This window comes from Schistocerca piceifrons, chromosome 6 (assembly GCF_021461385.2).
Source record: "Schistocerca piceifrons isolate TAMUIC-IGC-003096 chromosome 6, iqSchPice1.1, whole genome shotgun sequence".
NCBI classification, from domain to species: domain Eukaryota; kingdom Metazoa; phylum Arthropoda; class Insecta; order Orthoptera; family Acrididae; genus Schistocerca; species Schistocerca piceifrons.
In genome coordinates, this window is record NC_060143.1 from 363,030,163 (window position 1) to 363,318,520 (window position 288,358).

At 48.7% G+C, this 288,358-nt stretch overlaps 1 protein-coding gene and 1 pseudogene across 1 annotated transcript; one reads left to right on the forward strand and one right to left on the reverse strand.

The window, feature by feature from the left end:
* The first annotated feature begins 8,149 nt into the window (after positions 1-8,149).
* Positions 8,150-141,176, forward strand: LOC124803324. Its single transcript, XM_047264508.1, has 6 exons — positions 8,150-8,268; positions 57,271-57,350; positions 98,664-98,834; positions 98,918-99,059; positions 140,439-140,672; positions 141,081-141,176. The coding sequence occupies exons 2-6, from the start codon at positions 57,316-57,318 to the stop codon at positions 141,174-141,176; spliced, it is 678 nt and encodes a 225-aa protein (XP_047120464.1). The 5' UTR covers positions 8,150-8,268; positions 57,271-57,315.
* LOC124803693 lies at positions 80,691-80,809 on the reverse strand (annotated as a pseudogene).
* Positions 141,177-288,358: the final 147,182 nt, after the last annotated feature.

The window sequence follows — 288,358 nt, forward strand, 5'->3', positions numbered from 1 at the left end:
TCTCTGTCCGACACATTTTAACAGACTGCATTTTATACCGTGATGCAAGGGCAGAAGCACAAGTTGATGGTGATCTGCCCTGTGTTTTAGCTAATGATGAGACGTGTGTGTCTAGGGTTTTTAAGTTTTGTGATGTGTCTGGACTCTGGCCTAAACTTTTAGGCTGGAGGTATTAGTGTATTGCAGAGTGGCTGACACCTCCCTTTTTTTCCTTGCGGTCAGCCGGCCACTTCCATCTGCTACATTGTTTTAGCCCCCTCTCTCGTTTTCTTCCTGTGTTGTCCATGTTTTACTGCTGACGCCCTGCTTCATCCCACGCTTCGGTGTGGGTGAGCACATCTTTTCCGATGATTGTTTCCCGTGTTTTATGTTCCGTTTTATGTAAATATTCTGAGTTTTTTTTTTTTTTTTCTTGACACCCGTCTCACTATGATACTGAACGGGCGCTGAAGACCTTGTTGTCGTGCGCCCACAAAACCCCTCTACTACTACTACTACTAATAGCTCCTTCACTATAGTGTTCATAATAGCTTATCTGCATTCCTATTTTGTAGTTCATTATGAAATCTACTACTGCATTACCCCTATTTGATTTTGTATTTGTAATCCTGTATTCACTTGATAAGAAGTCCTGTCCCTCCTGCCACCGAACTTCACTAATTCACACTATATGTAACTTTAACCTACCTGCAAGATTAAGCGATCTGATATTCCATGCTCCGATCCGTAGAATGCCAGTTTTGTTTCTCCTGATAACGACATCCTCCTGAGCAGTTCCCGCCCAGAGATCCGAATGGGTGACCATTTTACCTTCAGACAAGAATAGCAGGCTCAAATCATTGCTTCCTATCCTCGATGGCATGAAATTACTGTGGTTTGGAGGCAGGGTACAAAATGCTGATCTGTCATACGAGCATCACTCATACGCATGTCCTGCATCAGTGATGAGATGACTTCTCAGCGGTTAACGGCATGTCCTGCACTACAGCCCATGGTATATTGCCACCCTCACATGTAGAAGCTATGAGCCCTTTCTTCAACTGCGGGATTGATTGTGCAGGACCCTTCTATGTGAAAACTGACTCACGGCAATCCAAATTATAGGAACAGTATTCTGTTGCCGTGTTTGTGTGTCTGGTGACACGAGCAGTGCATTTGGAGGTAACTGGCAGCATGGCTGCCGAAGTATTCCTAGCGACTCTTAAAAGATTTGTGTATTTACTGCCACAATGGGACAAACTTCCAACTATGTTGGAGTTAGTCAAGAACTCTGGAGCTACATACTGCTATAAGGACTCACTACCAGCAGACTTAGTTGCTCGAAGAAGGCATCGAATAGCAGTTCATTCCTTCAGGTGTCAACACACTTTGGTCAGATATGGGAGGTAGCAGTAAATTCCTTCGAGTACCACTTGCGGCGAACGATGGGAGTCATATGTCCAACATTCCAATAGTTTCATTATAATTATCCGGGCTGTTATGCCGTGGTCGGTTGATGAATTCTGTGGTGATTCCCAACGTTTCGTCTCCGGCTGCGGGAGACATCTTCAAGGGGGTCCGTAGCTCGATGGAAGGTCCAACACACCCACTGGCTCGCTACTGTGTTGGACCTTCCATCGAGCTACGGACCCCCTTGAAGATGTCTCCCGCAGCCGGAGACGAAACGTTGGGAATCACCACAGAATTCATCAACTGACCACGACATAACAGCCCGGATAATTATAATGGACATGATATTTCCGGCCGTGAAAGTCTACATTTTAGTATTCCAATAGTTGACAACCCTGACTTGCCAAATTGAGGCTAGCCTGAACTCTCTCCCTCTCACACCCCCACCTTGCAATCCTATTGACTCCCAGGTCCTCAAGCTAGGTCATTTCCTGATTGGGACCTCAGTCACGACGAGCCTCAGCCAGATCTACCTACTGCAGCAGGGGTTCCAGATCTTTTGGTGGCACTGGTCATCTGACAGCCTACATCATCTGCAGCAGCAGGCCTATTACAATGCGCAACCTGGCGCTTTGGTCGTAGTAAAAGATGGTCGTAGTAAAAGCAGAGACAACCTGCCACCCATACGCTGGAAGCTGACCGTTATTGAAGGAGTATGCTGTCAGCGTGGCGTAATGGTGCAAGTGGCCACTATTCGCACACCGCAAGGGGTTTCCAAGAGACCAGTCTGTAAGCTACGTCCTTTACAGAGTGAAGTGATGACAAACGCGAAGAGTGTATTCGTGTTTTTTACCTTGTATGTTTTCTTTAGTTTGTTCTGCATCTACCTTGCAGCAGATTCAGTTTTTCGCCATTTTTTATGTTTCAGTGTTCTCTCTTTGTTTTGTTTACGGGAGCGGTTTTCGGGAGCCAGTTACAACCCTTGTATGTTAACAGAATAGCAGCCAGCAGGTCACTCGTCAAGGGCGCATAACGGGACACTCTCCCCTGTGAGACAACAGTTTTGAATAGTCTAACGGTCGGGTGTCGTAGCTTGTGGCTTTGTGGCCCGCGCGCCTCGTATGCTTGACGGCGAAGGTGCGTATTTCGTTTTGTGCATGTCAGTTGTGAATAATAAGTGATTCTCTGACACAAGTCAGTTTTTGAAATCTGAATGGATCGGAACCACTGTGCAGTACTTCTAAATTCATCGTCCTCCGGCAACATTAACGGTTTACATTTTCGTCATTCTTCACATGCGTTCAAATGGTTCAAATGGCTCTGAGCACTATGGGACTCAACTGCTGTGGTCATAAGTCCCCTAGAACTTAGAACTACTTAAACCTAACTAACCTAAGGACATCACACACATCCATGCCCGAGGCAGGATTCGAACCTGCGACCGTAGCGGTCGTGCGGTTCCAGACTGTAGCGCCTTTGACCGTCGCATGCGTCATTTCCGAATGTAACAGGGGGGAAAAGATACTGGTGTGGTGTCACCGCCAGACACCACACTTGCTAGGTGGTAGCCTTTAAATCGGCCGCGGTCCATTAGTATACGTCGGACCCGCGTGTCGCCACTGTCAGTAATTGCAGACCGAGCGCCACCACACGGCAGGTCTAGAGAGACGTACTAGCACTCGCCCAGTTGTACAGCCGACTTTGCAAGGAACGGTTCACTGACAAATACGCTCTCATTTGCCGAGACGATAGTTAGCATACCCTTCAGCTACATTTGCTACGACTTAGCAAGGCGCCGTATTCAATTGATATTGACATTCTATTAATGTATCATCAAGAGCGATGTTCTACAAATGTGGATTAAAGTTAAGTATTCCAGAAGCTACGTACTTTTCTTTATAGCATTCATTACGTATCCTGTTTCAGACCTCACGCCAGCCTGCGTGAGTTTAAGCGCGTGCCTTTCGGCTTCCTCTCGTTGTGACTTGGCTGTCTTGCTAAGTTACAACAACTGGTACTACAAACCCGTCCGACAAACCCCGCAAAGCCTAGTTTACACGACGACGCTGCGCCACTCGTCACTTGGAACGCAAATGGTTTCATATATGACTGCAGACACAGCGACACCAGTGTACAGTTTGGACGTTTTCTGGGTGCCTGAGTCATGTCTGAAATCAAAGTTTTGGCAGCTGCACGAATTGTGGCGAAGTTAAAGCACGTTAGCGTGGTATCACTGCATAGGAAAAGAAATGAGAAACGTGTTTGGGTGCGTGACTCGATACCGAAAAGACGTCAGCTCGGTTGCTCAGCGACATTGCTGAAAGAAGTTGTGTTTATAGAAGAACCTAGAAGTTATTTTAATCATCTTAGAATGTCACCAAAACAGTTCACGTTTCATTTACGTGGAGTTAATAATGCACTAAGGAATAAAGATACTGTAATGTTGAAATTACGAACCACATTGCGCGCAGTACAGTCCAGAAATCTCCGCCTGGTGTAAGATGCAGTTTTAGTTGGTGCTGACGCATTTCTATTAACACCAATAATTATTAACATTAACAGCAATAATTACTATTAAGAAAAGTTTAAACATACAACAAGACGATAAAAATAATGGAATACCTCCTAATATCGTGTCGGATGTTCTCTAGTCCGCCGCAGTGCAGCAGCTCGACGTGGCGTAGACGCAGCAAGTGTTTGGAAGTCCGCTGCAAAAATATTAAGACATGCTGCCTCTATAGCCGCCCATAATTGCGAAATTGTTGCCAGTGTAGGACTTTGTGCACGAACTGACTTCTCGTTTATGACCCATACACATTCGATCGATGGCCAAATCATTCTCTCGAATTGACCTGACTGTTCTTCAAACCAATCGTTCAGAAGTGTCCCGGTGCGGTGGCGCAGTGTGTCTATAGAAATTCCATCGTTGTTTGAAAACATGAAGTCCAGGAATGGCTCCAAATGGTCTCCAAGTAGCCGAACATAACCATCACCAATCAATGATCGGTTCCGTTGGACCAGAGCACTCAGTTCATTCCAGGTGAACACAGCCCACACAATTATGGAGTCTTCACCAGCTTGTACAGTGCCTTGTTGGCAGCTTGGGTCCATGGCTTTGTGTGATCTGTGCCACATTCGAGCCCTATCATCAGCTCTTATCAACTGAAATCGTGACTCATCTGACTGGGAAATGGGTTTAAGTCTTCTAAGGTCCCACCGACACTATCATGAGTCCAGGAGAGGAGCTGCAGGCGATTTCGTGCTGTTAGCAAAGGCACCCGCGAAGGTCGTCTGCTACCGTAGCCCACTAACGCCATATTTCGCCGCACTGTCCTAACTGATACGTTTGTCCTACGTCCCACATTGATTTCTGCGGTTATTTCTCGCAGTGTTGCTTGTCTGTTAACATTGACAACTCCACATGAACGCTGCTGCTGTCGTTCGTTAAGGCCGACGGCCACTGTGTTGTCCGTGGTGAGAGGTAACGCTTGAAATTTGGTATTCTCGGCGCTCTTGACAATGTGACTGTCAGAATACTGAATTCAGTAAAGATTTTCGAAAAGGAATATCCCATGCGACTAGCTCCAACTACTATCCCGCGCTCAAAGCCTGTTAATTACCGTCGTGCCGACATAATCACGTCGGAAACCTTTTCACATGAATCACCTGAGTAGAAATGACAGTTCCGCCAGTCCACTGCCCTTTTATACCTTATGCTCGCGATGCTATCGCCCATCTGTGTACTTGCATATCGCCATTCCCTGACTTCTGTCAACTTAGTGTACTACAATTGGCAAATGGGAAGCACTGCTGCAAATTTTTAAATAAATGAATATCGAATAAAGAATTAAACTTCCCAGATTTGTGTAGCCTTTCCCCCTGTCAACAATTTTCTTAAAAAAATAATCGGTCAACTTGATTCAATGGATTTTAATTTTGTAGACGTGAGCAGTTCCACCGCCAGAGGCCGGCCGCTGTGGCCGAGCGGTTCTAGCCGCTTCAGTCCGGAACCGCGCTGCTGCTACGGTCGCAGGTTCGAATCCTGCCTCGGGCATGGATGTGTGTAATGTACTTAGGTTAGTTAGGTTTAAGTAGTTCTAAGTCTAGGGGACTGATGATCTAAGTCCCATTAGTGCTTATAGCCATTTCATTTCAACCACCGCCAGATGTTTTGCTTGCCTGTATTTTCCTTCATTTAGTTGTATAAATGCATCCAATTTAACATATTTTACCCTGCTGCTCATATGTTGTCAACACATTTGTGTTCAGATCGGATATGACGGTCTCAAGCGCAGAAACATGTCGCTGTTTGTTTTTGTAATCAATGTTACTGAAATCTCACAAACACCCATGCGAAGCATAAATAACGAAAATGTGAAAATTATCCTCTTTTCCGCACTGCATATTTCTGTACGTCTACACTCTACCGACACACCTAGCTTCGAGACATATCAGTGTCGCCAAAGCTGGAACAAGCCAAAAGAGTTTAGTTTCAGCAACGAGTTGCGCAATTGCGCGGCGCGCATGTGCAATGGTCGACTGCGCAATTGGGTGCAGCCTAGTGTCGTGTAAACTAGGATTAAAATGGCTTTCTGAGTGAGGGCGTAAATCTAGGTGTGTTATTTTGCTTTCTGTATTTGTTCCCGTCGCCATGAAAATAAATGGGAGGTATTAGTTTCGGAATGAACCTCGTAAATTATTGTAACCAGTTTTGTACTCCGCAAGCCGTCTTACGGTAGGAGGTGGAGACTACTTCTGGTACCACTATCTTTTTCCTCCCTCCCCTATTCCACTCACGAATGGCGAGGGGTAGAAATGACTGCCGGTAAAGCTCCGTATGTGATCTAATTTCTCCAATTTTCGCGACACGTACGACGCAGGGAGTAATGTGTTGCTCGACTCATCTTGCAACGTAAGCTCTCGAAATTTGAAAACAGTATGCCTCTTAGTGACGCAGAACGCCCCCCTCCCTTGTAGCGACTGCTACTGGAAGTTGCTGAGCATCTCGGTAACAACTCGTCAGCACACGGAACCTTCGAGCGTCATCGTTGACCGTGCCGAGTTCAACGTGCTGCTGAACGCTCAGAAACGCTGCGACTTGCGCTTACGTACATTTCCCCCTTTGTAGACGTGCCAACCATGTTGTTCCGTCTGTCATATACCCAAGTAAACACTTCAGTATCAATGACCATGTAATAAGGAAATCGGAAGTGTAATGTCTAGTTAGAAAGGACATCAGTTCATGAAAGTTCCGTAACAAACAGTGTGAGAAATGTTCAAATGTATGTGAAATCTTATGGGACTTAACTGCTACGGTCATTAGTCCCTAAGCTTACACACCACTTAAGCTAAATTATCCTAAGGACAAACAAAGACACCCATCCCCGAGGGAGGACTCGAACCTCTGCCAGGACCAGCCGCACAGTCCATCACTGCAGCGCCTGAGACCGCTCGGCTAATCCAGCGCAGCTAACAGTGTGAGATAAATTTACAATAGTTCTACACATAAGACAAAAATTATTTCATTACACTCACATTATAGTAAAACCGTAATGTCATTTTTAGTTGATCACTGTGCCTATTCAGCAACAGAATCCTTACAACAGGCGAAAGAAATTCTTGAAACAAGAAACTGGAGAATTTCTTATTGCAAGTAGTGCGAGCTGTGTTGTAGATTCAGCCAATTGAACAAACTCACACCTCAGATAAAGCACACTTATATCTGCATAACATCGAATGTAATACAATAAACCTTTATTAAACCAATAAGAAGGTATCAGAAACTATCAGAAAACGTGTAGATTGGTAAAAAAAAAATCTTTGAATCCAGTGACATGCGGCCAGCAACACATCAACTGTTACCAGGCAATTGTACGATTGTACTCATTACGCTACACCGAAGATGAATTGTACGCGACTTTCTTCGTGTCTTACTATTGCCTGAAAGCTTTATCGTAGTTTTTGATGGATTCTCAACGTGCTGTAGCCTGACACGACATATTTTCACAACACGCAACTTACAGTAATTCATTCAAATGGCTCTGAGCACTATGGGACTTAACTTCTAAGGTCATCAGTCCCCTAGAACTTAGAACTACTTAAACCTAACTAACCTAAGGACATCACACACATCCATGCCCGAGGCAGAATTCGAACCTGCGACCGTAGCGGTCGCGCGGTTCCAGACTGTAGCGCCTACAACCACTCGGCCACCCCGGCCGGCCGTAGGTGGTGTGCATCCGTCTCATTGGTCTCCGTTCAAACGCATGTTTAGAATATCTGACCTGCTAGATATTCCTCTGTGCGTTCGGAAAGACTCACGATGTGTTTTTTCCACACTATGACGTCAGAAACTCGGCACATTCAAACGTTATAATGCACGGTCCGTGTGCTGACGGCTTAATGCCCTCGTGCCGAGAAGAGGTACGATTTCAATTATGGCGAAAAGAAAGGAGAAGGAAATTAGTGCGGCACTTCTTCTCCTAATTCTCAAGATACCCAGAATACGCACCCCTGCACCTCACACTTGACAACACACGTTGCGAATCGAGGTCCACTTCGCGCATCAGCTCCAGCGCCACGGCGGCGGGCGGAGGAAGCGAGCGGAACTATTTTGGCGGCGGCGTGACCGTGGCGCTCCCGCTCCCCTCTGCCGCCCCCGGGCCATCCGGGCGCCACAGAGCACACACCGCAGACGCCCCCGCGTCGCGCCAGCCACAGACTCCCTTCCAGTCGCTGCTCGCCTCGCGCCACGCTCTCTCGCTCAGACTGCCCTCGTCGCGATAACCGCAGCGCACGCCGCCGGCAGAACCGCCAGAAGCAGAGCCATCTCTCGCGGCCGTGTGCACTAGGACAACAGTGACGCGGCATCCGGCAGAGGTAAGGTCAAGGGCCGCGTCTTATGACGCTTTCGCCAGACAGTGATTGCCATTCATTCCTTCTACTCTTCCGGGCAGATTCTTCATCGTGCATATTCCATATCGAGAAGCAATGAGTGCGCCTCTAAGGACGACATTATGACCTGAATCTATGAATTGAAACTTATTTGTATTGTATTGTAGTGTATGTTAACCGGGGACCTAGAAACGACGGAGAGGCTCCGTCCCCGCCGCAGCCGCAGCCCCGTACGTGGAGAACTTGTTTGCGCAGCAATCGCCGACATAGTGTAACTGAGGCGGAATAAGGGGAACCAGCCCGCATTTGCCGAGGCAGATGGAAAACCGCCTAAAAACCATCCACAGACTGGCCGGTTCACCGGACCTCGACACAAATCTGCCGGGCGCATTCGTGCCGGGGGACGTGCGTTAGACAGCATGGCCAACCGGGAAGGCGAAACTTATTTACTGATTTACTGGAACCGTTCAGTTTGTTTCTACACCGCGTTTCGGAGGTTTAAACCACGGCCATCACATGGATTTACGTTACTTACGGTAAAAAGATGTAGCCTATATGTAGGTAAAAAGATGTATATGTAGGTAACAAGACGTATATGTACTGGGTGTTTCACAATTATTCATGTTGCACACTTCTAGAGGATGTAGAGGCGACTTACTAGGGAACTAGGGAACCTCCTCCTCCCCCCCCCCCCCCTCAGGTTTCAAGGTAAGATGACCCAGTGGACAGCCCGTCAAAACGTAAACACAGATCAATCATGAAAACAGGAAGAAGGTGCACTAAACTCTGAAGAAAGAAGCAAAATCAGAACACTGAACGGACCGTGCTCAAAATGTGCAACATCCAGCAGAGTTGTCTAGCGGCGGCGTTATGGTTCTGTGGTTACAGTGTTGCACTGCGGATGGGGAGATCCGCATTCCAATTTCCCTCGTACCCTATTTACTTATTTTCTTCTTCACGAAAATATGAAATGTCCGACCGGTCATCGATTTGTCTACTGTATTCAAATTTGTGTCTGTGTTGTGATTTAACGTGCGTTTGCAGCAGCGATGTGGAAAGAAGAAACCTCCACACGTACGTACTTCCTATTTGTTCTACACAACTACCACATGTTATGACTCTTGCGTTCCGTTTTGGAAGTTTTGACTCTTCAATTCCTTTATTGTAACATAGTTCACACACGTTTTCATTTCTGTGAGAGATCTATGCGACATCTCGCCTGCTCTCACTATTCATCATATTTACTTTTGACGGTAATATATTCTTACCACATGACTTATATTCTACAACCAATGTAGGGGGTGACTACAGAGAAAAATGTTTTCGTAAGGAGATTGCAAATAAAATGGATACACAAGAACTTTCAGTCAAATCAGTACATTCGTTTTATTTATATTATTGTATCTACATTTGTTAGGAGTTGGGTTGGGTTGTTTTGCGGAAAGAGACCAGACAGCGAGGTCATCGGTCTCATCGGATTAGGGAAGGACGGGGAAGAAAGTCGGCCGTGCCCTTTGAAAGGAACCATCCCGGAATTTGCCTGGAGCGATTTAGGGAAATCACGGAAAACTTAAATGAGAATGGCCGGACGCGGAATTGAACCGTCGTCCTCCCGAACGCGAGTCCAGTGTTTAACCACTGCGCCACCTCGCTCGGTATTTGTTAGGAGTATAATGTGTAACCTATGGAACACTGCAAGAACCAGGGAACTACTCGTAGCAGAAACAAGGAAAACAGTAGGTATTGCGACACACGGACTTTTAATGAACGCCGAATTTGGCCTATTGTTGTTTTTCCATATGTCTATTGCAAAACAAACTTGATTTACATTAAAAAAAAAAAATGGTTCAAATGGCTCTGAGCACTATGCGACTTAACCTCTGAGGTCACCAGTCGCCTAGAACTTAGAACTAATTAATCCTAACTAACCTAAAGACATCACACACATCCATGCCCGAGGCAGGATAGGAACCTGCGATCGTAGCGGTCGTGCGGTTCCAGACTGAAGCGCCTAGAACCGCTCGGCCACCAACGGCCGGCTTTACATTCATAAACGGCTCTCCGTCGTCACACAGTTTCATGGCGTACCAAACAAACCTATTGTTAGAATTACGTGCGAATGAAAAAAAAGCACCAATAGTGAGATTCGATGCGTACAGCTTGCCCCTATGAAACTATACGCTTATTCGCTCGGCTGCGGACTCATTAAATATTGGCGACCACACGAAGAATACAAGCACGCGTACAATTTTCAAATACGATTTTCTCGAAAACGGTTGAGAATTGCGTGTTCCTGTTTACGTATGTTGAAGTCGTAGTCGTGACCAACAAACACTGACAGTATGAATCAAATCGGCGAGGGGAAGTTCGTACGATCCCCTTGTTAGTCTTAGTTTCTCCAGTTCTAACGAGGGAAACTCCCCATCCCACCCACTCAGTTTCAGTGGTAAGATAGCCCAGCGGATAGCCCGTCAAAAAGTGGACACTGATCAAGCATGAAAACAAGGTGTACCGAACTGTTGAGAAAGAAGCAAAATAGAAACAGTGAACGGTCCAACCTACAGATTTGCAACATGGAAAGAAAAGCAAAAACCACGGCTTTATGGTTGTGCGGTCACGGTGTTGGACTGCCAAGCAGAAGATCCGTGTTAAAATCTCCCTGGAGGCCCCTTTTTCACAAATTTAGGAACTATCTGCCCGGTCACTGACGTGTCTGTTCTTCTTCTGTAGTCTTAGCAATTGTCGTACTATACGCTGGTTTAGAATATGAGGCGTGTGGTAAAAATATATTATCATCGCACGTAAATTTGATGAATAGTGAGAGCAGGCGAGATGCCACATAGACTTCTCACACAAATGTAAACAGCATATGAACGGGTGTGATATACGTTACAACAAAGGAATTCAAGAGTCAAAACTTCCAAAACGGAACGCAAGAGTGATAACAAGTGTTACTTGTGTGAACAAAAAGGAGGTACGTGCGTGTGCAGGTCCCTTCGTTGCACATAGCTGTTGCAGACGAACTGTACACCACGATAAAGACACAAATCTGAATACAGCGAATAGACACGTCAATGACCGAATGGATAGTTCACAATTTTGTGAAAAATATACCGTCACCAGACAAGCACGAACCATGGCTGTTAAAACTAGCTCAATATTGATCTTCAGTTTGGACCATTCATTGTTTATATTTTGCTTCGTTTTTCGCAGTTCAGCCACCACCTTCCTGTTTTCACGCTTGATCTGTGTTTAGTTTTTGATGGCCTATGCTCGGGGTCACCTTACCACAAAATCTGAGCGGGGTTGCGATGGGGAGTTTCCCTTGTAAGTAGCATACAGGGCAACAAGTTTCCTTTAGCAAACTCGATCACCTGCCAGTTTTTCAGCTTCCTCCCAGTTCATTCATGTCCACGCACTGCAGGTCCTCTGAAAAAGTTCGTTCCCAAGTGTTACAAATTCTTCCTCTACTTCTGTGTCCATTAGTTGGTTTCCACAATAGTACTGATTTGGGGAGTCTTCCATCGTTGTTGTGTAAAACATGCCCTGCAAGCTTCAGTCTTCTTTGAAAACGATTTTGTGCATATCACTTCTTAGCACAATTCATCTCTTGAAGTGTGGTCGCGATAACTGATCTTTAGAATTCGTCTTAATCATCGTCGATGAAAAACATTGAGCTCGTGTGCTGATTTTACTGACTTTTCCGGGTTCCATATGCGTATATTGCCATCAGTAGCATGATACAGGAGTACAGCCGAAGTTTTGTTGACGCAGTTATAGAGTACAACTACCATACGAATCGCAGCCGTTGGAAGACTGCAGAAGCTGTCCCAGTTATGTTGCTGATATCTGCATTACGTCGCTGTTATTGCAGATAACGCTGCCAAGATATGGAACTGGTCAACATCCTTTAGTACCTTGTGTTGCACTACAATTTTGAGTATATAAAGTTCAGTTCCAGTTTTTATGTTTATTGCTCAAGTCAAATGTTTATCCGTCCATAGTCCAAGCCTGTGCTTTGTCTCTTACTCACAGTATAGCCTAACCTAAAATGTTCCCATTAAAACCTGATGCACATCCATAAATAGCTTTTTTTTTATTCTTGAGTCCACAAGTGCATTAATTTTTTTTGTACGAAGGTATTTCCTCGTAACATACTTCAAACGGTGTCATTGTCGATTAGTTAGTTCCACCTCTTGGATATTATCAATCACATTACACAACAGCCGTTGGAAACAATTTGCCAGATGTCGTAAGCGGAATACATCAACATGTAACAGCATCACCCGTTGAATGGCTTAGTATCTTACAACAGCAGATACCAGGTACTGCACCGCGTCTTGTCACTGTTCCAGTACGCAAAGTACAATACATTAAAAAACTCAGCGTATGTCTTGAAATAAAAATGCACATGACGTTGACGAGGTATTAAAATAAAATGGCTCAATGAGGGCGACAATGCTTAACTGCCAATGAAATGAGGTGTCTGTGTCAAATAAAACAGTTTGTTGCCGGATAATATCTTCGTACAAGTCATCTTCGTTTCTTTTTCTTTCACCAAACAAGATGGTGAACCAGTAAGACGCTGGCCTCGTGTACCTTTCAGGGCAATTCGCATTTAGATTTTTCGTGGTTTCCCTAAACGCTTGAGGTACATATCCAAGATTCCGCGGTCCGAGCCTGTGCTATGTTTCTTACGATTTCGTTGCCGGCGTGGCGTTAAACTCCTCGGTCAGCGTTAGCGTTGTGAAAGGTTACAATTACCGTTCACTTGCTCTGAATAAATTTTTCCGTGTTTCCCTTCTTTGTCACACAGCAACCGAGATGGTGTAGTTGCCAAGATGCTGGACCCGAAGTCTTGCTATTTAGGTTTAGGCTGTCCTTGATTTCCCTGACGCACTTACTGTGTATCTGTGGATGGTTCCGTGATCGGTTTACTGCTCCATCCTTATCCATTCGAGTTGGTGCTCAATCTCTTAACGCAGCTGTCGCCACAGAAATTTCTGTTCAGCTTTTCATGTTATTTAGACAATGGTTAAAGGTGGAATAGGCTCAGATCGGAGAAACTAATTTAAATGGAAATTAAACACCAATAACGCTAAGAAAAGTTCAGTATTTTCAGAAGTTAAGGAATGAACTAAAATTTGGGTAACGTATCTCTTGACCCTTCAGCGTTAGCCTAAATGAATGTTGTAAACATTTAGAAAGCACGCTTATATCGTCGTGCACGTCGGAATAAGCTTTCTTGCTCTCCTTCACCCTACTATTTGCAGCAAAAGCTGGCTGCTCATTTCTTCCGAAATGAGCAAATTACTTCTCCCTTGGCAGCGCAGTCTGCATATCGAAGAATTAATTTCTATGTTTTTGTTTAATAGATACTTGATCCCTGCCTTACAGCCGAAGTGGCCGTGCGGTTAAAGACGCTGCAGTCTGGAACCGCAAGACCGCTACGGTCGCAGGTTCGAATCCTGCCTCGGGCATGGGTGTTTGTGATGTCCTTAGGTTAGTTAGGTTTAACTAGTTCTAAGTTCTAGGGGACTAATGACCTCAGCAGTTGAGTCCCATAGTGCTCAGAGCCATTTGAACCATTTGAACCTGCCTTACAACGTAAGATTTAATGCCAGACAGCTGTAGCGTCATACTGCTCTGTAAAAATGCTCGGCCGCATAACCTTAGTGCAGTTTATCAAAGACAGCAAAAGTGGGGCAACTGAAAATTGGGTTGCTTGATAAATCTGTCGAAGGAGTAGGCACAAACACAAACCATGAACAATATTTCCGCTATGAGGTAGGTACCTACCAGAATTCGAACCGCATCTCTAGCAAAGTTATGCGAAATCTACCACTTCCGAAATTCAGCATGCGTATGTGCGAAACAACCCACTACGTCCTTCAATTACGCACAAGCACACCTCTCTGGACTACGAATGTTCAGCTGCTCTCGCGTTGTTTGGCTCTCGCCGCCCGTAACATCGTTATCTAAAGAACGTAGTTTGCTTTACTTGCTTGTATTTTCCCTGTCCGTTCAGAGCTGTAGCCTGATACAGCGGCAAGTGGCGACAATTAACGATGCGTATAACTGTATTTCTGAATGAATCCACTACTTGCGTGACTTGGAGTTGGCTGCGTGCAATGGTATGGAAGTCTGATGACGCTAACGAAATGTGTGCTTAGGTGCTAGAAGACTCTTTACAGATTATGGGAAGAAATAATCGGGAAATGATAATAGAAATTTTACTTTCCCAGTATACAATGTGTTCACGAGGAACGGTCTGTTTTCAGGAATATGACAGGAGCAAACATATACAGTAAATAACCAGTGACAAAATTCAAGTCGTGTCACATTGTCGCGAATGTGAAGATTGTGGACACTGTATGTGAAATGGGTACAAGTTTTCCGCATGTAGTGTTCGCGCTGGAAGTTCAAATGTTCAGATGGCTCTAAGCACTATGGGACTTAACATCTGAGGTCATCAGTCCCCTCGGCTTAGAACCACTTAAACCTAACTAACCTAAGGACATCACACACATCCATGCCCGAGGCAGGATTCGAACTTGCGACCGTAGCAGCAGCGCGGTTCCGGACTGAAGCGCCTAGAACCGCTCGGCCACAGCGGCGCTGGATGTGGCCTTGCGGTGTTGGTAGGACTACGCTGCACCATTTCAACAAGGTGCTACTGTTCCTGCATAGATTGTTGAACTATAAGCTCAGAAGAAAAATTGGAACTTGAAAGAATACTTGTTTCACGCAATGCGCTGAAAACTCCGGCAATTCGCTTGGGAATTCGAGATGTCGGAAAGCGCCGACGGTATTGTTCAACTGCAGCAGAAGCACTGCCGTCGCAGGAGCCGTAAACCTACATCCTATCTGCATACTCTTTATTAGTCTAGATGTGTAGCAAAACGTCAAAGAAGCTGTATCGGAAAGACACATACGTACGCGCTACTAGCTAAAAACAAATGTACATTAAATGTGTTCTATCTCGGAAATTATTCGAAATAGGACAAAGGTACATATGAAGTTTTTTGCTTCAAATGAGTGTTCCTGTCATATCACTGAATAATTATCATTCCTCTGGTACATCCTGTATATGTAGATGATGATATTCTCTTTAGCTTCTTACCTACAGTTTAAGTGTAACAGTACAGATTGCATCAAAACTGTCTGTTGGCTGGTCGTAACAGCTAGTGATAGCTAGTGACGTTCGTGCTTGATAGAGGTGGCTTGGATCCGAAATCACCCAAAATGTGCCCTTTCTTCTATCTTTCATTGTCTTATTTCTTGATTATAATTAATTTGGATTACGTAACCCAGTCAAAAATTAGAAATTCTTTGTGAAATTAAGAACGAAAGAAAAATACCGGCCCGAAAGCAATTCTGTATGCTCCTTTAAAGATTTCAGAAAAATCGCTACATTATTTGACACAAAGTCTGCAAGGAAGTGAATTTAACATCTACTACAGCTGTATTAAATTTCATAATTGTTCCTAAATTCACTGTTGTTATAAGTAAAAGTAACGTAAATGTATTGTCACGTGACTGATAGAATCTTCAGTTCCCTGAAAAAGTCTCCTGTAAGATGTTTGGATGTCAATTTTGCATGAACTTTGCACTGATAGCTTCTACGTCTATACTCTACAAACCACTGTGAAGTAGATTAAAAAGGTTTTTGGGATAATTGCATTGACGAAGAAGATTATGTTGCAGGACAGCACTGATTAAAAGTGTGTGCTCAGAATTCTGTCTTCAAGTCAATAGAGGTTTCAAAGCAGGCAGAACAGAGATTTTTGACTAATGTAGCCACAGGAAAGTGCCATCTCTATAAATTATCCATCTGGAAGCCTAGGAATGTTAAACACGGAGTTTAATTTAGTGTATGCCCATTGATCTCTACATTTGGCACCAGTAGGTCATTTTCATTCGTTTGGAGTTGCATAACATGAGTTTCTATAAGACTGATAGTTACATTGTTTGCTGCAAATCAGTTATACGCCTGTTGTACTATTCTCCAGGATTTGTATGGTGTAGATGTGTTTGGCCCCATACCAGCGTAAATGCTTCATCAGCAGTTGTCATCGTTTTGTAATAGCCCTCCAAAGATAATTCATGTAAGTCAAGAACAGAAGAGAGACAAATTCTGAACCTTGAGATACACCGCATTTAGTATTTCCCGACTTTGAATTTGGTTTTGATCGTATGGAATCATTTTAATGTAACCCTATGCTTTCAATCAGCAAGTGCTGCTCTTCTGTGAAGCCCGCTTGTGTAAATAAGAACGTGTATTTCTCCATACTGGATGTACGCAGTACAAAGCAAAACTTTACAAACACATCCTCGTGAACGTTGGTTCTAGATTACTCAGGCCCTACAACAAATAAATACACAATTGTCCGAATTTCAAACGTAAAAGTTACAGCATGTTTTCCCACAAGAAGGGTAGCAGAAGTGATCCGCAAAACCATCGTTAAATATCTTCGACATCCATCTATTGTGGAATATTAGCGTATTCTGATTTCAGATGTAATAAGGTATCTCAAATGCGGTTATCTCCTAGATGTCAAAAAGCATCGATTCCGAAAACATCTCACATGAGATACTGAAAGTCATCGGTCAAGGCAGTTATGTAGATGCAGTGTTTCTTGACTACCGAAAAGTATGTGACACAGTACCACACCTATGCTTATTATCAAAAGTACGATCGTATGAGCAAGAGAGGTAGCTCAGTGGTTAGTTCCATGGATTCGCATTCGATTTCCCTTTCGACGTGCAGCAGCAAAGTATGATGGAGTCTCTGTTTTATATTAACGACCTTGCAGGCAATATTAATGGCAACCTCAGACTTTTCGCTAATATGGTGGTTATCTTTAATGAAGTATTATTGTAGAAATGCTGCACAAATATTCCGTTACATCTTAATAACTATGCACTTCACAAAACGGAGAAACGTAGTAATCTATGACTACAGTCCAGTGATGGAATCCGTCAACTCACACAAATAAAAATTTGTAACGAAATGAAATATATAAATTGTACAGGCTTGGTCGTAGGTAAAGCAAGCGGTAGTAGGTTGTAGGGCAATGCAGTTAGTCTACAAAGGACCTGCGACCCGTCATAGAATGTTGCTCAGGTATAGCCACCCATAACAAAAAGGACGAACGGAGAATACTGATTGTATACAAGAAGGTCAGCACGAATGGTCACAGATTTTTGACCGTAGTGAGGAATCTATGAAGGGTGTTCAGTAAGTAATTTAACACTTTTTGTCGGTTAATTTCGGTTGAAAAAATGTGGGAGATCGTGAAATATTCCCGCTACAATCCCCTAAACCTTTATGAAGTTACGATAATGGCGGCGCTATGTTTAGCCTTCAGAATGGTATCTGTAACGGAGGTGAGCTCCAAGTAGAGAGCTGTCACTGAGTTTCTTTTGTGGGAAAACCAGCGCATCACAGATATTCATAAGAGCTTGCAGAATGTCTACGGAGATCTGTTAATGAACAAAAGCACGGTGGGCCGTTGGGCGAGGCATCTGTCATCATCGCAACAAGGTCGTGCAGACCTGTTCGATCTACCCATTTAGTAAGTCTATGGATTTACCGCGTGCCAGCCGGCCGCGTACAGCTGTGACTCCTGCAATGTTGGAACGAGCGGACGCTCTCTTTCGAGGCGATCGATGGATCACAATCAAAAACTTCGCTGATCAACTGGACGTCTCTGTTGCTAGTGCTGACACAATCGCCAACCAGTTGGGGTACTCAGAGCCTAACAGAAGACCGTAAACAGCAACGAAGGACCATCTGTGCGGAAATACTGGCGCGTTAAGAGGCTGATAGCGACAATTTTTTTGTCGACAGTCATCACAGGCGATGATAAGTGGGTTCGTCGCCTCGAACCGGAAACGAAACCGCAAGCCATGGAGTGGTGCCACACCTCCTCCGAAGAAAAATTTCCGTTCAGCCCCATGAGACGGTGAAGCCATGGCGACGGTCTCCTGGGACTCTGAAGGGGTTATTCTGTTTGACGTTTTCCGCAAAGAAACGACTTCAGCATGTTCGTCGCCACAAAAACGCAAAGGAACTTCGCCTTCTCCATGTTTGCGAAAGGCCTCACAAAGGTCTGCGCTCCCGAGAGGAGTTCAAAAAACTTCGTTGGACTGTTCTTCCTCACCCTACAGCCCGGATTTCGCACTTTCCGACTTCCACCTGTTCGACCCAAACAAGGACAGACTCCTTGGGAAGCATTACGTGGATGATGGGGAGGTTATTGATGCAGCAAGACGTTGATTCCGACAACGACCATTAGAGTGGGTCCATCTGGGCCTGCAGGCCCTCTTAGTAAGGTGGCGTAAGCCGTCGCACTGGAGGAAGATTACGATGAAAAATAAGGTTTTGTAGCCGAAAGAGTGGGTAAATTGGCTGTATTGGAGTCCTGATAAAACTAACGTGCTTTCAAAAAAAAAAAAAAAAAAAAAAACAAAGTTGCATTACTTACTGAACGACCTCGTAGGAATGTACTACAGCCACCTACGTATCACTCCCGAAGGGATCGGGAAGAGGAAATTAGATTAGTTATAGAGCGCACAGAGGTGTTCAAGCTATCATTCAAATGGCTCTGAGCACTATGGGACTTAACATCTATGGTCATCAGTCCCCTAGAACTTAGAACTACTTAAACCTAACTAACCTAAGGACAGCACACAACACCCAGCCATCACGAGGCAGAGAAAATCCCTGACCCCGCCGGGAATCGAACCCGGGAACCCGGGCGCGGGAAGCGCGAACGTCAAGCTATCATTCTTCCCATGCATCATACGCTAATGATATGGGAAGAAGCCCTAAGTGGTAGAATGGTAGGTATGCTAAGCGCCCCACTGTGGTTTGCAGTTGTAGATTTACCGCGTTCATATCCATCAGACAACACCTTATGACGGTTGTGATAAGGACGGCTAAGCGTTTCCATTCCAAATGTATTACCTGGAACAGTCGTAAACCATGTAATCCGCAGATGAATAGGTAAGAAAGGAGTAATAATAAACCTGTGATTAACCGAAAATTTCTAGTTGTCACACGTGCCTCGAGAAACTGTGACTACGCCGTTGCAGGTAATTGACGTGATATCAAGTCTTCAGGTTCTGTAGTCCATTTCGCGGAATTATTTGTTATTGATTTAGATCTAGTAAATTTTTCTCAGATCTCCGTGGGGTGCCCACAAAAGTGTCGGTGGGACAGAACTTCGGTAACGCGGCTCTAGGCTGTTTCTGTGTTTGACTTTTGTTTTGCCTTTGCCATAACAAAATCAATGAAATAGCAAATCGCTATCGGTGATACCAAGTTTTATTTGTTACTCTCTTAAAACCAAAGTACCATGAAACAAGCGTACATACGGCTTGTGGCGAGAAACGGCGGCCGGCCGAGGTGGCCGAGCGGTTCTAGGCGCTACAGTCTGGAACCGCGCAACCGCTACGGTCGCAGGTTAGAATCATTCCTCGGCAATGTATGTGTGTGATGTCCTTAGGTGAGTTAGGTTTAAGTAGTTCTGAGTTCTAGGGGAATGATGACCTCAGAAGTTAAGCCCTTTGAACCATTTGAGAAACGGCGTCACCAATTATATCTGATTACGCTCTGCATGCAGTGACTTAAACAACACCTTCAGTCACAAATTTTCGTGTTTTATTAAGTACACGATGCATTTCGGAATACAGTCACGTTTGAAGCTGTAAAATATGGATAAAATTAAATTAAAGCCTTAGCTGGTCTCTCACCGGCGTAACCTCCCTCTTGGCATATGCCAGTCGTTTTCTGTCTGTCCAACAACAAACGAGTATATCCGTCAAACTCTAAAGACTCCATGCTTTCTTCATCCCAATCCATTTTCGTTTTCTTTCCTCCATCCCATAAGCTAGCCTTACCCCGCTATGTCTCGGTGTTCTCACTGTCGGTCAGCTTCTTCTTCAGATTTTATTCCTTATGTTTCTGTTAGATGTCGTTTCTCAAATTCGACGAAAACATAATGAGGAAATTGTTAAAAAGTTTAATTAGACTGGCATTTCTGAAATACAATGTATTTATTACTATATCTAATATTATTATTACCAGATTATTATTATGAAATTGATTATTATTTACTGCTCATGTTATTATGCGTACTGTAATGATTGCTATACTATTTGTAAGCATTATACTTCTAGCTGCCAGTATGATACCATTATGTGAGACTATGTGAACTTTCGTTATACCGTGTGGATTTCCAGTTCTTATAGTAGTGTGCTCTTTACGGAATCTCGGTGAAAGTTACCAATCCGACTTAGATGTGACTGCTGTGCGTATCAACTTTATGCCTAGGTTTTATATATGAATTTCTAATACAGAATATTTAAACAATCTTTTAACTGTAGGTTAACCAGACCAACGTTTACATACGTACCTGTGTAGGATTCTTGCGTCATGACTGGACTAATCACGGAATATGAAGTGTACCTATTTACTGCTACGAATACAGAAAAACACAAGGTTTCTTTAACACAGTACTCTGAATGCGATAGTATGTTTGGTCTAACAACTGTAACGCAGAGACATACAGGATAAACATAGGCTGTGGCTGAAGGCAGTCTGAATCTGTGCAAAATGAATAAGCACTCACTGTTCCTTAAATGCACTAAGAATGATGTGGATTACCAGCAACGTATCTGTAATCTGCAGTGCATACCTACCTTGATTATAATCATCTGCAACAAGATGAGCTGGGAGCAATTACATTGCTTTTGATATTACAAATAAATCTCGCGCGTAAGACAAGCGCCTTTAAACCATTTATTAATAATCGGATCACGCAAGCTGCAGTGCGTGTCCAAATAATAGTATTTAAAAACTTTTAAACCGGTAAATGGGATGTGAAGGTCAGTGAGAGATAATTGGAAAACTATTGCTATTTAGTTGTGTATTAACCATGAGCGACTAACACAAACAGAATCCATATTAATGATAACGTTATCAGTTACTGTAATTTGGATATAAAACAGAAAGCTTACGAAGTGAACACCTGAAAAATTCCTCTTACATTCAGTGCTTTCAAAAGGAAGAGGCAAAGAGGCTTTCCTGAGTTCATGCATGTACTGTAATGAGGTGCTCAAACCGACAGTGTCCTTATAGTCAAAACACAAATACAATATTAAAAACAAAACAAAAACTGAAAACAACCCATAAACAGGCGAAAGCGTTTGATGCAATACTAAGGCACGCGAACGCATAGCCAGATATTACCACACTGCATATGTTCCAAACCGCGGCAACTGCATTCCGAAGTCAATGCTCCACAGCAACACGGCTAAGACATGTCCAGTTCTACCAACGCTCGATAAAATAATGCTAACCAGGGCGGACTGACTACGCTGCAATATAAACGTCAGTATCCAAAGTGTCTCCTCTGTACAAGTTATCCGAAAGTACACCGTCTCTGGCAAATATTACAAACAAATCCACCACCTCTCATGTTACAGAAACCTTACACATCTACTGCTTATGTACTTCACGTATTGTATAGGGGGGGGGGGGGGGGGATCAAAAATTTTCTGTTTGAGGACGATGCTGCAGCGTACAGGTAACCCATCGCGACGCCGATGGGTGTATGTAAGCACCGACATGTAGGTAAGGGATTAGTGTTGCCTTCGAAACCTTTTTATCGCCCCTTATAATATTAACTTATTAAGAATATCTGGTTAGATGTAAGTGACGGCCGTAAGCTCTAATATTACCAAGTGAAATAAATGCATAAATAAATAAATATACAAGTATAAGTATCCGTGATGATATACGTACATTGACTCGTGGAATGAGTTATTCTGCTTAGGAGATTGCGGGTATCCGTTATCTCACGACTCCATTGTGTTTCGCGGTAAACAGTAGTGTAAAGGACTATTATAAATATGTGCCCTGACGTCACGGGAAGTTTATGTTTGCGATACTGTTCCACCAATCTCTTTTTTACACACAGTCTGTGTTCCGCGCCAAAGTATTTCTGGAACGAGCTGTGTACCTGCCCACCGCTGCAGGGCTGCGCCTGCTCTTGAGAAGTCAGTTTGCACTGTTTGCCATACATTCTTCGGCTTCTACCACAAACCACTCTGTCCTCTATTCCCCCAAGCCGAAATATATGATGTTATGGTTCAACTGAACGCCACGTTCGTAGTGTGGTTTACTCTAGATGTTTACTCTGCTCTTTTACTCTATCTCTGTCTCTCCCTCTTCTCCTGTAGCGTAGAAAAGGCTCTCCACGAAGAACTATAGAGCTAATGGTGCTCAGTCGGACACAGCCGTCTTAGGATGATAAGACTCGAGGGCTATTATCGAGTTATCTTGCACAAATTTATGTGGTCATCTAACAACTCATATTAGCGTGCTATCTGAAAACATTTCAAGTCATCATTCAGGAAGCAGGTACGGATTCCAATCCAATCGTCGCTACAGAACATTCTCTTTGCGTTAATTCTTACAATTTTTAGAACGGAACCTAAACCTGTGATGTAAATTCATGCATATGGGCAGCAATTAAATATCAGCAGCTCTGAAGACTGGGGTTCGGCGCAGGTCGAGTTCACAGGCTTAAATCAAATGACAGGCCCATATAAACGTGTAGTCTTCAATTTATTCGTCGTAAATTACGTTGAGGTGCATACCAACTGAAGCACAGGTCGATTGAGTCTTCCCACTTGTAAAGAAATCAAAGTAAATGAGGAAAACTTAGGAGATTATAAAATTGTAAGTGGCAATTCTCGCTGTTCTTATTTTTATTGCGTACATGTGCGATCAACAGATGCAAAAATCTCTTAAAGCACTAGCCAATGAGAACCAATACAGCAGATTGTCAAATGGTTCAAATGGCTCTGAGCACTATAAGACTTAACTTCTGAGGTCATCAGTACCCTAGAACTTAGAACTACTTAAACCTAACTAACCTAAGGACATCAGACACATCCATGCCCGAGGCAGGATTCGAACCTGCGACCGTAGCGGTCGCGCGTTTCCATACTGTAGCGCCTAGAACTGCTCGGCCACTAAGGCCGGCCAATACGGTAGACTGTAGCCTAAATAATGCTTCACTATGAAAGAGACTGATTTCAGACAAAAGCAGAAACACGTAATAACATGTGACGCCTTAAGTGTGACGGCATCTAACAGTTCATTCTTCAAATACAGCATGTATAGGAAAGTGAAACATTGGGAGTAATATTAGGACGCCGAAATCAATCCGAAATAAAAGATAATATTCACGACACCTGGTTTTTCTCTGAATAATACCATGTCAATATTTTGCAGTCATGACTTATTGAACTGATGTTTCGGTAGTATTCACATGTGTCGGCACCTGTCTTCTTTGGAACTGAAATTATTGCATTCTTCCTGAAGTGTGAGGCTATTTCGCCTGTGTCATATATCTTCCACACTGGGTGGAATAATTTTGTCATGGCTGTTTCTCCCAAATATCTCAGTAGATCTGAGGAACCCTCTTTCCACTTAGGTCTTTCAGTGCCCCCTTGCCGAAAAAAGTGTACGTTACTGATACATCGGCTACAGCCTTCACGTCTAGCTGACTTGTCGGCTGAACGAGTAGTAAAAGGGAACAATGGTAGAGGCAGACAACGACCAGAAAACGCAGAACAGATTGGGAGGATGTTAGGCATAGCAGTTGCGTAGACATGGAGATTTTAGCGCAATATACGAAAAAAATGGATGACAGCATGAAACCAGTAAACAGACTGTTGACTTAAAAGAAACTTAGTAGTTTACGTTTCAGTTACCTCAGATTGCGTTTTGTTATTGAATGAGAATCTTAAATACTAAATTTATTGCACGAAATATGCAGAAATCTGATACCGTTCTCACTTTATATGTTTTCATTATTGTTTGCATTTTTTGATGTCCCTTTCTCTTTAAACGCGAATTAAGAGAGGCATAATAAACTTCCACTCGTCAGTGATAATGTTTTATTTTATATGGTGGAACATTCAGTACAGTTAGTATTATCTGCTGTGTACTGCAGAAATATCCAAGTGGATCTACACCTCGTGTCTATTTGGTACACAAACTGGCTATTAGATCTTACTATACAGAAATATATAAGCGATCAATGAGTCACAGGTGAACTCAGTCATATCAAAACGAAAGAAACACTGAATGGAATGACTGGTCGAGATATGAAGTAGAACTATGACGTTGGTTCGGTTGAGCGTAAAGCAAATAAAAAACTACTATTAAGTGATGGGATAATGGAAATCTGCAGACTGTCTACGAAGGGGAGTGGTTACGAAATACTTGTGTAACCTATCATTAAAAATGTTATTATGAACAAACTCTATGAATAATGTGGTACATATGTGTGAATTTATGCGTGATGTAGGATGTACAGTACCTTGAGAAAGTAGGGAAAAAAAATGACTTCAGGGAAAGAGGCAGGATGATACATTCATAACATCACACCCAAATCTATGTAAATTCCCAGAGAATTCGATAGAGGTAATAAACTCCCTGAGAAACGTTGTGCAAAGCATGCAGAAACGCGATAGTTGCAGTACTTTGTTATTTAAATCAATAGTTGCGTTATTTAAGTCAGAATACGTATTCAGTTGGACCAACGTGGAACGTCGAGCGTATTGAAAGAAGGGCAACCCGAAAAGTTACAGGTTAATTTCACTGGCGGGAGAGCGCAATACAAATACAAAACAAACTCAGCTCGCAGGTAATACGTGTAGGATGCATAGCACTTCACAGTAATCTACGTACTTGGGAAATTCCAAAAACTGATCAGAGCAGAATCTACAAATATTCTTCAGAGTCCTACATGTCGCTTTGGTAGAGCCTACGAAGAGCAAATTAGACTAATAACAGCTCGCACAAAGGCACGTAGATAATTATTTTTACCTCGCTCTGTTCATGAATGGCACTGATAAGAAACAAATAAAGTGTATCATCTTCCATAATGGTAATGATTTGCAGAATATACACACCCTTCTCGCAATAAGGAAATACCTTGTGCACCGAAAATACATTTTTAATTTGCAACTACATCAATAACAGACTGAGGCTGTTTGCATGAAGTTAACTCTATCCACTTAGACCTACTCTGCAGTAATATCTGACTGCGCTCGCTCTCCCGTAGACCTCACAATCGATGCGGCGCATGTGGCTTTGGGAATCCCTAGGGACGACTGTTCTCTCTACCGACCATTCGGCCATGTACACCCCTCGCTACCTGACCCTCCGGCCGACGAATTTATCAAAGCCTCTCTGGTGTCAGGCATTTCTACCTGCGAAGCCTGCACAGGACCACCATGCCCCATGCGTGCCAGACTGTCAAGCGAGAAACCATTACTGAAGCAACAAAACCAATACCTAACTTGGCGTTGGGCACGCCAAGTCCAATTCAGGAACGATGGCGGATCCTGCAGTTCGCGTCACGGAAGGGTATTATATTGTTGCAGGTTCCAAGCACAGTTGCGGTAAATTTTTTATTGGCTTTTCGGTCTTGCGGCTATATTCATTTACATACACTTTTTAACCTTTAGTAAGAGTACTTTAGACAAAAGCAAAGAAACTTAACCTGGACAATTATCTATTCCTCACAGTGCTCTCCGAAATCTTAATTCAGTGAGTGAACTCATGAGTGGAAATGAAAACTAAATTATCTGATAGGTATACTCAGGCTGATAAATTCGTATACGACGTACGCGGACCTCTCCGCAAATAGAACAGTTTTCCCAGGTGTTGACCTTAGTCAAACGGATAAAAAATCTATTTTCATACTTTCATATGCAAGAAATATTCCAAAATGGGACGCATATAAGATGTAGATTTCATGATAAACTCAATGTAACAACGAAAGAGGCAAAAAAAAAAAAAGAAAAGAAAAACATCTTCGGAGATTGCAGCAGTCTGTCTGTGAACCAGTTGTCATAATACTTAAGACTCCGTTGATGGCTAAACGACGAAATTCTTCGCACGTGAGTAAAAAGTACTCGTAGTAACTGAAATATAAGTACGACTATACGAGGAAGGAACTGCTCCTTTATGAAGTACCAGAGCAAAGAGAAAATTGCGCGAGGGATTATGGACGACCTAATGCTTCTTGTAAAACTGTAAACTAATCATATACGCGCAAATGCCGTCCAGTATTCATAGATTTCTTGGTCACCAAACTGTTACACCGTCGTGACAGACGAAGTGTAACAATGACAAATTCTGTAATTTTCAGGTCTTTGTAGAACAGACACAGATCGAGGGTTCGATAAGTAACGTTGGCTTTATGTCATTCAGACCACTGTTGTCCAATTACATACTGCGGTGCGAGACCTGAAGATGACCTGCAGGGCAAGTCAAAACCGGTAGTAATTAATAAAACAAACTGTGATTCAGATGATGTTTTTTCATTTATTATAACAAATGAGATCATGGATCCAAAGACATGGCGTAAATTACATTAGGGCACATTTTACAAGGGTAGCTTTGTTATATTTTTAAGCGCGTGTATTCTATATTTATTAAAGTAATAGTTTTCATTGTTTACAAGATGTAGACCGTCCATTACTTCTGCTTGGTTTCCCCTTTTTCTAGAAATCTGAAGATGGTCACCACTGACCGAAATCGATAGTCTGAGGACGAAGTTTCTAATCTTAGACCGGAATAAAAGAAACAAATTCTACACTTCCTGGATCACTGTTTTTATCCGTGTCGTCGTTGCAGCTTGCAAGAAGACAAAAAATTGCACTTGCTTCCATTGAAATTTGGATGTGGTGTCTTTGGTTGAATTTTTCCTTGTATCCCTGTTTTGTTTTTGTGAAATTTATCGGCGGGAGTCGCTAATAGCCAACTGCAGGCGATTTCATGAACTGTTAACACTGTATGTATTCCGGTCCAGTGGTCGGATGTCGGAATCTTCTGGGGAATATTTAGACAGCTGCAGGGTTTTAAGTTACCGACTTCAGACTTCCAGAGTAGCAAGACGTTAAACCCTGTCTCACGTGTCAAAGCGAGGCTGGCAACTCTTGTATGTATTGATCTCAGAGGCACACACCTACAGAGCATTAGTTCTGCTCAGCCAATAAACGCTTCAGCTGAATACGTGGACCTATACGTCCCATAATTTGTCTCGAATGCCGCACAGCGTTAATAAGCCCTTTTTTACACTAGCGACTTTCTGGTCAAATTCGACTACTCGAAGTGTGTGCGCTCCTTATAAAGCAGCAGCCAACTACGACACGAGTGTGCCTATAACGTCAATGATCTATACAGATTGTGCCGAGTGTGAATTTCTAAATTTGTGAGTGTGCTGCGTGCTGTGAACGTTCATAAACAAGGGACTAGGTGCCGTCTGCTAGCATCAGAGGTTAAACTTTTGTGATCGAGCTCATTCACATTGGCCGCAGCTCGCGGTCTTCCGCTCTCGCTTCCCGCGCACGGGGTCCTGGGTTCGATTCCCGGCAAGGTCAGGGGTTTTACCTGCCTCGAGATGACTGGGTGTTGTTGTGTCGTCTCCATCATCATCATTCATCCCCATTACGGTTGGAGGAAGGCAAAAGCAAACCACCTCCGCTACGCCTAGTCGACGGTGCGGGTATCTTGCATCGTCCCCCATGTTCCTCGTAGTATGGGACATCATCATGATTCACATCAAAGAGATGGATTCTGTGCTTTTGTGTCTTGTACGGCAAGAAAGGAAGAATGAATTGATTGTTGGTGTTAATAACGATCATCCTCCTTTACCTCCTCTACATTACTGCAGATGACGTGTCACTGAGCACATTTGTTCTGTGCATGCAGTACACGTGAAGCGCCTAGTTGTTTCCACTGCACAGTGTGGAATATGGAGGTTCTGTTATAGTTCGCCGGCCCGTGTGGCAGTGCGGTTCTAGATGCTTCAGTCTGGAACCGCGTGACCACTACGGTCGCAGGTTCGAATCCTGCCTCAGGCATGGATGTGTGTGATGTCCTTAGGTTAGGTTAGGTTTAAGTAGTTCTAAGCTCTAGGGAACTGATGACCACAGATGTTAAGTCCCATAGTGCTCAGAGCCATTTGAACCATTTTTTTATTATAGTTCACTAACCTGCTGTCTTCAATTTGATGTCCCCAGCGCAGGAAACAGCACGCAGGTCGTAGGATCTGTATCTTGAGGCTGAAACCGACTTTTAGAGAGGTTCTGTTCTGAAATAATGTATCACTTCTTTGGGATGCCACTCCCGTATTTTAATATAGCCACACGAGAAGATTCAAATGGCTCTGAGCACTATGGGGCTTAACTTCTGAGGTCATCAGTTCCCTAGAACTTAGAACTACTTAAACCTAACTAACCTAAGGACATCACACACATCCATGACCGAGGCAGGATTCGAACCTTTCACCATAGCGGTCGCGCGGTTCCAGACTGTAGCGCCTAGAACCGCTCGACCACACGAGAAGAATACATGATCTTAATACAAACACCTTCTGATACAGCAAAGTACATGATCAAACACAATGTTTACGAAAATTTGTCTTTACACTATTTGTGGCACGTGTCTGTGCCTCATGACTACCGGAGTGAATATTTTAATACTGAATACTGGCAAACACATTCTGCGACAGACAACATGTCTGCTCTTCTCGACTGCCTAATTCAGAACGACGAACAGGAACTTAAATAAAAGTTGGAAACACATCCTACGACAGACAACATGTCTGTTCTTCTCGACTGCCTAATCCAGAGTGACGAACAGTCCGACTCCGAAACACTTCGCGCGCCATACCAGAGAAGGCTTGACCCGAACGCTTCTGAAGTGCTTCGACTGTAATTTCGTCAGTCTTTTGTTTTTGATTTAAATTGTTTTTAATAATTCTAAAATGACTGATTGATAGTCAGCTGTTGAGAGATATTTATATTAAAAAGTGAAGTCATTCCAATGAGTAGTTTAACTAATAATAATAACTATACTTTAACGTTTTGGCGCCCTTGCTCCGAACACAGCAGCCGATCACAGAGCAGTAGCATTATGCAGGCTGTCTTTCTCACGGCAATGTTACTGAATCTATCATGTTTCACAGGCACCTCACACCACATTTCGTTATCTATATACTTCTTGCATCTCCACTGCTCTGGGAACAGCTTCTTGGAGCCTAATTTGATGGCTGACTAAGCCAGAAATAACACACTTCTTAATCATTATTGAGTTGTTTGCTTAGTTTCTTTGAGACACTGAGAATATACAAAACATCCTGGTATTTTTTCCTATTACTGTTCTCGCACGAAGGAAACGAAATGTCTGAAGCCAAATTATATTTACCGTGTTACAGAGAAAACATCTACAGTGTGGATAAATAAGAACGTAAAAAGACCAGCGGAAAAATGCTCCTATCGGAGCGCAAAAATAACCATTATTTTCTGTTTGTTTTAAAAGACTCTGACTTCAAAGTGGGGTACCAGCTGCCGCAGTCTACTTTCCTAACCTTTAAAAATTTTCCCATAGATTTTGGCATATGAACAGATTCGCGTTTTTTTAACGTGCAGTTGACTTCAGACTCCTACAAGCTCCCATAACTGTAGGTCACTCACACCCACTACAGCGATGGCTGTATGTCGCTCATACACATCCACTTCCAGTTGCCCTTTCTCACTCACTCATTCAGCCCACTCACTGTCATTATCTCTTTGTGTCTCCCTGTCATTGTCTCCTGTGTCACAGCGACAGTCCGCTTCGTCCTGTCTCACTACTACAGTTTCTTTTCACTGTCACTATCTCCCTCTTGCTCTCTCTTACTGCAATATCTCATTCCTGCCTTTCCTATTGCTACAGTTCCCTCTCACTGTCACTATCTCTCTCTTCTTCATTGTTACTGTCATATCCACTGTCTCTTATTAACACTGGTTCTCACCCACTTCCACGTTTTCTGTCACTGTCAGCTAAGTTCTACTGCCACTATGTCCTTCGCTTTCTCTCACACTGCCATTGTCTTCTTTGCTCTTTCTATAACACAACCACTACCTGCTATCTTCCAATATTTATTACTTTTCCATCTATTTGCCACTGCCACTGTCTTCTTCTCTCTCAGTATAAAAAGCACAAACATGTTTGCATGACAAAATTTTTGGGAAAATTTTCAAAAATGCCGAGGAAAATAGGCTGAGGCAGCTGGACTCTAATTTTCAGTTGGAGTCTTTTAAAATAAACAGAAACTTATTCGATTTTTTTGTTCTCCGAGAGGACCATTTTTCCACTGGTTCCCTTCTTTTCCCCGCTGAATAGCACATGTAACTCATGTGAAAAGAAATGTATTGGTCAGTAAAATTTAGATAGTTTACTTAAGTGAAGTTGAAATAACGCACAACTAACTTTACAACTCAGACCAGATTTTACGTGCAAAATTCTAGAGCATGTGGTTCCCATATGATAACGGAGACACTTTACAGCATATTTCTCCGTGCTGCATCACTTTATAAACTACATTTTCGACTCACATTGGATTTTACATGCGTGTTTTACGTGTATAAGTTAGGTAACTTTGAACCTCTGTGTCTCGGAAACTGATAAGGATATACAGAAAATATTGGATATCGTTCAAGACAAATCTTAGCAACATATCGTAAAAATTACGGACTTCGCTGTGCATATCCGTCTCGGAATCCGCGGATGGGTTTTGGTGCCCAACAAACACGGCTTTTTGAGAACGGGGAGATGGCTCTTGTAGATAAATGCTTAGAGAATATACCGTTATAATTTGAACAATTTGCTGCGATTGTTTATTATTTAGATTTCGCCTCATACCGAATCTTACATGTAGAACTAGGAAAAGTTGAACCACTGTATTTCGGAAAGAGATAAAGATATCACGAAAATTTTCAAGGTTTGTTCGAGATCGGGACATTAGAAGTATACTGTAAGAATTTCAGCCTGTTTCTGTGTGTAGCCGCCTTGCAATCGTCGGTTGGGTTTTGATCCGATGGTGATCGTGAAAAGACTTTTTGTGGGATTTTCCTGAGAAATGTCAGTGAGCTAGTGGTGCCTCCATAAGTCTCACCAAGCCCACCATAGCCCACACCAAACGCAAAAAGAACCAATTTGCTCCACTAGCCTAAGCAGGAGCATGTGTGTAATATTCATACTTTCACCCTGTAGGCAGGATAGTGACACTATGACAAGCCTTCTGTTGGTTATACAAGTAGTCCCTAGCCAAAGGGCTATCCAAAACACTTGAGCCCACATTTTTATCACTAATAGAAACCCTGTTTTCACACACAGTGTTTTGGAACATATTAGATCTGCATGCTGTCGCATGCATAACGTTAAATGTTTTCTAATGAAAATTACACACATCAAAAAAAGTTTTTCATCACCTTGGTTCCCAGAGTTTCTGAAGATAGACATTGACTGTGGATATTGTATCACAGACACAGCCCCTTTGACTCTTCAGAAATGTCACTAAACCCACCCAAAGATGTAAACAACCATGCATGAGCACTGTCTATTAGACAGAGGGAGTACAACAGCCAATCAGTTCCAGTCATTCCACCTGGAAGGAGATACACAGCTCGTGTTGTCTGTAGTTCAACCATACCTAGACAGTCAATACCGCGGTTCGATTCCATTTGCTTTGTTACTTTGTACCAGGAAGAGCTCTCGACAAGGGAATTGTCCAGGTGTCTCGGAGTGAACCAAAGCGATGTTGTTTGGACATGGAGGAGATACAGTGAGACAGGAACTGTCGATGGCATGCCTCGCTCAGCCTGCCTGAGGGCTGCTAGTCCCGTAGATGACAGCTACCTACGGATTATGGGTCGGAGGAACCCTGACAGCAAGGCCATCATGTTGAATAATGTTTTTCATACAGCCACAAGACATCGTGTTACGACACAAACTGTGCGCAATAGTCTGCATGGTGCACAACTTCACTCCTGATGTCCATAGCGAGATTCATCTTTCCAACCACGACACCATGCAGCGCAGTACATATGGGCCCAACAACATGCCAAATGGCCCGCTCAGGACTGGCATCACATTGTCTTCACCGACAAGTATCGCATATGCCTTCAACCAGACAATCGTCAGAGACGTGTTTGAGGGCAACCTGGTCATGCTGAACGCCTTAGACACATTGTCCAGCGAGTGCAGCAAAGTGGAGATTCCCTGCTGTTTTGGGGTGGCATTACGTGGAGCCGATGTACGCCGCTAGTGGTCATGGATGGCGCTGTAATGGCTGCACTATGTGTGACTGCCATCCTCCAACTCATAGTGCAACCATATCGGCAGGATATTGGGGAGGCATTCGTCTTAGTGGACGACAATTCGCACCCCCATCGTGCACATCTTGTGAATAACTTCCTTCAGAATAAGAGTGACCAGCATGTTCTCCAGACATGAACCCAATCGAACATGCCTGGGATAGATTGAAAGGGGCTGTTTATGGACGACGTGACCCACCAACTACTCAGAGTTCTGGGCATTGGGGTGATCCAAAACTTTTTTGATGTATGTATATGTTTTCTCGAGCAGAAAAATATATTGTTCTACATGCTGGGAAGACGATCCTCCTATCCTTTCAGTTTCCAGGAGTGAAAGAATATACCACACAACCTTTGACAACAAGTTTCACTACGAATTCTGCTTTCGTAATTAATAACTCTGTTATCATTGTTTGTTCCTACCTTTTTTTTCTATAGCTAGATTTTTTCGTAAAATGTGTGATCCCTCATAATCTCACATTCACTGTTCAGATGCCAAACTGCACAACAGACACCTCTCACAACACACGCCATTTTGGAACTGACTTGTATACGACAACGGCCACTCGAAACAGACTAGACTCAGTACAGCAATAAAACACCAGGGGCGCTGCGGTAGACTCACTGGTCTCGAGTAGCCATTCGAGACAAGAAAGTCGATCGCATAAAAGGGGCTTAAGACTGCGTCACTCCTGGAGCGCGGCCACGTCAATGAAAGGAACGTTCCAAATGGAATAAAAGACGAGTTCGTGCAGTTCTTTGCAATAAGAATAAAAGCAGAGCTTAGAGGAAAAGATATACTTAAAACCGAATGTTCGAAATGCCTGTGTACATTAACCATTACTTTAATTAGAAATTGCATTATATATTCTCAAATGCTTGTCTTCAGTAACATTTTCTCAACGATTAACTGTAAAATCTTCAGAAATTCGTTTTGCTTTGTGTACTTCCATTCATTAACGTCGCACGGAATAATTTCCTGGGAAATTCAACATGGATATACAAAGCATTCATTACATAGGATCATGTTGCATCTGGTATTCATCTGCAGACCTCAAGTAGGTAAACGTGAAAAAGAACTAGACATATTAACAACAGCCTCACAATAAATTTACTCTCTCCTTGAGTTTAAGATGTAAGCTGCTTTTCTCATTACTGTTACTGACTGGTGTTATTAAACTAGCCATCACTGATTTAGAACCACATGATATGAGCCAGTGTGAGCGCACTATTATTTACTCTGTGGATCTCCTTAAATAGCACTGTTCAACAAAGAAAATATAATATAAATCGTGGTAACGCAAAGAAGACGAGGAGTAGGTGTTGTCTTCCAGTAGGTATTGCTGTGCGTATAAAATTATACCCAAGACAAAAATAATAGTTAATTGTCTTTTGCACACGCTAACCAGACCCCTCCACCTATTTGAAGAAACCGGCGTCTGGGACCTTGAATGACAAAGGGTTTTATATCGATCCGTAAGTTGTCATGCAAATATGTCACAAAAAGCCGCTCGCAAAAATGCTATTTTTCAGTGGGTCATATCTTGGGTTCTGTTGATCACAGAGATAAGGGATCAAGTATTTTGGATAGCTATTGGCCTAACGACCATTTGTATACATGTCGGAAGAACGGGAATATGTAGCTATCCTACAGTGCAGGGTGAAAATTTAAAGATTACACTCTTCCTGCAACCCTGGCAAATTGAACAAATCGGCCGGTTCTTTTGCATTAGGTGTCGTCTGCAGTAGACCTTACGCAGTTTATAAAAGCGCCATTTGTTCATGGGCGCTTCCTGAGAAGACCCTGAGAAAGCCTGATTTATGCGTACAAAAAGTACCAATTATTGGGATGGCCACTTCTATAATTTCTATTCATGACAGAGCATCAAACTTTTTACCGTATGCTCTTAAGATGATATTCAAGGGCAACTTGGAAAATTTTTTTGATATCATAATCCTTTACTGATATACAGAAGTTCCAAGTTACAGTACTTACACTGAAAATAGCAAAAATCAGTTTTTAGCCGTTTTCGTACCATGGGCCGCAATTATCTAAATATTGAACAATAGGAAGTGCCACAAACCTCAAATGTACATTCTTCAGACATTCATCTAGAAATGCCATATTCTCGTTTTCTAAAAATCTGTACCCGTTATCAAGATACAACGGAAAATTGATAATTTTTGCATACAAAAACTACCAATTAGTCACATCTATAATTTTTATTCGTGGTAAGTCGTCGAAATTTTTACCGTGTTTTCTTAATATGAAGACCTCTGGGAACTTGAATTTTTTCTCGTTATCGTTAGCCGTTACCGAGATCCAGCGGTTCAAACTTACCGTAAAATATGCCCGTAATATCCGCTCTTAGACGGAAATGTAATTTTATCTGACGTTGTGAACAGATGGCAAGAGTTCTATTGTCATGGCAGGGGTTCTGAGGTCACCAAACTATGTTTTTAGCCAATATATTTCATCAAGGAGTAAAGCATTGCAATCCTTTAAGAATGTTTTGAATGGTTCTTTGGGAAGCTTCAAACCATAAAAACTTGAAAGAACCCGTATGAACATCTGCAATGTATGATGTCACTTAAATCCCATTTTTTGCAATCACACCTGTATTTCTCGAAGCTAAAATGTATGATGTTAACGATAAATACCAGAGTGCATCTGCAAGACATTTCACTGAGGGAGCGGAGATACAAGGGCAGCAGGAATTCTGTCATGACAAGTAATAATGAAAGAAAGATTCAAGAGTGGGATTAAAATTCAGAGTGAAAGGATATCAATGATAAGATCCGCTGATGCTATTGTTATCTTCAATGAAAGCGAAGAACCACTATAGAAATTGCTGAATGAAATGGACAGTCTATTGCGTACAGAATATGGACTGAAAGTAAATCGTAGAAAGGCGAAGGTAATGAGAAGCAGCAGTAATGAGAATAACGAGAAACTTAACACCCAAACTGCTGACCACGAAGTTGACCAAGTTAAGCGATTCTTGTACTTTGGAAGGAAAGAGAATGTTTCTGGCTAAAAGAAGTATGTTAGTATTCAACATAGGCCTTAATTTTTTTGTTAATGTACCTTTTGAGCACATAATTGTATGGCAGTGAATCATAGTCCGTGAGTAAATCGCAAAAGGAGAGAATCGAGATGGGGTGTTACAGAAAGATGTCGAAAATTAGGTAGATTGGTAAGATAAGAGAAAAAGGAGGTTCTCTGCAGAATCATTGCAAAAGTGGAGGCAACAAGAAAAGATGAGATGACAGTACACGTGCTAAGACATAACCGAATAACTGCTACATCTACGTCTACATGATTACTCTGCAATTCACGATTACATGCCTGGCAGAGAGTTCATTGAACGACCTTTAAGGTACTTCTCTTGAGGAGAAAGTTGGTGACTGACGTTTTATGAGAAGGTTCTGCCGCAGCGGAAAACCCCTTGTTTTAAAGACTGCCACCCCAATTCGCGTATCATGTCCGTGACACTATCTCCGTATTTTGTGATAATACAAAAGGGGCTGCCCTTCTTTGAAATTTTTCGATGTCCTCTGTCAACACTATGCGAAGCGGATCCCACTTCGCACAGCAATAGTGAAGATTTTCTGTATCATATCCGTGGCACTCTCTCCGCTATTTTGCGATAATACAAGACTGGCTGCCCTTCTTTGAACTTTTTCGATGGCCTCCGTCAATCCTATTTGGCGCGGATCCCACTTCGCACAGCAAAACTCCAGAAGATGGCGGACAATCGTGGTATTAGAGGGAGCTGTAGAGGATAAAAACTGTATGGTAGATAGAGAGTCGAATACATCCAACAAATAATTCAGGACATAGTATACAAGTGCTAATCTGCCATGAAAATGTTGACACAGGAGAGGAATACTGTTGAAATTGAATGATGCAGCATCACAGACAGCCCAGGAAAGAGGCGCTTGTAAGATATTTAATATTTTTTACAAATCTTTTTCATCTCTTTGAAATATACATGAAATAAATATCATAATCTCAGAAATGAGAGTGAAAATTTATACTTCACTTTCACATTATGTGCCGAAAAAACGCAGGGAAACATATTCTCTCCACTATAGCATTCAACTTTTTAATATGTGTGTTCTGTAATGGTGTTGTGTGGTGTCGACCTCCTGTGAAGGTGGATAGGTCAGTAGAATACTTGTCAGGGCAGATGGTATGACCCCCACTCCCCCAGCCCCCAAGACATGTGGACTATCTAGTGGAAGCAGCAGCAAATTGAGTCATACTCAGATTGAAACAAGTTGATTTATTTTTCCAGTGCAGCATACATCGCAAATACAACCCACATGGTTCTCCTCAGCAATACATAGTCGAAACCTCGTCTGGGGTCGTCACGACTCAGTGTCGCCAAGAGCAGAGCAACCTTCTGTGTAACCAATCTTGGCCAATGGTGGAGCTGATTAAATTTCTAACTTCGCAGACTGGCATGGTTATACCATGGGAAGGTTGTGCCAGCAGCCTGCCCCAGCAGCGGCTGGTGACAGAAGCGATGGCATACAGGGAGCGAACTCCAGTTTCTGACGTTTGGCTGGCAGTGCACGGGGAGAGTAGACTCTGCAGTGCATGGCGAGAGTAGACTCTAAGTGGGTCAGTGGATAAAAGGATCCTAGTCCGATCTTTAGCTCAAAGAAGCTGGTGCTAGCTCCTAAAGCAGACAGTTCCATAGGATGATGGAGGATGACGACTAAAGCAGAAAAAGGCAGTAGCGTGACGATGCTTCTACGGGCCATATGTGGCCTGTCTAAAAAGCATCTGACCTTTGGCCAGAAAAAATATTTCGAATACCTGACGGGGTTGAGACCCTAATCCCCATCAAAGAAGGCCCCTTGTGCTTGCACACACTTAGCCCACAGATCCTTCCACTGCCACAAACACCTCTGGATGTCTTCTTTTGGAATGGTGTTCAGCTCCGTCGTCGTGTTCCTCATTATCTCTTCTATACTATCAAAACAGGATCCTTTCAGTGGCATCTTCAATTCTGGAAACAACCAGAAGTCACAGGGAGCCATGTCTGGAGAGTAGGGAGGTTGGCCAAGAAATTTTGGATCAAGTGGGATGAATATATGGGGGCGTTGTCGTGGTGCAGTTGCCAGTTCTTCGCCGTCCACATGTCTGGTCTTTTGCGCCAAACTGCGTCACTGAGTCGCTGGAGAACATCTTGATAGTACTCCTTTGTCACTGTTGGTCCTGATGCATAACTCGTGATGCACAATTCCACAGACATCAAAGAAGACAGTCAGCTTCACCTTGATTTTACTTTGCACCTGATGCACTTTCTTTTGGCTTCGAGACTGGAGATGCTTCCATTGCGACGACAGTCTTTTTGTTTCTGGGTCCTACCCGTACACCTACGACTCATCTCCAATTACCACAGTGTTCAGAAACCCAGGATCAGCGTTGGTGGTGTCCAGAAGGTCCTGTGCGTGGTGTCACCGCCAGACACCACACTTGCTAGGTGTTAGCCTTTAAATCGGCCGCGGTCCGTTAGTATACGTCGGACCCGCATGTCGCCACTATCAGTGATTGCAGACCGAGCGCCGCCACACGGCAGGTCTAGAGAGACGTCCTAGTACTCGCCCCAGTTGTACAGCAGACTTTGCTAGCGATGGTTCACTGACAAATTACGCTCTCATTTGCCGAGACGATAGTTAGCATAGCCTTCAACTACGTCATTTGCTACGACCTAGCAAGGCGCCATTATCAATTGCTATTTATCTTGTGATGCATGTACCGTCAGACCGATGTTCACCAATTATGGATTAAAGTTAAGTATTCCAGAAGCTACGTACCTTTTTTGCTAGTCTCTATTCCTTTAACTGTTCCAGACCTCACGCCAGCCTGCGTGAGCTTAAACGCGTGCCTTTCGGCTTCCTCTCATAGTGGCTTGGCTGTCTTGCCAAGTCACAACACTGTGCAACATCAAAACGGTGGTCATTTGTTCCGGTGACAACTTGGGCACGAATTTCGCAACCACTCGGTGCATGTTCAAATCATCACGCAAAATTGCATGTGCAGAATCTTTACTCACTCCAACCTATTGGGCAATCTCTCGCACGGTCAAACGACGATCTTCCATCACAAAATTTTGCAACCCCTCAACAACAGCTCCACTCCGAGCAGTTTGGGGCCTGCTAGAACGCTGGTCACCCTCCGCTGATGTGCGTCCATTTTTGAATCGGTTGAACCGCTCCTTAATTTGCATTACAACCATCGCATCTTCTCCAATCACCTGCTGAATCTTACGAATTGTTTTGATTTGAGAATCACCAAGCTTTTGACAAAAGTGTGTTTATGTTTAAACCTGGTAGACTGTCATTCACGTACTGTACCTGCCTCTTTCCGTGAGAATCCGACAAGCTCTTATTTGCCACCGAATTAATTCGGGATTGTCACGTCCTTAAACGACCAACGACTCTACTTACATACTTCAATAGATTTTCATTTTGTGAAGTACTTGTAGAAACAAACACTATTACGTCCCAAATGAATTAAATGATAATTGTCAACATTTTGTTAGTTCCCTATTCGGTTTTCCTATGCCAACTACTAACACTATGCTCTCGTGACAGAACCATTCTTCTACCTAGATGGGTAAATTACAGAACACTTATCTCTCATACTGTGTCGGGAGAAAATTAGTCTCCAGTTCATCGCCATTACGACAAGACTTGGACGACCTGAAATACAAATTACAGGGTGAGTCAACTGGCCCTACCGGTGTCGTTGGAGACAATCGTTTGATACAACCCACTGTGTTGAATCTGGCCTTCAGAAACCACGTGCGAAATTTTCATACGCTATCCCTCGCTACACGTAAACTATTACTCCTACAGAAAAAAATGAATAGGATCTTTTTGTGCGATATTTAATGTACTTAAAAATAGTACTGGGATATGGTTTCACTGACGGCCACGGTCTTCGAGCTATTCAAGAAAAATATACAGAAGACACCTTCAAACGCACCTCCACCCCTCACTTATCCCTCACCAGTCAGGATTCCTAGTGCGTTCTTCGTGTCATTCCCTCTTACCACTGTACAAAAAATTACAAATACACGAACTGTTCCTGATATTCGACCTTTTCTGGCCTCTATTGATTGGGCCGTTTCACTACCAGCATAGCCAGCTATTTCGTTAACATGTTAATTTAAACGTGTTCGTGAGAATAACGAAAGAAAAACGGCTTTTGTAAACTTTACGTTGAAACTAATTACGTTGATAATTCAGTCCAAACTTAACCCTTACAAGCACAGTAGTTTCGTAGTCTGAAGGGTGTAACCTCCCCACAAAAATTTAAAAGACAATATTATTTAAGAATGATAATGGACATTGCACTAAGTGTAACCTCTCCACTGAAATTTTAAAGACAGAAATATAAAATGAATAGGAGCCAAGCGTAACCTCCCCAGCAATTAAATTTAATGACAATAAAAGTGAGAATCGCAATCTGATCCAAGTATAAGTTCCTCACAAAAAAATGAAAGTCAATTCAGTGATAAGAAAATCTCAGTGATAATGATAATTCAATTAAACCGAAATATCGGTTTTTGGCCCTTGTGTAAAATCAGAATTAATTTCTTACCTCATTGAAACTGCTTGTCAAATTTCTGCTCTTATTGTTAGCCACGGCTTGGAGGAACTGCATTGCAAATAATATTTTTTTTTTTTTTAAATTTAACTGAAACTTTTCTTTAAGGGAAATGGAAGGAAATCGTTGGTTTAATTAAAATATATTTTTTTTTGTAAAAAAATTGCTTTGAAATCAAAATTATTGGGGCATTTGTTGGAAATTAATTACAATAAATAAACTTTACATTATCTGATGATTACCTTAATTAACAATATACCTCATTCAGCATCTTGACCAGAATGCCATGTCGACGCTCGCCGACTGCGTCCCGCTCGCGACCGTGACAGGACTAAACCACTACTGCCGACAGACTACATCATACAACCGCACTGGGCTGCTACTACTGACCGAGTGCACTGGCCTACTGCAACTCGCGTACTCCACGACGACTACTACTGAACTGCTCGCAACACTCGCGCGGTCAAGCGCAGACTAACCACGATAATAGGCTCTCTGGTCAAAGATTTTAACGTGCCTCACCATCGCTGCTACGTTACATACGTGTTTCATAACCCTCCACTGGGGGGGCAAAAATTTGGCAGCGATGGTGAGTCATTTGGACTTGCCATTGCAAGAAATTTTTACAATTTACAGAATATTCAAATTTAGTACATAAATTAAATGTGGTGCACACGCACCGAGTACAAAATATATCAGACAAAGACAAAATGTGAGTACAAAACATAGTAGCAAATCAGAAAACTGTATATACAAATTTGACAGATAACAGAGTGCACACGCACTGAAAAAATTCTTTAGCATATTCAGAACAAATAAACAGACTGGCAAAAAAATCATGTTGACAAGTGACATAAGTGTACTCGCACTGGAGTTCAGCAAATCTAAAATGTATAACCCATGAACATAAATGATGTTAGCAAAAAAATGATTTTCACTATGTGACAAGAATTAGGATAGGAAAGGGAAGGATTGCATCATGGTTGTAGCACTTTAGATTGCACACAGCTGTTCTGAAAGTCCATATCTTTCCACAGAAGTACAACACCAAGTGACACAACTTGAAGTTCTTTTCCCATCAGAATTTATCAGCGTAGCCAAGACACTGAACTGTCGTAGTAATGTTCCATGTTCTCATTTTGGCAGTACACTAGGTACACCAAACAGTGGGACCATAATAATGTCTTCATCGCTCACGGTGCTGGACAGCATGACGTGTCAACACCACGCTCTTACAAGGCACACCAACGTAGAATTAGTGCAAAACCAAATATAGTGCTCCATGATCACTAGGATAAACAGGACAAATGGACATTGCAGTAATTCAGGGTAGTTAGCTCATGAGGTGAAGGACATTAAGTCACATAAAATTGACAATTACAGTCTTCATTAGTAGTTTGCGGCATTCATAGCCCAGTTATTGAACATTTCTGTACCAAGTATGTAGTATTACAGAAAAATGTTCATTAATTGTTTTACATAGAATCAGTAGCCTTCTTTTCCTAGTTACAAAGCATTATGAAATAATCGCATTCTTTTCCAGTTACAAAGCATAGCATAGTTAATTAATCATTTGTCATTCCAATATACACTCCTGGAAATTGAAATAAGAACACCGTGAATTCATTGTCCCAGGAAGGGGAAACTTTATTGACACATTCCTGGGGTCAGATACATCACATGATCACACTGACAGAACCACAGGCACATAGACACAGGCAACAGAGCATGCACAATGTCGGCACTAGTACAGTGTATATCCACCTTTCGCAGCAATGCAGGCTGCTATTCTCCCATGGAGACGATCGTAGAGATGCTGGATGTAGTCCTGTGGAACGGCTTGCCATGCCATTTCCACCTGGCGCCTCAGTTGGACCAGCGTTCATGCTGGACGTGCAGACCGCGTGAGACGACGCTTCATCCAGTCCCAAACATGCTCAATGGGGGACAGATCCGGAGATCTTGCTGGCCAGGGTAGTTGACTTACACCTTCTAGAGCACGTTGGGTGGCACGGGATACATGCGGACGTGCATTGTCCTGTTGGAACAGCAAGTTCCCTTGCCGGTCTAGGAATGGTAGAACGATGGGTTCGATGACGGTTTGGATGTACCGTGCACTATTCAGTGTCCCCTCGACGATCACCAGTGGTGTACGGCCAGTGTAGGAGATCGCTCCCCACACCATGATGCCGGGTGTTGGCCCTGTGTGCCTCGGTCGTATGCAGTCCTGATTGTGGCGCTCACCTGCACGGCGCCAAACACGCATACGACCATCATTGGCACCAAGGCAGAAGCGACTCTCATCGCTGAAGACGACACGTCTCCATTCGTCCCTCCATTCACGCCTGTCGCGACACCACTGGAGGCGGGCTGCATGATGTTGGGGCGTGAGCGGAAGACGGCCTAACGGTGTGCGGGACCGTAGCCCAGCTTCATGGAGACGGTTGCGAATGGTCCTCGCCGATACCCCAGGAGCAACAGTGTCCCTAATTTGCTGGGAAGTGGCGGTGTGGTCCCCTATGGCACTGCGTAGGATCCTACGGTCTTGGCGTGCATTCGTGCGTCGCTGCGGTCCGGTCCCAGGTCGACGGGCACGTGCACCTTCCGCCGACCACTGGCGACAACATCGATGTACTGTGGAGACCTCACGCCCCACGTGTTGAGCAATTCGGCGGTACGTCCACCCAGCCTCCCGCATGCCCACTATACGCCCTCGCTCAAAGTCCGTCAACTGCACATACGGTTCACGTCCACGCTGTCGCGGCGTGCTACCAGTGTTAAAGACTGCGATGGAGCTCCGTATGCCACGGCAAACTGGCTGACACTGACGGCGGCGGTGCACAAATGCTGCGCAGCTAGCGCCATGCGACGGCCAACACCGCGGTTCCTGGTGTGTCCGCTGTGCCGTGCGTGTGATTGCTTGTACAGCCCTCTCGCAGTGTCCGGAGTAAGTATGGTGGGTCTGACACACCGGTGTCAATGTGTTCTTTTTTCCATTTCCAGGAGTGTAGTAAGAATCATTAGCCTTCTCCTAATTACAAAGCATTATTAAACAGTCGCATTCTTTTCCAGTTACAAAGCATAATTAAGAATCATTAGCCTTCTTCTAATTACAAAGCATTATTAAACAATCACATTCTTTTCCAGTTACAAAGTATAGTTAATCATTTGTCATTTCAATATATAGTAAGAATCATTAGCTTTTTCCTAATTACAAAGCATTATTAAACAATCACATTCCTTTCCAATTACAAAGATAGCATAATTAATTAATCATTTGTCATTCCAATATAGTATTAATCATTAGCCTTCTCCTAATTACAAAGCATTATTAAACAATCTCATTCCTTTCCAGTTACAAAGTATGGCATAGTTAATTAATCATTTGTCATTTCAATATAGTAAGAATCATTAGCTTTTTCCTAATTACAAAGCATTATTAAACAATCACATTCTTTTCCAGTTACAAAGTATCAACATTGAAAACAAGAGCTAATTAATGGCATAATTAATAACATAATTCATTGAGTGACATTAATTATTGGCACTCAGTGGCCAGCAAGTATTGAATAGAATAAAACATTGTTCATCATTCAGTATTATTCAGATCATTACGAAGTCATTATTAAAAATCAGTTAATTACAGTCATAGCATTAATAATCATGGGCATTATAAGTAGTCTCATTACAATAAAACATTGTTCCTCATTCAGTATTATTCAGATCATTATGAAGTCATTATTAAAAATCAGTTAATTACAGTCATAGCATTAATAATCATGGGCATTATAAGTAGTCTCATTACAATAAACAGTGGCAGTTATTAGCCAGTTACAAAGCATTATTTTATATATATATATATTTTTTTTTGTATCATTAAGAAGTCATTACTGAAGTGACATACTATTCAGAGCTAATCAGTATTATTCAGAATTATAATAAACTAGTGACATTATGTGGGACTGGTAATACCTCTTTTAGCAATGCATTGCGTTGCGATCGATAATTAATTGCTGAGGCATAACACTATTTGCGTTTGACCTATTGCTGCAAATGAGGATAGTTAACGTCATTCGTCATGAGTCAGCTGTAGCAAGGTTATGTAACAAGGCAGTATACGTGATCACATTTATAAATGATAAACACAAATGGGTAAAAAAATAAAAACGCAAGTACTAGAACAGGTATAATAAGTAACAGGTTTAGTAAGTATCATGAAAAGCTTCTCCTGGAAAAAATACAAAATGGATTATTGACCTGAAAGAAGAAACGCACACTATGCTGAAAAGTAGTGAACTTCGAATTAACAGGTAGTGAAATGTGTATAAAAATGTGTTCCATAGCTGTCCTTTCCAAAACCTTCAGTCATTATACTGCGCAATATAACACCTGCTGTCAAAACAAACTGCAACAAATACTTAAATAACTACATAGCCTAAATATAACTTCAACATTATCCTCATCTGTAAAGAGAAAAAAAAACTTCATTATCCATCACTTCATTATCCATATTATCATAACTTCATTATTATCATCACCTGTAAAGAAAAACTTCATTATTCATAACAGCATATTCTTCATCATTATTCAACAGCATTCATTATCATCTGCAAAAAATCACTTCATTACTCATTACACAACTAATCCTTATCTCTAGCATATTTCATCACTAAAACTAAGATGTGTAGTTCTGTCTGACAGCCTGCTTCAATCACCTTGTATTCTGAAAGAAAAAATTAGTTAAGACTGCTATTCTACGATGAGTATAGTATATTCTTGTTAATGTTTGTTAATCCTGATCCATTTACTCTTCCTCATAAAGTTATTGCATCTTCTTTCGATCATTCCGTAGGTGAAATTCCCATTTGTGTTGAATTTATTTCTTACACGCATCATTTCTTTCTGAAATTGATGAACAAAGATTAATGTCTTGCATTTAAATCATATACCCACTAAATAATGACTGGTTTATGGTAACATAATTAACCATACAGCATAACATGACAGAAAACGTAATATGTCAAAGACATTGACAGTGTTCAGATGCAAAAATGTACTCAGAATAATACAATGCAGCAGCAAAAAATGTAAAACAGTCACGATCTTGAGATGTCATAAGGCAAAAAATGTCAAAGTCGACTGGTGTGTTTTATATCTTAACTATTTCACAATACATACAAACAAAACTGGAGTACAATCATACACACAAAAAATGGAAAATGTGCACGGTCTGATGTGTAACGACAAGAAAAGCGACCTGCTAACCTTACCTTGCCGGGCACTTGCCAAGAAAAAATACGATAATCATCAGTAATTAATCAGGTGAATATAATTGCATTAGTAAATGGCATCATAGTGTGTTGAATCATAAAGTGTCTTCATTCAATAAACGGTTTAATGTTTGAGATATGGTGGTTGCCTTTCGATTTTCTGGTTCTCAAAGTTTCGACGTGTACAACATTGGGGTGAGGGATGCTGCGAATCCGATATGGACCTGCGTATAGAAGTTCAAATTTACTGCACTTACCTTTTAGTTTACTGGATAAATAGTGTGTACGTACTAATATTTTCTGTCCAATGTGAAAGTCTCGGCGTCTACAAACCTGTTTTTGCTGTCTTCTCCGGCGCTCTGCGGCACGTTTGATGTTGTTCAGCGCAATGTCAATTATATCGTGGTGTCTTAGTCGACGACATTTAGGGAAGTTTACTAATTCTTTAATTTTGTTTGGTGGTTCAACGTTTTTCAATATAACAGACGGAGATAGCATAGTGGATTCATTTGGAATGGAATTAATTACATCTTGGAATGAGAGTATGTGTGTATCCCAATCAATATGTCTTTTGTGGCAGTATATTCGGCACAGCTTACCAATTTCTTTCATTAACCGTTCACAAGGGTTCGAACAAGCATGGTACTTGGATATATAGATCGGAGAAATGTTTCTGGCTCGTAACATGCGTGTCCATACGCCACATCGAAATTGTGATCCATTGTCAGAAATTACTTTCATCACATGCCCTACATGAAATAGAAAATGTTTTACAAATGCTTTCGAAACAGTTTTAGCAGTAGCTTTGCGTAATGGAGTGAAAGTAACAAATTTTGAAGTGAGCTCAACAGCGACAAAGATGTAGCAAAAACCTCTGTTAGTTCTCGGAATCGGACCAAAAATGTCTACTGCGGCCATGTGTCTTAATTTAACAGGTATAATGGGATATAAAGGAGGAATATGTGAAGTGGTGTCTGATTTAGCTTTCTGGCAAATTTTACAAGACGCTAAAACTCGTCGTATACGTTTCTCCATGTTGGTAAAATAACAGTTCTGTCTCAGTATAAGAAAACATTTTCTTGCTCCGTAATGTGCGTAACTTAAATGAGTGTACCAGATTAATTTGTTAACCAGTTCGTCAGGAATGCATAATAACCAATTGTTGCTGTCAGGATGAGAGCGGCGAAACAGAACGTCATTGCGTACAGTGTAATGGTTTCTAATCGTAACATTATTCTTATCTTGCCAAAAGTGTTTAATTTCTTTCCACACGTTGCCTTTATTTTGTTCTTGTGCTATGTCCTGTAATGACGACGAAATAAAGTTTTCAAATGTAACTTGCTGAATGTACATGACACTGAAATTTGTTTTGCAGAAGTTGGTTGCTACGTCTTGCTGATTGTTGCTCAGAGAACGGGATAGTGCGTCTGCTATAACATTTTGTGTGCCGGGAATGTGAACTATTGTAAAATTAAATTCCTGTAAATAAAGTTTCCATCTACTTAATCTGTCGTGAGTAAATTTAGCTGAAAGCAAAAATTGTATAGCTCTATGGTCTGTGTAAACGGTGGTATGTCTGCCATAAAGAAAGTGCCGAAATCTCGTAAAAGCCCATACAACACATAATGTTTCAAGTTCTGTAACAGAATAATTTCGTTCAACAGGTGACAGAATGCGACTTGCAAATGCGATGTTTTTAATTACTATTGAACCATCTTCTTCAATTTCCTGGAAAATATGTACGCCTAAAGCGGTGTTGGAACTGTCGGTGGCAACGGAAAAATTTCTAGTAAGATCTGGGTGCGATAACAGTGGAGCATTCAACAAAGCATGTTTCAAATAACATTCTCGTGAGCAAAATTCTGCGTGTCAAAAGTAATGTTTGCGTTACTGTAATATGCAATCTGTGCTCTATCTGGTTAAAATCTATCGTACGTGTTATTATTTATGGGAGAATGTTGTGGCATATCCACTATATGAACTGCTCTGTTATTTCTTACTGACGTATTACGCTATCGATGACACCTATTGTCTGTTTCATTCATCATAATATGTTGTTGCTGATGTTGTTGCTGCTCATAAGATCAACTGTTATTAAATGTACGCTGAAAATTGTGCTCATCATTTTTTTTTTTTACGTCTGTCATGATAGTAATTTCTATACGGCGCATTGCGATGCGAGTTGAAATAGTGTGTTGTCTGTACGTAGTTATTTCTTTGCTGCCATGCGTTACTATTTGTTGGATCTGGGACTATACGTGCACGCGGCGAAACATTAAAGTTTGGTTGACCTTGTAGACTGCATTGTTGGTTAGGTATGCTAAGCGGTTGACTTTCATGTTATTGTAGTGAGAAACATCTATTGTTACAAAAATGTGGTTCCTGTTACTAATAATTTTACACATACTGATGATTACGATTTTATCTGTAATTAAAATTACGCTGGTTTTGGAGTGCCTAAAGAATGTTGTCACTTTCCGTAAAAATTTGTCTTATCGGGTTTTCATTACATATTCTTAATTCTAGATAGAGCAATAGTTAAAGAGCAGTTTGGATAGATATATAGGATAGTAGAAGAGAAGGCAGCAGTGCAGAAAACTAAAGATGAAACAGCACTACTCCAGCTCGGGGCCCTATGCTCGCTACGGCACATATTCATTAAAGCGTAATGAATCCCCTGAGGTCAATTACGCACTGCAAATCAATTTTGGCTTTTGCGTTACAGGCAACTGCGGTATAAATTCAAAAGCAAATAGTTGTATCCAAGTTAATTCTAGTTTCTTCATTATAGGCAATGCTGTTGTAAAAACAAAAATAAATTGTCGCATCTGGTTCAAAGCTAGCTTCTGCATTACAGGCAATAGCGGTGAAAGCATAAAAACAAATTGTCGTATACAGCTCAAAGCGTGTACCTGTGTTCTGTCATTATTAAATTCTTTACATTTTCTTGCGGATAAAAATTGCTCGTAATCTACGTACTCGTCATTGAATTTGAAAACACGTTCGGGTTTGTGTGTGAATCTGTTTGTCTGTGTCATTTCGTACTTCAAGTTGCGTAGCTTTTCAGATTTTAAGTCGCGTAGCTTTTCGGATTTTAAGTCGCGTAGTCTTTGTAAATTGCTCACATTATACACGCTGCGTGACTCTGACAAATGCTCGCAACGTGGCGGTTTCTGTGACGTATTGGTGACTGAAATAGTTTTCAACTCTGTTACTGTAACACTTTCGTCAATTTGGTTGATCTGTCTTGCTAATTTCTCGTCAACTTCCATATGCGGAGTGTGTGAAACTTCCAGTGGCTCTAAATTAAACTCGTCGCGTATCTGTACTGCGTTTTTAGGGGATTGTTCGGTGACTGCATTAATTTCGTGTATCTGTGTTGCGTTTGCTGAACATTGTTCAGTGACTGCATTAACTTCGTCTTTATGTAATTCTGTTGTGCTTACACGTGTGCTACTTAATTCTTGTGCAACAGTGCCAACTTCTTCATTACTGTTATTAGCACAAGTCTTAGTATCCACACGTAATTGTCCTCTATTATCATAATAATGCGCGGCAATGGCTTCAATCTGTTCATTAAGCTGTTCATTCCGTTCACTAAGTTGTTTGATTTTTTTATTAATGTTGTCTTGTTCTTCATTCGATTGTTTATACCTTTCATTAATTAATTCACTTCGTTTGAAACCGTTTTCCAGTCTTTCATTCATTAGTCGTAAAATTGCTATAATGTGATCCCGGCCAAAATTATCTACTCTGTTATCTGTGCTGTTTAATGGTGGATCTGGAATTGTTTCGCTTTCTGTAACCATTTGGTTATTTTGAGATTTACAAAAAGGTTTGTCAGTCGAATGTACACTGTCGGTCATTATTTCTGAATTAAATGGATCCGTCGTACTTTCAGAACACTGTCCATTTTCATTACACAAATTTGTCTGTACGTTACTTAAACTTTCCAAACCGGGTGTATTAGGCTCGGCAGCGCTCATTACAATAGAGCGTCCCGCGTCATCAATTGTCGTCAAATTAACAGACGAGACAATTGAGTTCGTTTGTTCATCATTAAGATAAAAGTCATCATTAGTGGTTGGAATGCACTGATTGTTAGTCAACGCAGGGTTGTCATCATTACACTGCGTGTCACATGTCCTATCGGTAAAGTCGTTTGAGCCGGTAATTTCGTTCGTAATACCTCGCGATACACTATTCACAGTCTTTCGCGGCATTTTTACAATAGTCACAAATATTCACAAAACAAAGAAGCACAATGCAAAAACAACACACAAATACAACAGAGCAACGAATTGCCGTTGACCTGTAGAGAGAAAGTCACAAGATTAGTAAAAGCGTAGCGCCAAATCCTAATTATACTTAAGCAAATAAGAGCAGATATCTGACTGTTGTTCAAAAGATTCTCAACGAAATTCGTTCCTGGACTGGGTGTCGCCAAGTGTAACCTCCCCACAAAAATTTGAAAGACAATATTATTTAAGAATGATAATGGACATTGCGCTAAGTGTAACTTCTCCACTGAAATTTTAAAGACAGAAATATAAAATGAATAGGAGCCAAGCGTAACCTCCCCAGCAATTAAATTTAATGACAATAAAAGTGAGAATCGCAATCTGACCCAAGTATAAATTCCTCACAAAAAAATGAAAGTCAATTCAGAGATAAGAAAATCTCAGTGATAATGATAATTCAATTAAACCGAAATATCGGTTTTTGGCCCTTGTGTAAAATCAGAATTAATTTCTTACCTCATTGAAACTGCTTGTCAAATTTCTGCTCTTATTGTTAGCCACGGCTTGGAGGAACTGCATTGCAAATAATATTTTTTTTTTTTTTTAATTTAACTGAAACTTTTCTTTAAGGGAAATGGAAGGAAATCGTTGGTTTAATTAAAAGATTTTTTTTTTTGTAAAAAAATTGCTTTGAAATCAAAATTATTATTGGGGCATTTGTTGGAAATTAATTACAATAAATAAACTTTACATTATCTGATGATTACCTTAATTAATAATATACCTCATTCAGCATCTTGACCAGAATGCCATGTCGACGCTCGCCGACTGCGTCCCGCTCGCGACCGTGACAGGACTAAACCACTACTGCCGACAGACTACATCATACAACCGCACTGGGCTGCTACTACTGACCGAGTGCACTGGCCTACTGCAACTCGCGTACTCCACGACGACTACTACTGAACTGCTCGCAACACTCGCGCGGTCAAGCGCAGACTAACCACGATAATAGGCTCTCTGGTCAAAGATTTTAACGTGCCTCACCATCGCTGCTACGTTACATACGTGTTTCAAGGGCTGACAAATACAACGATGTGTTTTATTTTATGCTGTTAAAATTCACAAAACTATTAGGTAGAATTTACACAGACGACAATTTTACAATTTGTAAATGCTCGACTAAGCCGGTGGTGTAATGTGGCCAGTCAACGAAGACCAAAAGAGGTTGAAGGTGTGAAATAATTTGCGCAATCAAAAATTTTTGTATAGCAGTAGGAGGGAGCGCCATTTACAATATACTAGAAATCCTGTTCGGTCGGGTCAAATCTATTGGGGTTGCGTGTGAAGGTCATTTTCATAAGTTTTTCTTCAATAACTCGAATACTGCAGCCTCTATCGAAAATTTATCCCAGAACAAAATTTAACTACGATTCCTACAAAAAGCGTCTATTCGTTTTTTCTAATGTTTGGCGCGTAGTGAGGGAGAGAATATGAAAATGTAGCGCATGATTTGGTGGCCAGACATAAAATGGCGGTTTGCATAAAACGACATTGATAGGGGCAACTTAATCACTTTGTATTTCAGACAGAATGTACATGAAGTTCAGAGATCTCACCGATTGTAGTTTTTCAGCATAACGTCCAACGAAAGGGATTTAGTAAAATCTTTAGTAAAAACTTCAGGCAGTTTGCTATCGAGATATATACACCTGAACAGATAAAGATCACTGAACGAATTTGTTTCTCAAAATGTGATTAATTTATTTAACAGATTTTTTACTGCAGAATTTTAGCTCACAGCTAAGCTTACGTTACCTCTTATCGCTTTTCACTCTCTACTACTACAGGGAGAGCGCGCTGTTGGAGTTCTGACACACCGTACAGTCAATCTCTTTTCAAACAAATACGAGGAGAGTTGGCAGAGGGAGTCTCCTACCGCGAATATTTTGGAGGTGGCTTCCTGTTCTCACATATGCATTCCATCCTTTTCAGGTGTTCATCCATTAACAGCTTCATGACAATGACTTTCAAAATCGGTTACAGCTATCCAAATAACATATACGAACACTGTAAAGTGACATGGTGTTTCTATGTATGACATCGCGAATAATTCATTGTTTACAAACCACGTGCAAGTCAATCTTCACAATGTGCAGTACTGGTCAGATGAAAACTCACTCTGTCTGAGAGAGGTGGATAACCTGCTACTCTAGTTTGAATGAATGTGGTGCTGGAATTTCGAGAATCGCATCATTCGTTCCTACACTCCTGGAAATGGAAAAAAGAACACATTGACACTGGTGTGTCAGACCCACCATACTTGCTCCGGACACTGCGAGAGGGCTGTACAAGCAATGATCACACGCAAGGCACAGCGGACACACCAGGAACCGCGGTGTTGGCCGACGAATGGCGCTAGCTGCGCAGCATTTGTGCACCGCCGCCGTCAGTGTCAGCCAGTTTGCCGTGGCATACGGAGCTCCATCGCAGTCTTTAACACTGGTAGCATGCCGCGACAGCGTGGACGTGAACCGTATGTGCAGTTGACGGACTTTGAGCGAGGGCGCATAGTGGGCATGCGGGAGGCCGGGTGGACGTACCGCCGAATTGCTCAACACGTGGGGCGTGAGGTCTCCACAGTACATCGATGTTGTCGCCAGTGGTCGGCGGAAGGTGCACGTCCCCGTCGACTTGGGACCGGACCGCAGCGACGCACGGATGCACGCCAAGACCGTAGGATCCTACGCAGTGCCGTAGGGGACCGCACCGCCACTTCCCAGCAAATTAGGGACACTGTTGCTCCTGGGGTATCGGCGAGGACCATTCGCAACCGTCTCCATGAAGCTGGGCTACGGTCCCGCACACCGTTAGGCCGTCTTCCGCTCACGCCCCAACATCGTGCAGCCCGCCTCCAGTGGTGTCGCGACAGGCGTGAATGGAGTGACGAATGGAGACGTGTCGTCTTCAGCGTTGAGAGTCGCTTCTGCCTTGGTGCCAATGATGGTCGTATGCGTGTTTGGCGCCGTGCAGGTGAGCGCCACAATCAGGACTGCATACGACCGAGGCACACTGGGCCAACACCCGGCATCATGGTGTGGGGAGCGATCTCCTACACTGGCCGTACACCACTGGTGATCGTCGAGGGGACACTGAATAGTGCACGGTACATCCAAACCGTCATCGAACCCATCGTTCTACCATTCCTAGACCGGCAAGGGAACTTGCTGTTCCAACAGGACAATGCACGTCCGCATGTATCCCGTGCCACCCAACGTGCTCTAGAAGGTGTAAGTCAACTACCCTGGCCAGCAAGATCTCCGGATCTGTCCCCCATTGAGCATGTTTGCGACTGGATGAAGCGTCGTCTCACGCGGTCTGCACGTCCAGCACGAACGCTGGTCCAACTGAGGCGCCAGGTGGAAATGGCATGGCAAGCCGTTCCACAGGACTACATCCAGCATCACTACGATCGTCTCCATGGGAGAATAGCAGCCTGCATTGCTGCGAAAGGTGGATATACACTGTACTAGTGCCGACATTGTGCATGCTCTGTTGCCTGTGTCTATGTGCCTGTGGTTCTGTCAGTGTGATCATGTGATGTATCTGACCCCAGGAATGTGTCAATAAAGTTTCCCCTTCCTGGGACAATGAATTCACGGTGTTCTTATTTCAATTTCCAGGAGTGTATTTTATTGACGCCATTCTAAACAGCCACAAGTATTTACAGTTCGCTCTGCACAGATAATTGCAGACGTTCTTAATAGAACATTTTGCGACAGCTGGATTCGTACTGCTCTCAGTATTAATCAGGAAACTTTATTGGCAGATCCATTTTAATTTTCAGCGCTATTCTACTTCAGGAAATTGTCTTATGAGGGATCAACTTTGACCCGTGAGATACGTTTAAACTTTTCACTGTTCCCGAAACGAACAATTCATGTCCTGTAACTACAAAACATCATCCATAAAAATTCCAAGACTCGACCACTGGATTGGATAATGCACGCTACTAACAGCCAATACACCACCTTTTGTTGGTTCCTACACAGTTCTGCCGTTAATACCAAATAAGACAAAACAGGATATGCCAATAAATTTAAAATAACACAAAAACACCATACTTCAATTTTCCGTAGAAACAAATGTAATTCATTGGCTTGAACTCTAGCCCAACAAACGGTTCCACGAAATGTTATGAAACCTCTTTCTTCGGAACGATCAAGCTCAGTAAACTCTGATTCTGCTTTAGAAAACCGGGAAAGCAGAAGGGTACGCCAGTGCACAACAGAGCACTTTCGAATGCGTTTAGGCTTTCTGAACTGGGAAAGAAATTTTGCTGGCCAAGAAAGTGCAATAATTTCCGAACACCTTAAAACAGCACATCCCCTCTGAAGCCAAACAATGCCAGTTGACTTTTCTTTTCACGAGCAATAAACAGTCATACGAAACACTTTTAACATTCAGGCCGTTCGCCAGTCAGCCTCAGAGACAGAATGTAGGTGCTTCCAAAGGACATATCCTGCTCCCACAAACGGCACGCTGTTGCAGAGTGTTACCTCATGCTAGGACTTCTAGCAAGTTTATTCACAACAAATTACGGAAAACATCTGTAGTTATGGGGCTGTCTCCCACCTCTAGGTCACCGTAGTAGGCTCTTGCAACAAATCCCTCAAGGATACAGGGTAGCCGGCCGTGGTGGCCAAGCGGTTAAAGGCGCTACAGTCTGGAACCGCGCGGCCGCTACGGTCGCAGGTTCGAATCCTGCCTCGGGCATGGATGTGTGTGATGTCCTTAGGTTAGTTAGGCTTAAGTAGTTCTAAGTTCTAGGGGACTGATGACCTTAGAAGTTAAGTCCCATAGTGCTCAGAGCCATTTGAACCATTTGATACAGGGTACTTTCCTGGCTCAATATTATATAAAAATCAACACCTATTTCTTTCAGGCATTGTTTATAAAGTATATATTTTACAGAGTTTTTATTGACATCGGCTAATGCAGCACACTTTCTAAACAAATTAGAACTATTTTGAATATTTTTGAACCTGCTTAGGGTTATTAAAAATTACAAAGAAATTGTTGCATTTTGTTTCCAAAATGCTTCCTCAAATTGAGGTACCATTTAATCCAATGTTATATATTTGAAGGGGACCACATTTTTACCAGATATGCATGATATAATGGCTGAGGTGCTAGACCTATTTAATTCCACGTGTTATGTATATTACAAGGATAAAAAATATCACCTCTTACATTTTCAAAAAGTGGTTCAAATGGCTCTAAGCACTATGGGACTTAACATCTGTGGTCATCAGTCCCCTAGACTTAGAACTACTTAAACCTAACTAACCTAAGGACATCACACACATCCATGCCCGAGGCAGGATTCGAACCTGCGACCGTAGCAGCAGCGCGGTTCCGGACTGAAGCGGCTAGAGCCGCTCGGCCACAGCGGCCAGCTTACATTTTAATTTTTATAATTTGTTTTTCCAAATAAAATGTTACTTTTTCTATAATTTAGTTGATTCTGTAATAAAGCTTAGATCTACTATAAGTATGGACTATTGCAAGATATAGAAAAAAATTAGAGCAAAGCTTTATAAACTGTGGGAAATACTTGTACCTGAATTCTGAAAAAATACAACTTGCAGGAAGTTGTGAATGAAGATATGAGTCCACTTAAACTGTGGCTCAGAACAGTCTTGAAGCATAGTCTTCATCCTGCAGCATTTCTTCATCTTCAAGCCTCCTCTTGGGATTCCTTTTAGCACTTCTTGCTTCTTTGGTAACTTGAATAGCGAATCTTTCAGCTTCATGCATCAGTTGTCTGTCACACACAAGCAATTGATCTTCCATATTAGAGCCACATTTTATGCCTAAATTTCTCAGGACTTCCAACCTTCCTATCACTCCATAATTGAAACATATCACTGCATCTAGTACACCAACTTTTGATGTATTTAGTCCCACAAAAACATTCTTGGGTAATATTTGCCATATGCAATGGTTGAAATTTTCATTTGTATTCTGTGTGTCCCCATGAAGACATTTATTAAGCAAGTCAGGGTCACTCACGTCTCTAAAACTTGGTTTTATTTCATTCATAACAGGCTCAGGAAGAGAATGCTAATGGTGGTATATTTGACCACTTTCTTTTGCCTTTTTGGTAACCACACCAAGAATATGCTCCTTTAGAGCTAAGTCCCTGAACAGGGTGGTCATCTGTGGACAACTTATGAAAGTAGGTGGCCCATACAGCCCATATTGTCACTCAATAAGTTTAATAAAAAATTGTGGGAAAGTTGAAAGATTCTAAACACTTGGGGGTGATCTCCACAGAAGGCATATTGAGTGGGTTGGAGATCAAAATCGAGGATCGAAGTCGGAAAGCAATATTACTTCAGTCTGTCAAGCAATTTCAAACTACAGCTGTACAAAATACTGTTTCATGAAGATTAAAGTACTGAATAATCAGACTGACAGTTAATATGTACTACTATGGACACAGCCAAAAAAGTTGAAAATTTGACAATTCTCATTTCAACTGTCTCATCAATATTGTGAACACAAAGAAGCTGAAGGCTGGATACAGTTGACTTATTGCATGGAACACTGAATGTTGGATGAAAAAAGAACATGGGGAACTTTGGCCGCTGAGTTTTCAGTTGACGCAACATTGAGCGACTTGTGTGTCGATGATGATGAAATGACAATAAGGACAACACAACACCCATTCCTCGAGTGGTTGAATATCTCCAACCCAGCCAGGGATTGAACCCAAACCAGCTACATGGCAGTTAGATGTGCAGACCACCCAGCTAAGGGGCAGACCTGTTGGGTACAAAAATACATTTTTATTATATCTGTCCACCCTAAGGGCTAAATACTGCCATGTAAGAGGCACTAGAGAAGAGTTAAAATGATTCACAGTGTGCCACATGGCACGAGACAGTAACAATGTTCCGGCATCACAAACATCCGAAACAGTTACAACTGTTTTGGGCTGCACATAAATAGGAGAATTAATCTGCAAACTGACAGGAACTGTCAGAGATTCGCTGCCTGAACAAACCCAATGTTTTGATGACTATTCTAGACGTCTTTGTAGTGTGTTGCGAGTGAAGACCATGAGCAAAAACCATGCTAGCAACACAAGACTAATAGAACAGTTTCAGAAAAATAGTGTACCCAAATTAAATTTTCAACGCAGTTAGTCACCACAAAATACACAAAAAACCACCCCAGGAAAATCTGTGAAATCATATTATGCAGATAAGTTTAATTATTCAGTAGAATGTCAAGGATATATCCTGAAGTTTCAAGAAACACATTTACTTCCATAAGTGTATGAAAAACAAATATCACTAACTCATCTTTTGTTCCATCAAGCAATAGCTTTAGCCACTGCTTTCCACTCATGTTGTTATGATGCCTACCATAAACAATATTTTTGTGTATATTAATATTTACAATAGAGCGAAAATAAGGCTAAGAAAAGAATGATAATCAATTACTTCTGTCTAAGATTAGTGGTTATTCCTTGCTGACCTATATGAAAGATCTTTGGAATCAGTCTTCTACATAAACCAATCTCATTTTATGATTGCAGGAGTGGCGCTAGGCAAGGGCTAAAATTTGCCATGTCTCTCTACTCATGAGGTGCTTCCAGAACATGTACTACACGAAACAGTAAGTAAATTGTAATTTTAAAAAAATACTTCATTACTTACATGACAAATTAAATTTACTGATTACACTGAGGTGACAAAAATTATGGGATAGCGATAGGCACATATACATGTGGCGGTAGTATCGTGTACACAAGGTTTAAAAGGGCAGTGCATCGGCGGGGCTGTCATTTGTACTCAGGTGAATCGTGTGGAAAGTTTTCCGATGTTATTATTGCTGCATGACGGGAATTAACAGACTCCAAACACACAATGGCAGTTGGAGCTAGATGTATAGAACATTCCATTTCGGATGTCGCTAGGGAACTGAATATTCTGAGATACACAGTGTCAAGAGTGTACCGAGAATACCAAATTTCACGCATTACCTCTCAACACTGCCAATGGAGTAGCCAACGGCCTACTCTTAACGCCCAAGAGCAGCGGCGTTTTCAAAGAGTTGCCAGTGCTAACAGACAAATAGTACTGTGTGAGATAACTACAGAAATCGATGTAGGACGTGCACCAAACCGTATCTGTCAGGAAAGTGGGGCAAAATTTGGCGTTAATGGGCTATGGGACCAAACTACTGTCACGCGAGCCTTCGCTAACAGCACGGCATCGCCTGTGGTGGCTCTCCCGGGATCGTTATCACATCGGTTGGACCTTAGATGACTGAAAACCGTGGCCTGGTCAGATGAGTCCCAATTTCACTTGGTGAGAGCTGACGGTGGGATTCGAGTGTGGTGCAGAGCCCCAAGAAGCCTTGGACCCAAGTTGTCAACAAGGACTGTGCAAGCTGGTGATGGCTCCATATTGGTGGGGCTGTGTTTACATGGAACAGAGTCTTCTGGTCCAACTGAACCGATCATTGACTGGAAATGTTTATGTTTCGCTACTTGAAGACCATTTGCAGCCATTCATGAATTTCATGTTGCCAAACAATGATGGATTTTTTTTGGATTTCAATACTCCCTGTCGGGACTTGTTTGAAGAACATTTCGGACAGTTCAAGCGAATTATTTGACCACCCACATTGCCTGACACGAATCCCATCGAGAATTTATGGGACATAATCGAGAGGTCAGTTAGTGCAGAAAATCCTGCTTCGGTAATAGTTTCGCAATTATGGACGCCTGTAGAGGCAGCATGGCTCAGTATTTCTGCAGGGGACTTCCGACTTGTTGAGTGCATGCCATGTTGAGCCGCTGCACAATGCTGGGAAAATGGAGGTCCGACACAAATTAGAAGGCATCCCATGACGACTTTTGTCAACTCGGTGTATTTGCCCACTATTGATCCCGAAAATGCAGAATGATTTCTCTGCTTGATTTCAAGAAAAACCGTGAAGATGGTTCTTTTGGGACTGTAGTGACTAAGAACAATGTGTGAAACTGCAGGAACATTACAGTCCTGGATTTATAAGATGATTTTACAATTTTACACATGGGATAAAACTCTGGATCACTAAACATTATAGATTATAAGGAATAACTTACAGGCCAAGGTAACCAGTTGGTTGGTTGGTTTGGGGGAGTAAAGGGACCAGACTGCGACAGTCATCGGTCCCTTTGTCCAAGTACTAAAAAACACCCACAGAGAATAAAAAACGAGTAACAGGATAGAGCTCAGACGACACGGAACAAGAGAAACTGAGACAAAGACCAGACAAAACGAACTAAAAGCACACAGAGTGTGACGGTGGTTGGCCGACCAGAGAAATAAAAAAGGAAAAGCCAACCACTTGAAACACATTAAAAAATCAGTTTAAAACCGGAGGCCAAAGGCCAGAATCAACACAAAACAATAAGATAAAAACAGAAACACTCAGATTAAAGAATAAAAACCCCCTGCCCGAATAAAACGTAAAACTAAGTCAGCCATAGCCGGGTCATCTGTTAAAAGGGCAGGGAGCGAGTCAGGCAGTGCGAACGAGGTGTGTGTGTTTGAGGTTTACGGGCGCTAAACAGCGAGGTCATCAGCGCCCAAACGTATAAAAACAGGAACACATGCAGTGAAGGGACTAAGACGAACAGCGAACAAGGGGAACAGCGAAAAGACGCAGTTCCAAATCCTCACGTACAGAGGCAAAACAAGAGGAGAAGGAGTGCACGAAAAAAGGAAAGGAAACACAAGGAAGGGAGGACAGAAACCGAAGGGAAACAAGGAGGTATTCGTGACTGGCGGACCTCTTACCTAAAATCTGGGTGAGCCAGTCATCCAGCTGCACATTAAAACCCTCTCCCTAAAATCCGTGGCAACAAATTGGACAGGACACAAAACCGTAAAACCTTCACCACAGACGATGCGTCGTCTTGCAAAATAGAGGGCAAATCCGGTGGCAAAGAAACCACCGCCCTCTGGTCAGAGAATAAAAGACAATCAAGTAAAATGTGGCGGACAGTAATCTGGACGCCACAAGCACTGCAGATTGGGGGATCCTCCCGCCGGAGTAGAAAACCATGTGTGAAGGGACTGTGCCCGATGCGGAGGCGAGTGAGGAGAACCTCATCCCACCTGCATGACTGGGAGGAAGTACGCCATGGCCGCGTGGTGGCCTTCACCAGACGCAGCTTATTTTCACCGACTGCCAGCCACTCCTCTTCCCACTGACGCATAACGCGAAAACGCAGGAGGGAGGTAACAGCATGGAGGGGGACGGCACATTCAACAACGTCAGGGAGGGAACATGCATCTTTGGCAGCCACATCCGCCAGCTCGTTTCCCGTAATTCCCACGTGCCCCGGCACCCAGCAGAAGGAAACCTCCTTCCCCTGCCGCTGCAGGTGAAGTAGGGCATCATGGATGTTCTGGACGACCGTATCCGCTGGGTACAAGTGTTGCACGGTCTGAAGGGCACTCAGGGAGTCAGAACAGATGAGGAACTTACGACTGGGGACACATCTCATCTGCTCCAATGCCCGCATGATCACAAACAATTCGGCATCAAAGATGGTAAACGCCGCAGGAAGCCGTAACTTGACGAGTCGATCAGGGAAACCAACAGCACAACCAACAGAGTCCCCCTGTTTAGAGCCATCCGTAAATACTGGTACATGGTCGGGATGCTGGTTTAAAATATCGTAAAATAAGGCGGTAAAAACAAACGCAGGAGTGCAGCTCCTCCGGTACTCCGACAAGTCTAAAACGACGCTGGGCCTCTGGAGCAACCAGGGAGGCAGGCGAGTAAAACCTTGTCGTTGGGGGGCCACACGCTCCACACCAAGGGACTCAAGCAAATGCTTGGCACGAATCCCAAACGGTCTCGTTGCCCTGGGACGACTGGAAAAGAGACGTTCCATAGGCGGTCGGGCAACGGTAGGGTACGCAGGGGAGGTAGGACAGGCAAGGAATTGACACACCCGTCGCACCATGAGGAGTTTTCGCCGGATGGCGAGCGGCGGTTCCCCTGCCTCAGCACACAGGCTGGGGATGGGACTAGTACGGAAGGCACCAGTGGCCAGCCTGATACCCTCATGGTGTACTGCGTCAAGAATCTTCAGATACGAAGGCCTTGCTGACCCATACACGGTGCAACCATAGTCAAGTCGCGATCGGACGAAAGCCCTATAAAACTGCAGCAGACGCGCCCGATCTGATCCCCAGGACCGATGGCTCAGACACTTCAAAATATTCAGTGCCTTCAGGGCCCGCACCTTGAGGTCTTTAAGGTGAGGCAACCACGACAACTTTGAATCAAAAGTGAGGCCCAGGAACCGCACAGTGTCGCTAAAAGGAAGAATGGTGTCCCTCAGACGCAATTCAGGGGAGGTAAAAGCACGTCGAGAACGATTAAAATGAACACACACACATTTGTCTGCAGAAAAGGTAAAACCCGTCTTCGCAGTCCATGCCTCTAATCGCTGTATCGTAAGCTGCAACTGTCGACTAGCAGTGACAAGACTGGAGGAAGAACAGAAAACAGCAAAATCGTCCACAAACAAGGAGCATTGGGCAGGACTCCGGATAGTGGACGTGATACTGTTAATGGCGACGGCAAAGAGGGTGACACTTAAAACGCTTCCCTGAGGAACACCATTCTCCTGCACATACAAATCAGATAGCACATTACCAACCCTATAGCGAAAAAGGCGGTGGGAAAGAAAGGACCGAATGAAGATGGGGAGACGGCCACGAAAGCCCCACTCATGGAGTTGATTGAGGATATGGCGGCGCCAAGTAGTGTCATACGCCTTATGAATGTCAAAGAATACACCTAGACAATGCTGGTTACGCAGGAAGGCCTGCTGGATGGCCGCCTCAAGCAGGGTCAAGTTGTCTATAGTGGAACGCCATCTCCGAAAGCCACACTGAAAGGGGCTAAGGAGCTGCCTGGTCTCGAGCAGCCAAACCAGGCGACGATTGACCATGCGTTCCAACGTCTACCCGACACAGCTCGTCAAGGCGATACTTCGATAACTACTGGGATGCGTTCGGTCCTTCCCTGGTTTGAGGAGGGGTATCAAAATCGCTTCCCTCCACGAGTCAGGGTACGTGCCGGATAACCATATCATATTAAAACAATTCAGGAGAACTTCCTTGGAAGGCAGTAACAAGTGCCGCAGCATGCTATACCGGATTTGATCATGACCAGGCGCAGTATCATGAGCCACAGACAGCGCCGAATCCAATTCCCACTTTGTGAAGGGGCAGTTGTAGGGTTCAGAATTAGGAGACCGGAAGTCCAAGTGACCCCTCTCGATGGCAGTGCGGTAGCGGCAGAAATCTGGATCACAGTTAATAGTGGCGGTAGATTCCGCAAAATGCATGGCCAGTGTCTGGGCGATGTCTCTCGGCGCCGTGAGGAGACTTCCCTGATGCAGCAAGGCCGTGACGGGTAGCTGGCCGAGTTTCCCGGAAATCCTCCTGATGGCTTCCCATACTTTCGTAAAACTAGTAGAGCGGGAGATGGAGTTCAAGAACGATTGCCATGACCGTCGTTTGCTCTCTTTAATCACGCGTCGCGCTTTAGCCCTTGCCACCCGAAAGGTTGCAAGATTGTCAGCCGTGGGACGGCACTTGAAGCGGCGCAGAGCGGCACGGCGGGCTCGGATGGCTGAGCGGCACTCAGGGGTCCACCAAGGGACAGGACGCCTCTTGGGATGACCGGATGACCGTGGGATTGACAATTCAGCAGCATGGGAGATCACAGCTGTAACATGGTCTACCCATTCGTGCACGCTGTCACGGTGTTCCAAAACGGCCAGGTGGCTAAAAAGTGTCCAGTCAGCCCTGCAGAGGTGCCACCGGGGCGGTACCGGAAATGCCATAGCCTCATCCAGGAGGCGAATCCAAAGGGGGAAGTGGTCACTAGAATGGAGGTCAGCATCAACCTCCCATAGAGCAGAATCCGCTAGTGCTGGAGAGCAAAAGGAAAGGTCAATAGCTGACGACGACCCAGAAGCAGTACAGAAATGAGTGGGGGCACCAGAGTTGAGGATGCACAGTTCTTCAGACACCATGAGGCGTTCCAGAATGCGACCCCTGGGGCAAGTAGTCGACGAGCCCCATAAGACATTATAAGCATTGAAGTCCCCCAGAAGAAGAAAGGGGCGGGGAAGTTGGCCAATAAGGTCTGCGAGAGCCTCAGAGTCTATCGCATCCTGAGGAGGTAAGTAAAGTGAACAGACTGTGAGCCTCCGACCCACAAGAAGGTCAACTGCAACTGCTTGCAAGTCTGTAACGAGAGGGAGCTCAGATGAGGGGTGCATGTCACGGACAAAAACCGCAGCACCACCCTTTGCCCTTTCCCCCGTCAGATCATCTTTCCGATAGACGGTATAGCCCTGTAAAGAAGGAGCATCAGTGGCCTGAAAATGTGTCTCTTGGAGACATAAGCACAAAGGGAACTCACGTACAAGGAGTTGTAGTTCGGCCACATGCGTCCTGAACCCATTCAGGTTCCACTGTAAGATGGGGGCCAGTGATCAGGGTGGCTGAACTTTCACCCTGCCTCTGTGTTTTGGAGGAGAGCCCGTACTGGCCGGAGATTTATTCCTGGGGCGAGAAGAGCACCCCCAGTCGACATCAATGTCCATCAGCTCCGATGACGACCCACGGGAGATGTCAGACAGTACGATGGCCTCGTCATCGGACCGACCCTGATCAGTCTCCGCAGGTGGCAAAATCTTCACCTTCGGCGTCTTGGTCTTAGGGGGCTTAGAATGCAGAGCCTTGTCAACAGGTGGAGCTTTACTCGCCTGGGCATAAGGCGTCATAGGGGAAGAGGCAGGAAGTACCCCAATGTCAGCAACCACGGCCTTGTCCGACGTTGCGGGGAGAGCTGCAGGTTGCAAAACAACCGCAGCAGCACAAGTGCACTGGCAAACGCAGGTATTAGTGCTAACACTAGCAACCTCCGTTTGCGTAGCAACAGTGGCCATTTGTACTGGTTTTTTCAGGGCGGAAGCGAAAGATGTAGTAAACACAGGAGGCTGCATGGCCTTAAAGAGCTTCTTGGCCTCACCATAGGGGATGCGCTTAGATGTTTTGATCTCCTGTATCTTCCGTTCCTCGAGATAGATGGGGCAGACCCGGCTCCAGACAGGGTGACTCCCAAAGCAATTCACGCACTTCACAGGCGATGAACAATCGGCTCCTTCATGGGCAGGCTGACCACATTTACCGCAAGTGGCTATCCCATTGCACCCCAATGTAGTATGCTCAAAGCGCTGAAATTTAAAGCAGCGCATTGGGTTGGGGAAATATGGCCGTACTGGCAAACGTAAGAACCCCGCTTTAACATGCTCTGGAAGTCTCGGGCAACTGAACGTGAGAATAAACGAGTCGGATTTTACTAGGTCCCCATCGACTCGCCTCATAATATTCTGCACGTCAACAATACCTTCGTCAGCCCACTCAGATTTCAACTCGTCTGTGGAGATATCCACCAAGTCCCTACATGTCACAACACCCTTACTATAGTTCAGTGTGGAGTGGAGCTCGGTCTCGATAGCGTACTCTCCGAGACAGGGTGCTTTCCGAAGAGAAGCGACTTGACGGGAACTAGAAGTCTCAACTAAGAGAGTACCATTGCGCAGTCGCTTAACAGATTTCAGTGTACCTGCAATTCCTTCAAGACCCTTGTGGATGTAAAAGGGAGAAACCCTCTCAAAGCTACCCTCCTTTCGTTTAATAATCAAAAACACATTCTGATTATCAGCATGTGCTCTGTTACAACAGTCTGATAAATCTCTAGCAACACCAGGAGCTGGAGGACTCGAAGCACGAAGTCGCTTTTTCGAAGGGGTGTGTTTGCCTACCAGCGGCCCACCCAATCCACTGGTAGGGGGAAATGTAGAAGTCGAAGGGTCCATTGCGGTCCCACGAGCAGCTAGGGAACTAAAGGTCCGCTCAGACAGAGCCCCGCGTGCCTGAGTAAGCCGTATACAACTGGGGTGTGGCAGGTGCCCCAGAGGTTGCCCGCTTGCGACTGTTCCACCTCAACAGCCATGCATCTCATAGGCGCGGAGCACACCGGAAGATTGAGGGGTTTTTTATAGAGGTTTGTTCCATCCTCGCGATCCGGGCGGCCAAGCCAAGATCCCCATTCCCTGAGACACACAACATTCCACCGCCGCGCCGCACGGTGGTCGCTGAAGTGTACTCAGAGCTTACGGTGACGGGGGACAGGTGGCGCTTACCAGTCCCCAGCTCAGGAACCCCGGGGTCGCCAAGCCCGTACCCAGCAAATGAATGCTGAGCCCCTGGGGGCCAGTGCGAACGACTGCCTGAGCGCAGCTAAAAACGGACACTCCAATAAAACATGAACCATGGATAAAACGGAGCCGCAGCGACATAGAGGCGCGTCCTCACGGCGCAATAAGTGGCCGTGCGTAAGCCGAGTGTGCCCAATGCGCAGCCGGCAGAGGACAACAGACTCCTTGCGAGAGACCCGCAAGGAGGAGCGCCACACACCGGTAGCCCCCTTGATGGCCCGAAGTTTGTTGCGTGAAGGCAGGGCGCGCCATTCAGTGTCCCAAAGGTCCAGAATTTTGCGGCGTAGGAACGCTCGCAAATCTGTCTCCGGGAGGCCAACGTCCAGAGATGGTGCACTAGTCGCCTCTTTCGCCAGCCGGTCAACATTCTCGTTGCCGGGGATCCCAACACGGCCTGGGGTCCACACGAAGACCGCAGAGCGGCCGCAACGCGCAAGAGTATGCAGGGACCCATGGATAGCCATCACCAGACGGGAACGAGGAAAACACTGGTCAAGTGCTCGTAAACTGCTCAAGGAATCGCTACAGATGACGAAGGACTCACCTGAGCAGGAGCGGATATACTCTAGGGCTCGAAAGATGGCGACCAGCTCAGCAGTGTAAACGCTGCAGCCAGCCGGCAAGGAACGTTGTTCGGAATGGTCCCCTAGAGTGAGCGCATAACCGACTCGACCAGCAACCATCGAGCCGTCGGTGTAAACAATGCCAGAGCCCTGATACGTGGCCAGGATGGAATAAAAGCGGCGGCGGAAGGCCTCTGGAGGGACCGAGTCCTTCGAGCCCTGTGCCTAGTCGAGCCAAAGGCAAGGGCGAGGAACACACCACGGGGGTGTACGCAGAGGCGCCTGGAAAGGAGGCGGAACAGGGAAAAACCCAAGCCCGCAGAGAAGCTCCTTGACGCATATGGCGATCGGACAACCCGACCGAGGCCGACGTTCCGGCAGATGGACGACTGACGGTGGGAACAGGAGACGATAGTTAGGATGCCCGGGCGAGCTTAGAACATGGGCAGCATAAGCGGCTAGCAAACGTTGGCGTCGGAACCGCAGTGGAGGGACACCTGCCTCCACGAGTAAGCTGTCCACAGGGCTGGTGCGGAAAGCACCAGTGGCAAGGCGTATCCCGCTGTGGAGAATTGTGTCCAGCACCCGCAACGCAGACGGGGATGCTGAGCCATATGCCAGGCACCCATAATCCAGACGGGACTGGATTAACGCCTGGTAGAGCCGTAACAGGGTAGAGCGGTCGGCTCCCCAGCGGGTGTGGCTCAAACATCGCAGTGCATTGAGATGCCGCCAACACGTCTGTTTGAGCTGCCGGATATGAGGCAGCCAAGTCAACCGGGCATCGAAAACCACCCCCAAAAACCTGTGTGATTCCACCACCGAAAGAAGTTCGCCGTTAAGAGAAAGCTGCGGCTCCGGGTGGACAGTATGTCGCCGGCAGAAATGCATAACGCAGATCTTGGCTGCCGAAAACTGAAACCCATGCGCTACAGCCCAAGACTGCGCCCTACGGATAGCGCCCTGTAGCTGACGTTCAACAGCTGCAATGCCGGGAGAGCTGTAATAAAGGCAGAAGTCGTCAGCATACAGGGAAGCGGAGACAGAGTTTCCCACGGCCGCAGCAAGACCGTTAATGGCTATTAAAAACAGACAGACACTTAAAACGGAACCCTGTGGCACGCCGTTCTCCTGGACGTGGGAGGAACTATACGAGGCCGCGACTTGCACGCGGAAGGTACGACACGACAGAAAATTGCGGATAAAAATCGGCAGAGGACCCCGAAGACCCCATCCATGAAGCGTAGAAAGAATGTGATGACGCCACGTCGTTTCGTACGCCTTCCGCATGTCGAAAAAGACAGCGACCAGGTGCTGACGGCGGGAAAAGGCCGGACGGATGGCCGACTCCAGGCTCACCAGATTGTCGGCGGCGGAGCGGCCTTTACGGAACCCACCCTGAGATGGAGCCAGAAGGCCCCGAGACTCCAGTACCCAATTCAAGCGCCGGCTCACCATCCGTTCAAGCAACTTGCAAAGAACGTTGGTGAGGCTAATGGGACGGTAGCTGTCCACCTGCAGAGGGTTCTTTCCAGGTTTCAAAACGGGGATGACAATGCCTTCCCGCCATTGCGACGGAAACTCCCCCTCGACCCAAAGACGGTTGTAAAGATCGAGAAGGCGCCGCTGGCAGTCCACTGAAAGGTGTTTCAGCATCTGACAGTGGATGCCATCTGGCCCAGGAGCGGTATCAGGGCAAGCAGCGAGGGCACTGCGAAATTCCCACTCACTAAATGGAGCATTGTAAGATTCTGGGTGGTTGGTGCGAAACGAAAGGATCCGACGTTCCATCCGCTCTTTAATGGAGCGGAAGGCCTGGGGGTAATTCGCAGAAGCGGAACTCATAGCAAAATGCTCTGCTAAGCGATTGGCAATGACGTCGGAGTCAGTACAAACTGCTCCATTCAGTGAGAGCGCAGGGACGCTGACAGGTGGCCGATAGCCGTAGACGCGTCGAATCTTGGCCCAGACCTGCGATGGAGTGACATGGAGGCCAATTGTGGACACATACCGCTCCCAGCACTCCTTGCCTTGGCGGATAAGGAGGCGGGCCCGCGCACGCAGCCGTTTGAAGGCGATAAGGTGGTCGAGGGAGGGGTGTCGCTTGTGACGCTGGAGCGCCCGCCGGCGATCTTTAATCGCTTCAGCGATCTCAGGCGACCACCAAGGCACAGCCTTCCGCCGAGGGGACCCACAGGAATGGGGAATGGCAGATTCGGCGGCAGTAACGATGCCGGTGGTGACCGATTGAACCACCGCATCAGTGTCATCGGTAGAGAGAGGCTCAAAAGCGGCAGTGGAGGAGAACAAGTCCCAGTCAGCCTTATTCATAGCCCATCTGCTAGGGCGCCCAGAAGAGTGGCGCTGTGGTAGTGACAAAATGATCGGAAAATGGTCACTACCACACAGGTCGTCATGCACACTCCAGTGGACAGACGGTAAAAGGCTATGGCTACAGATTGAAAGGTCAATGGCGGAAGAGGTGCCATGCGCCACACTGAAGTGTGTGAAGGCACCATCATTTAACAGCGAGAGATCGAGCTGCGACAATAAATGCTCAACGATGGCGCCTCGACCTGTTGCCACCGACCCACCCCACAGAGGGTTATGAGCGTTGAAGTCGCCCAATAGCAAGAAAGGTGGCGGCAATTGGGCGACCAGTGCAGCCAGGACATACTGCGAGACATCACCATCCGGTGGAATGTAAAGACTGCAGACGGGAACAGCCTGTGGCGTCCACACGCGTACAGCGACAGCCTCTAAAGGCGTCTGGAGAGGGACAGACTCGCTGTGCAGAGTGTGAAGGACATATATGCAGACGCCACCAGACACCCTTTCATAAGCTGCTCGGTTCTGATAATAACCCCGATAGCCACGGAGGGCGGGGGTTCGCATTGCTGGAAACCAAGTTTCCTGGAGAGCAATGCAGAAGAAAGGGTGAAGGCTGATAAGTTGGCGGAGCTCAGCTAGATGGTGGAAGAAACCGCTGCAGTTCCACTGGGGGATGGTGTTGTCCATGGCTGGGAAAGGCGTGACGGGACTGGGAAGGCAGATTACGCCACTGGGTCACCTGCTGCCTCCGATGGAGCATCCGTGCAAATGCCATCCATTGCGTCCGCGGGACCGGCAAGAGCGAGGTCCTCAGCGGACGCCAGAATCTCCACCTCGTCCTCAGAGGCAGAGCTTGTAGGAAGCGGCGGGATCGGTGCCACCGCAATACCGTTGGTCTTGGGGACTTTCTTCTTTTTCTGCTGGTCACGCTGTGCCTTCGGCGGTTCAGGCTGCATGGGCTTCACTGGGTCAGTCTCAGGGACAGACGACGACCGCGAGGCCCGACGACCAGGGACTGGCGGTTGTTTCAACCACTTGCAGGCGTCCGCTTTTCCACTGGTCGTAACTTGCGAAGGGAGGTCCCCAAGGGATCCCTTCCTGGCGAGAGCAGCCGAAGAAGTCTTACGCTTCTCCGGCTGGGAAGGGGGAGCTGATGTCCCCGAAGGTTGGGAGGGTGTTGCTCCTGGAGAAGAGGGAGCAGGAGCAACAGGGTGTGAAGTGCCCCCCACAAGCAAGGGGGCCAGTGGATGCTGACTGATCTTAGAGCCGATTCGTGATGACGGCAGAACCGTCGTTGCAGCAGCGGCGTAGGTTGACGGCATTGCCACAGGATGGAGCCTCTCATATTTCCGTCGAGCCTCGGCGTAGGTCAGCCGGTCCAAGGTCTTATATTCCATTATCTTCCGTTCTTTCTGCAATATCCTACAGTCCGGCGAGCAGGGGGAATGGTGTTCTCCGCAGTTAACACAGATAGGAGGCGGGGCACATGGAGTATCGGGATGCGAAGGACGTCCGCAATCCCGACACGTGATGCTGGAAGTACAGAGAGATGACATGTGCCCGAACTTCCAGCATTTAAAACACCGCATCGGAGGAGGGATATATGGCTTCACATCACAACGGTAAACCATCACCTTAACCTTTTCGGGTAAGACATCACCCTCAAAGGCCAAGATGAAGGCACCGGTGGCGACCTGATTATCCCTCGGACCCCGATGGACGCGCCGGACGAAGTGAACACCTCGTCGTTCGAGGTTGGCGCGTAATTCATCGTCGGACTGCAGAAGAAGATCCCGGTGGAATATAATACCCTGGACCATGTTCAGACTCTTATGCGGCGTGATGCTAACGGAAACATCCCCCAACTTGTCACAATTGAGCAACCTCCGTGACTGAGCAGAGGATGCCGTTTTTATCAACACCGATCCATACCGCATCTTGGACAAGCCCTCCACCTCACCGAACTTGTCCTCTAAATGCTCTACAAAGAACTGAGGCTTCACAGATAGAAAAGATTCCCCATCAGCTCTGGTACAGACAAGATATCTGGGCGAATACGTCTCACCGTCACGCAATGCCTGTCGTTCCTCCCATGGTGTGGCGAGGGAGGGGAACGATTTGGGGTCATAAACGTTACCTTTAAAATGGGCTCTCGAACGCTTAGAGACTGCTGACGGCTGGCCACCAGCGAGAGATGATGTACCACGCTTCATTGCGGGTCATCCGCCCTGATGCCACCTACTCCGACCAAGGGCCCTCCCCACGGGCGCCACCCAGCCACAGCAAAGGCCACCTGGCAGGATGGCCATTGCCGGGAGTCCTGATGCTGGTTGGTTGGTTGGTTGGGTTAAAGATGAAAGGGACCAAACTACAAAGGTCATCGGTCCCTTGTTTCATAAAAACACAGAGCACAGGGGAGCTATCCACCAGTCAAGCGAAGCACTAAAAGAAAAACTCCAGGGGAAGAAAAGCCCCATGGTCCATTGTAAGACAACATGGAAAACAGAGCACAGCAACAAAAACAACATAGAGAACAAAGGCAGAAGGAATTAAAACTGCACAGCAGAGAACTGTGGCTGGCTGATCACGAAAATAATAGGATGAGCCAGCCACTCTCCAACACGTTAAAACCTCCAGCCTAAAAGTTTAGGGCGGAGTCGAATCACAACACAAAACTAAGTAAAAGAGAGAGCTCAAAAGAGGGTGATGTTAAAAAAAAAAATTTAAATGGACCTATAAAAGCCGCTTGCGCGAAGAAAACTTAAAACCCGATCGGCCATAGAGACATTGTCACCTAAGAGAGATGATAAAGCACCCTGGAGATTAAAAGTTCGCCTGAGGGCGGTTAAAAGAGGACAGTCCAACAATATATGGGCCACCGTCATAAGCGCACCACAGCGACAATGAGGGGGGTCCTCTCGACGCAGCAGATGACCATGCGTCAGCCAAGAGTGACCAATGCGGAGCCTACAGAGAACCACAGAGTCCCTCCGAGAGGCCCGCATGGAGGAACCCCACACAGTCGTGGCCTCCTTTACACGCCGCAGCTTGTTGGGTACAGACAGGGTGCGCCATTCGTCGGCCCACATCCCAAAGACCCGACGGCGTAACACCGATCGGAGATCAGTTGCCGGGAGGCCGATCTCCAACGGCAGTTTGCGGGTGGCTTCTTTAGCTAACTTGTCGGCGTGTTCGTTGCCCGCTATCCCAACGTGTCCCCGGGTCCATATGAACACCACTGAACGGCCACGTTGTGCAAGAGCATGAACGGACTCCTGGATGGCAACAACAATGGGATGGCGTGGGTAGCACTGGTCAAGAGCCTGGAGACTACTGAGAGAGTCACTGCAAATGACAAAAGACTCGCCAGTGCTGGTACGAACACGCTCAAGGGCACGAAAAATAGCTGTTAGCTCTGCAGTGTAAACACTGCAGCCGTCCGGCAAGGAGCGCTGGTCGACATAGTCCGCATGAACATAAGCGTACCCCACACGGCCATCAACCATCGAGCCATCGGTATAGATAACCTCCGAGTCACGGGATTCGTCGAGGAGAGCAAGAAATTGGCGGCGCAAGACTGCAGGAGGAACTGAATCCTTTTGCCATTGGGAGAGGTCCAGCTGAAGCTGCGGCCGACGGATACACCAAGGTGGTGTATGTGGGCGGACCTGAAAAGCAGATGGAAGAGGCAAAGACTCGAGTTCACTAAGCAGGGACTGAACACGGATCCCAATTGCATGGCCTGATTGCGGCCGCCGGCGTGGAAGATGGACTGCCGCATCGGTGAAAAGGAGACGGTAGTTAGGGTGACGGGGAGAACAACGGACGTGGGCAGCATAGTTGGCTAAGAGTTGTTGACGCCGAATGTAGAGCGGAGGAACCCCAGCCTCAGCAAGTAGGCTATTAACAGGACTGGTGCGGAATGCTCCTGTCGCCTGTCGAACCCCACAGTGGTGAATGGGGTCCAGCAGTTGCAACGCTGAGTGCGACGCTGAGCCATACGCCACACTCCCATAATCCAGTCGGGACAGCACAAGGGCTTTGTAGAGCTGCAGCAGCGTGTTACGGTCTGCACCCCAAGTTGTGTTGCTGAGGCAGCGGAGGGCATTGGGATGCTGCCAGCACTGACGCTTGAGCTCACGAATATGTGGAAGCCAAGTAAGCCGGGCATCGAACAGCAATCCCAGAAAACGGTAGGTGTCAACAACCCTGAGCTTAGCATCCTGAAGATAAAGCTCAGGGTGGGGATGGACAGTGCGACGCCGACAAAAGTGCATAACACAAGTCTTTGCAGGAGAAAATTGAAACCCATGGGCTAGGGCCCACGCCTGCGCCTTGCGTATGGCTCCCTGCAACCGACGTTCTGCAACGCCAACGGTGGAGGAGCTGAAAAAGATGCAGAAATCGTCAGCATATAACGTGGGCGAGACAGACGACCCTACTGCTGCTGCAAGGCCATTAATGGCCACAAGGAAAAGGGGCACGCTCAATACAGAGCCCTGTGGAACGCCGTTCTCCTGGATATGAAGTGAACTATGGGATGTGCCAATTAAAACGCGGAATGTCCGAACAGATAAAAAATTCCGAATAAAAATGGGGAGAGAGCCCCGGAGACCCCACCCGTGCAACGTGGCGAGAATATGGTGCCGCCACGTCGTGTCATATGCTCTGGAGAGGTCGAAAAAGACGGAGACGAGGTGTTGGCGCCTGGAAAAAGCAGTGCGGATTGCAGACTCAAGGAGGACCAAAGTATCGGCGGTGGAACGGCCCTGACGGAAGCCGCTCTGGCATGGAGCCAGGAGACCCCGAGACTCGAGCAGCCAACACAGCCGTCGACTCACCATGCGTTCCATCAGCTTGCACAGAGTATTGGTTAAGCTAATGGGCCGATAACTATCCACAGTAAGCGGGTCCTTACCAGGCTTCAGCACCGGAATGATGGTACTTTCTCGCCACTGCGACGGAAAGACACCATCACCCCATAGGCGGTTGAAGATGGCAAGAACACATCGCTGACAGTCCGGGGACAGGTGTTTTAGCATCTGATTGTGGGCGCCATCTGGCCCAGAGGCTGTATCGGGGCACTGTGCCAGGGCGCTCTGGAGTTCCCACAAACTAAATGGGGCGTTATACGCCTCAGGGTGGCGAGAAGCGAAAGAAAGCCGTTTGCCTTCCTCCCGGCGTTTGAGCGCGCGAAACGCAGGCGGGTAATTCCCCGACGCAGAGGCCCGAACATAGTGCTGAGCGAAATGCTCGGAGATTGCATCGGCATCGGTGGATACTGCCCCGTTGATGGTAAGCCCTGGGACACCTGTAGAGTGCTGCAATCCAAAGATGCGCCGAATCTTCAGCCACACCTGGGAGGGGGAAGTACGGGAACCAATCTTGGAAACGTACCTCTCCCAACACTCCTGTTTCCGCCGTTTGATAAGCCTCCGTACCTGAGCACGGAGACGTTTGAATAAAATGAGGTTCTCCAAAGACGGGTGCCGCTTATGTCGCTGAAGAGCCCGCCGACGTTCTTTAATGGCGGCAGCGACCTCTGGAGACCACCAAGGCACCGACTTTCGCCGGGGGCACCCGAACGAACGAGGAATGGTACGTTCCGCAGCGGAAACAATCGCTGCAGTCAGTGTCTCAACCGCCACATCGATGGTACCATGGGGGAGAGAGTCAACAGTGGCAGCAGAGCAGAACGTGTCCCAGTTTGCCTTGCTAAATGCCCATCTAGGCGAGCGCGCAAAGGAGTGACGCTGTGGTAGTGAAAGGAAGATCGGAAAATGGTCACTACCACACAAGTCCTCGTGGACTCTCCAGTGGACCGATGGTACAAGCCCTGGGCTGCACAACGACAGATCTATGGCCGAGAACGTGCCATGCGCCACACTGAAATGTGTGGCGGCGCCAGTGTTTAAGAGGCAGAGGTCGAGTTGGGAGATGAGATTCTCGACCTCCCTGCCTCGGCCAGTAACCTTCGTTCCACCCCACAGGGGATTGTGGGCGTTAAAATCCCCCAGGAGAAGAAAAGGCGTGGGGAGTTGGGCGACAAGTGCAGCCAAGTCGGTCAGGGAGACTGTACCACCTGGAGGGAGATAGACATTGCAGACGGTTATGTCCTGGGTAGTCCTTACACGTACAGCCACAGCTTCCAATGATGTTTGAAGGGGCACAGGAGCACTATATACAGAGGTAAGGACATACACGCAGGCTCCACCTGACACACAATTGTAAGTGCTACGGTTGCAGTAATAACCCCTGTATCCACGAAGGACAGGGGTCCGCATTGCCGGGAACCAGGTTTCCTGTAGGGCAATGCAGAAAGCAGGTGTCAGGCTTAGAAGCTGCCGTAGCTCAGGGAGATGGCTAAAATAACCGCCACAATTCCACTGGAGGATTGTACAAAGCGTGTCCGGTAGGGGCATTCAGGCACAGAAAAGGCAAATTACTTGGCAGGGTCACACGCTGCCACCGACTGAGCGACGGACGTCACTACGGCCATCGTTTCTGAGGAGACGGCGAGATCCAGGTCATCAGGGGACGCAAAGAGCTCGACCTCGTCCTCAGAGGCTGAGCTGACAGGGAGCATTGGTGCGGGAACCACTGGGTCCTTATCCTTCTTGGAGAGCTTCCTCTTCTCTCTCTTGTCTTTGGGAGGAGGGTTGTCATGCTGGGAGGGCTTTCCTGACGCATTATCAGGAACAGAGGAAGAGCGTGAAGCCCTTCGACCAGCAGCTGGTGGCTTCTTCAGCCACTGGCTAGTGTCTTGTGAGACACTGGGGAAGTCCTTGGAAGGGACGCCCCCAAGGGATCCCTTCCGAACAAGTGAGGCCGGAGGAGGCTGTTGCGTCCCCGGCTGAGCAGCCGGAAGGAGCTGTCGCTTCCCCGGCTGAGGAGCCGGAGAGGGCTGTCGCCGCTCCGGCTGAGAGGTGGGGACCAACGTCCCCGGTTGCTTGGGGCGCACTGCTCCCAAACTCGGTGTTTTGGGAGCAGTGGAAGAGAGAGCGGCCTGTCCCAGCGGTGGGGCAGACGTTACCTGATTTCTCTGTGGGCCAACAGAGAAGGGAGTCTGTGCAGGAGCTGGTGGCGGCAGTGTGACAGTAGCATAACTCCGCAACATAGGTGTGGGGTTGAGTCGTTCTAATTTCTTCTTCGCCTCTTGGTAACTTAAACGGTCCAAGGTCTTAATTTCTTGTATCTTCCGCTCTCGTTGATAGACTGCACAGTCTGGTGAGCAGGGAGAATGATGCTCCCCACAGTTAACGCAGGTGGGAGGCGGAGCACATGGAGCATTAGGATGTGGAGGTCGTCCACAATCACGACACGTGGGGCTGGAAGTGCACCTGGAGGACATGTGTCCGAATTTCCAGCACTGGAAGCATCGCATAGGGGGCGGGACATAGAGCTTGACATCGCACCGGTATATCATGACCTTGACTTTCTCAGGCAAGCAGTCGCCCTCAAAGGCCAGGATGAAAGCACCGGTAGCGACCCTATTATCCTTTGGCCCCCTAAAGACACGACGGACAAAGTGTACACCTCGTCGTGCCAGGTTCTCACGTAGCTCGTCATCAGACTGTAGCAGAAGATCTTTATGAAAAATAATCCCCTGGACCAAATTTAACGACTTATGGGGAGTGACAGTAACGGGGATGTCACCAAGCTTCTCACAGGCGAGTAATGCCTGGGACTGCGCAGATGAAGCTGCTTGTATCAAAATGGCCCCGCTCCTCATTTTGGAAAGAGACGCCACTTCCCCAAACTTATCTTCGAGATTGTGCACGAAGAAAAGAGGCTTAGTCCCCAAAAACGAATCTCCATCAGTTCTGCTGCATACAAGGTATCGTGGCGAATACGGCTCCTGTCTGTCTGCAGCCCTACATTCCTCCCATGGTGTGGCTAGGGAAGGGAACGACTTCGGGTTATATTGCACAGCGTTAAATTCCACCTTACCACGCTTAGAGACATTGGCGGTCGGGCGACCACCAGATTGAGATTTCACCCGCTTCATTGCGGGGCATCCGCCCCGATGCCACCCACTCCGACCAGGGGCTCTCCCCACGGGCGCCACCCAGCCACAGCAAAGGCCACCTGGCAGGATGGCCGTTGCCGGGAGTCCCGATGCCCCTGAGAGACGAGCATCTACTCCTTGGCTTACGTGGGGAGGAGTCAGCTCAGGCATCGGCAGTACGATCCCTGTGTTGTCAGGGGGCTACAACCTAGAGGGTACATGACGACCCCACCACAACGGGCTGGCTACCGTGCTGGATTTCGGGTGCCATGGGTAGTCCATAGTGATCGTGCGTGCTGGTGGTGACGCACTAAGGGCGGTACGTACACAATACATCAGGTGTCTATGCCCAAAATGAGGGATGGAGGGTGCATGCACGTCGCCAGGACGATCAAGAGTGCCAAGGTCGTAGGGCACAGAGGACTGATGGTGCACCACGTAAGGTGTCCTTCCCCAAAAGGCTCGTACTTCTGTGGAATTTGGAAAAATGGAGGTCAAACCCGAACGGGGACTATCACATTAAGGCCAAAACGTTTGAGACTCCTTTTAGTCGCCTCTTACGACAGGCAGGAATACCGCGGGCCTATTCTTAACCCCGAACCCGCAGGGGGGAGTCCTGATGCCCCAGGGAGATGGGCAACTACTCCTTGGCATACGTGGGGAGTGAACGGCGCAGGCATCAGTAGAGCGATCCCTGTGTTGTCAGGGGGCTACAACCAAGAGGGTACATGGCGGCCCCACCACAACGGACTGGCTACCGTGCTGGAACTTAGGTGCAAAAATGGCCAAGGTCGTTGTCACAGTTAAAAGAAACACTGCAGAGTGCAGCGTGGTAATCGCCCAAGAGATCAAAAACGAGCGGGACACCATTGTAACGACGAGAAAGACGGCTAAAGGTCTAATTGCACGAAGGATACAGTGCACCATGTAAGGCGCCCTTCCCCAATTGGCTCGCTCTTCGGAATAATTTAGATAGATGGAGGTCAAACCCGAGAGGGGACCATCACATAAGGCCGAAACGTTTGAGACTCCTTTTAGTCGCCTCTTACGACAGGCAGGAATACCGCGGGCCTATTCTTACCCCCGAACCCGCAGGGGGGAAGGTAACCAGTTATTGAGTGTTTGCAGTTAGTGGTACTGAAATAGTTTTTTGGCTGTGTTAGACGGTATTTCAGTAACTGCCGATACTATGGGCCACCTGTTGCGTCATTCAAGCTCACAATATATGACCATAGGGACTCATATTTGTAAGCAAATAACAGGTTATTTCCTTGGAGAGACAAAGACATGATTCCAGCGTTCTTACATCTGTAGGAATAACTTCTCTTGACATGACTTACTTTACCTTATGTGATCAGGCCCAGATGACTGTGATCAGCTACAAGGCTTGTGTTCCACTGGATTCTGTTTCCTGATTTCTGCCACCAACCACCCTAATAGCAATCTGCAGCAAGGCCTCATGAATTCCATCTCTTCTTTTCTTTCGTCTGCCTCTTGGTCTTCATCTGTGGTGAATAAAATGTACAGATTTTCAAAGGCCATCAATAGCACTAGGACAAGAGGCGTTTCTGGCCCACTTTTGATATCAAATTGATACGCAAATTAAAAAATGCGACAGCTGATTGATTTATGACCTTAAACTATTGTTCTGCTAAGTGGTTTTTCATGTAACCACCCCCCTCCCCTTAACCTATAGTTCTGCTAAATGTTTCATGATCCCTTGATGGTTGATTTATGACTGCCCTGGGATAATCAGTCCTTATGAGAAACTCATCATCCTTTTTCCCTCCTTCTCTCTACTGCACTGGGAAGAGGGACACTTGTTCAATTCAGAGCCATTCATACCCCTCTGGTGAAAAGCCCCAACCATCCCCTCCCCCACTTCCCCCCCTCCATTCCCCACCTGGAAATTGGCCGGAAGAAGATGTAGTCTATGCTGTAAAGGAAGGTTTTCACGATATGAAATTCAAATCAGTGTCAATAATATATTGTTGCATATTCATTATTTAATCAATTTGCAGGAGACAGGCTCCTCTTTGGTTGGAAGTAACTCAGTTGTGGTACCTCCACTCTTATGACATCACCCCACATCCTATTGATGAATACTGGTGCAGTTAGGTCAAAATCCATACTGCATCGATACCCCAACCCATCAGTTCTCTAGAAATACAGAGGCACTTTTGATTGATCACTTGCATATTTTGGAGTAAATATCTTATCAAATCGATTGACTGTGTGGAATATTGCAATTTACAGGAAAACCACTCCTAATATATCTTAGGTCTTGTATATACTGACTCATGACTACACAAGCACCCTCCTCCACCATACGTCTGACGAAAAAAACCTTCTGATCGCATCTTTGTGTGGGCCACACTGCACTACACATGACAGATCGCTGGCAACCCTTTGACTACCAAGCACTGGGCTGTCAGGCACCTGAGGATGAATGTGTGATACCATATGCTGGCTTCCTTTGAAATATGATACCAGACTCTCTTCCTGTCTTCTTTCTAGACACACATATTCCACACAAGGTCAATGGAACCAGCTGCTGTACGTGCTAGCCCTATTATGCAGATACTGACTGAGTTACTTCACAAAACCATCAGCAGAGGGCCCTGGGGGAAAGCAGCACACCCAACTTTTCTCCCTCCAACCATCTCCTCCCCTTCCCCCTTGTCAGTCTGGTTACTTTCTGTTGGATAAAGCATCAGGTGGCAGCAACTCTTTAATATTGGTACCTGGGGGCTATTGAAACACGTATTCTCTCTCCATCTCTCTCTCTTTCGCTGCTCTGCCACCCCCCCCCCCCCCTGCCCCTCTCAAGTGACTACTGCTTGACTGGTGAGCGTCTGTTGTGGGTTACCAGAAACCACACTAACCCCTCTTATGCCCTGAACAAAGCAGCAGATACGTGGTAAACTCCAGCTGTGAATGTCTTGGAAATAGTCCACTTGCGCTGTCCCCACTCTATCAAACTGATTGACTAATTAATGAAATCGATGCCCTCTGAGTGAGAGAGGTTTTCCATGCTCCCTATTAGTGGATACGAGGTCTGGCATATTTGGCAGGAAAATCTGGGAATATCTGTCCCACAACCACCCAATTTCCAAATCATACTCTTCCCCCTCTTGGATTTCCTTCCCTCCTACTGGTGGATGCTGGCTCAGTTAGGTCGTTTGGCGGGAAATCCACTATGTTGGAGGTATCAGAAAACTGTAGTGAGAATTTCAATTTTCAGCTCAGTTGGGCTTTGTCCTTAAGCAATTTGTAGGAGACATGGCAAGGGTTTGACTGTAGTTTGCTCACAGTATCACCACTTGTACTGGAAAAAATAAATTGATCAATCAGGAATTTTTCATCGCAATTGGAAGCGATACTGTACAAAATTATTGCTGTCATTTCAAATTTCGGCGCACATTTATGCCGTCATGGTTGTGTTATTCTCAACCACCTACAGGTGTGCTAAATGCATTTTTTAAAGCACTATAGAATTCCCAAGTTGGTTCTCTCTGCTAAACCAGGAAGGAGAAGGAGGGGAAAGAGCCTGATAGGATAGTAACAATAACTAATCCACATTTATTTAAACAAATACCACTCCATCTTTTTGCCGGATGATAGAGTCCACTGGAATGTACTGAGAAGCACTCAGTGCAACATATAGCAGCCAACAGCTCATGGACAGTGCACTTTGTTAACACATACACATAAACCATGGTCCATTACATAGTAGTTGGCATGACTGGATATCGGAGATAGAGGAAATTTCATTAGACTACCGCTGCCAGTCATCTTCGCACACTCGTCTTCTAGAATCCACACGTCAGTCGTACTAGATGCTCAGAGGCCGGAGAGACTGCTGCCATGACCGCCAAGCCGACAATTGGTCAATTTACATGGGGAGGAGGGAATAATCGTCCAGTGAAAATACTAGCTGAATATACTCAAATTTCTACATAAAAATCGGAGAATATCGCCACACACACGATCGCGAAGGCTTCCCAAGGCATACTGACTATCAGTTCACTATTCACCCGCTCATGTGGCGACACGGTGAGGTCAACTGCACACTCGTAACTGAGTTCTGGAGGCTCAGTGGTGGCTCACGCCTTAAGCCAAAAATGTTCATTCGTTCCAGCCACGGGCTACCTCTGCCACGTTCAGAGATACCAAGTAGAAAAAAATGGTTCAAATGGCTGTGAGCACTATGGGACTTAACATGTGAGGTCATCAGTCCCCTAGAACTTAGAACTACTTAAACCTAACTAACCTAAGGACATCACACACATCCATGCCCGAGGCAGGATTCGAACCTGCGACCATAGCGGTAGCGCGGTTCCAGACTGAAGCGTCTAGAACCGCTCGGCCACAGCGGCCGGCTACCAAGTAGAGTCGTCATAGAAAACCAGACACACATTTACAGTGTAGTTACAATTAAATATTGCAATAGAACCACCATCTGATGACCATTCAACAATTAGCCAAGTACCGGAAATACTTCCTTGTGATTTCCCATGTAAATCTATATCCTCTTTATGCACTCCATCTTCAGGCCACAAGTGGCCCATCGGGACCATCCGACCGCCGTGTCATCCTTAGCTGAAGATGCGGATAGGAGGGGCATCTGGTCAGCACACCGCTCTCCCGGTCGTTATGATGGTTTTCTTTGACCGGAGCCGCTACTATTCGGTCCAGTGGCTCCTCAATTGGCATCACGAGGATGAGTGCACCCCGAAAAATGGCAACAGCACATGGCGGCCCAGATGGTCACCCATCCAAGTTCCGGCCACGCCCGACAGCGCTTAACCTCGGTGATCTGACGGGAACCGGTGTACCCCACTACGGCAAGGCCGTTGCCATATCCTCTTTATGACTAGACATAATTTTCCACATAAAATCTTTCATACCCCTTATGGCTATCAATGCACTGAAATTGCAGTTTTTCACATTAAATCTGTCCCTGCCTCATCAAGGGACATAGTCCCACCCACATCATTTTCTTCAGACATGACAGAACACTGACCACAGTAACTTCACACTCCAACAAAAACACATCTCAGACAAGCAATGAAATTTTCATTTATATGTGTACAGTACCCAAAAGAATTACGGTATATCCACATTCACATCAGCTAGGTGTCTCGATTATCCTCAGTTATAGTAAATGATTCTTCCAGCCAATCATATTCGAGAATAGACTGCTGGTATTTTTAGTCAGCACTTCCGGAAAGTGCTGCATTCCACCAAGCCTCACTCAAACAAGTGCTGTAAAGCGCAAGGTGTCCAGAACTATGTTATGATCAACAGCGTTCCCACAGATTAAAGGGTTGGAAAGACCACCGATATGGGTTGATGTACTGTAATATACATTGCAGTCGATAGTGCAACAAAGAATACGTGAGGATCTGCTTCAGGGAGCCGATGAGAGGGCGTTCCATGTATCCATGACGTTACAGCCAAGCTGGCTGCTCTGTTTGTAAACTACAGCAGATCCAGTTGACCTCTGAACTGGTATATTGAGCAGGTGTTTACGAAGTGAATTATCATCGTTACACTTAGATATATTCGTCAATGTGTTGAAATCACAGCTGCCCATGAAAATCTGTCCTCCCGTAAAGGCTAGACATACGTAATATTTTACAGAAACATTAGCCTGATCACTTCCCACACACGTGTGTGTGTGTGTGTGTGTGTTTGAGGTTTACGGGCGCTAAACAGCGAGGTCATCAGCGCCCAAACGTATAAAAACAGGAACACAGGCAGTGAAGGGACTAAGACGAACAGCGAACAAGGGGAACAGCGAAAAGACGCAGTTCCAAATCCTCACGTACAGAGGCAAAACAAGAGGAGAAGGTGTGCACTAAAAAAGGAAAGGAAACACAAGGAAGGGAGGACAAAAACCGAAGGGAAACAAGGAGGTATTCGTGACTGGCGGACCTCTTACCTAAAATCTGGGTGAGCCAGTCATCCAGCAGCACATTAAAACCCTCTCCCTAAAATCCGTGGCAACAAATTGGACAGGACACAAAACCGTAAAACCTTCACCACAGACGATGCGTCGTCTTGCAAAATAGAGGGCAAATCCGGTGGCAAGGAAACCACCGCCCTCTGGTCAGAGAATAAAAGACAATCAAGTAAAATGTGGCGGACAGTAATCTGGACGCCACAAGCACTGCAGATTGGGGGATCCTCCCGCCGGAGTAGAAAACCATGTGTGAAGGGACTGTGCCCGATGCGGAGGCGAGTGAGGAGAACCTCATCCCGCCTGCATGACTGGGAGGAAGTACGCCATGGCCGCGTGGTGGCCTTCACCAGACGCAGCTTATTTTCACCGACTGCCAGCCACTCCTCTTCCCACTGACGCATAACGCGAAAACGCAGGAGGGAGGTAACAGCATGGAGGGGGACGGCACATTCAACAACGTCAGGGAGGGAACATGCATCTTTGGCAGCCACATCCGCCAGCTCGTTTCCCGTAATTCCCACGTGCCCCGGCACCCAGCAGAAGGAAACCTCCTTCCCCTGCCGCTGCAGGTGGAGTAGGGCATCATGGATGTTCTGGACGACCGTATCCGCTGGGTACAAGTGTTGCACGGTCTGAAGGGCACTCAGGGAGTCAGAACAGATGAGGAACTTACGACTGGGGACACATCTCATCTGCTCCAATGCCCGCATGATCGCAAACAATTCGGCATCAAAGATGGTAAACGCCGCAGGAAGCCGTAACTTGACGAGTCGATCAGGGAAAACAACAGCACAACCAACAGAGTCCCCCTGTTTAGAGCCATCCGTAAATACTGGTACATGGTCGGGATGCTGGTTTAAAATATCGTAAAATAAGGCGGTAAAAACAAACGCAAGAGTGCAGCTCCTCCGGTACTCCGACAAGTCTAAAACGACGCTGGGCCTCTGGAGCAACCAGGGAGGCAGGCGAGTAAAACCTTGTCGTTGGGGGGCCACACGCTCCACACCAAGGGACTCAAGCAAATGCTTGGCACGAATCCCAAACGGTCTCGTTGCCCTGGGACGACTGGAAAAGAGACGTTCCATAGGCGGTCGGGCAACGGTAGGGTACGCAGGGGAGGTAGGACAGGCAAGGAATTGACACACCCGTCGCACCATGAGGAGTTTCCGCCGGATGGCGAGCGGCGGTTCCCCTGCCTCAGCACACAGGCTGGGGATGGGACTAGTACGGAAGGCACCAGTGGCCAGCCTGATACCCTCATGGTGTACTGCGTCAAGAATCTTCAGATACGAAGGCCTTGCTGACCCATACACGGTGCAACCATAGTCAAGTCGCGATCGGACGAAAGCCCTATAAAACTGCAGCAGACGCGCCCGATCTGCTCCCCAGGACCGATGGCTCAGACACTTCAAAATATTCAGTGCCTTCAGGGCCCGCACCTTGAGGTCTTTAAGGTGAGGCAACCACGACAACTTTGAATCAAAAGTGAGGCCCAGGAACCGCACAGTGTCGCTAAAAGGAAGAATGGTGTCCCTCAGACGCAATTCAGGGGAGGTAAAAGCACGTCGAGAACGATTAAAATGAACACACACACATTTGTCTGCAGAAAAGGTAAAACCCGTCTTCGCAGTCCATGCCTCTAATCGCTGTATCGTAAGCTGCAACTGTCGACTAGCAGTGACAAGACTGGAGGAAGAACAGAAAACAGCAAAATCGTCCACAAACAAGGAGCATTGGGCAGGACTCCGGATAGTGGACGTGATACTGTTAATGGCGACGGCAAAGAGGGTGACACTTAAAACGCTTCCCTGAGGAACACCATTCTCCTGCACATACAAATCAGATAGCACATTACCAACCCTATAGCGAAAAAGGCGGTGGGAAAGAAAGGACCGAATGAAGATGGGGAGACGGCCACGAAAGCCCCACTCATGGAGTTGATTGAGGATATGGCGGCGCCAAGTAGTGTCATACGCCTTATGAATGTCAAAGAATACACCTAGACAATGCTGGTTACGCAGGAAGGCCTGCTGGATGGCCGCCTCAAGCAGGGTCAAGTTGTCTATAGTGGAACGCCATCTCCGAAAGCCGCACCGAGAGGGGCTAAGGAGCTGCCTGGTCTCGAGCAGCCAAACCAGGCGACGATTGACCATGCGTTCCAACGTCTTACCGACACAGCTCGTCAAGGCGATACTTCGATAACTACTGGGATGCGTTCGGTCCTTCCCTGGTTTGAGGAGGGGTATCAAAATCGCTTCCCTCCAAGAGTCAGGGTACGTGCCGGATAACCATATCATATTAAAACAACTCAGGAGAACTTCCTTGGAAGGCAGTAACAAGTGCCGCAGCATGCTATACCGGATTTGATCATGACCAGGCGCAGTATCATGAGCCACAGACAGCGCCGAATCCAGTTCCCACATTGTGAAGGGGCAGTTGTAGGGTTCAGAATTAGGAGACCGGAAGTCCAAGTGACCCCTCTCGATGGCAGTGCGGTAGCGGCAGAAATCTGGATCACAGTTAATAGTGGCGGTAGATTCCGCAAAATGCATGGCCAGTGTCTGGGCAATGTCTCTCGGCGCCGTGAGGAGACTTCCCTGATGCAGCAAGGCCGTGACGGGTAGCTGGCCGAGTTTCCCGGAAATCCTCCTGATGGCTTCCCATACTTTCGTAGAACTAGTGGAGCGGGAGATGGAGTTCAAGAACGATTGCCATGACCGTCGTTTGCTCTCTTTAATCACGCGTCGCGCTTTAGCCCTTGCCACCCGAAAGGTTGCAAGATTGTCAGCCGTGGGACGGCACTTGAAGCGGCGCAGAGCGGCACGGCGGGCTCGGATGGCTCAGCGGCACTCAGGGGTCCACCAAGGGACAGGACGCCTCTTGGGATGACCGGATGACCGTGGGATTGACAATTCAGCAGCATGGGAGATCACAGCTGTAACATGGTCTACCCATTCGTGGACGCTGTCACGGTGTTCCAAAACGGCCAGGTGGCTAAAAAGTGTCCAGTCAGCCCTGCAGAGGTGCCACCGGGGCGGTACCGGAAATGCCATAGCCTCATCCAGGAGGCGAATCCAAAGGGGGAAGTGGTCACTAGAATGGAGGTCAGCATCAACCTCCCATAGAGCAGAATCCGCTAGTGCTGGAGAGCAAAGGGAAAGGTCAATAGCTGACGACGACCCAGAAGCAGTACAGAAATGAGTGGGGGCACCAGAGTTGAGGATGCACAGTTCTTCAGACACCATGAGGCGTTCCAGAATGCGACCCCTGGGGCAAGTAGTCGACGAGCCCCATAAGACATTATAAGCATTGAAGTCCCCCAGAAGAAGAAAGGGGCGGGGAAGTTGGCCAATAAGGTCTGAGAGAGCCTCAGAGTCTATCGCATCCTGAGGAGGTAAGTAAAGTGAACAGACTGTGAGCCTCCGACCCACAAGAAGGTTAACTGCAACTGCTTGCAAGTCTGTAACGAGAGGGAGCTCAGATGAGGGGTGCATGTCACGGACAAAAACCGCAACACCACCCTTTGCCCTTTCCCCCGTCAGATCATCTTTCCGATAGACGGTATAGCCCCGTAAAGAAGGAGCATCAGTGGCCCGAAAATGTGTCTCTTGGAGACATAAGCACAAAGGGAACTCCCGTACAAGGAGTTGTAGTTCGGCCACATGCGTCCTGAACCCATTCAGGTTCCACTGTAAGATGGGAGCCAGTGATCAGCGTGGCTGAACTTTCACCCTGCCTCTGTGTTTTGGAGGAGAGCCCGTACTGGCCGGAGATTTAGTCCTGGGGCGAGAAGAGCGCCCCCGGTCGACATCAATGTCCATCAGCTCCGATGACGACCCACGGGAGATGTCAGACAGTACGATGGTCTCGTCATCGGACCGACCCTGATCAGTCTCCGCAGGTGGCAAAATCTTCACCTTCGGCGTCTTGGTCTTAGGGGGCTTAGAAGGCAGAGCCTTGTCAGCAGTTGGAGCTTTACTCGCCTGGGCAGAAGGCGCCATAGGGGAAGAGGCAGGAAGTACCCCAATGTCAGCAACCACGGCCTTGTCCGACGTTGCGGGGAGAGCTGCAGGTTGCAAAACAACCGCAGCAGCACAAGTGCACTGGCAAACGCAGGTATTAGTGCTAACACTAGCAACCTCCGTTTGCGTAGCAACAGTGGCCATTTGTACCGGTTTTTTCAGAACGGAAGCGAAAGATGTAGTAAACACAGGAGGTTGCATGGCCTTAAAGAGCTTCTTGGCCTCACCATAGGGTATGCGCTTAGATGTTTTAATCTCCTGTATCTTCCGTTCGTCGAGATAGATGGGGCAGACCCGGCTCCAGACAGGGTGACTCCCAGAGCAATTCACGCACTTCACAGGCGACGAACAATCAGCTCCTTCATGGGCAGGCTGACCACATTTACCACAAGTGGCTATCCCATTGCACCCCAATGTAGTATGCCCAAAGCGCTGACATTTAAAGCAGCGCATTGGGTTGGGGAAATATGGCCGTACTGGCAAACGTAAGAACCCCGCTTTAACATGCTCTGGAAGTCGCGGGCAACTGAACGTGAGAATAAACGAGTCGGATTTTACTAGGTCCCCATCGACACGCCTCATAATATTCTGCACATCAACAATACCTTCGGCAGCCCACTCAGATTTCAACTCGTCTGTGGAGATATCCGCCAAGTCCCTACATGTCACAACACCCTTACTATAGTTGAGTGTGGAGTGGAGCTCGGTCTCGATAGCGTACTCTCCGAGACAGGGTGCTTTCCGAAGAGAAGCGACTTGACGGGAACTAGAAGTCTCAACTAAGAGAGTACCATTGCGCAGTCGCTTAACAGATTTCAGTGTACCTGCAATTCCTTCAAGACCCTTGTGGATGTAAAAGGGAGAAACCCTCTCAAAGCTACCCTCCTTTCGTTTAATAATCAAAAACACATTCTGATTATCAGCATGTGCTCTGTTACAACAGTCTGATAAATCTCTAGCAACAGCAGGAGCTGGAGGACTCGAAGCACGAAGTCGCTTTTTCGAAGGGGTGTGTTTGCCTACCAGCGGCCCACCCAATCCACTGGTAGGGGGAAATGTAGAAGTCGAAGGGTCCATTGCGGTCCCACGAGCAGCTAGGGAACTAAAGGTCCGCTCAGACAGAGCCCCGCGTGCCTGAGTAAGCCGTATACAACTGGGGTGTGGCAGGTGCCCCAGAGGTTGCCCGCTTGCGACTGTTCCACCTCAACAGCCATGCATCTCATAGGCGCGGAGCACACCGGAAGATTGAGGGGTTTTTTATAGAGGGTTGTTCCATCCTCGCGATCCGGGCGGCCAAGCCAAGATCCCCATTCCCTGAGACACACAACATTCCACCGCCGCGCCGCACGGTGGTCGCTGAAGTGTACTCAGAGCTTACGGTGACGGGGGACAGGCGGCGCTTACCAGTCCCCAGCTCAGGAACCCCGGGGTCGCCAAGCCCGTACCCAGCAAATGAATGCTGAGCCCCTGGGGGGATGACTGGGAGGAAGTACGCCATGGCCGCGTGGTGGCCTTCACCAGACGCAGCTTATTTTCACCGACTGCCAGCCACTCCTCTTCCCACTGACGCATAACGCGAAAACGCAGGAGGGAGGTAACAGCATGGAGGGGGACGGCACATTCAACAACGTCAGGGAGGGAACATGCATCTTTGGCAGCCACATCCGCCAGCTCGTTTCCCGTAATTCCCACGTGCCCCGGCACCCAGCAGAAGGAAACCTCCTTCCCCTGCCGCTGCAGGTGGAGTAGGGCATCATGGATGTTCTGGACGACCGTATCCGCTGGGTACAAGTGTTGCACGGTCTGAAGGGCACTCAGGGAGTCAGAACAGATGAGGAACTTACGACTGGGGACACATCTCATCTGCTCCAATGCCCGCATGATCGCAAACAATTCGGCATCAAAGATGGTAAACGCCGCAGGAAGCCGTAACTTGACGAGTCGATCAGGGAAAACAACAGCACAACCAACAGAGTCCCCCTGTTTAGAGCCATCCGTAAATACTGGTACATGGTCGGGATGCTGGTTTAAAATATCGTAAAATAAGGCGGTAAAAACAAACGCAAGAGTGCAGCTCCTCCGGTACTCCGACAAGTCTAAAACGACGCTGGGCCTCTGGAGCAACCAGGGAGGCAGGCGAGTAAAACCTTGTCGTTGGGGGGCCACACGCTCCACACCAAGGGACTCAAGCAAATGCTTGGCACGAATCCCAAACGGTCTCGTTGCCCTGGGACGACTGGAAAAGAGACGTTCCATAGGCGGTCGGGCAACGGTAGGGTACGCAGGGGAGGTAGGACAGGCAAGGAATTGACACACCCGTCGCACCATGAGGAGTTTCCGCCGGATGGCGAGCGGCGGTTCCCCTGCCTCAGCACACAGGCTGGGGATGGGACTAGTACGGAAGGCACCAGTGGCCAGCCTGATACCCTCATGGTGTACTGCGTCAAGAATCTTCAGATACGAAGGCCTTGCTGACCCATACACGGTGCAACCATAGTCAAGTCGCGATCGGACGAAAGCCCTATAAAACTGCAGCAGACGCGCCCGATCTGCTCCCCAGGACCGATGGCTCAGACACTTCAAAATATTCAGTGCCTTCAGGGCCCGCACCTTGAGGTCTTTAAGGTGAGGCAACCACGACAACTTTGAATCAAAAGTGAGGCCCAGGAACCGCACAGTGTCGCTAAAAGGAAGAATGGTGTCCCTCAGACGCAATTCAGGGGAGGTAAAAGCACGTCGAGAACGATTAAAATGAACACACACACATTTGTCTGCAGAAAAGGTAAAACCCGTCTTCGCAGTCCATGCCTCTAATCGCTGTATCGTAAGCTGCAACTGTCGACTAGCAGTGACAAGACTGGAGGAAGAACAGAAAACAGCAAAATCGTCCACAAACAAGGAGCATTGGGCAGGACTCCGGATAGTGGACGTGATACTGTTAATGGCGACGGCAAAGAGGGTGACACTTAAAACGCTTCCCTGAGGAACACCATTCTCCTGCACATACAAATCAGATAGCACATTACCAACCCTATAGCGAAAAAGGCGGTGGGAAAGAAAGGACCGAATGAAGATGGGGAGACGGCCACGAAAGCCCCACTCATGGAGTTGATTGAGGATATGGCGGCGCCAAGTAGTGTCATACGCCTTATGAATGTCAAAGAATACACCTAGACAATGCTGGTTACGCAGGAAGGCCTGCTGGATGGCCGCCTCAAGCAGGGTCAAGTTGTCTATAGTGGAACGCCATCTCCGAAAGCCGCACCGAGAGGGGCTAAGGAGCTGCCTGGTCTCGAGCAGCCAAACCAGGCGACGATTGACCATGCGTTCCAACGTCTTACCGACACAGCTCGTCAAGGCGATACTTCGATAACTACTGGGATGCGTTCGGTCCTTCCCTGGTTTGAGGAGGGGTATCAAAATCGCTTCCCTCCAAGAGTCAGGGTACGTGCCGGATAACCATATCATATTAAAACAACTCAGGAGAACTTCCTTGGAAGGCAGTAACAAGTGCCGCAGCATGCTATACCGGATTTGATCATGACCAGGCGCAGTATCATGAGCCACAGACAGCGCCGAATCCAGTTCCCACATTGTGAAGGGGCAGTTGTAGGGTTCAGAATTAGGAGACCGGAAGTCCAAGTGACCCCTCTCGATGGCAGTGCGGTAGCGGCAGAAATCTGGATCACAGTTAATAGTGGCGGTAGATTCCGCAAAATGCATGGCCAGTGTCTGGGCAATGTCTCTCGGCGCCGTGAGGAGACTTCCCTGATGCAGCAAGGCCGTGACGGGTAGCTGGCCGAGTTTCCCGGAAATCCTCCTGATGGCTTCCCATACTTTCGTAGAACTAGTGGAGCGGGAGATGGAGTTCAAGAACGATTGCCATGACCGTCGTTTGCTCTCTTTAATCACGCGTCGCGCTTTAGCCCTTGCCACCCGAAAGGTTGCAAGATTGTCAGCCGTGGGACGGCACTTGAAGCGGCGCAGAGCGGCACGGCGGGCTCGGATGGCTCAGCGGCACTCAGGGGTCCACCAAGGGACAGGACGCCTCTTGGGATGACCGGATGACCGTTGGATTGACAATTCAGCAGCATGGGAGATCACAGCTGTAACATGGTCTACCCATTCGTGGACGCTGTCACGGTGTTCCAAAACGGCCAGGTGGCTAAAAAGTGTCCAGTCAGCCCTGCAGAGGTGCCACCGGGGCGGTACCGGAAATGCCATAGCCTCATCCAGGAGGCGAATCCAAAGGGGGAAGTGGTCACTAGAATGGAGGTCAGCATCAACCTCCCATAGAGCAGAATCCGCTAGTGCTGGAGAGCAAAGGGAAAGGTCAATAGCTGACGACGACCCAGAAGCAGTACAGAAATGAGTGGGGGCACCAGAGTTGAGGATGCACAGTTCTTCAGACACCATGAGGCGTTCCAGAATGCGACCCCTGGGGCAAGTAGTCGACGAGCCCCATAAGACATTATAAGCATTGAAGTCCCCCAGAAGAAGAAAGGGGTGGGGAAGTTGGCCAATAAGGTCTGCGAGAGCCTCAGAGTCTATCGCATCCTGAGGAGGTAAGTAAAGTGAACAGACTGTGAGCCTCCGACCCACAAGAAGGTCAACTGCAACTGCTTGCAAGTCTGTAACGAGAGGGAGCTCAGATGAGGGGTGCATGTCACGGACAAAAACCGCAACACCACCCTTTGCCCTTTCCCCCGTCAGATCATCTTTCCGATAGACGGTATAGCCCCGTAAAGAAGGAGCATCAGTGGCCCGAAAATGTGTCTCTTGGAGACATAAGCACAAAGGGAACTCACGTACAAGGAGTTGTAGTTCGGCCACATGCGTCCTGAACCCATTCAGGTTCCACTGTAAGATGGGAGCCAGTGATCAGGGTGGCTGAACTTTCACCCTGCCTCTGTGTTTTGGAGGAGAGCCCGTACTGGCCGGAGATTTATTCCTGGGGCGAGAAGAGCGCCCCCGGTCGACATCAATGTCCATCAGCTCCGATGACGACCCACGGGAGATGTCAGACAGTACGATGGCCTCGTCATCGGACCGACCCTGATCAGTCTCCGCAGGTGGCAAAATCTTCACCTTCGGCGTCTTGGTCTTAGGGGGCTTAGAATGCAGAGCCTTGTCAACAGGTGGAGCTTTACTCGCCTGGGCAGAAGGCGCCATAGGGGAAGAGGCAGGAAGTACCCCAATGTCAGCAACCACGGCCTTGTCCGACGTTGAGGGGAGAGCTGCAGGTTGCAAAACAACCGCAGCAGCACAAGTGCACTGGCAAACGCAGGTATTAGTGCTAACACTAGCAACCTCCGTTTGCGTAGCAACAGTGGCCATTTGTACTGGTTTTTTCAGGGCGGAAGCGAAAGATGTAGTAAACACAGGAGGTTGCATGGCCTTAAAGAGCTTCTTGGCCTCACCATAGGGGATGCGCTTAGATGTTTTGATCTCCTGTATCTTCCGTTCCTCGAGATAGATGGGGCAGACCCGGCTCCAGACAGGGTGACTCCCAAAGCAATTCACGCACTTCACAGGCGATGAACAATCGGCTCCTTCATGTGCAGGCTGACCACATTTACCGCAAGTGGCTATCCCATGGCACCCCAATGTAGTATGCCCAAAGCGCTGACATTTAAAGCAGCGCATTGGGTTGGGGAAATATGGCCGTACTGGCAAACGTAAGAACCCCGCTTTAACATGCTCTGGAAGTCTCGGGCAACTGAACGTGAGAATAAACGAGTCGGATTTTACTAGGTCCCCATCGACTCGCCTCATAATATTCTGCACGTCAACAATACCTTCGTCAGCCCACTCAGATTTCAACTCGTCTGTGGAGATATCCACCAAGTCCCTACATGTCACAACACCCTTACTATAGTTGAGTGTGGAGTGGAGCTCGGTCTCGATAGCGTACTCTCCGAGACTGGGTGCTTTCCGAAGAGAAGCGACTTGACGGGAACTAGAAGTCTCAACTAAGAGAGTACCATTGCGCAGTCGCTTAACAGATTTCAGTGTACCTGCAAGTCCTTCAAGACCCTTGTGGATGTAAAAGGGAGAAACCCTCTCAAAGCTACCCTCCTTTCGTTTAATAATCAAAAACACATTCTGATTATCAGCATGTGCTCTGTTACAACAGTCTGATAAATCTCTAGCAACAGCAGGAGCTGGAGGACTCGAAGCACGAAGTCGCTTTTTCGAAGGGGTGTGTTTGCCTACCAGCGGCCCACCCAATCCACTGGTAGGGGGAAATGTAGAGGTCGAAGGGTCCATTGCGGTCCCACGAGCAGCTAGGGAACTAAAGGTCCGCTCAGACAGAGCCCCGCGTGCCTGAGTAAGCCGTATACAGCTGGGGTGTGGCAGGTGCCCAAGAGGTTGCCCGCTTGCGACTGTTCCACCTCAACAGCCATGCATCTCATAGGCGCGGAGCACACCGGAAGATTGAGGGTTTTTTTATAGAGGTTTGTTCCATCCTCGCGATCCGGGCGGCCAAGCCAAGATCCCCATTCCCTGAGACACACAACATTCCACCGCCGCGCCGCACGGTGGTCGCTGAAGTGTACTCAGAGCTTACGGTGACGGGGGACAGGTGGCGCTTACCAGTCCCCAGCTCAGGAACCCCGGGGTCGCCAAGCCCGTACCCAGCAAATGAATGCTGAGCCCCTGGGGGGCCCACACACGTATGGTGACATGTCGAAACACTAACCCCAGTAACTTTACATTCCAACAACATAACATTCTCTACAAGTACTTTCAATGCATTTTACCCAGTTAGTTGAGGTCGAAACTACCATTCTCGACTAATTGTCACGTCAGCAAAACATTGCGTCGATCTCGTGATGCTATCAGCCAGGGACTTTCCAGCACGGTTCTCAATTTCTGTATCATTGCTAAGCCACCTCCTCCATTACTTTGGGATGGTGACATGCATGTGAACATATCGCGAACCCAGTTACACTACCTACATCACATGACACAAAACACTGTTTCTTAGTGTAGGAAGTAGCCACCAGCAGGGAGGATGTGTAAAAACTATGTACCTTAGCCGAAACACTTTATAAATTCGGTAAGATCTTATTACGATTTGCCATTTGCATTTAATTTTTTACTGATCTGGGTTCCCAAATTTTGTGTTTTTTAAAGATTTTATTATGGTTTGCCATTTCCATTTAATTCTGCTATTGGTCTGGGTTCTCACCTTTTATGTTTTCTTATCTATTGGCTGCCTAGAATGCAGGATCCATTTCGGAGTCTCTATAATTGTCCACACAATTATCATATTTAGTGGTTCTGTGTGTTGCCTTTTTTAGCCATAAATTTTAATGCTGAACTTATGTACTGGGATGTAGCATGAAAAGACTTTTACCATGCTTTCATATATGTTTAAGTGTCAACTTCGCGTTCTACAAATATTTCATAATCTTTAGATTCGATGCAGAAGAAGACTAGAGGCACAAGACGACAATCAATCTATTTGAAGCAAATGACGTACATATTTCTCACAGTTTATAATCGATAAGTGCAGCAATAATTATGGTGCTGCACTAAACTCTCAAAGAAAACACGTAATAAGGTATTCTCAATGCATTTGGTACTAACATACTAGAATGCTAACGTTTCTACTACTTTTCGTCATCTTTGTATGATTTCCTAGGCTAAAAGGGAGACATTTTTATAAATCTGTAATGGGCGGCTAAAAACAACAGTTTCGTTGCCTGCAAGCAACAATATAAAAACCACCTTTCTATTTCCGATTTCTTTCTTCCATCTTATCTGATAACTTTACCATATTATTTCTTCATCTTCCCTAGACTAGCCAACTTCTTTTTCAGATTTGGGTCCCTTGTACTGCTGCCATATGTTTCTGTTGGTATGTCATTACTCACGGACGACAGCAATGTAATAACGAAATTGCTTGACACCATTATGTTAGGGTAGTTGGAAGGTAGGGAACCAGGTAATGGCCCAAGTAAGGCTGTGAGGATGGGTGGCTAGTGCACCTACCTCCGAAAAGCAAAGTTCCGGAGTTCGAGTATTGGTCTGGCACACAGTGTTGATCTGCCAAGAAGTGTCACTTGACGCCATGTCAATATGACTGACATTAATGGAATACCATATATTCATACTCTATCTATAACAACAAAAACAAGCATTATCAGCTAATACAGCTTTGCAGTATGCTTAGTATAATGTTAACTCACGAAGGCCACATCCTACATGAGTGACAGAAATGACTGACAGGTGCAACAGCTTCAGGTGACATAAAACGACCGCAGACCTAGGTACAGAAGTGTCCTAGGTTGGTGACGTCCGCAACACTGCCTGTCATCCGTTACAACTGGAGATATATGAGTATTGTCACTACAGCACAATTGTCAGCGAAGGCTACAGTTGTGAGTTCTTGACAAAGTGCTGGAGCGGATGCGCTGGCTGCTATAAAATACTTGTTATCTGATATTAAGAAAACTATTTGGTGAAAAATTCTGTTTCTTTCATATCTTACAGCTTGACATCTTCTCTTGATTAAGGACTGAATTTCTTTTCGTTATTCATCTTAGTTACTGTGCTGCACGAACCTAAGTAAATGACTGCACAATTGTTTTTTAGAGTTTGCAGAGGGACAAATGCATTGCGTAGACTTTGCATATAATTAATCTTAGGTCATACGTTTCTCTGTATGAAATGAAGCGAACATATCGAAATCGTATTTAAAGTTGAGATCAGAATTATATATTTCTTAGTTTTCGAGATTTTGGATTTTATGTCTGGCGGATGGCTTATGTACTGTGCGCCCGACTATGCCCGTGTGTATTCGGAATCATGACACTGCAAAAATTGTCATATTTCATAAACAGTTCGAGATATCGGCACACGGTTTCCCTTTTTTCTTTTTTTATGCAAGTAATAGCATACAAAGAGAAACGTATTTGTTCTATGATGAACACTCAAAACGTTTCTGTCAAATGTTCTAGTGGAGTAAAAACAGGATTCACTACAAATTACACAATGGGTTTCTGCCCGAATTTTCATAGCCAAATGAGGAGTCGGAAATGAACTAACTGAACATCAAATTAACCAGCATGAGGTCGTTTTTCCTTAAAAATCTTAATTATTTGAAAGTAATGAGGTTAATTAAAAAAAAACTTTGTGAGTTGAGAGAACAGTGAAATGTATCTTATTAGCTGCTTCTAGCTATGTAATGAAGGGTCAAAAAGTTCATCTCTTCAAGGCCTATGTATTTTGCACATAAAAAGATGCATTTGCATGATATTTAACCGTCAAAAAGCTTCCTTTGAATCAAGTACTAAATTTAGGACATTTCGAAAACAGAGGACGCTAGGAAGGCAAACGAGTTGTCACTAAGATGTTTTCTGAATAAGACCTGATTTTTTGAGAAATGAAAAAAATCGGTCAAATGTTTTGTGGAATGATTTGTCTAAAAGTAAGAAATAAAATGGAGTGGAGAAGCATTTAACGTGCCCTCAAATGATGCTCTAAAGCATGTACAGCAGATGAGATGGATCAAATTTTTCTTTAGTCTATTTTGTTCGTATTTCTTAATTTGAGAAGAATCATTTCGCAAAACATTTAACCTTTTTCTTAACGAAACTTGTCATACTTTATTTACAGACTGTTTAGATTAATGAACACTGATTGCTGATGAATTGCATTCCCAACAATCAAATGTCAGTAAAATTTCTTGGTTGTTCAGTATGTTTTATTAGCAGTTTAATGTGCGTGATATATTGAGATAGGTGCATATACACTTAAAGGACTTTTGCAAGACCTTAAAAATATACTTCGAGATGCCATGTGAAGAGAATAGACAAAACTTTATTCACACAGCGGATGATAGGATTATGTCTGAGGCATTTAAAAATTAAGATGTAACCTGGTCCAAACCCAGGACCCACAAAGAGATATGGTACTAATCACAGAAATTTCCGCTAGACCATAGACACCTCGTTGCTGTGGTGGGCCATTCTGCCATACTTGCAGTGGTCAATCATTGTTCCACACTTAACGGCCACTGAAAGCTCGTGGTCACTTTCATCTTTAATGGTCACCTTTAATTCAGTGGTAACACAGTCGAATATATACTTGCTCATCCTCGTATATTTTAAGACTCTGTTTGGTGACCATCTTAGTTGATGATATAATTGATTAAGTTCGACGTGAAGAATCCTCCCTCTGTAAATTTCAAGGACAGAGCTCCTTTATCGCCTTATTTACCTAAGTAAAGGTAATCTTGTTGCATTATCATCGAGCTACAGCATTCCACGATTAATGGTCTCCATATTATGAAATTAGTTGGTCGGTTCTAGTAGCCATCTTGTAGTGGGAGTTTGTTGCTCGCATGCAGAACACCAGAGCTTGTCACCCGACACTGCTGCTTGCAGCTGAATTGTCACGTGCTCAGTGACCTGTGGGACATGACCTAAGGATGTCGGGTTACATGTAAGGAAGGGCCTCAAGCCCCTAATCTTGCCAGATGAGATAAATGGAAAAATAAACAAGGTACATTATCATCATACTGTTGAAATCAAGTACAGTGTCCGCTTCGGTCGTTCCCATCAGGCAGTCGCAGTACAGTTGACTGGCAGTTATAAGCGACAGCAAAGACTAACTGCTATTGAAATATAGGCGCAATAGCTGGCATAAAAATAGCTATTTAGTCTATCTCAACCATTAATACACACTGGAAGTGCTTGTGCCAACAGATCAGACAGTGCGGCCAAGCGAAATGTGTGCCTGGCGATGAAGAAGTACACTACTGGCCATTAAAATTGATACACCACGAAGATGACGTGCTACAGATGCGAAATTTAACCGACAGGAAGAAGATGCTGTCATATGCAAATGATTAGCTTTTCAGAGCATTCCCACAAGGTTGGCGCCGGTGGCGACACCTACAACGTGCTGACATGAGGAAAGTTTCCAACCGATTTCTCATACACAAACGACAGTTGACAGGCGTTGCCTGGTGAAACGTCGTTGTGATGCCTCGTGTAAGGAGGAGAAATGCGTACCATCACTTTTCCGACTGTGATTAAGGTCGGATTGTAGCCTATCGCGATTGCGGTTTATCGTATTGTGACATTGCTGCTTGCGTTGGTCGAGATCCAATGACTGTTAGCAGAATATGGAATCGGTGGGTTCAGGAGGGTAATACGGCACTCCGTGCTGGATGCCAACGGGCTCGTATCTCTACCAGTCGGGATGACCGGCATCTTATCCGCATGGCTGTAACGGATCGTGCAGCCACGTCTCGATCCCTGAGTCAACAGATGGGGACGTTTGCAAGACAACAGCCATCTGCACGAACAGTTCGACGATGTTTGCAGTAGTATGGACTCTCAACTCGGAGACCATGGCTGCGGTTACCCTTGACATTGCATCAAAGACAGGAGCGCCTGCGATGGTGTACTCAACGACGAACCTGGGTGCAAAAATGGCAAAACGTCATTTTTTCGGATGAATACAGGTTCCGTTTACAGTATCATGATGGTCGCATCCGTGTTTGGCGACATGGCGGTGATCGCACATTGGAAGCGTGTATTCGTCATTGCCATACTGGTGTATCACACGGCGTGATGCTATGGGGTGCCATTGGTTACACGTCTCGGTCACCTCTTCTTCGCACTGACGGCACTTTGAACAGTGGACGTTACATTTCAGATGTGTTACGACCCGTGGCTCTACCCTACATTCGATCCCTGCGAAACCCAAAATTTCAGCAGGATAATGCACGACCGCATGTTGCAGGTCCTGTACGGGCCTTCCTGGATACAGAAAATGTTCTACTGCTGCCGTGGCCAGCACATTCTCCAGATCTCTCACCAAATGAAAACGTCTGGTCAATGGTGGACGAGCAACTGGCTCGTCACAATACGGCAGTCACTACTCTTGATGAACTGTGGTATCATGTTGAAGCTGCATGGGCAGCTGTACCTGTACACGCCATCCAAGTTCTGTTTGACTCAATACCCAGGCGTATAAAGGCCGTTATTACGGCCAGAGGTGGTTGTTCTGGGTACTGATTTCTCAGGACCTATGCACCGAAATTGCGTGAAAATGTAATCACATGTCAGTTCTAGTATAATACATTTATCCAATGAATACCCGTTTATCATCTACATTTCTTCATTGTGTAGCAATTTTAATGGCCAGTAGTGTAGTACAACCTATTGCTGGGTCATGTGACAGACAGAACTTAGCACAGATGGAATGGGTAATCTTTCATAATCTGTATAATTCTGTCCCCCCTCGTGCAACCAGGAGTATAATATCAAAATAATAAGTCACCTTTGGAAATTTGTAGAATGTAGTTTATGATTTCATTGTAGCTTGAATTTGTGGGCAGTTGTGAGCACGTAATTCTAGCTGTTTGGCACAATTGGCTACTGGCTGTACGGCTACAGTTCGGAAATGTCTCACCACTATTTCAGGTGTAAGTGAAGCGTCAACAAGTTACAGTAAATTTGGTGACTTTAATAAAGTGTACTGAAGAACCAGGGAAATACACACACTTAGTAAAAACATTAAACTCAGGATTCTCACAGGTAATGATAATTATTTCTGTTGTGATTCACGATCCTCTTCTAATAAGCTCAGGAAAGCCATTAACAGACATCTTACATAGGAACACAACACACTAAAATTGGAGCAGCACTCACACAAATCGTACTTTGTCTTGAAACATAGCTCATTATGTACTCTTGTTTCAGGTTTGCTGAATGGATCCGACTGACTTTATTGCTTTGTATAGCTCTGCATTGCTGTCTTGGGAAAATGGGGGACATCAGCTTCGAACCGAGGATCCTACTTAACAAAACCTGTGCTTTTACCTCTTGTCGCAGTGCGAGACAAGAATCACCTAATGACATGGATTTAGACACGTGAGTTTCTGGAAAATTATACATTAACTTACTGTGGGTGCATATTAATTTACTTATTGACTACTTGTTTTCTGGTCCATTAGATTTCTTACTGCCAGGTGTTACTGTGACCCTGATTGCAAGAAATTCCAAGACTGCTGCTATGATATATCTAACACATCTTACTACGCTTACGATCAAACCTCACTTCATTGGAGCTGTTCACATATACCTTCGCAGGCAAAGGTATGCTCTTATAATTATGTTTCTTGATAATCAATAGAAGTTTCTTTGGAAGTCATAAGGTGCTAGCAATTTATCGCTATGAGCTGTACGATCCGCTAAAAATTCTCGTCACATCGTAATCAATATTCTATGCTTCTTCTTTACGAATGCAATAAAGTGCGTGACCATACTTCCTCGTGAACCCCTGGACTGGTGCACAGAAAGCTTTCTAGGTTTCCAAATACTAAAACTGAGACGTATTTTTTGAAAAAAAGTTTCTCCACTTTTGATCAGCCGTTTGTTTCACTTGACAGCATATTGTACAGTAGCACTTATTATTGTTCACAGTTTGTAAGGTATGTGCTCTCGTCAGCAATGGTTTACCTACTGGATAGTAAACCTAACTTGCTCTGATATGTAGAAACTGTGACTTATAACAGAACCAGTAATGACACAAGTAATTCATTAATAAGCGCATTTTGACTTCGGTATGAGAAAAGGAAGTTAAATGAGCAACCCACGGTTACATTAAATAGTGCAACGGAAAATATCAGACATAGGATTAGAAAATGAACAGTATTGAACATGTATCTGACGGACAAGATCCTAACAATATCAAGAATGCAGCAGTGAGCAACACATAGTTCATCACATTGTAATTGAGATGAAGGCCCCATATTGTAACCACAATAATCAAATACTAAACATTGAATATCTACTGGGAATACGACTTAAAACTGGCTGCACGATGTTGCAGTTTGAAATATATGAATATGCATGATTTGCCAAACCGCGCTAGGTCTCTCGATATAATACTCAGTTCGAGATAATTCTTACAACATAAATAAACACACTTTTGCACGATCATGCACAGCGTTCCTCCGAGCAGCGTCCGTCATCAAAGAGGGTGCTGTTTGGGATATTAAATACTCGATGAAATTCCTCATATGAAACAAATGTCTCCGATAAAGGTATCGTCTTGTAACATCCATCACGAAGTGGTGGGAGAAAGAAAGGTCATGACATGTACACTTAAACAGCAACTAAGTGACCAAGAAGGTTGAAATGAGAATTTGTATCCGTATTTTAGTTATACAATTAGTTCAAAACCGAATGAACATAACAACACATGAATCCTTGACATCACAAAGATACGTAAAACACAGTTGGATGTATCAGCATTATATGAACTCAATTCTATACATGAATCATTGAATAAACTAAACTGAAGAAACGAGTGAAAGAACTGATTGCATATTGTTTGGGATTAAGTGACAAGAATTCGAATTTGTAACCAGTCTGGTGCCTATTGACTTCACAAAGACGCGAATCGTTTGCAACGCCACGCATATGAATACGTACTCACTTACGTAATTCATAGCAAGTTTGGCAACACAAACTACTTGAAAAGTTACCCGTGCAATGCGAGCACTTCACGAGTAATTTAATATTTTAACTGTTCATTTGGACAGTCCCTTCAGATACTCTCAATAATAAAAAAAAACTCTCACCAAGACTGCAAACCTGCAGCAGCCCCATGTAATACTAGTCAGCCTTCTACATACTGGAAGCCAGGATCAGAGTATGGGTTTAAAAATACCAATCGGCGTGATCTCTAACTGCATAAACCTGTCCTCACAGAGGCGAGGCCGCTGAGGTTGACATGCAGCTGTACGAGTTTTGTGATGTCACTTCCTATTATTTCACACTGAGGAGCCATTGCGTCGCCGAGACACAGGATGAGTTCTACAATATTTCACCAATGCATAACGGAATGTTTAACCAGCAGCAGGCAAGAACGTTCTCTAAGTCATAAACAGAACTTCTGAGACGCCATATTTTATTTGTCGTTCTCAGTTGAAGCCCATATCTGGTGGGTTTGGTTCTACAACATACATCCTACAAATACATACTATTTCCAAGTAGCGGCACGCTGAGAATTTCGCGATAACGTGTCGTTATTGGTACGATTTGCTGTAATAACATGACGAAAAACGTCATATTGGTGCTTATAGAAATTTCGTATTTAGTTAAAAAAATGGTTCTGAGCACTATGGGAGTTAACTGCTGTGGTCATCAGTCCCCTAGAACTTAGAACTACTTAAACCTAACTAACCTAAGGACATTACACACATCCATGCCTGAGGCAGGATTCGAAACTGCGACCGTAGCGGTCGCGCGGTTCCAGACTGTAGCGCCTAGAACCGCTCGGCCACTCCGGCCAGCCGTATTTAGTTATTTTCGTGTTTTAGCTCGAGTGTTATGAAAGCATGCCGTTTTTAATGCAATGCCACATTGAAGATTCATGTAAAACATGTTTTTTATAGTTAAATGTCAGGTAATAATATATTGGCAATTAAAGCCTTCAGAGGATTGTAACATAAAATAGAGGACGTCTGTTAAGGAAGTTCAGTGTAACATAGTTGGTAAAGCTCGGGGTTAAGCTGCCCTCGCATGGGATGAGGCAGCTAACATCGACGTGGATGTGCGTCACATGGGTCGTGCTGGTTTACGTGATTTGCGACTGTAGCGCTCTCCAGTAGCAACTGTTGGCTGTACCTGGTTCCCAAACAGCCCAGTTCGTTTACGAAAATGGATCTGTATAAAATTACTGTGTTAGCTCTATTAAAAGGCACGTTTCATCAGTTGTCCAATGCTACTAATGATACATAAATAAAAACGTCACTATCAATGAACATATTACAAGGCAAAAAGGGAAGTTCCATGTCCACTCAGTAGAAGAACATCAGCGTATCAAAATCAGACGAACTCACTCCTGAGAGTCAACGGACTTATGCTGACATAACATCAAGTATTACAGAAATTGTTTCTATTATTGTAGAGAGAAAATCCCACAAATTTTAGAAACCGCGAAGCTGAAAAAAATGTATTAATGCAGCAAAACACGAACCTGATACACATTGTTTCATAACCTGACCTCATTCTATCTACGCTACAATGAACTTCTGCAAAGAGTGAACTTCTCTTTTATGTTAGTCTTTTTTTTTTTCATCAGTCTTTTGATGTTTTGATGTGGCCCGCACGAACTCCTCTACTATGCCAACCTCTTCATTTCAGAGTAACACTTGCAACCTATGTCCTTAATTATTTGCGGAATGTATTCCAATCTCTGTCTTCCTTTACAGTTTTTACTGTTTATAGTTCCCTCTAGTACCATGGAAGTCATTCCCTCATGTCTTAACAGATGTCCTAGCATCCTATTCCATCTTATTGTCATTGTTTTTCGTATGTTCCTTTCCTCTCCGATTCTGCGCAGTACCTCCTCATTCCTTACCTCATTAGTCCACCTAATTTTCAACATTCGTCTGAGGCACCACACCTCAAATACTTCGATTCTCTTCTATTCCGGTTTTCCCACAGTCCATGTTTCACTCCCATACAGGTACGTTTCAAACGTACATTCTGAGAAATATCTTCCTCAAATTATGGCCGATATTTGATACAAGTAGACTTATTTTGGCCGGGAATGCCCTTTTTGCCAGCGCTAGTCTGGTATAAATGTCCTCCTTGCTCCGTCCGTCATTGGTCATTTTGCTGCCTAGGTAGCAGAATTCCCTAACTTCATGTACTTCGTGACCATCAATCCTGATGTTAAGTTTCCCACAGTTCTCATTTCTGCTACTTCTCATTACTTTCGTCTTTCTTCGGCTTACTCTCAGTCCATACTCTGCACTCATTAAACTGCTCATTCCATTCAGCACATCATGTAGTTCTTCACTTCCTCTTAGGGCAGCAATGTCTTCAGTGAACCGTATCATTGATATCTTTTCAGTTTGAATTTTAATTCCACTCCTAAACCTTTCTTTTTTGTCTATAATTACTTCTTCGATGTTCAGACTGAATAGTATGGGCATAGGACTACATCCCTGTCTTACACCATTTTTAATCTGAGCACTTCATTCTTATTCTTCCACTCTCATTATTCCCTTTTGGTTCTTGTACATCTTGTGTTTTACCCATCCTTTCCTATAGATTACAGGCATTTTTCTACGAATTTCGAACATCTTGCACCATTTTACATTATCGATAGCTTTTTCCAGGTCGAGAAATCCTGTGAACGTGTCTTGATTTTAATTTAGTCTTGCTTACGTTATCAACCGCAGCGTCAGAATTGCCTCTCTGGAAGCTTCACCTTTCCTAAAGCTATACGGATCGTCATTTAACACATCCTCAATTTTCCTTTCCGTGCTTCTCTTTATTATCTTTGTCAGGGACTTGGATGCATGAGTTATTAAGCGGATTCTGTGATAATTCTCGCACTTGTCAGCTCTTACAGTATTCGAAATAGTGTGGATGACATTTTTCCGGAAGTCAGACGGTATATCGCCAGACTCGTATATTCTACACACGAACGTGAATAGTCGTTTTTTACCGTACTAAAGACGTAGAGTGATCGAGGCATTTGAGCGGTTGAAAAACAGACACAAGGATTTTCTTTATAAATAGGCAATCTCAGTCATGTTGCTGCATTGTTTTCTCTATTTAACGTTTACCTAATGTGCAGAGTAACGTGTATTAACTTTTGTGTGGACGAAGGATAGGACATTTCATAAGAAGAGATTATGCCATTTGCCTGATTCAGAAACGGAGACTCGGTGAGTGACAAAACTTTAGTAATATTAATATTTGGCTGACGAGATGGAGAGTAGTGGAAGCTTATACATTATTTAGTTCTTACCCTGAACTCTACTTAATTATGTACAAAACAACAAAATTTCACAAAATCAAGTCCTTCTTTTGTCAGACAAGTTATGCATATTATTATTATTATTATTATTATTGATAGTGGCTGTAATTGTATAAATTTGTTCATAACCATAACTATTACACAGCAGTATGCCATTTCACACATTCAGGTTGATCTGAGACGAAAAATTTGTGAGCACCCAAAATGTATACTCACGAGCCGCCACTGGTGACAGCATAATGGATTTGGTGGATTGTATCACTAAAAGGATCTACCACGCAGCTGAAGTCAGCGTAGCAAAGAATGCAGCCTGTTATTGGATGGAGCAACGAGAGCTGCTCTGCAATCAGGGGCAGGTGGGCGGCTCTTTGTACGTTCAAGTGCCTGCCAACTGCAGAAACCTTGCAGCCTTTGCAGTAGTGTGGGCAAAATGTCCGCCAAATGCTTAGAGAAAGCAAGAAGAGGTCGTGGCAACAGTTCTTGAATACCATAAACAGTTCTATTAAATGTACAGCTGTATGACAGAGCATCAGCAGTATTTCTGGGAGAGGTGGAAGGTACCCAGTGGCTGCTGAAATGCAGAGTGGCACTCACCATACCAACCCATGAGACACTGCCTAGATTATGGCAGAATACTTTAACAGAGTTACCACTGCTACTAGTCAGTGGCCGCTGAGTGGTGCAGTTGGAACCCCTTCAGTTCTATCAATTATGAGGAATACCCAGTACCTTTTCCATGTGGGGGCTGGATTCTGGGTTACCTGCCGTGTGTGATATGACACCTGGTCACAGTGGATTCCATTACGTGTGTTACACTACCTCACAGGGTGAAGCAAGGTAAACCTCCTCACTCTTTTTAATTTAATTTGTGCATCAGCATGCTTTCCTGCTTCCTGGAGAGAAGTAAGTTTAATTCCACTTTCAAAACCTGGGCAGGGTCATACATGTTTTTGGAGTTATCGTAGTGCTGCCCTCACTTGGCATGTGGAGAGACCTTGAGTGTATATTCAACTACCACATTGTCTGGATTTTAGAATCCAGTCTGATCCTTGGTCGCTTTCAGTATGGATTAAGAAGACATCATTCTACCTTTGACAATCTGGCTCTCCTGGAAGCGGCTATGCAACAAGCTTTCCTCTAAAGATACCACTTAAAAGATATGTTTTTGACATCGAGAGCACCTATGATACCAGTTAGAGGCACAGAACCCTTGGACAGCTCCATGAATGGAGCTTTCAATGACGTATTCTTGTCTTTATACGACTCTTCCCCTCGCCACATTATTTTAAATATTGAGTTTTGTCATGTCATCTCTGACCACTCTGAACAAGTAAACGTTGTTCCTCAAGGCAGTGTTTTAAGTGTGATTGTCTTTTCCATAGCTATTAGTAGTGTATCATCGATGCTTAAAAGTTCTGTCCAGTGTTCTCTGTTGTGGAAGACTTCTTGGTCTTTTTTTCTTCTCCAGTCTTGCAACAACAACAACAACTCATCTGTTGCAACTGACGATTAGAAGATTGGGAGGATGGGAAGAAGAGAGGAGTTTTAATGTATCAACCACGAATGTCCATTTTAACAGTTTATTGTATTTTTTTAACTTTCTTGCTTGAGGATGAGGGACACTGTTCACAATTTTTAAGAAACAGTGAGGAATCTTGGGCTCACATTTGATTTTAAGTTCACCTTGTTATCACATCTTAGGGACCTGAAAATCCACTACCTAAAATCACCAAATAATTTAAAATATATTACCCACTGTTCATGGAGAACAGATTGTGTATGGATACTCCAGTCTTAAACAGCCTTTGTGTGGTCTCAGTTTGATTATGGAAGCATGGTGACCACTGGTGCCTTTAGAAATAGCCACATACCAAGTCGTTTCACTGAGGCTGATCACTCATCTTTCAACATCAGGCAGTGACTGCTCATTGTGTGACAGACCTAGAAGATATTAGCAATGCCACATGCCATTGAATATTATTCCACTGCTCTCCACCACTGGAAAGATACGTAGGTTGGAACTTAAATAGTGGCAACACTGATGTGGAGACACTGTGCAATGGAATCTACTATTGTCGCTGACAGCACACTTTTTTGACATACCTACCTTACCTCCGAGCAAATGGACTCGCCTGTCCCACGTCACTGGCGTGCGGACAATCGAGGGAAAATCAGTCTCTTGTGAGCGAGCGGTCTAACATAACGATGTCACTATGTTTTCGAAACAGGAACAACGCAGTTGGATCAAGATTGAATGTGACAGAGGTCGTACAGCATGACAGTGTCATAAACGTCTTCATGAGGAGTGCAGGGAGTCGGTATTGCCATACAGAACAGTGGCACGTTGGGTAAAAGCCTTCAACGAAGTTTGGCAAACTGTGGCAGACATGCATCAGGCAGGTCGTCCTAGCGTCTCTGAAGAAGTGCATGCTGTTGCCGCGTGAGTGAACAGTGATCGACGCCATACGATTCGTGATCTCGCCCACAAAACCGGATTAGCTTATAAGACTGTGCTTCGCATCCTGAAGGAACGCCAGTGCTTGTAAAAAAATTGCATCACGATGGGTTCCGCATGACTAGACGGAAATGCAGAAATGGATGCGTTGCAACGCTGCTCAGACGCGCTTGGAGCGCTGTGAGTGTGAAGAAGAGGCTTTCTTACGCCGTAGTTATGATGATTCTCGTGTGTGACTGTGATGGTGTTATCCTAACGCATTTGTTCCTCCACGGCAGACCGTCAGTGCACAGTATTACTATCTGTTTTTGGATTTTGGAGCATCACCTGCGACCAGCTTTGCGAAAGAAGCGGCGACACTTTCTGCGCAACCCACCCATCATTTTGCACGACAATGCGCGGACGCATACAGCGCCAACCGTGGCTGCTCTGTTCGGTCGATGGGACTGGGACGTACTCTACCATCCACCAAACTCCCCGGACTTAAGCCCTTGTGACTTTGATTTGATTCCGAAGATTAAGGAACCACCTCGTGGCATATGCTTCAGAACTGTTCCAGAGATTCGACAGGCAGCAGACCGCTCCATTCGCACCATCAACCGAACAGACTCTGCTAACGGTATACTACGCCTTCCATATCGCTGGCAACGGTTTCTACACAACGCTGGTAACTACTTTGAAGGACAGTAACAGGTGCAAACATGTAACTCTTTTGTATCGGTTGTGAATAAATAGTTGCCACTGTTTAAGTTCCAATATTTCAATAATTGATAGCAAGCAACGAAGCCCTGTGGGATTTGAGTGAAAGGCTACTTTTTAGAGATCGGTGTTGCTGATTTTAAAGTTTCACACACCCAGTTTGGAGCGGATCTTCACCTTGGCTCCTAAAGAGGCCCAGAATTATTTTAGATTTGATGAATTTTAAGGAAGACTGCACTCCAGATTTTACCTTTAAATCTTTATTTTCAAGAATTTAAGGTAGCCAAATAGTGTACATTGATGGCTAAAAGTAAGCTGATCCCCTTGGCTGTTCAGTCATATTTCACAGTCAAGTTAATGAGTCACCTTCCCAACAAATACAATTTCTTTACTGCAGAGCTTCTTGTGATCCTGAAGGCAATGGAGCAAAATACGTGCCTTCTGAGAAAAAAGTTTTTCATCTGCTCCCGTTCCCTTACTGCCCTACAAGCATTGCAGCAAATGTACTCACCTGGGAAAATGATCCCATTAACACTAGACAAACTACTCTTTCTTCAACAGCATGGGAAGCAGATATTTGTCTGCTGGGTACCTGGGTATATGGAAATCTGGGTAAATGAGGAAGCAGACAAAGCAGCGAAGGAGGTCTGCAGCGAACAAAACATGACGCAGCGCACCATTGCCTGCTGCCTATCATTTCACTGTTGAGTCAGAGAGTTCAACTATGGGAGGAAGAGTGGCTGACCATTAAGGACATTAATCTATGGGGTGTGGAGCCAACTATCGGTTGGTTGGTTGGTTGGTTGGTTTGGGGGATTAAAGGGACCAGACTGCCATGGTCATCGGTCCCTTTTTCCAAAGACAAAGAACACCCACAGAGAATAAAAACGAGGAACAGAAGAGATCACAGACGATACAGAACAGGAGAGACTGAGACAAAGACAAGACAAAACGAACGAAAACCACATAGAGAATGACGGTGGTTGGCCGACCATAGAAATAAAAAAGGAAAAGCCAACCACTTAGAAACACATTAAAAAATCAGTGTAAAATCATAGGCCAAAGGCCAGAATCAACACAAAACAATAAAATAAAACAGAAACACTCGGATTAAATGATAAAATCCCCCTGCCCGAATAAAACGTAAAACTAAGTCAGCCATAGCGGAGTCGTCTGTTAAAAGGGCAGGGAGCGTATCAGGCAGCGCAAATGTCTGCCTGACCACAGCTAAAAGGGGGCAGGCCAACAGAATGTGGGCCACTGTCAAAGCCGCCCCGCAGCGACATACAGGAGGGTCCTCCCTGCACAGTAAATAACTGTGTGTCAGCCGGGAGTGGCCAATGCGGAGCCGGCAAAGAACGACCGAGTCCCTGCGAGTGGCTCGCAGGGATGACCGCCACACAGCCATCGTCTCCTTGACAGCACGGAGTTTATTGGACATTGTCAGTTCGCGCCATTCCTCGTCCCATAGCGCCAAGATTTTGCGGCGAAGACTGCCCGCAAATCAGTCTCAGGGAGGCCAAGGTCCAGAGATGGCTTGCTGGTGGCCTCTTTCGCCAGGCGGTCAACATGTTCGTTACCCGGGATACCGACATGACCGGGGGTCCACACAAAGACCACAGAGCGGCCGCAACAGGCGAGAGTATGCAGAGACTCGTGGATAGCCATCACCAAACGAGAACGAGGGAAACACTGGTCGAGAGCTCGTAAACCGCTCAGGGAATCGCTACAGATAACGAAGGACTCACCTGAGCAGGAGCGGATATACTCTAGGGCACGAAAGATGGCGACCAGTTCAGCAGTGTAAACGCTGCAGCCATCCAGCAAGGAACATTGTTCGGAACGGTCCCCTAGAGTGAGCGCATACCCGACACGACCAGCAACCATCGAACCGTCAGTGTAGACAATACCAGAGCCCTGATACGTGGCCAGGATGGAATAAAAGCGGCGGCGGAAGGCCTCTGGAGGGACTGAGTCCTTCGGGCCCTGTGCCAGGTCCAGCCGAAGGCAAGGGCGACGAACACACCATGGGGGTGTATGCAAAGTAGCCCGGAAAGTAGGTGGAACAGTGAAAACCTGAAGCCCAGAGAGAAGCTCTTTGACGCGGACCGCTATTGTACAACCAGACCGGGGCCGACGATCTGGCAGATGGACGAACGATCGCGGGAACAGGAGACGATAATTTGGATGCCCGGGCGAGCTTAGAACACGGGCAGCATAAGCGGCCAGCAAACGTTGGCGTCGGAACCGCAGGGGAGGTACACCTGCCTCCACTAGTACGCTGTCCACGGGGCTGGTGCGGAAAGCACCAGTGGCAAGGCGTATCCCGCTGTGGAGAATTGGGTCCAGCACCTGTAACGCAGATGGGGATGCTAAGCCATAAGCCAGGCTCCCATAATCCAGACGGGACTGGATTAACGCCTGGTAGAGCCGCAACAGGGTAAAGCGGTCGGCGCCCCAGTGGGTGTGGCTCAAGCATCTCAGAGCGTTTAGATGCCGCCAACACGTCTGTTTAAGCTGCCGGATATGAGGCAGCCAAGTCAACCGGGCATCGAAAACCACCCCCAAAAACCTGTGGGTCTCCACCACAGCAAGGAGTTCGTCGGCAAGATAAAGCCGCGGCTCAGGATGGACTGTTCGGCACCGGCAGAAATGCATAACGCGGGTCTTGGCTGCCGAAAACTGAAACCCATGGGCTACAGCCCAAGACTGCGCCTTACGGATAGCGCCCTGTAGCTGACGTTCAACAGCTGCAATGCTGGGAGAGCTGTAATAAAGGCAGAAGTCGTCAGCATACAGGGAAGCGGAGACAGAGTTTCCCACGGCCGCAGCAAGACCGTTAATGGCTATTAAAAACAGACAGACACTTAAAACGGAACCCTGTGGCACACCGTTCTCCTGGACGTGGGAGGAACTATACGAGGCCGCGACTTGCACGCGGAAGGTACGACACGACAGAAAATTGCGGATAAAAATCGGCAGAGGACCCCGAAGACCCCATCCATGGAGCGTAGAAGGAATGTGATGACGCCACGTCGTATCGTACGCCTTCCGCATGTCGAAAAAGACAGCGACCAGGTGCTGACGGCGGGAAAAGGCAGTACGGATGGCCGACTCCAGGCTCACCAGATTGTCGGCGGCGGAGCGGCCTTTACGGAACCCACCCTGAGATGGAGCCAGAAGGCCCCGAGACTCCAGTACCCAATTCAAGCGCCGGCTCACCATCCGTTCAAGCAACTTACAAAGAACGTTGGTGAGGCTAATGGGACGGTAGCTGTCCACCTCTAAAGGGTTCTTTCCAGGTTTCAAAACGGGGATGACAATGCCTTCCCGCCATTGCGACGGAAACTCCCCCTCGACCCAAAGACGGTTGTATAGATCGAGAAGGCGCCGCTGGCAGTCCACTGAAAGGTGTTTCAGCATCTGACAGTGGATGCCATCTGGCCCAGGAGCGGTATCAGGGCAAGCAGCTAGGGCACTGCGAAATTCCCACTCACTGAATGGAGCATTGTAAGATTCTGGGTGGTTGCTGCGAAACGAAAGGCTCCGACGTTCCAGCCGCTCTTTAATGGAGCGGAAGGCCTGGGGGTAATTCGCAGAAGCGGAACTCATAGCAAAATGCTCTGCTAAGCGATTTACAATGACGTCGGAGTCGGTACAAACGGCTCCATTCAGTGAGAGCGCAGGGACGCTGGCAGGGGTCCGATAGCCGTAGACGCGTCGAATCTTGGCCCAGACCTGCGAGGGAGTGACAATGGAGGCCAATCGTGGACACATACCGCTCCCAGCACTCCTTCTTGCCCTGGCGGATAAGGAGGCGGGCCCGCGCACGCAGCCGTTTGAAGGCGATAAGGTGGGCTAAGGAGGGATGTCGCTTGTGACGCTGGAGCGCCCGCCGGCGATCTTTAATCGCTTCAGCGATCTCAGGCGACCACCAAGGCACAGCCTTCCGCCGAGGGGACCCACAGGAATGGGGAATGGCAGATTCGGCGGCAGTAACGATGCCGGTGGTGACCGATTGAACCACCGCATCAATGTCATCGGTAGAGAGAGGCTCAAAAGCGGCAGTGGAGGAGAACAAGTCCCAGTCAGCCTTATTCAGAGCCCATCTGCTAGGGCGCCCATAACAGTGGCGCTGTGGTAGTGACAAAAAGATCGGAAAGTGGTCACTACCACACAGGTCGTCATGCACACTCCATTGGACAGACGGTAAGAGGCTATGGCTACAGATGGAAAGGTCAATGGCGGAGTAGGTGCCATGCGCCACACTGAAGTGTGTGAAGGCACCATCATTTAACAGCAAGAGATCGAGCTGCGACAATAAATGCTCAACGATGGCGCCTCGACCTGTTGCCACTGACCCACCCCACAGAGGGTTATGGGCGTTGAAGTCGCCCAATAGCAAGAAAGGTGGCGGCAATTGACGACCAGTGCAGCCAGGACAAGCTGCGAGACATCACCATCCGGTGGAATGTAAAGACTGCAGACGGTAACAGCCTGTGGCGTCCACACGCGTACAGCGACAGCCTCTAAAGGCGTCTGGAGAGGGACAGACTCGCTGTGCAGAGTGTGAAGGACATATATGCAGACGCCACCAGACACCCTTTCATAAGCTGCTCGGTTCTTATAATAACCCCGATAGCCACGGAGGGCGAGGGTTCGCATTGCTGGAAACCAAGTTTCCTGGAGAGCAATGCAGAAGAAAGGGTGAAGGCTGATAAGTTGGCGGAGCTCAGCTAGATGGTGGAAGAAACCGCTGCAGTTCCACTGGAGGATGGTATTGTCCATGGCTGAGAAAGGCGTGACGGAACGGGGAAGGCAGATTACGCCGCTGGGTCACCTGCTGCCTCCGATTGAGCACCCGTGCTAGTGTTATCCATGGCGTCTGAGGGACCGGCGAGTTCTAGGTCCTCAGCGGACGCCAGGATCTCCACCTCGTCCTCAGACGCAGAGCTGTAAGGTGGCGGTGGGGTGGCTGCCACCGCGAGTTCCTTGGGCTTAGAGCTCTTCTTCTTTGATTTCTCACGCTGCTCCTTGGGTTTAACTGGCTGGGAGGGCTTCACCGATTCAGTCTCTGGGACTGAGGAGGATCGTGAAGCCCGTCGACCAGCTGATTGCGGGCACTTACGCCACTGGCGGTCGTCAGCCTTCCCACTGGTGGAAACCTGGGAAGGGAGGGACCCGAGGGACCCCTTGCGAGCGTGAGAAGCCGAAGAAGTTGGACACTTCTCTGGCTTAGAAGCAGGGACGGACGTCCCTGATGGGGGGGATGGTGTTGCCCCTGAGGAAGGTGGCGCAGGAGCAACCCGGTGGGTAGAGCCCCCCACTGGCAAGGGGGCAGGAGGAGTCTTACTGGTTATCGAGCTGGCTGGAAGTCGTGAAACTGATGGGGCGAGCACAGGTGTTGTAGCGGCGGCGTAGGATGACGTCATTCGCACGGGATGTAATCGGTCGTGTTTCCGCTTGGCCTCAGTATAAGTCAGTCGGTCCAGGGTCTTATATTCCATGATTTTGCGTTCTTTCTGGAAGATTCTGCAGTCTGGCGAGCAAGGTGAATGGTGCTCCCCGCAGTTGACACAGATGGGAGGCGGGGCACATGGAGTATCGGGATGAGACGGGCGTCCGCAATCTCGACATGTGAGGCTGGAAGTGCAGCGGGAAGACATATGGCCAAACTTCCAGCACTTGAAGCACCGCATCGGGGGAGGAATATAGGGCCTGACGTCACATCGGTAGACCATCACCTTGACCTTTTCCGGTAACGTATCACCCTCGAAGGCCAAGATGAAGGCACCGGTAGCTATCTGATTTTCCTTCGGACCCCGATGAACGCGCCGGACGAAATGTACACCTCTGCGCTCTAAGTTGGCGCGCAGCTCGTCATCAGACTGCAAAAGAAGGTCCTTATGGTAAATAACTCCCTGGACCATATTTAAACTCTTATGCGGTGTGATCGTAACAGCAACATCCCCCAACTTGTCACAAGCAAGTAACCGTCGTGACTGGGCAGAGGATGCCGTTTGGATCAGGACCGATCCAGAGCGCATTTTTGACAAGCCCTCCACCTCCCCAAACTTGTCCTCTAAATGCTCGACGAAGAACTGAGGCTTTGTTGAGAGAAAAGACTCCCCATCAGCTCTCGTACAAACTAAGAATCGGGGCGAATAAGTGCTACTGCCATCCTGAGATTTACGTTCCTCCCACGGCGTGGCCAGAGAGGGGAACGTTTTCGGATTGTACTTTTCAGCATTAAATTGAGCCCGAGAACGCTTAGAGACTGCTGGTGGCTGGCCGCCAGCGAGAGATGATGTACCACGCTTCATTGCGGGTCATCCGCCCTGATGCCACCTACTCCGACCAAGGGCCCTCCCCACGGGCGCCACCCAGCCGCAGCAATAGCCACCTGGCAGGACGGCCATTGCCGGGAGTCCTGATGCCCCAAGGAGATGGGCATCTACTCCTTGGCATACGTGGGGAGTTAACGGCGCAGGCATCAGTAGAGCGATCCCTGTGTTGTCAGGGGGCTACAACCAAGAGGGTACATGGCGGCCCCACCACAACGGACTGGCTACCGTGCTGGATCTTAGGTGCAAAAATGGCCAAGGTCGTCGTCGCAGTTAAAAGAAACACTGCAGAGTGCAGCGTGGTAATCGCCCAAGAGATCGAAAACGAGCGGGACACCATTGCAACGACGAGAAATCCGGCTAAAGGTCTAATTGCACGATGGAAACAGTGCACCATGTAAGGCGCCCTTCCCCAATTGGCTCGCTCTTCGGATAAATTTTGAAAGATGGAGGTCAAACCCGAGAGGGGACCATCACATAAGGCCGAAACGTTGGAGACTCCTTTTAGTCGCCTCTTACGACAGGCAGGAATACCGCGGGCCTATTCTAACCCCCGAACCCGCAGGGGGGCCAACTATCGGGAACAGCATTGTTGATGCCATACAGTCTATCATATCTTGTATCAAACTTTGATAAAAAATACAGGAATTCAACATTAATAAATTTTTGATAGAAATACACACACACACACGCACACAAAACATCAAATTATTTTTATGTTGTTACACGTCTGTGATTTTAAATAAACTGATGTAGCTTTAGTTGACACTAACAATCCTTTATTCTAACCTAAAGATCTCTAACAATGTGCTAGATCCATGGACAAATGGTCTGAACCAAAATGGAATGGTCTCTAAGCAAACTATATAGTACTTCTAACACAACTCTTCTGATCTGTAGTTTTTAGATCCTCTAAACCCACATTTGCTACTAATTTTAAAAGTGCTGCTTTACTATAAAATAAATTATGTAATACTTTAAGTATCTTTTCAGTCCGAACAGACACAACACATACGTGGACTGCAAAACTGTTTATTCAAATCATACATTTCTGATATTTCCTATAGTGCTGTGCAGTGGCGGATTTAAAAATTTTGCTCCCCTTGGCACACCACATTATATGAATTCCCCCCCCCCCCCCCCAAAAAAAACTGTTTTAAACAATAACTTTCACCCGATCACTTCACAATTGCCGTTTTGGGTGGGAGCGCTGTGAGCTGTTTCGTTGTTCTGAAGGACGCGTCAGCGGTCTAGTCGCACTCAATCAAAATTTAGGTTCCTGAACTGTACTTGGTGTACGGCAACGGATAAAACAAACTTAAAGCTGCATTGTACTAACACATTCTTCTGTCGGCAGACAACAGAAGCGAACACAAGAAAAATAACTTTTCTTTTATGGCCTAAAAATTCAGCAGAGCGCGTACGAGACAACGGATTTTTGTTATACATTCACTTTTAATATGTTCTTTTACACGAAACCGTTGAAAACGAAAATAAAAAAGTTGTGTTACGACCTAAAAATTGAAGCGGACGTGTCATACGTTAGAAATTAATACGTACATTTAGAGAAATGCGTTCAAAATTAAAATTAAACTGTTGTTTCACGATCTAATAACTTGAATGTGTAGCAGATAAAAAAAAAAAAAAAAAAAAAAAAAAAAAAAAAAAAAAAAAAAAAAAACCTCGTTCGGTATCAATACGTGAATCTGTAGGAAAGAGTGAGAAATGAAAATGAAATAGAAATGTCGGTGCACAAACTAATAACTAAATACAGATCAACAAATACAGAACATGATTTGCTATTCCATAATTTTACAGACTAGTGTGGAAAAATCAAATTTGTTTTATAATCTAATAGTTAACGTGTAAAGCGTTAGAGTTTGTATAGCTAGATACTGCATAATAAGTGCACACAAATCTTTAATTCATGTAAGGGCTGAACAGTTTTTACTGCAGCTACTGCTCTCACCATAGCTCTTTCTGTTGTGACTTGGCAAGACAGCCAAGCCACTAGGAGGTAGCCGAAAGGCATGCGTTTAAGCTCACGCAGGCTGGCGTGAGGTCTGAAACAGGTAAAGTAATTATACTAGCAAAAACGGTACGTAGCTTCTGGAATACTAACTTTAATCCATAATTGGTGAACATCGGTCTGACGGTACATGCATCACAAGATAAATAGCAATTGATAATGGCGCCTTGCTAGGTCGTAGCAAATGACGTAGCTGAAGGCTATGCTAACTATCGTCTCGGCAAATGAGAGCGTAATTTGTCAGTGAACCATCGCTAGCAAAGTCGGCTGTACAACTGGGGCGAGTGCTAGGACGTCTCTCTGGACCTGCCGTGTGGCGGCGCTCGGTCTGCAATCACTGATAGTGGAATACGCATCAGTTGTAATCAGTGTTCGATTTGCAGGGGGGGGGGGGGGGAATGGAGGGGGGATTTCCCCCCCCCCCTCCCCCCCTCTACATCAGACCATCCCCTCCTCTGGTTTTAGTTTATGCATCCCAACCTGGGGTGTTTATTTACGAAGCACTGGAGTAAAACTTTACATATAATTTAAATTTGTGGAGCCGAACACTGAAAGTTTTTAATAAGTTTACTATTAATATTATTAATATGTTTCAGTTTTCTATCATCAGAATAAGTACAACTTTTCACAAATGTGCCTCTACTTTTTGAATTCCCCTCGTATATCTGTACCTGTATGTAGATGATTTTGTAAATAAGCTTTACTTATAATGTACTTTTAAAGATATAACAAGGGATGGCTTTTCTGATAGTGCATACGCGTCAATAGTGAGTTTCGGCATTAACATCTATTTATAAATAGCTGTTTAACTATGCGTAACGCCACGGTCCAAGCTAGTAACATATTTAATTCTACTAACCCCCTAAGACATCCCCCCCACTGGTAAAAGCACAAATCGCACCCTGGTTGTAATATACTACAATATCAGTATGACTTGACAGTACAGCGCCGAGTTGCCTGGCTCATTCCAGTATTGTTTAGCGCCTTCGGTCACGTCTGCAAGTAAACGAGGCATAGTTCCGCGTTCTGCCATCGGCAATTGTAAAATAAACAATTAATACGTAGTTTTTAAATCCAATGAATGTGCTCTAAGTTATAATAAAAATCACGTTATAATCTTGAATTTTTAAAACTAATATGAATAAATAAACTTACCACACGGCAAAGTTTGTGTCTAGCTTTGACGGCAGAAAACTCGCAACATCTTCATAGTTCAGACGGTTATCAATTAGGAGGTCGGCTTCGATGTTAAGAATGGACAAGGCGTTCAATCTCTCCTCCGACAACGCAAAACGTAGGTGCGATTTTAGTCTTTTAAGAGCCGAAAACGAGTGTTCTGCTGAACAATTTGTAAGTGCCATACATAGAAATATTCTAAGAGCAATGTCAACGTTCTGAAACTCTAACTGTAACCTCTCTTTTCGTAACAAATTATTCATTTAGACTGGTATATCACTAATCTCAGAAGATTTCAAAAGTTCCGCGAAATGTACATATTCACCAGAGAAGGAAGTCTCTAAATCTGTGTCATATGACGCTTGGAGATTTGCTGCACGTTCAGCAATATCGTCAGGTGAACAGTTCTTAAGGTTACTGAAAACTGTGAAAGAGTTCAAGAGTGTTCTATAGCTTTCCTTCCTCCTCACTAATTCGGTATACAAGTTGTCGAGTACTGGGAGCAATGTGTCGACTCTAAATTTTTCTCTTCCAGTCAGAAAAACTTCTTCAGTCCGCTTCTTCGTCTTCATGAAGTTTGCGTTTTCTTGATCTTTTATAGCTGCTTTCATAGTCTATATCAGTCACAATCACCACGGATTTATTTTCATAATAGTCGAAGATGTCACGATAGATGCAATAAATCCTACAAGTGTTTAAGTGTTCAAATGTGTGTGAAATCTTATGGGACTTAGCTGCTAAGTTCATCAGTCCCTAAGCTTACACACTACTTAACCTAAATTATCCTAAGGACAAACACACACACCCAAGCCCGAGGGAGGACTCGAACCTCCGCCGGGACCAGCCGCACAGTCCAATCCTACAAGTGATTCATATAATTCATGCACTATTTTAGTATCAATATTTACACTTTGCAATTTCAGATATACACTATTAAATCTTTGGAGTATGTGCTTCCAACTGTCATCATGAATACTGTTTCTGGTCTGCTAAGTTGATTCAATAAAGCTGAAGCCTCATTTCGCACAAGTGGTTTTTCAACCGTTATTGGCAATATGTGTGAGGGTATTGATAACGCTCTCCCAGTTTTCATATAGACTTATACACGCTTCCTCTCTTGCTAACCAACGTATTTTGGACAGACTTTTTACTGTTTTGCTTCCTGGTTCCATGAAAGAAAGAAGTTTATCCCAGCGCTGTGTAGAAGCAGAGAAAAAATTATAAAGGTCTTGCACTACTTTGAAAAATGAACATGCTTCCTGACGACAGCTTGCAGCACAAGTGCCGACTAAATTCAAAGAATGTGCTGCACAAGGCACATAATGCACTTTCGGATTTCATTCTTTAATGCGAGCCAGCAAAACAGTGTAAGTTCTTGACATATTGCTTGTGTTGTCATATGATCGGCCTCTACAGTTAGTAATATGAATGGAATTTGTAGACAGGGCTTTTACTACGGCCTCAGCTAAGTTTTCGGACTTGTGGCCTGGGTTTGGTAAAAACAGAAGGAAACGTTCAACAGGTTCACCAATCGCCTTCACATATCATAATATGAAAGATAATTTACCAATATGTGAAATGTCTATTGCTTTATTTCACTTATGATAATTCTTTTTATTCGTTCAGAAAGAAGCTCTATTATAACATCATAGATTGTTGAAGAAAGATAACTTGTATGTTCCTGCCCTGGATTTCCATATCCTTCAATATGCTCTGCGAGAAAAGGATCAAACTCGGCTATATGTTCAAGAGACATCGTAAGTGGACCATTATATAATGAATGGAATCTTTCAACGTGTCCACGTAGGGGAAGACCATGATTTGTTAGCTACATCACCGCTGCAAACACCCTTTTCAACAAACTGCGCTATTTCATTTTTTCTGTTTCAACATATGTCTCGAAATGGTTGTCTATTGTTCCAAGTGACCTTTTTCTTGTTAAGAGAGATAACTCAGAATTTTTGTGTTCAAGTGAATCCCCAATACCATTAGTAGCAATCACGGCCTTACCTCCGAACAATATTTACATGGTGCACAAAAACAGCACCGGTGCTACAGGAGAAAATCACACAGAGTTGATTCACCATTTAAAAGTTTATGGTGAAATACCCTTTTGTTCAAATATCTGGTTTTATCGTCTAATGATCTTCTTGAATTAGAAAAATTACCGTTACAATTTTGATTAATGCCACATTGTAAGGGGATGTCGATTGTTGATTGACGCACCATTCTCCAGGATCATCACTACCGAGGTTACTTCTTTTTGTAATGCCTGACTCGACACTTAGTTTTTCGGGAAACTCTAAATAAGGAACAATTTTCTTTTCTACATTTACAACTTTTGTTTTGTCTGTATTTACTTCTTTTACAACAGCTGCAGTGTCAGAAATATCATCCGTACTACTTGATGTCGAAGTCGAACCAGAAACATTTTTTGCGAAAAATTTATCTACTCTGCCAAGCGTTTTTACAACATTGGCTTCTCGTTCTCGCCTTTCCTTCAATAATTTCCGAAATGCCGCCCCACTTAATTTTGTACGTTTGCTTTGTTTCCTGTTATTCATGTTAAGGTACTTACAAAATTGTCAACCAACAGTCAAAACAAAAGCAAAAAAATTGTAAAAGGAAAGAAAGCAACACTGTATCCACTTCCAGTCGTACTACACCACACATGAGCACAAAGCGTTTTACTTTAAACACGGCACACGAACACAAAAAGTTTTCCTTTAAATACGGTGCATCGCTGTCCAACTCGGATTACTCGACGTAGCTGTGCTATGAAAGAACGACAATGCAGAATAATTTAATTTCATTGTTGCCTGTTTCTCTGTTATTAGTGAACAGTAGAATCACACCTGCCGGCTGGAATTCGTCTCATAAAGAAAACGGGACATGGTAGTCCCTTTTTTGGCAACCGTTCCCCGCGTCGCTGGAATTTTAGCTGGGAGGCAAATAAGTTTTCAATATTCTTGACACTGCCTTTCAAATTTAAAAAGCAAATGATTTTTGCAATTTATTGCAGTGAGGTATGCTGGATCGTCTCTTATCCCACTTATTCTTAGAACATTTTAACGGTTTCTGTGGGCAGAAAGGTCACGACTACAAAGCTTAAGTAGTCTCGTTGGAAGTTGGTGTGGTTCAAATGGCTCTGAGCACTATGGGACTTAACATCTAAGGTCATCAGTCCCCTAGAACTTAGAACTACTTAAACCTAACTGACCTAAGGACATCACACACATCCATGCCCGAGGCAGGATTCGAACCTGCGACCGTAGCGGTCGCTCGGTTCCAGACTGAAGCGCCTAGAACCGCTCGGCCACAACGGCCGGCGGTGTGTTGTCATTTGTGTGAACACTACTGTTATGTCTACACGCAAGTGCACCTTTTGTTCCAACATAAAATAAAAATAACCTTTCCTCGAAGAGAAAAAGCTTAGATAAGAAGTTTAATACAAAATTTGCAATGCCACATACTATTCGATTGCACAGAGTAGGATCTTCGATATAGTGCAGGCTGCAGCACCATAAATGAGACAAACGAAAGTTGGTTTTTTCTTCTTTTTTCGCAAAAAAAGTTACTAAATAAATAAATAAATAATATTATGAGAAGGAAAGTTGCTACTCACCATATAGCAGAGATGCTGAGTCGCAGATAGTCACAACGAAAACATTTTCACACTTAAAGCTTTCGGCCAATGGCCTTTGTCAACAACAGAAGATCCCACCCATGAAGCATGAAGAGGATGTGATGTCGCTGTGTCGTATCATACGCCTTCCGTATGTCAAAAAAGCTGCCACCGATTGATTACCTGTGCGATCAACTTCCGTGGTGTTTGAGGGCCGGCGAAATCTAGGTCCTCAGCGGACACCAGAATCTCCACCTCATCCTCAAACACAGAGCTTGTAGGTTTCCGTGGGGTGGGTGCCACCGCAAGTTCCTTGGTCTTAGAGGTCTTGGTTGGTTGGTTTGTGGGGTTGAAGGGACCAGACTGCTAAGGTCATCGGCCGCTTTTTCCAAAACTTCAAACACCAACACAGAATAAAACGAACAATGGAGAAGAAAACAGACGACACAGGACAAGAGAGACTTAGACACCAGACAAAAGGAATTAAAATCACACAGAGAGTGACAGTGGTTGGCCGACCATAGAGAAAAAAAAAAGGAAAAGCCAACCACCTAGAAACACACTAAAACAAATTACCCAGTCTAAAATCGTAGGCCGAAGGCCAGACTCAAAACAAAAGAATGACAAACACTCAGATTAAGTGATAAAAGCCCCCTGCCCTAATAAAACCCAAAACTAAGCCTGCCATGGCAGCGATATCTGGTAAAAGGGCAGGGAGCGCATCAGGCAGCCCAAATGTCTGCCTGAGCACAGCTAAAAGGGGACAGGCCAACAAAATGTGGACCACCGTCAACATCGCCCTGCAGTAACATAGAGGCGGGTCCTCACGGCGTAGTAAATACCTGTGCGTCAGCCGGGTGTGGCCAATGTGGAGCCGACAAAGGACAACTGAGTCCATGCGAGTGGCTCGCATGGATGACTGCCACACAGTTGTCGTCTCCTTGATAGCACGGAGTTTATATGGTGTGGTCAGATCGCGCCATTCAGCGTCCCAAAGAGCGAAAACTTCGCAGCGTAAGACTGCTCGCAAATCAGTCTCTGGGACCCCAATGTCGAGAGACGGTTTGCTGGTGGATTGTTTGGCCAGGCGGTCCATGTGTTCATAGCCGGGTATCTCAACATGGCCTGGGGTCCACACAAAGACCCAAAGACCACAGAGCGGCCCCTCTCTTGTATAGCCACCACCAGAGGAGAGCGAGGGAAACACTGGTCGATAGCTCGTAAACCGCTCAGGGAGATGCTACAGATAACGAAGAACTCACCTGAGCAGGAGCGGATATACTCTAGGGCTCAAAAGATGGCGACCAGCTTAGCAGTGCAAATGCTGCAGTCAGCCAGCAATGAGTGTTGGTCGTAATGGTCCCCTAGAGTGAGAGCATAACCGACACGACCAGCAACCATCGAACTGTCAGTGAACACAACGCCAGAGCCCTGATACGTGGCAAGGATGGAAAGAAAGCAGTGGCGGAAGGCCTGCGGAGGGAGTGAGTCCTTCGGGCCCAGTGCCAATTCAAGCCGAAGGCAACGGTGGGGCACACACCACGGGGATGTACACAGAGGGACCTGGAAAGGAGGTGGAAGAGGGAAAACCCCAAGCCTGGAGAGAAGCTCTCTGATGCGGACCGCGATCATACAATCCGACCGGGGCCGACGTTCTGGGAGATGGACGAGCGACAGCGGGAACAGAAGACGATAATTAGGTTGCCCGGGCAAGCTACAAACATACGTAGCATAAGCGGCCAGCAAACGTTGGCGCCTTAACCGCTGTGGAGGGACACCAGCCTCCACAGGTATGCCTGGTAGAGCCGTAAGAGGGTAGATCGGTCGGCGCTCCAGCTGGTGTGGCTCAAGCATCGCAGAGCATTAAGATGCCGCCAACACATCTATTTAAGCTGCTGAATATGTGGGAGCCAAGTCAACCGGACATCAAAAACCACACCCAAGAACCGATGTGTCTCCAATCACAGCAAGAAGTTCGCCAGCAATATAAAGCCGTGGCTCAAGGTGAACTGTTCGTCGCTGGCATAAATGCATAACGCAGGTCTTGGCAGCTGAAAACTGGAAGCCATGCGCTACAACCCAAGACTGCGCCTTGCGGATAGCGCCCTGCAGCTGACGTTCAGCAGCTGCAATGGCAATGGAGCTATAGTAGAGGCAGAAGTCGTCAGCAAGGAAGCTGAGACAGACGTTCCCACCGCCGAGCGAGCCCATTAATTGCAATTACAATCAGGCAGACACTTAAGACAGATCCCTGTGGTACCCCATTCTCCTGAACTCGGGGGGAACTATGGGAGACCGCAATGTGCACGCGGAAGGTACGATGCGACAGAAAATTTCGTATGAAAATCGGCAGTGGACCCCGAAGACCCCAACCATGAAGAGTAGAGAGGATGTGATGTCACCATGTCGTATCGTATGCCTTCCACATACCAAAAAAGACAGCAATGAGGTGCTGACGGCAGGTAAAGGCCGTACAGATGGCTGACTCCAGGCTCACCACATTGTCGGCGGCAGAGCGGCCTTAACGGAACCCACCCTGAGACGGATCCAGAAGGCCCCAAGACTCGAGTACCCAACTCAACCGCCGGCTAACCATGCGTTCGAGCAACTTGCAAAGAACGTTGATGAGGCTAATGGGGCGGTAGCTGTCCTACAATGGGTTCTTGACAGGTTTCAAAATGGGGATAGCCCCACTTTCACGCAATTGTGACAGAAACTCACCCTCGACCAGATACGGTTGTAAAGCTCGAGGAGGCGTCACTGTCAGTCCACCGAGAGGTGTTCGAGCATCTGACAGTGTATGCGATCAGGTCCGGGAGCATGCGGCTAGGGCACTTTGGAATTCCCATTTACTGAAAGGAACATTTTAGGATTCAGGATGGCGAATGTGAAATGAAAGGCTCCGACGTTCAACCGCTCTCTCAGGGAGCAGAATGCCGGTGGGTAATTTGCAGAAGAGGTTTGCAATTATGTCAGAGTCAGTATAAAACTGCTCCATTCAGTGAAAGTGCAGGGACACTGACAGGGGTCCGATAGAGGCGCCTAATCTTGGCCCAAACCTGCGATTGAGAGATATGGAGGCCAATGGTGGATGCATACCATTCTCAGTACTGCTCCTTGTGTTGGCAAATGGTGCGGCGAGCTGGCACATGTAGCCGTTTGACAGCGACGTGGTTTTCTATGGAGGGATGTCGCTTGTGACGCTGGAGCGCCCGCCGGCGATCTTTAATCGCTTCAGCGATCTCAGGCAACCACCAAGGCACAGTCCTCCGCCGAGGGAACCCAGAAGAATGGGGAACGGCAGATTCTGCGGCAGTAACGATGCTAGTGGTGACCGAGTGAACCACTGCATCAATGGCTTCATTGGAAAGAGGCTCAATAGTAGCAATGGAGGTGAATGACTCCCATCACCTTATTCATAGCCCATCGGCTAGGACGCCCAGCTGAGTGACGCTGTGGCAGTGACAGAAAAATCAGAAAGTGGTCACTACCACACAGATCATCATACACACTCCATTGGACAGACAGTAAGAGGCTAGGGCTGCAGATCGAAAGGTCGATGGCTGAGTACGTGCCATGCGTCACACTAAAATGTGTGAAGGCACCATCATTTACAATGGAAAGGTCGAGCTGTGCCAATACATGCTCAAGGGTGCTGTCTCTACCTGTTGCCACTGATCCACCCCACAGAGGGTTATGAGTGTTGAAGTCGCCCAGTAACAGAATAAGTGGTGGGCTATCAGTGCAACCAGGACATGCCGCAGGACACCATCCGGTGGAAGATACAGACTGCACACAGTAAGAGACTGAGGCATCCACACCCGAACAGCGACAGCCTCTAAAGGTGTTTGGAGAGGGACAGACTCACTGTGAAGAGAGTGTGGGACATAGATGCAGACGACACCAGAGACCCATTTGTAGGCTGACCTTGACGCTTCCCCCCTACTGCCTTTCCTGCAGACTCGGTTCCATACCCCTCCATGGTCAATACCTCGGCCGCAGCTTAGGCTGGACCTATTGCTTGACCCTAAAGGCTAAGTCCCACCTGCGGTCCTCCGCCAAAACTTCCTCTCTGTTCTTGGTGAGTTTGGGGGCTCAGACATCATCTACACTGATGGCTCCTTGGTTGACGGTTTTGTTGGCTTTGCTTACACTTACATTGACCATACCCCCCTGCAGGTTCACTGGTAAGAATAGGCCCAGGGTGTTCCTGCCTGTCGTAAGAGGTGACTAAAAGGAGTCTCAAACGTTTTGGCCTTTTTGTGATGGTCCCCTGCTGGGTTTGACCTCCATATCACAAAATTATTCCGAAGAGCGAGCCGATTGGGGAAGGGCGCCTTACTTGGTGCATTGTGTCCATCGTGCGTTGAGACCTTTCATCAGCTTATTCGCCGTTGCACTACACTCCTGCCTACTCTCCATCTCTTGGGCATGCCTTTTCCGCCATGCAATGTGCAGTGCCACTTTCTGGACTGACGACGAACATGGACTACTTGTCACCTAGCTCAGCAAGATGGCGGAAAAAACCGCTGCAGTTCCACTGGAGGATGACATTATCCATGGCCGAGAAAGGTGTGAAGTGACTGGGGAGGCAGATTACGCCTCCTGGTCACCTGCTGCCGATTGAGTACCTGTGCAACTGCTATCCATTGTGTCTGAGGGACCGGCGAGATCCAGGTCCTCAGCAGACGCCGGAATCTCCACCTCATCCTCAGACGCAGAGCTTGAAGGTTGCAGTTGGGTGGGTGCCACAGCGAGTTCCTTGGGCTTAGAGGTCTTCTTCTTGGATTTCTCACGCTGCTCCTTGGGTTTCACTGGCTGCGAGGGCTTCACCAATTCAGTCTCTGGGATGGAGGAGGATTGAGAAGCCCTACGACCAGCTGGTTGTGTGCACTTGTGCCACTGTTGGGCATCAGCCTTCCCGCTTGTGGAAACCTGGGAAGGGAGGGACCCAAGGGACCCCTTGCGAGTGAGAGAAGCCGAAGAAGTTGCACGCTGCTGCAGCTTAGAAGTGGGGGTGGATATCCCTGATGGGTGGGGGGTTGTTGCTCCCAAGGTAGGTGGCACAGGAGCAACAGGGGGTATAGTGCCCCCTACGGGCAAGGGGGCACGTGTTGTACGGTGTACTGGAAGTCGCGGAACAGATGGGGCTAACACAGTTGTTGTTGCAGCAGCATATGAGGAAGTCATTCACACAGGATGTAGTCATTCATATTTCCTCTTAGCCTCAGTATAGGTCAGTCAGTTCAGGGTCTTATATTCCATGATTTTGAGCTCTTTCTGTAAGATCCTGCAGTCTGGCGAGCAAGGTGAATGATGCTCTCCGCAGTTGACATAGATGGGAGGCAGGGCACATGGAGTGTCAGGATGTGATGGGAATCTGCAATATCGACATGTGAGGCTGGGAGCACAGCGGGAAGATATATTGTCGAACTTCAGCACTTAAAGCACTGCATCGGGGGAGGGATATAAGGCTTGACGTCACAACGGTAGACCATCACCTTGACCTTCTCCAGTAATGTATCACCCTTGAAGGCCAAGATGAAGGCACCGGTAGCAATCTGATTATCCTTTGGACTCCAATGAACGCGCCAGACGAAATAAACACCTCGGCACTCTAAACTGGTGCACAGCTCGTCATCATACTGCAAAAAATGTTCCTATTGTAAATAATACACTGGACCACATTTAAACTCTTATGGGGTGTGATGGTAACGGGAACATCCCCCAACTTGTCACAAGCAAGTAACCTTTGTGACTGGGCAGAGGATGCCGTTTTTATCAGTATTGACCCAGAGCGCATTTTGGACAAGCTCTCCACCTCCCCAAACTTGTCCTGTATATGCTCTACGAAGAACTGAGGCTTTGTGGACATGAAAGACTCCCCATCAGCTCTCGTACAAACTAGGAACCGGGGTGAATAACTGTTACTGCCATCCTGAGGCTTACACTCCTCCCATGGTGTGGCCAGGGAGGGGAACGTATTCGGATCGTATTTCTGAGCATTAAATTGAGCCTGAGAATGCTTAGAGGCTGCTGGCAGCTGACCACCAGCGAGAGACGATGTACCACATTTCATTGCGGGTCATCCACCCTGATGCCACCTACTCCGACCAAGGGTCATCCCCATGGGCTCCACCCAGCCTCAGCAAGGGCCACCTGGCAGGATGGCCATTGCTGGGAGTCCCGATGCCCCAGGGAGATAGGCATCTGCTCCTTGGCATACATGTGGAGGTAACGGTGCAGGCATCAGCAGAGCGATCCCTGTGTTGTCAGGGGGCTACAACCAACAGGGTACATGGCGGCCCCACCACAATGGACTGGCTACCGTGCTGTATATTAGGTGACAAGTAGTTCATGGTCATCGGCTGTGCAGAAAGTGGCACTGCTCATTGCATGGCACAAGGTGCACACAGAAACGTATCCATGCCCAAGAGATGGAGAGCGGGCAGGACTGCAATGCAATGACAAATAAGCTGGTGAATGGCGCAACACACGATGGGCACAATGCACCAAGTAAGGCGCCCGTCACCAACCGGCTCGCTCTTCGGAATAATTTTGAGATATGGAGGTCAAACCCTGCAGAGGACCATCACATAAGGGCCGAAATGTTTGAGACTCCTTTTAGTCGCCTCTTACAACAGGCAGGTTCCCTGTGTTGTCAGGGGGCTACAACCAACAGGGTACATAGCGGCTCCACCACAACAGACTGGCTACCATGCTGGATATTAGGTGCAAGTAAGTCCATGGTCTTCAGCTCCCCAGAAAGCGACACTGCACCATGTGTGGTGGAAATTGCACCCATTAATTTTTCCACACCCAAGAGATGGAGAATGAGCAGGACTGCAATGCAACAACAAAAAAGGTCTCAATGCACGATGGACACAATGCACCATGTAATGCACCCTTCCCCAATCGGCTTGCTCCCCGGAAGAATTCGGAAGTATTGAGGTCAAACCCTACAGGGGACCAGCACATAAAGGCCAAAAAGTGTGAGACTCCATTTAGTCACCTCTTATGACAGGCAGGAATACCATGGGCCTATTCTTTCCCCGGAACCCACAGTTGGAGTCACACAGATAAAGGAGAAAGCTTTTCTAAGTTCCAGCAGTGTCACACAGATAATATATTTATTTTTGAAACAACTGTATGTTTTTGCTACCAAGCTCTCAACTGCTTTGACTGTAGAAATGCTGGATCTGAAACCATAGAGCAAAGAGCTGACTATATCATTAGATTCAAAATATTGACTCATTTGTTTATGCACGCAGTTTTCTATTATTTTTGATATTATGATTATAAGTGACAGGTCGATAGTTATCTGGAGTTGCTATATCTTCTTTCTTATGTACTGGTTTAACTACAGATATTTTCACACATTCTGGATAAGTACCTACATTTAATATTTTAGTGATTAGTTTAGTCAGTGGTATTACAATAATCTCTAATGATGTTTTTGTCAACAGTATGTTAAATCCTAATGTTTCTTCCTTCAACATTGCAGTTGCTAGTAATTCAGTTGCCTGTTAGTGAATGTTCATTTATGAATTATTTATTGTATGTAGCAGCCATAATGATGTTACTTTATGTGCATATTGTGGAATAATAAAAATATATAAAGATTATGACATTCCTCACATATATTGTCTACATTTATCAAAGATTGTGAGCCACAAAAATAAAATTCTATGAGATCTGATGTGAACACTGCACAAATAGAGTATGGTTTAGTGTTTTCATATAGGGAGAGTCAATTGCTAATGTACCAATATGTTGAGACACATTATTGAAAATTACAGAACACTTTTTTCCCATTGTCTTCAGTTTTGTTAATGTTGAATGTTGATGGGGATTTCATTATGAGTGAACAGACATAACATATGAAGAACATTAAATTACAGAAAATGTTTTGAGAGATTGAGAACACTTCATTCTTTTTTTTTTTTTTTTTTTTTTTGCAATCTACTGGAATTATAGTGTGTTGAGTATTCATATAAAATGTTTTTTGTTTTGTAAATTTTATTCCTTTTTGTTTTGAATGGGATACTCTAAATGTGGAACATAATGCTGATTTTGCTGTGCTGCTCTGTAATGGCAAGAAACACAGTTCTACCAGTTGCAATAATTTCAGTTCACTTTCCTTCAAATGATACATTCTGGATCATATTGCTCCATGAAAGGTAGTAATCTGTTTTTTCATCCTTATTTTATCCTTTACAGATTAGCATAAATTAAGTTAAAACCTGAAACTAACTTAACATTATAAAAAATCAGTTTCCTGGATTGCTTCATTGGGCAGGCTTACAAGCTAAAGAAACAGAATTACTTGGTTTCCAAAATGGCTGGTCTAATTTCAAAAGTGAAACTTGACGCTCTCTTCTTCTATGCTACAAATTTTTGGATGTATAAGAGTGGTCAGAAATAGTCTGAAAAACTTATAAGGGTGTTGCAGGATAGATTATGCTGACAAATAGATGTTAAGAAAAAATTTAAAGTGCTGCACTATTTTTGAGTTATTTAGCATTGGAGTTAGCCATTTAGGTTGGTTGTTGGCCATGTAAATTCAGGAAACCCACCAGGTGCATTTATTGTCAATTGTTCTCTTGGTGTATGTGATGGTGCATGAAAGTGCTTAGCCTTTGACTTAGGTATGATTCTTGTTACCATCTTATGTAAGTTCTGTTTTAGGAAACCAGATGAAGAACATGTCTAGCATTATTATCTCTGGTGAGCCAGTTTGACTTGTGCTAACTTCAATACTAATCAACTCCAAAACAGTGCAGCATATCACTTCTTCTTTTTTTTTTTTTTTTTTTTTTAATTGTTCCTCAGCACATCCTATCCTTCAACACTTACAAACTTATCAGATTGTTTCTGAAAACCCTGCATAGTCACTTTGAGACATTTGACAGATCTAGCTATGGTACAATACAACTTTAGTAAAACCACTATTAACTGTACATAACTAATATTCAGTGCTGTTCTTGGTTAGAAGCTCTGTGATCAGTACATTAATTTACTTGGAAATATTTACTATGGCTATGGCTGTCAGCCATTGAAAACTGTTCTCAGAAAAGAAATTAAGTCATTTTCCACAATAGAAAGTTAATTATAAACTCTTTTCCAGGATGTATATATGATAAATTCATGCCCACATCATCATACGCAGATCTCAAATTTATGTTCAGGAACTGCAGAACTATATGATTACAAACTAGATATTCCATTTCTAAGCCACCACACAGGTTTGTGGTACCGAAATTTCTTCTGTGCTTTGTGTCACGAAGAGCAGGACAACTTGGTGCCAGTGACACTTCACTTTGAATGTACCAGAAATCTGACATCAAACCAGGTAAATCATAAGAAGTAGACCTATATTAGTGAACAAATTATGACATACAGTACTTCACCAGATTTTCATATTATTGTATTGTAAGAAATGATAAGAACATCTATCCACTGATTTATTTGCATATCATATTCTGTGAGTTCCATTATGAGGGAACCTCTCAGGGACACAGAACAAGTCCAGATGAATATTACCACAGTGATAAAGAAAGAATAAATTGCTCCCATATGCAATATCATGAAACAATTATTAATAATGGCACATAATTTATGATAAATAATAAGCAGGTAGACCACTACTTTGATTAGATAAGATTAGATTAGATTAGATTTACTTTCATTCCAATTGATCCGTAGTGAGGAGGTCCTCCAGGATGTGGAACATGTCAGAAAAACAACAATACATGACAAATATTTAAACTAAAACAAATAAGCTAATGTACCATTCCACAGGTCCCAAGTGGAATGATCGTCATTTTTTAATGAACACTAAGAGTCATTTTACAAGTACTATTGCACTGAATTTAAAATAAAAAAGTTTTTTATTTATTTATAAGGTAAGAAACATGTAATACAACTACTGTAATACTTATTTACAATGAACACATTACTGCACTGAAATGGTGCAGAAGTTAGATTATACTTACACACACACACACACACACACACACACACACAAATTTTCAGTGAACACATTACTGCACTGAAATTGTGCAGAAGTTATGTTGTACTTATATACAAATCAGTTGGTTTTCCTCAGAAATTCATCAATGGAGTAGAAGGAGTTGGCCACCAATAAATCCTTTAGGCTTCTCTTAAACTGAATTTCATTGGTTGTTAAGCTTTTTATGGCTGCTGGCAAGTTATTGAAAATGTGTGTTCCTGAATAATGCACACCTTTTTGTACAAGACTAAGTGACTTTAAATCCTTGTGAAGATTATTCTTATTTCTAGTATTGATTCCATGAATTGAGCTGTTGGTTTGAAAAAGTGATATATTTTTAATGACAAATTTCATTAAGGAATAAATATATTGGGAAGCTGTAGTTAGTATCCCTAGTTCCCTAAACAGGCTTCTGCAGGATGTTCTTGAGTTCACACCACATATAATTCTTACTGCACGTTTTTGTGCCCGGAAAACTTTAGCTTGGCTTGATGAATTACCCCAGAAAATAATCCCATATGACATTATGGAATGAAAGTAAGCATAGTATGCCAGCTTTTTCATTTTTATATCCCCTATGTCTGACAAAATTCGCATTGCAAACAGAGATTTGTTAAGACGCTTCAGCAGTTCTGTGGTGTGCTCCTCCCAGTTGAATTTATTATCAAGCTGTAATCCCAAGAATTTAACACCGTCCACTTCTTCTATCTTCTTGTCATCATATGTTAGACATATACTCTTGGGACACCCCTTACAAGTTCTGAACTGCATGTAGTGTGTTTTTTCAAAGTTTAGTGACAAAGAATTGGCTAGGAACCAGTGATTAATGTCTACAAATATTTTATTGGCTGATCTTTCTAAGACTACACTTGATTTGCTATTTATTGCAATGTTTGTATCATCAGCAAACAAAACAAACTTGGCATCTGGTAATGTTACTGATGAAAGGTCATTGATATACACAAGAAAAAGTAAGGGCCCCAAAATGGAACCTTGTGGGACCCCACATGTAATTAGTTCCCAGTTGGATGATGCCTGATAGCTTGATACATGTCTCTTTCCTAATAACACCCTTTGTTTCCTGCCAGAGATATAAGATTTGAACCATTTTGCAGCATTTCCTGTTACACTATAATATTCTAGTTTACTTAAAAGGATATTGTGATTTACACAGTCAAATGCCTTTGACAGATCACAAAATATACCAGTTGCCTGCAATTTTTTGTCTAATGAATTAAGTACATTTTCACTGTAAGTGTAGATAGCCTTCTCAATATCAGAACCTTTTAGAAATCCAAACTGTGACTTTGACAGTATGTTATTTGAGATAAGATGGTTATAAAGACGACTGTACATTACTTTTTCGAAAATTTTTGAGAATGCTGGCAACAGTGAAATTGGACGGAAATTTGATGCTATTTCTTTATCTCCCTTCTTAAACAGTGGCTTAACTTCAGCATATTTCAGCCATTCGGGAAATATTCCACTGATAAACGACTGGTTACACAGATAGCTTAATATGTTACTTAGCTCAGAATCACATTCTTTAATTAACTTTGTTGATATTTCATCATACCCACTAGATGTTTTTGATTTTAAAGATTTTATGATGGACATTATTTCTGTTGGGGTAGTGAGGGTCAAATTCATATTATGGAAGTTACTTGAAATGTCTGGTCTAAGGTAATCCATAGCAGCATCTACCGAACCTGACAACCCCATCTTTTCGGTAACAGTTATAAAATGTTTGTTAAAAAGTTCTGCAACACTATACACATCTGTCACCAATGCATCATTTACTCTTAATGCTATTTGTTCCTCTTCATGTCTGGTTCTGCCGGTCTCCTCCTTCACTATATCCCATATTGTCTTTATTTTGTTATCTGATATGACTATCTTTTCCTTGTAATATATTTGCTTTGACATCCGTATTACAGTCTTTAATATTTTGCAGTATTTCTTATAATGTGCTATAGCATCAACATTGGAAATGTTTCGGATTGACAGATACAGTTTTCTTTTTGTTTTACAAGATACCCCTATTCCTCGAGTAATCCATGGCTTCTTTGTAGACTTTGCTCTAACCTTGGTAAGTTTTGGGGGAAAGCAGTGTTCAAATAAGGTAAGCACTTTATTAGCAAAAATGTTATATTTTTCATTCATGCCATGAGCACTGTAAACATCAGTCCAGTGAATGTCTCTGAGGAGTGTCCTAAAATAATCAATTTTTGGCTTACTGATTACCCTCTTGAGCTCAGATTTAACAGATTTTATATCCTGTTCAGTATTAACATTTAACAGAAGGAACTGCATGTCATGGTCTGAGAGGCCATTGACTATTGGTTTTGTAATATAATTTTGTTCATTTGACTTTTCTATAAAGATATTATCAATGGCTGTTTGTGAGCAAGTGGTTATCCTAGTGGGGAACTTTACTGTGGGAATTAAGTTGAATGATAGTGTTACTAACTCAAATAGGTTCTTATTGGGAGAGTCTTTAAGGAAATTTACATTGAAATCACCAGCAACCACTATTTCTTTGTTTTTGGTTGTTAAATGGGCCAGTACAGCTTCAAGGTGGTTTACAAACAGATTAAAGTTACCTGCAGGTGCTCGATATACACTTAATATTATGAAAGATTTTTTGTGAAAATCTAATTCTGTTGCACATGCTTCCATATGCTGTTCTAGGCAAAATTTATGAATGTCTATGTTCTTAAATTTATGACAGTTCCTGATGAATGTGGCAACTCCTCCTTTCTCCATTTCTGATCTACAATAGTGAGATGCTAACCTAAACCCTGTAACACTTAAAAGTTCTATACCAGTGGTCACATGATGTTCAGAGAGGCAGATTATGTCAGCTGGGTTTGAAGACTCTAATTCATCTATGCAGATAGTTAATTCATTAATTTTATTTCTCAGTCCTCGAATATTTTGATGCAATAAAGATAGCTGACATTTCACATTGACTGACTTAAAATTGGATGGAGTTAAAATATCTGCTGACAGTTGAAAATTCTTAACCAATGGCTGTTTATGTTGATGTAATAAGCTGGAATTATGTTTTTTGATTTCTTTCTCAAACTGAAGGTTTGTCTCAGTTCTAACCTCTCTTAAAATTTGTTTTCTTTCTGTCCTCCCTACCCTAAAAAAGGGTCTTTTCTGAATCCTATAACCACTGGTATTTTACCACTCATGACAGTGCCTCCCCCCTTTAACTTTCCTGCTATTTCCCCAGCCAATTTACCCTTCCCCTTCCTGTTGAGGTGAAGGCCATGCCTAGTATAATCCCACCTACTGACAGAATCAACATGAACCACACCAATGTGTGACCCCGCACCCGACATGAGCAGCCGTTCCAGCTCCAAATTAACTCTCTTGACAGAAGAGTTCAAATGAGGTCGGTCATGGCGCCCAAGAACAGATACAAACTCAACACTGGTATGCCTCGATGCTGATGCAATCTTCGCCAGGTCACACTCTATGCTGTACCCAGGATCTCTGTCAATACTGTTACCTGCCCCACCCACTATAACCACGGTGTCTTCCTTAGTGAAATCTTTGCAAAGTGATCCTAAATCCTCTGTCACCTGCTCCAGACCAGCACTAGGTTTAAAAAAAATTGGTGACCTGGTATTCTGATCCTAGTTCATCCTGCAAGAGCTGGCCAACACCTCTTCCATGGGAACTACCTAACAACAACACTTTCTTTCTCTTTACTGATTTCCCTACATTCTTACTTTTCAATTTGCTGCTGAAAGTTTGTTGTGCCCTGTCTACACCTGTAACTGCTTGAGGCTCACCAGCTTCTAACTGAAGCAACAGGTCAAATCTATTTTCCACATTCACCATAAAGCTGTCAGACAAAGTTCTAGGCCTGTTCCTCCTGTTGCCTGTTGCCACTTCCCACCTCTCTTTACCCTTCTCCCTCCTTAACCTGTCAAGATCTCCCCTGGCCTTGTCTAACTCAGCCTGAAGGGCAGCAATTTTCCCCTCCTGTTCCAGTATCTTCCTATCTCTACTACAAATCCTACAAAACCACTGATGAGTCTCATTTACTTCCCCTATTCCCACGCCACTACAGTCACCCACATGGAAAAAACTACAGCACCCATCACACCAAAGCCCCGACCTAACAATTCTACGGCAAGTCAAGCACTTTTCACTCATGATAAACGTAATAATTTATTAAGAATAAGTCAGTTAAATTACAGATAAACACGAAAATATGGTTACACAAATTTGGCCTATACGCAACTGTGTGTAAATGGCTGCTGTACTATCTAACTGCCACCATCTGTTACTATACATATTCAAACTATGAGAATGTACTTATTATTGTCTAGAGTTAACAGATATGATCCATTAATGACATAAAAAGGAAAATTAACTAGAGAAAATTAACAGATTATGAGATGCAATTGTTTTTTAGTTTTTAGCGTTTTACTGTTCCTATTTTTTTCTTTCTTCCAAAAATAGGTCATATGATAATGAGTTCTTGAGAAGACTAAATCAGTTCTGATACCAACTGTGTGACCTAAAGCTAGAAAAATATAATGAAATAATGTAACAAATCATGAGACATGATAGCTGGGCAGGAAATGAAATATTAGTACAGCTGATGGATACATAAAAAAGTAAAAGCGGCAACAGTAGCCTAGCATTCATGACTATTAGTTTCTTTCTTAGGGAGGACGGTGGGATGGGTTAGGGAAAGATAAAAAGAAAGGGTAGATCCAAGATGATAGGAGCCCACCCGTTGTGAGGTCTGAATGACCTGTGTTTACAGCCTTCTTCTTCATGGAAGGAACTAATAGTTATGAAATCTGAGTGTTTCATGTACTTTATGCATGTTTCAAATGGCTCTGAGCACTATGGGACTTAACATCTGAGGTCATCAGTTCCCTATGCATGTTTGTCAGCAGTGCTAAAATATTTGCCTAATTATGATCTAGCACATGACCATTAATATATTGTTATGGGCTCATCTACTGATGTAGGGACCTGGCTGTATGCCTTGCATTGTGCCCATAAGAAATTCTTTAAGTAAGAATCAGGTATCATAAGGCAGAGTTAATGGAAATAGAAACTAAATAAATAAAATGGGACTGATCAGTTAGGACAAAAATATGAGTTATAATCAAAAAGTAATGGGAATTTATGTTTCTCTTAAATAATCTTTATTTATTCATCAACATCAACTTTGACCTCTCCAAAGTACTCCCCCTCAGATAAAGGCCTAATACACTTGTGCCAGCTCTTTTTCCAATTTTGAAAACATTTCTGGGACTCACTTTTTGTTACGCTATTCAGCTTCTTCAGAAATCCTGTTTTCACCTCGTATATTGTGGCAAAATGATGTCCTTTCATGGTTTTCTTCAGTCTTGGGAAAAGAAAGAAGTTGCAGGGGGCCATGTCTGATGAATACAGTGCCTGGGGCAACGTACTAGTTTTGTCTTCTTACCAAAAAAATCATGAACAGGAATTGAGGCATGAACAGAAGCTTTATTGTGATGTAATTTACACAAGTGGTTTTGTCACAGTTCTGGTTGTTTCCTTTGGATTGATTCACGAAAGTGGCACATAACTTCGAGGTGTTATTCCTTACTGACTGTATGACTATAAGGCAGGAACTTATGATGAACTATCCCAATGTAATAAAAAAAATAGTGAGAAGAACCTTCACATTTGATCAAACTTGTCAAATTTTTTTCGGTTTGGCTCTTCAGACAGTTTCCAATTGGGGCGGCTTGCCCTTGGTTTCTACATTGTACCCATATACCCGTGTTTCATCATCTGTTGTAACCTTCTTTAGATGCCAACATCTTCAGCAAGCTCTCTGATAATTTTCTTTACTTCTTTCACATTGTCATCAATAATTGAAAGCTAGAGCATGTAGATTAGTTATCATCTCCAATGCCTTCTCAACTCTCTTTGATATGTTTATACTACTTGTAAACTCTTGTCTTACTCATAGCAGATTTGCCAAAAGCCACACTCAGCTTTTGAATTTGATGCTGCATTTTATTCCATTTTTCAAGCAAAATTTAATGCAAATTCTTTGATCCATCTTTTTTGAAAGTAAAAATCTGCTAAGTGGTCAAAAACACATACACCCTTTTTGACTGTCAACAATAAACTGAATACTCAAAACAACTGAAAATGCAGGTATACATCAGCAACATTTGTTTCAACAAGATAAAAAAATAATTTAAAAAATTAAAAATTTGGTTATAAAGCCCACGAAATTAAAAATTTTCATTGTGTATTTTTTGGTAAAACCTCATATACTCTGACACCAGACTTATGCACAATATTGTCTTTTATTTATCTCAGAGAAACAAGTTATCTGAAATGGTGGCTCTATAGTTGTGATAATAAATGACAATTAAGTATGAATCAAACTAGTAGGGCAGTTACAGCAAGCAGAGGTAGAAATATCATTTAATTCTTTGCATGCAGCATAGTTCAGTGCATTTACTCATTAATATAAACAAAATCTCATATATAACCAGTTTACAGAAGTTTGAGAAACAACTGATTCTCAAAGTGAAGTTCAAAACAGTGTGAAATGCTTTCATAGGATTGCTATCAGTTACACTGAAAGAGTAATTCCAACTACAGCATAACATACTACCATAAGCAGATCCTAAGCTGCTCAAGACCTCATCCCTTCAACTGGCAGCAAATAAAAGACCACCAACTTGCTCTGCTCACTACATTCTCAATGAATCGCAAGGTTACTCTTGTAGTCACCACAGCTCATAATTTCTGTATTACTTTTGTAATGTTCAATAGTTATTCACATTTTTGGGTTAAATATTCCATACACATTTAGACAAAACACATACATTCCATTGGTTTGCAGACTAAATATATATATCTTTTTCTTATTATGTTAACTAAAAAACATTTTTACCTCATAACTCAGAACTACTGGATCCAAGTCAAACTAAGTGCTCCCTTCTTCTTGATCCTGAAGTATTTTCTAATCAGTCAGTCTTAAACATAATACCGTATTATTAAAAACAATGAATACCAGCATTTACAACCTGCCTTTTTAGTGTAACTGTAGAGAATGGGTGTTCCTTACAGTAAAACAATTTCGTCTTTTACACTCAAGCACCACAGAAACTTGTATAGGCATGCAATTTCAGATACAGAGATAAACAGGCTGAATATGGTGCTGAGCTCGACAATGCCTATGTAAGACAACAAGTGTCTGGTGGCATTGTTAGACTGGTTACTGCTGCTACAATGGCAGCTTATCAAGATTTCATTGAGTTTGAACGTGGTGTTATAGTTGGCACACAAGCAACAGGACACAGTTTCATGAATTGGGGATTTTCCCATACAACCATTTCATGAGTATACCATTAATCAGGAATCCAGTAAAATCTGTTTAGCGCACTCCACCATAAGTCATCATCATCATCATCATCATCATCATCATCATCATCATCCAGTAAAATATCAAATCTCCAACATCACTGTGGCTGGAAGAAGATCCTGCAAGAACAGGACCAATGGTGACTGAAGAGAACTGTTCAGCATGACTGAAGTGCAACCCTTCTACAAATTGTTGCAGGGCCGTAGACAAGTGTCAGCATGGGAATCATTTAATGAAACTTCATCGAAATGGGCTCTTGGAGCCGAAGGCCACTTGTGTACCCTTGATGACTGCATGACACAAAGTTTTATGTATTGCCTGGGCCCATCAACACTGACATTGGACTGCTGATGAATGGAAACATGTTGATTGGTCAGACAAGTCTCATTTCAAATTGTATTATGTGGATGGACATGTACGGGTATGGAGACAACCTCATGAATCCATGGACCCTACATGTCAGCAGGGGACTGTTAAAGCTTGTGGAGGCTTTGTAATGGTGTGGAGCATGTGCAGTTGGAGTGATACAGGACCCTAGATATGTCTAGATATGACTCTGACAGGTGACTCCTATGTAAGCATCCTGTCTCATCATCTGCATTCATTTATGTCCATTGTGCACTCGGACAGATTTGGGCAATTCCAGCAGGACAATGCGACGCCTGACACATCCAGAATTGCTACAGAGTGGCTCCAGGAACAATCTTCTGAGAATAAACATTTCTGATGGCCACCAAACTCCCCAGACATGAAGATTATTGAGCATATATGGGATGCCTTGCAACGCACTGTGCAGGAGATATCTCCACCCCCTCGTACTCTTACAGATTTATGGACAGCCTACCAGGATTCATGGTGTCCAGCACTGCCATGTCACGTTGCAGCACTCCTGAATGCTCACAGGAGCCCTACATGATATTAGGCAGGTGTACCAATTTCCTTAGCTCTTCAGTGTATATCCCTGACTTGTTCTCATCTCAATAGGTATAATTTGAAATTTCATGGCAGATTAAAACTTTGTGCCAGACCAAAAATCGAACTCGAACTCAGGACCTTTGCCTTTTGCAGGCAAGCACTCTACCAACTGAGCTATCCAAGCACAACTCACAACCTGTCCTCGCAGCCACAATTCTGCCAGTACCTTGTCTCCTACCTTCCAAACTTCACAGAAGCCTTCTGCAAAACTTGGAGAACTTGCACACCTGGAAGAAAGGATATTGTGCAGACATGGTTTGGCCACAACCTGGGGGATGTTTCTGGAATGAGATTTTCACCCTGCAGTGGAGTGTGTGCTGATGTGAAACTTACTGGCTGATTAAAACTGTGTGCCGGACCAAGACTCTGGCCCACAGTTTTAATCTGCCAGTAAGTTTCATATCAGTGCACACTCCACTGCAGTGTGAAAATCTCATTCTGGGATATAATTTGTTTGTGTAAATGTGTGTAAACATTAATATCTTTTGGAAAACAAGTTTTGTATGCAAGTAATAATAACATTAGTCATATGTGTATCATTTGGGCAGTGGAAATGCATCAGAATCATATTTCTATCACTAGTGCAGTGGCATATTCAGACTGGCTGTAGCTCAACTGGAACTGACTTTGGTATTTTCTGCTGAGTATTTCAAATATTTACATATTGTTTTTGAGAGATTCTTGCCACACTGGGCTCACTTGTGAGGGGTCACACAAACTGGATGCTCTGTGGATTAAGGATATCCAGGCAGGGTGCTCACTACTGACTGCCACCAACCTTGGCTGGCTTGCTACCAAATCTCCCTAACCTATTTCAACCATGGTACATTGGCTAGCAGCGTGATCTAAATTCACGCCCTCTTTGAATGAACAATATATACACAATAATACATGATACCTTCTACTTGTAATATCATAATCAAACATACTAATACTGCCACTTAATAATTGCTAAGGTTGGTTAGTTGGTTTGTGGGATTGAAGGGAACAGACTGCTATGGCCATCGGTCCCTTTTTCCAAAAAATTTTAACACTCACACAGAAGAAAAACGCACAATGGAGATGTCAAGAGATGACACAGGACAAGAAAGACTCAGACACAGACCAGACAAAAGGAATTAAAATGACACAGAGTGTGGCAGTGGTTGGCTGACCATAGAGACAAAAAAGAAAAAGCCAAACACCCAGAAACACACTAAAAGGGGACAGGCAAACAAAATGTGGGCCACCGTCAAAGCCACCCCGCAGCAACATAGAGGCAGGTCTTCACGGCTCAGTAAATATCTGTGAGTCAGCTTGGTGTGGCCAATGTGGAGCCAACAAAGGACAACAGACTCCTTTCGAGACCCCCGCATGGATGACCGCCACACAGTCGTCATCTCCTTGATAGCACGGAGTTTATATGGTGTGATCAGATCACACCATTCAGCATCCCATAGCGCAAAAACTTTGCGGCATAAGACTGCTCGCTAATCAGTATCTGGGAGGCCAATGTTGGAGTGTTGTGAGGACAGTGGCTGCTAATATCAATAAAAATATTATAATATCTCCACCCACTACAAGTTTTATGTTCCATCAATTATGGGTTGTGATGACTACACCATTGTCATCATTAGGTGCATGGCTTTTTACTTCTAAATCATTCCAAGTGAGGAACACTGTTGATAACTTGCTATATTGTGCAAGGTGACCAGGTGGGTATGTTGCATCTTTCAAGTACAAGAACTATAGGATGTATGCTGCATTCTGATGTGGAAAAATCACAAATGCTGCATCTCATACCATACCCTAGTTAATACAATGTTATGGCTGTGCTTCAAAGAGGTTACACATACACATGTACTTATTATATTCAAACCAGCTTAAAGATGACACTTTCATCATTTACCTACTCAGTGAATGGTGCTTTTTTGGTGCAGATTTTTTCATTAATTTTGTTTAAATATAGTTTTCAAACAGAAAAAATTATATTCTGTGATTTCAGGTGCTACAGAATGGTACCTACCAACCACGTGCTTTGTCGTGGACTCTTGGCCAAGATGAGTGTAAACTGAAAGTTGGGGCAGACTATTCAAACATATCACTGGATAATGTAGTCATGCGAAGATGTTTGCCTCATGTAAGCACTTGTGCCCTTGACTGGACAAATGAAACAGTGGAAAACCTTTGCTACTCCTATACACACTTTGTTTATGGAAGAGTAAATGGAGAAAAAAAGGTAATTTGTTGGAAATAGTTACAGTGCTGTAATTTTTTTTATATTTTTTCTAATTAACTTCATCTAGCTGGATATTTACTTCTACAATTGTGTGAGATGCCATTAAGAACAAGATTATCTGCTATGAATTGTACAATAAATGATATTCACTTATGTGATTCTTGAAGTTTTCCCAGAGGCTGGAATATTCCATCATTATCTGGTGTGTATCTCTTTTAGCCCGAGAACACTGTAATTTATTGATTGAACAGTACACACACATGGAAGATGCAGTACAATACAATTAACAATACATGAGAGCCTAATGGAGCCCGGTGCTCCAGCATATGTAATCATTAATTCCAACGGACACAGCTAGCAGGCTTCACACACAGCTGCTGTTGTATTAGCAGGCTGGGTGGCCCCTAGTTGCTGAATCAAGCACAAACTTCACATGAGACCTATGAAGTGGCGCACACACTAAATTATAATGTACTCACCAAGCGGCAGCAGGAGAACAATTGATTAGTTTCATTGTTATATATCACACACTAAAGTGGTAGTTATAGAACTTTTCTTCCTTTGTGAAGAAGTGAGCACTGTGCTCACATCCACTTCTTTTGTGGTCAATGAAGGTTGTTTAGTCATGCAGCGTGCTGCCACCAGTGCCTAACGTCAGAAGTGACATGAGCACGGCAGGTGTGGTGCCTGTCCCCCTGTGAGAGGCCATACGATAAGATAGCTAATGGTGTAGCAGCTTCCATTTCTGCATCTGAGTCCAACCCCATGGAAGAAAGTTGCACTGATGGTGATGGAACAGGCGGTGCCAGCTGCGATGGAGGCAGCTGTGTCAGCGCGAGAGCCAGGGTGTCCCTCCGTGGTCCCCGACAGCTGAAGGGGGCACCCACAGCAAAGTTGACAGTTGTGAAAATGTGAGCCATGGCAGTGGAGAAGGCAGGGGCACTGGCCATGATGTAGGAATAGGCCTGGCAGATGCAACGGAGGTGCACCCAGTGCACAGCTGTCCACGCAAGGTAGTAGTCGATCAGCGTGATGCGACCCCCTCCTCTCAGCCGTGTGAATGACACAGAGGTGTCAGCCCTAGGTACTCTTGTTGACTGGTGGCACCCATTTTGGCCAATGAACAAACCCACGAGCCCTGTGCTAGGCTGGAAGCATTGTGGTACAGTGCCGGTGGATGACCTGGCATCAGCCAGAGCACATGTACCAGAGTCTGAAGCTGACAACTGTGCAAAACTCCTCCAATCCATTATCAGCAATAGGCATGAACCAATAAGAACTGAGGAACCAATAAGACAATAAGAGCTACTTCTGGTGTCACATCCAAAACAAATTTTTTCATCTGAGTCTTAAATGTTCGTACTAGTTGTTCTGGAGAGGAACCATGAAATGTGAACACCACTTTGTTTACAAAACAAATTTCTGAGATATGACTGTAACTAATGACTGATGCCTGTAATATCTTCAATTGGAAAATTTTTTGACAAAGCAGAAATAGTTGCCACTACAGAAGCAGACAGGTAGTGTACCACATACAGAAACTTAGAATAAGTATTAGTTACAACCATCCAGTAGAAATTAAAAAAAGCCCCACAAAATCTACATGAATTAATTCTCAAGGCTGCTGTGGATCCAGCCACAGTGATAAGGAAGCATGGGAAGCTGCCTGATGGGTGGTACATTGTGGGTGGGTTGCAACAACTCACACTACTTCCCCATCAATGCATGGCCAGAAATCATATTTCCATGCTAATGCTTTTGTACATGGCACACCCCAGTGGTCCACATGTAAAAAATGCATAACCTCATGCTGCAGTGCAGATGGAACTACAACCCAAGGCTCTGTATCATCTGTAGCAAACAGCAGCACTCCATCCCAAACAGAAAAATCGTTATGTTGGTTGGTTGGTTTGTGGGATTGAAGGGGCCAGACTGCTAGGGCCATCGGTCCCTTTTTCCAAAGACTGCAAACATCCACAAAGAATAAAAACGAACAATGAAGATGACAAGAGACGACACAGGACAAGAAAGACTCACACAGAGACCAGACAAAAGGAATTAAAAGCACACAAAGTGTGACAGTTGTTGGCCAACCATAGAGACAAGAAAGGAAAAGCCAACCACCTAGAAACACATTAAAAACCCAGTCTAAAACCGTAGGCCAAAGGCCAGACTCATCACAAAGAATGACAAACACTTTTATCAAGCGGTAAAAGTCCCCTGCCCGTATAAAACGCAAAACTAAGCCTGCCATGGCAGTGTCATCTGTTAAAAGGCAGGGAGCGTATCAGGCAGCGCAAATGGCTGCTGGAGCACAGTTAAAAGGGGCAGGCCAACAAAATGTGGACCACTTTCAAAGCCGACCCACAACGACATAGAGGTAGGTCTTCATGGTGCAGTTGGTTGGTTGGTTGGTTGGTTCAAGGATCAAAGGGACCAAACTGCATAGGTCATCGGTCCCTTGTTTCATAAACACACAGAGCACAGTGAAACCATCCACCAGTCAGGCGAAGCACTAAAATAAAAATTCTGGGGGAAGAAAAGCCCCATGGTCTCTGCAGAGGACTGTGGCTGGCTGATCACGAAAATAATAGGATGAGCCAGCCACTCTGCAACATGGTAAAACCTCCAGCCTAAAAGATTAGGGTGGAGTTGAATTACAACACAAAACAAAGTAAAAGATACAGCCCAAAAGAGGGTGATGCAATAAAATTAGAGGGACCTATAAAAGCCACTTGCTCGAATAAAACTTAAAACACGATCTGCCATAGAGACATCGTCACCTAAAAGAGACGATAAATCACCCAGGAGATTAAAAGTTCGCCTGAAGGTGGTTAAAAGAGGACATTCCAACAATATATGGGCCACCGTCATGGTTTCACCACAGCGACAATGAGGGGGGTCCTCTCAACGCAGCAGATAACCATGCGTCAGCCAAGAGTGACCAATGCGGAGACTACAGAGAATAACAGAATCCCTGCGAGAGGCCCGCATGGAGGAACCCCATACGGTCGTGGTCTCCTTTACACGCCGCAGCTTGTTGGGTACAGACAGAGTGCGTCATTCGTCTGCCTACATCCCAAAGACCCGACAGCGTAACACCGATTGGAGATCAGTTGCCGGGAGGCCGATCTCCAATGGCAGTTTGCGGGTGGCTTCTTTAGCTAACTTGTCGGCGTGTTCGTTTCCCACTATCGCAACGTGTCCCGGGGTCCATATGAACACCACCAAACGTCCACGCTATTCAAGAGCATGAACGGACTCCTGGATGGCAACAACAATGGGATGGCGTGGGTAACACTGGTCAAGAGCCTGTAGACTACTGAGAGAGTCACTGCAAATGACAAAAGACTCGCCAGTGCTGGTACGAAGACGCTCAAGGGCACGAAAAATGGCTGTTAGCTCTGCAGTGTAAACACTGCAGCCGTACGGCAAGAAGCGCTGGTCTACATAGTCCGCATGAGCATAAGCGTACCCAACACGGACATCAACCATCGAGCCATCTGTATAGATAACCTTCGAGTCGCGGGATGCGTCGAGGAGAGCAAGAAATTGGCGGTGCAAGAATGCAGGAGGAACTGAATCCTTTTGCCGTTGTGAGAGGTCCAGCCGAAGCTGCGGTCGATGAATACACCAAGGTGGTGTATGTGGGTGGACCTGAAAAGCAGATGGAAGAGGCAAAGACTCGGGGTCACTAAGGAGTGACCGAACACAGATCCCAATGGTATGGCCTGATCGAGGCCGCCGTTGTGGTGTATGGACTGCCGCATTAGCGAAAAGGAGACGGTAGTTAGGGTGACGAGGCGAACAATGAACGTGGGCAGCATAGTTGGCTAAGAGTTGTAGACGCTGAATGTGGAGCAGAGGAACCACAGCCTCAGCAAGTAGGCTATTAACAGGACTGGTGCGGAATGCTCCTGTCGCCTGTCTAATCCCACAGTGGTGAATGGGGTCCAGCAGTTGCAACGCTGAGGGCGACGCTGAGCCATACGCCACACTCCCATAATCCAGTCGGGACAGCACAAGGGCTTTGTAGAGCTGCAGCAGCGTGTTATGATCTGCACCCCAAGTTGTGTTGCTGAGGCAGCGGAGGGCATTCAGATGCTGCCAGCACTGATGCTTGAGCTGACGAATATGTGGAAGCCAAGTAAGCCGGGCATCGAACAGCAAGCCCAGAAAACGGTAAGTGTCAACAACCCTGAGCATGGCATCCTGAAGATAAAGCTCAGGGTGGGGATGGACAGTTCGACGCCGACAAAAGTGCATAACACAAGTCTTCGCAGGGCCCACGCCTGCGCTTTGCGTATGGCTCCCTGCAACCTACGTTCTGCAACACTAATGGTGGAGGAGCTGAAAAAGATGCAGAAATCGTCAGTACATAACGTGGGTGAGACAGACGACCCTACTGCTGCTGCAAGGCTATTAATGGTCACAAGGAAAAGGGGCACGCTCAATACAGAGCCCTGTGGAACGCCGTTCTCCTGGATATGAAATGAACTATGGGATGTCCCAATTAAAACGCGGAATGTCCGAACAGATAAAAAATTCTGAATAAAAATGGGGAGAGAGCCCCGGAGACCCCACCCGTGCAACGTGGCGAGAATATGGTGCCGCCACGTCGTGTCATATGCTCTGGAGAGGTCGAAAAAGACGGAGACGAGGTGTTGGCGCCTGGAAAAAGCAGTGCGGATTGCAGACTCAAGGAAGACCAAAGTATCGGCGGTGGAACGGCCCTGGCGTAAGCCGCTCTGTCACTGAGCCAGAAGACCCCGAGACTCGAGCAGCCAACACAGCCGTCGACTCACCATACGTTCCAGTAGCTTGCACAGAGTATTTGTCAAGCTGATGGGCCGATAGCTATCCACATTAAGCGGGTCCTTACCAGGCTTCAGCACCGGAATGATGGTACTTTCTCGCCACTGCGACGGAAAGACACCATCGCCCCATATGCGGTTGAAGATGGCAAGAACACATCGCTGACAGTCCGGGGACAGGTGTTTGAGCATCTGATTGTGGACGCCATCTGGCCCAGAGGCTGTATCGGGGCACTGTGCCAGGGCACTCTGGAGTTCCCACAAACTACATGGGGCGTTAGACGCCTCAGGGTGGCGAGAAGCAAAAGAAAGCCGTTTGCCTTCCTCCCGGCGTTTGAGCGCGCGAAACGCAGGCGGGTAATTCCCTGACACAGACGCCCGAACATAGTGCTGTGCGAAATGCTCGGCGATTGCATCGGCATCGGTGGATACTGCCCCGTTGATGGTAAGCCCTGGGACACCTGTAGAGTACTGCAATCCAAAGATGCGCCAAATCTTCATCCACACCTGGGAAGGTGAAGTACGGCAACCAATGTTGGAAACGTACCTCTCCCAGCACTCCTGTTTCCGCCGTGTGACGAGCCGCCGTGCCTGAGCACGGAGACGTTTGAATAAAATGAGGTTCTCCAAAGACGGGTGCCGCTTATGTCGCTGAAGAGCCCGCCGACGTTCTTTAATGGCTTCAGCGACCTCTGAAGACCACGAAGGCACTGACTTTCGCCGGGGGCACCCTAACGAACGAGGAATGGTACGTTCTGCAGCAGAAGCAATCGCTGCAGTCAGTGTCTCAACCGCCACATCGATGGTACCGTGGGGGAGAGAGTCAACAGTGGCAGCAGAGCAGAACGTTTCCCAGTTTGCCTTACTAAATGGCCATCTAGGCAAGCGTTCATGGGAGCGACGCTGGGGTAGTGAAAGGAAGATGGGAAAATGGTCACTACCACACAAGTCGTCATGGACTCTCCAGTGGACCAATGGTACAAGCCCTTGGCTGCACAACGACAGATCTATGGCCGAGAACGTGCCATGCGCCACACTGAAATGTGTGGCGGCGCCAGTGTTTAAGAGGCAGAGGTCGAGTTGGGAGATGAGATTCTCGACATCTCTGCCTCGGCCAGTAATCTTCGTTCCACCCCACAGGGGATTGTGGGCGTTAAAATCCCCCAGGAGAAGAAAAGGCGTGGGAAGTTGGGTGACAAGTGCAGCCAATTCGGTCAGGGAGACTGTACCACCTGGAGGGAGATAGACACTGCAGATGGTTATGTCCTGGGTAGTCCTTACGCGGACAGCCACAGCTTCTAATGATGTTTGAAGGGGCACAGGAACACTATATACAGAGGTAAGGACATACACGCAGGCTCCACCTGACACACTATTGTAAGTGCTACGGTTGCAGTAATAACCCCTGTATCCACGAAGGAAAGGGGTCCGCATTGCTGGGAACCAGGTTTCCTGGAGGGCAATGCAGAAAGCAGGTGTCATGCTTAGAAGCTGACGTAGCTCAGGTAGATGGCTAAAATAACCATCACAATTCCACTGGAGGATTGTACAAAGCGTGTCCTGTAGGGGCATGCAGGCACTGAAAAGGCAAATTACTTTGCAGGGACACATGCTGCCATCGACTGAGTGACGGACGTTGCTATGTCCATCATTTCTGAGGAGACGGCGAGATCTAGGTCATCAGGGGACGCAAAGAGCTCGACCTCGTCCTCAGAGGCTGAGCTGACAGGAAGCGGTGGTGCGGGGACCACTGGGTCCTTATCCTTCTTAGAGAGCTTCCTCTTCTCTCTCTTATCTTTCGGAGGAGGATTTACATGCTGGGAGGGCTTTCCTGACACATTATCAGGAACAGACGAAGAGCGTGAAGCCCTTCGACCAGCAGCTGGTGGCTTCTTCAGCCACTGGCTAGTGTCTTGTGAGACACTGGGGAAGTCCTTGGAAGGGACTCCCCCAAGGGATCCCTTCCGAACAAGTGAGGCCAGAGGAGGCTGTTGCGTCCCCGGCTGAGCAGCCAGAGAGGGCTGTCACCTCTCCGGCTGAGAAGCTGGAGAGGGCTGTCGCCTCTCCAGCTGAGCAGCCGGAGAGGGCTGTCGCCTCTCTGGCTGAGAGGTGGGGACTGACGTCCCCGCTTGTTCGGGGCGCACTGCTCCCAAACTGGGTGTTTCGGGAGTGGTGGAAGAGAGAGTGGCACCCACCTGTGGTGGGGCAGGCGTAACGTGACTGTTCGGTGGGCTAACTGTGAAAGGAGTCTTTGCAGGAACTGGTGGCGGCAGTGTTACAGCAGCATAACTCCTCAACATAGGTGTGGGGTTGAGCCATTCTAATTTCTCCCTCGCCTCTTGGTAAGTTAAACGGTCCAGGGTCTTAATTTCTTGTATCTTCCGCTCTCGTTGGTAGACTGCACAGTCTGACGAGCAGGGAGAATGATGCTCCCCACAGTTAACGCAGGTGGGAGGCGGAGCACACGGAGCATTGGGATGCGAAGGTCGTCCATAATCTCGACACGTGGGGCTGGCAGTGCATTTGGAGGACATGTGTCCGAATTTCCGGCACTGGAAGCATTGCATAGGGGGCGGGACATAGGGCTTGACATCGCACCAGTAGATCATGACCTTGACCTTCTCAGGCAAGCAGTCGCCCTCAAAGGCCAGGATGAAAGCACTGGTAGCGATCCTATTATCCTTGGGTCCCCTAAAGACACGACGAACGAAGTGTACACCTCGTCGTGCCAGGTTCTCCCGTAGCTTGTCATCAGACTGTAGCAGAAGATCTTTATGAAAAATAATCCCCTGGACCAAATTTAGTGACTTATGGGGAGTGACGTTAACAGGTATGTCACCAAGCTTCTCACAAGCGAGTAACGCCCTTGACTGTGCAGAGGAAGCTGCTTGTATCAAAATGGCCCCACTCCGCATTTTGGAAAGAGATGCCACTTCCCCGAACTTATCTTCAAGATGGGTCACAAAGAACAGAGGCTTATTCCCCAAAAATGAATCCCCATCAGTTCTGCCGCACACAAGGTATTGTGGTGAATATGGCTCCTGTCTGTCCGCAGCCTTGCGTCCCTCCCATGGTGTGGCTAGGGAAGGGAACGATTTGGGGTTATATGCCACAGCGTTAAAGTCTACTTTACCGCGCTTAGAGACGTTGCTGGTCGTGCGACCACCGGATTGAGACTTTACCCGCTTCATTGCTGGGTATCCGCCCCGATGACACCCACTCCGACCAGGGGCTCTCCCCATGGGCGCCACCCAGCCACAGCAAAGGCCACCTGGCAGGATGGCCGTTGCCGGGAGTCCTGATGCCCCAGAGAGACGGGCATCTACTCCTTGGCTTACGTGGGGAGGTGTCAGCTCAGGCATCGGCAGTATGATCCCTGTGTTGTCAGGGGGCTACAACCTAGAGGGTACATGACGACCCCACCACAACGGGCTGGCTACGGTGCTGGATTTTGGGTGCCATGGGTAGTCTATAGTAATCGTGGGTGCAGATGGTGACGCACTAAGGGCGTAACTTACACAATCCATCAGCTGTGTAAGCCCAAAATGAGGGATGGAGGGTGCAGTTACGACGCCAAGACGATTACAAGTGCCAAGGTCTTAGGGCACAGAGGACTCATGGTGCACCACATAAGGTGTCCTGCCCCAAAAGGCTCGTACTTCTGTGGAATTTGGAAAAATGGAGGTCAAACCCCAATGGGGACCATCACATTAAAGGCCGAAACAGTTGAGACTCCTTTTAGTCGCCTCTTACAACAGACAGGAATACCGTGGGCCTATTCTAACCCCCGAACCCGCAGGGGGGTCATGGTGCAGTAAATAGCTGTGCGTCAACCAGATGTGGCCAAAGCAGAGCCGACAAAGGACGACTCATTCCCTGCGAGTGGCTCGCATGGATGACCACCACACAGTCGTCGTCTCCTTGATAGCACAGAGTTTGTTTGTTGTGGTCAGGTTGCGCCATTCAGTATCCCAAACCACAACACTTTGCAGCGGAAGACTGCTCACAAATCGGTCTCCGGGAGGCCAACGTCCAGAGATGGTTTACTGGTGACCTGTTTGTCCAGGCGGTCAACTTGTTCATTGCCCGGTATCCCAACATGGCCTGGGGTCCAAATGAAGGTCACTGAGCGTCCACTCCTGTAGAGGGCATAAAGGGACTCCTGGATTAACAATACCAAGGGGTGTCTAGGGATGCACTGGTCGAGGGCTTGTAGGCTGCTTAAGGAGTCACTACAAATGACGTAGGACTCACCAGAGAAGGAGCAGATATGTTCAAGACCGCGATAGATGGCAACCAGCTCTGCAGTGAATACACTGCAGCCAACCAGCAAGGAGCGATGTTCTGTATGGTCAACGTCAGTGTAAGCAAAGCCAACAAGACCGTCGACCAGGGAGCCTTCAGTGTAGATGATGTCTGAGACCCCAAACTCACTAAGAACAGAGAGGAAGTCTGGCGGAGGACCCCAGGTGGGACTGAGCTTTTAGGGCCAAGCAATAAGTCCAGCCAAAGCTGCGGCCGAGACATTGTCCATGGAGGGGTATGGAAACGAGTCTGCAGGAAAGGCGGTAGGGGGAGAAGCGTCAAGGTCATCAAGAAGTGACCAGAAACGGACAGCTAAGGGATTTCCTACTCTGGGCCACCGTTGTGGGATATGGAGCGCCATGGTGGGGAAAAGAAGGCGGTAATTTGGGTGGCGAGGTGAACTATGGACATGTGCGGCATAGTTTGCAAGCAATAGTTGCTGCCGGAGCCACAATGGAGGAACGCCCGCTTTTACAAGGAGGCTGTTCACAGGGCTAGATCGAAAGGCTCCCATAGCAAGGCGAACTCCACAGTGATGGACAGGGTCTAGTAGATACAGTACAGAAGGGGCGGCTGAACCATACACCACGCTTCCGTAATCAACACGGGTCTCCACAACCGCTTGGTACAGCCACAGTAGTGTACGACAATCAGCAACCCATTCTGTGTGGCTTAGGCACCGAAGGAGATTGAGATGCCACCAGCACTTGTCTTTAAGCTGATGAATATGGGGAAGCCAACTTAAGCTGGCATCAAAGACCAGTCCCAGGAGGCAGTAAGTCTCCACTGTGTCTAGTAGTTGGTCATCAAGGTAAAGTGCAAGATGGGGGTGGACGGTGCAATGGCGACAGAAGTGCATCACACAAGTTTTGACGGCCGAAAACTGGAAGCCTTGATTGAGAGCCTATGACAGCGCCTTCCATATAGCTCCCTGCAGACAGCATTCAGCTACAACAGTAGAAGAGGAGCAGAAAGAAATACAAAAATCATCAGCACAGAGGAGGGGAGAGACCGACGGTCCTACTGCTAGTGCAAGGCCATTGACGGCTACTAGAAAGAGCGGGACACTCAGGACAGAGACATGTGGGATCCCATTCTCCTCTGTATGGGGTGCGCTATGGGAAACACTAATGCAAACTCTGAAAGTGCGGTAGGATGAAAAGTTCTGTATAAAAATCGGGAGTGGGCCACGAAAACCCCACTCATGCAGAGTAGCAAGGAAGTGGTGTTGCCAATTGGTATTGTAGGCCTTCGTGAGATCGAAAAAGACAGCGATGAGGTGTTGTCGCTGGGAGAAGGCTGACCGAATGGCAGACTCCAGGTACACCAAGTTGTCAATGGTGGAGCGTCATTGGCGAAAACCGCCCCTGGACGCAGCCAGAAGGTTCCGAGACTCAAGGAGCCAACTCAACCGCTGGCTCACCATACATTCGAGTAACTTGCAAACAACGTTGTTGAGGCTAATGGGGCGGTAGCTGTCTACCGCCAGTGGGTTTTTGCCAGGTTTCAGAACGGGGATTACGATGCTTTCCCGCCATTGCGACAGGAACACACCGGCAACCCAGATACGGTTGTAAACGTCGAGGAGGCGTCGCTGGCAGTCCACTGAGAGGTGTGTGAGCATCTGACAGTGGAAGCGATCAGGCCCAGGAGCTATACCAGGGCAAGCGGCTAGGGCACTTTGGAATTTCCACTCACTGAATGGAACACGGTACAATTCAGGGTGGCGTGTGTGAAATTAAAGGCTCTGACGTTCCAACCATTCTTTCAGGGAACAGAAGGCCAGTGGATAATTCACAGAAGCGGAACTCTGAGCAAATTGCTCTGCTAAGCGATTTGCAATTTTGTCAGAGTCAGTACAGTCTGCACCATTCAGTGAAAGCACAGGGACGCTAACGTGGGTCTTAGAGCCATAGAGGGGCCTAATCTTGGCCCAAACCTACGATGGAGATGTACGGAGGCCAATGGTGGAGACATCTCTTTCCCAGCACTCCTGCTTATGATGGCGAATTATGCGGCAGGCCTACGCACAGAGCTGTTTAAAGGCGATGAGATGTTCCAATGAGGGATGCCGCTTGTGATGCTGGAGCGCCCGCCCACGATCCTTAATTGCCTCAGCGATCTCAGGCGACCACCAAGGCACAGTCCTCCACCGAGGGGACCCAGAAGAACAGGAATGGCAGATTCTGTGGCAGTATGATGCTGGTGGTGACCGAGTGAACCACCGCATCAATGGCGTCATTAGAAAGAGGCTCAATAGTGGCAATGGAGGATAACAAGTCCCAGTAAACCTTATTCATAGCCCATATGCAGGTGCGCCCAGAAGAGTGACGCTGTGGCAGTGACAGAAAGATCGGAAAGCTGTCACTACTGCACAAGTCCTTGTGCACACTCCATTGGACAGACAGTAAGAAGATAGGGCTGCAGATTGAAAGGTTGATGGCTTAGTACGTGCCATGCGCCACACTGAAATGTGTGAAGGCACCATCATTTAAAAGGGAAAGGTCGATCTGTGCCAATACATGCTCAATGTTGCTGCCTCAGATTGTCTCCACTGATCCACCCCACAGAGGGTTATGGGCACTGAAGTCACCCAGTAACAGAAAAGGTGGCGGCAATTGGGCTATCAGCGCAGCCAGGACATGCCACAGGACATCACCATCCTGGTAGAAGATACAGACTGCAGACAGTAACAGCCTGAGGCATGCACACCCGAACAACGACAGCCTCTAAAGGTGTTTGTAGAGGCACAGACTCGCTGTGAAGGGAGTGAAGGACGTAAATGCAGACGCCACCAGATACCCTTTCATAAGCTGCCCGGTTCCTATAATAGCCCCGATAGCCACAGAGGGCAGGGGTTCACATTGCCAGAAGCCAAGTTTCTTGAAGAGCAATGCAGAGGATAGGGTGAAGGCTGAGAAGTTGTCGGAGCTCAGCAAGATGGTGAAAAAAACCGCTGCAGTACCACTGGAGGATGACATTGTCCATGGCTGAGAAAGGCGTAACGGGACCGAGGAGGCAATTTACGCTGCTGGGTCACCTGCTGCCACCGATTGAGTACCGACAGGAGCGACATCCATCATGTCTGAGGTACTGGCAAGATCGAGGTCCTCAGCAGACACAAAATCTCCACCTTACCCTCAGGCGCAGAGCTTGTAGCTAGCAGTGGAGTGGGTGCCACCGTCGGTTCCTTGGTCTTAAGGTCTTCAATTTCACTTTCTCACACTGTTCCCCTGGTTACCCTTGCTGGGAGGGCTTCTTGGAGTCAGTCTCTGGGACTGAAGATGATCGCGAAGCTTGACGCCCAGCAATCTGGGGCTTCTTCAGCCACTGGTGGGTGTCTGCTATGCTGCTGGTAGGAACCTGGGAAGGGAGAGAAGGCTTACCCTTTTCTGGCTTAGATGTGGGGATCGATGTCCTCGATGGTTGAGGGGGTGCTGCTTCCAAGGTTTGTGGTGTGGGAAGAACAGGTGGGAAAGTGTCTCCCGCCATCAAGGGAGCAGGTGTGGTCCTTCGACTCTGAGAGCTGACTGTATGTGGTGCAACTGATGGAACTGTAGCAGGAATGACAGTGGCGGCATAAGATGACGTCATGCACATGGGATGAAGCCGTACAAATTTCTGCTTAGCCTCAGTGTAGGTCAGTCAGTCCAGGGTCTTGTATTCCATTATTTTCCTTTCCTTCTGTAGAATCTTACAGTCCAAGGAGCAAGGAGGATGGTGCTCTCTGCAGTTGACACAGATGGGAGGCGGGGCACATGGAGTAATAGGATGGGATGGACGACCACAAATGCAACATATGAGGCTGGAAGAACAGCGGTAAGACATATGGCCGAACTTCCAACACTCGAAGCAACGCATCGGGGGAGGGATATATGGCTTGACATTACAGCGGTAGACCATCACCTTGACCTTCTCAGGTAATTTGTCACCCTCAAAGGCCAAGATGAAGGCACCGGTGGCAACTTGATGATTCCTCAGACCTAGGTTGATGCGCCGGACAAAATGGACACCTCGTCGCTCTAAAAAAGTTGGCGAGCAGCTCGTCATCGGACTGTAAAATAATGCCCTGGACCATATTTAAGCTTTTATGGGGCGTGATAGTAACTGAAACATCTCTCAGCTTCTCACAAGCGAGCAAGGCTCGTGACTGGGCAGAGGACGCTGTTTTTATCAAGACTGACCCGGACCGCAACTTGGACAAGCCAACTCCCCGAACTTGTCCTCTAAACGCTCTACAAAGAACTGACGCTTCACCGACACGAAGGATTCCCCATCAGCTCTGATACAGACGATTAACCAGGACGAATACGCCAGGGAGATGGGCATCTATTCCTTGGCATACATGGGGCGTTAACAGCGCAGGCATCAGTAGAGCGATCCCTGTGTTGTCAGGGGGCTATAACCAACAGGGTACATGGCAGCCCCACCACAACGGACTGGCTACCGCGCTGTATATTAGGTGCAAGGAAGTCCATGGTCATCTCCGCAAAAAGCAACACTGCACGGTGCAGAGTGGAAATTGCACCCTGGAACGTATCCTCACCCAAGAGATGGAAAATGAGCGGGACAGCAATGCGACGACGATAAAGCTGGCTAGAGGTCTCAATGCACGATGGACAAAATGCACCACGTAAGGCGCCCTTCCCCAATTGGCTCGCTCTTCGCAAGAATTTGGAAATATGGAGGTCAAACCCGAGAGGGGACCATCACATATAGGCCAAAACGTTTGAGACTCCTTTAAGTCGCCTCTTACGACAGGCAGGAATACTGTGGGCCTATACTTACCCCGAAACCCGCATGGGGAAAAATACCTTTGTGAAAGGCAGCATCACTAGCATATTGCGGAAACAGGGGCTGCGCAAATTGCATAGGAGGTGCAAAATTCAATGGCCTAGTGCCTGAATATTAAGTCAATATTCTGTAGGTGTTACTCTCGTTGACCGTATTTGTGAAATATCTTCCAAATAATTACATGACCTGTGGTCATAGCACGTGCCACTAGTATCTACTGGCTGCAGGTGTAATTTTAATACTGTTGTGTACATAGTTCCGCGTAGTCAGCGCGTACACAACTTTCCCACTAGAGCGTGTCCCACTAAGCACAACAGCGCAGGCACAGTGCTCGTCCGTCTGCTCACTACAAGATGGCGCTGCCATAGAGATGGACCAAATTCTGCTTCTGCCAATCCGTGTATTAATATGTAACGCAGCCAATGAGATTGCTGCTAATGTAGAACCTTTTCTCGTCGCGGACCACACTCGCACAGTGATACATGAACGCGTGAGGTATTATAACGAGTGTACAGGCCTCCGATTAGTCAGTCTGCATTTGTCTGCACCAGTCTGTACCAGTCTGCATTTGTCTGCACCAGTCTGTACCAGTCTGCATTAGTCTGTACCAGTCTGTACGAGTTCTACATTTGTCTGTACCAGTCTATAGTCAAGTTTCAGTCTGTGCCTAATAAGATTGCCATATTCCTGTACATAGCCATGAAGATAAATGTATAGACACTTTTGTCAAGTATCAGAGATATATGTGAGACTAAGATTAACCTACCAATACCAAAGGAACTTCAGATTGTCAATTGTAAATAGCATCCAGAACCAAGTTAAGTAATTTTTATGCTTGTTATTATTTTAATAAATGTGTGTGAAAATTAATCAAGGTCTGTTTAAAGTTGGTCACCATCAATCTGCTACCCTAAGCGTGCATGTGGCATTTCTAACGCCTGACCTAACGGCAGAAGATAAACACGCCATGATAAGCCCACGAGACATATTGCTGACACTCGCCTACTTCGTTAGAGTGACAAGTCAAATAATCTGATGGTGTGTGTACGGAAGGTCTTACAGTACGCACACCACAAATACCTTTACCATGGAATCCTCAAAATATAGTGTTCTCATATTACACCTTTGACTGACATTGTACTCAGAATGGAGACTTTTTTATGTTTCAAAGACTCAATAAAGTGCAGAAAAATGCACTGTGGTGAGGATTCCCGATAGGTACCCAAAGCTCATAAATATAAAAGTCTTCTTTTCCAGTAACCCTTGCTTCACCATAAAATTATCATGCCTGCGGACTAAAAAAGTCTAGTTCACGATTCGTCTAGCACTTTATATGTGAACAAAAACTGGTGAGGTGCGCTGAAGGCGCTTAGCATCAGTGTAACAAACTACGTGTTGGCTACAGTATATTGCATACAACTATAGCTTCATTTATGCACATGTATGATGCTTCAGAATGGTATATATTAGATTGGTGCCCAAGTCCATATCGTTTTTATTTTGCATGTTAGTATTCCGGTTGCAATGGGTTTGTTTATCGATTGTCATTTTTTATTTGTAGTTCACTGTTGCTATTTGAGTTTACATTGTCATTTTGTCATTTGGAGATAGTGAGTGGAGGTGTGGAAGATAGAAAATGGAAGGCCCAATGGAGAAATGAGAACATTTCCGACGTTTTCTTTTGTTTTAGTTCAGTGAAAGGGTGACAGCAGTGGAAGCAGCTAAAAACATTTGCTACGTTTATGTGGATAATGTCACTGGACAGTGCAAGACAAGAAAATAGTTTTCTCGTTTTAAGGAGGATCGTCTTGACATTAGTGACTGTCCACATTCAGGAAGGCCTTCGGGGATCGATGAAGATCGTTTAAACGCATTAAACCAGAATGATCCTCGTCAGTGTACTCGACAGTTGGCAGGTGTGATTAAGTGTGATCGTTCCAGCATCCTGTGACGTTTGTATGCTGTGGGAAAGATTCAAAAATCGGTTGTATGCGTACCACATGCTCTTAGACAAAATCAGCAGACACAGCAGGTGGCCATGTGCGCATCTATACTCGATCGTCATCAATGAGCTCGTGAACAACACCTTATTGTTACTGGTGACGAAAAATGGTGTCGTTATGCTGACATAAGGAAAAGAAAGGAATGGTTGAGTCCAAACAAAGCAGCAACTTCCCGTACAAAGACCTAAGTGCATCCACAAAAGAAAATCTTACGCGTCTGATGGAACAGCGATGGTGTGGTGTGCTACGAATTGCTTGCCCAAGGTGTAATCATCACTCCTGACATTTATTGCCGAGACGTCTTGTAGACGCACTCCAAGAACAACGACCAGGAAGACTGCATCAAGAGATGCTACTCAATGATAACGACTGCCTGTATTCTGCTAAAATGACAGAATACGAAGTACAGGAGTTTGGTTGGTTGATTTGTGGGATTGAAGGGACCAGACTGCTAGGGCCATCGGCCCATTTTTCTACGAACTTGAAACACCCACAAAGAATAAAAACAAACAATGAAGACGACAAGAGACGACACAAGATAAGAAAGACTCAGACAGAGACCAGACAAAGGGAATTAAAATCACACAGAGTGTGACAGTGGTTGGCCGACCAGAGAGACAAAAAAGGAAAAGCCAACCACCAAGAAACGCACTAAAAAAACCAGTCTAAAATCGTAGGCCAAAGTCCAGACTCAACACAAAAAAGGACAAACACTTAGATCAAGTGATAAAAGCCCCCTGCCCGAATAAAACGCAAAAGTAAGAGGAGTTTGGAAGTCATTCCACATACACCTTAGTCACCTAATCTTGCGCCCTCAAATACTCACCTTTCTCGCTCTCTATCGAAAAGCTTTAATCAACCTCCTATCTGGATGCAAAAGCCTTCCGATCACGGCTCGACGAGTTCTTCGTCTCAAAATCACGTGATTTCTACAGTTGCGGAGTGGAAAAGTTACCCCAGCGCTGGCAGTCTGGTGTATATAGTGAAGGAGAATATGTCATCGATGACTAAAGCCTCTGTTATGCGTATAAGTTGTGTTTATTAAACTTATAGAAAACCGCTAAGAACTGACGCACCAACCCAATATTTAACAAAAAGCTGATCTCTTGTGTGACACTGCATGTGTCATAATTTATTGGTGAGATCCAAAACACCCGGTGTTACATTCTACTACAGCTCGCTGCACTAACAAGAGCTTACCTTCAAGATCTGAGCTGGAGGTGGAAGGGGGGGGGGGGGAGGGGAGGGGAGGGTTGTAGAGGGATCAACAAAAAATATGACACTTGTCTCTGGTTACACTTTCTACTAGCCAATATCGATTTCGTGTTCTACCTGTCTGCAAACTCATACTGAATTCATACATCTGTTTGGCGTGCCACGATGCCAGTCTTTTCTTGTAAGGGGTGGGGGGAGGGGGGGGGAAGGAGGGAAGAGGGAATCAGCAACCCTCCCATACCCCTCTCTGGGTACACCATTGTGCACTAATACCCTGCCTTGCTTAGACATTCCGAGCGACAGGTAAGCTCACTGGCAGTCGACTGAGAAGAGGTACTACCATAAAGCTGCAATGATTATGGAACACAAATCTTCAGTACCCTTCTAAAGAAAAGAAAAAAACATTAACTGTTAATACAACGACTTACAGTTGAAGAAGAGTCTAAAAGGGACAACTTGCTTCTATTCTCTCTATGAGTTTATTAACGAAACCAAATCACGTGTACGTCATTAACATTATCGTATCATGTGAATGGGATGTAATATTCGATTTCTGTTCATCTCAAGTGTATCAATATGATCATTTTAAGTAAGAAATTGTAGTTTTATCTCATTTGTCAATGTCTGGCTACAACAGCCTGCGAACTACTTTATGTACCGTACATCACTGTGTATATATTTACACATCTGTGACAATTGAAGTATTAATCTGTAAATGAAAATTAATTTCCTTTTTAAATGTATCCAACTTTTAGGGCAATTTCACTAAGACTCTGTGAAACGAACATAAAATAATTGGTGTCTAGAATATTAATTCTGCAGCATGTCTTTTTTTTTTAACACATTCCGAAGAGTGTAGACACTGTGGGTCTATGGGACACACAACGTACCTAACCTAACCTAAGCTGATGCCATCGTGGTCGCGTCTAAGCCACACGAACATGGCGGAACAGTTTTTTTTTTAATATTCTTAATGCTCTTCATGGGATAATTTTATTCATTCAGAAAATGCAGTCACTGAAGTAGATGAGTAAAATCAATACATTGCCGGTTCGAAAAAACTGTAAATCAGTTCAAATATAAATAAATATAATACTAACATAACGTAGCATTACCGCCTTATAATTCTATAGTAACACCTAGCTTCAGTTAGATATAACATAAAACATATGAAACAACCGGACATGCTACACAGACTTTGGTTAACATTCCTTCTCACAAAGTACTTTGCTCTGCAAAGTACTGTTCAGTACTGGTGGCAGTACTGTTCAGTTTGCCTCTTGAAATACGATTACTGTTTCTCCAGACATCCAAATAAAAATATCGTTAAGTCCTACCTTCAGCTACACATTACGTTTTAGTGATAAGTACAGTTGCTGCGTTAAGTGTGACTTGAATGTAGTAGGCCCTTATCATATGTTTCAGATCTACAAGAATCCGCACTGCGCATTGTGCAACCATGCCAAAATGAAAAGTCTGCACTGCTGGTCGGATGACGGCGTGATTGGGAGAAAGAAGCCCGAGTTATCGTTGATCACATTGCTGAATCTCTACTGGAGTATTGGCGACAAAAACTGCCGTCCACCTACGCATATCTACGACCCACTGCATGAAGTATGTCAGCCTATAACTGATTCTTGTCCTGAAAACACAGTTTATGACAATGGTATATGCGTTGGAAAATATTCGAACGGAACCAACTCCACTCTGGGATCAACAGATCTTAAAACATCATGTGCAGTTATAAGTCTTCGCAGCGAAGAATTTATCGTTCTCAATAACTCTATCCAGTTGGCCCTAAAGACTTCCCATCAGGTGATACCAGAAGGTCAATACGAACTCACTGAGACTGGAGACGCCAAAGTTTGCTACAATGCCATCACTAGCCTCCCCCATGTTCAGGATAGCCTCGTCACCATCATTTGCCTTTCTTTGTCGGTCGTCTGCCTCGCATTGCACAATGTAATTTACTGCATGCTTCCAAAATTGCAGAACCTTCCTGCTAGGAATCTGTTCTCCATGTCCTTGTCCCTTTTGTTTGCCCAACTTATTTTTCTCACTGGATTGAGCCCAGTGCTACCTGTTTCCGAGCCGGTGTGCGTTGCAATAGCAGTTTCTATACAGTACTTTTTTCTCACGTCCTTCTTCTGGATGAACGTTCTGAGCTTTGATGTGTGGAAAACATTCGGGGGTAAAACGCTTTCCTACGGATCAAGAGGCAATCACTGGAAGTATGCTATTTACGCGTGGGGCACACCAGTGTTAACAATTTGTTTGTCTATGTTTTTCGAATACGTAGATATTCTACCAGTGCAGTTCCGGCCTAATTATGCACAGTTAAGAACATGTTGGTTCGGTAGTCAAGAAGGTCTATTGATATTTTTCGTCGCACCAATGTTTGCAGTAATTCTTATGAATGTAGCATTTTTTGGTAGCACCGTATACAAACTGATTAAAAACGACGAGGGTCGACACTTTGCCACGAATACTGCTCAGAGAGGATCTGTGACGGCTGGAGAAAAAAACAAATTCCGTATGTCTCAGAGAAAGCCCAGCTGCAAAACCGTTCAAATTAGCCATGTGACTGGAAAGAGAGATAAAATTCAGTTTTACTTATACCTGAAACTATTCGTTATTATGGGCCTCACTTGGCTTTCGGGAATTATTGCCATATTATTTAACTTGGACATTCTTAGGTACATATTCGTCATTTTTAACGGACTACAAGGAGTATTTATATTTCTAATGTTTGACTTCAAGTGTAAAATTGGTGGGATGCTTTGTGGGACACTATTTAGGCACTGTGTTACGCAGCCTGACAACTCCACCAAAAGCAATAGCACTTCCAGAAGCAACTTGAACAGCGTCGAAACTAAACATTCTTGCTTGTAGTAGTGGATTCTGTGATAATGAGAACGGATTGCTGCTATGGGGAATCGTGCCGAACGTACTGTTTGCAGTTACCAAGTTATTTCATGTTGAGAATGTGGTAATGTCACAGGTATTGTGCACATTGTTCCCTGATAAGATGTGAATCTTTGCAGCCACACGATTTTTTCTGCACTACAAGATGTTACCCATCCTTATTGAAGTAATATACCGCATACTGAACAGATACTGGAAACCAAAGACGATGGTGATACAAATGGGTAATGTTCTCGGCCATAACACACTTCAATCAATTAAATTTTCTGCAATGGCTTATTAAACGTGAAGCTATAATAGACAGGGTGTCAGCTTAATTATGTAGAAGGAAGGAAAATTTTTCTGTGCACTTTTCATTGAAGTGGCTGAGTATTAGTATGGAACGATATTGTGTATGGGCGCGAAAACTGAACCACCGATCGGTCATTTGTACAGCGGTCTTTTGGGGCTCTGAGCACTATGCGACTTAACTTCTGAGGTCATCAGTCACCTAGAACTTAGAACTAATTAAACCTAACTAACCCAAGGACATCACACACATCCATGCCCGAGGCAGGATTCGAACCTGCGACCGGAGCGGTCGCTCGGTTCCAGACTGTAGCGCCTAGAACCGCACGGCCACTCTGGCCGGCACAGCGGTCTTTTCAGATAGTTCAGAAGTTCGTCTTTGAGCTGTCTGATGTAGTGGGTGTTACAAACAAAATTCTCTTTATAACTGAGAAATGGTTGTTATAGAATTCGCGACGAATTCCGAAACTGTGAGAGTAAAATAAACAACTTCGTTATTCTAAGAAAATACAAATGGGCGTTCTTGTGAGAAATAAGATTCTTTAACCTGTGTTGCACTCGGTCAGATGTGTGGTGCATCTGGCTGTTAGTCACTAGTGTCACTAATAAAAACAAACGATTCACTAATGGAGTGAGGAAAGTGTGCAGCATAGCTCCTGAGTTAGGACGTGAAAAAGCTATCATTCATTGAATGGGACAGCTTGGCTCTTGTAGACTTAAAGTGAAGCGTTGAACAGTCTGTTCCCAGAACGTCTTTGTCAGTGCTAGAGAATCCGTAACAGAGTTCCGGGCTCAGTCCAGGTGAATAGCTATTGGTCGGAGGGCAGCGCGATGGGTTGGTGTTATCCAGCCGCGCGGGATTAGCCGAGCGGTCTGGGCGCTGCAGTCATGGACTGTGCGGTTGGTCCCGGCGGAGGTTCGAGTCCTCCCTCGGGCATGGCTGTGTGTGTTTGTCCTTAGGATGATTTAGGTTAAGTAGTGTGTAAGCTTAGGGACTGATGACCTTAGCAGTTAAGTCCCATAAGATTTAACACACATATGAACATATGGTGTTATCCAGGAACTGTAAACAGCGAACTACTTCTGCTTTCTGCACGCTTCCTTCGGCAGTGCGGTATCGTTGTCCAGCATGTTCTCGTTGTGTATGCCGTAGTCATGTAGACTCACGTCTTCCATATTGTCTCCATGGTGCTATGCTCGGAGTGGACATGGCAGTTATTGTTGCCATTAGTCATTGCGAATGCTAAACCGAGTTTGTATTTCATGTGACTCCTGTTCGGAGAGCCTTGTTGGATATTAAAATATATTTCACACACAGACTACTATGAAAACATTTGCCCAAATAAGCGAAAAGAAGGCTGCATTAGTTTTAGACTTTTTGTGATTTTGATTTCTAATAAGAAATATTTTCAGTATTCTATAGATTTTACATCCTGCTTATAGGGACTCAATAAATGGCAGACGGACAATGAGGAGCTTTTACATGGATTGCCTTTGAAAATACTGAGGGCAAGGTCTCTCTTCATACTAGCACCATCCTCCTGGCTCAGGTGGACCAGTTGGGACTGATGGTTCAAATGGCTCTAAGCACTATTGGAGTTAACATCTGAGGTCATTAGTCCCATACACTTAGAACTACTCAAACCTAACTAACCTAAGGACAACACACACATCCATGCCCAAGGCAGGATTCGAACCTGCGACCGTAGCACCAGTACGGCTCCGGACTGAAGTGCATAGAACCACTCGGCCACAGCTGCCGGCAGTTGGGATGAGCGACCGCCATTCATTCCTCCTCCAATGGCGTCATCTGGATGCGGCACGGACGGGAGAGAACACTGCTTTCCCAACCGTTGTCGGTTTAGCAGACCTTGGTGTCGTTATTTCTCATTCAACTAGCTACTCAGCCGACATCACTAGGCTGAGTGCACCCCATTCCTGTCCTCTCACCAAGGGAAAGTCTCTGCCAGCATCAGAACTAGGATCCTCCACATAGCAGTGACCCACGCTGACCTCCGGACGCAGAGTCTTCATACTAGGGGTACACAATATATCTAAAGACAGTCATATCATCACTATTATTAAATCGTTTTGAAAGTTCTACAGTCACAGACAGAAGCAGGTTTCTTTGTATTTTAATCGCGAAAATACTCATCACTTTGGGCGAATTTTTTATTGGTTGTGTTTTCTCCAGAATGGCGCAATATTGGCACATGACAGCGAAATACCAGAGTGATGGGTCCAGTTGTATAAGTGCCAGAGAGAGGCCTTGCGCCCAATGAATTTCTGTTAAGAAGAGACTTCGCCGATCCTCTGCAGTCATAGCTCATCACAGCGCTGTTCGCATTGCACCTCTCTGAAATGTCCCTCTTTTAATGAGTATGATGCAGCATAGTGTGTTTCTTCATACCAATAGCCATTATTTAATGGAAGTGAACGTGGTCGACTACTGTGGTGCCTGGTACTCTGCGTGGGTCCTTCTTCATGCTGCAGACGTTTGAATCTCGTATCTCTGAACGGCTTTTGAAATTTTATTTCCTATTACTTTTAGTTTATCTGCTATTATGAGTTCAGACTCATAGTTGAGCTTGAGTACAAAGCATAATATTCTCTGGAATAGACTGGATTTTGCCTGAATGTGAGATTTTAACATGGTCTCGAACCCTGTGGTCTCTGACGTTGGGCATAGAGAAACTGACAGGTACTAAAACTCTGATAATTTTAGCTTGATGATATATCAGAAAAAAATGCACAGTAAGTGGATGATCTACAGTATTTATTTTTCTTGTTAAATGGGGGCAAGTTCACAAAGCATTCTTCAGATAATAGCTAAACTCATTGTCAATGATGACGACTTTGAATAGACCATTGTATGTTTTCCAAAGTTGTGCACTAGGTCATGGTAGTCATTCTTGTCTGATAGTGGCCCTGTCAGCTGATAATTGATTAATAAATAAAGTAAATACTTTAGAGTGCTAAGAGTTTGTGTTTTACATTTTATGGACTATTGCCTGCATCAAACCAGTCTCAGGACTGAAGACCACAACAACAACAACAACATTGCCTCAAACAGTGACCAAAAAATCTGTTAATATGTAGAGTATTGTAATCACTGAAGCATATGATGAAAGAAACGACTGAAATTATTTTTACAACACTATTGTAATAAAATATACTTCTAGGCTTCTATATAAAAATGAATGACACTCATTCTTATCAGCTTTATCAATCGTAAGACAGCAAAGAAAAAGTTACATTAAGTAGGGAAAACTTTCCTAGTGTTTTAACAAATGTTATATATTATTTCGGGTTTCTAGGCCATCATTAGATGAAAGCTTTATCGAATCAAATACTCACTATAAATGAAATATGGGCCTATATTCCGATGTACACATAATAGAAGAATAGATTCTCACTGTGGTCTAATTGGAGTACCTTATAAAGAAAAACTGTTTTTCTTAGTTTCAAATCACTGCATAATTATTAATGTTTTTATTCTCTACCACTATTCTATTTGAAGTCTTTGACTTGTAGTCTCCAAAACCATTACAAACATTCTATTTTTTATCTGTAATAAACTTCTCATCCGCACATTGTGTCTAGTAGACAGTCTGTTTTAACTCAAAGAATGATTCTTCATCTATACTGTCAGTTTAGAGTTTTTATTGTGAGTCTAATGAAATTATTAATTGCAATCATACAGGTCTTTCATGTTTAATTTTGTCATGACAGGGAAAATCAAAAGCAGTGGATGACATTCATAGTCCAGTGTCTAAATGCACCCTTTAACAGGGTTAAATGTTGTTAAAGATGGTTAACATTGGACTGTCAACAGCAACAGTATTGACAAAAGTAATATGGAGACATGTTTACAAGCATAGGTTATGAAGAAGTCCAATTATCAGTTGTATTAAAATAAAATTAACTACTTAGAAAATAATATACGCCACTTCTGTTAATCTAGAATATGGATCTTGTATGTCCTCATGTTACTGCATCGAACTGGGAAGCGTTGTTACACCCTAGCCGCAGTAGCCACTAAACTATGTTTATATTTTTACTAATTAATAAATTATTAGCGAAAATTTATAGTTATGTATTATAGTTATTTGTACATGTTGACCATGAGGGACAGATGTAATAAATCCCTTTGGATCTCACAAATCAGAATAACATACATTCCAGAGACTGATGTTTCGTTAGTGATAAATTTACGCAAATTTATTCATTTACATTGTCATTTGTTATGTTACAATATTTTCTATTAATGGTTTGTGAGCTTTAATATTTTCAGAAATTTAAACTGACTCTTGTGTTATGTGACTATGTTACTTATGACACAGTGCAACTGTAGAACAATAAAATGTATAAAGCCAATTGTCTTACCTCTTTGTTGAATTTCGTCGCTACTTACATTTCGTTGCTACTTACAGTTATTGTATCTGAAATGAATTACATGCACTAAAACAAAATGAATGAAATTCAGAGGAGAAGACATCAGTTAAATTCATTGACATTATACGTATTCAGAAGTGGTCACTCTCGTATGTGGAAGTATCCATCATCAGAAATGAAAAATTATGTCGGACCAGGATATTTTGCTTATCACAAACTGTCACCTAATCAGCAAGTAAATGAGGTTATTAACAGAAGAAATATAAGCTGTAGATGTTTCTTCACAACAGAGAGCCTTAACAGCACAGAGAGGTCCTGCAGGTAATTTTAATCTGTCCAAAAATCGCCTTGAAGCTAAACTGGTCTGTATAAAAGTAAAAAATAAATAATAATTGTTGCTGATGATTTAAATATAAGTTTTCTTAAAAACTCTTCAAGTAAGAATTTATTGCGGTCAGTAACATTATCATTCAACTTAATTCTTAATTTAAACTTCTCAACTTAGGTAGGTAATTGTTCAAAAACAGCCACAGATATAATATTTTTGTGTAAAGGTCTAATGAGCAAAACTGTGTTACAAAACAGTAGTGAATGGCTTCTCTGACCAGGACGTGCAGTTCCTTTTGTTAAATGTTGATACTGACCGGGGAACAAAATCTACTAAACATGAGATAACGAGGCTTGTCAATGGGTCAAAAATTGATAATTTTAAGACACTTCTCAAAGGCATAAATGGGAGTGATGTCATCATGGCACGAAAGAAAAGAAAAACAATACTTTTACTGGTAAAGTTCTCAACTTATTTAAAAACTGTTCCCGCCAGAAGTAGCCCAGATTAGAAAATGAAACTCTGTCTGGGACACTGTGGTGTGAACGCAAAAAGTGGTGCCTATGCAAGGAACTGGATCTATTGTTTCCCGATATATGTTTATTCCGTAACAAAAATTGTCGTAAATAATGTATATGTTAGAAGAAATTTCGGGCTTTCAGCGGGTCGCTGTTGACTTCGCTGCACGGTATTTCGACTGGAACCTACCAGTCTCTTCACGTAAGATATCGAATACTGATGAGACTTTTGTTTCACATTATACCGGATGTGCCAGAGATATGACATATAGACATGTATATTTTATCTTTAAGTGCAAGCAGCATATTCAAGTTTCTGTGCGCGCGTACCCACACACACACACACACACACACACACACACACACACACTAAATTTCGACGTGTGCTCCTGTAAGTGCCCGAGAGATACCCAGGCGATATGCCAGTTTCACCCACGTCTTGGTCAACAGTTCGTGAGGGATGAATGCCATGGCGTCATAATGCTGCAATATCGTTCACTTCGGAATCAGTAACTCACGTGAGGCTCTGTAGTCTGACTTCTTGGGACTTCTCACGAAGACATCTCTCATTGTCTGAATTGTCTGCGCACTAGAGCTAGGCTTGCCTGTTCTAGGGAGATTACAGACGCTCCACGTTTCCTTAACTCTTTATTTGGCAGTGTTACTCTCAAGCAACATCAAATTTACGTTGGCCTTGTGGGACAACAAACACTCCCCAGTGCCATTTACTGGCATTGTTGCCTCCAGGCAACGCTCCTTTACACACTGCGAATGCCAGTTGTTGCAATAGTTCAAGGTTTTCCACACGAGATGGCAGTTTGTGCAGTGGTGTTACAGAGATCTCCTCGTGTGAGCAATAGGGGTGTCTTATTTTGGTTCTGAAAGAGTGGATTTCAATAAATTGGCAGTAATCTTAGCAGATTTTCTTCACGAAATACCCAGAGGTGAGTTTACAGCAGAAATATTTCAATCTAATATTGTTTTGAATTATGTAAATAGTATAAAACTTTTATGTTGCCTGTGAGCAACATTGCCCATAGTTGAGACCTGTGCCATTAGTATATTATACTTACAGTGGATATTCAAAACAATGAAATCGTGACACTTGCAAGCTCATTTTGTGGTGTCCAACCACTCTCAACAGTAAAATGATGGAACAGCAGTGAAAAAAGAAGAATTGATGTGCCCTGTCCCAGTATTACACGTCAGTACAACAAGCATATGGGAGGAGTTGATCTTGCTGGTATGCTGACAGAGGTCTACAGAGTACCAATGAAAACTAGGTGTTGGTACACGAGATTGTTTGGATTTATGCTAGATCTGAGTGTTGTAAATGCCTGGCTGGTATTTCGAAGAGAATCTCTGTACAATAAGATCTCACTGAAGTCATTCAGGGCAGATATTGCCAATGGTTTGATGTTTTCAGGGAAAAGGAAAGTAGGAAGGCTCTCAATAGACGTAACACCACCACAAAAGAAGAGGAGGAAGCCAACAGCTCCGACTGTTACACAAGATGTCCGATTTGATAGTATGGAGCATTGGCCTGTATACGGTCCCAAAGGTAGTTGTCGTTATTGTCCATCTGGATTTTCTACAGTCATGTATTCAAAATGAAATCTAGTATTGTGCTTCGTTCCAAAGAGGAACTGTTTCCAAAAATTCCACTGCAAGAAGAACTAGCAGGGAAAATGAAACAGTTCTATTGCACAGCAGGAATGCATAAATGTGTTCATAAATTAAATTATTCACGTACAGGAAACCTTTTACTTGAGGTTATTGCCAAACACTTTTTTTCTATCATATGTATAAATGTGGTCTACTGCTGGCAATGTTGCTTGTAAGCAACATTTCATAATTTTTGTCAAAAATTTCTAAAACTGACTGAACTGTATTTCTTTAAGCATAATAAATAAATATAAGCACTGAAAATTTTTTTTGTTTTTATTTTCTCCATTTGCCAAATAAAGGGTTAACTTCGCATTCCACATCCTGATGCTTTTAACATAAGGCGGCTGTGTATGGTGTGCCGTCTGTAATTTTCACGTTGGGCACGTAGGGCTTTCTCCTGGTTTGAGTACATGTTTGCAAACAGTGTCCTATTCCGCTGTTGTTACATCACAGCGCCCTTTAACAAACAAAGTAACAGTAAGTATGTATGTACACAACAATTTGATTATGTTACAGGCAATCCAAGATAAAAAGTAATCGTCTGTGTCATATTTTATGCCTTGTGTATGTTTGAAATTAGGGAAAGACTTTTGGATCACCCAGTGTAAGCGCGCTGTGTGTGTTTCACGCATGCGTTAATATCGTGGTGACAGTATGAGCTCAGAATGCAGCAGGTACCATCGTCACTGGTGGAACTGCGAAACTGACAAAGTATTTTGTATAGTCCAGCCTTCCACATTAACAAGTCATCCACTGATATCAAAAGGTCTGCAGTTTTAGATGATGGACGGAAAATCACTTTAGTCTGAAATTTCTGAAGGATTCCTGCTACCTTGAACGCGATAATGCCAACAAATAGAAGAAAAGTTAGGTATTTTTCCGGTGTACTCTCCTCTTTATCCACTTCTTTCACTTTGTCTGTAGCCGATAATGCCTTTTTAACAGTACTCGGTCTGCCAAGGCCTACCAAGTGAGATTATTGAGGAGTATCTAAGAGATCGCTCTATAATAAAAGTTATGTAATACATGAAAAACAATAAACTCGAAGTATCTCAAATTATTGCTATTTTCATTTCTGGTGTACCATCAATGGCTTACAGAGACAACATTATCATTCAGGAGCACAGACTGATTCAGTTAAAGCGTGCATAAATTAGACAGCGCGTAGAGGACATTTCTCCACCTATTTGAGACGGGGGACTTTTGGTCTGGAAAGGTAAATTAAGATGACATAAGCTTTAACATGTCCTCTGATATCGCTTTCCTGAAGTAATGTACGGAGTGCCGCTTCAGCAAAATATTTGATTCCGATTACTGACGTACGCATTTTCGTCTTTTCCTGTGTGATTCGTAACGCCTACATTTTAAGATCTTCAGCAATCTATTCGTTAATTACTTGCACTTACATTTAGAACAGTTATTGCACTGGCAACATTTAGATTTGTTCCTCTGAGATTATTTGCATTTAGTTTTTACATGAATTTACTATCCCTGCACTTTTACTGTTACAGTTGATACTACAGTAGTATACACATAAGGCTTGTATTCCTTGTGTAAGTTACCCGTATCGTTAGACAAACAATTTTATTGCTTACTAAAACGGTTCATCCTCAACCTCAGCACACATATAACATTCGCATACCGGATTTTGCTGCACCCTGTCAAATATCTTTGCTGTGTTACTGATAACAAGTGACTACAGTTCTGCCATGTGGGTTTATTTTCATATACGCTTAGGTCTCATAAATAAATGATGTTAAGAGTTCCTCACACGTTATAGTCAAGAGTGTTATTGTCGGTTACTGTTAGCCTTCATGGCCTGTTCGGGAGGAGTTTAGTTCAGTTTTAGTTTAATCTCGAATGCCAGTGTGTAGGGCCGCCTAATCCAAGCCAGCGTTGAGAAAATATATGACTGAGATGGTTGTGGACTTCCACACTGGCATGAGAATTTTGAACCACATCCTCTCACAGCCACGAAGGGGACGTTTTCCAACAACTCTGGTAAATCATTTTGCAGGAACTAATAGTACAGGTGGTCTATAAACAGGACACATGATCCAATGAGATGGGCAGACTCCGACATTTACAGAAAACTGCTGTTAGTGATGTGAGGTGATTATGACGTTACGATGCTGTCGATCCTAAACGTGGCAATTCCTGCAATTCATAATATCTGGAGTGAATGACGCCTAGATGGTGTTCGAAAAACACGCTCCACATTATATTTCCGCAAAATACGACCAATCCTGTTCGAAATGCTCCCTGGATAAAGCAGAGATGTCGTAGACTTTGGTGCCATCTCGTAGATATCGTCACTCACCCGGTGCACAGTGGGTCGACAGGGTGACGCCCGTCTAACCTATCTTTCACTATGACCATTGCCCCCAGGGGCTCAGCATTCGTTTGCTGGGTACGGGCTTGGCGACCCCGGGGTTCCTGAGCTGGGGACTGGTAAGCGCCGCCAGTCCCCTGTCACCGTAACCTCTAAGCATACTTCAACGACCACCGTGCGGCGCGGCGGTGGAATGTTGTGTGTCTCAGGGAATGGGGATCTTGGCTTGACCGCCCGGATCGCGAGGATGGAATAAACCTCTATAAAAAACCCCTCAATCTCAAGGTGTGCTGCGCGCTGATGAGATGCATGGCTGTTGAGGTGGAACAGTCGGTAGCGAGCAACCTCTGGGGAACCTGCCGCACCTCAGTTGTATAAGGCTTACCTAGGCATGCGGGGCTCTGTCTAGGTGGACTTCTAGTTCCCTAGCTGCTCGTGGGACCGAGATGGATCCTTCGAAATTCTCTTTTCCTCCTCCCAGCGGAAAGGGTGGGCCGCTGGAAGGTTCTAACACCCAGTCTCTTAAGAGGGCCCGTGCAGTCAGTCCCCCTGACTCCGGCGCTTCTTTAAAAAGTCCAGTCTTAGGTAACAGAATGCATTCTGGTAATCCGAATGTGTTTCTCATTGTGAAACGGAAGGAGGGTAGTTTCGAGAAGGTTTCGCCCTTCTATATACAAAAGGGATTGGAGGGAATCTGTGGCTCCTTAAAATCGGTGAAGCGGTTACGTAATGGGACCTTGCTAGTGGAAACTTCCACTTCCCAGCAAGCAACTAACCTCCAATCTGCTAAATGCCTTGGAGAGTATGCCATAGACACCGAACTGCACAGCACCTTGAACTATAGCAAAGGTGTTGTGACATGCCGGGATCTAGCTGATATTCCCAAGGAAGAACTGCAACGTGAGTGGGCTCCGGAAGGTATCGTTGATGTCCAACACATCATGAAGAGGGTTGATGGCACTCTTGTCAAATCCGACTCCTTTATTCTGACCTTCAGTAGCACAACACTTCCTGAACATGTTAAAGCTGGCTTCCTTCGCCTTAGTGTGAGGCCTTATTTCCCGGCCCCAATGCGCTGTTTCAAATGCCAGCGTTTTGGGCATACCACCTTAGGCTGTAAAGGCGAAGCGACTTGTGGAAACTGTGGTCAGGCTGCTCATGAAGGAGTTGGTTGCTCGTCTCCGGCTAAATGTATTAATTGCTCTGGGAACCACCCTGTTTGGTGTAGGGTCTGCCGCATATTTTTAGAGGAACGCAAGGTCCAGGAAATCAAAACAACCAAGCGTATCCCCTATGGTGAGGCCAAGAAGATTTATAAGTCGATGCAACCTCCCACATTTGCTACATCTTTTGCATCCCTGGTACAGAAGCCTACTCCAAAGGTCGATGCCTCAACGCAGACTGAGGTGGTGAGTGTTGGCACTAACACCTGTAGCTGCCAGTGCACTTGCAACGCAGCCAGTGTTCCAGAGCCAGTAGCCCCTACTCGAACAGCAGACAAAGGTACAGTGGCGGACTTGGTCCAGCCCCTCGCGCCTCCAACAGCTGAGGTTGTCCCCAAGCCCAGTGCGCCACTTACCACTCCCACATCCGCTCCCCCAAAGTCCACCAAGCCACAGAAAGCTACTGTGCAGCAGCAACAGCGGGTCAAATCCCGTGGTAAACCATCTGACCATGCGGATGTTGTTTTACGCGAGGCTTCATCTGACTCTTCCCCAGAGTTGATGGAGTACGATGTATGTGTGGGGCAATCATCTCGTCCCACGCCTGCCCCTCCACCTGCTGCGGTCTCCCCGCCCCGTCGGAGAGACAGGATGAAGGTGCTACCCCCAACATAGATGGCTCCCATACTCCAGTGGAACTTGCAAGGGTTCAGGACGCATGTGGAGGAACTTCGTCTACTTTCTCAGGGTCGACCATTGTGTCTCTGTCTCCAGGAGACGTATTTCCATCCATCATACTCCCCTGAGATACGAGGCTATACACTCCACAAAAAGGACGACCTGCGTGGAGAGAGAGCTAGAGGAGGCGTAGGTATTTTCGTCAGGACGGACTACCATTCCTCGCCTCTCTCACTTACGACGACTCTACAGGCCGTCGCTGTGTCCGTGCACGTGCGTCATCCATTGACTGTATGTTCACTTTACTTGCCCCCACATGATGCTCTTGATGAAGCGGCCCTCACCGACCTTCTTACACAGCTCCCCCAGCCATTCATTATTTGTGGTGATTTTAATGCCCACAATGTGCTTTGGGGCTCTGCAATTACCTGCCCCAGGGGTAGAGCAATTGAGAGGCTTCTCCTGTCATCCTGTGCCTACTTGCTCAATGGAGGACAGAGTACTCATTTCTGCACGGCGACTGGGTCGTTCTCTGCCATTGATCTCTCGCTTTGCTCTCCAGCTCTTGCCGCTAGTGCTCACTGGGAAGTGGTCGCTGACTTGCACGGCAGTGATCATTTCCCAATCTGGATTCACCTGCCTGATGGCGTGGGCCCCGACAGGAGACCACCACGATGGGTGCTCAGTGGAGCTGACTGGACACTTTATAGCCAGTTGGCCCAATTCGAACACTGTGCGAATGTTGAGGTGTGGGTGGATCATATTACCAAAACGGTCCTCCATGCCGCTGCGGCATCCATTCCACAGTCCACAGGTCACCGGAAAAGGCCACCTGTGCCTTGGTGGAGTGACGAATGCCGCTCTGCAATCAGGACCAGGCGTGCGGCTCTGCGGCGGTTCAAGTGTCGGCCGACTGCTGAGAATCTTGCAGCCTTTCGGGTGGCGAGGGCGAGATGTCGCCGCATTATTCGTGAGAGCAAGAAGAGGTCGTGGCAAAAGTTCCTGAACACCATTAATCGTTCCACCAAAAGTTCCATTGTGTGGGAGACCATTAGGAGAATTTCTGGCAGAGGAGGGAGGTGCCCCATAGCTGCTGTAATGAATAACGGCACTCTCCACACAGATCCGCGAGACATTGCCCAGACTATGGCAGCATATTTTGCGACAGTTACTGCCACAACCAGTCAGGATCCAGGTTTCCAGCGCCATAGAGCGGTTGCTGAGAGGTGTAGTCTGAACTTCCAGCCCACCTCTCGTGAAGTTTACAACTGCCCTTTTTCTATGTGGGAGCTGGATTCTGCATTGTCTGGAGCTCGTGACACTTCCCCTGGTCACGACAGGATCCATTACAGTATGCTATGGCACCTCACAATGCGCAACAAAGAAATCCTCCTCGCACTTTTTAATGCCATTTGGGCGTCGGGTCACTTTCCTGACGCGTGGCGTGAGGCAGTTTTAATCCCTTTTTTAAAACCTGGGAAAGACCGCTCGAGCCCAAGTAGCTACCGTAGTATTGCCCTCACTAGTTGCATAGGGAAGACCTTGGAGCGGATGGTCAACCGCCGCCTTGTCTGGATGTTAGAATCCCGGCAACTACTTAGTCGCTTTCAGTGTGGGTTCAGGAGGTTTCGTTCCACCTTCGATAACCTTGCCCTCCTGGAGGCGGCTATCCAACAAGCTTTCCTACGCCGTCATCACCTTATAGGTGTATTTTTCGACATCGAGAAGGCCTACGATACCACTTGGCGGCGTCTCATCCTGGAGCAGCTTCACGAATGGGGTTTTCGTGGTTGTCTTCCTCTTTTTATTCAGTCTTTCCTCTCGCCACGATATTTTAGATACCGAGTTGGTGACGTCCTGTCTGATCGCTTTGAGCAGGAGAACGGTGTCCCTCAGGGTAGCGTTTTAAGTGTGACTCTGTTTGCCATCGCTATTAATAGCATTACGTCCATGGTGAAAAGTCCTGTCCAGTGTTCTTTGTTTGTGGATGATTTCTCTTTGTTCTGCTCTTCTTCAAGCCTTGCAACGACAACTCGTCAGTTGCAACTTACGATTAGGCGTTTGGATGACTGGGCGCTGAAGAGTGGATTTAAGTTTTCCACCGAGAAGTCTGTATGTGTTCTTTTTAACCGTTCTCGTTCGATTTTACCCTTTCCTGAGTTGCGCTTGAGGGACACTATTCTTTCTTTTAAAGACACGGTGAGATTTCTGGGTCTCATTTTTGACTCGAGGCTCACGTGGTTACCTCATCTTAAAGACCTGAAACGACGGTCGCTTCAGGCTTTAAGCATTTTAAAATGGTTGGTTGGTTGGTTTGGGGGATTAAAGGGACCAGACTGCTATGGTCATCGGTCCCCTTTTCCAAAGACAAAGAACACCCACAGAGAATAAAAACGAGGAACAAAAGAGATCACAGACGATACAGGACAAGAGAAACTGAGACAAAGACAAGACAAAACGAACTAAAAGCACACAGAGTGTGACGGTGGTTGGCCGACCAGAGAAATAAAAAAGGAAAAGCCAACCACTGGAAACACATTAAAAAAATCAGTTTAAAACCGGAGGCCAAAGGCCAGAATCAACACAAAACAATAAGATAAAAACAGAAACACTCAGAGTAAAGAATAAAAACCCCCTGCCCGAATAAAACGTAAAACTAAGTCAGCCATAGCCGGGTCATCTGTTAAAAGGGCAGGGAGCGAGTCAGGCAGTGCGAACGACTGCCTGAGCGCAGCTAAAAACGGACACTCCAATAAAACATGAACCACGGATAAAACGGAGCCGCAGCGACATAGAGGCGCATCCTCACGGCGCAATAAGTGGCCGTGGGTAAGCCGAGTGTGCCCAATGCGCAGCCGGCAGAGGACAACAGACTCCTTGCGAGAAACCCGCAAGGAGGAGCGCCACACACCGGTAGCCCCCTTGATGGCCCGAAGTTTGTTGCGTGAAGGCAGGGCGCGCCATTCAGTGTCCCAAAGGTCCAGAATTTTGCGGCGTAGGAACGCCCGCAAATCTGTCTCCGGGAGGCCAACGTCCAGAGATGGTGCACTAGTCGCCTCTTTCGCCAGCCGGTCAACATTCTCGTTGCCGGGGATCCCAACATGGCCTGGGGTCCACACGAAGACCGCAGAGCGGCCACAACGCGCAAGAGTATGCAGGGACTCATGGATAGCCATCACCAGACGGGAACGAGGAAAACACTGGTCGAGTGCTCGTAAACTGCTCAGGGAATCGCTACAGATAACGAAGGACTCACCTGAGCAGGAGCGGATATACTCTAGGGCTCGAAAGATGGCGACCAGCTCAGCAGTGTAAACGCTGCAGCCAGCCGGCAAGGAACGTTGTTCGGAATGGTCCCCTAGAGTGAGCGCATACCCGACTCGACCAGCAACCATCGAGCCGTCGGTGTAAACAATGCCAGAGCCCTGATACGTGGCCAGGATGGAATAAAAGCGGCGGCGGAAGGCCTCTGGAGGGACTGAGTCCTTCGAGCCCTGTGCCAAGTCTAGCCGAAGGCAAGGGCGAGGAACGCACCACGGGGGTGTACGCAGAGGTGCCCGGAAAGGAGGTGGAACAGGGACAAGCCCAAGCCCGGAGAGAAGCTCCTTGACGCGTATGGCGATCGGACAACCCGACCGGGGCCGACGTTCCGGCAGACGGACGACTGACTGTGGGAACAGGAGACGATAGTTAGGATGCCCGGGCGAGCTTAGAACATGGGCAGCATAAGCGGCCAGCAAACGTTGGCGCCGGAACCGCAGTGGAGGGACACCTGCCTCCACGAGTAAGCTGTCCACAGGGCTGGTGCGGAAAGCACCAGTGGCAAGGCGTATCCCGCTGTGGAGGATTGGGTCCAGCACCCGCAACGCAGATGGGGATGCTGAGCCATATGCCAGGCACCCATAATCCAGACGGGACTGGATTAACGCCTGGTAGAGCCGCAACAGTGTAGAGCGGTCGGCGCCCCAGTGGGTGTTGCTCAAGCATGGCAGAGCGTTTAGATGCCGCCAACACGTCTGTTTCAGCTGCCGGATATGAGGCAGCCAAGTCAACCGGGCATCGAAAACCACCCCCAAAAACCTGTGGGTCTCCACCACAGCAAGGAGTTCGTCGGCAAGATAAAGCCGCGGCTCAGGATGGACTGTTCGGCACCGGCAGAAATGCATAACGCAGGTCTTGGCTGCCGAAAACTGAAACCCATGCGCTACAGCCCAAGACTGCGCCTTACGGATAGCGCCCTGTAGCTGACGTTCAACAGCTGCAATGCCAGTAGAGCTGTAATAAAGGCAGAAGTCGTCAGCATACAGGGAAGCGGAGACAGAATTTCCCACGGCCGCAGCAAGCCCGTTAATGGCTATTAAAAACAGACAGACACTTAAAACAGAGCCCTGTGGCACACCGTTCTCCTGGACGTGGGAGGAACTATACGAGGCCGCGACTTGCACGCGGAAGGTACGACACGACAGAAAATTGCGGATAAAAATCGGCAGAGGACCCCGAAGACCCCATCCATGGAGCGTAGAAAGAATGTGATGACGCCACGTCGTATCGTACGCCTTCCGCATGTCGAAAAAGACAGCGACCAGGTGCTGACGGCGGGAAAAGGCAGTACGGATGGCCGACTCCAGGCTCACCAGATTGTCGGTGGCGGAGCGGCCTTTACGGAACCCACCCTGAGACGGAGCCAGAAGGCCCCGAGACTCCAGTACCCAATGCAAGCGCCGGCTCACCATCCGTTCAAGCAACTTACAAAGAACGTTGGTGAGGCTAATGGGACGGTAGCTGTCCACCTCCAGAGGGGTCTTCCCAGGTTTCAAAACGGGGATGACAATGCCTTCCCGCCATTGCGACGGAAACTCCCCCTCGACCCAAAGACGGTTGTAAAGATCGAGAAGGCGCCGCTGGCAGTCCACTGAAAGGTGTTTCAGCATCTGACAGTGGATGCCATCTGGCCCAGGAGCGGTATCAGGGCAAGCAGCGAGGGCACTGCGAAATTCCCACTCACTAAATGGAGCATTGTAAGATTCTGGGTGGTTGGTGCGAAACGAAAGGCTCCGACGTTCCATCCGCTCTTTAATGGAGCGGAAGGCCTGGGGGTAATTCGCAGAAGCGGAACTCATACCAAAATGCTCTGCTAAGCGATTGGCAATGACGTCGGAGTCAGTACAAACTGCTCCATTCAGTGAGAGCGCAGGGACGCTGGCAGGTGGCCGATAGCCGTAGACGCGTCGAATCTTGGCCCAGACCTGCGAGGGAGTGACATGGAGGCCAATGGTGGACACATACCGCTCCCAGCACTCCTTCTTGCCTTGGCGGATAAGGAGGCGGGCCCGCGCACGCAGCCGTTTGAAGGCGATAAGGTGGTCGAGGGAGGGGTGTCGCTTGTGACGCTGGAGCGCCCGCCGGCGATCTTTAATCGCTTCAGCGATCTCAGGCGACCACCAAGGCACAGCCTTCCGCCGAGGGGACCCACAGGAATGGGGAATGGCAGATTCGGCGGCAGTAACGATGCCGGTGGTGACCGATTGAACCACCGCATCAATGTCATCGGTAGAGAGAGGCTCAAAAGCGGCAGTGGAGGAGAACAAGTCCCAGTCAGCCTTATTCATAGCCCATCTGCTAGGGCGCCCAGAAGAGTGGCGCTGTGGTAGTGACAAAAATATCGGAAAATGGTCACTACCACACAGGTCGTCATGCACACTCCATTGGACAGACGGTAAGAGGCTATGGCTACAGATTGAAAGGTCAATGGCGGAGTAGGTGCCATGCGCCACACTGAAGTGTGTGAAGGCACCATCATTTAACAGCGAGAGATCGAGCTGCGACAAGAAATGCTCAATGATGGCGCCTCGACCTGTTGCCACTGACGCACCCCACAGAGGTTTATGGGCGTTGAAGTCGCCCAATAGCAAGAAAGGTGGCGGCAATTGGGCGACCAGTGCAGCCAGGACATGCTGCGAGACATCACCATCCGGTGGAATGTAAAGACTGCAGACGGTAACAGCCTGTGGCGTCCACACGCGTACAGCGACAGCCTCTAAAGGCGTCTGGAGAGGGACAGACTCGCTGTGCAGAGTGTGAAGGACATAAATGCAGACGCCACCAGACACCCTTTCATAAGCTGCTCGGTTCTTGTAATAACCCCGATAGCCACGGAGGGCGGGGGTTCGCATCGCCGGAAACCAAGTTTCCTGGAGAGCAATGCAGAAGAAAGGGTGAAGGCTGATAAGTTGACGGAGCTCGGCTAGATGGTGGAAGAAACCGCTGCAGTTCCACTGGAGGATGGCGTTGTCCATGGCTGGGAAAGGCGTGACGAGACTGGGAAGGCAGATTACGCCACTGGGTCACCTACTGCCTCCGATGGAGCATCTGTACAAATGCCATCCATTGCGTCCGAGGGACCGGCAAGAGCGAGGTCCTCAGCGGACGCCAGAATCTCCACCTCGTCCTCAGAGGCAGAGCTTGTAGGAAGCGGTGGGATCGGTGCCACCGCAATACCGTTGGTCTTGGGGACTTTCTTCTTTGTCTGCTTGTCACGCGGCGCCTGCGGCGGTTCAGGCGGCATGGGCTTCACCGGGTCAGTCTCAGGGACAGACGACGACCGCGAGGCCCGACGACCAGGGACTGGCGGTTGTTTCAACCACTTGCGGGCGTCCGCTTTTCCACTGGTCGGAACTGGTGAAGGGAGAGCCCCAAGGGATCCCTTCCTGGCGAGAGCAGCCGAAGAAGTCTTACGCTTCTCCGGCTGGGAAGGGGGAACTGATGTCCCCGATGGTTGGGAGGGTGTTGCTCCTGGAGAAGATGGAGCAGGAGCAACAGGGTGTGAAGTGCCCCCCACAAGCAAGGGGGCCGGTGGATGCTGACCGATCTTAGAGCCGATTCGTGATGACGGGAGAACCGGCGTTGCAGCAGCGGCGTAAGTTGACGGCATTGCCACAGGATGGAGCCTCTCATATTTCCGTCTAGCCTCGGGGTAGGTCAGCCGGTCCAAGGTCTTATATTCCATTATCTTCCGTTCTTTCTGCAATATCCTACAGTCCGGTGAGCAGGGGGAATGGTGTTCTCCGCAGTTAACACAGATAGGAGGCGGGGCACATGGAGTATCGGGATGCGAAGGACGCCCGCAATCCCGACACGTCATGCTGGAAGTACAGCGCGATGACATGTGCCCGAACTTCCAGCATTTAAAACACCGCATCGGAGGAGGGATATATGGTTTCACATCACAACGGTAAACCATCACCTTAACCTTTTCGGGTAAGACATCACCCTCAAAGGCCAAGATGAAGGCACCGGTGGCGACCTGATTATCCCTCGGACCCCGATGGACGCGCCGGACGAAGTGAACACCTCGTCGTTCGAGGTTGGCGCGTAATTCATCGTCGGACTGCAGAAGAAGATCCCGGTGGAATATAATACCCTGGACCACGTTCAGACTCTTATGCGGCGTGATGCTAACGGAAACATCCCCCAACTTGCCACAATTGAGCAACCTCCGTGACTGGGCAGAGGATGCCGTTTTTATCAACACCGATCCAGACCGCATCTTAGACAAGCCCTCCACCTCACCGAACTTGTCCTCTAAATGTTCGACAAAGAACTGAGGCTTCACGGATAGAAAAGATTCCCCATCAGATCTGGTACAGACAAGATATCTGGGCGAATACGTCTCAGTGTCACGCAATGCCTGTCGTTCCTCCCATGGTGTGGCGAGGGAGGGGAACGATTTGGGGTCATAAACGTTACCTTTAAAATGGGCTCTCGAACGCTTAGAGACTGCTGACGGCTGGCCGCCAGCGACAGATGATGTACCACGCTTCATTGCGGGTCATCCGCCCTGATGCCACCTACTCCGACCAAGGGCCCTCCCCACGGGCGCCACCCAGCCGCAGCAAAGGCCACCTGGCAGGATGGCCATTGCCGGGAGTCCCGATGCCCCAGGGAGATGGGCATCTACTCCTTGGCATACGTGGGGAGTGAACGGCGCAGGCATCAGTAGAGCGATCCCTGTGTTGTCAGGGGGCTACAACCAAGAGGGTACATGGCGACCCCACCACAACGGACTGGCTACCGTGCTGGATCTGAGGTGCAAAAATGGCCAAGGTCGTCGTCACAGTTAAAAGAAACACTGCAGAGTGCAGCGTGGTAATCGCCCAAGAGATTGAAAACGAGCGGGACACCATGGCAACGACGAGAAAGACGGCTATAGGTCTAATTGCACGAAGGATACAGTGCACCATGTAAGGTGCCCTTCCCCAATTGGCTCGCTCTTCGGAATAATTTAGATAGATGGAGGTCAAACCCGAGAGGGGACCATCACATAAGGCCGAAACGTTGGAGACTCCTTTTAGTCGCCTCTTACGACAGGCAGGAATACCGCGGGCCTATTCTTACCCCCGAACCCGCAGGGGGTCATTTTAAAATGTCTTAGCCACAGTACATGGGGAGCTGACAGGACTTGTCTGCTCCAGTTTTACAGGGCGTTTGTGCGATCTCGGCTCGATTATGGGTGCACGGTGTATGGGTCTGCGAGGCCTTTGTACTTAAAGATTTTGGACGTTGTCCACCATGAAGGGCTGCGGTTGGCCACTGGGGCATTCCGAACTAGCCCCATACCAAGCCTCTGTGCAGAGGCTGGTGAACCGCCACTTCATATGCGACGACGGCTACTTACGGTACGCCAGGCGTATAAAACTTTGTCCACACCGTACACACCTGCATACCATACCGTTGCTAAGCCTCCTCTGGCACGGTTATTTCATAACCGGCAACGTGCGACGCAGCCCTATGGGATTCGCGCACAGGATTGCCTCGCTGCGATGTCTGTGGCTGGTCTTCGTGTTTTACGTCGCGGTTGGAGCAGATCTCCACCTTGGCTCCTCCGGCGTCCCAAATTTATTTTAGATTTGACTCGTTTTAAGAAAGATGGCACACCAGATTTTACGTTCCAATCTCTGTTTTTTAACATTTTAGACGTGCATCACGGTTTCACTGTCGTTTATACTGATGGCTCGAAACAGGAGACTTCCCTAGGCTGTTCTGTGGTGTTCCCTGATCGTGTCACCCGGATTCGCCTCCCTGCTGAATATACCGTTTTCGCAGCGGAGCTCCACGCGATCCTGAAGGCACTGGAGCAGATGCATCGTGTTCGGGGCGATCGATTTCTTCTCTGCTCCGATTCTCTTAGTGCCTTACAATCGCTGCAGAGCCTATACCCGACTGAAGAGATGGTCCAGTTGATACATGACCAACTGTACTTGCTCCAACAGCGGGGTGAAGAGGTATCCTTCTGCTGGGTGCCTGGTCATGTCGGCATATGGGGCAATGAACAGGCTGATCGGGCTGCCAAGGAGGCCTGCAGAGAGCAGGATGTGGTCCAGTGTCCTATCCCCTTGCCGTCAGTCATCGCTGCACTCCATAGGAAGTGCATGGAGTTGTGGGAGGCCGAATGGCTGGCGGTGTCGGCCAATAAACTGCGGTCGGTAAAGTCAACCACTCGGCCGTGGCGTTCCTCCTGTCGGTTGCTCAGGCGGGAAGAGGTGGCCCTCACACGTCTGCGGATTGGGCACTGTCCTGTGACGCATAGCTATTTATTACGGCGGGAGGATCCTCCGTTTTGTGCCACTTGTGGTGTGCACATCTCTGTCCGGCACATTTTAATCGACTGTATTTTATACCGTGATGCAAGGGCAGAAGCACAGGTTGTTGGGGATCTCCCTTGTATTTTAGCTGACGATGAGACGTGTGTGGCAAGGGTTTTTAAGTTTTGTGATGTGTCTGGACTCTGGCCTAAACTTTTAGGCTGGAGGTTTTAGTGTGTTGCAGAGTGGCTGACTCCTCCCTTTTTTCCTTGTGGTCAGCCAGCCACTTCCATCTGCTCCAATGTTTTAGCTCTCTCTACCATTTTCTTCCTGTATTACCACGTTTTACTGCTGACGCCCTGCATCATCCCACACTTCAGTGTGGGTGAGCCCATTTTTTCGATGATTGTTCCCCGTGTTCTCTGTTCCGTTTTATGTCCCTGTTCTGAGGTTTTCTTTTTTCTTGACACCCGTCTCACTATGATGCTGCACGGGCGCTGAAGACCTTGCTGTCGTGCGCCCACAATCACCTCTACTACTACTACTACTATGACCATTCCGACGAAAGATGACTTCGAGACGGGCTACCTCGGCTGTCAAACTTTCAGAGTCCAAGATGATATGGGCACTGTAATTCAAGACAGGTTGAGCCGGATGGTGACAACAATCAGCATGGAGATACAAGTCAGTGTCAGTATGCTTCCCGTGAAGGACATGTCCCAGCGTACCATCCACACCTTCCTCCTGACCAACACATCAAGAAAGGGAAGACAGCCATCATTTTTCACCTCCATCGTGAAACGAATATTCGGCTGGATTGAATTTCGGTGTTCTAAAAAGTCATTCAGATTCCCACTGCCATGAGGCCAAACAACAAAAAAATATCCCCTACATATCTGAATAAAAAAAACACACAGGTTTCGAAGCCACTGACTCCAAGGAACGTTCCTCAAAATATTCCGTAAACAGATTGGCAGTAACAGATGTCAATGGGCTTCCCAAAGCTACTCCATCTATCTGCTAGTAGTACTAGTCATTGAATAAAAAGTAAGTGAAAGTAAAAACATGTCAAAATAGGTTTGTTAATTCAGCACCAAACGTAACCTCAATCAACCGTAATGAACCACACTGAGGAACATGAATGAAGAGAGAGGCTGCATCGAAACATTCTAGAATATCGGTCATTCAGACAAATTCCCTCTAATCTATGCAAGAAATCCGCCGAGTTCTTAACATGGTGCCCACACCGACCTACTATAAGGCTCAACAGAGTAGTATGGTGTACGTGTGGATGTCAGGTTTCCAGTATCCATCTGCTTTGTTGCAATGAAGCCGTGTCCCGCAATCTCCGATATACAGCCCTAAACACGCACGTTAAGTGGGTAATATATCTTGGGAACTCGCTCCCTATAAAGCCTTTCAGTAGCGACGATATTGCCTTGAATGTCCCGACAAATAAGATGAATTTCAGCAAGTTCAGCTAAAATCTACCGATATCGTGTCACATTTTGATGTGCCTGAGTAACACTTCGACTGCTATGAAAGCTCGATAGTGAGACCAACATAATGACAGAATATCTTGCTGACGGGGCCTCAAGACAAAATAAAAAATGGTTCAAATGGCTCTGAGCACTATGGGACTTAACGTCTGAGGTCATCAGTCCCCTAGAACTTAGAACTACTTAAACCTAACTAACCTAAGGACATCACACACAAAATAAAAGCAGGCAGGTTCGTAAACATGTAAACAGGAAAGGTAATTAGTCAGTGATGGAGGAACTAGAAACGTAGGCACAACACATTACATAAAATGAGAAGAAAATGTGAACAAGTCTCGTGCGAACAAAAATTCCGGCTGAAGCAATGCTTCGAGCGTTGCTTGTAGCACAACGACACTGAAAGACATGTCCATGCTGCTATCTTCTTAATTTTCCTTTTCAGACGCAAGTATCCTATCTAAAAATGTTTAATGGAGCATATCATATCTGCTTAATATGTTGCATCGTTTCACTGCAGTTTCGTATGTACGTAGTCAAGGTTGATCCACAGATCTCAGTTGTAGAACAACTTCTGTTTCTAACATGAACGATCCCCCCACCCCACTATATACACACATCAAAAAAAGTTTTGCATTACCCCAGTTCCCAGAACTCCTGGAGATAGACGTTGACTGTGCATATTGTATTGCAAACACACTCCCTTTGACTGTTCAGAGATGTCACTAAACCCGCCCAAAGATGTAAACAACTATGCATGAGCAAAGCCAAGACGGTGGGGGCAGACAGCCGATCAGTTCCAGTCATTCCACCAGGAAGGAGGTACAAGGCTCGTGTTATCTGTAGTTCAACTATGCCCGGACGGTCAATACCGCTATTCGATCGCGTCCGCATTGTTACTTTGTGCCGGGAAGCGCTCTCAACAAGGGAAGTGTCCAGGCGTCACAGAGTGAACCAAAGCGATGTTGTTCGGACATGGAGGAGATGCAAAGTGACAGGAACTGTCGATGACATGCCTCGCTCATGCCACCCAAGGACTACTGCTGCAGTGGATGACCGCTACCTACGGATTATGGCTCGGAGGAACCCTGACAGCAACGCCACCAAGTTGAATAATGCTTTTGGTGCAGCCACAGGATGTCGTGTTACGACTCAAACTGCACGCAATAGTCTGCATGATGCGCAACTTCATTCCCGACATCCATGGCGAGGTCCATCTTTGCAACCACGACACCATGCAGCACGGTACAGATGGGCCCAACGACACGCCGAATGGACCGCTCAGGATTGGCATCACGTTCTCTTCACAGATGAGCGTCGCATATGCCTTCAATCAGACAATCGTCGAAGGCGTGTTTGGAAACAACCCGGTCAGGCTGAACACCTTAGACACACTGTCCAGGGAACACAGCAAGGTGGTGTTTCTCTGATGTTTTGGGGTGGCATTATGTGGACCGACGTACGCCGACAGTGGTCATGGAAGGCGCCGTAACAACTGTATGATACATGAATGCCATCCTCCAACCTATAGTGCAAATATATTGGCAGCATACTGGCGAGGCGTTCGTCCTCGTGGACGACAATTCGCGCCTCCATAGTGCACATCTTGTGAATGACTTCCTTCAGGATAACGACATTGTTTGACTAGAGTGGGCAGCATGTCCAGACATGAACTCTGTCGAACATTCCTGGAATAGGGCTTTTTATGGACGACGTGACCCACCAACCATTCTGAGGGATCTACGCTGAATCACTGTTGAGGAGTGGGACAATCTGGATCAACAGTGCATTGATGAACTTGTGGATAGTATGCCACAACGAATACAGGCATGCATCAATGCAAGAGGACGTGCTGCTGAGAATTAAAGGTACCGGTGTGTATAGCAATCTGGACCATCACCTCTGAGGGTCTAGTAGTATGGTGGTACAATATGCAATGTGTGGTTTATATAAGCAATAAAAAGAGCAGAAATGTTGTTTATGTTGATCTCTATTGCAATTATCTGTACAAGTGCTGGAACTCTCGAACCGAGGTGATGCAAAACATTTTTGATGTGTGTGTATGTAACTGGAAATTGAAACCATTACCAACTTTTCCTCTGTCAAAATGATGAAACAGACGCAGTCTTCCTTTCATCATACGTGATGCTGTTGAGATGTTTGACAGATGAAAAATACCAAGGAAATCTGATGTTGTTGTTGTTGTTAGGATGTTTAAGGGGGACTAAACAGCGAAGGTCATCAGTCCCCCATTCCAAAATCAGGCGAGCCGAAAATCTACGGAGCAGATAAAAACCAAAGGGGGAGGAGACGTCCCCCCAGGCGCTAAAAGAACACAAATGCAGCAAGAAACACTACAGACAAGAACAGGACAGAAGAACACCAGACAGAAAGAAACAGAAGAAAGGAGGATGGCCAGAGACTGGTTGACTGACCATGAGAAAAAAAAGGGAAAGAGTCAACCATCTGACGGCACACCAGAACAGCAACAGACACACGGACAAAAGACACAGAAAGGGAAAGGCGCAGGACTTCCCTAAATCGAACCATAAAAAGGACTACTACGGATAAAATGTAAAACAGTGTCAGCCATGGAGGCATCGTCGGATAAAACCAAAGCCAAAGTGCCCGGGAGATTAAAAGATTGCCGGAGTGTGTGCAGTCGAGGACACTCCAGCAAAATGTGGCCGACCGTCAGCCGGGACCCACACCGACACAATGAGGGATCCTCCTGACCCAACAGATGGCCGTGCGTCAGGTATGTATGGCCGATGCGCAGCCGACACAGGACTACCGAGTCCCTGCGAGAAGCCCGCAGGGAGGAACGCCACACATCGGTGGTCTCCTTGACAGCCCGCAGTTTATTCGAGGCTGTCATGCCATGCCACTCAGCAGCCCACATCCCAATCAGCTTACGGCGCAACACCAGCTGCTGGTCGCGAGCCGTAAGGCCGATCTCCAAAGCCGGGGCGTCGATCGCCCCTTTGGCCAGCCTGTCTACACGTTCGTTCCCTGGGATGCCAACATGACCGGGCGTCCAAACCAGGACCACCAAACGACCAGAATGGGCAATGGCGGAAACAGACTCCTGAATGGAGGACACCAGAGGAGAGGAGGGATAGCAGCGGTCGATGGCCTGAAGGCTGCTCAGGGAGTCACTGCAGATCACGACGGACCTACCTGAGCAGAAACGCATATGCTCAAGAGCGCGCAATATGGCCACCAGCTCTGGAGTAAAAATACTGCTGCCAGCCGGCAAGGAGCGCTGCTCAACATGGGCACCATGAGCAAAAGAGTAGGCAGTGCGACCATCAACCAGGGAACCATCAGTGTAGACAGTCTCACAGTCCGAAATTGAGGCGAGGAGAGCAAGAAAACGGCGACGGAGGGCCACAGGCGGAACCGAGTCCTTGGGTCCCTGTGCCAAGTCCAGACGGACGGACGGCCGGGACAAACACCAGGGAGGCGTAGGTACACGGACCCGGAAGGGAGGCGGAAGAGGGAATGAACCCAATTCCGACAGCAGGGACTGAACGCGGACAGCGACGGAGAGCCCAGACCTAGGTCGCCATTCGGGCAGATGGAGGACCATGGCAGGGAAAAGCTGGCGACGATTGGGATGGCCTGGCGAGCAATGCACGTGGACAGCATAGTCGGCGAGCAGTCGATGGCGCCGAATCCGCAGCGGGGGAACCCCGGCCTCCACCAGTAGACTATCCACGGGGCTCGTACGAAAAGCGCCAGTTGCAAGCCGGACCCCACAGTGGTGTATGGGGTCTAACAACTTCAACACTGAGGGTGATGCAGACCCATGGGCCAGGCTCCCATAATCAAGCCGAGACTGCACAAGGGCTCTGTACAATCGCAGCAGTGTGCAGCGATCCGCACCCCAAGACGTGTGGCTAAGGCAGCGGAGGGCGTTGAGGTGCCGCCAGCATTTTTGCTTCAGCTGAGTAATATGGGGAACCCATGTGAGCTGGGCATCAAACACGAGTCCCAAGAAGCGGCAAGTGTCCACCACGTCAAGCAGGTGGCCGTCGAGGTAAAGTTCAGGATGAGGGTGGACCGTCCAACGCCTGCAGAAGTGCATAACTCGAGTCTTGGCTGCAGAGAACCGAAAACCGTGAGTCAGAGCCCATGATGCTGCCTTCCGAACGGCTACCTGCAGCCTGCGTTCGGCGACTCCCGTAGTCGTGGAGCTAAATGAGATGCAGAAGTCGTCGGCATACAAAGAAGGAGACACCAACGACCCCACTGCTGCAGCCAGACCATTAATGGCCACTAGAAATAAGGCTACACTCAACACCGAGCCCTGCGGGACCCCATTTTCCCGTGTATGAGAAGAACTAGAGGCGGCACCGACTTGCACCCGGAAAGAGCGGTGCAATAGAAAGGTTTGAAGAAAAGCCGGGAGCCGACCACGAAGACCCCACCCATACAACGTGGCGAGGATGTGATGCCTCCATGTGGTGTCATACGCCTTCCGCAGATCGAAAAATACAGCAACGAGATGCTGACGTCGGGCAAAAGCCGTACGGACATCAGATTCCAGCTGCACCAAATTGTCCACTGCAGACCGGCCCCGACGGAAGCCACCCTGGGATGGAGCGAGGAGACCGCGCGATTCAAGGACCCAACACAAACGCCGCCCCACCATACGTTCGAGCAATTTGCACAAAACGTTGATGAGGGTAATGGGACGATAGCTGTCCACCGCCAGTGGGTCCGCACCGGGCTTCAAGATGGGGACAATAACACCCTCTCGCCATTGCGACGGGAACACGCCTTCGCTCCAAATGCGATTAAATACCGCAAGAATCTGACTCTGGCCGTCCCTGGAGAGATGCTTCAACATCTGCGCGTGGATGCAGTCGGGGCCTGGTGCTGTATCAGGGCAGTCGGCGAGGGCAGCGAGGAATTCCCTCTCGCTGAAAGGAGCATTGTATGTTTCAGAACGACGCATGTGGAATGAGAACGGCGTCCGCTCGGCTCGCTCCTTTAGAGAGCGAAAGGCGGGGGGATAGGAGGCAGTCGCAGAGCTCTGAGCAAAGTGCGCGGCAAGCCGGTCAGCAATGGCGGCAGCGTCTGTGCAGACACCGCCGTCCAAGGAGAGCCCAGGGACACCCATAGGGGTCTGGTGTCCATAAATCCGCCGGATCCGGGACCACACGAGTGAGGGGGAGACATGGGAGCCCAAGGATGAGACATACCTCTCCCAGCACTCCTGCTTACGCCGTGCAATAAGACGACGGGCCAGGGCAAGGAGCCTCTTAAAGGCGATGAGGGTCTCGAGAGACGGGTGCCGCCTATGCCGCTGGAGAGCCCGCCGACGGTCGCGAATAGCCTCAGCAATCTCCGACGACCACCAGGGTACAGCCTTCCTCCGAGGGAGGCCAGAAGATCGGGGGATGGCAGCCTCGGCCGCTGAAATGATGGATGTGGTTAAAACACGGACAACCTCGCCAATGTCACCCTGTGGGGGAGACTCAATGGCAGCAGCAGAAGTAAAAGCCGGCCAGTCTGCCCTGTGGAGAGCCCAGCGGGGCAGGCGCCCAGAAGAACGACTCTGGGGTAGTGACAAATAGATGGGAAAATGGTCACTACCGCACAGGTCAGGGTGCACCCTCCAGTGGAGGGATGGGGCAAGTCCGGGGCTGCAAATAGAGAGATCGATGGCCAAGAACGAGCCATGGGCAACACTGAAATGCGTGGGAGCACCGGTATTCAAGAGGCTAAGGTCGAGCTGAGCCAACACATGCTCCACGGCCCGACCGCGATCATCGGAGACAGTCCCACCCCATAGAGGATTGTGGGCATTGAAATCGCCCAGAAGCAGCAAAGGTGGCGGGAGTTGAGCCAGCAGTGCAGCCAAGACATGTCGGGGGAGCTCCCCATCCGGAGGAATGTAAACAGAGCAAACAGTAATAGCCGGCGAGAGCTCAACCCTGGCAGCAACTGCCTCTAAAGGCGTCTGAAGGGGTACTAGCGAACTACAGACAGAGTGGTGAACAAAGAGGCAAACCCCACCTGACGCATGATGACAGGCAGCACGGTTCTTATAGTATCCCTGATAACCGCGAAGGGCGGGGGTCCGTAGTGCAGGAAACCAAGTTTCCTGCAGAGCAATGCAGAGAACAGGGGAATCACTCAGAAGCATCCGGAGCTCAGGCAGGTGGCGGAAATAACCGCCGCAGTTCCATTGGAGAATGGAAGCAGGAAGGGACTGGGAGGGCGTGAATGCGACTAAGAGCCAGACAGGGCTCCAGAGCCAACTGCCGCCACTGGGGGAGAGTCACCTGAGTCCATAGGAGAGGCCCCCAAGGGTTCCGTGAGGGCGAGATCCGCGGCAGAGGCGAGGATCTCCACCTCATCCCCGGAGCCAGGACTATGTACAGCAGGCGGTGCTGAAACCGCCGGAACGTCCTTCTTCTTGGACACATTCCGTTCCTCCTTCTCGCGTCTGCCCTTAGGGTGAGAGGGCTGGGAGAGCTTCTCTGAAGGAGCGTCGGAGGCTGACGACGACGCAGAAGCCCTACGATCAGCAGGTGGCGGAACCTTCAGCCACTGGCTGACATCTGGCTGGGAAGGAGAAGAAACGGAGGAAGGGAGAGCCCCGAGGGACCCCTTCCGCGAGAGAGGAACTGGCGGAGGACACGCCGCCGGAGAAGGAGGGGGAGGAATCGAGCCTCCCAGTTGTGGAGCAGATGTCACTCCCGAAGTAAGCTTGGGGGGAGCGACAGAAGAGGGTTTGCCCCCAACTGCTAAGGGGGCAATAGAGGAAGGCTTGCCCCCAGGCACGAGGGGGGCAGACAGAGATACATTGCCCCGAGGGCCCACTGAAGGCGGCACAGATGAAGCGACAACCGTCGCTCGCTTGGGCGACGATAACGTGGCTGCAGCATAAGATGTTCGAAGGGAAGCAGGATACAACCTTTCATATTTCTGTTTAGCCTCTCGATAAGTAAGCCGGTCCAGGGTCTTAAATTCCATTATCTTCCGCTCCTTACGAAGAACGGGGCAATCCGGCGAGCATGGAGAGTGGTGCTCCCCACAGTTGACACATACAGGCGGGGGCGCACATGGAGAATCGTGATGAGAGGGGCGTCCGCAATCTCGACATGTAGCGCTGGATGGGCAACGGGAGGACATATGCCCAAACTTCCAGCACTGGAAGCACCGCATCGGGGGAGGGACGTATGGCTTCACGTCGCAACGGTAAACCATTACCTTGACCTTCTCGGGCAAGACATCACCCTCGAAGGCCAAGATAAAGGCACCGGTGGCCACCCTGTTTGTCTTGGGTCCTCGATGGACACGACGGACAAAATGCACACCACGCCGTTCCAAGTCGGCTCTCAGCTCGTCATCGGATTGTAACAAGAGGTCACGATGGTAAATAATCCCCTGGACCATATTTAAGCTACTGTGGGGAGTGACGGTAACAGGGACGTCACCCAGCTTATCACACAAGAGCAACGCTCGTGACTGGGCTGGGGAGGACGTCTTGAGGAGGATGGACCCATTCCTCATTTTTGACAACCCTGCCACTTCCCCAAACTTATCCTCCAGGTGTTCCACAAAAAACATAGGCTTCGTCGGAAGAAAGGAGTCACCATCAGTCCTGCTGCAGACAAGGTATTGCGGTACATAAGGCTCCCGCTTGGCACTAGATCGGCGTCCCTCCCATGGCGCAGCCAACGAGGGGAACGTCTGAGGGTCATATTGCGCAGCATCGAAGTCGACTCTACCTCGTGTAGAGACGCTGGTGGCCGTGCGACCACCAGCTTGGTGTGATTTATTGCGCTTCATTGCGCCACATCCGCCCAGATGCCACCTACTCCGAACGAGGGCTCTCCCCAAGGGCGCCACCCAGCCAAAGCAACGGGTACCTGGCCGATATCCCGTTGCTCGGAGTCCCCGTGCCCCAGACAAGATGGGCACATACTCCTTGGCATGCATGGGGAGGAAACAGCTCTGGCATCTGTAGTGCGATCCGTGCGTGGTCAGGGGGCTACCACCAAGAGGGTACATGACGACCCCACCACAACGGACTGGCTACCGTGCTGGATTTTAGGTGTTTAAAGGGTCCACAGTTGTCGTAGGCGCTAAGAAGAAGAGTGCGCACAAGGCGAGAAGGAGACAACCCAGAAGATGTTGGGCGTAGTCCCCCCCACACGACAATAGGTAACATGCAAGATGGTGGAGCATGATGGACCAATACAAAAACACCACGTAAGGTGTCCTTCCCCAAATGGCACGCACTGACGACGGAAATTTGGAAGAAAAAAGGTCAAACCCAAGAGGGGACCATCACAGAAGGCCGAAACGTTTGAGACTCCTTTTAGTCGCCTCTTACGACAGGCAGGAATACCGCGGGCCTATTCTAACCCCCGAACCCGCAGAGGGAGGCGGCAGCTGTGGCCGCACTGTCCTCTGGGCCTGTGAATGTGGGGGAAGAGAGACTGAAAGATCATCGTGTACATGACAGAGGCGAAGTTGATTTTGGTTGGTTGGTTTGTGGGATAGAAGGGACCACACTGCTAGGGTCATCGGTCCCTTTTTCCATGGGCGTGAAACAGCCACAAAGAATAAAAACTAACAACGAAGACGACAAGAGACGAGACAGGACAATAAAGACTCCGGCAGAGACATGACAAAAGGAATTAAAATCACACAGAGTGTGACAGTGGTTGGCCGACCATAGAGACAAAATACCACGATATATAACCGAAGAATAAAAAAAATTCGCACTGAAATCTGCTCCACAGTTTTCTGACTACGCATAAAGGCCGCAAAATTCGCAAGCTCTTTAATCGGGAACAGGTATTTTCCATAGCTAAATATTCATCAAAATCGAATGTACAACACACAGCGATACTTCTCTCTTGTCGCTGTGAATCACGTACCGATCCCCTTCAGTCATGTTGCACAAAGAATGTATGTGAATTCCTAAGGGACCAAACTGCTGACCAAGAAACACATTAAAAACTCAGTCTAAAATTGTAGGCCAAAGGCCAGACTCAACAGAAAATAAGGACAAACATTTAGATCAAGTGACAAAAGCCCCCTGCACGTATAAAACGCAAAACTAAGACTGCCATGGCAGGGTCATCTTTTAAAAGTGCAGGTAGCGTATCAGGCAGTGCAAACGTCTGCCTAAGTGCAGTAAAAAGGGGACAGGCCAACAAAATGCGGACCACCGTCAAAGCTGACCCGCAACGGCGTAGAGTTCAGTCCTCACGGCGCAATAAATAGCTGTGCATCATCTGTGTGTGACCAATGCGCAGCAGGCAGAGAATAACAGTCTCCTTGCGAGAGACCTGCAAGGAAGTGCGCCATGCACTGGTAGCCTCCTTGATGGCCCGAAGTTTGTTGGGTGATGGCAGGGTGCGGCATTCTTCACCCCAGGTCGAAGTACCTTCCGCCGCAAAACTGACCTGAGGTCACTCTCTGAAAGCCCAATCGCCAAGGCTGGTGCACCAACAGCCTGTTTGGCCAGCGTGTCAACTCGTTCATTTCCTGTGATGCTGACATTACCCAGGGTCTACACAAAGACCACAGAGCGGCCGCAATGGGGAAGAGTATAGAGGGACTCCTGGGTAGCCATCACCAGACGAAAGTGAGGGAAACACTGGTCCATAGCTACAGATAACGAAGTCGCTACAGATAACGAAGGACTCACCTGAGCAGGAGCGGATATACGCGCGAGAGATGGTGACCAGCTTGGTAGTGAAAATGCTGCAGACAGCCGGCAATGAATGTTGTTCATAATGATCACCTAAAGTAAGAGCATAACCAACATGACCAGCAACCATAGAACCGTCAGTATAGACAACGTCTGAGCCTTGAAACGCGGCAAGGATTGAAAGAAAGCAGTGGCGGAGGGCCTCAGGAGGGACTGAGTCCTTTGAGTCCTGTGCCAAATCGAGCCGAAGGCATGGGTGGGGCATACACCATGAGGGTGAACGTGGAGGGGTCTGGAAAAGAGGTGGAAGAGGGAAAAGCCTCAAGCCCAGAGAGAAGAGCTCTAAAGCGAACTGCGATCGTACAACCCGACCGGGGCCTCTGTGCGGGAAGATGGACGACGGACTGAGGGAACAGGAGACGATAATTGGGGTGCCCAGGCAAGTTAAAAACGTATGCAGCATAAGCAGCCAGTAATTGTCGGTGCCAAAACCGCAATGGAGAGACACCTGCCTGCACAAGTATGCTATTGACAGGGGTTGTCCAGAAAGCTCCAGTGGCGAGTCGGATCCCACTGTTAAGGATGGGGTCCAGCAACCACAATGTGGAAGGGGATGCCAAACCAAAAGCCAAGCTCCCATAATCTAGTCGGGTTTGAAAAAATGATTAAATGGCTCTGAGTGCTATGGGACTTAACAGCTATGGTCATCAGTCCTCGGGTTTGAATTAACGCCTGGTACAGCCATAGAAGAGTAGACTGATCGGCACCCCAGCTGGTGTGGCTTAAGCAATGAAGGGCGTCAAGATGCCGCCACCATGTCTGTTTAAGCTGCCGAATATGGGGCAACCAAGTCAACTCGGTATCGAAAACCAACCCCAAGAACCCATGCGTCTGCACCACTGCGAGTGATTCTCCGTCAAGATAAAGCCATGGTTCAGGGTGTACAGTGTGTCGCCAGCAGAAATGCAAACTGCAGGTCTTGGCAGCTGAAAACTGGAATCCATGCACTACAGCCCAAGACTGCACCTTGCAGATAGCGCCCTGCAGCTGCCCACAAAGAATAAAAACGAACAATGGAGATGACAAGAGACGACACAGGACAAAAAAGACTCAGACACAGACAAGACAAAAGGAATTCAAATCACACAGAGTGACAGTGGTTGGCCGACCATAGAGACAAAAAGGAAAAGCCAACAACCTAGAAATACACTAAAAAACCCAGTCTAAAGTCGTAGGCCAAAGGCCAGGCGCAACACAAAAAAATGACAAACAGAGCAAGTGATAAAAGCCCCCTGCCCGAATAAAACACAAAACTAAGCCTTCCATGGCAGTGTCATCTGTTAAAAGGCAGGGAGCGCATCAGGCAGCGCAAACGTCTGCCTGAGCAAAGTTAAAAGTGGACAGGCCAACAAAATGTGGACTACCGGCAAAGCCGACCCGCAGCGACATAGAAGCGGGTCCTCACGGCGCAGTAAATAGCTGTGCGTCAGTCAGGTGTGGCCAATGTGTAGCCAACAAAGGACAACTGATTCCCTGAGAGTGGCTCACATGGATGGCCACCACACATTCGTCGTCTCCTTGATAGCACAGAGTTTATTTGGTGTGGTTAGATAGCGCCATTCAGTGTCCCAAATCGCGAAAACTTTGCCACAGAAGACCGCTCGAAAATTGGTCTCTGGTAGGCCAATGTCCAGAGATGGTTAACTGGTGGCCTGTTTGGCCAGGCGGTCATGTTCATTGCTCAGTATCCCAACATGGCCTGGTGTGTGTGTGTGTGTGTGTGTGTGTGTGTGTGTGTGTGTGTGTGTGTGTTTGAGGTTTATGGGCGCTAAACAGCGTGTCATCAGCGCCCAAACGCATAAAGACAGGAACACAGGCAGTGAAGGGACTAAGACGGACAGCGCACAAGGAGAACGGCTAAAAGACACAGACCTGATGCAGTTCCAAATCCTCACATACAGAGGCAAAACAAGAGGAGAAGAAACACACTAAAAAAGGAAAGGAAACACAAGGAAAGGAGGACAGAAACCGAAGGGAAACAAGGAGGTTGGTTGGTTGGTTTGGGGGATTAAAGGGACCAGACTGCTATGGTCATCGGTCCCTTTTTCCAAAGACAAAGAACACCCACAGAGAATAAAAACGAGGAACAAAAGAGATCACAGACGATACAGGACAAGAGAAACTGAGACAAAGACAAGACAAAACGAACTAAAAGCACACAGAGTGTGACGGTGGTTGACCGACCAGAGAAATAAAAAAGGAAAAGCCAACCACTGGAAACACATTAAAAAAATCAGTTTAAAACCGGAGGCCAAAGGCCAGAATCAACACAAAACAATAAGATAAAAACAGAAACACTCAGAGTAAAGAATAAAAACCCCCTGCCCGAATAAAACGTAAAACTAAGTCAGCCATAGCCGGGTCATCTGTTAAAAGGGCAGGGAGCGAGTCAGGCAGTGCGAACGACTGCCTGAGCGCAGCTAAAAACGGACACTCCAATAAAACATGAACCACGGATAAAACGGAGCCGCAGCGACATAGAGGCGCATCCTCACGGCGCAATAAGTGGCCGTGGGTAAGCCGAGTGTGCCCAATGCGCAGCCGGCAGAGGACAACAGACTCCTTGCGAGAAACCCGCAAGGAGGAGCGCCACACACCGGTAGCCCCCTTGATGGCCCGAAGTTTGTTGCGTGAAGGCAGTCCGCGCCATTCAGTGTCCCAAAGGTCCAGAATTTTGCGGCGTAGGAACGCCCGCAAATCTGTCTCCGGGAGGCCAACGTCCAGAGATGGTGCACTAGTCGCCTCTTTCGCCAGCCGGTCAACATTCTCGTTGCCGGGGATCCCAACATGGCCTGGGGTCCACACGAAGACCGCAGAGCGGCCGCAATGCGCAAGAGTATGCAGGGACTCATGGATAGCCATCACCAGACGGGAACGAGGAAAACACTGGTCGAGTGCTCGTAAACTGCTCAGGGAATCGCTACAGATAACGAAGGACTCACCTGAGCAGGAGCGGATATACTCGAGGGCTCGAAAGATGGCGACCAGCTCAGCAGTGTAAACGCTGCAGCCAGCCGGCAAGGAACGTTGTTCGGAATGGTCCCCTAGAGTGAGCGCATACCCGACTCGACCAGCAACCATCGAGCCGTCGGTGTAAACAATGCCAGAGCCCTGATACGTGGCCAGGATGGAATAAAAGCGGCGGCGGAAGGCCTCTGGAGGGACTGAGTCCTTCGAGCCCTGTGCCAAGTCTAGCCGAAGGCAAGGGCGAGGAACGCACCACGGGGGTGTACGCAGAGGTGCCCGGAAAGGAGGTGGAACAGGGACAAGCCCAAGCCCGGAGAGAAGCTCCTTGACGCGTATGGCGATCGGACAACCCGACCGGGGCCGACGTTCCGGCAGACGGACGACTGACTGCGGGAACAGGAGACGATAGTTAGGATGCCCGGGCGAGCTTAGAACATGGGCAGCATAAGCGGCCAGCAAACGTTGGCGCCGGAACCGCAGTGGAGGGACACCTGCCTCCACGAGTAAGCTGTCCACAGGGCTGGTGCGGAAAGCACCAGTGGCAAGGCATATCCCGCTGTGGAGGATTGGGTCCAGCACCCGCAATGCAGACGGGGATGCTGAGCCATATGCCAGGCACCCATAATCCAGACGGGACTGGATTAACGCCTGGTAGAGCCGTAACAGTGTAGAGCGGTCGGCTCCCCAGCGGGTGTGGCTCAAACATCGCAGTGCATTGAGATGCCGCCAACACGTCTGTTTGAGCTGCCGGATATGAGGCAGCCAAGTCAACCGGGCATCGAAAACCACCCCCAAAAACCTGTGGTTGGTTGGTTGGTTTGGGGGATTAAAGGGACCAGACTGCTATGGTCATCGGTCCCTTTTTCCAAAGACAAAGAACACCCACAGAGAATAAAAACGAGGAACAAAAGAGATCACAGACGATACAGGACAAGAGAAACTGAGACAAAGACAAGACAAAACGAACTAAAAGCACACAGAGTGTGACGGTGGTTGGCCGACCAGAGAAATAAAAAAGGAAAAGCCAACCACTGGAAACACATTAAAAAAAATCAGTTTAAAACCGGAGGCCAAAGGCCAGAATCAACACAAAACAATAAGATAAAAACAGAAACACTCAGAGTAAAGAATAAAAACCCCCTGCCCGAATAAAACGTAAAACTAAGTCAGGCATAGCCGGGTCATCTGTTAAAAGGGCAGGGAGCGAGTCAGGCAGTGCGAACGACTGCCTGAGCGCAGCTAAAAACGGACACTCCAATAAAACATGAACCACGGATAAAACGGAGCCGCAGCGACATAGAGGCGCATCCTCACGGCGCAATAAGTGGCCGTGGGTAAGCCGAGTGTGCCCAATGCGCAGCCGGCAGAGGACAACAGACTCCTTGCGAGAAACCCGCAAGGAGGAGCGCCACACACCGGTAGCCCCCTTGATGGCCCGAAGTTTGTTGCGTGAAGGCAGTCCGCGCCATTCAGTGTCCCAAAGGTCCAGAATTTTGCGGCGTAGGAACGCCCGCAAATCTGTCTCCGGGAGGCCAACGTCCAGAGATGGTGCACTAGTCGCCTCTTTCGCCAGCCGGTCAACATTCTCGTTGCCGGGGATCCCAACATGGCCTGGGGTCCACACGAAGACCGCAGAGCGGCCGCAACGCGCAAGAGTATGCAGGGACTCATGGATAGCCATCACCAGACGGGAACGAGGAAAACACTGGTCGAGTGCTCGTAAACTGCTCAGGGAATCGCTACAGATAACGAAGGACTCACCTGAGCAGGAGCGGATATACTCGAGGGCTCGAAAGATGGCGACCAGCTCAGCAGTGTAAACGCTGCAGCCAGCCGGCAAGGAACGTTGTTCGGAATGGTCCCCTAGAGTGAGCGCATACCCGACTCGACCAGCAACCATCGAGCCGTCGGTGTAAACAATGCCAGAGCCCTGATACGTGGCCAGGATGGAATAAAAGCGGCGGCGGAAGGCCTCTGGAGGGACTGAGTCCTTCGAGCCCTGTGCCAAGTCTAGCCGAAGGCAAGGGCGAGGAACGCACCACGGGGGTGTACGCAGAGGTGCCCGGAAAGGAGGTGGAACAGGGACAAGCCCAAGCCCGGAGAGAAGCTCCTTGACGCGTATGGCGATCGGACAACCCGACCGGGGCCGACGTTCCGGCAGACGGACGACTGACTGCGGGAACAGGAGACGATAGTTAGGATGCCCGGGCGAGCTTAGAACATGGGCAGCATAAGCGGCCAGCAAACGTTGGCGCCGGAACCGCAGTGGAGGGACACCTGCCTCCACGAGTAAGCTGTCCACAGGGCTGGTGCGGAAAGCACCAGTGGCAAGGCGTATCCCGCTGTGGAGGATTGGGTCCAGCACCCGCAACGCAGACGGGTTGGTTGGTTGGTTGGGTTAAAGATTAAAGGGACCAAACTACAAAGGTCATCGGTCCCTTGTTTCATAAAAACACAGAGCACAGGGGAACTATCCACCAGTCAAGCGAAGCACTAAAAGAAAAACTCCAGGGGAAGAAAAGCCCCATGGTCGATTGTAAGACAACATGGAAAACAGAGCACAGCAACAAAAACAACATAGAGAACAAAGGCAGAAGGAATTAAAACTGCACAGCAGAGAACTGTGGCTGGCTGATCACGAAAATAATAGGATGAGCCAGCCACTCTGCAACACGTTAAAACCTCCAGCCTAAAAGTTTAGGGCGGAGTCGAATCACAACACAAAACTAAGTAAAAGAGAGAGCTCAAAAGAGGGTGATGTTAAAAAAAAAATTTAAATGGACCTATAAAAGCCGCTTGCGCGAAGAAAACTTAAAACCCGATCGGCCATAGAGACATTGTCACCTAAGAGAGATGATAAAGCACCCTGAAGAGTAAAAGTTCGCCTGAGGGCGGTTAAAAGAGGACAGTCCAACAATATATGGGCCACCGTCAGAAGCGCACCGCAGCGACAATGAGGGGGGTCCTCTCGACGCAGCAGATGACCATGCGTCAGCCAAGAGTGACCAATGCGGAGCCTACAGAGAACCACAGAGTCCCTCCGAGAGGCCCGCATGGAGGAACCCCACACAGTCGTGGCCTCCTTTACACGCCGCAGCTTGTTGGGTACAGACAGGGTGCGCCATTCGTCGGCCCACATCCCAAAGACCCGACGGCGTAACACCGATCGGAGATCAGTTGCCGGGAGGCCGATCTCCAACGGCAGTTTGCGGGTGGCTTCTTTAGCTAACTTGTCGGCGTGTTCGTTTCCCGCTATCCCAACGTGTCCCGGGGTCCAGATGAACACCACTGAACGTCCACGCTGTCCAAGAGCATGAACGGCCTCCTGGATGGCAACAACAATGGGATGGCGTGGGTAGCACTGGTCAAGAGCCTGGAGACTACTGAGAGAGTCACTGCAAATGACAAAAGACTCGCCAGTGCTGGTACGAACACGCTCAAGGGCACGAAAAATAGCTGTTAGCTCTGCAGTGTAAACACTGCAGCCGTCCGGCAAGGAGCGCTGGTCGACATAGTCCGCATGAACATAAGCGTACCCCACACGGCCATCAACCTTCGAGCCATCGGTATAGATAACCTCCGAGTCACGGGATTCGTCGAGGAGAGCAAGAAATTGGCGGCGCAAGACTGCAGGAGGAACTGAATGCTTTTGCCATTGGGAGAGGTCCAGCTGAAGCTGCGGCCGACGGATACACCAAGGTGGTGTATGTGGGCGGACCTGAAAAGCAGATGGAAGAGGCAAAGACTCGAGTTCACTAAGCAGGGACTGAACACGGATCCCAATGGCATGGCCTGATTGCGGCCGCCGGCGTGGAAGATGGACTGCCGCATCGGTGAAAAGGAGACGGTAGTTAGGGTGACGGGGAGAACAACGGACGTGGGCAGCATAGTTGGCTAAGAGTTGTTGACGCCGAATGTAGAGCGGAGGAACCCCAGCCTCAGCAAGTAGGCTATTAACAGGACTGGTGCGGAATGCTCCTGTCGCCTGTCGAACCCCACAGTGGTGAATGGGGTCCAGCAGTTGCAACGCTGAGTGCGACGCTGAGCCATACGCCACACTCCCATAATCCAGTCGGGACAGCACAAGGGCTTTGTAGAGCTGCAGCAGCGTGTTACGGTCTGCACCCCAAGTTGTGTTGCTGAGGCAGCGGAGGGCATTGAGATGCTGCCAGCACTGACGCTTGAGCTCACGAATATGTGGAAGCCAAGTAAGCCGGGCATCGAACAGCAATCCCAGAAAACGGTAGGTGTCAACAACCCTGAGCTTAGCATCCTGAAGATAAAGCTCAGGGTGGGGATGGACAGTGCGACGCCGACAAAAGTGCATAACACAAGTCTTTGCAGGAGAAAACTGAAACCCATGGGCTAGGGCCCACGCCTGCGCCTTGCGTATGGCTCCCTGCAACCGACGTTCTGCAACGCCAACGGTGGAGGAGCTGAAAAAGATGCAGAAATCGTCAGCATATAACGTGGGCGAGACAGACGACCCTACTGCTGCTGCAAGGCCATTAATGGCCACAAGGAAAAGGGGCACGCTCAATACAGAGCCCTGTGGAACGCCGTTCTCCTGGATATGAAGTGAACTATGGGATGTGCCAATTAAAACGCGGAATGTCCGAACAGATAAAAAATTCCGAATAAAAATGGGGAGAGAGCCCCGGAGACCCCACCCGTGCAACGTGGCGAGAATATGGTGCCGCCACGTCGTGTCATATGCTCTGGAGAGGTCGAAAAAGACGGAGACGAGGTGTTGGCGCCTGGAAAAAGCAGTGCGGATTGCAGACTCAAGGAGGACCAAAGTATCGGCGGTGGAACGGCCCTGACGGAAGCCGCTCTGGCATGGAGCCAGGAGACCCCGAGACTCGAGCAGCCAAGACAGCCGTCGACTCACCATGCGTTCCATCAGCTTGCACAGAGTATTGGTTAAGCTAATGGGCCGATAACTATCCACAGTAAGCGGGTCCTTACCAGGCTTCAGCACCGGAATGATGGTACTTTCTCGCCACTGCGACGGAAAGACACCATCACCCCAGAGGCGGTTGAAGATGGCAAGAACACATCGCTGACAGTCCGGTTGGTTGGTTGGTTTGGGGGATTAAAGGGACCAGACTGCCATGGTCATCGGTCCCTTTTTCCAAAGACAAAGAACACCCACAGAGAAGAAAAACAAGGAACAGAAGAGATCACAGACGACACAGAACAAGAGATACTGAGACAAAGACAAGACAAAACAAACTAAAACCACACAGAGTGTGACGGTGGTTGGCCGACCATAGACATAAAAAGGAAAGGCCAACCACTGAGAAACACATTAAAAAATCAGTGTAAAACCATAGGCCAAAGGCCAGAATCAACACAAATCATTAAAAGAAAACAGAAACACTCAGAGTAAACGATAAAATCCCCCTGCCCGAATAAAACGTAAAACTGAGTCAGCCATAGTGGAGTCGTCTGTTAAAAGGGCAGGGAGCGTAGCAGGCAGCGCAAATGTCTGCCGGACCACAGCTAAAAGGGGGCAGGCCAGCAAAATGTGGGCCACTGTCAAAGCTGCCCCACAGCGACATAGAGGAGGGTCCTCCCGGCGCAGTAGATAACTGTGTGTCAGCCGGGAGTGGCCAATGCGGAGCCGGCAAAGAACTACTGAGTCCCTGCGAGTGGCTCGCAGGGATGACCGCCACACAGCCGTCGTCTCCTTGACAGCACGGAGTTTATTGCGCATTGTCAGTTCCCGCCATTCAGCGTCCCATAGCGCCAAGATTTTGCGGCGGAAGACTGCCCGCAAATCAGTCTCAGGGAGGCCAAGGTCCAGAGATGGCTTGGTGGTGGCCTCTTTCGCCAGGCGGTCAACATGTTCGTTACCCGGGATACCGACATGACCGGGGGTCCACACAAAGACCACAGAGCGGCCGCAACAGGCGAGAGTATGCAGAGACTCGTGGATTGCCATCGCCAAACGAGAACGGGGGAAACACTGGTCGAGAGCTCGTAAACCGCTCAGGGAATCGCTACAGATAATGAAGGACTCACCTGAGCAGGAGCGGATATACTCTAGGGCACGAAAGATGGCGACCAGTTCAGCAGTGTAAACGCTGCAGCCATCCGGCAAGGAACGTTGTTCGGAACGGTCCCCTAGAGTGAGCGCATACCCGACACGACCAGCAACCATCGAACCGTCAGTGTAGACAATACCAGAGCCCTGATACGTGGCCAGGATAGAATAAAAGCGGCGGCGGAGGGCCTCTGGAGGGACTGAGTCCTTAGGGCCCTGTGCCAAGTCGAGCCGAAGGCTAGGGCGACGAAAACACCATGGGGGTGTATGCAAAGTAGCCCGGAAAGGAGGTGGAACAGTGAAACCCTGGAGCCCAGAGAGAAGCTCCTTGACGCGGACCGCTATTGTACAACCAGACCGGGGCCGACGTTCTGGCATACGGACGACCGACCGCGGGAACAGGAGACGATAGTTTGGATGCCCGGGCGAGCTGAGAACATGGGCAGCATAAGCGGCCAGCAAACGTTGGCGTCGGAACCGCAGCGGAGGTACACCTGCCTCCACTAGTACGCTGTCCACAGGGCTGGTGCGGAAAGCACCAGTGGCAAGGCGTATCCCGCTGTGGAGAATCGGGTCCAGCACCCGTAACGCAGATGGGGATGCTGAGCCATAAGCCAGGCTCCCATAATCCAGACGGGACTGGATTAACGCCTGGTAGAGCCGCAACAGTGTAGAGCGGTCGGCGCCCCAGTGGGTGTTGCTCAAGCATCGCAGAGCGTTTAGATGCCGCCAACACGTCTGTTTCAGCTGCCGGATATGAGGCAGCCAAGTCAACCGGGCATCGAAAACCACCCCCAAAAACCTGTGGGTCTCCACCACAGCAAGGAGTTCGTCGGCAAGATATAGCCGCGGCTCAGGATGGACTGTTCGGCACCGGCAGAAATGCATAACGCAGGTCTTGGCTGCCGAAAACTGAAACCCATGCGCTACAGCCCAAGACTGCGCCTTACAGATGGCGCCCTGTAGCTGACGTTCAACAGCTGCAATGCCAGTAGAGCTGTAATAAAGGCAGAAGTCGTCAGCATACAGGGAAGCGGAGACAGAATTTCCCACGGCCGCAGCAAGCCCGTTAATGGCTACTAAAAACAGACAGACACTTAAAACAGAGCCCTGTGGCACACCGTTCTCCTGGACGTGGGAGGAACTAGACGAGGCCGCGACTTGCACGCGGAAGGTACGACACGACAGAAAATTGCGGATAAAAATCGGCAGAGGACCCCGAAGACCCCATCCATGGAGCGTAGAAAGAACGTGATGACGCCACGTCGTATCGTACGCCTTCCGCATGTCGAAAAAGACAGCGACCAGGTGCTGACGGCGGGAAAAGGCAGTACGGATGGCCGACTCCAGGCTCACCAGATTGTCGGTGGCGGAGCGGCCTTTACGGAACCCACCCTGAGACGGAGCCAGAAGGCCCCGAGACTCCAGTACCCAATGCAAGCGCCGGCTCACCATCCGTTCAAGCAACTTGCAAAGAACGTTGGTGAGGCTAATGGGACGGTAGCTGTCCACCTCCAGAGGGTTCTTTCCAGGTTTCAAAACGGGGATGACAATGCCTTCCCGCCATTGCAACGGAAACTCCCCCTCGACCCAAAGACGGTTGTAAAGATCGAGAAGGCGCCGCTGGCAGTCCACTGAAAGGTGTTTCAGCATCTGACAGTGGATGCCATCTGGCCCAGGAGCGGTATCAGGGCAAGCAGCGAGGGCACTGCGAAATTCCCACTCACTAAATGGAGCATTGTAAGAGTCTGGGTGGTTGGTGCGAAACGAAAGGCTCCGACGTTCCATCCGCTCTTTAATGGAGCGGAAGGCCTGGGGGTAATTCGCAGAAGCGGAACTCATAGCAAAATGCTCTGCTAAGCGATTGGCAATGACGTCGGTGTCAGTACAAACTGCTCCATTCAGTGAGAGCGCAGGGACGCTGGCAGGTGGCCGATAGCCGTAGACGCGTCGAATCTTGGCCCAGACCTGCAAGGGAGTGACATGGAGGCCAATGGTGGACACATACCGCTCCCAGCACTCCTTCTTGCCTTGGCGGATAAGGAGGCGGGCCCGCGCACGCAGCCGTTTGAAGGCGATAAGGTGGACGAGGGAGGGGTGTCGCTTGTGACGCTGGAGCGCCCGCCGGCGATCTTTAATCGCTTCAGCGATCTCAGGCGACCACCAAGGCACAGCCTTCCGCCGAGGGGACCCACAGGAATGGGGAATGGCAGATTCGGCGGCAGTAACGATGCCGGTGGTGACCGATTGAACCACCGCATCAATGTCATCGGGAGAGAGAGGCTCAAAAGCGGCAGTGGAGGAGAACAAGTCCCAGTCAGCCTTATTCAGAGCCCATCTGCTAGGGCGCCCAGAAGAGTGGCGCTGTGGTAGTGACAAAAAGATCGGAAAATGGTCACTACCACACAGGTCGTCATGCACACTCCATTGGACAGACGGTAAGAGGCTATGGCTACAGATTGAAAGGTCAATGGCGGAGTAGGTGCCATGCGCCACACTGAAGTGTGTGAAGGCACCATCATTTAACAGCGAGAGATCGAGCTGCGACAATAAATGCTCAATGATGGCGCCTCGACCTGTTGCCACTGACCCACCCCACAGAGGGTTATGAGCGTTGAAGTCGCCCAATAGCAAGAAAGGTGGCGGCAATTGGGCGACCAGTGCAGCCAGGACATGCTGCGAGACATCACCATCCGGTGGAATGTAAAGACTGCAGACGGTAACAGCCTGTGGCGTCCACACGCGTACAGCGACAGCCTCTAAAGGCGTCTGGAGAGGGACAGACTCGCTGTGCAGAGTGTGAAGGACATAAATGCAGACGCCACCAGACACCCTTTCATAAGCTGCTCGGTTCTTGTAATAACCCCGATAGCCACGGAGGGCGGGGGTTCGCATCGCCGGAAACCAAGTTTCCTGGAGAGCAATGCAGAAGAAAGGGCGAAGGCTGAGAAGTTGGCGGAGCTCAGCTAAATGGTGGAAGAAACCGCTGCAGTTCCACTGGAGGATGGTATTGTCCATGGCTGAGAAAGGCGTGACAGGACGGGGAAGGCAGATTACGCCGCTGGGTCACCTGCTGCCTCCGATTGAGCACCCGTGCTAGTGTTATCCATGGCGTCTGAGGGACCGGCGAGTTCTAGGTCCTCAGCAGACGCCAGGATCTCCACCTCGTCCTCAGACTCAGAGCTGTAAGGTGGCGGTGGGGTGGCTGCCACCGCGAGTTCCTTGGGCTTAGAGCTCTTCTTCTTTGATTTCTCACGCTGCTCCTTGGGTTTAACTGGCTGGGAGGGCTTCACCGATTCAGTCTCCGGGACTGAGGAGGATCGTGAAGCCCGTCGACCAGCTGATTGCGGGCACTTACGCCACTGGCGGTCGTCAGCCTTCCCACTGGTGGAAACCTGGGAAGGGAGGGACCCGAGGGACCCCTTGCGAGCGTGAGAAGCCGAAGAAGTTGGACACTTCTCCGGCTTAGAAGCAGGGACGGACGTCCCTGATGGGGGGGATGGTGTTGCCCCTGAGGTAGGTGGCGCAGGAGCAACCCGGTGGGTAGAGCCCCCCACTGGCAAGGGGGCAGGAGGAGTCGTACTGGTTATCGAGCTGGCTGGAAGTCGTGAAACTGATGGGGCGGGCACAGGTGTCGTAGCGGCGGCGTAGGATGACGTCATTCGCACGGGATGTAATCGGTCGTATTTCCGCTTGGCTTCAGTATAAGTCAGTCGGTCCAGGGTCTTATATTCCATGATTTTGCGTTCTTTCTGGAAGATTCTGCAGTCTGGCGAGCAAGGTGAATGGTGCTCCCCGCAGTTGACACAGATGGGAGGCGGGGCACATGGAGTATCGGGATGAGACGGGCGTCCGCAATCTCGACATGTGAGGCTGGAAGTGCAGCGGGAAGACATATGGCCAAACTTCCAGCACTGGAAGCACCGCATCGGGGGAGGAATATAGGGCCTGACGTCACATCGGTAGACCATCACCTTGACCTTTTCCGGTAACGTATCACCCTCGAAGGCCAAGATGAAGGCACCGGTAGCTATCTGATTTTCCTTCGGACCCCGATGAACGCGCCGGACGAAATGTACACCTCTGCGCTCTAAGTTGGCGCGCAGCTCGTCATCAGACTGCAAAAGAAGGTCCTTATGGTAAATAACTCCCTGGACCATATTTAAACTCTTATGCGGTGTGATCGTAACAGCAACATCCCCCAACTTACCACAAGCAAGTAACCGTCGTGACTGGGCAGAGGATGCCGTTTGGATCAGGACCGATCCAGAGCGCATTTTTGACAAGCCCTCCACCTCCCCAAACTTGTCCTCTAAATGCTCGACGAAGAACTGAGGCTTTGTTGAGAGAAAAGACTCCCCATCAGCTCTCGTACAAACTAAGAATCGGGGCGAATAAGTGCTACTGCCATCCTGAGATTTACGTTCCTCCCACGGCGTGGCCAGAGAGGGGAACGTTTTCGGATTGTACTTTTCAGCATTAAATTGAGCCCGAGAACGCTTAGAGACTGCTGGCGGCTGGCCGCCAGCGACAGATGATGTACCACGCTTCATTGCGGGTCATCCGCCCTGATGCCACCTACTCCGACCAAGGGCCCTCCCCACGGGCGCCACCCAGCCACAGCAAAGGCCACCTGGCAGGATGGCCATTGCCGGGAGTCCCGATGCCCCAGGGAGATGGGCATCTACTCCTTGGCATACGTGGGGAGTGAACGGCGCAGGCATCAGTAGAGCGATCCCTGTGTTGTCAGGGGGCTACAACCAAGAGGGTACATGGCGACCCCACCACAACGGACTGGCTACCGTGCTGGATCTTAGGTGCAAAAATGGCCAAGGTCGTCGTCACAGTTAAAAGAAACACTGCAGAGTGCAGCGTGGTAATCGCCCATGAGATCGAAAACGAGCGGGACACCATCGCAACGACGAGAAAGACGGCAATAGGTCTAATTGCACGAAGGATACAGTGCACCATGTAAGGTGCCCTTCCCCAATTGGCTCGCTCTTCGGAATAATTTGGATAGATGGAGGTCAAACCCGAGAGGGGACCATCACATAAGGCCGAAACGTTTGAGACTCCTTTTAGTCGCCTCTTACGACAGGCAGGAATACCGCGGGCCTAATCTAACCCCCGAACCCGCAGGGGGCGACAGTCCGGGGACAGGTGATTTAGCATCTGATTGTGGACGCCATCTGGCCCAGAGGCTGTATCGGGGCACTGTGCCAGGGCGCTCTGGAGTTCCCACAAACTAAATGGGGCGTTATACGCCTCAGGGTGGCGAGAAGCGAAAGAAAGCCGTTTGCCTTCCTCCCGGCGTTTGAGCGCGCGAAACGCAGGCGGGTAATTCCCCGACGCAGAGGCCCGAACATAGTGCTGAGCGAAATGCTCGGCGATTGCATCGGCATCGGTGGATACTGCCCCGTTGATGGTAAGCCCTGGGACACCTGTAGAGTGCTGCAATCCAAAGATGCGCCGAATCTTCAGCCACACCTGGGAGGGGGAAGTACGGGAACCAATCTTGGAAACGTACCTCTCCCAACACTCCTGTTTCCGCCGTTTGATAAGCCTCCGTACCTGAGCACGGAGACGTTTGAATAAAATGAGGTTCTCCAAAGACGGGTGCCGCTTATGTCGCTGAAGAGCCCGCCGACGTTCTTTAATGGCGGCAGCGACCTCTGGAGACCACCAAGGCACCGACTTTCGCCGGGGGCACCCGAACGAACGAGGAATGGTACGTTCCGCAGCGGAAACAATCGCTGCAGTCAGTGTCTCAACCGCCACATCGATGGTACCATGGCGGAGAGAGTCAACAGTGGCAGCAGAGCAGAACGTGTCCCAGTTCGCCTTGCTAAATGCCCATCTAGGCGAGCGCGCAAAGGAGTGACGCTGTGGTAGTGAAAGGAAGATCGGAAAATGGTCACTACCACACAAGTCCTCATGGACTCTCCAGTGGACCGATGGTACAAGCCCTGGGCTGCACAACGACAGATCGATGGCCGAGAACGTGCCATGCGCCACACTGAAATGTGTGGCGGCGCCAGAGTTTAAGAGGCAGAGGTCGAGTTGGGAGATGAGATTCTCGACCTCCCTGCCTCGGCCAGTAACCTTCGTTCCACCCCACAGGGGATTGTGGGCGTTAAAATCCCCCAGGAGAAGAAAAGGCGTGGGGAGTTGGGCGACAAGCGCAGCCATTTCGGTCAGGGAGACTGTACCACCTGGAGGGAGATAGACACTGCAGACGGTTATGTCCTGGGTAGTCCTTACACGGACAGCCACAGCTTCCAATGATGTTTGAAGGGGCACAGGAGCACTATATACAGAGGTAAGGACATACACGCAGGCTCCACCTGACACACAATTGTAAGTGCTACGGTTGCAGTAATAGCCCCTGTATCCACGAAGAACAGGGGTCCGCATTGCCGGGAACCAGGTTTCTTGGAGGGCAATGCAGAAAGCAGGTGTCAGGCTTAGGAGCTGTCGTAGCTCAAGGAGATGGCTAAAATAACCGCCACAATTCCACTGGAGGATTGTACAAAGCATGTCCGGTAGGGGCATGCAGGCACTGAAAAGGCAAATTACTTGGCAGGGTCACATGCTGCCACCGACTGAGCGACGGACGTCACTACGGCCATCGTTTCTGAGGAGACGGCGAGATCCAGGTCATCAGGGGACGCAAAGAGCTCGACCTCGTCCTCAGAGGCTGAGCTGACAGGGAGCGTTGGTGCGGGAACCACTGGGTCCTTATTCTTCTTGGAGAGCTTCCTTTTCTCTCTCTTGTCTTTGGGAGGAGGGTTGTCATGCTGGGAGGGCTTTCCTGACGCATCATCAGGAACAGAGGAAGAGCGTGAAGCCCTTCGACCAGCAGCTGGTGGCTTCTTCAGCCACTGGCTAGTGTCTTGTGAGACACTGGGGAAGTCCTTGGAAGGGACGCCCCCAAGGGATCCCTTCCGAACAAGTGAGGCCGGAGGAGGCTGTTGCGTCCCCGGCTGAGCAGCCGGAGGGAGCTGTCGCTTCCCTGGCTGAGGAGCCGGAGAGGGCTGTCGCCGCTCCGGCTGAGAGGTGGGGACCAACGTCCCCGGTTGCTTGGGGCGCACTGCTCCCAAACTCGGTGTTTTGGGAGCAGTGGAAGAGAGAGCGGCCTGTCCCAGCGGTGGGGCAGACGTTACCTGATTTCTCTGTGGGCCAACAGAGAAGGGAGTCTGTGCAGGAGCTGGTGGCGGCAGTGTGACAGTAGCATAACTCCTCAACATAGGTGTGGGGTTGAGCCCTTCTAATTTCTTCTTTGCCTCTTGGTAACTTAAACGGTCCAAGGTCTTAATTTCTTGTATCTTCCGCTCTCGTTGATAGACTGCACAGTCTGGTGAGCAGGGAGAATGATGCTCCCCACAGTTAACGCAGGTGGGAGGCGGAGCACATGGAGCATTAGGATGTGGAGGTCGTCCACAATCACGACACGTGGGGCTGGAAGTGCACCTGGAGGACATGTGTCCGAATTTCCAGCACTGGAAGCATCGCATAGGGGGCGGGACATAGGGCTTGACATCGCACCGGTATATCATGACCTTGACTTTCTCAGGCAAGCAGTCGCCCTCAAAGGCCAGGATGAAAGCACCGGTAGCGACCCTATTATCCTTCGGCCCCCGAAAGACACGACGGACAAAGTGTACACCTCGTCGTGCCAGGTTCTCACGTAGCTCGTCATCAGACTGTAGCAGAAGATCTTTATGAAAAATAATCCCCTGGACCAAATTTAAGGACTTATGGGGAGTGACAGTGACGGGGATGTCACCGAGCTTCTCACAGGCGAGTAATGCCTGGGACTGCGCAGATGAAGCTGCTTGTATCAAAATGGCCCCGCTCCTCATTTTGGAAAGAGATGCCACTTCCCCAAACTTATCTTCGAGATTGTGCACGAAGAAAAGAGGCTTAGTCCCCAAAAACGAATCCCCATCAGTTCTGCTGCATACAAGGTATCGTGGCGAATACGGCTCCTGTCTGTCTGCAGCCCTACGTTCCTCCCATGGTGTGGCTAGGGAAGGGAACGACTTCGGGTTATATGTCACAGCGTTAAATTCCACCTTACCACGCTTAGAGACATTGGCGGTCGGACGACCACCAGATTGAGATTTCACCCGCTTCATTGCGGGGCATCCGCCCCGATGCCACCCACTCCGACCAGGGGCTCTCCCCACGGGCGCCACCCAGCCACAGCAAAGGCCACCTGGCAGGATGGCCGTTGCCGGGAGTCCCGATGCCCCAGAGAGACGAGCATCTACTCCTTGGCTTACGTGGGGAGGTGTCAGCTCAGGCATCGGCAGTACGATCCCTGTGTTGTCAGGGGGCTACAACCTAGAGGGTACATGACGACCCCACCACAACGGGCTGGCTACCGTGCTGGATTTCGGGTGCCATGGGTAGTCCATAGTGATCGTGCGTGCTGGTGGTGACGCACTAAGGGCGGTACGTACACAATACATCAGGTGTCTAAGCCCAAAATGAGGGATGGAGGGTGCATGCACGTCGCCAGGACGATCAAGAGTGCCAAGGTCGTAGGGCACAGAGGACTGATGGTGCACCACGTAAGGTGTCCTTCCCCAAAAGGCTCGTACTTCTGTGGAATTTGGAAAAATGGAGGTCAAACCCGAACGGGGACCATCACATTAAGGCCAAAACGTTTGAGACTCCTTTTAGTCGCCTCTTACGACAGGCAGGAATACCGCGGGCCTATTCTTAACCCCGAACCCGCAGGGGGGAAGAATGTGATAACGCCACGTCGTATCGTACGCCTTCCGCATGTCGAAAAAGACAGCGACCAGGTGCTGACGGCGGGAAAAGGCAGTACGGATGGCCGACTCCAGGCTCACCAGATTGTCGGCGGCGGAGCGGCCTTTACGGAACCCACCCTGAGATGGAGCCAGAAGGCCCCGAGACTCCAGTACCCAATTCAAGCGCCGGCTCACCATCCGTTCAAGCAACTTGCAAAGAACGTTGGTGAGGCTAATGGGACGGTAGCTGTCCACCTCCAGAGGGTTCTTTCCAGGCTTCAAAACGGGGATGACAATGCCTTCCCGCCATTGCGACGGAAAGTCCCCCTCGACCCAAAGACGGTTGTAAAGATCGAGAAGGCGCCGCTGGCAGTCCACTGAAAGGTGTTTCAGCATCTGACAGTGGATGCCATCTGGCCCAGGAGCGGTATCAGGGCAAGCAGCGAGGGCACTGCGAAATTCCCACTCACTAAATGGAGCATTGTAAGATTCCGGGTGGGTGGTGCGAAACGAAAGGCTCCGACGTTCCATCCGCTCTTTAATGGAGCGGCGCAGAAGCGGAACTCATAGCAAAATGCTCTGCTAAGCGATTTGCAATGACGTCGGAGTCAGTACAAACTGCTCCATTCAGTGAGAGCGCAGGGACGCTGACAGGTGGCCAATAGCCGTAGACGCGTCGAATCTTGGCCCACACCTGCGATGGAGTGACATGGAGGCCAATGGTGGACACATACCGCTCCCAGCACTCCTTCTTGCCTTGGCGGATAAGGAGGCGGGCCCGCGCACGCAGCCGTTTGATTGGTTGGTTGGTTTGGGGGATTAAAGGGACCAGACTGCCATGGTCATCGGTCCCTTTTTCCAAAGACAAAGAACACCCACAGAGAATAAAAACAAGGAACAGAAGAGATCACAGACGACACAGAACAAGAGATACTGAGACAAAGACAAGACAAAACAAACTAAAACCACACAGAGTGTGACGGTGGTTGGCCGACCAGAGACATAAAAAGGAAAGGCCAACCACTGAGAAACACATTAAAAATCAGTGTAAAACCATAGGCCAAAGGCCAGAATCAACACAAATCATTAAAAGAAAACAGAAACACTCAGAGTAAATGATAAAATCCCCCTGCCCGAATAAAACGTAAAACTGAGTCAGCCATAGTGGAGTCGTCTGTTAAAAGGGCAGGGAGCGTAGCAGGCAGCGCAAATGTCTGCCTGACCACAGCTAAAAGGGGGCAGGCCAGCAAAATGTGGGCCACTGTCAAAGCTGCCCCACAGCGACATAGAGGAGGGTCCTCCCGGCGCAGTAGATAACTCTGTGTCAGCCGAGAGTGGCCAATGCGGAGCCGGCAAAGAACTACGGAGTCCCTGCGAGTGGTTCGCAGGGATGACCGCCACACAGCCGTCGTCTCCTTGACAGCACGGAGTTTATTGCGCATTGTCAGTTCCCGCCATTCAGCGTCCCATAGCGCCAAGATTTTGCGGCGGAAGACTGCCCGCAAATCAGTCTCTGGGAGGCCAACGGCCAGAGATGGCTTGCTGGTGGTCTCTTTCGCCAGGCGGTCAACATGTTCGTTACCCGGGATACCGACATGACCGGGGTGGTGGTGGTGGTGGTTGTTGGATGTTTAAGGGGGACTAAACAGCGAAGGTCATCAGTCCCCCATTCAAAAATCAGGCGAGCCGAAAATCTACGAAGCAGATAAAAACCAAAGGGGGAGGAGACGTCCCCCCAGGCGCTAAAAGCACACAAATGCAGCAACAAACACTACAGAAAAAACAGGACAGAGGAACACCAGACAGAAAGAAACAGAAGAAAGGAAGATGGCCGGAGACTGGTTGACTGACCACGAGATCAAAAATGGGAAAGAGTCAACCAGCTCACGGCACACCAGAACAGCAACAGACACAAGGACAAGAGACACAGAAAGGGAAAGGCGCAGGACCTCCCTAAATCGAACCATAAAACGGACTACCACGGATAAAATTTAAAACGGTATCAGCCATGGAGGCATCGTCGGATAAAACCAAAGCCAAAGTGCCCGGGAGATTAAAAGATTGCCGGAGTGTGCGCAGTCGAGGACACTCCAGCAAAATGTGGCCGACCGTCAGCCGGGACCCACACCGACACAAGGGGGGATCCTCCTGACGCAACAGATGGCCGTGCGTCAGGTAGGTATGGCCGATGCGCAGCCGACATAGGACTACCGAGTCCCTGCGAGAAGCCCGCAGGGAGGAACGCCACACATCGGTCGTCCCCTTGACAGCCCGTAGTTTATTCGGGGCTGTCATGCCACGCCACTCAGCAGCCCACATCCCAAGTACCTTACGGCGCAACACCAGCTGCTGGTCGCGAGCCGTAAGGCCGATATCCAAAGCTGGGGCGTCTATCGCCCCTTTGGCCAGCCTGTCTACACGTTCGTTCCCTGGGATGCCAACATGACCGGGCGTCCAAACCAGGACCACTGAACCACCAGAACGGGCAATGGCGGAAACAGCCTCCTGAATGGAGGACACCAGAGGAGAGGAGGGATAGCAGCGGTCGATGGCCTGAAGGCTGCTCAGGGAGTCACTGCAGATGACAACGGACCTACCTGAGCAGAAACGCATGTGCTCAAGAGCGCGCAAGATGGCCACCAGCTCTGCAGTAAAAATACTGCAGCCAGCCGGCAAGGAGCGTTGCTCAACATGGTCAGAGTGAGCAAAGGCGTAGGCAGTGCGACCATCAACCAGGGAACCATCAGTGTAGACAGTCTCACAGTCCGAAAATGAGGCGAGGAGAGCAAGAAATCGGCGACGGAGGGCCACAGGCGGAACTGAGTCCTTGGGTCCCTGTGCCAAGTCCAGACGGACGGACGGCCGGGACAAACACCAGGGAGGCGTAGGTGCATGGACCCGGAAGGGAGGCGGAAGAGGGAATGAACCCAAGTCCGACAGCAGGGACTGAACTCGGACAGCGACGGAAAGCCCAGACCTAGGTCGCCGTTCGGGCAGATGGAGGACCATGGCAGGGAAAAGCAGGCGACGATTGGGATGGCCTGGCGAGCAATGCACGTGGACAGCATAGTCGGCGAGCAGTCGATGGCGGCGAAACCGCAGCGGGGGAACCCCGGCCTCCACCAGTAAACTATCCACGGGGCTCGTACGAAAAGCGCCAGTTGCAAGCCGGACCCCACAGTGGTGTATGGGGTCTAACAACTTCAACACTGAGGGTGACGCAGACCCATAGGCCAGGCTCCCATAATCAAGCCGGGACTGCACAAGGGCTCTGTACAATTGCAGTAGCGTGCAGCGATCTGCACCCCAAGACGTGTGGCTAAGGCAGCGGAGGGCGTTGAGGTGCCGCCAGCATTTTTGCTTCAGCTGAGTAACATGAGGAACCCATGTGAGCCGGGCATCAAACACGAGTCCCAAGAAGCGGCAAGTGTCCACCACGTCAAGCAGGTGGCCGTCGAGGTAAAGTTCAGGATGAGGGTGGACCGTCCGACGCCTGCAGAAGTGCATAACCCGAGTCTTGGCAGCAGAGAACTGAAAACCATGAGCCAGAGCCCATGATGTTGCCTTGCGAACGGCGACTTGCAACCTGCGTTCGGCGACTCCCGTAGTCGTGGAGCTAAATGAGATGCAGAAGTCGTCGGCATACAAAGAAGGAGACACCGACGACCCCACTGCTGCAGCCAGACCATTAATGGCCACTAGAAATAACGAGACGCTCAACACCGAGCCCTGCGGGACCCCATTTTCCTGTATATAAGAGGAACTAGAGGTGGCACCGACTTGCACCCGGAAAGAGCGGCGCAATAAAAAGCTTTGAAGAAAAGCCGGGAGCCGACCACGAAGACCCCACCCATGCAACGTGGCGAGGATGTGATGCCTCCATGTGGTGTCATACGCCTTCCGCAGATCGAAAAATACAGCAACAAGGTGCTGACGTCGGGCAAAAGCCGTACGGACAGCAGATTCCAGCCGCACCAAATTGTCCACTGCAGACCGGCCCCGACGGAAGCCACCCTGGGATGGAGCGAGGAGACCGCGCGACTCAAGGACCCAACACAAACGCCGCCCCACCATACGTTCGAGCAATTTGCACAAAACGTTGGTGAGGGTAATGGGACGATAGCTGTCCACCGCCAGTGGTGGTGGTTGTTGGATGTTTAAGGGGGACTAAACAGCGAAGGTCATCAGTCCCCCATTCCAAAATCAGGCGAGCCGGAAATCGACGAAGCAGATAAAAACCAAAGGGGGAGGAGACGTCCCCCCAGGTGCTAAAAGCACACAAATCCAGCAACAAACACTACAGACAAGAACAGGACATAGGAACACCAGACAGAAAGAAACAGAAAGAAACAGAAGAAAGGAAGATGGCCGGAGACTGGTTGACTGACCACGAGATCAAAAATGGGAAAGAGTCAACCAGCTCACGGCACACCAGAACAGCAACAGACACAAGGACAAGAGACACAGAAAGGGAAAGGCGCAGGACCTCCCTAAATCGAACCATAAAACGGACTACCACGGATAAAATTTAAAACGGTATCAGCCATGGAGGCATCGTCGGATAAAACCAAAGCCAAAGTGCCCGGGAGATTAAAAGATTGCCGGAGTGTGCGCAGTCGAGGACACTCCAGCAAAATGTGGCCGACCGTCAGCCGGGACCCACACCGACACAAGGGGGGATCCTCCTGACGCAACAGATGGCCGTGCGTCAGGTAGGTATGGCCGATGCGCAGCCGACATAGGACTACCGAGTCCCTGCGAGAAGCCCGCAGGGAGGAACGCCACACATCGGTCGTCCCCTTGACAGCCCGTAGTTTATTCGGGGCTGTCATGCCACGCCACTCAGCAGCCCACATCCCAAGTACCTTACGGCGCAACACCAGCTGCTGGTCGCGAGCCGTAAGGCCGATATCCAAAGCTGGGGCGTCTATCGCCCCTTTGGCCAGCCTGTCTACACGTTCGTTCCCTGGGATGCCAACATGACCGGGCGTCCAAACCAGGACCACTGAACCACCAGAACGGGCAATGGCGGAAACAGCCTCCTGAATGGAGGACACCAGAGGAGAGGAGGGATAGCAGCGGTCGATGGCCTGAAGGCTGCTCAGGGAGTCACTGCAGATGACAACGGACCTACCTGAGCAGAAACGCATGTGCTCAAGAGCGCGCAAGATGGCCACCAGCTCTGCAGTAAAAATACTGCAGCCAGCCGGCAAGGAGCGTTGCTCAACATGGTCAGAGTGAGCAAAGGCGTAGGCAGTGCGACCATCAACCAGGGAACCATCAGTGTAGACAGTCTCACAGTCCGAAAATGAGGCGAGGAGAGCAAGAAATCGGCGACGGAGGGCCACAGGCGGAACCGAGTCCTTGGGTCCCTGTGCCAAGTCCAGACGGACGGACGGCCGGGACAAACACCAGGGAGGCGTAGGTGCATGGACCCGGAAGGGAGGCGGAAGAGGGAATGAACCCAAGTCCGACAGCAGGGACTGAACTCGGACAGCGACGGAAAGCCCAGACCTAGGTCGCCGTTCGGGCAGATGGAGGACCATGGCAGGGAAAAGCAGGCGACGATTGGGATGGCCTGGCGAGCAATGCACGTGGACAGCATAGTCGGCGAGCAGTCGATGGCGGCGAAACCGCAGCGGGGGAACCCCGGCCTCCACCAGTAAACTATCCACGGGGCTCGTACGAAAAGCGCCAGTTGCAAGCCGGACCCCACAGTGGTGTATGGGGTCTAACAACTTCAACACTGAGGGTGACGCAGACCCATAGGCCAGGCTCCCATAATCAAGCCGGGACTGCACAAGGGCTCTGTACAATTGCAGTAGCGTGCAGCGATCTGCACCCCAAGACGTGTGGCTAAGGCAGCGGAGGGCGTTGAGGTGCCGCCAGCATTTTTGCTTCAGCTGAGTAACATGAGGAACCCATGTGAGCCGGGCATCAAACACGAGTCCCAAGAAGCGGCAAGTGTCCACCACGTCAAGCAGGTGGCCGTCGAGGTAAAGTTCAGGATGAGGGTGGACCGTCCGACGCCTGCAGAAGTGCATAACCCGAGTCTTGGCAGCAGAGAACTGAAAACCATGAGCCAGAGCCCATGATGCTGCCTTGCGAACGGCGACTTGCAACCTGCGTTCGGCGACTCCCGTAGTCGTGGAGCTAAATGAGATGCAGAAGTCGTCGGCATACAAAGAAGGAGACACCGACGACCCCACTGCTGCAGCCAGACCATTAATGGCCACTAGAAATAACGAGACGCTCAACACCGAGCCCTGCGGGACCCCATTTTCCTGTATATAAGAGGAACTAGAGGTGGCACCGACTTGCACCCGGAAAGAGCGGCGCAATAAAAAGCTTTGAAGAAAAGCCGGGAGCCGACCACGAAGACCCCACCCATGCAACGTGGCGAGGATGTGATGCCTCCATGTGGTGTCATACGCCTTCCGCAGATCGAAAAATACAGCAACAAGGTGCTGACGTCGGGCAAAAGCCGTACGGACAGCAGATTCCAGCCGCACCAAATTGTCCACTGCAGACCGGCCCCGACGGAAGCCACCCTGGGATGGAGCGAGGAGACCGCGCGACTCAAGGACCCAACACAAACGCCGCCCCACCATACGTTCGAGCAATTTGCACAAAACGTTGGTGAGGGTAATGGGACGATAGCTGTCCACCGCCAGTGGGTCCGCACCGGGCTTCACGATGGGGACAATAAGACCCTCTCGCCACTGCGACGGGAACACGCCCTCGTTCCAAATGCGGTTAAAGATGGCGAGGATGTGTGTCTGGCAGTCCCTGGAGAGATGCTTCAGCATCTGCGCATGGATGCAGTCCGGTCCTGGTGCCGTATCAGGGCAATCGGCGAGGGCAGCGAGGAGTTCCCTCTCGCTGAAAGGAGCATTGTATGTTTCATAATGACGCGTGTGGAATGAGAACGGCGTCCGCTCGGCTCGCTCCTTTAGAGAGCGAAAGGCGGGGGGATAGGATGCAGTCGCAGAGCTCTGAGCAAAGTGCGCAGCTAGCCGGTCAGCAATGGCGGCAGCGTCCGTGCAGACAGCGCCGTCCAAGGAGAGCCCAGGGACACCCACAGGGGTCTGGGAGCCATAAATCCGCCGGATACGGGACCACACGTGCGAGGACGAGACACGGGAGCCCAGGGAGGAGACGTACCTCTCCCAGCACTCCTGCTTACGCCGTGCAATAAGTCGACGGGCGAAGGCACGGAGCCTCTTAAAGGCGATGAGGGTCTCCAGAGACGGGTGCCGCCTATGACGCTGGAGAGCCCGCCTACGGTCGCGAATAGCCTCAGCAATCTCCGGCGACCACCAGGGGACAGCCTTCCGCCAAGGGAGGCCAGAGGAACGGGGGATGGTAGCCTCGGCCGCTGAAACGATGGACGTGGTTAAAACACGGACCACCTCGTCAATGTCACCCTGTGGGGGAGACGCAATGGTTACAGCGGAAGTAAAAGCTGGCCAGTCAGCCCTGTGGAAAGCCCAGCGGGGCAAGCGCCCAGAAGAATGACACTGTGGCAGTGACAAATAGATGGGAAAATGGTCACTACCACACAGGTCAGGATGCACTCTCCAGTGGAGGGATGGGACAAGTCCAGGGCTGCAAATAGAGAGATCGATGGCCGAGAACGAGCCATGGGCCACACTGAAATGCGTGGGAGCACCGGTGTTTAAGAGGCTAAGGTCGAGCTGAGCCAACACATGCTCCACGGCCCGACCACGATCATCGGAGACAGTCCCACCCCATAGAGGGTTGTGGGCATTGAAATCGCCCAGCAGCAAAAAAGGTGGCGGCAGTTGTGCTATCAGAGCAGCCAGGACATGCTGCGCGACAGTACCATCAGGTGGAAGGTAAATACTGCAGACGGTGATAGCCTGTGGCGTCCACACCCGAACAGCGACAGCCTCTAAAGCTGTTTGTAGAGGTACAAACTCGCTGTGAAGAGAGTTCAGGACATATATGCAGACGCCACCAGACACCCTTTCGTAAGTTGCCCGGTTCTTAAAATAACCCCGATAGCCACGGAGGGCGGGGGTTCGCATTGCTGGAAACCAAGTTTCCTGCAGAGCAATGCAAAGGAAAGGATGACGGCTGATAAGTTGGCGGAGCTCAGCTAAATGGTGGAAGAAACCGCTGCAGTTCCACTGGAGGATGGTACTGGCCATTGCTGGGAAAGGCGTGACGGGACAGGGAAGGCAGATTACGCCACTGGGTCACCCGCTGCCTCCAAGTGAGCACCTGTGCCAGTGCTTTCCATGGCGTCGGAGGGACTGGCGAGATCGAGGTCCTCAGCGGACGCCAGGATCTCCACCTCGTCCTCAGACGCAGAGCTTGTAGGCAGCGGTGGAATGGGTGCCACCGCAACGTCGGTAGCCTTGGGGAGTTTCTTCTTCTGCTGCTTCGCGCGCTGTGCCTTTGGTGGTTCAGGCTTGGAGGGCGTCACTGGGTCAGTCTCAGGGACAGACGATGATCGTGTGTCCCGACGACCAGGGACTGGCGGTTGTTTGAGCCACTTGCGGCCGTCGGTTTTGGAACCTGTTGGAGCGTGCGAAGGAAGGTCCCCAAGGGACCCCTTCCTTACGAGAGGAGCCGAAGAAGTCTTACGCTTCTCCGGCTGGGAAGGGGGGACTGATGTCCCCGATGGTTGGGGGGGTGTTGCTCCGGAAGTAGATGGAGCAGGAGCAACAGGAGGTTTAGTGCCCCCCACCATCAAGGGGGCAGGTGTGGGACTTCGACTCTGAGAGGTGACCAGAGCGGATGGAAGTGGAGAAGGAGTGACAGTGGCGGCATAAGAAACTGGCATGCGCACCGGATGAAGCCGATCATATTTCCGCTTCGCCTCAGTGTACGTCAGGCGGTCGAGAGTCTTTATTTCCATGATCTTTCGCTGCTTCTGCAGAATCGGACAGTCTGGCGAGCAAGGCGGATGGTGCGCGCCACAGTTCACACAGATTGGAGGCGGCGCACAGGGATGATCAGGATGGGAAGGTCGACCGCAATCGCGACAGACGAGGTCGGACGCACAGCGGGAAGACATGTGGCCGAACTTCCAACACTTGAAGCACCGCATCGGGGGAGGGATATACGGCTTGACATCACAACGGTACACCATCACCTTGACCTTCTCAGGTAACGTGTCACCCTCGAAGGCCAAGATGAAGGCACCGGTGGCAACTTGACGATCCCTCGGACCCCGGTGGACGCGCCGGACGAAATGGACACCTCGGCGCTCCAAGTTGGCGCGCAGCTCGTCGTCGGACTGTAAAAGCAGATCCCTGTGAAAGATAATGCCCTGGACCATGTTCAGACTCTTATGGGGCGTGATAGTGACAGAGACATCCCCCAGCTTAGTACAAGCGAGCAAGGCCCGCGACTGCGCGGAGGATGCCGTTTTGATCAACACCGATCCGGACCGCATCTTGGACAAGCCCTCCACCTCCCCAAACTTGTCCTCTAAATGCTCCACAAAGAACTGAGGCTTCACGGACATAAAAGATTCCCCGTCAGCTCTGGTACAGACGAGATACCGGGGCGAGTATCTTTCGCTCTCATTCATAGCCCTTCGTTCCTCCCATGGTGTGGCCAGGGAGGGGAACGATTGGGGGTCATACACATTAGCCTTGAATTGAGCCTTGGAACGCTTAGAGACTGCTGACGGCTGGCCGCCAGCAAGAGATGATGTACCACGCTTCATTGCGGGTCATCCGCCCTGATGCCACCTACTCCGACCAAGGGCCCTCCCCACGGGCGCCACCCAGCCACAGCAAAGGCCACCTGGCAGGATGGCCATTGCCGGGAGTCCCGATGCCCCAGGGAGATGGGCATCTACTCCTTGGCATACGTGGGGAGTGAACGGCGCAGGCATCAGTAGAGCGATCCCTGTGTTGTCAGGGGGCTACAACCAAGAGGGTACATGGCGACCCCACCACAACGGACTGGCTACCGTGCTGGATCTGAGGTGCAAAAATGGCCAAAGTCGTCGTCACAGTTAAAAGAAACACTGCAGAGTGCAGCGTGGTAATCGCCCATGAGATCGAAAACGAGCGGGACACCATCGCAACGACGAGAAAGACGGCAATAGGTCTAATTGCACGAAGGATACAGTGCACCATGTAAGGTGCCCTTCCCCAATTGGCTCGCTCTTCGGAATAATTTGGATAGATGGAGGTCAAACCCGAGAGGGGACCATCACATAAGGCCGAAACGTTTGAGACTCCTTTTAGTCGCCTCGTACGACAGGCAGGAATACCGCGGGCCTATTCTAACCCCCGAACCCGCAGGGGGGCACCGCCAGTGGGTCCGCACCGGGCTTCACGATGGGGACAATAAGACCCTCTCGCCATTGCGACGGGAACACGCCCTCGTTCCAAATGCGGTTAAAGATGGCGAGGATGTGTGTCTGGCAGTCCCTGGAGAGATGCTTCAGCATCTGCGCATGGATGCAGTCCGGTCCTGGTGCTGTATCAGGGCAATCGGCGAGGGCAGCGAGGAGTTCCCTCTCGCTGAAAGGAGCATTGTATGTTTCATAATGACGCGTGTGGAATGAGAACGGCGTCCGCTCGGCTCGCTCCTTTAGAGAGCGAAAGGCGGGGGGATAGGATGCAGTCGCAGAGCTCTGAGCAAAGTGCGCGGCTAGCCGTTCAGCAATGGCGGCAGCGTCCGTGCAGACAGCGCCGTCCAAGGAGAGCCCAGGGACACCCACAGGGGTCTGGGAGCCATAAATCCGCCGGATACGGGACCACACGTGCGAGGACGAGACACGGGAGCCCAGGGAGGAGACGTACCTCTCCCAGCACTCCTGCTTACGCCGTGCAATAAGTCGACGGGCGAAGGCACGGAGCCTCTTAAAGGCGATGAGGGTCTCCAGAGACGGGTGCCGCCTATGACGCTGGAGAGCCCGCCTACGGTCGCGAATAGCCTCAGCAATCTCCGGCGACCACCAGGGGACAGCCTTCCGCCGAGGGAGGCCAGAGGAACGGGGGATGGTAGCCTCGGCCGCTGAAACGATGGACGTGGTTAAAACACGGACCACCTCGTCAATGTCACCCTGTGGGGGAGACGCAATGGTTACAGCGGAAGTAAAAGCTGGCCAGTCAGCCCTGTGGAAAGCCCAGCGGGGCAAGCGCCCAGAAGAATGACACTGTGGCAGTGACAAATAGATGGGAAAATGGTCACTACCACACAGGTCAGGATGCACTCTCCAGTGGAGGGATGGGACAAGTCCAGGGCTGCAAATAGAGAGATCGATGGCCGAGAACGAGCCATGGGCCACACTGAAATGCGTGGGAGCACCGGTGTTTAAGAGGCTAAGGTCGAGCGGAGCCAACACATGCTCCACGGCCCGACCACGATCATCGGAGACAGTCCCACCCCATAGAGGGTTGTGGGCATTGAAATCGCCCAGCAGCAAAAAAGGTGGCGGCAGTTGTGCTATCAGAGCAGCCAGGACATGCTGCGCGACAGTACCAGCAGGTGGAAGGTAAATACTGCAGACGGTGATAGCCTGTGGCGTCCACACCCGAACAGCGACAGCCTCTAAAGCTGTTCGTAGAGGTACAAACTCGCTGTGAAGAGAGTTCAGGACATATATGCAGACGCCACCAGACACCCTTTCGTAAGTTGCCCGGTTCTTAAAATAACCCCGATAGCCACGGAGGGCGGGGGTTCGCATTGCTGGAAACCAAGTTTCCTGCAGAGCAATGCAAAGGAAAGGATGACGGCTGATAAGTTGGCGGAGCTCAGCTAAATGGTGGAAGAAACCGCTGCAGTTCCACTGGAGGATGGTACTGGCCATTGCTGGGAAAGGCGTGACGGGACAGGGAAGGCAGATTACGCCACTGGGTCACCCGCTGCCTCCAAGTGAGCACCTGTGCCAGTGCTTTCCATGGCGTCGGAGGGACTGGCGAGATCGAGGTCCTCAGCGGACGCCAGGATCTCCACCTCGTCCTCAGACGCAGAGCTTGTAGGCAGCGGTGGAATGGGTGCCACCGCAACGTCGGTAGCCTTGGGGAGTTTCTTCTTCTGCTGCTTCGCGCGCTGTGCCTTTGGTGGTTCAGGCTTGGCGGGCGTCACTGGGTCAGTCTCAGGGACAGACGATGATCGTGTGTCCCGACGACCAGGGACTGGCGGTTGTTTGAGCCACATGCGGCCGTCGGTTTTTGAACCTGTTGGAGCGTGCGAAGGAAGGTCCCCAAGGGACCCCTTCCTTACGAGAGGAGCCGAAGAAGTCTTACGCTTCTCCAGCTGGGAAGGGGGGACTGATGTCCCCGATGGTTGGGGGGGTGTTGCTCCTGAAGTAGATGGAGCAGGAGCAACAGGAGGTTTAGTGCCCCCCACCATCAAGGGGGCAGGTGTGGGACTTCGACTCTGAGAGGTGACCAGAGCGGATGGAAGTGGAGAAGGAGTGACAGTGGCGGCATAAGAAACTGGCATGCGCACCAGATGAAGCCGATCATATTTCCGCTTCGCCTCAGTGTACGTCAGGCGGTCGATAGTCTTTATTTCCATGATCTTCCGCTCCTTCTGCAGGATCGGACAGTCTGGCGAGCAAGGCGGATGGTGCGCACCACAGTTCACACAGATTGGAGGCGGCGCACAGGGATGATCAGGATGGGAAGGTCGACCGCAATCGCGACAGACGAGGTCGGAAGCACAGCGGGAAGACATGTGGCCGAACTTCCAACACTTGAAGCACCGCATCGGGGGAGGGATATACGGCTTGACATCACAACGGTACACCATCACCTTGACCTTCTCAGCTAACGTGTCACCCTCGAAGGCCAAGATGAAGGCACCGGTGGCAACTTGACGATCCCTCGGACCCCGGTGGACGCGGCGGACGAAATGGACACCTCGGCGCTCCAAGTTGGCGCGCAGCTCGTCGTCGGACTGTAAAAGCAGATCCCTGTGAAAGATAATGCCCTGGACCATGTTCAGACTTTTATGGGGCGTGATAGTGACGGAGACATCCCCCAGCTTAGTACAAGCGAGCAAGGCCCGCGACTGGGCGGAGGATGCCGTTTTTATCAACACCGACCCGGACCGCATCTTGGACAAGCCCTCCACCTCCCCAAACTTGTCCTCTAAATGCTCTACAAAGAACTGAGGCTTCACGGATAGAAAAGATTCCCCATCAGCTCTGGTACAGACAAGATATCTGGGCGAATACGTCTCAGTGTCACGCAATGCCTGTCGTTCCTCCCATGGTGTGGCGAGGGAGGGGAACGATTTGGGGTCATAAACGTTACCTTTAAAATGGGCTCTCGAACGCTTAGAGACTGCTGACGGCTGGCCGCCAGCGACAGATGATGTACCACGCTTCATTGCGGGTCATCCGCCCTGATGCCACCTACTCCGACCAAGGGCCCTCCCCACGGGCGCCACCCAGCCACAGCAAAGGCCACCTGGCAGGATGGCCATTGCCGGGAGTCCCGATGCCCCAGGGAGATGGGCATCTACTCCTTGGCATACGTGGGGAGTGAACGGCGCAGGCATCAGTAGAGCGATCCCTGTGTTGTCAGGGGGCTACAACCAAGAGGGTACATGGCGACCCCACCACAACGGACTGGCTACCGTGCTGGATCTTAGGTGCAAAAATGGCCAAGGTCGTCGTCACAGTTAAAAGAAACACTGCAGAGTGCAGCGTGGTAATCGCCCATGAGATCGAAAACGAGCGGGACACCATCGCAACGACGAGAAAGACGGCAATAGGTCTAATTGCACGAAGGATACAGTGCACCATGTAAGGTGCCCTTCCCCAATTGGCTCGCTCTTCGGAATAATTTGGATAGATGGAGGTCAAACCCAAGAGGGGACCATCACATAAGGCCGAAACGTTTGAGACTCCTTTTAGTCGCCTCTTACGACAGGCAGGAATACCGCGGGCCGATTCTAACCCCCGAACCCGCAGGGGGAATCCGGCAAGGAACGTTGTTCGGAATGGTCCCCTAGAGTGAGCGCATATCCGACACGACCAGCAACCATCGAACCGTCAGTGTAAACAACACCAGAGCCCTGATACGTGGCCAGGATGGAATAAAAGCGGCGGCGGAAGGCCTCAGGAGGGACTGAGTCCTTAGGGCCCTGTGCCAAGTCGAGCCGAAGGCTAGGGCGACGAACACACCATGGGGGTGTATGCAAAGTAGCCCGGAAAGGAGGTGGAACAGTGAAACCCTGGAGCCCAGAGAGAAGCTCTTTGACGCGGACCGCTATTGTACAACCAGACCGCGGCCGACGTTCTGGCATACGGACGACCGACCGCGGGAACAGGAGGCGATAGTTTGGATGCCCGGGCGAGCTTAGTACATGGGCAGCATAAGCGGCCAGCAAACGTTGGCGTCGGAACCGCAGTGGAGGTACACCTGCCTCCACTAGTACGCTGTCCACAGGGCTGGTGCGGAAAGCACCAGTGGCAAGGCGTATCCCGCTGTGGAGAATCGGGTCCAGCACCCGTAACGCAGATGGGGATGCTGAGCCATAAGCCAGGCTCCCATAATCCAGACGGGACTGGATTAACGCCTGGTAGAGCCGCAACAGTGTAGAGCGGTCGGCGCCCCAGCGGGTGTTGCTCAAGCATCTCAGAGCGTTTAGATGCCGCCAACACGTCTGTTTAAGCTGCCGGATATGAGGCAGCCAAGTCAACCGGGCATCGAAAACCACCCCCAAAAACCTGTGGGTCTCCACCACAGCAAGGAGTTCGTCGGCAAGATAAAGCCGCGGCTCAGGATGGACTGTTCGGCGCCGGCAGAAATGCATAACGCAGGTCTTGGCTGCCGAAAACTGAAACCCATGCGCTACAGCCCAAGACTGCGCCTTACGGATAGCGCCCTGTAGCTGACGTTCAACAGCTGCAATGCCAGTAGAGCTGTAATAAAGGCAGAAGTCGTCAGCATACAGGGAAGCGGAGACAGAATGTCCCACGGCCGCAGCAAGCCCGTTAATGGCTATTAAAAACAGACAGACACTTAAAACAGAGCCCTGTGGCACACCGTTCTCCTGGGCGTGGGAGGAACTATACGAGGCCGCGACTTGCACGCGGAAGGTACGACACGACAGAAAATTGCGGATAAAAATCGGCAGAGGACCCCGAAGACCCCATCCATGAAGCGTAGAAAGAATGTGATGACGCCATGTCGTATCGTACGCCTTCCGCATGTCGAAAAAGACAGCGACCAGGTGCTGACGGCGGGAAAAGGCAGTACGGATGGCCGACTCCAGGCTCACCAGATTGTCGGCGGCGGAGCGGCCTTTACGGAACCCACCCTGAGATGGAGCCAGAAGGCCCCGAGACTCCAGTACCCAATGCAAGCGCCGGCTCACCATCCGTTCAAGCAACTTGCAAAGAACGTTGGTGAGGCTAATGGGACGGTAGCTGTCCACCTCCAGAGGGTTCTGTCCAGGCTTCAAAACGGGGATGACAATGCCTTCCCGCCACTGCGACGGAAACCCCCCCTCGACCCAAAGACGGTTGTAAAGATCGAGAAGGCGCCGCTGGCAGTCCACTGAAAGGTGTTTCAGCATCTGACAGTGGATGCCATCTGGCCCAGGAGCGGTATCAGGGCAAGCAGCGAGGGCACTGCGAAATTCCCACTCACTAAATGGAGCATTGTAAGATTCTGGGTGGTTGGTGCGAAACGAAAGGCTCCGACGTTCCATCCGCTCTTTAATGGAGCGGAAGGCCTGGGGGTAATTCGCAGAAGCGGAACTCATACCAAAATGCTCTGCTAAGCGATTGGCAGTGACGTCGGAGTCAGTACAAACTGCTCCATTCAGTGAGAGCGCAGGGACGCTGGCAGGTGGCCGATAGCCGTAGACGCGTCGAATCTTGGCCCAGACCTGCGAGGGCGCGACATGGAGGCCAATGGTGGACACATACCGCTCCCAGCACTCCTTCTTGCCTTGGCGGATAAGGAGGCGGGCCCGCGCACGCAGCCGTTTGAAGGCGATAAGGTGGTCGAGGGAGGGGTGTCGCTTGTGACGCTGGAGCGCCCGCCGGCGATCTTTAATCGCTTCAGCGATCTCAGGCGACCACCAAGGCACAGCCTTCCGCCGAGGGGACCCACAGGAATGGGGAATGGCAGATTCGGCGGCAGTAACGATGCCGGTGGTGACCGATTGAACCACCGCATCAATGTCATCGGTAGAGAGAGGCTCAAAAGCGGCAGTGGAGGAGAACAAGTCCCAGTCAGCCTTATTCATAGCCCATCTGCTAGGGCGCCCAGAAGAGTGGCGCTGTGGTAGTGACAAAAAGATCGGAAAATGGTCACTACCACACAGGTCGTCATGCACACTCCATTGGACAGACGGTAAGAGGCTATGGCTACAGATTGAAAGGTCAATGGCGGAGTAGGTGCCATGCGCCACACTGAAGTGTGTGAAGGCACCATCATTTAACAGCGAGAGATCGAGCTGCGACAATAAATGCTCAATGATGGCGCCTCGACCTGTTGCCACTGACCCACCCCACAGAGGGTTATGAGCGTTGAAGTCGCCCAATAGCAAGAAAGGTGGCGGCAATTGGGCGACCAGTGCAGCCAGGACATGCTGCGAGACATCACCATCCGGTGGAATGTAAAGACTGCAGACGGTAACAGCCTGTGGCGTCCACACGCGTACAGCGACAGCCTCTAAAGGCGTCTGGAGAGGGACAGATTCGCTGTGCAGAGTGTGAAGGACATAAATGCAGACGCCACCAGACACCCTTTCATAAGCTGCTCTGTTCTTGTAATAACCCCGATAGCCACGGAGGGCGGGGGTTCGCATCGCCGGAAACCAAGTTTCCTGGAGAGCAATGCAGAAGAAAGGGCGAAGGCTGAGAAGTTGGCGGAGCTCAGCTAAATGGTGGAAGAAACCGCTGCAGTTCCACTGGAGGATGGTATTGTCCATGGCTGAGAAAGGCGTGACAGGACGGGGAAGGCAGATTACGCCACTGGGTCACCTGCTGCCTCCGATTGAGCACCCGTGCTAGTGTTATCCATGGCGTCTGAGGGACCGGCGAGTTCTAGGTCCTCAGCGGACGCCAGGATCTCCACCTCGTCCTCAGACGCAGAGCTGTAAGGTCGCGGTGGGGTGGCTGCCACCGCGAGTTCCTTGGGCTTAGAGCTCTTCTTCTTTGATTTCTCACGCTGCTCCTTGGGTTTAACTGGCTGGGAGGGCTTCACCGATTCAGTCTCCGGGACTGAGGAGGATCGTGAAGCCCGTCGACCAGCTGAATGCGGGCACTTACGCCACTGGCGGTCGTCAGCCTTCCCACTGGTGGAACCCTGGGAAGGGAGGGACTCGAGGGACCCCTTGCGAGCGTGAGAAGCCGAAGAAGTTGGACACTTCTCCGGCTTAGAAGCAGGGACGGACGTCCCTGATGGGGGGGATGGTGTTGCCCCTGAGGTAGGTGGCGCAGGAGCAACCCGGTGGGTAGAGCCCCCCACTGGCAAGGGGGCAGGAGGAGTCTTACTGGTTATCGAGCTGGCTGGAAGTCGTGAAACTGATGGGGCGGGCACAGGTGTCGTAGCGGCGGCGTAGGATGACGTCATTCGCACGGGATGTAATCGGTCGTATTTCCGCTTGGCTTCAGTATAAGTCAGTCGGTCCAGGGTCTTATATTCCATGATTTTGCGTTCTTTCTGGAAGATTCTGCAGTCTGGCGAGCAAGGTGAATGGTGCTCCCCGCAGTTGACACAGATGGGAGGCGGGGCACATGGAGTATCGGGATGAGACGGGCGTCCGCAATCTCGACATGTGAGGCTGGAAGTGCAGCGGGAAGACATATGGCCAAACTTCCAGCACTTGAAGCACCGCATCGGGGGAGGAATATAGGGCCTGACGTCACATCGGTAGACCATCACCTTGACCTTTTCCGGTAACGTATCACCCTCGAAGGCCAAGATGAAGGCACCGGTAGCTATCTGATTTTCCTTCGGACCCCGATGAACGCGCCGGACGAAATGTACACCTCTGCGCTCTAAGTTGGCGCGCAGCTCGTCATCAGACTGCAAAAGAAGGTCCTTATGGTAAATAACTCCCTGGACCATATTTAAACTCTTATGCGGTGTGATCGTAACAGCAACATCCCCCAACTTATCACAAGCAAGCAACCGTCGTGACTGGGCAGAGGATGCCGTTTGGATCAGGACCGATCCAGAGCGCATTTTTGACAAGCCCTCCACCTCCCCAAACTTGTCCTCTAAATGCTCGACGAAGAACTGAGGCTTGGTTGAGAGAAAAGACTCCCCATCAGCTCTCGTACAAACTAAGAATCGGGGCGAATAAGTGCTACTGCCATCCTGAGATTTACGTTCCTCCCACGGCGTGGCCAGAGAGGGGAACGTTTTCGGATTGTACTTTTCAGCATTAAATTGAGCCCGAGAACGCTTAGAGACTGCTGGCGGCTGGCCGCCAGCGACAGATGATGTACCACGCTTCATTGCGGGTCATCCGCCCTGATGCCACCTACTCCGACCAAGGGCCCTCCCCACGGGCGCCACCCAGCCACAGCAAAGGCCACCTGGCAGGATGGCCATTGCCGGGAGTCCCGATGCCCCAGGGAGATGGGCATCTACTCCTTGGCATACGTGGGGAGTGAACGGCGCAGGCATCAGTAGAGCGATCCCTGTGTTGTCAGGGGGCTACAACCAAGAGGGTACATGGCGACCCCACCACAACGGACTGGCTACCGTGCTGGATCTTAGGTGCAAAAATGGCCAAGGTCGTCGTCACAGTTAAAAGAAACACTGCAGAGTGCAGCGTGGTAATCGCCCAAGAGATTGAAAACGAGCGGGACACCATGGCAACGACGAGAAAGACGGCTATAGGTCTAATTGCACGAAGGATACAGTGCACCATGTAAGGTGCCCTTCCCCAATTGGCTCGCTCTTCGGAATAATTTAGATAGATGGAGGTCAAACCCGAGAGGGGACCATCACATAAGGCCGAAACGTTTGAGACTCCTTTTAGTCGCCTCTTACGACAGGCAGGAATACCGCGGGCCTATTCTTACCCCCGAACCCGCAGGGGGGCGCAGCCGTTTGAAGGTGATAAGGTGGTCGAGGGAGGGGTGTCGCTTGTGACGCTGGAGCGCCCGCCGGCGATCTTTAATCGCTTCAGCGATCTCAGGCGACCACCAAGGCACAGCCTTCCGCCGAGGGGACCCACAGGAATGGGGAATGGCAGATTCGGCGGCAGTAACGATGCCGGTGGTGACCGATTGAACCACCGCATCAATGTCATCGGTAGAGAGAGGCTCAAAAGCGGCAGTGGAGGAGAACAAGTCCCAGTCAGCCTTATTCAGAGCCCATCTGCGAGGGCGCCCAGAAGAGTGGCGCTGTGGTAGTGACAAAATGATCGGAAAGTGGTCACTACCACACAGGTCGTCATGCACACTCCATTGGACAGACGGTAAGAGGCTATGGCTACAGATTGAAAGATCAATGGCGGAGTAGGTGCCATGCGCCACACTGAAGTGTGTGAAGGCACCATCATTTAACAGCGAGAGATCGAGCTGCGACAATAAATGCTCAACGATGGTGCCTCGACCTGTTGCCACTGACCCACCCCACAGAGGGTTATGGGCGTTGAAGTCGCCCAATAGCAAGAAAGGTGGCGGCAATTGGGCGACCAGTGCAGCCAGGACATGCTGCGAGACATCACCATCCGGTGGAATGTAAAGACTGCAGACGGTAGCAGCCTGTGGCGTCCACACGCGTACAGCAACAGCCTCTAAAGGCGTCTGGAGAGGGACAGACTCGCTATGCAGAGTGTGAAGGACATATATGCAGACGCCACCAGACACCCTTTCATAAGCTGCTCGGTTCTTGTAATAACCCCGATAGCCACGGAGGGCGGGGGTTCGCATCGCTGGAAACCAAGTTTCCTGGAGAGCAATGCAGAAGAAAGGGTGAAGGCCGATAAGTTGACGGAGCTCGGCTAGATGGTGGAAGAAACCGCTGCAGTTCCACTGGAGGATGGTGTTGTCCATGGCTGGGAAAGGCGTGACGAGACTGGGAAGGCAGATTACGCCACTGGGTCACCTGCTGCCTCCGATGGAGCATCTGTACAAATGCCATCCATTGCGTCCGAGGGACCGGCAAGAGCGAGGTCCTCAGCGGACGCCAGAATCTCCACCTCGTCCTCAGAGGCAGAGCTTGTAGGAAGCGGTGGGATCGGTGCCACCGCAATACCGTTGGTCTTGGGGACTTTCTTCTTTGTCTGCTTGTCACGCTGCGCCTTCGGCGGTTCAGGCGGCATGGGCTTCACCGGGTCAGTCTCAGGGACAGACGACGACCGCGAGGCCCGACGACCAGGCACTGGTGGTTGTTTCAACCACTTGCGGGCGTCCGCTTTTCCACTGGTCGGAACTGGTGAAGGGAGAGCCCCAAGGGATCCCTTCCTGGCGAGAGCAGCCGAAGAAGTCTTACGCTTCTCCAGCCGGGAAGGGGGAACTGATGTCCCCGATGGTTGGGAGGGTGTTGCTCCTGGAGAAGATGGAGCAGGAGCAACAGGGTGTGAAGTGCCCCCCACAAGCAAGGGGGCCGGTGGATGCTGACCGATCTTAGAGCCGATTCGTGATGACGGGAGAACCGTCGTTGCAGCAGCGGCGTAAGTTGACGGCATTGCCACAGGATGGAGCCTCTCATATTTCCGTCTAGCCTCGGGGTAGGTCAGCCGGTCCAAGGTCTTATATTCCATTATCTTCCGTTCTTTCTGCAATATCCTACAGTCCGGCGAGCAGGGGGAATGGTGTTCTCCGCAGTTAACACAGATAGGAGGCGGGGCACATGGAGTATCGGGATGCGAAGGACGCCCGCAATCCCGACACGTCATGCTGGAAGTACAGCGCGATGACATGTGCCCGAACTTCCAGCATTTAAAACACCGCATCGGAGGAGGGATATATGGTTTCACATCACAACGGTAAACCATCACCTTAACCTTTTCGGGTAAGACATCACCCTCAAAGGCCAAGATGAAGGCACCGGTGGCGACCTGATTATCCCTCGGACCCCGATGGACGCGCCGGACGAAATGAACACCTCGTCGTTCGAGGTTGGCGCGTAATTCATCGTCGGACTGCAGAAGAAGATCCCTGTGGAATACAATACCCTGGACCATGTTCAGACTCTTATGCGGCGTGATGCTAACGGAAACATCCCCCAACTTGTCACAATTGAGCAACCTCCGTGACTGGGCAGAGGATGCCGTTTTTATCAACACCGATCCAGACCGCATCTTGGACAAGCCCTCCACCTCACCGAACTTGTCCTCTAAATGCTCTACAAAGAACTGAGGCTTCACGGATAGAAAAGATTCCCCATCAGCTCTGGTACAGACAAGATATCTGGGCGAATACGTCTCAGTGTCACGCAATGCCTGTCGTTCCTCCCATGGTGTGGCGAGGGAGGGGAACGATTTGGGGTCATAAACGTTACCTTTAAAATGGGCTCTCGAACGCTTAGAGACTGCTGACGGCTGGCCGCCAGCGACAGATGATGTACCACGCTTCATTGCGGGTCATCCGCCCTGATGCCACCTACTCCGACCAAGGGCCCTCCCCACGGGCGCCACCCAGCCGCAGCAAAGGCCACCTGGCAGGATGGCCATTGCCGGGAGTCCCGATGCCCCAGGGAGATGGGCATCTACTCCTTGGCATACGTGGGGAGTGAACGGCGCAGGCATCAGTAGAGCGATCCCTGTGTTGTCAGGGGGCTACAACCAAGAGGGTACATGGCGACCCCACCACAACGGACTGGCTACCGTGCTGGATCTTAGGTGCAAAAATGGCCAAGGTCGTCGTCACAGTTAAAAGAAACACTGCAGAGTGCAGCGTGGTAATCGCCCAAGAGATTGAAAACGAGCGGGACACCGTGGCAACGACGAGAAAGACGGCTATAGGTCTAATTGCACGAAGGATACAGTGCACCATGTAAGGTGCCCTTCCCCAATTGGCTCGCTCTTCGGAATAATTTAGATAGATGGAGGTCAAACCCGAGAGGGGACCATCACATAAGGCCGAAACGTTTGAGACTCCTTTTAGTCGCCTCTTACGACAGGCAGGAATACCGCGGGCCTATTCTTACCCCCGAACCCGCAGGGGGGAGAGGGGCTAAGGAGCTGCCTGGTCTCGAGCAGCCAAACCAGGCGACGATTGACCATGCGTTCCAACGTCTTCCCGACACAGCTCGTCAAGGCGATACTTCGATAACTACTGGGGTGCGTACGGTCCTTCCCTGGTTTGAGGAGGGGTATCAAAATCGCTTCCCTCCAGGAGTCAGGGTACGTGCCAGATAACCATATCATATTAAAACAATTCAGGAGAACTTCCTTGGAAGGCAGTAACAAGTGCCGCAGCATGCTATACCGGATTTGATCATGACCAGGCGCAGTATCATGAGCCACAGACAGCGCCGAATCCAGTTCCCACATTGTGAAGGGGCAGTTGTAGGGTTCAGAATTTGGAGACCGGAAGTTCAAGTGACCCCTCTCGATGGCAGTGCGGGAGCGGCAGAAATCTGGATCACAGTTAATAGTGGCGGTAGATTCCGCAAAACGCAAGGCCAGTGTCTGGGCAATGTCTCTCGGCGCCGTGAGGAGACTTCCCTGGTGCAGCAAGGCCGTGACAGGTAGCTGGCCGAGTTTCCCGGAAATCCTCCTGATGGCTTCCCATACTTTCGTAGAACTAGTGGAGCGGGAGATGGAGTTCAAGAACGATTGCCATGACCGTCGTTTGCTCTCTTTAATCACGCGCCGCGCTTTGGCCCTTGCCACCCGAAAGGCTGTAAGATTGTCAGCTGTGGGACGGCACTTGAAGCGGCGCAGAGCGGCACGGCGGGCTCGGATGGCTGAGCGGCACTCAGGGGTCCACCAAGGGACAGGACGCCTCTTGGGATGACCGGATGACCGTGGGATTGACAATTCAGCAGCATGGGAGATCACAGCTGTAACATGGTCTACCCATTCGTGGACGCTGTCACGGTGTTCCAAAACGGCCAGGTGGCTGAAAAGTGTCCAGTCAGCCCTGCAGAGGTGCCACCGGGGCGGTACCGGAAATGCCATAGCCTCATCCAGGAGGCGAATCCAAAGGGGGAAATGGTCACTAGAATGGAGGTCAGTATCAACCTCCCATAGAGCAGAATCCGCTAGTGCTGGAGAGCAAAAGGAAAGGTCAATAGCTGACGACGACCCAGAAGCAGTACAGAAATGAGTGGGGGCACCAGAGTTGAGGATGCACAGTTCTTCAGACACCATGAGGCGTTCCAGAATGCGACCCCTGGGGCAAGTAGTCGAAGAGCCCCATAAGACATTATAAGCATTGAAGTCCCCCAGAAGAAGAAATGGGCGGGGAAGTTGGCCAATAAGGTCCGTGAGAGCCTCAGAGTCTATCGCATCCTGAGGAGGTAAGTAAAGGGAACAGACTGTGAGCCTCCGACCCACAAGAAGGTCAACTGCAACTGCTTGCAAGTCTGTAACGAGAGGGAGCACAGATGAGGGGTGCATGTCACGGACAAAAACCGCAACACCACCCTTTGCCCTTTCCCCCGTCAGATCATCATTCCGATAGACGGTATAGCCCCGTAAAGAAGGAGCATCAGTGCTTTTGAGGAGAGCCCGTACTGGCCGGAGATTTATTCCTGGGGCGAGAAGATCGCCCCCGGTCGACATCAATGTCCATCAGCTCCGATGACGACCCACGGGAGATGTCAGACAGTACGATGGCCTCGTCATCGGACCGACCCTGATCAGTCTCCGCAGGTGGCAAAATCTTCACCTTCGGCGTCATTGTCTTAGGGGGCTTTGAATGCAGAGCCTTGTCAGCAGTTGGAGCTTTACTCGCCTGGGCAGAAGGCGCCATATGGGGAGAGGCAGGAAGTACCCCAATGTCAGCAACCACGGCCTTGTCCGACGTTGCGGGGAGAGCTGCAGGTTGCAAAACAACCGCAGCAGCACAAGTGCACTGGCAAACGCAGGTATTAGTGCTCACACTAGCAACCTCCGTTTGCGTAGCAACAGTGGCCATTTGTACCGGTTTTTTCAGGGCAGAAGCGAAAGATGTAGTAAACACAGGAGGTTGCATGGCCTTAAAGAGCTTCTTGGCCTCACCATATGGGATGCGCTTAGATGTTTTGATTTCGTGTATCTTCCGTTCCTCGAGATAGATGGGGCAGACCCGGCTCCAGACAGGGTGACTCCCAAAGCAATTCACGCACTTCACAGGCGATGAACAATCGGCTCCTTCATGGGCAGGCTGACCACATTTACCGCAAGTGGCTATCCCATTGCACCCCAATGTAGTATGCCCAAAGTGCTGACATTTAAAGCAGCGCATTGGGTTGGGGAAATATGGCCGTACTGGCAAACGTAAGAACCCCGCTTTAACATGCTCTGGAAGTCTCGGGCAACTGAACGTGAGAATAAACGAGTCGGATTTTACGAGGTCCCCATCGACTCGCCTCATAATATTCTGCACGTCAGCAATACCTTCGGCAGCCCACTCAGATTTCAACTCGTCTGTGGAGATATCCACCAAGTCCCTACATGTCACAACACCCTTACTATAGTTGAGTGTGGAGTGAAGCTCGGTCTCGATAGCGTACTCTCCGAGACTGGGTGCTTTCCGAAGAGAAGCGACTTGACGGGAACTAGATGTCTCAACTAAGAGAGTACCATTGCGCAGTCGCTTAACAGATTTCAGGGTACCTGCAATTCCTTCAAGACCCTTGTGGATGTAAAAGGGAGAAACCCTCTCAAAACTACCCTCCTTCCAGTTAATAATCAAAAACACATTCTGATTTTCAGCATGTGCTCTGTTACGACAGTCTGATAAATGTCTAGCAACACCAAGAGCTGGAGGACTCGCAGCACGAAGCCGCTTTTTCGAAGGGGTGTGTTTGCCTACCAGCGGCCCACCCAATCCACTGGTAGGGGGAAATGTAGAGGTCGAAGGGTCCATTGCGGTCCCACGAGCAGCTAGGGAACTAAAGGTCCGCTCAGACAGAGCCCCGCGTGCCTGAGTAAGCCGTATACAACTGGGGTGCGGCAGGTGCCCCAGAGGTTGCCCGCTAGCGACTGTTCCACCCCAACAGCCATGCATCTTATAAGCGCGGAGCACACCGTAAGATTGAGGGGTTTTTATAGAGGTTTACCTTCCTCGCAATCCAGGCGGTCAAGCCAAGATTACCATTCCCCACAGCACACAACATTCCACCGCCGCACCATACGGTGGTCGCTGAGATGTCAGACAGTATGATGGCCTCGTCATCGGACCGACCATTACCACTAACTACCTCAGTAGTAGTGCAGGTAAAATTAATCTTGCATCCTACAAATGAAATAGGTCCTGTAAGAAGCTCTTGTTGTGCAACTGCATTTGGAGTCATCTTGAAGCTGTCAACTGTTTTATAAACAGTCATCCTGCTCCTTTTAGAATATCTTCTGCGTCGGTAAGGCATGGCTGTGTGTACTGTGCGGCAGCCACGATTCAAATGAGCATGCTGTTGCCTCACAAGAGAGAGAGGGGCCCCTACTGCTACGTCACTGATAAGAGCTGAAGCGGATGGGCGCGGCCGGAAGTAAACCGCATTAACTGTGGATCGTGCTCTGTTAGAACCAGAGCGCGATCCTGTCCCCCTGGCGGCGGCCGAGCGAAGCTCATTCAAGGTCACCCGCCTTTGCACACTATTGCGCAACAACATGGCCGATTCAACACAGCCATGCAACGTGGCAAAACCTTCACCTTCGGCGTCTTTGTCTTGGGGGGCTTTGAATGCAGAGCCTTGTCAACAGCAGGAGCTGTACTCGCCTGGGCAGAAGGCGCCATATTGGGAGAGGCAGGAAGTACCCCAAGTCAGCAACCACGGCCTTGTCCGACGTTGCGGGGAGAGCTGCAGGTTGCAAAACAACCGCAACAGCACAAGTGCACTGGCAAACGCAGGTATTAGTGCTAACACTAGCAACCTCCGTTTGCGTAGCAACAGTGGCCATTTGTACCAGTTTTTTCAGAGCGGAAGCGAAAGATGTTGAAAACACAGGAGGTTGCATGGCCTTAAAGAGCTTCTTGGCCTCACCATAGGGGATGCGCTTAGATGTTTTAATCTCCTGTATCTTCCGTTCTTCGAGATAGATGGGGCAGACCCGGCTCCAGACAGGGTGACTCCCAGAGCAATTCACGCACTTCACAGGCGATGAACAATCGGCTCCTTCATGGGCAGGCTGACCACATTTACCACAAGTGGCTATCCCATTGCACCCCAACATAGTATGCCCAAAGCGCTGACATTTAAAACAGCGCATTGGGTTAGAGAAATATGGCCGTACTGGCAAACGTAAGCACCCCGCTTTAACATGCTCTGGGAGTCTCGGACAACTGAACGTGAGAATAAACGAGTCGGATTTGACGAGGTCCCCATCGACTCGTTTCATAATAAGCTGCACATCAACAATACCTTCGTCAGCCCACTCAGATTTTAACTCGTCTGTGGGGATATCCACCAAGTCCCTACAGGTCACAACACCCTTACTATAATTCAAAGTGGAGTGGAGCTCGGTCTCGGTCGCGTACTCTCCGAGACAGGTTGCTTTCCGAAGAGAAATGACGTGACGGGAATGAAAAGTCTCAACGAACATAGTCCCATTGCGCAATCGCTTCACGGATTTCAGTGTTCCTGCAATTCCCTCAAGACCCTTGTGAATGTAAAAGGGAGAAACCCTCTCAAAGCTACCCTCCTTCCATTTAATAATCAAAAACACATTCTGATTATCAGCATGTGCTCTGTTACGACAGTCTGATAAATCTCTAGCAACACCAGGCACTGGAGGACTCGTAGCACGAAGTCGCTTTTTCGATGGGGTGTGTTTTCCTACCAGTGGCCCACCCAATCCACTGGTAGGGGGAAATGTAGAGGTAGAAGGGTCAATTACGGTCCCACGAGCAGCTAGGGAACTAAAGGTCCGCTCGGACAGAGCCCCGCGTGCCTGAGTAAGCCTTATACAACTGGGGTGCGGCAGGTGCCCCAGAGGTTGCCCGCTTGCGACTGTTCCACCCCAACAGCCATGCATCTTATAGGCACAGAGCACACAGTAAGATTGAGGGGTTTTCATAGAGGTTGGCCTACCTCGCAATCCAGGCGGTCAAGCCAAGATTACCATTCCCCACAGCACACAACATTCCACTGCCGCGCCATACGGTGGTCACTGAAGCATGTCCGGGGGTTACGGTGACAGGAGACTGGCGGCGCTGACCAGTCCTCAACTCAGGACCCCGGGGTCGCCAAGCCCGTACTCAGCAAATGAATGCTGAGCCCCTGGGGGCAACATGGCCTGGGTTCCAAATGAAGGTCACTGAGCGTCCACTCTGGTAGAGGGCATAAAGAGACTCCTGGATTAGTAATACCAAAGGATGCTTAGGGAAGCACTGGTCGAGGGCTTGTAGGCTGCTTAAGGAGTCACTACAAATGATGCAGGAGTCACCAGAGCAGGAGCGGGTATGTTGAAGAGTGCGATAGACGGAAACCAGTTCTGCAGTGAATACACTGCAGCCAGCCAGCAAGGAGCGTAAGCAAAGTCAACAAGACCATCAACCAGTGAGCTATCAGTGTAGATGATGTCTGAGCCCCCAAACTCGACAAGAACAGAGAGAAAATTGCGGTGGAGGACCTCAGGTGGAACGGAGCCTTTGGGGCCAAGCAATAAGTCCAGCCGAAGCTGCGGCCGAGGTATTGACCACGGAGGGGTACAGAAACGAGTCTACATGAAAGGTAGTAGGAGGGAAGCGTCAAGGTCATGAAGAAGTGACCGGACATGGACAGTGAAGGGATTCCCAACTCTGGGCCGCCATTGCGGGAGATGGACTGCTGTGTTGGGGAAAAGAAGATGGTAATTTGGGTGGCGAGGTGAACTACGGATGTGTGTGGTATAGTTTGTGAGCAATAGTTGCCGCCGGAGCTGCAATGGAGGAACGCCTGCTTCTACAAGGAGGCTGTTTACGGGGCTAGATTGAAAGGCACCCGTAGTGAGGCGAACTCCACAGTGGTGGGCAGGGTCTAGTAGATGCGGTACAGAAGGGACAGCTGAACCATATACCACACTTCCGTAATCGAGACGGGAATGTACAACAGCGTGGTACAGTGCAGTAGTGCATGACGATCAGTACCCCAGTCGGTGTGGCTCAGGCATCGAAGGAAATTACCGAGCGAGGTGGCGCAGTGGTTAGCACACTGGACTCGCATTCGGGAGGATGATGGTTCAATCCCGTCTCCGGCTATCCTGATTTAGGTTTTCCGTGATTTTCTAAATCGCTTCAGGCAAATGCCGGGATGGTTCCTTTGAAAGGGCACGGCCGATTTCCTTCCCCATCCTTCCCTCACCCGAGCTTGCGCTCCGTCTCTAATGACCTCGTTGTCGACGGGACGTTAAACACTAATCTCCTCCTCCTCCTCGAAGGAAATTGAGATGCTGCCGGCACTTGTCTTTAAGCTGACTAATATGGAGAAGCCAACTTATGCGTGCATCAAAGACCAGTCCCTGGAAGTGGTAAGTCTTCACCACGTCTAGTAGTTGGTCATTGAGGTAAAGTGCGGGGTTTTGACGGCCGAAAACTGGAAGCCATGATTGAGGGCCTATGACTGCGCCTTCCATATAGCTCCTTGCAGACGGCGTTCAGCACAACAGTAGAAGAGGAACAGACAGAATACAAAAACCATCAGCATAGAGGAGGGGAGAGACTGACGGTCCTACTGCTAGTGCAAGGCCATTGACGGCTATTAGAAAGAGGGGGACGCTCAGGACAGAGCACTGTGGGAACCCATTCTCCTGTGTGTGGGGTGCACTATGGAAAGTGTTGTGACTTGGCATGACAGCCAAGTCACTATGAGAGGAAGCCGAAAGGCACGCGCTTAAGCTCACGCAGGCTGGCGCGAGGTCTGGAACAGTTAAGGGAATTAATAGTAGCAAATAAAGTACGTAGTTGATGTAATACTTAAGTTTAATCCATAAGTGGTGTACATCGGTCTGACGGTACAGGCATCACAAGTTAAATATCTATTGATAATGGCACCTTGCTAGGTCGTAGCAGATGACGTAGCTGAAGGCTATGCTAACTATCGTCTCGGCAAATGAGAGCGTATTTGTCAGTGTAGCATCGCTAGCAAAGTCGGCTGTACAACTGGGGCGAGTCTAGGACGACTCTTTAGACCTGCCGCGTGGTGGCGCTCGGTCTGCAATCACTGACAGTGGCGACACGCGGGTCCGACGTATACTAACGGACCGCGGCCGATTTAAAGGCTACCACCTAGCAAGTGTGGTGTCTGGCGGTGACACCACAGAAAGCACCAACGCGAACTCTGAAAGTGCAGTAGGATAAAAAGATCTGTACAAAAATCTGGAGTGGGCCCCGAAGACCCTACTCATGCAGCGTAGCGAGGAAATGCCGTCGCCAAGTGGTATCGTAGGCCTTTGTGAGATCGAAAAAGACGGTGATGAGGTGTTGTCACCGGGGAAAGGCTAACCAAATGGCAGACTCCAGGTACACCAAGTTGTCAATGGTGGAGCGTCCTTGGCGAAAACCGCCCTGGGATGGAGCCAGAAGGTCCCGAGACTCAAGGAGCCAACTCGACCAATGGCTCACCATGCATTCGAGCAACTTGCAAAGAACGTTGGTGAGGCTAATGGGGCGGTAGCTGTTTCTTAACGGAGGTTACGATGGTTTCCCGCCATTGCGACGGGAACTCACCCTTAACCCAGATAGGTTTGTAAAGGCCTAGGAGGCGTCGCTGACAGGCCACTGAGAGGTGTCTGAGCATCTGACAGTGTATGCTTGGGCCTGGGAGCCATATCAGGGCAAGCAGGTGAGTACTTTGAAATTCCCATTCACTGAACGGAACATTGTCCAATTCCGAGTGGCGAGTGTGAAATGAAAGGCTCTGACATTCCAACCGCTCTTTCAGGGAGCGGAAGGTGGTGGTGGTGGTTGTTGGATGTTTAAGGGGGGACTAAACAGCGAAGGTCATCAGTCCCCCATTCCAAAATCAGGCGAGCCGAAAATCTACGAAGCAGAGAAAAACCAAAGGGGGAGGAGACGTCCCCCCAGGCGCTAAAAGAACACAAATGCAACAACGAACACTACAGACAAGAACAGAACAGAGGAACACCAGACAGAAAGAAACAGAAGAAAGGAAGAGGGCCGGAGACTGGTTGACTGACCACGAGATCAAAAAAGGGAAAGAGTCAACCATCTCACGGCCTACCAGAACAGCAACAGACACGAGGACAAAAGACACAGAAAGGGAAAGGCGCAGGACCTCCCTAAATCGAACCATAAAAAGGACTACCACGGATAAAATTTAAAACGTCATCAGCCATGGAGGCATCGTCAGATAAAACCAAAGCCAAAGTGCCCGAGAGATTAAAAGATTGCCGGAGTGTGCGCAGTCGAGGACACTCCAGCAAAATGTGGCCGACCGTCAGCCGGGACCCACACTGACACAAGGGGGGATCCTCCCGACGCAAGAGATGGCCGTGCGTCAGGTACGTATGGCCGATGCGCAGCCGACACAGGACTACCGAGTCCCTGCGAGAAGCCCGCAGGGAGGAACGCCACACATCGGTCGTCTCCTTGACAGCCCGCAGTTTATTCGGGGCTGTCATGCCACGCCACTCAGCAGCCCACATCCCAAGTACCTTACGGCGCAACACCAGCTGCTGGTCGCGAGCCGTAAGGCCGATCTCCAAAGCTGGGGCGTCTATCGCCCCTTTGGCCAGCCTGTCTACACGTTCGTTCCCTGGGATGCCAACATGACCGGGCGTCCAAACCAGGACCACTGAACCACCAGAACGGGCAATGGCGGAAACAGCCTCCTGAATGGAGGACACCAGAGGAGAGGAGGGATAGCAGCGGTCGATGGCCTGAAGGCTGCTCAGGGAGTCACTGCAGATGACAACGGACCTACCTGAGCAGAAACGCATGTGCTCAAGAGCGCGCAAGATGGCCACCAGCTCTGCAGTAAAAATACTGCAGCCAGCCGGCAAGGAGCGTTGCTCAATATGGTCAGAGTGAGCAAAGGCGTAGGCAGTGCGACCATCAACCAGGGAACCATCAGTGTAGACAGGCTCACAGCCCGGAAATGATTCGAGGAGCGCAAGAAAACGGCGACGGAGGGCCACAGGCGGAACCGAGTCCTTAGGGCCCTGTGCCAAATCCAGACGGACAGACGGCCGGGACAAACACCAGGGAGGCGTAGGTGTATGGACCCGGAAGGGAGGCAGAAGAGGGAATGACCCCAGTTCTGACAGCAGGGACTGGACACGGACAGCTACGGAAAGCCCAGACCTAGGTCGCCGTTCGGGCAGATGGAGGACCATGGCAGGGAAAAGCAGGCGACGATTGGGATGGCCTGGCGAGCAATGCACGTGGACAGCATAGTCGGCGAGCAGTCGATGGCGGCGAAACCGCAGCGGGGGAACCCCGGCCTCCACCAGTAAACTATCCACGGGGCTCGTACGAAAAGCGCCAGTTGCAAGCCGGACCCCACAGTGGTGTATGGGGTCTAACAACTTCAACACTGAGGGTGACGCAGACCCATAGGCCAGGCTCCCATAATCAAGCCGGGACTGCACAAGGGCTCTGTACAATTGCAGTAGCGTGCAGCGATCTGCACCCCAAGACGTGTGGCTAAGGCAGCGGAGGGCGTTGAGGTGCGGTGGTGGTGGTGGTGGTTGTTGGATGTTTAAGGGGGACTAAACAGCGAAGGTCATCAGTCCCCCATTCCAAAATCAGGCGAGCCGGAAATCTACAGAGCAGATAAAAACCAAAGGGGAGGAGACGTCCCCCCAGGCGCTAAAAGAACACAAATGCAGCAACGAACACTACAGACAAGAACAGGACAGAGGAACACCAGACAGAAAGAAACAGAAGAAAGGAAGAGGGCCGGAGACTGGTTGACTGACCACGAGATCAAAAAAGGGAAAGAGTCAACCATCTCACGGCCTACCAGAACAGCAACAGACACGAGGACAAAAGACACAGAAAGGGAAAGGCGCAGGACCTCCCTAAATCGAACCATAAAAAGGACTACCACGGATAAAATTTAAAACGTCATCAGCCATGGAGGCATCGTCAGATAAAACCAAAGCCAAAGTGCCCGGGAGATTAAAAGATTGCCGGAGTGTGCGCAGTCGAGGACACTCCAGCAAAATGTGGCCGACCGTCAGCCGGGACCCACACTGACACAAGGGGGGATCCTCCTGACGCAAGAGATGGCCGTGCGTCAGGTACGTATGGCCGATGCGCAGCCGACACAGGACTACCGAGTCCCTGCGAGAAGCCCGCAGGGAGGAACGCCACACATCGGTCGTCTCCTTGACAGCCCGCAGTTTATTCGGGGCTGTCATGCCACGCCACTCAGCAGCCCACATCCCAAGTACCTTACGGCGCAACACCAGCTGCTGGTCGCGAGCCGTAAGGCCGATCTCCAAAACTGGGGCGTCTATCGCCCCTTTGGCCAGCCTGTCTACACGTTCGTTCCCTGGGATGCCAACATGACCGGGCGTCCAAACCAGGACCACTGAACCACCAGAATGGGCAATGGCGGAAACAGCCTCCTGAATGGAGGACACCAGAGGAGAGGAGGGATAGCAGCGGTCGATGGCCTGAAGGCTGCTCAGGGAGTCACTGCAGATGACAACGGACCTACCGGAGCAGAAACGCATGTGCTCAAGAGCGCGCAAGATGGCCACCAGCTCTGCAGTAAAAATACTGCAGCCAGCCGGCAAGCAGCGTTGCTCAACATGGTCAGAGTGAGCAAAGGCGTAGGCAGTGCGACCATCAACCAGGGAACCATCAGTGTAGACAGTCTCACAGTCCGAAAATGAGGCGAGGAGAGCAAGAAAACGGCGACGGAGGGCCACAGGCGGAACCGAGTCCTTGGGTCCCTGTGCCAAGTCCAGACGGACGGACGGCCGGGACAAACACCAGGGAGGCGTAGGTGTATGGACCCGGAAGGGAGGCAGAAGAGGGAATGACCCCAGTTCTGACAGCAGGGACTGGACACGGACAGCTATGGAAAGCCCAGACCTAGGGCGCCGTTCGGGCAGATGGAGGACCATAGCAGGGAAAAGCAGGCGACGATTGGGATGATCTGGCGAGCAATGAACGTGGACAGCATAGTCGACAAGCAGACGATGGCGGCGAATCCGCAGTGGGGGAACCCCGGCTTCCACCAGTAGACTATCCACGGGGCTGGTGCGAAAAGCGCCAGTGGCAAGCCTAACCCCACAGTGGTGTATGGGGTCTAACAACTTCAACACTGAGGGGGACGCAGACCCATAGGCCAGGCTCCCATAATCAAGCCGGGACTGCACAAGGGCTCTGTACAACCGCAGCAGCGTGCGGCGATCTGCACCCCAAGACGTGTGGCTAAGGCAGCGGAGGGCGTTGAGGTGCCGCCAGCATTTTTGCTTCAGCTGAGTAACATGAGGAACCCATGTGAGCCGGGCATCAAACACGAGTCCCAAGAAGCGGCAAGTGTCCACCACGTCAAGCAGGTGGCCGTCGAGGTAAAGTTCAGGATGAGGGTGGACCGTCCGACGCCTGCAGAAGTGCATAACCCGAGTCTTGGCAGCAGAGAACTGAAAACCATGAGCCAGAGCCCATGATGCTGCCTTGCGAATGGCGACTTGCAACCTGCGTTCGGCGACTCCCGTAGTCGTGGAGCTAAATGAGATGCAGAAGTCGTCGGCATACAAAGAAGGAGACACCGACGACCCCACTGCTGCAGCCAGACCATTAATGGCCACTAGAAATAACGAGACGCTCAACACCGAGCCCTGCGGGACCCCATTTTCCTGTATATAAGAGGAACTAGAGGTGGCACCGACTTGCACCCGGAAAGAGCGGCGCAATAAAAAGCTTTGAAGAAAAGCCGGGAGCCGACCACGAAGACCCCACCCATGCAACGTGGCGAGGATGTGATGCCTCCATGTGGTGTCATATGCCTTCCGCAGATCGAAAAATACAGCAACAAGGTGCTGACGACGGGCAAAAGCCGTACGGACAGCAGATTCCAGCCGCACCAAATTGTCCACTGCAGACCGGCCCCGACGGAAGCCACCCTGGGATGGAGCGAGGAGACCGCGCGACTCAAGGACCCAACACAAACGCCGCCCCACCATACGTTCGAGCAATTTGCACAAAACGTTGGTGAGGGTAATGGGACGATAGCTGTCCACCGCCAGTGGGTCCGCACCGGGCTTCACGATGGGGACAATAAGACCCTCTCGCCATTGCGACGGGAACACGCCCTCGTTCCAAATGCGGTTAAAGATGGCGAGGATGTGTCTCTGGCAGTCCCTGGAGAGATGCTTCAGCATCTGCGCATGGATGCAGTCCGGTCCTGGTGCTGTATCAGGGCAATCGGCGAGGGCAGCGAGGAGTTCCCTCTCGCTGAAAGGAGCATTGTATGTTTCATAATGACGCGTGTGGAATGAGAACGGCGTCCGCTCGGCTCGCTCCTTTAGAGAGCGAAAGGCGGGGGGATAGGATGCAGTCGCAGAGCTCTGAGCAAAGTGCGCGGCTAGCCGTTCAGCAATGGCGGCAGCGTCCGTGCAGACAGCGCCGTCCAAGGAGAGCCCAGGGACACCCACAGGGGTCTGGGAGCCATAAATCCGCCGGATACGGGACCACACGTGCGAGGACGAGACACGGAAGCCCAGGGAGGAGACGTACCTCTCCCAGCACTCCTGCTTACGCCGTGCAATAAGTCGACGGGCGAAGGCACGGAGCCTCTTAAAGGCGATGAGGGTCTCCAGAGACGGGTGCCGCCTATGACGCTGGAGAGCCCGCCTACGGTCGCGAATAGCCTCAGCAATCTCCGGCGACCACCAGGGGACAGCCTTCCGCCGAGGGAGGCCAGAGGAACGGGGGATGGTAGCCTCGGCCGCTGAAACGATGGACGTGGTTAAAACACGGACCACCTCGTCAATGTCACCCTGTGGGGGAGACGCAATGGTTACAGCGGAAGTAAAAGCTGGCCAGTCAGCCCTGTGGAAAGCCCAGCGGGGCAAGCGCCCAGAAGAATGACACTGTGGCAGTGACAAATAGATGGGAAAATGGTCACTACCACACAGGTCAGGATGCACCCTCCAGTGGAGGGATGGGACAAGTCCAGGGCTGCAAATAGAGAGATCGATGGCCGAGAACGAGCCATGGGCCACACTGAAATGCGTGGGAGCACCGGTGTTCAAGAGGCTAAGGTCGAGCTGAGCCAACACATGCTCCACGGCCCGACCACGATCATCGGAGATAGTCCCACCCCATAGAGGGTTGTGGGCATTGAAATCGCCCAGCAGCAAAAAAGGTGGCGGCAGTTGTGCTATCAGAGCAGCCAGGACATGCTGCGCGACAGTACCATCAGGTGGAAGGTAAATACTGCAGACGGTGATAGCCTGTGGCGTCCACACCCGAACAGCGACAGCCTCTAAAGCTGTTTGTAGAGGTACAAACTCGCTGTGAAGAGAGTTCAGGACATATATGCAGACGCCACCAGACACCCTTTCGTAAGTTGCCCGGTTCTTAAAATAACCCCGATAGCCACGGAGGGCGGGGGTTCGCATTGCTGGAAACCAAGTTTCCTGCAGAGCAATGCAAAGGAAAGGATGACGGCTGATAAGTTGGCGGAGCTCAGCTAAATGGTGGAAGAAACCGCTGCAGTTCCACTGGAGGATGGTACTGGCCATTGCTGGGAAAGGCGTGACGGGACGGGGAAGGCAGATTACGCCACTGGGTCACCCGCTGCCTCCAAGTGAGCACCTGTGCCATGCTTTCCATGGCGTCGGAGGGACTGGCGAGATCGAGGTCCTCAGCGGACGGCAGGATCTCCACCTCGTCCTCAGACGCAGAGGTTGAAGGTTGCGGTGGGACAGGTGCCACCGCAATGTCAGGATGCTTGGGAGCCTTTTTCTTCAACGGCTTCGCACGCTGTGCCTTGGGAGGGTCTGGCTGGGAGGGCCCCACTGGGTCAGTCTCAGGGACGGACGACGACCGTGAAGCCCTATGACCAGCGACCGGTTGTTGCTTCAAAAATTTGCGGGTATCCGCTTTGACACTGGGCAAAGCCTGGGAAGGGAGGGCCCCAAGGGACCCCTTCCTGGCTAGAGTAGCCAAAGAAGCCCTACGCTTCTCCGGCTGGGAAGGGGGGACGAATGTCCCCGATGGTTGGGGTGGTGTCGCTCCTGGAGTAGATGGAGCCACAGAGGGCGAAGTGCTCCCCACAACCAAGGGGGCCGGGTCATTTTGACATAGCTGAGAGGCAACAGTACGTGACGACACGGGAGAGGATCGGACCGCTGTTGCAGCAGCGGCATAGGTGGATGTCATGGGCACAGGATGTAGCCGCTCATATTTCCGCCGTGCCTCTGTGTAGGTCAGGCGGTCCAGGGTCTTATATTCCATTATCTTCCTTTCCTTCTGGAAGATCCGACAGTCCGGTGAGCAGGGGGAATGGTGTTCTCCACAGTTAACACAGACGGGAGGCGGAGCACATGGAGTATCAGGATGCGAAGGACGTCCGCAATCCCGACACGTGATGCTCGAAGTACAGCGAGATGACATGTGCCCGAACTTCCAGCATTTAAAACACCGCATCGGAGGAGGGATATATGGTTTCACATCACAACGTTAAACCATCACCTTAACCTTTTCGGGTAAGACATCACCCTCAAAGGCCAAGATGAAGGCACCGGTGGCTACCTGATTATCCCTCGGACCCCGATGGACGCGCCGGACGAAGTGAACACCTCGTCGTTCGAGGTTGGCGCGTAATTCATCGTCGGACTGCAGAAGAAGATCCCTATGGAATATAATACCCTGGACCATGTTGAGACTCTTATGCGGCGTGATGGTAACTGAAACATTCCCCAACTTGTCACAATTGAGCAACCTCCGTGACTGGGCAGAGGATGCCGTTTTGATGAGCACAGAGCCAGAGCGCATCTTGGACAAGCCCTCCAGCTCCCCGAACTTGTCCTCTAAATGCTCCACAAAAAACTGGGGCTTGGTCGACACGAACGATTCTCCATCAACCCGCATACACTCAAGGTACCGGGGTGAATATTCGCCACTGCCTTCTTTAGCAAGACGTTCCTCCCATGGAGTAGCTAGGGAGGGAAACGATCTCTGATCCAATTTCTTCCCGTTGAGGTTAGACCTCGATCGCTTAGAGACTGCTGGTGGAGGCCCACCAGCGATAGATGATGTACCACGCTTCATTGCGGGTCATCCGCCCTGATGCCACCTACTCCGACCAAGGGCCCTCCCCACGGGCGCCACCCAGCCACAGCAAAGGCCACCTGGCAGGATGGCCGTTGCCGGGAGTCCCGATGCCCCAGGGAGATGGGCATCTACTCCTTGGCATACGTGGGGAGTGAACGGCGCAGGCATCAGTAGAGCGATCCCTGTGTTGTCAGGGGGCTACAACCAAGAGGGTACATGGCGACCCCACCACAACGGACTGGCTACCGTGCTGGATCTTAGGTGCAAAAATGGCCAAGGTCGTCGTCACAGTTAAAAGAAACACTGCAGAGTGCAGCGTGGTAATCGCCCAAGAGATCGAAAACGAGCGGGACACCATTGCAACGACGAGAAAGACGGCTATAGGTCTAATTGCACGAAGGATACAGTGCACCATGTAAGGTGCCCTTCCCCAATTGGCTCGCTCTTCGGAATAATTTAGATAGATGGAGGTCAAACCCGAGAGGGGACCATCACATAACGCCGAAACGTTTGAGACTCCTTTTAGTCGCCTCTTACGACAGGCAGGAATACCGCGGGCCTATTCTAACCCCCGAACCCGCAGGGGGGGGAGCGGAAGGCCAGTGGGTAATTCGCAGAAGCGAAATGCTGAACAAAATTCTCCGCTAAGTGGTTTGCAAGTGTGTCGGAGTCAGTAGAGACCGCTCCATTCAGCGAAAGCGCAGGGACGCTGACGGGGGTCCGATAGCCATAAATTCGCTATCAGCGCAGCCAGGACATGCTGCGGGACATCACCATCCAGTGGAAGATAGAGACTGCAGACAGTAATGGTCTGAGGCGTCACACCCGAGCAGCAACTGCCTCTAAAGGTGTTTGTAGAGGGACAGACTCGTTGTAAAGGGAGTGAAGGATGTAGACGCAGATGCCACCAGATACCCTCTCATAAACTGCCTGGTTCTTATAATAAACCCGATAGCCAAGGAGGGCGGCGAGTGAAGTGCCCCCCACCATCAAGGGGCAGGTGGAGTCTGACTGATCACAGAGTCAACTGTATGCGAGATGGTAGAACCGCTGTCGCAGCTGCGGCATAGGTGGATGTCATTGGCACAGGATGGAGTCTCTCATATTTCCTCTTAGCCTCAGTGTAGGTCAGGTGGTCCAGGGTCTTATGTTCCATTATCTTTCCTTCTTTCAGTAAAATCCTACAGTCCGGCGTGCAAGGGGTATGGTGTTCTCCGCAGTTAACACAGATGGGAGGTGGGACACATGGAGTATTGGGATGTGAAGGATGTCCACAATCTCGACATTTGACTCCAGAAGTACATCAGGATGACCTATGCCCCAAACTTCCAGCATTTAAAACACCGAATTGGGGAGGGATATATGCGTTCACATCACAGTGGTAAACCATCACCTTGACCTTTTTGGGTTCGGCGTCACCCTCGAAGGTTAAGATGAAGGCACCAGTGGGTACCTGGTTATCAGGTTAGCGTGCAGTTCATTGTCTGACTGCAAAAGAAGATCCTGTGGAATATAATACCGTGGACCATGTTTAAACTCTTATGGGGCGTGATGGTAACTGAAACATTCCCCAACTTTCACAAGCGAGTAATCTCCATGACTGGACAGAGGATGTTGTTTTGATCAAAACTGACCCAGAGCACGTTTTGGACAAGCTCTCCTCCTCCCCAAACTTGTCCTCTAAATGCTCCACAAAAAAATGAGGCTTCGTCGACATGAATGATTTGCCATGAAATCACGTGCAGATGAGGTACCAGGCTGAATAAACTTCACTGCCTTCTTTAGCCATGCGTTTCTCCCATGAAGTGGCCAGGAAGGAAAATGATCTCAGATTGTATTTCTTGCCATTGAGGTTAGACCTCGATCGCTTAGAGACTGCTGGTGGAGGCCCACCACCGGGAGATGGTGTACCAGGCTTCATTTCGGGTCATCCACCCTGATGCCACCCACTCCAACCAGGGACTCTCGCCATGGGCACCACCGAGCCTTAGCAAAGACCACCTGGCAGGATGGCCTTTGCTGGGAGTCCCGATGCCCCAGGGAGATAAGCATCTACTCCTTGGCATACGTGGGGAGGTAGCAGCTCAGGCATCAGCAGTGCGATCCCTATGTAGTCAGGGGGCTACCACCAAGACGGTACATGACGACCCCACCACAATGGACTGGCTACCGTGCTGGATTTCAGGAGTTGAAAATCAATTTGTATCGTGAGGGCGAAAATGGAAACGTACAATGGAGGGAATGTATGCTACACACTGCAGCCAAAGTGGCCAGAAATTCGCTGCAAGTCCATGACGATATCGAGTGTGCCAGGTCTTAGAGCAAGATGGATTTATCATGCACCACGTAAGGCATCCTTCCCCAAATGATATGCAATAAGAGAAATTTTTGGAAAAGTAGAGGTCAAACTCCTTAGGGGACCATCACATTAATTCCGAAACGTTGGAGACGCCTTTTAGTTGCGTCTTACGACAGTTAGGAATACTGCGGGCCTATCCTTACCCCCAGACCCGCAGGGGTGGACACAGCAACTCCGAGGTACTAATGAAATGGGGATTTTCCTGAATGACCATTTCACGAGTGTACCGTGAACATCAGGAATCCAGTAAAGCGTCAAATCTGCGACATTGCTGTGGCTGGAAAAAGATCCTGCAACAACGGGATCAATGACGACTGAAGAGAATCATTCAACGAGATGGAAGTTCAGCCCTTCCGCAAATTGCTGCAGATTTCAATGCTGGGCCATCAATAAGTGTCATCGTTATGGGCTTATGTAGCCAAAGGCCCACTCGTGTACTCATGATGAGTGCACGATACAAAGCTTTACACCTCGCCTGGGCTCGTCAACACCGACATTGGACTGTTGAGGACCATAAACATGTTGCCTGATCTAACTAGCCTCTTTTCAAATTTTATCGAGTGGATGGACGTGTACGGTTATGGAGACAACATCATGAACCCATGGACCCTGCGTGTCAGTGGGGAATTGTTCAAGCTACAGGAGGTTCTGTAATGGTGTGGGCATGTGCAGCTGGAGTGACATGGGACACCTGACACGTCTATATATGATTCTGACAGGTGCCACATACGTAAGCATCCTGTCTGATCACCTGCATCCATTCATGCTCAGTGTGCGTTCCGACGGACTTGGTCAATTCCAGCAGGACAGTGCGACGTCACGCATGTCCAGAATTGCTACAGAGTGGCTCTAGCAACACTCTTCTGAGTTTAAACTCTTCCACTGGCCATCAAACTTCCCAGATACGAACATTTTGAGCATATCTTGGATACCTTGCAACGTGTTGTTCAGAAGAGATCTCAACCCCCTCGTACTCTTACGGATTAATGGTGTCAGTTCCTTCCAGCACTACATCAGACATTAACAGAGTCCAAGCCACATCGCGTTGCAGCACTTCTGCGTGCTCGTGGGGGGCCTACAAGATATTAGGCAGCCAAAGAAAGCAGTGGCGGAGGGCCTCAGGAGCCCTTCGGGGTACTCAGTGTATAAAGGGTGAGTCAGCTACCCCTACCAATAGGCTTGAAGCTACCTGCAACGCCTTAAAGAAATCTTGCGGGAGACTTCTGATGGAGGCCACACTTTTCGAGGTATTCCAGAAAAACGCATGTTTTCCTTGAATAATTCTAAAACTAATTTTACTACATTAAATTTCCTAAATAAGGATCCTGTTCATTTTTTCTGTATGGGTAATAGTTCGGATGTAGCGACGGAGAGGAAATGAAACCCTGTGCAAGGAATTTGAAGGTGTTGCATAATGCGTAAAGCCTGTAGGTAAGAATAGATGAATCGCCCTGTATAATTCCAATATGACACGCTTCAGCTTGCTGCCATCATCAGATCTGTTAAAAAGAAGGGGAAAAACACTAATGCAACAACCTTAGGTTCAGTTGGGTCAAGACTAAGATAACAGAAAATTCTAACCCTGCCTACTAAGGCTGTCAGCCATAACATACCACTACGAGCATTGGCATGCATATCAATGTCAAATGCATTGCACATGCCGCTACCTGAAAAAGTGCTAGTGATAGTGATGTCCTGAGGGCATTATGTAATTATGCAAAGCGAGTCATAGCGGTAGAAGTCGCTAGTGATGAGTTAACATAATTGTCTAGATTCATAGTTTAAAGTAGGATATTCGCATTAATTAATTAAAATAGTTTCACATGACTGAAATGTATGTCTAATTGTGGAATATAACACAATATGTATGAACAAAAATGGTAGTTAAAATCAAAATTAGACACTTAAAAACCTTTTAGCATTACAAAGTAGATAAATCAGTACATTGTGGTAAACTGATTAAAAGACACATTAACTAATTAAACGCCTCAGGTGTCCACAGCACATTCAGAAGGCAGTCCTTTTGGCGCTGCGTTAGACCAATGAACAATTTTGTTTTCCTGTGGCGGTGTCTGAAGGAAGACACCCACTTTCCATGTGCGAGAGTCATGTCAAGCTGCTGTGATGTGTACCGCCGACCTCACCAGTAAGTTCCTAAGTAACTGAAATAGGCATTCAATATAAACTCACTCTGCTTATTAAGTAATAACTCTGTTTGCCATTTCCCATGTTCTGTACTTAATGAAACGGAACCTGTAACTGCAGAGCTGTATTCTGGGCACTGACTGCCGAAGTCAGCGACTCATGCTGACACAGCAGCCTCAGCAGTGAGCCATGACCACCCTCCAAACTACTTCCACAAAGCAAGAACCAAGTCCACTGACACTGCCCTTCGAGAAGCTTCTGCACGATGGAAGGACGTGGCAGTGCCTCCTCTTCTGCATTATCTGCCGCCTAAGAGCAGTATTAACCTCCAATTTAACCAGTCATCATTGGGCAGCTGTGAAGACAACGAAGTATCTATGACACAGCTGCAGCACCCTCACTGGCCTTCAAACCCCAATTGTTGCCTTACACCCAGGCCCTTGGCAGCAATGAGGTCTGACACCATTGTGGGTCTACTTGGCGAGATCCAGCCGCTTGTTACAGGGCTTGAAGTAAGCCCCCCCACCCCACCACCACCACCACCACCATGAGCGGCTAGCGGCTATTGCCTGGCACGGCCAGCCATAGACAGCCATCCATCCTCAAGTGTAGAGTTCGGGAACTGGATCATCCTACCATCACTTAGCTGCCTTCCCCAGTACAAAAGACAGTGCTGCTAGGACTGCTAGGAACTCAACTGTACAAGACGTCCATTGGGTGTGGTGCAGCATAAGTTGGAGCATGGTATGTTCTGTCTTGTATAGGTTCGGCACTGTGAGGACAGGTGCAATGTGAGACGTGGTGGTGGCAAGTTTGTCACACTCGCTGAAGTCCCAGCCACACCTGTGACAAAGAAGACTGAATGATAGTAAATAACAGCAAGCAATAAATGACGTTTTTATCAATAGGCTGCCTTATTCTGCTTTCATCTTCCAGAGTGGTGGTCCCAGTCAGGGTGTACGCTCACGGTTCGCATCTTGGCTCTTCCCTCTGGGCTTGAGGTTTTCCCCTCTTCCACCTCTTTTCCGGGACACTCTATGTATACCCCCGTGGTGTGAGCCTGCGCATACTTTCTGCTCAATCCTGCACAGGGCCCAAAAACTCAGTCCATCCTGAATCCCTCCGCTGCCTCTTTCTTTCAATCCTTGCCGCATTTCAAGGCTCTGTTGTGGTCCATACCAATGGTTCGATGGTTGCTGGTGGTGTCGGTAATGCTCTTACTCTGGGGGATCATTATGAAGAACGCTCATGGCCGGCTGGCTGCAGTGTTTTCACTGCAGAGCTGTTCGCTCTACTGTTGTGTGGCGCTTCTCCTTGCCAGTCTCTTGCAAGGACTTTGCTGTCCTCTGCCGGCTGCACATTGGCCACACCTGGATGACAGTTACTTTTGCGCCATGAGGACCCATCTTTATGTCACTGCGGGTCAGCTTTGACGGTGGGCCACGTTTTGTTGGACTGCCCACTTTTAACTCCGCTCAGGCAGACGTTTTTGCTGCCTGATACGCTTCCTGCACTTTTATCGGATGACCAGGAATGGCAGACTTAGTTTTGAGTTATATTCGTGCAGGGGGTTTTATCGCTTAATCTAAGTGTTTGTCCTTTTTTGTGTTGAGTCTGGCCTTTGGCCTACCGTTTGCGTGAAGAAGGTCAAAAGAGGTGTTCTGTGTGTCGACTGCAAGTACTGGTACCACGACAAACGTGTCAAAGTTAGTTTGAAATATAAGAAAGACGAACATGACTGGAGATGCCGATAGTGCTTCGTAAGTGCCGCGGAAAAAGAAATAACGAACACGCTATAGACAAAAGAAAAAATAATGAACGGGTTAACAAATGATTTAGTGTCAACCAATACAAAATATCAAGAACTTCTGAGGAAATGTCAAGAGCTGGAAACGAAATATAAAGCAGTGGATCGTAATTATCGCCTAACTCAAGACAACGCCGTTGTTAATGGTCATTCCGCGCAGAAACAGTGGCGCGTGCCGAAAAAAAACAAACAAGCAAGAACTACATGTAAGTACAACCCCAGTGATACCATTATCAAACAAATTCTCAGCACTAGTAGCGGATTGTGGTAACACAACAGACATAAACGAACCAGAAAGTAATCACAAAACTCCCGCTAAAGAACCAAAAAAGAACTTGCCAACCTTAAGATGCGCCAAAGGGCTCCTTCTGTATGCCGATAGTCATGGAAAAGATCTATCCAAACGTTTTCGCGAAAGTATGCGTTCAAAGCATTCAGTATTCGCGAAAATCAAGCCCGTTGCAATGTTAAATGCAGTGGTGGAGAATATTACTACAGAAACAAGTCACTTCAACAAAGATGCTCACGTTTTGATTATTGGCGGCGGCAACGACGTATACAAAAACGAAAGCAAGACTGCCCTGCTATGCTTCCATAACATATTACCAAAACAATTTGAAACGAACATTGTCATCACAAACGTGCCAGTGCGACATGATTTACCACTGTGGTAATATGTAAACAAAGAGATTCGACACTACAATTCCGAGCTAAAGAAACTGTGTGATAAATTTAGCCAAGTACATTTGATAGACTTAAGTAAGATGAGTCGTGATGAACACACAAAATACGGATTCCAGTTAAACAGGAAAGGGAAGACCAAGCTAGTTTCCGACATAAGCAAATTGTGCGAGTAAGACAATGTGGAGAAAGCTCCAATTGCTCTGGGCTACAACCACCAGACTTTTTTAGAACAACGGACCATAATAATAGTTTTCAGGGATGTATTTCGGTTATGATAGAGTCCCGCTCAAGCAAAGAAAAGCCAGGCTGTGAAATAAGTGATCAGTCATAACAGGACAGTTTTAAAAAAACAGAGTATGCAAAATGTCGTAAAAAGTGTAACTTAAACAATTTTGATTCGTGCAAGATGGTAAATAAACAAGAAGGGATAACACCCTTAAAGTTAAAACTCTTAAATGTGCAATACCTCAGAAACAAACAAGACATACTACAAATACTCATAGAGGAACAGGGCTAAAATGCAGTGAAATAATGTATTGTAGATCATAAGGTTACATATTAGCAAATTGTTATTGTAGGCAAAATCATAAAGGTGGTGGTGTGGCAGTTTGAGTTAATAAGGATATAGAAGCTAAAAAAAATTTTTTTTTTCTTGAACACCACACCAAAGAAAGATCAATTGAAATGACAGGTATTGTACTCCACAGTAATGATCTTAAGCTACCAAAGCATAAAGTGATTTGAGTATATCCCGATGTTGCACGAATTTCACTGCAGTGGACAACTTATAATGGTCAATTCTCTGACGTTTTCAATCAGTCATGAGGCTGCAAATGAATGTAGGACACAACACCACTAGGGAGTGCCCACTGCAGTGAACTGTGTGCATTTGCAGCCTCAGGACTGATTGAAAATGCCAAAGAACCGACCATTAACAGCTGTCCACTGTAGTGGACACTATGCACCACAGGGATATAGGCCACCAAATGCTGATGTAATGCAGTTTATGGATAAACTTAGTAGTTTTGTTGGTCAGGCCACTTCTAATGACCTTACCATATTAGGTGACTTTAATATAGATGCAAACTCAAATAGTATAGTAAACTTGAAACTCAGTGATGTACTGACCTTATACAATCTTGTAAATATAGTGAGCTCTGGCACCAGAGTAACGGACACATGTTCCACTAGAATAGATTATGCTATAATCAACAAAGATGTTATAGATAAGGTAAATTACAGTAACTTAGATTTCCTTTATTCCGACCACTTCTGTCAGGTGATAGAATACATAAATTCAGTTGTGCCTAAAATAACAAAAATTGTGCTACAGAAACAATTGCTGAATACCTCAAATTTAATGCTCTTAAAGACAAACTAGAGAATGAGAAATGGGATTCGGTGTACCAGGTAAAAGGGTCGGATGAGAAATGGAATGAATTCTACTCAACCCTACTGCATAATTATGAATATAGTTGTCCAGTCAGAGAAATCCAGAAGGTCGTTAATCACTGTCAAAATGGAAGTAATCCTTGAACAAAACTCCCACCAAATCCGATTAGGCTCAGCCAGCAAGTACATGATCTAAACCAGCTTTATAAAGCTATTACTATGCAGGTTTTCAAGGAAAAATACAATAGGGCCAAGCAAACTTTTAAAACTGAAAGTGTTGACCTAAGGAAGCAGATTAACAGCAAAACAATAGAACAGTCTGACAACATAAGCAAAGCATCTTGTAAGATGATTGACAAATACCGAAAAGGTCCCAACAAGATGAACATGGAACCACTTAGCATAAGACGTGATGATAACATTATAAAAAACCCAGATACTATATGTAATATTTTTAATAAATACTACATTTGTGGCGAGCAGTCGACCCATATTATAGATTCACAGGTAAAGACCCGATGCCATCTCACCCAGTGTGCCGAATTTGAATTTCTGAAAGTGAATGAACAGGAGGTGTGCAGAGCAATATCCATGCTAAAGAAAAAATTTTCATCTCGATGAGATGGCGTATCCAGTGGTATTACTAAAGGGTGCTTAAAAGAAATCTCTAAACCTCTTACTCACCTGATTAATTGCAGCATTATAGAACACATGTACCCAATTGTTCTAAAAATGAGTGTAGTGAAACCAGTGTATAAAAAGGGAAGTAAGGAAGATGTCTCCAACTATAGACCAATATCATTAATTCCCACTTTTAGTAAGATATTCGAAAGCATTATCCTTTCTCAGCTAAGTGCCTTTTTCACAAAACATAAACTGCTTGTAGATTCGCAGCATGGCTTCAGAAAAGAGCTGAGTACAACCACAGCAGTTAGACAGTTAATCCATGAAGTTTATTGTCTCTTGGACCAGAAGATGCAGACTGCAGGTATATTTTTATACCTGACAAGAGCATCTGATACGGTAAACCATAGGGTACTTCTTAAAAAGCTAAAATCTTATAGTATTGCAGATCAAACTGTAAACCTTCTGACCAAATACCTGCTGAATCGTAAGCAAAGCACTAAATTGTCATACAAACTAGATAATAAAATCATGAACTCACAGTACACAAGTGAACCTGTATTACAAGGTGTACCACAGGGCTCAATCATTGGACCCTTTCTCTTCCTCATATTTATTAACGACATTACACAACCCATTAACTCCCATATTGTAAGCTATGCAGATGACACATCTAACTTATTCTATGGGAGTGAATCGAATGAGCTAGAATCTCTTGCTACTAGCGATGTAACAGAAGTGACAAAATACTTTAATGATCAGGGACTCAAGGTGAATGTCACCAAATCTCAGCTACTGACATTTAAAACATGCAGTACTCACCACAACAATATGAATAGTGTATGTAATATCCCTGTAACAGAAAATGATAACTGTAAATTCCTGGATGTGTATGGTGATGAAAATTTGCAGTCGACATACCATATTAAATCCGTATGCGGAAAAGTCGGTAGTGCCATATATCTTCTCCACCAACTCGCAAAGATAGTTCCTAGCCAAGCACTGAAATTAATATATTATGGAACACTTTACCCCTTTTTCAATTACGAAATTGAACTACGGGGCTGTGCAGCTGATGTACAGTCATGCTCAAAAGTATCCGAACGTTCGGAATTGCATTTCGCCTGATTTGCATGTAACCCGCATAATGCAGCTGTCTAGCAGCTCCTCTAATCGCTTCTCGGTACAGTCGTTTGACTATTGAATATGATTCCAACAAGTGAACACTAGGAAACACTGCTCTGTATCGCAATAACTCAAGATGTAAAGTAATACCACGATACTGCAAATATCAAGGAACACCTTATCACATATAAGACTGTCATTAAGGCTTGAAAGCTCACATTTATTACAATAAATGACATACCTGAAATGTTACCTCTCTCATTATTACGTCAGATGGGCAATGCACGTAGTAAGTTCGTCATATTCATGGTTTCCTCTTCAAAGTAACATAACGTAGTTATTATTTACCACAAAACGACATTGAAAATTTAAGTTATTTACGAGCAGCTAGTTGAGAATACGTATGAACTTCAAATGACACAACGAACCGTCTAGTTCAGCATATGGATTCAAACCCAGGTCATGCAGACTAAGCAAAGATTTCGTGACTGACGGAAACTAACAGTCATTCCTGACTAGGTACACAGAGAGTGATATACTTCTATTTTAGGCAGTATCAGTTAGCAAATATCAACTTTAAATTACATAACGTAAACATTTTTAACGGACGCGAATTCCTACACAGCATCTATAGTCCCTGTTAACAAACTACGAGAGATGGTAAATATTGCTTACTTGAAATGCCGTTGAGGTAAAGCTTTGTGTTGGACAAGGATTCGAACCCAGAACCTAATTGGATTTTGTGTGTGTGTGTGTGTGTGTGTGTGTGTGTGTGTGTGTGTGTGTGTCTGTGTTGGGGCTTATGGGCGCTCAACGTCGAGGTCTTCAGCACCTTGACACACATTAATAACTGGATTGTTATCGAAGCACAATCATCTGTGACATATCGGATTTTCTCGGCAGTAGCTAGATGTTTTAACTGAAATGACGAGAAGAAACATTAATTTTTTCCTTCCCAAGACCCCAACCCGTCACCTATCGCTGTTATATTCTAGAGAAAACGAACGATAACTATGGGTTTGTTACACCAGCAGCGACCTATGAGCATGTTTGAACTAAAAATAATATGACGAAGAGTTCAATGCTGACTGGGAATCGAACCCCATTCATATTGTTGTTGACCACACACAAAGAGACGCCAGCTACCGAATTTTTCTCCACCAGCAGCTCGGAATAACATCCTTTAATTTACAGTGATCTCGCAAATACACTCCTGGAAATGGAAAAAAGAACACATTGACACCGGTGTGTCAGACCCACCATACTTGCTCCGGACACTGCGGGAGGGCTGTACAAGCAATGATCACACGCACGGCACAGCAGACACACCAGGAACCGCGGTGTTGGCCGTCGAATGGCGCTAGCTGCGCAGCATTTGTGCAACGCCGCCGTCAGTGTCAGCCAGTTTGCCGTGGCATACGGAGCTCCATCGCAGTCTTTAACACTGGTAGCATGCCGCGACAGCGTGGACGTGAACCGTATGCGCAGTTGACAGACTTTGAGCGAGGGCGTATAGTGGACATGCGGGAGGCCAGGTGGACGTACCGCCGAATTGCTCAACACGTGGGGCGTGAGGTCTCCACAGTACATCGATGTTGTCGCCAGTGGTCGGCGGAAGGTGCACGTGCCCGTCGACCTGGGACCGGACCGCAGCGACGCACGGATGCACGCCAAGACCGTAGGATCCTACGCAGTGCCGTAGGGGACCGCACCGCCACTTCCCAGCAAATTAGGGACACTGTTGCTCCTGGGGTATCGGCGAGGACCATTCGCAACCGTCTCCATGAAGCTGGGCTACGGTCCCGCACACCGTTAGGCCGTCTTCCGCTCACGCCCCAACATCGTGCAGCCCGCCTCCAGTGGTGTCGCGACAGGCGTGAATGGAGGGACGAATGGAGACGTGTCGTCGTCAGCGATGAGAGTCGCTTCTGCGTTGGTGCCAATGATGGTCGTATGCGTGTTTGGCGCCGTGCAGGTGAGCGCCACAATCAGGACTGCATACGACCGAGGCACACAGGGCCAACACCCGGCATCATGGTGTGGGGAGCGATCTCCTACACTGGCCGTACACCACTGGTGATCGTCGAGGGGACACTGAATAGTGCACGGTACATCCATACCGTCATCGAACCCATCGTTCTACCATTCCTAGACCGGCAAGGGAACGTGCTGTTCCAACAGGACAATGCACGTCCGCATGTATCCCGTGCCACCCAACGTGCTCTAGAAGGTGTAAGTCAACTACCCTGGCCAGCAAGATCTCCGGATCTGTCCCCCATTGAGCATGTTTGGGACTGGATGAAGCGTCGTCTCACGCGGTCTGCACGTCCAGCACGAACGCTGGTCCAACTGAGGCGCCAGGTGGAAATGGCATGGCAAGCCGTTCCACAGGACTACATCCAGCATCTCTACGATCGTCTCCATGGGAGAATAGCAGCCTGCATTGCTGCAAAAGGTGGATATACACTGTACTAGTGCCGACATTGTGCATGCTCTGTTGCCTGTGTCTATGTGCCTGTGGTTCTGTCAGTGTGATCATGTGATGTATCTGACCCCAGGAATGTGTCAATAAAGTTTCCCCTTCCTGGGACAATGAATTCACGGTGTTCTTATTTCAATTTCCAGGAGTGTAGTTCTGTGTTTCACTGGGAGTTGAAAACGTCAGATATCGTTAGTGTTGACAACGAATGAAAATACATTAAAAATCAAAATTATTATCCACCAGCAGATATCTGTTCTCATGCTAGATCTTGATAATACATAATGAAAACTGTAGTGCCAGGCCAGGATTCGAACCCATTCACGCGCAATATCTGGATATGTTGTGGAATCTGCAGTTTTGAACAAACAACAAATTGTAGTCGAGCTGTATTGTCACGAAGAGATCAATTTCCATGTTAATGGCGGTCTGAGTTGCATTCCCAGTTCAGAACTAAATTTATCGGCATACAGAAGCCCAAATAAAAGATGGAATAAGTGTCCTGTGACCTTACATAGCGATTGTTTCGTCACTAGAAATAAAAAACTAGTATAAAAAGGTTACTGGTGATAGTGTTTCTACATGTCGCCACTCCTGACTTTATTGTGGTTCAACCTAACGTCTACTTGGTAGAGAAGAAATATTATGTTTAACGTGAATTTCAGACCACAATGCCATTATACATTCTTCACTTGGCGTAGCCAGAAGAGAATAGAATCCGTCTCTCCCTATCAAAAACCCTCAGCAGAAGTTAGAATCGACCCCCACACCACACATATATGAACCTATCATCAATCCAACATACCACTAAACCCTCTTCTCTGTTACTCATTTTTCTATCGTAACGCCGTTGCGCCACACTGGGCGAGAATTCTGAGACGCAGGCTCCCTGTAGTGGTTTGCAGCATGTGCAGTACATTCATTCACTTGGCTGATCGAATCGTCATGAACTAGCTGCTTTGGCTATCCAGTACATACAATCGACTCTTTTTTGTAATCACCGAAATAAAATCACGTAACTGCCACCTACACCGAACTGCCAACAGTGTAGGATGCAGAAATTTAAACAGGAAGTGTTCCTTTCCACTTGAGCTACTCTATTGCGTTATCTGTTTGTTGAAAACGTCGTGCAGTGCAAAAGAAAGGCTGTAACTGTCTGTCTCTCAGAAGTCTAGATCCGGCCATATGCATTATCTCATAGCACTGTGGAATGCGGAAGTTCTGGAGGAATTGTTATTAACTTCTGGAGCTGCTGTAGCTATGTGTGACCTATTAGTGTAGTGGTAAGCGTCGTGAGTTCGAGTACATTCAGTGCTACATTTTTTTTAAACGCAATTTTTCTGTCTGCTGAAGTTGTCAATCTAATGGAACTTTCAACATAATTCCCTTCGCTTCTCAAACCAAAAGAGTCGCTTGTGGAAAAAGGGCTAACTTCCGCCACATTTTGTTCTTTTCAGGTTTAATAGACGGCCAGGCAGCAGATGCACCTCAAAACTCTTGTATTATGTATTGGGAGAGCGCATCGTGCCAAAATACGTCACAAAAGCATTTTCTACATTAGCTGTCGAGTGGTAGTGGCATTTTATTCTTCTTCAAACTTTGTTTGACAGGTTTAACTCAGAATAAGTTTTCTACATGCATGTAATCAATAAACTGCATGTGCTTTGTCAGACTGTTATAGATAACATCAGAGAATTCCCATGTATCGTTGATGATTACTTTCTCATGTTTTAACAACACTAAAAGAAACTTTACAAAAATTGTGCACTGTATTATAAGAAATGAAATAAAACTAACCACGATAACCTTACGACGAAAGTCTGTTTTAATACAACTGAGTATCTGTACACAAGCGGGCATCTATCGGCACGAATTAGTAAAATACTACTCACTTAGATTTCAGTTGGTTGGTTGGTTTGTGAGATAAGGGACCAGACTGCGATGGTCATCGGCCCCTTTTTCCAGAACTGCAAACACTCACACAGAATAAAAATGAAGAATGGAACCGACAACAGACGACACAGGACAAGAAAGATGCAGACAGAGATCAGACAAAACGAATTAAAATCACACAGAGTGTGCCAGTGGTTGGCCGACCATAGAGACAAAAAACGAAAAGCCAACCACCGAAAAACACACTAAAACTCAGTCTAAAATCGTAGGCCAAAGGTTAGACTCAAATCAAACAAAACATAACAAACATTCAGATTAACTGATAAAAATCCCCTGCCCGAATAAAACGCAAAACTAAGCCGGCCATGGCAGTGTCATTAGTTAAAAGGGCAGGGAGCGTGTCAGGCAGCGCGAACGTCTGCCTGAGCACAGCTAAAAGGGGACACTCCAACAAAATGTGGACCACCGTCAAAACGGATCTGCAGCGACATAGAGGTGGGTCCTCGCGGCGCATTAAGTGGTCGTGCGTCATCCATGTGTGCCCAATGTGCAGCCAGCAGTGGACAACAGACTCCTTGTGAGAGACCCACATGGATGACCGCCACACAGTCGTCGTCTCCTTGATAGCACGGAGTTTATTGCGTGTGGTCAGATCGCGCCATTCAGCGTCCCACAGTGCGAAAACTTTGCTGTGTAAGACTGCTCGCAAATCAGTCTCCAGGAGGCCAATGTCCAGAGGTGGTTCACTGGTGGCCTGTTTGGCCAGGCGATCAACATGTTCATTGTCTGGGATGCCTACATGACCAGGGGTCCACACAAAGGCCACAGAGCGGCCGCAACAGGCAGTAGTATGGACAAAGGCCTGGGCAACCATCACCAGACGAGGGCGAGGGAAGCACTAGTCGATAGCTCGTAAACTGCTCAGGGAGTCACTACAGATAACGAAGGACTCACCTGAGCAGGAGCGGATATACTCTAGGGCATGAAAGATGGCGACCAGCTCAGCAATGAAAATGCTGCAGCCAGCCGGCAGTGAATGTTGTTTGTAATGGTCCCCTAGAGTTAGAGCATAACCAACATGACCAGCAACCATCCAACTGTCAGTGTAAACAACGCCAGAGTCCTGATACATGGCAAGGATGGAAAGAACATGGCGGCAGAGGAACTCCGGGGGCAGTGAGTCCTTCGGGCCCTGTGCCAATTCAAGCTGAAGGCAACTGCGGGGCACACACCATGTGGGTGTATGCAGGGTGGCCCGGAAAGGAGGTGAAGGAGGGAAAACCCCAAGCCCGGAGAGAAGCTCTCAGACGCGGACCATGATCGTACAACGCGATCGGGGCCGACATTCTGGGAGAGGGACGACCGACTGAGGGAACAGGAGACATTAATTAGGATGCCTGAGCATGCTATAAAATAAATAAAATAAAATATTAATTTTTCTATCTGTATGATAGTGATTGGTTGTAATTAATATTTGCTTATCTGGAACGTGGACGTTTAATTATTTGGTATCAGACGCTTGACAATGGCTTTTTCGTAAATGCAATGTTATTCGTAGTTGACCGTGAAATAAGACTCAAATAATCGGACTTCGTATTTAAATCGTTTCCAAAGACTGCTGCGGTAGGTGCGGACTCAAATCTAAATTCTCAATATTAGAGTAAATTTTGCCAGCCATGTCAATACGTCATACAGAGGTGACTGTCTACTAAACATAAAAAGTTTACACAGTTAGTTAAATCAGATATATTCAACCAATAAGCCTACAGTTAAATAATTCTACTTACTTTCATAAATATAAATTCTTTACAGAATCGAGTGCCTAGTAAGATTGCAACTCGCAGTGTTCTTATATAACATCAAATGTGGCGGTGTGCCAGTCAATGAAATATACGTGCTTCCCGCACCACTTATCCAAGACCTCTCTCTCTTAATGAAACATAAGAGTATCGTAATTGTGTTTTTTGTCTTATCAGCGACATAGCGCTGCAGTTCTGTGCCATAGGCTTTATTTATTTGTCAGAGATTAATTATTTAATTAAGATTTCGCGTTTTCGAGGAAACTCACGCACGGCATGCAAATGTGCCTTTATAATGCTATAAACATGTGTAGCATAAGCGGTCAGTAAACGTTAGCGCTGTTGGTTGGTTGGTTGGTTTGGGGGATTAAAGGGACCAGACTGCCATGGTCATCGGTCCCTTTTTCCAAAGACAAAGAACACCCACAGAGAATAAAAACAAGGAACAGAAGAGATCACAGACGACACAGAACAAGAGATACTGAGACAAAGACAAGACAAAACAAACTAAAACCACACAGAGTGTGACGGTGGTTGGCCGACCATAGACATAAAAAGGAAAGGCCAACCACTGAGAAACACATTAAAAAATCAGTGTAAAACCATAGGCCAAAGGCCAGAATCAACACAAATCATTAAAAGAAAACAGAAACACTCAGAGTAAATGATAAAATCCCCCTGCCCGAATAAAACGTAAAACTGAGTCAGCCATAGTGGAGTCGTCTGTTAAAAGGTTGGTTGGTTGGTTGGTTTGGGGGATTAAAGGGACCAGACTGCCATGGTCATCGGTCCCTTTTTCCAAAGACATAGAACACCCACAGAGAACAAAAACGAGGAACAGAAGAGATCACAGACGATACAGAACAGGAGAGACTGAGACAAAGACAAGACAAAACGAACGAAAACCAGATAGAGATGGACGGTGGTTGGCCGACCATAGAAATAAAAAAGGAAAAGCCAACCACTTAGAAACACATTAAAAAATCAGTGTAAAATCATAGGCCAAAGGCCAGAGTCGACACAAAACAAAAATAAAACAGAAACACTCAGATTAAATGATAAAATCCCCCTGCCCGAATAAAACGTAAAACTAAGTCAGCCATAGTGGAGTCGGCTGTTAAAAGGGCAGGGAGCGTATCAGGCAGCGCAAATGTCTGCCTGACCACAGCTAAAAGGGGGCAGGCCAACAGAATGTGGGCCACTGTCAAAGCCGCCCCGCAGCGACATACAGGAGGGTCCTCCCGGCGCAGTAAATAACTGTGTGTCAGCCGGGAGTGGCCAATGCGGAGCCGGCAAAGAACTACCGATTCCCTGCGAGTGGCTCGCAGGGATGACCGCCACACAGCCGTCGTCTCCTTGACAGCACGGAGTTTATTGGACAATGGCAGTTCGCGCCATTCCTCGTCCCATAGCGCCAAGATTTTGCGGCGGAAGACTGCCCGCAAATCAGTCTCTGGGAGGCCAAGGTCCAGAGATGGCTTGCTGGTGGCCTCTTTCGCCAGGCGGTCAACATGTTCGTTACCCGGGATACCGACATGACCGGGGGTCCACACAAAGACCACAGAGCGGCCGCAACAGGCGAGAGTTGGTTGGTTGGTTTGGGGGATTAAAGGGACCAGACTGCCATGGTCATCGGTCCCTTTTTCCAAAGACAAAGAACACCCACAGAGAATAAAAACAAGGAACAGAAGAGATCACAGACGAGACAGAACAAGAGATACTGAGACAAAGACAAGACAAGACAAAACAAACTAAAACCACACAGAGTGTGACGGTGGTTGGCCGACCATAGACAGAAAAAAGGAAAGGCCAACCACGTAGAAACACATTAAAAAAAAAAAAAAACAGTGTAAAACCATAGGCCAAAGGCCAGAGTCGACACAAAACAATAAAATAAAACAGAAACACTCAGATTAAATGATAAAATCCCCCTGCCCGAATAAAACGTAAAACTAAGTCACCCATAGTGGAGTCGTCTGTTAAAAGGGCAGGGAGCGTATCAGGCAGCGCAAATGTCTGCCTGACCACAGCTAAAAGGGGGCAGGCCAACAGAATGTGGGCCACTGTCAAAGCCGCCCCGCAGCGACATACAGGAGGGTCCTCCCGGCGCAGTAAATAACTGTGTGTCAGCCGGGAGTGGCCAATGCGGAGCCGGCAAAGAACTACCGATTCCCTGCGAGTGGCTCGCAGGGATGACCGCCACACAGCCGTCGTCTCCTTGACAGCACGGAGTTTATTGGACAATGGCAGTTCGCGCCATTCCTCGTCCCATAGCGCCAAGATTTTGCGGCGGAAGACTGCCCGCAAATCAGTCTCTGGGAGGCCAAGGTCCAGAGATGGCTTGCTGGTGGCCTCTTTCGCCAGGCGGTCAACATGTTCGTTACCCGGGATACCGACATGACCGGGGGTCCACACAAAGACCACAGAGCGGCCGCAACAGGCAAGAGTATGCAGAGACTCGTGGATAGCCATCACCAGAAGAGAACGAGGGAAACACTGGTCGAGAGCTCGTAAACCGCTCAGGGAATCGCTACAGATAACGAAGGACTCACCTGAGCAGGAGGGGATATACTCTAGGGCACGAAAGATGGCGACCAATTCAGCAGTGTAAACGCTGCAGCCATCCTGCAAGGAACGTTGTTCGGAACGGTCCCCTAGAGTGAGCGCATACCCGACACGACCAGCAACCATCGAACCGTCAGTGTAGACAACACCAGAGCCCTGATACGTGGCCAGGATAGAATAAAAGCGGCGGCGGAAGGCCTCTGGAGGGACTGAGTCCTTCGGGCCCTGTGCCAGGTCCAGCCGAAGGCAAGGGCGACGAACACACCATGGGGGTGTATGCAAAGTAGCCCGGAAAGTAGGTGGAACAGTGAAAACCTGAAGCCCAGAGAGAAGCTCCTTGACGCGGACCGCTATTGTACAACCAGACCGGGGCCGACCATCTGGCAGATGGACGACCGATCGCGGGAACAGGAGACGATAATTTGGATGCCCGGGCGAGCTGAGAACATGGGCAGCATAAGCGGCCAGCAAACGTTGGCGTCGGAACCGCAGGGGAGGGACACCTGCCTCCACGAGTAAGCTGTCCACAGGGCTGGTGCGGAAAGCACCAGTGGCAAGGCGTATCCCGCCGTGGAGAATCGGGTCCAGCACCCGTAACGCAGATGGGGATGCTGAGCCATAAGCCAGGCTCCCATAATCCAGACGGGACTGGATTAACGCCTGGTAGAGCCGCAACAGTGTGGAGCGGTCGGCGCCCCAGCGGGTGTTGCTCAAGCATCTCAGAGCGTTTAGATGCCGCCAACACGTCTGTTTAAGCTGCCGGATATGAGGCAGCCAAGTCAACCGGGCATCGAAAACCACCCCCAAAAACCTGTGGGTCTCCACCACAGCAAGGAGTTCGTCGGCAAGATAAAGCCGCGGCTCAGGATGGACTGTTCGGCGCCGGCAGAAATGCATAACGCAGGTCTTGGCTGCCGAAAACTGAAACCCATGCGCTACAGCCCAAGACTGCGCCTTACGGATAGCGCCCTGTAGCTGACGTTCAACAGCTGCAATGCCAGTAGAGCTGTAATAAAGGCAGAAGTCGTCAGCATACAGGGAAGCGGAGACAGAATGTCCCACGGCCGCAGCAAGCCCGTTAATGGCTATTAAAAACAGACAGACACTTAAAACAGAGCCCTGTGGCACACCGTTCTCCTGGGCGTGGGAGGAACTATACGAGGCCGCGACTTGCACGCGGAAGGTACGACACGACAGAAAATTGCGGATAAAAATCGGCAGAGGACCCCGAAGACCCCATCCATGAAGCGTAGAAAGAATGTGATGACGCCATGTCGTATCGTACGCCTTCCGCATGTCGAAAAAGACAGCGACCAGGTGCTGACGGCGGGAAAAGGCAGTACGGATGGCCGACTCCAGGCTCACCAGATTGTCGGCGGCGGAGCGGCCTTTACGGAACCCACCCTGAGATGGAGCCAGAAGGCCCCGAGACTCCAGTACCCAATGCAAGCGCCGGCTCACCATCCGTTCAAGCAACTTGCAAAGAACGTTGGTGAGGCTAATGGGACGGTAGCTGTCCACCTCCAGAGGGTTCTTTCCAGGCTTCAAAACGGGGATGACAATGCCTTCCCGCCACTGCGACGGAAACTCCCCCTCGACCCAAAGACGGTTGTAAAGATCGAGAAGGCGCCGCTGGCAGTCCACTGGAAGGTGTTTCAGCATCTGACAGTGGATGCCATCTGGCCCAGGAGCGGTATCAGGGCAAGCAGCGAGGGCACTGCGAAATTCCCACTCACTAAATGGAGCATTGTAAGATTCTGGGTGGTTGGTGCGAAACGAAAGGCTCCGACGTTCCATCCGCTCTTTAATGGAGCGGAAGGCCTGGGGGTAATTCGCAGAAGCGGAACTCATACCAAAATGCTCTGCTAAGCGATTGGCAATGACGTCGGAGTCAGTACAAACTGCTCCATTCAGTGAGAGCGCAGGGACGCTGGCAGGTGGCCGATAGCCGTAGACGCGTCGAATCTTGGCCCAGACCTGCGAGGGAGTGACATGGAGGCCAATGGTGGACACATACCGCTCCCAGCACTCCTTCTTGCCTTGGCGGATAAGGAGGCGGGCCCGCGCACGCAGCCGTTTGAAGGCGATAAGGTGGTCGAGGGAGGGGTGTCGCTTGTGGCGCTGGAGCGCCCGCCGGCGATCTTTAATCGCTTCAGCGATCTCAGGCGACCACCAAGGCACAGCCTTCCGCCGAGGGGACCCACAGGAATGGGGAATGGCAGATTCGGCGGCAGTAACGATGCCGGTGGTGACCGATTGAACCACCGCATCAATGTCATCGGTAGAGAGAGGCTCAAAAGCGGCAGTGGAGGAGAACAAGTCCCAGTCAGCCTTATTCATAGCCCATCTGCTAGGGCGCCCAGAAGAGTGGCGCTGTGGTAGTGACAAAAAGATCGGAAAATGGTCACTACCACACAGGTCGTCATGCACACTCCATTGGACAGACGGTAAGAGGCTATGGCTACAGATTGAAAGGTCAATGGCGGAGTAGGTGCCATGCGCCACACTGAAGTGTGTGAAGGCACCATCATTTAACAGCGAGAGATCGAGCTGCGACAATAAATGCTCAATGATGGCGCCTCGACCTGTTGCCACTGACCCACCCCACAGAGGGTTATGAGCGTTGAAGTCGCCCAATAGCAAGAAAGGTGGCGGCAATTGGGCGACCAGTGCAGCCAGGACATGCTGCGAGACAGCACCATCCGGTGGAATGTAAAGACTGCAGACGGTAACAGCCTGTGGCGTCCACACGCGTACAGCGACAGCCTCTAAAGGCGTCTGGAGAGGAACAGATTCGCTGTGCAGAGTGTGAAGGACATAAATGCAGACGCCACCAGACACCCTTTCATAAGCTGCTCGGTTCTTGTAATAACCCCGGTAGCCACGGAGGGCGGGGGTTCGCATCGCCGGAAACCAAGTTTCCTGGAGAGCAATGCAGAAGAAAGGGTGAAGGCTGATAAGTTGACGGAGCTCGGCTAGATGGTGGAAGAAACCGCTGCAGTTCCACTGGAGGATGGCGTTGTCCATGGCTGGGAAAGGCGTGACGAGACTGGGAAGGCAGATTACGCCACTGGGTCACCTACTGCCTCCGATGGAGCATGTGTACAAATGCCATCCATTGCGTCCGAGGGACCGGCAAGAGCGAGGTCCTCAGCGGACGCCAGAATCTCCACCTCGTCCTCAGAGGCAGAGCTTGTAGGAAGCGGTGGGATCGGTGCCACCGCAATACCGTTGGTCTTGGGGACTTTCTTCTTTGTCTGCTTGTCACGCGGCGCCTTCGGCGGTTCAGGCGGCATGGGCTTCACCGGGTCAGTCTCAGGGACAGACGACGACCGTGAGGCCCGACGACCAGGGACTGGCGGTTGTTTCAACCACTTGCGTGCGTCCGCTTTTCCACTGGTCGGAACTGGTGAAGGGAGAGCCCCAAGGGATCCCTTCCTGGCGAGAGCAGCCGAAGAAGTCTTACGCTTCTCCGGCTGGGAAGGGGGAACTGATGTCCCCGATGGTTGGGAGGGTGTTGCTCCTGGAGAAGATGGAGCAGGAGCAACAGGGTGTGAAGTGCCCCCCACAAGCAAGGGGGCCGGTGGATGCTGACCGATCTTAGAGCCGATTCGTGATGACGGGAGAACCGGCGTTGCAGCAGCGGCGTAAGTTGACGGCATTGCCACAGGATGGAGCCTCTCATATTTCCGTCTAGCCTCGGGGTAGGTCAGCCGGTCCAAGGTCTTATATTCCATTATCTTCCGTTCTTTCTGCAATATCCTACAGTCCGGTGAGCAGGGGGAATGGTGTTCTCCGCAGTTAACACAGATAGGAGGCGGGGCACATGGAGTATCGGGATGCGAAGGACGCCCGCAATCCCGACACGTCATGCTGGAAGTACAGCGCGATGACATGTGCCCGAACTTCCAGCATTTAAAACACCGCATCGGAGGAGGGATATATGGTTTCACATCACAACGGTAAACCATCACCTTAACCTTTTCGGGTAAGACATCACCCTCAAAGGCCAAGATGAAGGCACCGGTGGCTACCTGATTATCCCTCGGACCCCGGTGGACGCGCCGGACGAAGTGAACACCTCGTCGTTCGAGGTTGGCGCGTAATTCATCGTCGGACTGCAGAAGAAGATCCCGGTGGAATATAATACCCTGGACCATGTTCAGACTCTTATGCGGCGTGATGCTAACGGAAACATCCCCCAACTTGTCACAATTGAGCAACCTCCGTGACTGGGCAGAGGATGCCGTTTTTATCAACACCGATCCAGACCGCATCTTAGACAAGCCCTCCACCTCACCGAACTTGTCCTCTAAATGTTCGACAAAGAACTGAGGCTTCACGGATAGAAAAGATTCCCCATCAGCTCTGGTACAGACAAGATATCTGGGCGAATACGTCTCAGTGTCACGCAATGCCTGTCGTTCCTCCCATGGTGTGGCGAGGGAGGGGAACGATTTGGGGTCATAAACGTTACCTTTAAAATGGGCTCTCGAACGCTTAGAGACTGCTGACGGCTGGCCGCCAGCGACAGATGATGTACCACGCTTCATTGCGGGTCATCCGCCCTGATGCCACCTACTCCGACCAAGGGCCCTCCCCACGGGCGCCACCCAGCCGCAGCAAAGGCCACCTGGCAGGATGGCCATTGCCGGGAGTCCCGATGCCCCAGGGAGATGGGCATCTACTCCTTGGCATACGTGGGGAGTGAACGGCGCAGGCATCAGTAGAGCGATCCCTGTGTTGTCAGGGGGCTACAACCAAGAGGGTACATGGCGACCCCACCACAACGGACTGGCTACCGTGCTGGATCTTAGGTGCAAAAATGGCCAAGGTCGTCGTCACAGTTAAAAGAAACACTGCAGAGTGCAGCGTGGTAATCGCCCAAGAGATTGAAAACGAGCGGGACACCATGGCAACGACGAGAAAGACGGCTATAGGTCTAATTGCACGAAGGATACAGTGCACCATGTAAGGTGCCCTTCCCCAATTGGCTCGCTCTTCGGAATAATTTAGATAGATGGAGGTCAAACCCGAGAGGGGACCATCACATAAGGCCGAAACGTTGGAGACTCCTTTTAGTCGCCTCTTACGACAGGCAGGAATACCGCGGGCCTATTCTTACCCCCGAACCCGCAGGGGGTGCAAAAGAAGGTCCTTATGGTAAATAACTCCCTGGACCATATTTAAACTCTTATGCGGTGTGATCGTAACAGCAACATCCCCCAACTTATCACAAGCAAGTAACCGTCGTGACTGGGCAGAGGATGCCGTTTGGATCAGGACCGATCCAGAGCGCATTTTTGACAAGCCCTCCACCTCCCCAAACTTGTCCTCTAAATGCTCGACGAAGAACTGAGGCTTGGTTGAGAGAAAAGACTCCCCATCAGCTCTCGTACAAACTAAGAATCGGGGCGAATAAGTGCTACTGCCATCCTGAGATTTACGTTCCTCCCACGGCGTGGCCAGAGAGGGGAACGTTTTCGGATTGTACTTTGCAGCATTAAATTGAGCCCGAGAACGCTTAGAGACTGCTGGCGGCTGGCCGCCAGCGAGAGATGATGTACCACGCTTCATTGCGGGTCATCCGCGCTGATGCCACCTACTCCGACCAAGGGCCCTCCCCACGGGCGCCACCCAGCCACAGCAAAGGCCACCTGGCAGGATGGCCGTTGCCGGGAGTCCCGATGCCCCAGGGAGATGGGCATCTACTCCTTGGCATACGTGGGGAGTGAACGGCGCAGGCATCAGTAGAGCGATCCCTGTGTTGTCAGGGGGCTACAACCAAGAGGGTACATGGCGACCCCACCACAACGGACTGGCTACCGTGCTGGATCTTAGGTGCAAAAATGGCCAAGGTCGTCGTCACAGTTAAAAGAAACACTGCAGAGTGCAGCGTGGTAATCGCCCAAGAGATCGAAAACGAGCGGGACACCATTGCAACGACGAGAAAGACGGCTATAGGTCTAATTGCACGAAGGATACAGTGCACCATGTAAGGTGCCCTTCCCCAATTGGCTCGCTCTTCGGAATAATTTAGATAGATGGAGGTCAAACCCGAGAGGGGACCATCACATAAGGCCGAAACGTTTGAGACTCCTTTTAGTCGCCTCTTACGACAGGCAGGAATACCGCGGGCCTAATCGAACCCCCGAACCCGCAGGGGGGATGGCCGTGCGTCAGGTACGTATGGCCGATGCGCAGCCGACACAGGACTACCGAGTCCCTGCGAGAAGCCCGCAGGGAGGAACGCCACACATCGGTCGTCTCCTTGACAGCCCGCAGTTTATTCGGGGCTGTCATGCCACGCCACTCAGCAGCCCACATCCCAAGTACCTTACGGCGCAACACCAGCTGCTGGTCGCGAGCCGTAAGGCCGATCTCCAAAGCTGGGGCGTCTATCGCCCCTTTGGCCAGCCTGTCTACACGTTCGTTCCCTGGGATGCCAACATGACCGGGCGGCCAAACCAGGACCACTGAACCACCAGAACGGGCAATGGCGGAAACAGCCTCCTGAATGGAGGACACCAGAGGAGAGGAGGGATAGCAGCGGTCGATGGCCTGAAGGCTGCTCAGGGAGTCACTGCAGATGACAACGGACCTACCTGAGCAGAAACGCATGTGCTCAAGAGCGCGCAAGATGGCCACCAGCTCTGCAGTAAAAATACTGCAGCCAGCCGGCAAGGAGCGTTGCTCAACATGGTCAGAGTGAGCAAAGGCGTAGGCAGTGCGACCATCAACCAGGGAACCATCAGTGTAGACAGTCTCACAGTCCGAAAATGAGGCGAGGAGAGCAAGAAAACGGCGATGGAGGGCCACAGGCGGAACCGAGTCCTTGGGTCCCTGTGCCAAGTCCAGACGGACGGACGGCCGGGACAAACACCAGGGACGCGTAGGTGTATGGACCCGGAAGGGAGGCAGAAGAGGGAATGACCCCAGTTCTGACAGCAGGGACTGGACACGGACAGCTATGGAAAGCCCAGACCTAGGGCGCCGTTCGGGCAGATGGAGGACCATAGCAGGGAAAAGCAGGCGACGATTGGGATGATCTGGCGAGCAATGCACGTGGACAGCATAGTCGACAAGCAGACGATGGCGGCGAATCCGCAGTGGGGGAACCCCGGCCTCCACCAGTAGACTATCCACGGGGCTGGTGCGAAAAGCGCCAGTGGCAAGCCTAACCCCACAGTGGTGTATGGGGTCTAACAACTTCAACACTGAGGGGGACGCAGACCCATAGGCCAGGTTCCCATAATCAAGCCGGGACTGCACAAGGGCTCTGTACAACCGCAGCAGCGTGCGGCGATCTGCACCCCAAGACGTGTGGCTAAGGCAGCGGAGGGCGTTGAGGTGCCGCCAGCATTTTTGCTTCAGCTGAGTAACATGAGGAACCCATGTGAGCCGGGCATCAAACACGAGTCCCAAGAAGCGGCAAGTGTCCACCACTTCAAGCAGGTGGCCGTCGAGGTAAAGGTCAGGATGAGGGTGGACCGTCCGACGCCTGCAGAAGTGCATAACCCGAGTCTTGGCAGCAGAGAACTGAAAACCATGAGCCAGTGCCCATGATGCTGCCTTGCGAACGGCGACTTGCAACCTGCGTTCGGCGACTCCCGTAGTCGTGGAGCTAAATGAGATGCAGAAGTCGTCGGCATACAAAGAAGGAGACACCGACGACCCCACTGCTGCAGCCAGACCATTAATGGCCACTAGAAATAACGAGACGCTCAACACCGAGCCCTGCGGGACCCCATTTTCCTGTATATAAGAGGTGGCACCGACTTGCACCCGGAAAGAGCGGCGCAATAAAAAGCTTTGAAGAAAAGCCGGGAGCCGACCACGAAGACCCCACCCATGCAACGTGGCGAGGATGTGATGCCTCCATGTGGTGTCATACGCCTTCCGCAGATCGAAAAATACAGCAACAAGGTGCTGACGTCGGGCAAAAGCCGTACGGACAGCAGATTCCAGCCGCACCAAATTGTCCACTGCAGACCGGCCCCGACGGAAGCCACCCTGGGATGGAGCGAGGAGACCGCGCGATTCAAGGACCCAACACAAACGCAGCCCCACCAGACGTTCGAGCAATTTGCACAAAACGTTGGTGAGGGTAATGGGACGATAGCTGTCCACCGCCAGTGGGTCCGCACCGGGCTTCACGATGGGGGCAATAAGACCCTCTCGCCATTGCGACGGGAACACGCCCTCGCTCCAAATGCGGTTAAAGATGGTGAGGATGTGTCTCTGGCAGTCCCTGGAGAGATGCTTCAGCATCTGCGCGTGGATGCAGTCCGGTCCTGGTGCTGTATCAGGGCAATCGGCGAGGGCAGCGAGGAGTTCCCTCTCGCTGAAAGGAGCATTGTATGTTTCATAATGACGCGTGTGGAATGAGAACGGCGTCCGCTCGGCGCGCTCCTTTAGAGAGCGAAAGGCGGGGGGATAGGATGCAGTCGCAGAGCTCTGAGCAAAGTGCGCGGCTAGCCGTTCAGCAATGGCGGCAGCGTCCGTGCAGACAGCGCCGTCCAAGGAGAGCCCGGGGACACCCACAGGGGTCTGGGAGCCATAAATCCGCCGGATACGGGACCACACGTGCGAGGACGAGACACGGGAGCCCAGGGAGGAGACGTACCTCTCCCAGCACTCCTGCTTACGCCGTGCAATAAGTCGACGGGCGAAGGCACGGAGCCTCTTAAAGGCGATGAGGGTCTCCAGAGACGGGTGCCGCCTATGACGCTGGAGAGCCCGCCTACGGTCGCGAATAGCCTCAGCAATCTCCGGCGACCACCAGGGGACAGCCTTCCGCCGAGGGAGGCCAGAGGAACGGGGGATGGTAGCCTCGGCCGCTGAAACGATGGACGTGGTTAAAACACGGACCACCTCGTCAATGTCACCCTGTGGGGGAGACGCAATGGTTACAGCGGAAGTAAAAGCTGGCCAGTCAGCCCTGTGGAGAGTCCATCGGGGCAAGCGCCCAGAAGAATGACACTGTGGCAGTGACAAATAGATGGGAAAATGGTCACTACCACACAGGTCAGGATGCACCCTCCAGTGGAGGGATGGGACAAGTCCAGGGCTGCAAATAGAGAGATCGACGGCCGAGAACGAGCCATGGGCCACACTGAAATGCGTGGGAGCACCGGTGTTTAAGAGGCTAAGGTCGAGCTGAGCCAACACATGCTCCACGGCCCGACCACGATCATCGGAGACAGTCCCACCCCATAGAGGGTTGTGGGCATTGAAATCGCCCAGCAGCAAAAAAGGTGGCGGCAGTTGTGCTATCAGAGCAGCCAGGACATGCTGCGCGACAGTACCATCAGGTGGAAGGTAAATACTGCAGACGGTGATAGCCTGTGGCGTCCACACCCGAACAGCGACAGCCTCTAAAGCTGTTTGTAGAGGTACAAACTCGCTGTGAAGAGAGTTCAGGACATATATGCAGACGCCACCAGACACCCTTTCGTAAGTTGCCCGGTTCTTAAAATAACCCCGATAGCCACGGAGGGCGGGGGTTCGCATTGCTGGAAACCAAGTTTCCTGCAGAGCAATGCAAAGGAAAGGATGACGGCTGATAAGTTGGCGGAGCTCAGCTAAATGGTGGAAGAAACCGCTGCAGTTCCACTGGAGGATGGTACTGGCCATTGCTGGGAAAGGCGTGACGGGACGGGGAAGGCAGATTACGCCACTGGGTCACCCGCTGCCTCCAAGTGAGCACCTGTGCCAGTGCTTTCCATGGCGTCGGAGGGACTGGCGAGATCGAGGTCCTCAGCGGACGCCAGGATCTCCACCTCGTCCTCAGACGCAGAGCTTGTAGGAAGCGGTGGAATGGGTGCCACCGCAACGTCGGTAGCCTTGGGGAGTTTCTTCTTCTGCTGCTTTGCGCGCTGTGCCTTTGGTGGTTCAGGCTTGGAGGGCGTCACTGGGTCAGTCTCAGGGACAGACGATGATCGTGTGTCCCGACGACCAGGGACTGGCGGTTGTTTGAGCCACTTGCGGCCGTCGGTTTTGGAACCGGTTGGAGCGTGCGAAGGAAGGTCCCCAAGGGACCCCTTCCTTACGAGAGGAGCCGAAGAAGTCTTACGCTTCTCCGGCTGGGAAGGGGGGACTGATGTCCCCGATGGTTGGGGGGGTGTTGCTCCTGAAGTAGATGGAGCAGGAGCAACAGGAGGTTTAGTGCCCCCCACCATCAAGGGGGCAGGTGTGGGACTTCGACTCTGAGAGGTGACCAGAGTGGATGGAAGTGGAGAAGGAGTGACAGTGGCGGCATAAGAAACTGGCATGCGCACCGGATGAAGCCGATCATATTTCCGCTTCGCCTCAGTGTACGTCAGGCGGTCGATAGTCTTTATTTCCATGATCTTCCGCTCCTTCTGCAGGATCGGACAGTCTGGCGAGCAAGGCGGATGGTGCGCACCACAGTTCACACAGATTGGAGGCGGCGCACAGGGATGATCAGGATGGGAAGGTCGACCGCAATCGCGACAGACGAGGTCGGAAGCACAGCGGGAAGACATGTGGCCGAACTTCCAACACTTGAAGCACCGCATCGGGGGAGGGATATACGGCTTGACATCACAACGGTACACCATCACCTTGACCTTCTCAGCTAACGTGTCACCCTCGAAGGCCAAGATGAAGGCACCGGTGGCAACTTGACGATCCCTCGGACCCCGGTGGACGCGGCGGACGAAATGGACACCTCGGCGCTCCAAGTTGGCGCGCAGCTCGTCGTCGGACTGTAAAAGCAGATCCCTGTGAAAGATAATGCCCTGGACCATGTTCAGACTTTTATGGGGCGTGATAGTGACGGAGACATCCCCCAGCTTAGTACAAGCGAGCAAGGCCCGCGACTGGGCGGAGGATGCCGTTTTTATCAACACCGATCCGGACCGCATCTTGGACAAGCCCTCCACCTCCCCAAACTTGTCCTCTAAATGCTCTACAAAGAACTGAGGCTTCACGGATATAAAGGATTCCCCATCAGCTCTGGTACAGACAAGATATCTGGGCGAATACGTCTCAGTGTCACGCAATGCCTGTCGTTCCTCCCATGGTGTGGCGAGGGAGGGGAACGATTTGGGGTCATAAACGTTACCTTTAAAATGGGCTCTCGAACGCTTAGAGACTGCTGACGGCTGGCCGCCAGCGACAGATGATGTACCACGCTTCATTGCGGGTCATCCGCCCTGATGCCACCTACTCCGACCAAGGGCCCTCCCCACGGGCGCCACCCAGCCACAGCAAAGGCCACCTGGCAGGATGGCCATTGCCGGGAGTCCTGATGCCCCAGGGAGATGGGCATCTACTCCTTGGCATACGTGGGGAGTGAACGGCGCAGGCATCAGTAGAGCGATCCCTGTGTTGTCAGGGGGCTACAACCAAGAGGGTACATGGCGACCCCACCACAACGGACTGGCTACCGTGCTGGATCTTAGGTGCAAAAATGGCCAAGGTCGTCGTCACAGTTAAAAGAAACACTGCAGAGTGTAACGTGGTAATCGCCCAAGAGATCGAAAACGAGCGGGACACCATTGCAACGACGAGAAAGACGGCTATAGGTCTAATTGCACGAAGGATACAGTGCACCATGTAAGGTGCCCTTCCCCAATTGGCTCGCTCTTCGGAATAATTTAGATAGATGGAGGTCAAACCCGAGAGGGGACCATCACATAAGGCCGAAACGTTTGAGACTCCTTTTAGTCGCCTCTTACGACAGGCAGGAATACCGCGGGCCTATTCTTACCCCCGAACCCGCAGGGGGGGAGCATTGTATGTTTCATAATGACGCGTGTGGAATGAGAACGGCGTCCGCTCGGCTCGCTCCTTTAGAGAGCGAAAGGCGGGGGGATAGGATGCAGTCGCAGAGCTCTGAGCAAAGTGCGCGGCTAGCCGTTCAGCAATGGCGGCAGCATCCGTGCAGACAGCGCCGTCCAAGGAGAGCCCAGGGACACCCACAGGGGTCTGGGAGCCATAAATCCGCCGGATCCGGGACCACACGTGCGAGGACGAAACACGGGAGCCCAGGGAGGAGACGTACCTCTCCCAGCACTCCTGCTTACGCCGTGCAATAAGACGACGGGCGAAGGCACGGAGCCTCTTAAAGGCGATAAGGGTCTCCAGAGACGGGTGCCGCCTATGACGCTGGAGAGCCCGCCTACGGTCGCGAATAGCCTCAGCAATCTCCGGCGACCACCAGGGGACAGCCTTCCGCCGAGGGAGGCCAGAGGAACGGGGGATGGTAGCCTCGGCCGCTGAAACGATGGACGTGGTTAAAACACGGACCACCTCGTCAATGTCACCCTGTGGGGGAGACGCAATGGTGACAGCGGAAGTAAAAGCTGGCCAGTCAGCCCTGTGGAAAGCCCAGCGGGGCAAGCGCCCAGAAGAATGACACTGTGGCAGTGACAAATAGAGGGGAAAATGGTCACTACCACACAGGTCAGGATGCACCCTCCAGTGGAGGGATGGGACAAGTCCAGGGCTGCAGATAGAGAGATCGATGGCCGAGAACGAGCCATGGGCCACACTGAAATGCGTGGGAGCACCGGTGTTTAAGAGGCTAAGGTCGAGCTGAGCCAACACATGCTCCACGGCCCGACCACGATCATCGGAGACAGTCCCACCCCATAGAGGGTTGTGGGCATTGAAATCGCCCAGCAGCAAAAAAGGTGGCGGCAGTTGTGCTATCAGAGCAGCCAGGACATGCTGCGCGACAGTACCATCAGGTGGAAGGTAAATACTGCAGACGGTGATAGCCTGTGGCGTCCACACCCGAACAGCGACAGCCTCTAAAGCTGTTTGTAGAGGTACAAACTCGCTGTGAAGAGAGTTCAGGACATATATGCAGACGCCACCAGACACCCTTTCATAAGTGGCCCGGTTCTTAAAATAACCCCGATAGCCACGGAGGGCAGGGGTTCGCATTGCTGGAAACCAAGTTTCCTGCAGAGCAATGCAAAGGAAAGGATGACGGCTGACAAGGTGGCGGAGCTCAGCTAAATGGTGGAAGAAACCGCTGCAGTTCCACTGGAGGATGGTACTGGCCATTGCTGGGAAAGGCGTGACGGGACGGGGAAGGCAGATTACGCCACGGGGTCACCCGCTGCCTCCAAGTGAGCACCTGTGCCAGTGCTGTCCATGGCGTCGGAGGGACTGGCGAGATCGAGGTCCTCAGCGGACGCCAGGATCTCCACCTCGTCCTCAGACGCAGAGGTTGAAGGTGGCGGTGGGACAGGTGCCACCGCAATGTCAGGATGCTTGGGAGCCTTTTTCTTCAACGGCTTCGCACGCTGTGCCTTGGGAGGGTCGGGCTGGGAGGGCCCCACTGGGTCAGTCTCAGGGACGGACGACGACCGTGAAGCCCTATGACCAGCGACCGGTTGTTGCTTCAAAACTTTGCGGGTATCCGCTTTGACACTGGGCAAAGCCTGGGAAGGGAGGGCCCCAAGGGACCCCTTCCTGGCTAGAGTAGCCGAAGAAGCCCTACGCTTCTCCGGCTGGGAAGGGGGGACGAATGTCCCCGATGGTTGGGGTGGTGTCGCTCCTGGAGTAGATGGAGCAACAGAGGGCGAAGTGCTCCCCACAACCAAGGGGGCCGGGTCATTTTGACATAGCTGAGAGGCAACAGTACGGGACGACACGGGAGAGGATCGGACCGCTTTTGCAGCAGCGGCATAGGTGGATGTCATGGGCACAGGATGGAGCCGCTCATATTTCCGCCGTGCCTCTGTGTAGGTCAGGCGGTCCAGGGTCTTATATTCCATTATCTTCCTTTCCTTCTGGAAGATCCGACAGTCCGGTGAGCAGGGGGAATGGTGTTCTCCACAGTTAACACAGACGGGAGGCGGAGCACATGGAGTATCAGGATGCGAAGGACGTCCGCAATCCCGACACGTGATGCTGGTAGTACAGCGAGATGACATGTGCCTGAACTTCCAGCATTTAAAACACCGCATCGGAGGAGGGATATATGGTTTCACATCACAACGGTAAACCATCACCTTAACCTTTTCGGGTAAGACATCACCCTCAAAGGCCAAGATGAAGGCACCGGTGGCTACCTGATTATCCCTCGGACCCCGATGGACGCGCCGGACGAAGTGAACACCTCGTCGTTCGAGGTTGGCGCGTAATTCATCGTCGGACTGCAGAAGAAGATCCCTATGGAATATAATACCCTGGACCATGTTGAGACTCTTATGCGGCGTGATGGTAACTGAAACATTCCCCAACTTGTCACAATTGAGCAACCTCCGTGACTGGGCAGAGGATGCCGTTTTGATGAGCACAGAGCCAGAGCGCATCTTGGACAAGCCCTCCACCTCCCCGAACATGTCCTCTAAATGCTCCACAAAAAACTGGGGCTTGGTTGACACGAACGATTCTCCATCAACCCGCGTACACACAAGGTACCGGGGTGAATATTCGCCACTGCCTTCTTTAGCAAGACGTTCCTCCCATGGAGTAGCTAGGGAGGGAAACGATCTCTGATCCAATTTCTTCCCGTTGAGGTTAGACCTCGATCGCTTAGAGATGGTGGTGGTGGTTGTTGGATGTTTAAGGGGGACTAAACAGCGAAGGTCATCAGTCCCCCATTCCAAAATCAGGCGAGCCGAAAATCTACGAAGCAGATAAAAACCAAAGGGGGAGGAGACGTCCCCCCAGGCGCTAAAAGAACACAAATGCAGCAACGAACACTACAGACAAGAACAGAACAGAGGAACACCAGACAGAAAGAAACAGAAGAAAGGAAGAGGGCCAGAGACTGGTTGACTGACCACGAGATCAAAAAAGGGAAAGAGTCAACCATCTCACGGCCTACCAGAACAGCAACAGACACGAGGACAAAAGACACAGAAAGGGAAAGGCGCAGGACCTCCCTAAATCGAACCATAAAAAGGACTACCACGGATAAAATTTAAAACGTTATCAGCCATGGAGGCATCGTCAGATAAAACCAAAGCCAAAGTGCCCGAGAGATTAAAAGATTGCCGGAGTGTGCGCAGTCGAGGACACTCCAGCAAAATGTGGCCGACCGTCAGCCGGGACCCACACTGACACAAGGGGGGATCCTCCCGACGCAAGAGATGGCCGTGCGTCAGGTACGTATGGCCGATGCGCAGCCGACACAGGACTACCGAGTCCCTGCGAGAAGCCCGCAGGGAGGAACGCCACACATCGGTCGTCTCCTTGACAGCCCGCAGTTTATTCGGGGCTGTCATGCCACGCCACGCAGCAGCCCACATCCCAAGTACCTTACGGCGCAACACCAGCTGCTGGTCGCGAGCCGTAAGGCCGATCTCCAAGGCTGGGGCGTCTATCGCCCCTTTGGCCAGCCTGTCTACACGTTCGTTCCCTGGGATGCCAACATGACCGGGCGTCCAAACCAGGACCACTGAACCACCAGAACGGGCAATGGCGGAAACAGCCTCCTGAATGGAGGACACCAGAGGAGAGGAGGGATAGCAGCGGTCGATGGCCTGAAGGCTGCTCAGGGAGTCACTGCAGATGACAACGGACCTACCTGAGCAGAAACGCATGTGCTCAAGAGCGCGCAAGATGGCCACCAGCTCTGCAGTAAAAATACTGCAGCCAGCCGGCAAGGAGCGTTGCTCAATATGGTCAGAGTGAGCAAAGGCGTAGGCAGTGCGACCATCAACCAGGGAACCATCAGTGTAGACTGGCTCACAGCCCGGAAATGATTCGAGGAGCGCAAGAAAACGGCGACGGAGGGCCACAGGCGGAACCGAGTCCTTAGGGCCCTGTGCCAAATCCAGACGGACAGACGGCCGGGACAAACACCAGGGAGGCGTAGGTGTATGGACCCGGAAGGGAGGCAGAAGAGGGAATGACCCCAGTTCTGACAGCAGGGACTGGACACGGACAGCTACGGAAAGCCCAGACCTAGGTCGCCGTTCGGGCAGATGGAGGACCATGGCAGGGAAAAGCAGGCGACGATTGGGATGGCCTGGCGAGCAATGCACGTGGACAGCATAGTCGGCGAGCAGTCGATGGCGGCGAATCCGCAGCGGGGGAACCCCGGCCTCCACCAGTAAACTATCCACGGGGCTCGTACGAAAAGCGCCAGTTGCAAGCCGGACCCCACAGTGGTGTATGGGGTCTAACAACTTCAACACTGAGGGTGACGCAGACCCATAGGCCAGGCTCCCATAATCAAGCCGGGACTGCACAAGGGCTCTGTACAATTGCAGTAGCGTGCAGCGATCTGCACCCCAAGACGTGTGGCTAAGGCAGCGGAGGGCGTTGAGGTGCCGCCAGCATTTTTGCTTCAGCTGAGTAACATGAGGAACCCATGTGAGCCGGGCATCAAACACGAGTCCCAAGAAGCGGCAAGTGTCCACCACGTCAAGCAGGTGGCCGTCGAGGTAAAGTTCAGGATGAGGGTGGACCGTCCGACGCCTGCAGAAGTGCATAACCCGAGTCTTGGCAGCAGAGAACTGAAAACCATGAGCCAGAGCCCATGATGCTGCCTTGCGAACGGCGACTTGCAACCTGCGTTCGGCGACTCCCGTAGTCGTGGAGCTAAATGAGATGCAGAAGTCGTCGGCATACAAAGAAGGAGACACCGACGACCCCACTGCTGCAGCCAGACCATTAATGGCCACTAGAAATAACGAGACGCTCAACACCGAGCCCTGCGGGACCCCATTTTCCTGTATATAAGAGGAACTAGAGGTGGCACCGACTTGCACCCGGAAAGAGCGGCGCAATAAAAAGCTTTGAAGAAAAGCCGGGAGCCGACCACGAAGACCCCACCCATGCAACGTGGCGAGGATGTGATGCCTCCATGTGGTGTCATACGCCTTCCGCAGATCGAAAAACACAGCAACAAGGTGCTGACGTCGGGCAAAAGCCGTACGGACAGCAGATTCCAGCCGCACCAAATTGTCCACTGCAGACCGGCCCCGACGGAAGCCACCCTGGGATGGAGCGAGGAGACCGCGCGACTCAAGGACCCAACACAAACGCCGCCCCACCATACGTTCGAGCAATTTGCACAAAACGTTGGTGAGGGTAATGGGACGATAGCTGTCCACCGCCAGTGGGTCCGCACCGGGCTTCACGATGGGGACAATAAGACCCTCTCGCCATTGCGACGGGAACACGCCCTCGTTCCAAATGCGGTTAAAGATGGCGAGGATGTGTCTCTGGCAGTCCCTGGAGAGATGCTTCAGCATCTGCGCATGGATGCAGTCCGGTCCTGGTGCTGTATCAGGGCAATCGGCGAGGGCAGCGAGGAGTTCCCTCTCGCTGAAAGGAGCATTGTATGTTTCATAATGACGCGTGTGGAATGAGAACGGCGTCCGCTCGGCTCGCTCCTTTAGAGAGCGAAAGGCGGGGGGATAGGATGCAGTCGCAGAGCTCTGAGCAAAGTGCGCGGCTAGCCGTTCAGCAATGGCGGCAGCGTCCGTGCAGACAGCGCCGTCCAAGGAGAGCCCAGGGACACCCACAGGGGCCTGGGAGCCATAAATCCGCCGGATACGGGACCACACGTGCGAGGACGAGACACGGGAGCCCAGGGAGGAGACGTACCTCTCCCAGCACTCCTGCTTACGCCGGGCAATAAGTCGACGGGCGAAGGCACGGAGCCTCTTAAAGGCGATGAGGGTCTCCAGAGACGGGTGCCGCCTATGACGCTGGAGAGCCCGCCTACGGTCGCGAATCGCCTCAGCAATCTCCGGCGACCACCAGGGGACAGCCTTCCGCCGAGGGAGGCCAGAGGAACGGGGGATGGTAGCCTCGGCCGCTGAAACGATGGACGTGGTTAAAACACGGACCACCTCGTCAATGTCACCCTGTGGGGGAGACGCAATGGTTACAGCGGAAGTAAAAGCTGGCCAGTCAGCCCTGTGGAGAGCCCAGCGGGGCAAGCGCCCAGACGAATGACACTGTGGCAGTGACAAATAGATGGGAAAATGGTCACTACCACACAGGTCAGGATGCACCCTCCAGTGGAGGGATGGGACAAGTCCAGGGCTGCAAATAGAGAGATCGATGGCCGAGAACGAGCCATGGGCCACACTGAAATGCGTGGGAGCACCGGTGTTTAAGAGGCTAAGGTCGAGCTGAGCCAACACATGCTCCACGGCACGACCACGATCATCGGAGACAGTCCCACCCCATAGAGGGTTGTGGGCATTGAAATCGCCCAGCAGCAAAAAAGGTGGCGGCAGTTGTGCTATCAGAGCAGCCAGGACAAGCTGCGCGACAGTACCATCAGGTGGAAGGTAAATACTGCAGACGGTGATAGCCTGTGGCGTCCACACCCGAACAGCGACAGCCTCTAAAGCTGTTTGTAGAGGTACAAACTCGCTGTGAAGAGAGTTCAGGACATATATGCAGACGCCACCAGACACCCTTTCGTAAGTTGCCCGGTTCTTAAAATAACCCCGATAGCCACGGAGGGCGGGGGTTCGCATTGCTGGAAACCAAGTTTCCTGCAGAGCAATGCAAAGGAAAGGATGACGGCTGATAAGTTGGCGGAGCTCAGCTAAATGGTGGAAGAAACCGCTGCAGTTCCACTGGAGGATGGTACTGGCCATTGCCGGGAAAGGCGTGACGGGACGGGGAAGGCAGATTACGCCACTGGGTCACCCGCTGCCTCCAAGTGAGCACCTGTGCCAGTGCTTTCCATGGCGTCGGAGGGACTGGCGAGAGCGAGGTCCTCAGCGGACGCCAGGATCTCCACCTCGTCCTCAGACGCAGAGGTTGAAGGTTGCGGTGGGACAGGTGCCACCGCAATGTCAGGATGCTTGGGAGCCTTTTTCTTCAACGGCTTCGCACGCTGTGCCTTGGGAGGGTCTGGCTGGGAGGGCCCCACTGGGTCAGTCTCAGGGACGGACGACGACCGTGAAGCCCTATGACCAGCGACCGGTTGTTGCTTCAAAACTTTGCGGGTATCCGCTTTGACACTGGGCAAAGCCTGGGAAGGGAGGGCCCCAAGGGACCCCTTCCTGGCTAGAGTAGCCGAAGAAGCCCTAGGCTTCTCTGGCTGGGAAGGGGGGACGAATGTCCCCGATGGTTGGGGTGGTGTCGCTCCTGGAGTAGATGGAGCAACAGAGGGCGAAGTGCTCCCCACAACCAAGGGGGCCGGGTCATTTTGACATAGCTGAGAGGCAACAGTACGTGACGACACGGGAGAGGATCGGACCGCTGTTGCAGCAGCGGCATAGGTGGATGTCATGGGCACAGGATGGAGCCGCTCATATTTCCGCCGTGCCTCTGTGTAGGTCAGGCGGTCCAGGGTCTTATATTCCATTATCTTCCTTTCCTTCTGGAAGATCCGACAGTCCGGTGAGCAGGGGGAATGGTGTTCTCCACAGTTAACACAGACGGGAGGCGGAGCACATGGAGTATCAGGATGCGGAGGACGTCCGCAATCCCGACACGTGATGCTGGAAGTACAGCGAGATGACATGTGCCCGAACTTCCAGCATTTAAACCACCGCATCGGAGGAGGGATATATGGTTTCACATCACAACGGTAAACCATCACCTTAACCTTTTCGGGTAAGACATCACCCTCAAAGGCCAAGATGAAGGCACCGGTGGCTACCTGATTATCCCTCGGACCCCGATGGACGCGCCGGACGAAGTGAACACCTCGTCGTTCGAGGTTGGCGCGTAATTCATCGTCGGACTGCAGAAGAAGATCCCTATGGAATATAATACCCTGGACCATGTTGAGACTCTTATGCGGCGTGATGGTAACTGAAACATTCCCCAACTTGTCACAATTGAGCAACCTCCGTGACTGGGCAGAGGATGCCGTTTTGATGAGCACAGAGCCAGAGCGCATCTTGGACAAGCCCTCCACCTCCCCGAACTTGTCCTCTAAATGCTCCACAAAAAACTGGGGCTTGGTTGTCACGAACGATTCTCCATCAACCCGCGTACACACAAGGTACCGGGGTGAATATTCGCCACTGCCTTCTTTAGCAAGACGTTCCTCCCATGGAGTAGCTAGGGAGGGAAACGATCTCTGATCCAATTTCTTCCCGTTGAGGTTAGACCTCGATCGCTTAGAGACTGCTGGTGGAGGCCCACCAGCGATAGATGATGTACCACGCTTCATTGCGGGTCATCCGCCCTGATGCCACCTACTCCGACCAAGGGCCCTCCCCACGGGCGCCACCCAGCCACAGCAAAGGCCACCTGGCAGGATGGCCGTTGCCGGGAGTCCCGATGCCCCAGGGAGATGGGCATCTACTCCTTGGCATACGTGGGGAGTGAACGGCGCAGGCATCAGTAGAGCGATCCCTGTGTTGTCAGGGGGCTACAACCAAGAGGGTACATGGCGACCCCACCACAACGGACTGGCTACCGTGCTGGATCTTAGGTGCAAAAATGGCCAAGGTCGTCGTCACAGTTAAAAGAAACACTGCAGAGTGCAGCGTGGTAATCGCCCAAGAGATCGAAAACGAGCGGGACACCAATGCAACGACGAGAAAGACGGCTATAGGTCTAATTGCACGAAGGATACAGTGCACCATGTAAGGTGCCCTTCCCCAATTGGCTCGCTCTTCGGAATAATTTAGATAGATGGAGGTCAAACCCGAGAGGGGACCATCACATAAGGCCGAAACGTTTGAGACTCCTTTTAGTCGCCTCTTACGACAGGCAGGAATACCGCGGGCCTATTCTAACCCCCGAACCCGCAGGGGGGGGGAGGACATGTGTCCGAATTTCCAGCACTGGAAGCATCGCATAGGGGGCGGGACATAGGGCTTGACATCGCACCGGTATATCATGACCTTGACTTTCTCAGGCAAGCAGTCGCCCTCAAAGGCCAGGATGAAAGCACCGGTAGCGACCCTATTATCCTTTGGCCCCCTAAAGACACGACGGACAAAGTGTACACCTCGTCGTGCCAGGTTCTCACGTAGCTCGTCATCAGACTGTAGCAGAAGATCTTTATGAAAAATAATCCCCTGGACCAAATTTAACGACTTATGGGGAGTGACAGTAACGGGGATGTCACCAAGCTTCTCACAGGCGAGTAATGCCTGGGACTGCGCAGATGAAGCTGCTTGTATCAAAATGGCCCCGCTCCTCATTTTGGAAAGAGACGCCACTTCCCCAAACTTATCTTCGAGATTGTGCACGAAGAAAAGAGGCTTAGTCCCCAAAAACGAATCCCCATCAGTTCTGCTGCATACAAGGTATCGTGGCGAATACGGCTCCTGTCTGTCTGCAGCCCTACGTTCCTCCCATGGTGTGGCTAGGGAAGGGAACGACTTCGGGTTATATGTCACAGCGTTAAATTCCACCTTACCACGCTTAGAGACATTGGCGGTCGGACGACCACCAGATTGAGATTTCACCCGCTTCATTGCGGGGCATCCGCCCCGATGCCACCCACTCCGACCAGGGGCTCTCCCCACGGGCGCCACCCAGCCACAGCAAAGGCCACCTGGCAGGATGGCCGTTGCCGGGAGTCCCGATGCCCCAGAGAGACGAGCATCTACTCCTTGGCTTACGTGGGGAGGTGTCAGCTCAGGCATCGGCAGTACGATCCC

Excerpts from the sequence above, each read along its gene's own strand:
- LOC124803324 (XM_047264508.1), top strand. The coding sequence starts at position 57,316 with ATGAGGTGCTTCCAGAACATGTACTACACGAAACA. Across the intron at positions 57,351-98,663 it reads AACATGTACTACACGAAACA|GTTTGCTGAATGGATCCGAC; the intron begins GTAAGTAAATTG and ends CTCTTGTTTCAG. Across the intron at positions 140,673-141,080 it reads GAGTAAATGGAGAAAAAAAG|TTGCTGAATCAAGCACAAAC; the intron begins GTAATTTGTTGG and ends GGTGGCCCCTAG.